Source organism: Vipera berus, assembly GCF_964194415.1.
Source record: "Vipera berus genome assembly, chromosome: 10".
NCBI lineage: Eukaryota > Metazoa > Chordata > Lepidosauria > Squamata > Viperidae > Vipera > Vipera berus.
In genome coordinates, this window is record NC_138213.1 from 19,698,561 (window position 1) to 19,972,970 (window position 274,410).

At 45.4% G+C, this 274,410-nt stretch overlaps 3 protein-coding genes across 3 annotated transcripts; 1 reads left to right on the forward strand and 2 right to left on the reverse strand.

Moving 5' to 3' along the window:
- Positions 1 to 23,573: 23,573 nt before the first annotated feature.
- On the reverse strand, positions 23,574 to 25,592 carry CEBPA (CCAAT enhancer binding protein alpha). The gene is given in 2 exon segments (XM_081336231.1): positions 23,574 to 24,996; positions 24,999 to 25,592. Coding segments are annotated over 2 exon segments (930 nt in total). The 5' UTR covers positions 25,509 to 25,592; the 3' UTR covers positions 23,574 to 24,576.
- A 23,720-nt stretch (positions 25,593 to 49,312) lies between these two features.
- On the forward strand, positions 49,313 to 61,805 carry CEBPG (CCAAT enhancer binding protein gamma). Its single transcript, XM_081335813.1, has 2 exons — positions 49,313 to 49,412; positions 60,975 to 61,805. Exon 2 carries the CDS (start codon positions 61,077 to 61,079, stop codon positions 61,527 to 61,529), a length of 453 nt encoding a protein of 150 aa, XP_081191939.1. The 5' UTR covers positions 49,313 to 49,412; positions 60,975 to 61,076; the 3' UTR covers positions 61,530 to 61,805.
- A 236-nt stretch (positions 61,806 to 62,041) lies between these two features.
- Positions 62,042 to 240,952, reverse strand: PEPD (peptidase D). Its single transcript, XM_081335811.1, has 15 exons — positions 240,849 to 240,952; positions 231,748 to 231,931; positions 220,139 to 220,266; positions 199,454 to 199,517; positions 194,464 to 194,511; positions 192,567 to 192,628; positions 186,195 to 186,239; positions 174,385 to 174,460; positions 172,568 to 172,614; positions 113,478 to 113,546; positions 97,994 to 98,071; positions 82,594 to 82,742; positions 70,286 to 70,470; positions 69,635 to 69,826; positions 62,042 to 65,853 (listed from the first exon to the last, which is right to left on the reverse strand). The coding sequence occupies exons 1-15, from the start codon at positions 240,863 to 240,865 to the stop codon at positions 65,713 to 65,715; spliced, it is 1,485 nt and encodes a 494-aa protein (XP_081191937.1). The 5' UTR covers positions 240,866 to 240,952; the 3' UTR covers positions 62,042 to 65,712.
- Between the last annotated feature and the right edge of the window lie 33,458 nt (positions 240,953 to 274,410).

Consider the following 274,410-nt stretch of genomic DNA (forward strand, 5'->3'; position numbering starts at 1 on the left):
TTGGAAAAAAGCCCCTTCGGGATGAGTCCCTGCACTTTCCTTGGCAACCTTTCCAGGAGAAACATTCCCTGCCACCTTCCTAGGCTTGAGAGAGAAGGACTGGCTCGAAGTCATCCAGCTGACTTCCCTGCCTGAAGAAGGACTGTCTGGAACTCACAGCTTCTCAGTTTCTATCAGGGCCTTTAACCGCCACACCACAACCGGCTTTCTCATCTGCGTCAGCCTTAATTCCTGGTAACAACATGGACCAGTTTCTGCCCTTTTCCTGGCGACCTTGGCAGAACTGATTTGCCCTTGCCTTCTTCCCAGGGTTGAGAAAAGGCCTGGCTCAAGGTCACCCCACTGGCTTTGTGCCCAAGGCAGGATTCAAAGTCACAGCCTGACTCACAGGTTCCCAGCCTGCTCTGCAAAAGAGATGGCAGAAGTTTGCTTTTATTTTTGTTGCCGTCAAGGCAGTGTGGACAAGTCCCTGCAGTTTTCTTGGCAAGGTTTTTCAGCCCAAGGTCATCCAGATGGCCCGAGGTGGGACTAAAACACACAGTCTCCCAGTTCATATACCAGGACACAAACTGCAACACCAAACTAGCTCTCTCTCTAAGAGGCAGTACTAAGCTGGGGATTTGGGGATCCTGTCTCAATGACCGTTCCCTGAATCTTGGTGTCAGGACTGACATCCTGCCGCCCCAGCCATGCTTCGCCAGATGCCAGTCTGCCAGATGCAACAGGGGGAGGGGGTTGCGGGGAAAGAAGGGGTTGGGATAAGGGGGAATCGAAACTACATGTCATGCCGCCCCATGAGAGCCCCCCCCCCGCCGCTGCTCCAAGGTCACACCATGGAATGCAACACCCTCCAGCCCTCCAAGCCAGAGACTCTTACCAAAAAAATTTGTTTGGATGTAATTGGGCAAGGGGACATAACCGGGGGGGGGAGGTGGGGAGAAGGGAAGAGTTAACCAGGTGCTTTGGGAGCAAAAAATCAGATTCGGCTTTGCTACACTGTAACTCAAGGGTGTCAAACTGCTTGCCCATGGGCCGGATGGATCATGCCGAAACCGTGCCCATCCCAGCTCCGGCAATGGGGGCCCTCGTGAGTTTAACACCCCTGCGTAGCTGTTTGGCTTTAGTAAAGTGTACTTTTGCTACTGATGGATCCGAGAGTCTTTCTTTCCTAACTGACCAAGTTGGGATGGCTAACACTTGGTATATATTCGGTCCACTGTCCTGTTGCCAAAATTAGCACTTTCCAAGAAGAGCATTCTAGCCCCAAACACCCTGCATTTGAGAAGGTAAACAACAATCCAGGAACCAGCCACTTGGACACGCATTTTGAGAACAGGACAGGCTTCAGCACAGAAACCACAGGCGGGCAAAGATAGTCCTTTTCTCCTGCCGCATATCGGGATGAGAAAATGATTGCTTTAAATATAACAAGGAACCCACTCTGGACTGGTATGTAGAACTGAACAAGGTGCTTCCACCGTCTCACTCAGATAGACAGGTGTGTGGTCAAAGAAGTCAAAATTTCAGGGAACACCTGCTGCCAGCATCAAGTTCCCTTCGTCCAGTGCGCTCGCAGAGGGAGGGTCTTCTCAGGGTGTCGCCGGTAAAAGATTGCCGGCGGATAACACCCAGGGAGAGGGCCTTTTCTGTGGGTGCGCCTGCCCTCTGGAACCAGCTGCCCGTGGAGCTCAGGACTGCCCCTGACCTACTCTCATTCCGCCGGGACCTGAAGACTTGGCTCTTTGAGCTCTCTGACCCAGGCTGAGAATTTTAACTGGGGTTTTATTTTCAGGGATAATTTAATCTTTTAATTCTCTTTTAACTTTGTATTTTATATTGATGTGATTTTAAAATGCCCTGTAAACCGCCCTGAGTCCTTCGGGAAAGGGCGGTATATAAATCTAATAAAATCTAAATCTAAAATCTAAAATGGCAGCTGTGACAGTGACCGAAGCTCTGCACTGTTGTGAAAGTGACCGTACACTGCAGAAACCCCTACAAGCAGAATAAAGTTTATTGAAATAAAACATCCCTTTGGCTTCTCTGTTCTTGGTTTTAACCTTTATTTATTGTTTATTGTTTATTTATTAATTTATTAAATTTATAGGGCTCCCGTCTTACCTCAAGGTAACTCTGGGCAGCTTGTTGTTAATCTCTGCTAATTGTTGTTAAACATAATTTTAATGCTCTTGTATCTCTGCTTTATGCTACTACAAGCTACCCAGAGTCACCCAAGACAGCGAAGCAGGCAGCATATAAATTTAATTAATAAATAATGACATATAAGTAAAGGTAAAGGTTCCCCCGCACACGCATGCTAGTCGTTTCCAACTCTAGTTGGTGCTCATCTCCGTTTCAAAGCCGAAGAGCCTGCGCTTGTCCGAGGACATCTCCATGGTCATGTGGCCGGCATGACTAGACGCCAAAGGCGCACGGAACGCTGTTACCTTCCCACCGTAGTGGTCCCTATTTTTCTACTTGCATTTTTACGTGCTTTCGAACTGCTAGGTTAGCAGAAGCTGGGACAAGTAACAGGCGCTCACTCTGCTATGCAGCACTCAGGATTCGACCTGCCAAACTGGCAATCTTCTGATCAACAAGCTCTGCGTCTTAACCCACTGAGCCACCGCGTCCCTAATGACATATAAATTTTACCAATTTCTCCAAGTGTATGTTCTTCCAGATGAAATGAAACTCGATAGCCTAGTCAACTTATAAAGAATAAATATTAAACTACAATGGGGATGAACGTTGGGTTGTTTATAAAGCGCTCTTAAAGGCACAGGTAGCAGGCTTGTCAAAAGTGATCGTTGTAGTAGGAGCTACTCTGCAGCTCTTTTGAACCTTGTCCTATAAACTCTTAAGTCTCCTTTGCTTTCCCTTTAAGAAGCAGAAGCCAAGGCCCTGTTTTTCTTTATTCTTACTGTCTGCAGTGACAAAACACACACCAAAAGCATGACTGTGTGGAGAGTTTCTCCACCTCGGAAGGCAGGAGAGAGTGACAGAAGAGGAACAGCACAAAGTATTACGCAACACAACACAGGGAAGAGCAAGTGTACATTTGGTCATGAAATCATCGAGCTTTGAGCTTTTGCAGGGCTAGACCAGCCAGTTGCATGTCCTCTGGGAGCAGAATAGTATGTATGCGTGCACATGTGTGTCATGGGACAGAGCACTGTGGCAGTTCCATACACGCACAGCTTGAATGCTCCATGCAGTCTTTTCAGGCTGGCTCTGCAAAGGAAACCCGGGAGAAGGGAAGTCATCCCGAGCTGCTGGCTCAACTCTTTGCTCTCTCCCTGTTCGTAACCACTTCTCCCTCTTCCCCCACCCAGGGGCCCTGGGAGAGATAAGATAACTTCTTCTTTTTCTCCTTCAGGGGGTAATTTATCCGTCCTGTCTCCATTAGAGTTGGACCTGCTGGTGGAATGAAAAACACGCCGGAGAGCAAAAGCTTGGAAGGAAGGAGAGCGGGACCCCCCTCCAGCTCCCAGCAGAAGACCAGTTGCCAGAGGAAGCTCAAGCTGAAACTTTGATGAACCCCTGCTGGATTGGTGGCTAACGAAGACCTCCCAGTTGTGATGGGGACGGTGGCTGTTGTTGCTGCAGACAGTTTTTAGGCTACCCGGGGCAGATGAAGATCTCCATCTTGTCAACTTGACATAATCTTGGCAGGAGACCAAAGTGTAATCCTTGCAAGGTTCTCCAAGATATCATGATTCATGCTGGTGAAGCTGTTCCAAGTTTCCTCTCCCTGCCAGGTCGGAGTTTCCCAAAGGCAAATGATTGATTTTTGGGAAATGAGGTAAAACGAGATAAAAAAAAACACAAACATGAGTTCTTCTTTGTACGTTTGGGGCAGAGGGAACTTCTCCTTCACGCCCGTCTTGGTGTTTCCCTCCTTGTTCTCTCCTCCCTTCCGCGGGCTGGGGATGGCCTGTCACCCTCCCTCCCCCCCCCGCGGAGAGGACAGCCTGTGGCAGGGCAGCGCCAACCGTTAGGGCAGGGGCAGAAAGAGAAAGTCCTTAACCCACCCCAGTGGCTCAGAGAAACAAACACAGAGTTCAATTAAAAAGCTGCAGACGTAAATGTAATAACGGGAAAAAACAACCCCACAATTACAGGTAATCCTTGACTTACAATGGTTCCTTTAGTGACTGTCTGAAGTCACAACAGCACTGGAAAGAGTGTCTGATGACCCTTTTTCACACTTATGACTGTTGCAGCCTCCCCAGGATCATGTGATTCACATTCGGATGCTTGACAACAGGTGTTGTGATTCAGGGTCAGCCTGTGGGTTCGGCAGTTGGGTCGGACGACTCAGAGGAGGAGGGGGGTGTTGAAGACCTTGCTGAGGGGGTTGAAGATCTTGCTGATGAGAGCCCTCAGCCAGGCCCCTCCCACTTGGTCACCACGGAGAACCAGCTGTGTGAGCCTGACAGCGTGGATGAAGATGACCCACAGCTGGCCCTGTTCAAGGACGCCCGACGCAGGAGGCAGTCAATTAGGAGTAAACAGAGGAAGGCAATGGGGCTCCTCGGAAGGAGGCAGAGAGAAGCCACGCCCTGAACTCTATATAAGGGGAATGTGTGGGAGGGCTGGTTTGCTGAAGGCAACCGCTTGGATTGCTCCTGTTTCTTTAAGCTCCTGTTTCTTGGTTTGTCTTGTTCCGTTTGTTTTTGTAGTAATAAATTTGGCAGGCGTAATTCCAGCCTCTTGCCTTATTGTAAAAGGGGTTGTCCCTGCCTTTTCTGCAGGGCCGGTAGCAGGCTGGTACAGAACAACAGGTTCATATGCCGGTATATATCAGCATTACGCAGTACTAATGTGTAAAAGCAAAAAGCCGAGACTGGGGTGTTTTTATCTTGTACTGTGCTAAAAAGAGTCGGACGTCAAGGCCTTTTCTTTCTTTTTTCTCCCTTGTACCTCACATTTTCTTTGCCCCCTCCCTTTTTCCTTCCCCTCATCTCTTATTTCTGTTTTCTTTGTATTTTACATGTTAAAGAAATATAGTAAAAAGAGGCCAACTGGTTCATATTTGCGACGGTTGCAGGGCCCTGCGGTCATCTGACCTTATATTGTGATCTGACAAGCAAAGTCAGTGGGGAAGCCAAATTCACTTAACAACCGGGTTACTAATTTAACACCTGCGGTGATTCACTTCACCACTGTGACAAGGAAAGTTGTAAAGTGGGGCAAAACTTCCTTAACAAATTTCTCACTTAGCGACAAAAATTCTGTGGTCATAAGTCGAGGATTCTTGTACACCATTTGCTTCTGATTAGCTCATCACTCTTGGCGATTCTACGGGGCAGGTCTCTCCGCATCTTCTGATCCTGCACTACAGGAAGTCCTCGACTTACAACAGTTCATTTACTGACTGCTCATTTAAGTCATTGAAAAAAGCGAGTTATGACCATTTTCACACATATGACCATTGCAGCATCCCCACGGTCAGGGGATCAAAATTCAGATGCTTGGCAATGGGCTCATAGTTATGACGGCTGCATTCCTGGAGTCATGTGATCATCACCTTTTCTGGACCAGGCAAAGTCAGTGGGGAAGCCAGATTCAATTTACAACCGTGTCACTAATTTAACAACTGCAGTGATTCATTTAACAACCCTGGTAGGAAAAGTTGTAAAATAGAGCAAAAGTCACTTGACAAAGGTCTCACTTAGCAACACAAATTTAGGCTCAGTTGTGCTCATAGGTTGAGGACTACTTGGACTTCTTTGAGGTTTTCTGTGCTCTGGCTGGTACAAATATCACCATCATCACCATCATCAATCTCCTGCACTCAGGCTGATGAGACATTATATCCGTGGTGGCGAACCTATGGCACGGGTACCACAGGTGGCATGTAGAGCCCTCTCTGTGGGCATGCATGCCATCGCCCCAGTCCTAAGCCTTCAGCTGGGTTTTATAAAACCTTTTTGTTTTAGGCCTCCGCTGCCATGTGCAAAAAAATTTAATCAATCAATTTCAACTTCTCGCAGGAAAAAAAATATCTCGCAAAGTTGGGATTGATTGATTGAACTTTTTAGTCCCACCCAGTCTGCCATTACCACTGCAGCTACGCCCACTCATTGGGCCACACCCACCCAATGGGCCACGCCCACCCAATGGGCCACGCCCACCCGGCACCCGACAATACGTAAGCAGGTTTTGGGTTGCAGTTTGGGCACTTGGTCTCTAAAAGGTTTGTCATCACTGCATCTTATGCTACCCAATTAAGAATGGTTTAGCCCCAGGTTGATAATACAGGTCAGAGTCTCAGAGAAGAAAATGCTTAATTGCCTATCCTGCAGATGCCTTTGTCAAATAAGGCTGGGTGAACCTCCATGCTCAAAGCACCACGATGGCTATTTGTCCCAAAACTCAGTTGTCACCCAGGAAGTCTCCACAAGACTATATGCACCGTGCTTTTAATGTGAGAATTGGACATTACAGGAAAGCTGGAAGTGCTTAGAAGGGCCCTGTTCATTTTTGCTGGCCCAGAGTTCTGCAATAGGCATGCGCAAGGAAGCTCAGATTGGACCTGGTCAAGGCTAAGAGGTGACCCAAGACTTCCCAGGCTTCGCTCACCGACTCCTCCTCACCTCTGATCTCCCCCGTGGCTTGCAAAAGGTGGAAGTACCTTGCCCATTTGTGGTTTATTTTTTAAATTCATTAGCCATCCATCTTACCATGATGCTACTCTGGGCAGCTTACAACAATATTTATTTTTTATTTTAATTTATTTTAATTCCATTTATATCCCGCCCTTCTCCGAAGACTCAGGGCGGCTTACAAGCTTAGCAGTAGCCTTCATTCTATGTATATGCCTGCTTATTAGGGCTTTCACACACCCCCAAGCGGCATTATTACAAAGTCAGCTTAATTGCCCCCAACAATCTGGGTCCTCATTTTACCTACCTCGGAAGGATGGAAGGCTGAGTCAACCTTGAGCCTGGTGGGATGCGAACCTGCACTAATTGCAGGCAGCTGGTGTTACTTAAGGAGGCATTAGTCCACTGCTCCACCAAGGCAATAGAATGGAAAAAAGAGATAATAAACATGTAAACATAACAATAGAAAAAGAATAAAACAATAAAAATAAACAATGGAAGTACAATAATATGAAATTAAAAAGATGGGCCAAGGGGGAGCAGAAAACGCAGGGGGGAGGTGGGGTCAGGAGCCACCTCCAGTGATGTACTCCCCTATAAGGTCCTGTCTGCCTGCCTGCCTGCCTGCCTGCCTGCCTGCCTGCCTGCCTGCCTGCCTGCCTGCCTATCTATCTATCTATCTATCTATCTATCTATCTATCTATCTATCTATCTATCTATCTATCTATCTATCTATCTATCTATCTATCTATCTATCTATCTAATCTATCATAGATGATAGATCTATCATCTATATCTATATTTATTCTATTCTATTCTATTCTATTCTATTCTATTCTATTCTATTCTATTCTATTCTATTCTATTCTATTCTATTCTATTCTATTCTATTCTATTCTATTCTAGTCCAGTCCAGTCCAGTCCAGTCCAGTCCAGTCTAGTCTATTCCTATCATCAACATTTATATGCTGCCCATCTTACTGATAAGGATTCCTGTTCTTTTGCAAATGCTAAAGCAGGGGTTCCCAACTGGGGGTGCTCACAGCCCCTAGGGGTGGGTGCAAAAAGTTGGCTTTTCAAAATTGTAGTGTATATTCACAATTCATTGCCGTTATTTCAAACTTTTGTAAAGGGTGCAAGAATACATCAGAAGCGTTCTAGGGGTGCGGGGTATAGAAAAGTTTGGGAGCCGCTGTGCTAGAGGATGCTGCAGGTAAGCTGCACCTGCGAGTCTCTTCAGACATTGTAGTTGGCCAGGTCAGTAACATACCCAACAGTCGCACTTCCCTGCATGCTAAGCCTGGTTAGTCTTCACCTTTATGGTTCAAAGATTGTTTGTATCCAAAAGAGTTCTTTCTGCAATTTGGCTGTGCATGTTTGTACAGACACAGCCAATCTGTATTGCAATGGGATTCTCAGAAACCTGCTGTGCAGTATTACTGTAGGAAGAACATTTAATCTTAGAAATGCTCCTAGTTTGTGTTTTCTTTAGGGGAAATCAGTTGAAATGGTGGTGCTGTACCCTGGCCAAATTCCAGGAATTCATGAGATTCTGGAGGACTTTTTATTGGAATCCAAGCCTGTTGTGGAGGCTGATAAATAAAAGTAAAGATACAAACACAGCATTATCAGCTGGGCTCAAGCAATTTCCACAAAGTGTGCAGGTTTTAAATAAACCAACCATGGCTATACTATCCAAGGATTGTTAAGAACTGTGCAGGCGTCAACCTGGGAGTCTACATTCAAAAATACAGTGCAGATAGCTTTGTATGATGTAATCTACAGCTATGGAAAGGAAAATGATCTAAAATGAAAAGCTGGAAAATCCTTCCTAACAAAGTTCTCCCATTTTTCTTCTTTTTCCTTGTTTCTTGTTTTTAAAACAGTAACTGTGATGGGGACCTTGGAGTCCTAGCGGATGATTACTCAAACATGAGCTAGCAGTGTGTGGTGGCAGCCAAAAAAAAGCTAATACAATCCTTGGTTATATAAAACAGAGACACAAAATCAAAATCACTCGAAGTATTAGTACCACTTTATAAAGCCTTAGTAAGGCCACACCTGGAATACCGCATCCAGTTTTGGTCACCACATTACAAAAAAAGATGTTGAGACTTTGGAAAAAGTGCAGAGAAGAGCAACTAAGATGATTAAAGGTCTGGAGACGAAAACATATGAAAAACAGTTGCAGGGACTGGGTTTGGCTAGTCTCGAGAAAAAAAGGACTAGGGGTGACAGGATAGCAGTCTTCCAATATTTTAGGGTTGCCACAAAGAAGAGGGGGCTCAACCTATTCTCCAAAGCGCCTGAAGGCAGGACAAGAAGCAAAGGATGGAAAGTAATCAAGGAGAGAACCAGCCTAAACCGAAGGAGAAATTTCCTGACAATGAGAATAATTAATGAATGGAACAGGTTTCCTTCAGAAGTTGTGGGTGCTCCATCACTGGAGGTTTTTAAGAAGAGATTGGACAGGCACTTCCCTTCCAGCTCTATTCTATTCCAAATTCCTTGAATATCATTTGGGTGTGCTCTCAAACGATCCTTTGCATTCACAATGACAATGGAATTGTTTGATGAAAGCTACCATATGCTTTCCATGCATGCTTCTATCCAGCCTGGGCTGATTAGAAAAGCTAAGCAGGCTGAGTGTTCAGGCTAGACCACAGACACTAATTCTGTACCTTTGCTGAGTAAAGGCTGGGCCCACAAAATCATCAGAAGTTGTTGTGATTCAGTGTCAGCCTGTGGTTCCAGCAGCTGAGTCGGACAATTCTGAAGAGGAGGAGGAGGAGGAGGAGGAGGAGGAGGAGGGGTTTGGAGAGACTTTGGTGTCAGAGGAAGGGTGTGATGCACTGCAGGACTCTCAGCCTGGCCCCTCCCATCTTGTTCCTCCTCAGACTCAGCTGTGTGAGCATGAGGGATTGGAAGAAGACGATCCACAGCTGGCTCTGTTCAGGGACGCTAGGAGCAGGAGGCAATCTAGCAGAACAGAACAGAGGAAAGCAATGAGGCAACTCGGGAGAAGGCAATGAGAAGCCACGCCTTGGGACTGCTGTTAAAAGGGGAAGGTGTGGGAGGTGCTGGTTGCTGAAGGCAACCGTTTGAAGATCTTCTGCTAGAGTCCTGGTCTGTTATTCTTGTTTAACTCTTGTTTAACCTTTTAGTTTAAGTCTTGTTTGAACTTTTCGTTTAACATTTGTTTGAACTCTTTGTAAATAAATTTGGTTGGGTTTTTTCCAGCCTTGGTGGAGCAGTGGGCTAATGCCTCCTTAAGTAACACCAGCTGCCTGCAATTAGTGCAGGTTCGCATCCCACCAGGCTCAAGGTTGACTCAGCCTTCCATCCTTCCGAGGTAGGTTAAATGAGGACCCAGATTGTTGGGGGCAATTAAGCTGACTTTGTAATAATGCTGCTTGGGGTGTGTGTGAAAGCCCTAATAAGCAGGCATATACATAGAATGAAGGCTACTGCTAAGCTTGTAAGCCGCCCTGAGTCTTCGGAGAAGGGCGGGATATAAATGGAATTAAAATAAATAAATAAAAAGGGGTTGTCCCTGACATTCAAACAGGGCCGGTCATAGGCTGGAACAGAATAGAAGATGAGTTGGACTCTGAGACAGATTTACTTACTCTGTAGGAATTGACAGCAACTAAGTCTAATTAGCCCAGGTGTGGAGGTTAGTGGGTTGTGTGAACCCACCCCAAGGAGGGCTGTCGCTACCACTGAGCAGCTCCTGCCCAACAGGGAGTCCAGAGGCCAATGCTTGTACAACTTGCTCAACCAAGTCCTTGATTTGATCCATTGTCTAGGTTTGTGCATTATATTGAAAGTAACTAGACGGGCTTATTTAAACCCCTAACCCACTCCCCCCTATTTTGACCAAGGGAATAACACATGTGTGTGTGCAAGAACAGGGGCGGGGGCATTGAGGGGCTGGCAGGCTGCCTCTCATGTACCAGCCTTCCATAAGACACCACAAAAAAGTGAGGCCTTCTTTTTTTCCAGTCCTGCATTAACATTCATTGTGTGTGGGGAGGGGATTAAAGATGGAGATGGAGTGGGAGACCCCCTTGAAGGACCTGCTCCCATTTCCACCCATGGAACCAGGCCATGGAGCAGAATCACCTGTAAAGTTGTGATCTTGAAGAGCAGTCTTTCTCAACTCCAGCAATTTGGAAATGGGTGGAGTTCAACTGCTGACTGGGGAATTCTGGGAGTTGCAGTTCACTCTTCTTAAAAGTTGCTGAGATTGAAACACACTGTTGTAGACCCCAGCTGGGCTGTAGACCCTGACTTGCACATCCTCCATCTGCACTTTGAACTGGCCTGCTTAGGCTCGCTGTGTGAACGTGGTCAAGGCACGAGAGCATCTCCTGATCCTTCACAGATGGTCTTGCCAAGGTGTTTACATTAGGAGCTCAGCTCTAAATCCCCTGAGCAGCTTCACTTGGATCAACATGGTTTCTCCTCTCCTCATCTGCCTTCAAAACAAGGAGTGTTGAATTTCAAGCATGCATTAATGAAATTCCACATCGCCCTGGTGCTTCTAAACAAAGCAATAATTTTACTACCTTATCAAACTCCAGGAGGCAGGTTGATTCTCCTCTTGGGGTGAGGGAAATATACCTGGAATGTGTTTGTGCACCTGCATGGCTCTCTGGCTCCACTCCTTTGTGGTCCCAGGTGTTTATTAGCCATCTTACCTGATACCCCTCCGAAGAAGCGATAGGTGGCACTTTCAGGCTTTCACCCAACATCTCTCGGCAACTCTTTCAATGGGTGTATCTTCAATTTGCTCTTTAGATCAGAACTGTCGGGTTGCAACCCACTTATCCCAAATTAAACTGCCTCTGAGTTGCTGCTGCTGCTTCCTCACTCTCATCACATGCTCTTCAGGACTTGGTCTTCATCGATGGCCCCAAATCCATCACCGGAGCCAGTGTCTTGTCATGCTGTGTCAGGGTCAATCTGTCTGTCAGGCAGATGTTAGAATTATTAGATCTGGGATACAAAACTCCAAGTGACCACTAGATGGAGCAAAGAGACGTGTGGAGCTAAAGTCTCTTTGGTGCCACCTCGTGGTTGCCTAGGCTTCTGCAGCTCAGGTTTGGTGGCCCTAGAAGGCTTGGTTTCCAGGCCTGCAAACCTATTGTAGGGAGTCATTAAAAAAGGCAGTCTAGAATATTTCCCCTGAAGGAGAAATGGAGTGGGGGAGGAATAGGCAGAAACAGCCCCAGTTTCCCTTTCCCCAAGCAGAAAACAGCTTTAGAAATGCAGATTTGGTAATTCATTCAGGAAGACTGGGACCATGAAGGCTGGAGCTGATGGGATCAAAAAAACAAAGACTCCTAAAATTTACATTCCCCCACCCGAATTCTAAGGACAGGACATGACCTTTAGGACATAACAGAATTAACCCACCACCATTAGAATACCAAAAGGGCACACTCAAGCTCAGGTCAAAGTGCATTGCACAGGGACACACACCTCAAATACAAAGCCTAAAGAAGGCATAAAAACCCACCCACTCTCAACTCCATTTGGCCAGCTGTCCCAGAACTGCATCCTGTTGCAGGTTCTGCTCATCAATAAACTGGGAACCTTCTTTCCTAAGTAGCCTCCATTTTTATTTCCAGTGGATTAGACTCCATTTTATTTACGCCCAGCTTTGAACTGGACCTGATTTTTCTTTCAACACTATGTATGCCAGCCTGGGGTGGGAAGGTGAGAGTTGGCTGGAAGTTGTGCTTGTGTTAATTTCCAAGATACTTCTCGTGACCTCTTCCTGTTGCCCTTTCCACCACCTTTGAGGTGATGTCTTGGTTCCATGCTAATCTAACACTGGCAGCAATAATTTCCACCTTTGTGCTAGTTCAAAACTGACTCTGGATTGTCTGGGCCAGGGGTAGGCCACCTTGGCTCTTTTATGACTCGTGGACTTCAACTCCCAGAATTCCTGAGCCAGCATGGCTCAGCTTGGAAACCTCTCCCTTTCCCCTCAGCATGGCTGGCTCAGGAATTCTGGGAGTTGAAGTCCACGAGTCATAAAAGAGCCAAGGTTGCCTACCCCTGGGCACTGATTTAACCTTTTTCTGGCTTAGCACTGGTTTATTTTAAAGGGAAAACAAAGCTGGGTTTGGGGGCTTTATTTAGTTTCTGTTTTGTTTTGTTGCAACTTGGTGGAGCAGTGGGCTAATGCCTCCTTAAGTAACACCAGCTGCCTGCAATTAGTGCAGGTTCGAGTCCCACCAGGCTCAAGGTTGACTCAGCCTTCCATCCTTCCGAGGTCGGTAAAATGAGGACCCAGATTGTTGGGGGCAATTAAGCTGACTTTGTAATAATGCCGCTTGGGGGGGGCCAAAAGCCCTAATAAGCAGGCATATACATAGAATGAAGGCTATTGCTAAGCACATTGGTTTGTGCTTAAATTGTAAGCCGCCCTGAGTCTTCGGAGAAGGGCGGGATATAAATGGGATTAAAAAAAAACTCTCCAGAGCTTGTGAATGATCTATTTCCCACTCACTAGGAATGTTTTCATCTCTCCTGGGCATCCACTTCCCAAGCTCATGTGGCCCCTTCCTTTCAAGAATCAAATTAATAGATCAGTTAAAATTCTAGTTGGTTGATATTTCACATTCCACTGTTGACAGATCTTTATACTGTGTTTGATTTCTGGAGCAGTGTTTCTCAACTGTGACAACTTTAAGATATGTGGATTTAAACCCTCAGAATCCTCTAACCAGCATGTTGCCCAAGGAATTCTGGGAGTTGAAGTCCATATATCTTAATATTACTAAGGTTGAAAAACACTGCTGTGTGGTGAGATAGATGACATAAATAAATTGATGGATGTAATTTCAGGAACATGTGCAGTGATCTACAAAAGGTAGAAACAGTCTGAATTTAACCCTGAATTTAAAATGGAATTCTTGGAGCTTTTTTGTTTGGTGGAATATTTATTCATTTTTCCATTTCTTCTATTTATATAGCAACCCATTTTGCAAAAGATGTCTCTTGGTGGCATACAATAAAAACACACCCTATAGCAATTAGAATAGAATAGAGCTGGAAGGGACCTTGGAGGTCTTCTAGTCCAACCCACCGCTCGAGCAGGAGATCCTATACCATTTCAGACAAATGGCTGTCCAGTCTCTTTAAAAAGGGCTGCTTCCAGGCTCCTGGGCCTTCCAAGCACCTGAGTCGGAATCAACACCTTTCTTAAGCAGAGGTGCTCAGTATGGCAGCTGTAATGGGCCATAACCTTTGAGGCTGGGGTCTGACCGACACAGAATACCGTGCAATCACTACTTCCTGAAACTTGGAAAATAAATGACTATCAATGACTCTTGATCATGAACCCGAAAAACCACACTAGCCTTTTTTGCAGCTATGGCATGGGGCTGGCTCATATTCCTAGGGTCATATCCTGGATTGTAGATGGAGGACACAGTCCTGTCACCAATATTGAGAGAAGGGCCCTACGCAGACTTGGAATTAAAAGGCAGGTCACCATCTGCTCAGGTGGAAAAATGTTTGGAGCCAACTGCTGTTAGAGATCTTGGCAGCAGGCATGCATTCCTCTTAAATTGCCTTCACTGGGAAGACAAATTGGGCCAGAATCTAGTTACCTCCACATTGCCCCCACCTCCCGTCAGAAGGCAAAAGAGCCTTTGCCAATTATGTGGACCTTGTTACTAGTTTCTTCCCTTGGATATCTGGCAAGGGGCTCGCTTAGAAGCCCATGGCATGATCTTCAACCTAATTTGAAGAGAACAAAGATTTCATGGGCGGGCAGACAGACAGGCAAGCTTCTCTCTCTTCTGTTTTTTGCTTTTTCTTTTGCTTTTTCTACCCTTGGCAGCATAGTCCCTGAGGCAGGCCAGCCGACAGCCAGACCAGCCTAGGCAAATGGGAGTGATGCTGGTTGAAAACAGGAAGCAAGTATAAGCCAGTTTCCTAGGTGCCAATCCTGGTAAGGCAAAATAATTCAAATCCCTCCCTCCCTCCCTTCCTTTTCCTCCCTACTTCCCTCCTCCCTCCCTCCCTCCCTCCCTCCCTCCCTCCCTCCCTCCCTCCCTTCCTTCCTTCCTTCCTTCCTTCCTTCCTTCTCTCCCTGAGACCCTTGCTCAGAGGTGAGTTGGGGGGAGTCCCCACCCTGTGACCTCTCATTCTCCCGCTGCTCCAATCCCAGATGGGGTCCCCCTTTGGGAAGCTGGCACCATGCAACCGCTGAGGGAGCAAAGTCGAGAGCACCTGGCATCTTTAGTCATAAATCCAACTAAAGAGAAACTAGAAAGACTTGAATCGCCAGAATGAACAACTGGCAGGAAGTGATGGGGGGGGGCGGTGAGAGAAGAGGACTCAACGCCAAGAAGGAGCAAAGAGGAGCTGGGAGCGCCAGCCGGAAGTTGGGAAAGGCATCTTTTCATCGGGGACCCTCTCACTGCATCTCCAAATGCGCAGCATGGAAGCCCCCTCTCTCCCTCTGCCCTTCCCCATTCCTGCATCTGGGGAAGGAGAAGCCACCTCCACTGCCAAGACCGTCCCTCATTGATCCATTTGACTGATGCTTGCCTTTCACTCAGGAGCAATGGGAGCCTCCCCAGCGTTGGGTCCCCTGGCTTGGCCCACAACAGCCTCACAAAGGACGTCAGGCTAAGCAATGTTTCTCAACCGTGGCAACTTGCAACTCCCAGAAGTTGTGGAGTTTGAAGTCCATGCATCTTCAGGTTGCCAAGGTTGGGAAACTCCGGGCCAAAAGGGAGGGATGGCCCAGGGCCTCCCAGGGACCCTCTTCGGGGGATTCAAACCTTCCCTCTGTTGCTTCCTCTGCCCTTGGGCAGAATGTGGAAAACGAAGGGACCCAGGAGCCCAAGAGGGATGCTTGGCCACCAGTGGGCTGTAGCCAACCAACAGCATCTCACCTTTTGGCCAAGCCTGGCCCAGAGCTGGATGTCCTTTTCAGGAGCCCTCCCCCCCACTTTGAGGGAGACTTGCTCTCTACCCACCCACCCCCCACCGGCTTTCCCTTTGCAGCACTTCCTGGTCTTCTTCCTGGCTTGTGGTGGTGGTGGTAGAACTTCCTTCTCTCTTCCTTCTCTCCTCAGGCTTCTGGCTCTTTAACGCAATGACGGAAATTTCTAACACACACACACACAGGCAGCGAGAGAGAGAAAGAGATGAGCAAAGATCAGCAGACTAACCGCTGCTGTTGCTCCCATTCCTGTCACTCAACCCTCATTTCCAGGCCACACGATACCTGCGCTCTGCAATCCGGCTTGCCACGCTAGACTGGCTGAATGTCACTTGCCAGACTTTCCATAAACCTTCCGTAAACCTCCCTTTCTTGGGAAAAGCTCAGTGACAGAGCTGGACGGAACAGAGAAACCAGCTTTCCCTTTTAGCAGTCTGTTTGGGATTGCAGTAATCCCAATGGCCCTTAGATGGCAGGGGAGAGTCTATTTTCTATTTTGTTTGACTGCCCCCCCCCCAGTGGCTGACTAGGTTTTTGCAGTTTGGATCTGCTATGCAGGCCTCTCTTAGACTTAGGGGGTCAACTTCTACAGAGCCTGGCTGGTGTTCTCAGTTCTGTACAGTCCCTGGCAGAAAATGTGCATGTTGGACTTGGTGAAGAATTCCAGGAAGGAAAGTGGCTGCAGGGACTTGGTGAAGAACTTCTAGAGTTCCAGTGTATAATGCAGCCATTTTCCTTTTGCCTTGTCTTTCTCTCATAGTTCCTATTCACTTCACCTCTTCCTGGCAGGCCTGTGTCTTAAACCATTTGCTAGGATTGTGTCAATCCAGTTGGGTTGCTTTGCACTATTCTCAGGTCTACCAACTAGCCACTCTGACTGGATTCACACAACATAACTAACCAAATTAGTTGATTTAGCTTAACTGTAAGCTCAGGGCTTAGTTTGATGGCTTAGTTTTCTATGTGGACTCATAGTTTGCTGAACTCAGTTTGCTGAGTTCGTGCATGTGTTTACCTGTTGGTTGAATCCAGACAATCAGTGAAAGTAGGGTGAAAAACGAACTGCTCCATTTCCGCTTGGGATGCTGTCGGTGGTGCCCACAGTCATTTGGGTAGGGTCAAAGAAGACAAAATGGCAGGCGCAGGAGTGCAATCAAAGTGATGCAAATAAAAACCAGGTGGAGGCCAGCCTCTCTTTTCCTACCAACTACAGCAGGGCTTTTCAACCAGTGGTACGGGTACCCCCTGTGGTACAATGGCACCTGGCAGGTGGTACGTGACCATCCAAGAAAAGTGGTAGCGGGGGAGGGGAATGAGCTGAACCGGTGGCAGCACCGCACAAGCCAGAGCGAGAGACGGGTGGAGCTGCAGGGCTGTCAGGGCTCAGCGGAAGCACCAGGATCAGCGCCAGGCCCCATCTGGAGCTCGGCACTGATCCTGGTGCATTTCCTGAGCCCAGAACAAGCACCGATCAGCTGGAATGTTGCAGCATCTCCAGGGTCTTGTGATTTATATTCAGATGCTTGGCAACTGATTCATATTTATGACGGTCACAGTCTCCCAGGGTCATGTGAAGTGACTAAAACCTGCTGCAACCACCCAGCAGATAGATGGGGGGGAATAAAAATCAAACACCCCCTCACCCCATCCCCACTGCCAATCCTCAACAGAAATGCTCACAACAATGAAAACCTCGGACAGGAGGAAGAGCACCGCCGGGCAGGCAAGCAGGCGTCTTGCTCGGCTGTGGCTTGGGGGTCACTTTTTTCAGTGCCATTGCAACTTCGAACAGTCACTAAGCGAACTGTTGTAAGTCGAGGACTACCTGTACTTCATCACTTTTTTCTTTTTTTTTTTTTGGTCATCAAGTTTTTGACCCCTTGCTAGGCGACTGGTGGTACTCGGATATTGCCATATCCTAAAAGTGGTACAATGGGTGAAAAGGTTGGAAAGCCCTGAACTACAGAGCTCCTGAGTCCACACACACAGCCCCCCCTTTTTTCCCTCACCACTGCTGACTTCTGACAAGTTGCGACGATGTGCTCGGTCTGATGCCCTTTTCAGAAATCGGAGGTGGCGTTTCACTCCTTTTCAAAAAGGTGACCGCCCCATTGAATGACCACAGTGCCAGCTGTCTTCTATGGCCCATTTTGATCCTTGGACAATGATCAGGGAACTCCCGGTACACTTTTTTCTGGCATAATATAGAATAATGCACATGCTGAAAGGAGCTTCCATGTCTAGGAGCAGTCTATGGGTATAAGGCGAAGAACTAGGAAGAGCCATTGGCTTCGGGCTCAGCCTGTCAGGTTCACAGAGGCCTTAGGAGAAGCTGCCGTGCTGATCATACAAGGATCTCATTCAGAAGAACCATCGGCTTCATTCAAAGGAGGGAAAAGGAAATGTTGCTGTTTTTGTCTCCTCTGAATTCCTGGAAGACGAAATAGTGGAACTTGTGCCTTTTTTTCTCATCCTGGGTGTTGTGGGCTGGCCGTGGTTGTCTGGCAAGGGGCAGACGCTTGGCACATGCTAAGAGGCACGTCTTCTCTCTTAGTCATCTCTTGCCAAAAAGGGCTCCCGAGACTTGTATTTATACACTTGGTCCTCACCTCAGCTACTGTAACAGCAAGGGAACAAACCCAAACGCATAAATATTCATAGTTAAGCCCTATATTTGCATCTCAGGTTCAATTATCGGTGCTTTATAACATGGATGACAATGAGGATGAGGATGAAAATGGAGGAAGAGAAATGAGAAACGGAATCGGAAACAAGGAAAATGCAAAGGGACAAAATTTCAGAAGAGAATGCAACTCGCCACGCTTCTCCTTTTTTTGCAACTAGCTCCAGCGTACGTTTAGTTTAGTATTTTAACAGGGTTTTTTTCTATGAGATTTCAGGTCTTTGTGGTTTGTTTCATTTAGCGTATATACCATTAGCTGCCTTGAACAAAACGATGCTACGCAGTTCTGAAAGTCAGTCTTTATGTTCAAAATTCAGACAGGCCAAGTTTAGAATATTTGTTATCATCTCTGCCACACAGATATTACTGATAATATTAGAAAAATGTAACAAATGTTGATATGCAATTGTATGTTTACCAACAACAATAAGAATTGTATTTGTTTTATGCGGAAAAATGGTTATTACCAGAAGAAGAAGAGAAGATGTACTGGTGGGTGTAATATTGGACTTAGTTGGAAGAAGCTTATATTGAGTCCCTTAGGGAGAAGGGCGGTATAGAAATCTCAATAATAAATAAATAAATAAATATGTACCACAGAATCACTATTGGACACAGTCATCACGTTGTCTATTGAGCACTTGTTTGTGAAAATAGAAAATTAATAAAACATTTATATATTTTTTTTAAAAAGAATGCTATGCAGATGGTCCTCGGCTTACAACCACAGTTGGGACCAGAATTTTGTTGCTAACCAAGGTGGTTGTTGAGCATCCAATTTTGCCATCGTTTTTGCCATGGTTGTTAAGTAAATCTCTGCAGCCGTTGAATGAATCACGCAGTCATTAAGCGAAGCTGACTTCCCCCGTTGCTTGTCAAAAGCCGTCTGGGAAGGTTGCAGATGGTGATCACATGACCCCAGGGTGCTGCCACCATTGCAAATATATGCTGGGTGCCCAGCACCCAAATTTTGATCACGTGACTACAGGAATGTTGCAACGGTCACAAGTGTTGCAAGCACCAGGTGTAAGCCACTTCTTTTGATGCTGTTGTAACTTTGGTCACTAAATGAATGGAGGATGTGTCATTTCTGCACCTGGGCAGCGCATGGGAGACACATCCATCAACTGAGGTGGGATGCCACCTGCTTCCATGAGTTGAAACATCTGCTTGAGAAGAACTGGACCAGCCCCCACATCTGTAACAACTGCCCGTCTCTGCTGCTTTGGGTCTTGTATCTGAGGAAGATACAAGATTTTATGTTGCACACTGTCATCCAGTGCAAGCTATGATATCATGTGTGCTATGACAACAGCACACAAGGGGTACCACACATACCATGTGCGTGATGCCAATTACTTAATCTGAGTCACAATGCATATGACATCACTTGTCCCTTGCCTCCCACGGAAATGCCCATTGCATGTTGTGTAGGTTGCATCGATGTGTATTCGAATCCTGCGTTTTCCAAAGTGCAAGCAATGGTAGCCGAGGATTTTCTTCTGCAGCTCCCAATTTCTTTCAGAAAAGCCTCTTTTTCAAATTCTCCAGTTGGGACCTGCTCCCTGCCCCAGAACATCCAGAGGGCTGAGCATCGGCCCAAGCCCTGATCTTTCTCGGCTTCTCAGAAGAGTCTAGTGCAGGGGCAGGCCACCTTGGCTCTTTTATGACTCGTGGACTTCAACTCCCAGAATTCCTGAGCCAGCATGGCTCAGCTTGGAAACCTCTCCCTTTCCCCTCAGCATGGCTGGCTCAGTAATTCTGGGAGTTGAGGTCCACGAGTCATAAAAGAGCCAAGGTTGCCTACCCCTGCACTTCGGTGGAAAATGAGTACCTTTGCTTGCAGCAGTTTCAGATATCTCACTGAAGGCTGCTTGCCTGAAACGGGAGTTTCCCGTCACTTAAAGGATGGCCGGGGGGGGGGGGCATGATAGCCGCCTTCCAGTAGTTGAGGGACTGTCACAGAGAAGAGGGGATCAACTTTTTCTCCAAAGCACCCGAGGGCAGGATAAGAAATAACGGATGGAAGCTCGTTAAAGAAAGCTCCAACCTAGGAGAAATCTTCTGACAGTGAGAACAATCAATCAATGGAAGAACTTGCTTCCTGCAGTTGTGGGAGCTCCATCACTGGAGGTGATCAGAAATAGGCTGGACCACCATTTGACCAAGATGCAATAAGGGCCCCTGCCTTGAGCAGAGGGTTGGACTAGAAGACCTCCAAGGTCTCTTCCAGCCCCATGATTCTACGTTCTAAAGGAGCAGCTCTTGTGGAGTGTATTGTGTGAATGGGCAACCTTTGGGGGGGGGGTGCAGAGGGTCAAGGCACTTGTGATGATGCACGCTGGGCAGGGCTGCATGGAGGTCTTGAAAACCTGGAAGCGTCTCAACCCGGTATGTCTCTCTTGGACACACAAAAACTCAGGAGGCACTTCCTCAGCTTAAGGATGAAGGGACAACATACCACACCTGTGCTAAGCTTGGCTAAAAAGGTCTTTTGTGGCTACTATGTTATGCAGCTACTGCACAGTCCACTGGCTTTGTGGTTCAGTGCGTTGTATGAACCCAGCCAATGGGTCAGTGCTTGAATCAGGTCAGCTCTCTGGTGCCTGCGCTTAGGTTCGTTACGTTGCGTGAGCCAGACAAGGGGGTCGATTCCCATTCTGGTTCATCCCTGTTTGAATGGAGTTGTTGAATTGATTAGTGTGGTACAGCAACGTTTCTCAGTCTCAGAAACTTGAAGGCCTGTGGGCTTCAGCTCCCAGAATTCCAAGGAAGCTTGCTGGCTGGGGGATTCTGAGAACTGAAGTCCGCGCCTCTTAAGAGTTGCTGAGGTTGAGAACCACCCCTGCAGAGCGTGTCAAAACTGGTCCCCGAGAATAATCTGGACCTCCGCCTTCTCTGCCTTCCACCTCCCTTCCCTTCTCCTTTTTGGCAGGACAGCCAGGACGGACGGGGGCCACGTTCTGGGGAGCGGTCCCAGCTCTACAAACTCCCCAGACCGATGGCCGTAGGGAGGGCACAGAGACCCGGCGTTCTCCCCTGGAACGCAGCTGCAGCTCTAAGAGAAAGTGGACTGACTCTTTATTTGGGACCACCCGGCCTGGTCCGTAGGAAATGCTCAAGGCTGCTAAGCTGATGGTTCCATCCTATTTAGGCTGGACACGAGCCCTGCTTACCCACGAGAGACACACGAAGGAACGACAGAGGGAGGCAGGCAGAAGAGCCGCAGCCTAGACAAGGGGTCCGATCAAGGCAATTTGAATGCCAAGGAAGAGGGGTGGTGCAAATGCCACACTGGGACTCTCCTTGTTTCCAGGAAAGTAAAAGTGAGGGGCAGGAGAGATACGTTCAGATTTGCAAGATTCTGTTAACGTAACCTCACAGTCAAGGGAGAGCTGCTGCTCCTGGTTGGGCTTCTCCAATGGACTAAACCTCTTCTCAGAGCCAGCAAAGCAAGCAGAAAGGGAGCCCCCCCCCTTTCCCACAGCAGGGAGGGGTTTGGGACAAGCAAGCAGCAGGAAGCCGAAGAGCGGCACCCTCTGTGCCGCTGGGAAAGGCAGAACGATGCTTCTCCCCAGAGATCAGATCGGTTTCCACAGCCATTACAGGTGGTCCTCAACTTACGACTACAATGGAGCCCAAAATTTCTGTTGCTAAGTGAGACATTCGTTAAGTGGGTTTTGCCCCTTTACCACCTTTCTCGCCACGCTCGTTCAGTGAATCCCTGCAGTTGTGAAATTACTAACGTGATTGTTAAGTGAATCTGGCTTCCCCCCATTGACTTTGCTTGTCGGAAGGTCGCAAAAGGGAATCCCTTGAGCACGGGACACGGTGACCGTCGTAAGTCTGAACCAGTCGCCAAGCACCTGAATTTTGATCAGGTGACCATGTGGATGCCGTAATGGTTGTTAAGTAAGAAAAGCAGTCCTAAGGCACTTTTTTCCAGTGCCGTTGTAACTTTGAACAGTCACTAAGTGAACTGTTGTAAGTCGAGGACTATCTGTAAAGGCTGCAAGCACTTGGGCAACTAGCATTTGCTCACACCCCCGGCACCCACACTTGTGGTCGCCTGCCTTCTCTGCTCCTCCTTCTTTCTTGCCCTTCTACTGTAGACCTTGCATGATCTCAAAAAGCTAAGCAGGCTCAGGAGAGGTCCATCCCTGGATGGGCATCCGTCAAGATGCAACCCAGGGCTGGAAGATAGGAAGTGGAAGGTCCTCCATTCTAAAGGGCTGATGAGCCTCTTCCACCTCACTGGCGAGAAAGGTGAAGTCACCAGCCTGGAAAAAGAAGCTTCATCTTGGGCCCAGCCTGGCTCCCACTTTCATGGGGTGGAGGAGATGATCAGGAAATCTTAGCTTTGACAGAGGAGAGGAAAGAAAGTAGAACCAAGTCAGCAAAGACACAAAGCTTTAGCTGAAAAGCTGGAATGGGATTCTGGGAGAACACCAAGAGGGGAATGACCCGGGATAAGCACAGCGGCATAAAGAAGAGCAGAGCGGAGACAGGCCCAGGTCCAATGTCTCATTCTAAAGAAAGCAAAACGCACGGACTTCAGCAGGGAATGTGCCAAAAAGCGTAACCTTAAATATAACGTGCAGTTTTTAAAAGGTTTAAAATTTTGAAAAGGCACAGAAGTTCCAAGGGCAATGTTGTTTTCCAAAAATCCACCTGGAAAGGTCTTTCTCCCTCTCTGTTCTGTGCCTCAAGCACAGCAATTTGTTGACTTCATCAGAAGCAAATTAAAATGTTTATTCAAATCAAAATTGGGTCCTAAGCAGCAATTCAGCTGTTCTCTTCTTCCACACAGTCACTTGCAAACTCAAATTACTTATTTATACATGCTTTGGTATTATATGTACACCTAAGCCAGCTTTCAAGGCAGAAAGCTAACTTAAGCTTATGAACCTTAAACAGCCACACTTGGCAAAACAGAGAAAACAACTAGAGAAGGATAAGCAAAGCAAAGAGCAGTTAATATAATTTAAAGCAAATTACAGAAGCCTACAAAAAAACTGCCTTTTGAACGGTAAAACTTAGCAAGAGGTTCCTTCTATGGCTTCTTGGGAGGGCCACACTGGCACCCTCTGAAAGAGTTAACAATGGGACACCTATGAAGCCTCAATCCCAGGACACGGAGGAAGAGACCCACGCCTGGAATATCTTCCAAAATACAATGCAGGACAAGGCAGTTTGTTTAAGCGAACTAGCTATCCTATAAAACCCCTTTCTCAGCAACCAGTCCACAAATGCACATAAAACTTTATCCAGAGCAAGTAAGGATAAACACGAATACCCCGAATAATATAAACTGACTTCACGGACCGGCTAAGTCCCATTCAATACCATGGGGTTTACTTTAGGTTTAGACTGCAACAGAAGGCATTTGGGATGGCACATAAGCTCCTGCAAAACCTTTGGCTCACAGGGGAATCTGCAAACGACGGACAGGAAAATAAAGGTTTGTGATGGAATGTTTGCATTTTATTTTGGGATTTTAAACCAGAATTTCTAAAATGGTCTTGCATCTTTGTTTAATCCCCCAAAATTCACCTTACAAAGAGAGTTTTCCCGGGTATTAATTCTTACAAAGAGGGAGGCAATGTTGGCACCTTGTAGAGTGAATATTTAAAAAAATTGGCACTTAGGTGAAGATGTCCATCCGTTGCACGAGCAACTTGAAAGTGCTGACTGGGAGGTGGAGTCCAAAAGGAGCTCAGCATTCTCCCCAAAATGACCAGTGTGTGTGTGTGTGTGTGTGTGTGTGTGTGTGTTTGTGAGCACACCTGCAAATGCACACGCGTGAAGCCCTTCAAGGGCCCATCCTACGTAGGTTAAAGTTCCGCACCCGATTCCAAGCCAAGTCTCCAAAGTCAAGGAAACGGGCTGTACAAAAAGAGGAAAAGGTTGCCAAGTTTTTCCTATGGCTAAAGAGGGTCCTGGGGCAGCGTTAGCCCCCCCCCCCCGGCTGCAGAGATGGCAAGGCTCCGAGCAATAAAATAAAAATAAAAATCACCACCACGACGGCAACTACACCAGACGCCTTTCACAGTACAGGCCGGCGGGCGGGCGGGCGGCGGAAGAGAAGGAGCCAGCCGAAATCCCGAGCGGAGAATTCAGTCCGGGCCGGCCCGTCCCCGGCTCTCCTCCCCGGCAGGCTTCAAGGTCGCAGCCGCGCCGGGCGCCGCGCTTCCCGCGGCTCCAACCTTCTGTCCGCGGCCACCCGGAGGAGTCGGAGTTGGGCAGGGCAAGCAGGCGGGGAGCCCGGTCCTCCGGCCCGCGACGCCCGAGGGAGCGGTCCGGGCCGCTCAGGGGCAGCTGCCCATGGCCTTGACCAGCGAGCTCTCGGGCAGCTGGCGGAAGATGCCGCGGAGGGTCTCCAGCTCGCGGCTCAGCTGCTCGACGCGCTTGCGGAGCCGCTCGTTGTCGCTGCTCAGCTCCAGCACCTTCTGCTGCGTCTCGGCGTTGCGCTGCTTGGCCTTGTCGCGGCTCTTGCGCACCGCGATGTTGTTGCGCTCGCGCCGCACCCGGTACTCGCTGCTGCTCTTGTCCAGCGCCTTCTTGCCCTTGCCCGACGGGGCGGCGTGGAGGCGCTGGGCCGGGTGGGGGCCGTGCGGGCTGGGCGCGGGCGTGGGCGGCGGGGTGGGCTGCCCGCCGGGCTGCAGGTGCACCGTGGTCTGGGCGCAGTGCGCCGCCTGGTACTGGAGGTGGCTGCAGGGCGGGCCGGCGGCGGCGGCGGCGGCGGCGGCGGGTAGAGCGCGGCCAGCGCGGCCGCCTCCTCGTCCTCGTGCGGCTCCTGCTTGATGAGCAGCGGGCGCAGGCCGGGCAGCGGCGGGGGACCCGGGCCCAGCCGCTCTTCGGCGTAGCAGTAGAGCGCGCCCGGCGGGAACCCGGCGCCCGGCATGCCGGCCCCGGCGCCCTCCAGCCCGGCCTTGGCGGCGGCGCGCTCCTGCTGCTGCTGCTGCTTGCTGTGCTGGAAGAGGTCGGCCAGGAACTCGTCGTTGAAGGCGCCCGGGTCGATGTAGGCGCTCAGGTCGATGGACGTCTCGTGCTCGCAGATCTCCGGCAGCTCCGGCCCGGCCAGGTAGCCGAAGGGGCCGGCCGGCGCGGGGAAGCCGAGCGCGGCGGAGGGCAGGTGCGCGGCGGCGGCCAGCGGCGGGCGCTGCTGCGGCGGGTGCGCCTGGAGGGCGCTGGGCATCGGGGGGCGCGCGTCCGCCTCGTAGAAGTTGCCCGGCTCCATCGAATCGCTAAAGCGGGCCGCCGCGCATGGTCGGAGGCCGGCGGGGTCCGGTGGCGGCGGCGGCGCTCGACGTCGGGCGGGGCGGCTCAGCTGGCTCTGGGCTGCCGGAGTCGGGCCGGGCTGGCTATTTATACCTGCCGGCCGAACAGCGCCCCCTGGCGCCCGTCTCCTCCCGGCCCCGACGGTTCCTCCCCGCCCCACCTCCGGCGCCGCCTCCGGGCCGGCTGCCTGGACGGGCCCGTTGGCAGCGCCGCGCGGGAGGGGGCCGTCCCTGCCCGCTTTGCAGAGGCGCCGAGAAACGCTTCCGTGGCTCGCCTCTCCGCCCAGATCTCCCGCCGCCGCCGCCGCCGCCGGAGCCCCCTGGCCCGCTCTCCGAAAGCCCGCCGCCGCCGCCGCCGCGCCAAGACGGGGAAAGAGCGGCCCCCGCCACTCCCGGACGGGACGCCGCCCCCGGCCCTCGCGGGGGTCCTTCTCGAGCGGGCCTCGTCGAAGCTTCCTCTCCCGACCGCCAGCGGGGCCCTCCGCAGCCGGCGCCGCCCTCCCCCCCAGCGCTTCTGGTGCCAAGAGCCGGGCGGGGGGGGGGCGGGGGGGTGTATTGGCACGACCTGCCTTGCCCAGCGCCTTGGAGGTGGGCCAAAAGCACCTTTTCCCCTTCTGAATGACCCGGCAGATTAGGGCCGTCCAAAAGGCTCAGGCACCTGGCAGCAAAGATAAGGAGCCTGGCAAAGGGTTGCCCGGAGGCCCAGGCGCCTTTCAGCAGAGCCCCAGGGAGGCGCATTGACGGCAGCCTTTAAAATATTCCCTCCCCATTTCGTTGCAAACTACAGGTAGTCCTCGACTTAACCAGAACAACTGAGCCCAACATTTCCGTTGCTAAGCGAGATGGTCGTTCAGGGAGCTTTGCCCCATTTTACGACCTTTCTTGCCGCAGTTGTTAGGCGAATCACTGCAATTTGCTAAGTTAGTAGCACGGTTGTTAAGTGAATCTGGCTTCCCCATTGGCTTTGCTTGTCAAAGGGTCGCAAAAGAGGATCACGTGACCCCGGGGGATGCTGCGACCGTCGTATATATGAGTCAGTTGCCAAGCATCTGAATTTTGATCACGTGACCATGGAGATGCTGGGCTGGTCATAAGTGTGAAAAATGGTCGTAAGCACTTTTTTCAATGATGTTGTAACTTCAAATGGTCACTAAACAAACAGTTGTAAGTCGGGGACTACCTGTATCTTCATGGCCAACATCATCATCAACAAAGTACAAGTATAGTTAAAAACAACACAAAGAGTAACAGCTGATTGGCTATTGAATAAATATATAAATCCCCAAGTATAATATAATCACCATTATATAATTCCCAGATGATAACTTCCAACTTTTAGTTATGACTAGTCCAATCCTACGAAGAGGTTTCTCACAAGGAGACCGCATGGCGTTCCATCACCCTTTCATCAAGGAGATGCACAGCCCAGCTGGATTTTCTCTGGCCACCTGTAGGTTGTGGGATTCTGGACCAGCCGCCCTCAGTGGTCCAGAGCTACCTGCGGAAGTGTCTCTTACTGGCTTCGCCCTTCCCTCCCATCCGACCGGCAAGTTGGAAACTCGGAGAGCCAAGACGCCAGTGCCACTTCTGTGTTGCATTAGTACCCCAAATGTTTTTTGGAAACAGAAAGAGTGCCCTCTATCTGTTGACGAGAGAACTCTCACATGAGAGTAAATATAATCTCTGGAGGCGTTCAGTTCATCAGCAGATGGAACAGAAATGAAGTGAAAAAAGTTTGAAGTGGACATTTTTGATCGCTGGACCTTTGTGGGATGGACCTTGTCAAGTGCATTGAAAAACTTCCACGCTGAATTTCAGACAATCTTAGGGGGCTTCAAAATCACGAGAAGTGACAGTGGTACTATCACCACTCCATACTGCACTGGTGAGGCTACACTTGGAATATTGCATACGGTCCTAGTCACCATGATACAAAAAAGATGTTGGGACCCCAGAAAGTGCAGAGAAGAGCAACAAAAATCAATCAGAAGGGACCTTGGAGATCATCTAATCCACCCCCCTGCTCAAGCAGGAGTCCCTATATCATTTCAGACAAGTGGCTGTCCAGTCTCTTCTTAAAAACCTTGAGTGATGAAGCACCCACAACGTCTGAAGGCCAAGATGTTTGATTAATAAATGATTAGGAGACTGGAGGATAAATTGTTTGATGAACAGTCAAGGGAACTGGGTATGTCTAGCCTGTTGAAGAGAAGGACTGGGGTGATATGATAGCAGTCTCCAAATACTTGAGGGCTGTCACAGAGAAGATGGGGTCAGCCTATTCTCCAAAGCACCTGAGAGCAGGACAAGAAGCAATGGGTGGAAGCTAGAGAGGGGGGGGAGGGAGAGAGAAAGAGGGGGGGAGAATAGCTTTTCACCTGGAATTTGCCCATGATGGTATAAGGTCTCATACCTTAATCAGAAGGTTGAACTAGAAGACCTCCAAAGTCCCTTCCATCCATATAGGTCTAAGTCTAAGGCAGCTTTTCCCCACGAGCTTTTCCAGCCTTTAGTCTGTTCCATGCATTCTAACTCTGAAGAGTGGTTGGGATTTCACCTGGGCCAGGTTGGACACACTAATCTCCACATATTGTTGATTATGTGCAACCAAGTTGACTCTTAGTGACCCATAGATTGATTTTCTCCATGATGATGCCATGATAATTTTCTTCATAATGCTGATAAAGTGAACTCCTAGCCCCACAGGTTGACATCTAGCTTGAAGTATCTTACAAATCTTGATTATGTGACATCAAATCATTTTGGACTCATAGTGACCACATAGATTTTTCTCCAGGACCAACCTGTTGCTTCAAGTCTACCAATAGAGTATCATCCTCTTCTCTTTCCTTGTACCTTTCCCAGAGCTGAAACTTTCTCCAGAGAGTTGGATCTCTGCATAGTGTGTTAAAAGTAGGATAGTTTGAGCCTGGTCATTTGTACCTCAAGGGAGAACTCAGGGTTTGATAGACTTGGTGAGTCATTGGTTTATTTTCTCAACTGTTTGTGATATTCTCAGGAATCTTCTCCAACACCAAAGTTTAAAAGTGTCAGTACTCTTCATCTCCTGCTTCTCCAGTGTCCACCTTTTGCTTCCATGGAGCGTCCCAGAGAAGACTATGCCTTTCACAGGGCTGATCTTCCTGCACTCCTGTAGCACCTAACAAAACATCCATCTACATCACTGCATATGCCCCCGTGGGGCATCTCAGTGGGATCCATGAGCCATATGTTCCTCTGTTGCTCTCTTTATAAGATTCCCTTGTACACCTATCCTGTTTACAAGATAATGTTAGAATAGAATATATCTGGAAGGGACCTTGGAGGTCTTCTAGTCCAGCCCCCTGCTCAAGCAGGAGGACCTATCCCATCTCAGACAGGTGATTGTCCAGTCTCTTTTTAAAAACTTCCAGCGATGGAGCGGCCGTGATTTCTGAGGTAAGCTATTCCACTGGTTGATTGTCCGCACTATCAGGAAGTTTCTCCTTAACTCCTTAATTAATTATTTAGGGCGATGGTTGTGTTGATATTAGTACAGGTAATCCTCGACTTATGACAATTGAGCCCAACATTTCTGTTTTTAAGTGAGACATTTGCTAAGTGAATTTTGCCCCATTTTACGACCCTTCTTGCCTCAGCTATTAAAATGAATTACTGCAGCTGATGTAACCTGGTTGTTAAGTGAATCTGGCTTCCAATTGACTTTACTTCTGAGAAGGTCACAGCAACTGTCTGTTGCTTCTGACTTTTGGAGACAGCAACCGTCATAAATATGAGTCAGGTGTCAAGCATCCAAACTTTGATCACACAATCATAGGGATGCTGGAAAGGTCGTAACTGTGAAAACCAGTCATAAATCCCCTTTTTTCAGTGTAACTAGTCGCTAAACTGTTGTAAATCGAGGATTACCTGCACTGTGCTTGCTGGGCTGAATAATGGAAAGATGTTGGTGAATCAGGAACAGCTACAACGTGTGATCCAAGAACAAACTGGACAGCCTTTAACAGCAACTGCTGAGTTTTACACAAGGAAGATCAATGAACTGATTCAGGACAATTGGCAGATCACTCGGGGAAATTGCTGCCAATTTTGGGACTTTACAGGCATGTATGTGTCACATTATTGATGTTCTTTAATATAAGGTTCCTGCAAGATGGGTTTCTTGCATACTGACGGCAGAAATAGAAACCTCTGAGTTTATACAGATTTCTCACATTTTGACAATGAAGGTGGGAAATTTCTAGCACTGTGACAACAGATAAAATATGGGCTCATTGTTATGACTCAGAAATGCAATGTTGAGCACAGTTTCACTGCAAAAACATGTCAAAATTCAAGCATTTGCAGGAAAAGCCATGGTTATAGTTTTGGGGGATGTAGCTGGCATTATTCTAAGGGATCTCCTTGAACTATCAGCCCAGACCACTATACTGTGACATTCAGAATTGTGAAACAATGATTAAACAGAGTTTCGACACAAGAAGTAAAGGTGCTGCAACTTGACAACGCGAGGCTGCGCACTTTAGCCAATCAAGAGGCTTGTGATATTGGATCCAACCATTTGACCCCACCTGGGGTCCAATTCAGCACCATGCAGCTTCCATCATTTCCCAAAACTGAAGGAATACTTCATGGGCATCTGCTGATTCAGATGAAGAAGTGGAAAGGACTACGGCTGAGATACAATTTAGTATTATTTCATGATGGTTTTAAAGAAGCTTATCCACCATTGGCAGAACAGAGTACAAAATGATGCGATTACATGGAGAAGTAGATGCAGGTAACAGAAGAGTTCATTTCAAATATTTGTCAAGCTACGAAGATTTATTATCATTAGGACTGCCATAGTGCTTCTAGCTCGCCTACAGTTGCAAGTGGGGGAGAGAAGAGCTTGGGATCCACAGGTGTTCCCTATCTTTGTGAAAGTTGAAGCCGCGGAGATGTTTTGGTGAATGGAAGCTTTCTTCTCATAATAATTGCTGGAAGATTAATTGGACAATCTGACCTGAACTGTCAGAGAGGGAGGGAAAGTTTTACTCTTTTAATTATCTCCAACCATATTGCCAGAGCTAGCTTTCCTTCTATCGTACCAGTATGCTATGCATAATAAAGTTTGCATTAGAGATGGCCATGTCTCCGGTGTTTTACTTCGTTGAACTGTTCAGCCGGAACTTGACAATGTTTTTGTTTCATTTATCAAAATACCCCTATTTAAACTAAAGTTATGGAAATGGGAGCATTATTTTTCATTCATCCTTCACAGACCTCTCCAGAGAGAGCTAGGTCTTTGCATAATGTATCTAAATCACGATAATCTGAGCCTGGTCATTTGCTCCTTGAACGAGAATTCTGGGTTGATTTGTTTGATGATGCATGAGTTTGCTCTCTTGGCCACCCACACTATTCTTTAACATCAAAGTTCAGTGGTGTCAATTATCTTCCTGTCCTGCTTCTTTAAAGTCCAACGTTCAGTTCCACAGAAGAGTCACAGGGAATACTATGGCTTGAACAATTCTGATCTTTTTTTTCAAGATATGGACACATCACAGCAGCTGAATATATTTTCCAAGGGCTTCGTGGCTGCTCTACCAAGTGTTGGTTTGTAATATATTTCTTGACTGCTTGTTCCTTTATTGTTGATGGTTGATCCTAAAAGGCAGAATGTCTCCACCAATTCAATATCTTCAATGTGACTCCGGAGGAAGTGGACAGGATCATGGGGAGGCTGAGCACCACCACATGTTTATTGGACCCGTGCCCTTCCTGGCTGGTCTATGCAGCCCGGGAGAGGACACGCAGCTGGTTCCAGGCAGTTATATCGGCTTCTCTGAGTGAGGGTATCTTCCCCGCCGTCTTGAAGGAGGCGGTGGTGAGGCCTCTCCTCAAGAAGCCTGCCTTGGACCCAGCTGTATTGAACAACTTTCGTCCTGTCTCCAACCTTCGCTTTCTTGCGAAGGTTGTTGAGAGTGTGGTGGCGCATCAGCTCCCTCTGGTCCTGGATGAAGCGGATTATCTAGACCCGTACCAATCGGGTTTCAGGCCCGGGCACAGCACGGAGACGGCATTGGTCGCGCTGGTGAATGATCTCTGGAGGGCTCGGGACAGGGGGCATTCCTCTGTTCTAGTCCTATTAGACCTCTCGGCGGCTTTCGATACCATCGACCATGGTATCTTGCTGCGGCGTCTCAGGGGACTGGGAGTGGGAGGCACAGTTTTACAGTGGTTCTCCTCCTATCTCCAGGGACGTTCGCAGTCGGTGTTGGCAGGGGGGCAGAGGTCGACCGCGAGGTCTCTCATTTGTGGAGTTCCTCAGGGGTCGGTCCTCTCGCCTCTCCTGTTCAACATCTACATGAAACCGCTGGGTGAGATCATTCGTGGCTTTGGAGTTGGGTATCATCAGTACGCTGATGATACCCAACTTTTCTTTTCGACCCCAAACCACCCCAGTGATGCCCTCAACGTGATGTCCCGTTGCCTGGAGGCGGTTCGGGTCTGGATGGGGAGGAACAGACTTCAACTCAACCCCGACAAGACTGAGTGGCTTTGCATACCTTCATCCCGGGTCTATTCGGACATTCCACCTCTGGCTATGGGGGGTGAACTATTACCCCCCGTAGATAGGGCTCGCAACTTGGGAGTCCTCCTAGATTCACGGCTCACCTTGGAAGACCACATAGGAGCTGTGACTAGGGGGGCCTTCGCCCAGGTTCGCCTGGTGCGCCAGTTGCGGCCCTATCTTAGCCGGGATGATTTGTGCACGGTCACTCATGCGCTCGTGTCCTCTCGTCTGGACTACTGCAACGCTCTCTACATGGGGCTGCCCTTGAGGACCACCCGGAAGCTCCAACTGGTACAGAATGCAGCCGCGAGAGTTGTGTTGGGAGTCTCCCGATACTCCCACGTTACACCTCTGCTCCGTGAGCTGCATTGGTTGCCAGTTGTCTTCCGGGTGAGATTCAAGGTACTGGTAACGGTGTTTAAAGCCCTCCATGGCATGGGGCCGGAGTACCTTAGGGAACATCTGCTGCCGGCATCAAGCTCCCTGCGCCCTGTGCGTTCCCACAGAGAGGGCCTCCTCAGGGTGCCACCGATCAGAGAATGTCGATTGGTGGCCCCCAGGGGGAGATCCTTCTCTGTGGGCGCTCCGGAGCTGTGGAATCAGCTACCGGTAGAGCTCCGGATGGCGCCCGATCTTCGCTCCTTTCGTCGCGATCTCAAGACGTTTTTGTTTGTACAAGCTGGCCTAGCCTGATGGGGATCGGTGGGGTTGTTTTATCTTTAGTCTCTTAATTTTATCTTGGGGTTTTTAGAATTGTACTCCTATTGTTTTAACTAGGGCAACTGTTTAATCTCTTTTTAATGTTTGTATTTGGTATTTTATTCTGCCCTGTGAACCGCCCTGAGTCCTCAGGGAGAAGGGCGGTATATAAATGTTATTAAATTAAATTAAAATTAAATGTTGAAGGTGGTATTTCGATTCCAGTAGTTCTTACAGAAACAGAATGACAGGAGGTGTAACTACCTGTCCCGCGCAAACTGGGGTGGCAAGGAGCATCCTAAAGGAGGAGGCTGTAGTGGTGGTGGACAAACTTATGAAAACAAATTGGTCAGGAAGCTTAAGGCTTCCTCTTAAGCTCTTAAGCTCTGAAATGTGACCTACTCCTGTGCCTGTGTAGTTTCTTAAAAAAAAAGGAAAAGTTTGGAATGATAAAAGCATTATGAAAAGACGCTGCAGAATCCCAACCCTGGCATTTGGACTGTTTTCAAAGATCAGCCGTGAGCTTTTATCAGAAGCATCGGCTGCTCTTCTTGCCGTTCCCATGGGATCTTTACTGATAACACCACTCAGCATGATTTTATTCTGTCAAAAGTATAGATAACTATATAGGTCCAAAGTCACAACTGAAGAGTATCTTTACGGTGGCCAAGCAAATGTCATAAAAACCGGCTATTAAGCTTTTCAAAGACTTTGTCAGACTAGAAGCTGGTGGGAGAAGAAATTGAACTAGTACTTACAAAATGGTTACATGTTATGGCTCTAAGGTTGCACCCTGGACCTCAAGTGGAGGCTACAGGTTTAATGAGGATGCTACATCATTCAAACAATGAAAAATTGTGGAGTAGTAGGTGTAGATGATAGCAACAGTGTTCCTGCCAGGGAAGCACCTCCTATGAAAGCCACAGGCTTGGTCAGATGTGGGATGTGTACTTGGAGACTCGGGGAGATATAAAAAAGATGTTGAGAAGAAAGTGTGCAGAGAGGAGCAACAATAATGATAAGGGATCCGGAGGTAAACCATATGAAGAAAAATTGAGGGAACTGGGCATATCTAGTCCTAATAAAGAGAAGGCTGTGGACATAGTATACTTGAATTTCAGTAAGCCATTTGACAAAGTAGACCACAACCTACTTCTTGGTAAGATAGAAAAATGAGAGATAGACAGCATCACCACCAGATGGATTTGTAACTGGCTGACAAATCGCACTCAACGTGTAATCCTCAATGGAACTACATCTACATAGTTTATAGTTATAGTTTATAGTTTATTTGATTTATATACCGCCCTTCTCCTTGGTGGGACTCAGGGCGGTTCACAGGGCATACATAAGAAACACTATACAAAAATTAAAAAGAATTAAATCCATGCCCAATTAAAACAGAAGTACAGATTAAAAACAATTAAAAGCCCATAATCCCCCATCAGGCCAGACCAGCTAATTCGAACAGATGGGTCTTCAGGCCCCGACGGAAAGTTCGAAGGTCTGGTGCCATCCGGAGCTCCACCGGCAATTGATTCCATAAAGCCGGAGCCCCCACAGAGAAGGCCCTCCCCCTGGGGGCCACCAGTCGACATTCCCTGACTGGCGGCACCCTGAGGAGGCCCTCTCTGTGGGAACGCACAGGGCGGAGGGGAGTCGATGCCGGCAGCAGGTGGTCCCTGAGGTAACCCGGACCCATGCCATGTAGGGCCTTAAAGATCGTGACCAACACCTTGAACCTCACCCGAAAGACAACTGGTAACCAATGCAGCTCGCGGAGCAAAGGTGTAACATGGGAGTACCGGGAAACTCCCAAGACAACTCTCGCGGCCGCATTCTGTACCAGTTGGAGCCTCCGAGTGGTCTTCAAGGGAAGCCCCATGTAGAGAGCATTACAGTAGTCAAGGCGAGAGGTCACGAGCGCATGAGTGACTGTACACAGGGCATCCCGGTTCAGATAGGGCCGCAACTGGCGCACCAGGCGAACCTGGGCGAAAGCCCCCCTAGTCACGGCCACTATATGCTCTTCCAAAGTAAGCCGTGAATCTAGAAGGACTCCCAAGTTGCGAGCCCTATCCACGGGGGGTACATGGAAGGAAGGAAGCAGTGGGTACCACAAAGTTCCATCTTAAGCCCAGTACTCTTCAACATCTTCATAAACAATTTAGATGAGGGAATAGAAGGGGAATTCATCAAATTTGCAGACTATACTAAACTGGCAGGAATAGCCAACACTAGAAGATAGGCTCAAGATCCAGATGGATCTTGACAGACTTGAACATTGGGCCTTATCCAACAAAATGAAATTCAGTGGTGAGAAAAGCAAGGTTTTACACTTAGGCAAAAAGAATAAAATGTACAGGTACAGATTAGGTTCAATAGCAGTAACTCTTAAGAGGGACAGTCACTTAAATATGAGCCAGCAGTTTGTGGCAACAGCCAAAAAAGCCAACACAATCCTAGGTTTCATTAAGAGAGGGATAAAATCAATATTTGGTATTAGTACCATTTTATAAAGCTTTAGTAAGACCACAGGGAGAATACTGAATCCAATTTTGATAGCTATATTATAAAAAAAGACGTAATCTGGAAAGATTGCAGAAGAGAGCAATAAAAATGGTTTAAGGGGCTGGAGGATAAAATATGTGAAGAACAGTTGCTGGAGTATCTAGTCTAGTGAAAAGAAGAACTACCGTAGGAATGACATAATAGCAGTATTCCAATATTTGAGGGGCTGTCGCAAAGAAGAAGGGGTCAACCTATTTTTCAAAGCACCAGAAGCAAGACAACAAACAATGGATGGAAACTAATCAAGGAGAGAAGCAACTAAGGAGAAATTTCCTAACAGTGAGGGCAATTAATCAGTGGAACAGCTTGCCTTCAGAAGTTATGGGTGCTCTTTTAAGTCTTTTAAGAAGAGACTGGACGGTCAATGGTCTGAAATGGTATAGGGTCTCCTGCTTGAGCAGGGGGTTGAACTAGAAGACCTCCAAGGTCCCTTCCGACTCTGTTATTCTATTATTCTGATAAATGCTGTATCTAATAATCTCTTATCTCCTGCTCAGACTTGGCATTATGGTTAATGAATGCTGATCCAGCAAAAACTGTTTGGAGAGGGCCAAAACTCTCTCTCTGCTCCAATATTAGAATAGAATAGAATAGAATAGAATAGAATAGAATAGAATATAGAACAGAACAGAATATAGAATAGAATAGAATTGTTGTTGTTGTTAGCTGCGAAGCCGTGTCCGACCCATCGCGACCCTATGGACAATGTTCCTCCAGGCCTTCCTGTCCTCTACCATCTTCTGGAGTCCATCTAGGCTCACGCCTACTGCTTCAGTGACTCCATCCAGCCACCTCATTCTCTGTCGTCCCCTTCTTCTCTTGCCCTCAATCTTTCCCAGCATTAGGCTCTTCTCCAGTGAGTCCTTCCTTCTCATTAGGTGGCCAAAGTATTTGAGTTTTAGCTTCAGGATCTGGCCTTCTAAAGAGCAGTCAGGGTTGATCTCCTCTAGGACTGACCGGTTTGATCACCTTGCAGTCCAAGGGACTCGTAGGAGTCTTCTCCAGCACCATAGTTCAAAGGCCTCAATTCTTTGGCGCTCAGCCTTTCTTATGGTCCAGCTTTCACAGCCATACATTGCAACTGGGAAGACCATAGCCTTGACTATACACACTTTTGTTGACAGGGTGATGTCTCTGCTTTTTAGTGTGCTGTCTAGATTTGCCATGGCTTTCCTCCCCAGGAGCAAGCGTCTTTTAATTTCTTGGCTACAGTCCCCATCTGCAGTGATCTTGGAGCCCAGGAAAATAAAATCTGTCACTACCTCCATTTCTTCCCCATCTATTTGCCAGGAATTGAGAGGGCCGGATGCCATGATCTTGGTTTTTTTAATGTTAAGTTTCAACCCAAGTTTTTCACTCTCCTTCTTCACCCGCAACAAGAGGCTCTTTAGTTCTTCTTCACTTTCTGCCATTATAGTGGTATCATCTGCATATCTTAGGTTGTTGATATTTCTTCCAGCAATCTTAATTCCAACTTTTGATTCATCTAGCCCTGCCTTTCTCATGATGTGCTCTGCATATAAGTTAAATAGGCAGGGCAACAGTATACAGCCTTGCCGGACTCCTTTCCCAATTTTAAACCAATCAGTGGTTCCGTGTCCAGTTCTCACTGTTGCTTCTTGGCCCACATATAGGTTTCTCAAGAGACAAATAAGATGGTCTGGTACACCCATCTCTTTAAGAACTTGCCACAGTTTGTTATGATCCACACAATCAAAGGCTTTAGCATAGTCAATGAAGCAGAAGTAGATGTTTTTCTGGAACTCTCTAGCTTTCTCCATGAGCCAGCGTATGTTGGCAATTTGATCTCTAGTTCCTCTGCCTCTTCGAAATCCTGCCTGTACTTCTGGTAGTTCTCGATCCACATACTGCTGGAGTCTAGCTTGTAGAATTTTAAGCATAACTTTACTAGCATGAGAAATGAGTGCAATGGTGCGATAGTTTGAACATTCTTTTGCACTGCCTCTCTTTGGAAACTGATCTTTTCCAATCCTGTGGCCACTGTTGAGTTTTTCAAATTTGCTGGCAAATTGAGTGTAGCACTTTTACTGCATTGTCTTTTAAGATTTTGAATAGTTCAGGTGGAATATTGCCACCTCCACTAGCTTTGTTGTTGCTCAGCTTTTCTAAGGCCCACTTCACTTCACATTCTAGGATGTCTGGCTCGAGGTCAGTGACCACCTCATTGAGATTATCAGGGACGTTAAGCTCATTCTTGTATAGTTCCTCTGTGTAATTTTGCCACCTCTTCTTAATCTCTTCTGCCTCTGTTAGGTCCCTGCCATTTTGGTCCTTTATCATGCCCATTTTTGCATGAAACGTTCCCTTCATCTCTCCAATTTTATTGAAAAGATCTCTGGTCCTCCCTATTCTATTGTTTTCTTCTATTTCTTTGCACTGTTCATTTAAGAAGGAATTCTTATCTCTTCTAGCTATTGTCTGGAATTCTGCATTCAATTGGGCGTAACTTTCTTTTTCTCCCTTGCCTTTCGCTTCCCTCCTTTCCTCAGCTATTTGCAAAGCTTCCTCAGACAGCCATTTTGCTTTCTTGCATTTCTTTTTCTTTGGGATGGTTTTAGTTGCTACCTCTTGTACAATGTTGCGAACCTCTGTCCATAGTTCTTCAGGCACTCTGTCTATCAGATCTAATTCCTTAAATCTATTTGTCACCTCTACTGTATATTCAACAAGGATATGATTTAATTCATACCTGAGTGGCTTAGTACTTTTTCCTACTTTCTTCAGTTTAAGCCTAAACTTTGCAACGAGAAGCTCATGGTCTGAGCCACAGTCAGCTCCTGGTCTTGTTTTTACTGACTGTATAGAGCTTCTCCATCTTTGGCTGCAGAGCACATAGTCAATCTGATTTCTGTATTGACCGTCTGGTGATGTCCATGTGTAGAGCCGTCTCTTGGGTTGTTGGAAAAGAGTGTTTGCTATGACCATCGTATTCTCTTGACAAAATTCTATCAGCCTGTGCCCTGCTTCATTTTGTACTCCAAGGCCAAACTTGCCTGTTATTCCGGTTATCTTTTGGCTTCCTACTTTAGCATTCCAATCCCCCATGATGATAAGGACATCATTTTTTGGTGTTAGTTCTATAAGGTGCTGTATGGCTTCATAGAACCGGTCAATTTCATCCTCTTCAGCACTGGTGGTTGGGGCATAGACTTGGACTACTGTGATATTGAATGGTTTGCCTTGGATTCGAACTGAGATCATTCTGTCATTTTGGGGATTGTATCCCAGTATTGCTTTTCCTACTCTTATTGACTGTGAAGGCTACTCCATTTCTTCTGAGGGATTCTTGCCCGCAGTAGTATACCTGATGGTCATCTGAATTAAATTCACCCATTCCTGTCCATTTTAGTTCGCTGACTCCTAAGATGTCGATGTTCAGTCTTGTCATCTCTTGTTTGACCACGTCCAGCTTTCCTTGATTCATGGATCTTACATTCCAGGTTCCTATGGAGAAAAAATCTTTACAGCATCGGACTTTCCTTTCACCACTAGACACATCCACAGCTGAGTGTCCTTTTGGCTTTGGCCCAGTCGCTTCATTCTTTCTGGGGCTACTAGTAGTAGCCCTCTGCTCTTCCCCAGTAGCATATTGGACGCCTTCCGACCTGAGGGGCTCATCTTCCAGCGTCATATCGTATTGCCTTTTGGTACTGTCCATAGGGTTTTCATGGCAAAGATACTGGAGTGGGTTGCCATTTCCTTCTCTAGTGGATCATGTTTTGTCAGAACTCTCTGCTATGACCTTTCCGTCTTGGGTGGCCCTGCACGGCATAGCTCATAGCTTCATTGAATTATGCAAGCCCGTTCACCACGACAAGGCAGTAATCCATGAAGGGGTAGAATAGAATAGAATAGAATAGAATAGAATAGAATAGAATAGAATAGAATAGAATAGAATAGAATAGAATAGAATAGAATAGAATGATGGAGCGCCCACAATTTCTGGGGATAAGTTGTTCCACTGGTTGATTGTCCTCACTGTCAGTAAGTTTCTCCTTAATTCCAGGTTGATTCTCTCCTTGATCAGTTTCCAACCATTGTTTCTCCTCCTTCCCTCTGGTGCTCTGGTGAACAACCTGACACCCCCCCCCACCTTGTGGCAGCCCCTCAGATACTAGAATACTGCTATCATGTCTCCCCTATTTCTTCTTTTCTTTAGACTAGCCAAATCCAAGTTCCGCAGCCATTCTTTGTATGTTTTGGTCTCCAGGCCTTGGATCATCTTAGTTGCCCTTCTCTGATTTTTTTCAAAACTCTCAACATCTTTTTTGTGATATGGTGACCAAAACTGGCTGCAGAATTCGAGGTGAGGGCTTTATAAAGCGGTACTAATACTTCACATGATCTTGATTTTTTGCCTCTGTTTATACAATCCAGGATTGTATTAGCTTTTTTGGTTGCTGATGCACACTGCTGGGTCATAGTTAAGTGATCGTCCACTAGGACTCCAAGGTACCTCTCACAGTTGCTGTTTTTAAGCCAGATCTCGCCCAATCTGTACTTGTACCTTTGATTTTTCCTGCCTACGTGTAAGACTTTGCTTTTCTCCACATTGAAACTCATTTTGTTGGATAGGGCCCATTGTTCAAATTTGTCAAGATCTTTTTGAATACTGAGTTTGTCTTCTGGGGTGTTGGCAACTCGTGACACTTTGGTGTCATCTGCAAATTTGATGAGTTCTCCTTCAATTCCCTGGTCTAAGTCATTTATGAAGATATTGAAGAGTACTGGGCCTAAGATGGAACATTGTGGTACCCCACTGCTTACTTCTCTCCATGTGGATGTGGTACCATTGAGGACTACTTGTTGAGTACAGTTTGTCAGCCAGCTACAGTTGTATCTGGTGGTGATGTTGTCTATTCCAGGGCTTTTCAACCTTTTGACTGATTGTACCACTTTTAGGATATGGCAATATTCGAGTAACACCTAGCAAGGTGTCAAAAACCTGACCCTCCCCCCCAAAAAAAACCCTGTTGAAAGTTGCAATTGCACTGAAATGACTTATGACCATTTTTCACACTTATGACCATTGCAGCATGCCCAGGGTCATGTGATTTATATTTGGATGCTTGGCAACTGATTCATATTTATGATGGTCACAGTGTCCCAGGGTCATGTGATCTCCTTTTGCAACCTTTTGACAAGCAAAGTCAATGGCAGGGCTGCTGGTGGCCAAGTGCTAAGGTGGGACTTCCCTCCCTCCCTCCCTCCCTCTTTCTCATGCCCAGCTCCTTCTGAAGGAAGAAATTGGGACACCCCCCCATATTTTCTCTCTTCCATATATTCATCAAACGAGGAAAAGCGTCCAGAGGCCGAAAAGACAAACTGCTGAGTGAACTAGCTTAAAAAGGCACATTCCCCTTTAAGAATTAACTACTGGCTAGAAAGGAAAGTTAAGGAGCACAGTCCCACTTAAGGAAGAAAAAAAATGTAGTAAGTACTGGCTGCTGGCTAAGGCAGCCACCCCAAATGGCTTCATTCATAAGTAAAGGAATACTACAGGCAAAATCCATTCAGGAGAAAAATACTTCAAAATCCCTTGCAGCAAAACTTACAGCTAACAATAGCAGAGCAATAGAAGCTAACATGAGACATCAGACATCAGTTAAACAGAAATTACCAAACACTCCTTAAGAACACAAAGCCCCCATTACACAAATCCCAGAAAGTCACAAAAGTACATAAGAATCCTTCCACTCTCCATCTCCCTCCCTCCGTATCTCACCTCCAGTTGATGCTACCTTTCTTCATTCCTGTGGAGGGCAATCCCTCCTCTGCTGCATTTCTTGCCTGTTTGTTGCTTCCAGCACAGGTGGCTGCCACAGCAGTTGTAGATTGGATCATGGCCAGCCTGCTTGATCTCCTCTCCCCCTCCCACCCTCCTCCTTCGTGCAGCCAGAGCTGACTCCACCTTCTCCCAAGGCTGCTTCTTTTTTCTCTCTCTCACTTTCCTGCCCAAACTGCCTCCTTTTATAGCCTCTCCTGTATCCGCCCCCCTCCTCCTCCTTTCTCATGTGGGAGGGTGAACCAGAATTGAGCCTGGGGCCTTTGCCTCACCCCAGCCACTCTGCAGCTCCAGAGGACTCTCTCACAGTAAGTCCTTGCCTGCACTTGACTAGGCAGGGCTGCATACCACCTGCCACTCGTTAATGTACCACAAGTGGTACTGTACCACCAGTTGAAAAGCCCTGGTCTATTCCACCTTTTTCTAGCTTACCAAGGAGTAGGTTTTGGTCTACTTTGTCAAATGCCTTACTGAAATCTAGGTATACTACGTGCACTGAGTTTTGCTGGTCTATTAGTTTAGTAACTTTATCGAAGAATGAGATAAGATTGGTTTGGGATGATCTGTTTTTAACAAACCCATGCTGGCTGCTAGTTATGACTTTGTTTGCTTCTGAAGTAGATACAGCTAGATCTCTGAGATTAAACATTCTGTTAAATTACTCTTAAAAGTTAATTGTTAAGGTCAATTTAAGGTACAGCAGGCTATAATTGTCCTCCAGCCATGGGCTACAGTGTAGCTTTTGAAACCCAGAACTGGAAAAAAAAATGGAAGTAGGGGGAGAAAACCTGCCAAGATGTTGTGCAGGGTTAAAGGGTAGAGATCGAAGGGACAATTATGGTCAGATGTAAGCTCTGGTGCAAAATTGCAAGAATCTATAAAGCTTCAATTCATTGTTCAGCATGTTCCTTAGGCCTTTTCAAAGTCCAAGAGAGGCCCAGGTGCAGCAGAATAAAGAACCATTGTACACAGACAAAGATTTGGTATTTTAGAAAAATCATGATCATAGTTGTGGACAGTGCTTTTTTTGTAAAAGAAAAAGGTGCCGGAACTCACACGTCATACAACCCACCTTGCCTACCCTACAATGTTCCATCCAAAAAAGGTGCCGGAACTCCGTTCTGAGCATTCTATGAGAAAAAAAGCCCTGGTTGTAGATCTCTGGACATACTTTCCTTTGCCATGGCATCCCCTTGCCCATGGTGTTCCTCAACTGGCCATGAATCTCTCCAATGGCTCAAGGGTCTCCTTGTCCTTTGGCCTTCTTGTTAAGAGGAAATTGGGAGTTTAAAGGTTGCTAATAGGTCAGCACCCATCTCTGAAACGTGGCTGCCCACCTGCCTTCCTTCCAAAGGGAAAACTAAATCAGAGATGTTGAGGAGATGGTAAGGGCTTCTTTTGGGATTTACTTTCTGGCCAAACTAGGCTGAGAGTCAGGACCCACCCCAATCCACATCTTAGGAAAGAAAGAACTCTTGAACCAGAAATTGTCCAAAAGGAGCTTTTACTAAACCATGTTTGGAGATGGAAATACTAGACAGGATCTAGAACTGTGTTACAGTTTGGTACTTTTTAAAGAGTCCCCGGTCGAACCCCCTCCCTTCAAGCCATCTGGTTTGTCCCAGATCAATTAAAATTCAGGTGTCAAATCCTTCCATGGGAAAGAGGGAACTCTCATGTCTTTACGACAATTACTCCCTTCCTTTAGAGATTTAAATCGGAGATACAAACCAGATCTCTTCCCCCCCCCCTTTGTTGTTTTAGTTCAAAGGTTCTCCCCCTGGTCTTTGAAGATAGCCTCCTGGCAGTCTGAATAAACATCCTTGCACCTATTAACATCTTCTCTTCTCCTCCTTGGAAAAATGTCAGAATCCAGTGGGGTTGTAAGATTTTTAGAACATACATATAGGATTTTATGAATGGGATATAAATGGATTCTGACACTGAGTTCAGATAAGATACTACAGTAGGCTAAAACAGGATTGTCACTCTATGTCTTGGTCCACCCAGGCAATTCAAGGTTTTTCTGTTTTTAATTTTATTGCTGTTAGTTTTATATTGGTTTATATTGTTTTACAGGTTGTTTTTAAGATGAGTGGCTATATAGTGGCTTTTTTTTTTTTGCCGGCATCCAAAGATGGCGGACGTGCTGGGGAGAGCTCCGTGAGCCCCAGTGGCAAGGCGTCCCCCAGGAGCCCCCCAGGGATGTCGTTAGACCCCTGGGATGGGGTCAGAAGTTTGGGCAACTAACTTGGGCAATACGCTGCCCGCTGCCTCCCCGGGCCAGCCATAGGGGCGCCGGGACATCTCCTGCCTGCCCCCTAGGCCGTTGGGCGGCCGATTTGAATGGAACCAACGTCTCCGCCCTGCCTCGATCTACTCCTGGGCGACGGCGGCGCCTCCGAGGGATCAAGGAAGCGCCGCAGATCAGCTGTGCGGCGGAAGTGGCGGCAACAAGGATGACGACGGCGGTGGCAGCTCCTCCGGGCCCCATCCGATCGCTTCCCCAGGGCCTTTGTCAGCGCCGGTAGCGGTGGCGGCGTGGCATCTTCGGCCCACCCCCTGAGCCGCTGCAGCCGCTACAGCCGTCTTGAGTGGAGCCGGCGTCTCCGCTCTGCCTCGGTCACCAGATCTGCCCCTGAGCAGCGGCGGCGTCTCCGAGGGATCAAGGAGGCGCCGCAGATCAGCTGTGTGTTGGAAGCGGTGGCAGCGAAGACGAGGGCGGCGGTGACAGCTTCCCCGGGCCCCAGCCGATCGTTTTCCCAGGGGTCTTTAACAGCGACGATAGCGGTGGCAGCATGGCGTCTCCGACCCGCCCCCTGAGCCGCTGCAGCTGTTGCAGCCGTCTTGAATGGGGCCAGCGTCTCTGCTCCGCCTCGACCACCTGGTCTGCCCCTAGGCGGTGGCGGCGTCTCCAAGGGATCAAAGGAGGCGCCGCGGACCAACTGTACGGCGGAAATGGCGGCAACGAAGACGAGGACGGCGGTGACAGCCTCTCCGGGCCCCGGTCGACCGTTTTTGCCCAGGGGCCTTTCGACAGCGGCGGTAGCAGCAGCGGCGTGGTATCTCCGGCCCACACCCTGAGCCACCTTCCTCGAGGCACCTTGAACGGAGACGGCAACGGCAGCGACATGACACCAGGGACTCCCGCACCTCTGGGAGGCCATGCTCCGGACGGTCCCCAACCAATAGGGGCCTATGGAGCTGCGGCCGGGAACAACGCCCAGAGTATCAGGGAGGAAACTGCAAGGGCGGCTGAACCACCAAAGCCGACGCCAGTTAATGAATCCCTCCACCTGCCTTCTGCCCACTCTCAACCATCCTTGCCCACTCTCTCCCCACAGGACATGACGGGCCTGGGTGCAAGCCACGGTGGCAGAGTGGCTTGGCATTACACCTGCAACCCCATAGAGGTGGGAGCTCTATGGGGTATGCTTCACCCAGAGTACGTTCTGGACCACCCCCGGATACAGAGTCACACCCATCGTGAGAGGATGAGGAGTGGCCTGCTTCTGGGGTTCACCCGGCCAAGTGGCAGCGGCTGGGTGACGGTCCAGAAACCCACCTACCCGACTCGACCCTCCTGCAAATTCACCATCCAGGGGACTGCCTTCCCGGAACCCCTTGTGACTCCATGCTCCTTCAATACTCCAGCACAGTACTGCACGCCCTCAGGGGTTCCCCCCTCTCCTGGGTGCGACCCGCCTACACTACATCCAATCTCGATGATGGGCCCGACCACTGGGCCTCTGAGAGATGGCCGGGCAGGGTCAGGGGCCTCCAGCATAAGTCCAACAAGAGGCCCCTGATTAAGTTCTTAGTTAAGTTTTTTGTGGGGTTAGGGAGGGGGGTGGGAGAAGACTATGGTTGCTCGGCGAAGGGGGGCCTTCCAACAACCATAGCACAGGCCAGGCCTATGATCGTTCGCGAAAGGGAGGAGCGGGGTTCAGTCCACGATGAAGCCCAGTGGCGAGCTAACGGACAACCAATTCCCAGGACGGTGGGGAACGGCAGAAGGTGCACAAGCAGAGGGCCGTATCAACACCGGGTCATCCCCGCTTTCTACAAGCGGTGGGACGCTCCAACCCTCTGTACTTTCCCCGAGGACCCGGGAGCGAAGATGTGCAGCCTTCTGAGCTCAGGCTGGTCTACCTAAATGCCAGGTCCGTTGCTAATAAGGCTCCCCTTGTTCGAGACCTAGTGGAGAGTGAGCACGAGGACCTGGCTTGCATCAAGGAAACCTGGCTGGGCCCAGAGGGTGGTGTCCCTCTGGTTGACCTCTGCCCGCCTGGTTTCCGGGTGCTGCACCAGCCTCGGGCCCATGGTAGGGGCGGAGGAGTGGCAGTAATCATCAGGGAGACCCTTAGCCCGCGGGAGACCACCGTCCCTCAGATACTCGGGTGTGAATCTCTCTTTCTGAGATACGGTCCTGGGGCGCAGTTGGGCCTGCTGCTGGCGTACCTTCCACCTAACCGCACAGCGGCAGCCCTGCCTAAGCTACTCGATGTCCTCTCGGGGCTGGTGGTTGAATTCCCCAAACTCATGGTTTTGGGCGACTTCAACCTACCGTCCCTAGGAGGATCATCCGAACTAGCTCGGGAGTTCATGGCTTCCATGACGGCCATGGACCTGTCGCAAGTAATTTCAGGACCGACTCATGAGGGAGGCCACACCCCCGACTTGGTGTTCTTATCTGGACGGTGGCGTGATGATATTGGTGGGGGCTCCCCAACCGTTATGCCCCTGTCATGGACCGATCATCACCTCCTACGGCTAGACTTCCGCTTTGCCACCCGTCGTGGGTGCGCGGAGCCAACCAGATGGTACCGCCCCAGGCGCCTAATGGACCCTGATAGGTTCTAGGCAGCGCTTGGGAACCCACCTGCACTCCCTGCTCACAGCTCGGCGGATGCCTTAGTGGAAGCCTGGGAAACGGCAGCCACAGAGGCACTTGACCGAGTTGTACCCCTGCGGCCCCTGACCCGGCGCAGATCCCAGCGAGCCCCATGGTTCACCGCGGAGCTCCGGGAGATGAAGCGTCGGAGACGGGGCCTAGAGAGCCATTGGAGATCCAGTCGATCCGAATCCGACCGGTTGCGACTAAGAATCCACACCAGGTCTTATCTCGCAGCGATAAGGGTGGCGAGATCCAATTACTTCTCCACCCTCATCGCGTCCGATGAAATTCAAGGTGCTAATGATGACATACAAAGCCCTACATGGCATGGGTCCGGATTACCTACGGGAGCACCTTCTACCAACGTCAACACCCCTCCGTCCTGTACGCTCCCACAGAGAGGGCCTCCTCAGGGTGCCACCGGTCAAAGAATGCCGGCTGGTGGCCCCCTGGGGGAGGGCATTCTCAGTGGGTGCGCCAACCCTCTGGAACTGCTTGCCTACCGAAATCCGGATGGCCCCCGACCTTCGCACCTTCCGGCGCGACTTAAAAACTTGTTCCAGCAGTCCGGCCTGGCCTGATAGCTCTTGGGGTTTCATTTGTTTTTACTATTGTTTAATTGTATACCTACCTTGCTCTGTACACCGCCCCGAGTCCCTCGGGAGAAGGGCGGTATATAAAAACAAATAAATAAATAAAATAAATAAATAAATAAATAAATGTTTTAAATGAATAAGCAAAATAAAAAGATCTTGGTAGATTTGAACACTGGGTCCTATTCAATAAAGTTCTGTTAAAGTGGCAGAAAATGTAAGTCAGCTCAAAGTCACTAGGAGTTAGTACTATATAAATATACGGTAATAAGCTATTATTCTTATGAAAATTCTTGCAAATAATCCAATACGTTGTTCTTACTTCTTTGTCATAGTATTATTTGTGCTAAGTTTGTACATTCTTCTTGCAATAGCTAACTAGGTGGTCCACTGTTTCTTCAGCTTCTTTGCAGAGATGCCATTTGCTATCTGTTGTAGTCTTCTGAATTCTGCTTTTGTATGCATTTGTTCTTAAGGCTTGGTCTTGTGTAGCCATAATTAGTCCCTCTTTCTCTTTCTCCAATTTTCCTGCTCTTAGCCGCTGGCTGGTCTTGTTATCTGCTTTGCTTGCTATTTTTTTAACATACTAACCCTACTATGTCTCTTTTCTATTCTTCCTTTGGTCTTTCTTGTAGCCCAGTTTGGTCTCTCCAGGATTCAGTAAACCTTCCTGGTATTCGGTGCATATTATTTACTGTCCTTCAGTATTCTTCCAATGTCCCCTTTTCTTCTTCCACTGTCTGATGTAGTTGCAACATTCACTGCCCACTTGGTTTCCTTGGTAGGTAGACTCTGTCAACATTGCTGTGTGGCTGAAGGACATGATTTCTTGTAATTATTTTTCTGGTCTTCCTATCCAAGGTTTTTAGTTCTTCTTGAGTCTAGTTCACTATTCCAGTGGGGTTAATTGCCTTGATGCTATTTCTACCACTGAATTTGGACTTTAAGATTTTCTTCATTTCTGATGTACTGTATTCTACTACCCTTCTTGATTTAATATTGTCAGCTTGAAGGATATCCAAGTATTTAAAGTGAATGTTTTCATCTAGACTTTTGATTCCTTTCCTTTTCACTATTTTCCCCTACTGATGTTGGGGGTGGCACATTTGTCCAGTCCAAAGTCCATTACAATATTTTGCTGTGTATATGGGCAGTATTTGAGCAGTGATTCTATTTCAAATGGTGTTTCTCCATAACGATTCAGAATCCTATGTAAAGCAGAATAGCTTGACAGATGTTCTTGATGTTTCATAGGCATGGTCTGACTTGTTCAGTATTGATGACAGAGGACTCAAATGCAATAATGGTAGTAATGATAGCGAGTCTCCTTGAAAGATTCCTATTTTAATATTAAACTCTCCCAGTATATCACCATTGACCAGCAACCATGTCTCCCATTGTGCACAAAGCTTTTTGCACAAGTTTCTGATAGTTCTACTGACTCATATTATTTCCATGTGTTTGATTATCCAATCATGTGGCACGAATCGAATGCCTCCTTGTAATCAATCCAAGCTACATTCAAGTTGATTTCTCTTCTGTAGTTTTCCAAAATCATCTTATCAATTAGAGGCTGATCTTTTGTTCTTCTGTTTGGACAGTTTCCTTTCTGTCAAGTGGAAAGAGCTTGTTTTCAATTAGATGCTGTTGGATTCCCATCAATTGCCCTACCAGTTAATAATTTGAAAGTTGCTGGTAATCAATTAATTGACCTATAGTTGCCTGATGCTGCCCCTTTTGTTGGATCTTTCATTATCAGGTAGGTTTTGCCAGATGTTAACCAGTCTTCAGTTTCACTTCCTTGCAGTATGTTGTTAAACTGCTTGGCAACGAGTGGGTGCAGACCAGGTAGATGTTCCAAGCAAAAACCATGTAGTCCATATTAAATACTTTTTCTTCCAGTAAGTCCTGCAGATGTTGGCCCTGATTGCTCAGCCAATAGTCCTGAGTCCTATAGCCCATTTGTCACCAGATGTCCAGGAACTCCAACATCTAGCCTGGTCCTTGTTGACCCAGGCAACAATCAATCCAGTACAAGTTTGTGTAGTTTATGTCTCATCATATAGTAAACCAGCCGTCTCCAAACTTTCCAGTTCTGTAGACTGGCAGCAATGGCAAGGAGGGAGATGGTTTCATGCACTCTTCCTCCAGTTCCTCTGATGAGACTTTTGCACTGTGGCTGAATCTCTGGCACAGCTCCCATCTTCCTCAGAGCATGCAAGACCCACAACTGTAATTATTGGAAAGAGGTTTAGGGAAACTCAGAGTTCAGCATTCTTGACCAGTCTAAAATGGAGGCCTGTTGGAACCCAGTCTTTGTATGTTGCGTAAATTGGGCCATCATGTGACGACTGTATTGTCATAGGTATTACACGCGTGAACACAGATTTGGGGTTTGCTGACTCGCGTTACGCGGGTTGTGTAAACGCAACTCAGACAGGCCCTCCCGCTCGCCTCAGGAAGCACAAAGGAGGCCCCCGTCCCCCCTCTCGCTCAGTCATCCCGCCTAATTCTGCGATTGGCGGTAAGGAAGGCGCATTCTTGGACAGCTGATCTGTCATTGGGCCAACCACCTGCCAGTTGCAAACGGGCAGGGAGATTGCATCAGCCCTGAGGTAATCCGGCTCGCGATTGGCTGGCGGACATTTCGCAACCTCTGGCTCCCGCCTCTCCGGAGAAAGGACGGCGGCGGCGAGCCGAGTCGGGACTGGTGGGGCTCGCGCCTTCCTCCCGGGCCAGGTAGGTGGCTCGCCGCATCCTCCCCGCCGCCGGCAAAGGCTTCGGCGGGCGTCTGGCGGCACCCGGGCCGAGGGGCCTTCGGGGGACGAGACCCTGGGCTGGGCCTACCCGGCCGTTCCCCGCGCGTGGGAACCGGCGCCGGCCTAGGGCTCTGAGGCCAACTCCCCCTCCGGACCAATTGCCGCTGGACTCCGCCTCCCTTCGCCCCCCCCCCCGCCCCGCGGCCTCCTCGCGCGCTCCCCCTGGGTGGGCGGCGGGGCTGTTGCCACGGCCGCGCCCCCCCTCCCCTCCCCCTTGGCCGGAGGGGTCCCGGCAGGTAGGGAAGCGGGAGTGCGCATGCGCGCGCGCCCGGCGGGATGATGCAAGCTGGGAGCAACCGCGGCCGGTCCCTGCTGGGATGAAGTCATGCTTGGCGGGCGGGGAGGGGCCCTGCTCCGGAAAGGGCGGGGGGGGGGCTTTCTCCCGGCGTCAGGCAGGCCTGGGGTGGGATCCCCGCTTGGGTCCCTCCGGGCTGAGCCCCTGCTGGCCGTTGAAGGTGGTTTGGAGTGCGGCGTTCGTTAGGGATGGGGCTTGGAAGGGAAACAGTCCGGGAAATGGTCATTAAGCCTGGCTGCTTCCAGTGGGGAAAAGGGAATATACAGCTAAAGGAAAATAAATAAAGGTTATTCTTTTATAAATGGTACCAAATGTAACACCAATGAATTGTATAAAATGTAACACTAAGATGTGGGGCTATCTACAGTATTTCCTGCTTAGAGAATTCACACATGGTAATCAACAAAGTTCTTTTGAAATGTTAAAAAGGATACTCACCTCAAGAAGGTGAGTAAAACAAGATAGTGTAGTGACGGATGTAAGGAAGTTGTTACAATAAGTCTTTTGGATGTAAAAGTTCAAAGAGGATCTTTTAGAAATGTAAATGACTTCAAAGACTAACTTAAATTTCTTAGGGGGGGGCGTGTATCGAGAAAAGAAAGTATAAATGCCTAGTTTGAAACTTGCTCAGTGCGCTCTTTGAACCCAATCCAACTTGGGAAGGGTCTAAGAGGCCGCGTTTGCAAACGCTTTCTTTCTTCTTTATTTTCTTTATTATTTTCAATTTTCTTTTCAATAAATCTTTGTTTTTGTTAACCAGACTTGTTTTTGAGTTGTGAGTATCAAATTTTGGGTTTTTAAATCTCACACAGCTGTGCTGCTAAGTTTACATACCGCTGGCCGAGTTTGTAAGGAGTGGATCATTTCGTAAGTAAACACGAGTGATCAGCAGGTTTTTCCCCTCTTTTCTTTTTTGCCTGCAATATGCTCGTTGGAGGTTTTCAAGAATAGATTGGATAAACATTTCTCCAGGATGCAGTAAAGACTTGGGCAAGGAGTTGGATTAAAAGACCTCCAAGATCCCTTCCTGCTCTACGATTCCACGATTCGGATCAAATTTTGGGAGTCGTAGAATAACACAAATCGTTAAACCATAGTAATAAAGGAAGTAATAAAATGGGCCCGTTCAAAAGTTTGTATATCATAGAAGGTTGGACTGATAATTTAGGTGTACACAATTTGAGATGTCAGTGAAGGATGGGTATCATACCTCTGCCTTGTTTGTAATTGGTGTCTGTGTATAAATAGCCAGAGTTTCTTAGCTCTTTCATAAGCTCTTCTGCAGTTCATTCAGGGCTGCACTGAATTTGCTGATTAGTGAAGCATAGCAAAAGTGAAAGAACTGTCAAAGGAACTGCGAGGAAAAGTAGTTCAACTTTGTAAATCAGGAGAAAGGATATAAAAATATATCCAAATATTTGAAAATGCCAATAAGTACTGTTCAGATGCTGATCAGGAAGTGGAAAAGTAGGGTTCTATTAATACCAAGTCCTGGTCAGGTCAGGTAGACCAAGAAGGATGTCGGACACAATTGCCAGGAAAATGGTTTGGGATGCTAAGAAAAATCAAGCAAGTTTTCCTGAAATACTTTGCTGAAGCAAAGTAGCACGGCTGTTTCAGCAGGCACAATAATATGTTTGAACAAAACTGGGCTGCATGATGGAGTTGGCCAGAACAAAGCCTGCTTGCAATAACCAGAACAGTTCCTAAGGAAGCCTCAAAACTGAACAAAATCATTTGGAGTGATAAGATCACAATAGTATTTTATGGTCACAAGTATAAACACCATATTTGTAGAGGAGTCAACAAAGGCTACAAAGAGAAGCACATCATCCTTGAAGCGTCTGCTGTTTTGAGGTATGTGTGTGAGCTGTAGCATCACAGGGAATTAAATAAACATTAATGGCAACATACATTCAGCATATTAGCATAAAGTTCAGGAGGAAAATTTACATTCATCGGCCTTGGTCCTGGGGGGCACTTGGACTTTCCAACATGATCAGAAACAAAAGGCCAAGTTGATCCTTGGGTGGCTGCAATAGAATAAAGTGAAGATTCTGGAGTGGCCATCACAATCTTCTGACTTCCGGCATCCTTGAGCCACTTTGGGAGATCTTACAACTGCAGGCCATGCCAGACAGCCAAAGAATATATAGGACATGGAGGCTTTTTGCCAAGAAGTAGGGAAGCTTTTTACCATGTGAGGGGACCATTTTATTTCCTTTATCTGATTGCTCGTGTTTATGTATAAACTCTTACAAATTCTGCAAGGGATATGCATGTTTAGGAGTATAACTATATCAATGACTACTGGTTCTAAAGAACTTCAGTGCTGTGGCTTGTGTTGGAAATATCAGCAGTCAAAGTATTCAGAGTAAAGACACATTGACAGTGGAATTTAAGCTGTTCATGTGTATTGCAGTTCCTCAGTTTAAGCTTTGTCGGCTGAACGGATTGTCTCAAAAAGCAGTTTCATGTGTTCCAAGAGACAGCTTCTATCTGGGATATTGTAATTTGGATTTCTGCACTAAAAAGGTTAGGCTTAATGCCCCTTCCAACTGAAGCATTCTGTCTTACAGTAACTCAGGATGGTTACAGTGTTATGATTTGTAAAATATTGCAAGCTCAGAAGCTAAGCAAGGTCATGCCTGCCCAGCGTTTGAATGGGGGGCCATGGGGAATCCCAAGGTAGTAGACTAGACTGAGAAGGCAGTGATAGCAAACCACTTTTGTGCTGTTGCCAAGGAAATGTGCTCATGAAGTCCCAGGAGTTGTGTTCAATTTGGAAACTTATTTTAAAAGTTTTAATAGATTTTGGGAAAAAAAACCAATTGTCCTTTTAGATCTTAAGATCTAACCAATACCTTCAGAAACCGTTGTGGAAGACTGTGATGCAGTATTTTAAATCTATTCCCTATGATTAGGTATTACCTGTTTTTCATTGTGTAATTTTAAAATTAGTAATTAAAAAAAACCTAGGGGAAGGGTATTGGAGTCACTGATTATAATGAAGGCTGTTGCCTTGTATATTCTCAGGGGTCAGACTATTCTCCAGGTAGTGGTCCTCAGCTGGAAATATGTGCAGACACAATAGTTACCTTTTTATCATAATAAGGTCTTTGCCACGTAAGGCAAAGATGGCAATGTAACCCCAATGTTTTCTTAACAATTTCCTCAGATTGTGCTGATGAAATTTAATAGCAAATCATAGAGATAAGATTTCCCAACTTTTTTCAGTGAAGGACAGAAAGGTGAAGTCTGTAAGCTGTTTGATAAGCTTCAAACGAGGTAAAAAACAAACTTTTTGAAATTAACTCCACAAATTGATGACAACATTGCATCATCTTAAACATTTTAATATGTTTTTAGCAGCTGAAAGGGAAGTGATCTCATGTAGGATAAGGCTTTTGGGATATATGTTTGGATATTCATGTGTTTTTGTGTTGTACGTTGTTTCTTACAACAGGAAACAATGCAGATAGCTTTTATCACTCCTTGCTTTGTGCTTGATAGGAAGATAGCCTTGCATGTGGATTTCCATGTGGACTTAGGGCATCTCCAAATTTGCATACCTTGTCCATTAAAAACCTTTAGAGGAGTGTTTTATTTTCTATTATTAGTAATACAAAAAAGCAACCTACTAAGCTGACTGCTAAAATGCATACATTTAGAAAAAAAATCTGAATAAAACATTCAGGTAAAGGGATGCATGTCCAGATATGCAAACCTATAAACATATGAAGTATTTATAGAAATGGATTTTTTAAGCATGTTGCATTGAAGATTTTAGAGAAAATTAAGAATAAAGAGGTTACTGAACGGTAATATGAATACCACAGAAAGTATAGTTGGACTTTCTTAAGATTTAGGATGGAAATTTGTATAACTTACTTTGTTAAAAATACATTACAAGAAGTTGTTTAGGAAATGTCATGATGAAGGCAACAGGTATATTAAGATAACTTAATTGCTTACTATTTGACAAAAAGATAAAACAAATTAGTTGGTGGAGTGAAAAGAAGCTATGTCTGCATTCTGTCAAAGGTTTATGATGGAGGGTAGGGTGACAGCACTTTATTTCACCATGAGAACCATTCTGTATGTAATTCGCACAAAATTAAATTTAGTTCTGAAAAGGGATCGTAAAAATTGAGGTTGATTTTCTGTTTTCTGAACTTTACACTTGTGGAATAGGCTCCTTCCAGGTTTTAGGTACTCTATCCAGTTAGGTTTCACTTGCTTTTTAATTCAGTGTCTTATCAGCTTTGCCAACTTAGCAAAACTAATGCGATGTTTCCCAAACAGATTTGGGACAAGCACTATATGTAAGATACCCCAAACTGCTTCTGGCTTGGAGGATTTACTTATTAAAACTGCCTAGAATGACATATTTTAGTGAGGGAATGGAATGTTCTGAAATTGGGGAGTTATGCATAGTTCTACACACTAGGAAGCTAGTTAGGTCTAGGCTAGATGGCCTGATTATTTAGTGCAGGGGTGTCAAACTGCCGGCCCGCGGGCTGGATGCGTCATGCAGAAGCCGCGTCCACCCCATTGCCGGCAGTGGCAAAACCGTCCCCATAGGTTGCGTGACGTCACATGATGTCGCGAGATTGACATGTCTGATTTAGTGGATACAATGGTCCAGCATGTTTTGATAATGATTCAGAATAAATACTCCAGCTTGTAGAAACACAGCACCGGTGTGCTTTTCAATAAAGGAACCGTGGCTTTTTTTCCCCAAAATACTTTGTGAATATGGAAAAGGGGACTCTTTAGTGGTTCTGTGTTTTCTACAGGCAATGTACTTTTTTGACCAAGACTGTTATAGTAGTATCCTACAACTTTTCCTCAAGTTAAATTTTCCGTCCAAACATACTCTGTTAATTATTTACAGACCTTAAAGCCGTGTCCGGCCTTCCCCACCTGGTTCTACTTAATGTGTTCTGACTGGAACTTGGGGAATTACTTTACGGCATACCTGAAAGCAGAGGTATGTGGGAGAGGAGAGAAGGTTTTTTTTCCCCCCGTCTGCCTCTTTCTTTAAAATGCTGTAGTCTCTTTGATTTTAAATCTGCATTTTGGTCTTGTGGGACAGTAATACTAGCACAGGTTTTTTTTTATAACGTGGCCTGAAAAAATGCTTTATCTTTCATGTTCTTCCTATTGGTTCTGTTGGTTATTTTCTGCCTTCTTCAGGAATGAATTCATAAGTATGTGTTAAGCATGAACAACTAGACCAGGGGTCAGCAACCTGAAACAGTGAAAGAGCCACTCGGAACCGGTTCCCTCACAAAAGGAAAAACTGGGATCCGCAAAAAATATGTGCGCATGTGCATACATGTGCGCATGCGCAGAACAGGGTTTGACTGAAGAGTGGAGCCAAGGCGAGATATGCACCTGCCCTGCATATTTGAATTGATTGGTTGAACTTTTTTTATTTATTTTATTTAATTTTTATTTTAATTCCATTTATATCCCGCCCTTCTCCGAAGACTCAGGGCGGCTTACAAGCTTAGCAGTAGCCTTCATTCTATGTATATGTCTGCTTATTAGGGCTTTCACACACACCCCAAGCGGCATTATTACAAAGTCAGCTTAATTGCCCCCAACAATCTGGGTCCTCATTTTACCTACCTCGGAAGGATGGAAGGCTGAGTCAACCTTGAGCCTGGTGGGACTCGAACCTGCACTAATTGCAGGCAGCTGGTGTTACTTAAGGAGGCATTAGCCCACTGCTCCACCAAGGTTTTTTAGTCCCACTTTTTTTTTGGACTGCACATGGCAGAGGACTGGGAGCCGCAGGAGACGGCTGAAAGAGCCGCATGCGGCTCCGGAGCCGCGGGTTGCAGACCTGTGAACTAGACCCACGAATGTAGAGTTCAAACTAGCTATTTTGCTGTCCTATGCCTATTTCACATAAATCTATGCTTTTTTCACAATTAAAGTTGCAGTGGAAACATTCTGACCATATTTGGACAATACTTGAGGATTAGCCAAACGAACATAAGCTTCTATGTCTCTTGTCATTTAAATCAGTGGTCCCCAATTTTTCCAGCTCCCCGGACTGGCAGGGGGGCGGGGGGCAGACAGTTTTGTGGTATGCCTGCTGCTTGCACAAGTGAAGCTTTGCGCGCTCACTCGCTAGCTGGGCGGCTCAGTTCCCCATGGGCTGTGGACTGGGACTGGTCCATAGACCAGGGGTTGGGGACCCCTGTCTAGAGGTCGGCTTTAAGGTCTTCATTTTGATTTCTAGTCTCTAGATCACTTCCCTAATTAGCAATTATTAGTAGGTGGATTAAATAGAAATTGGAGTCCTTTCCGTTAGGCTTCAGGCTTGAAACTATAACAGCATGGGTTTCCCTTTTGTATGACCTCTGGCAGAAGCAGGATGGGGTTAGTGGATCCCAGCAGCCTTTGATGCCATTGGCAGCCTTTGATATATATATGATCCACCAGAGTCGACTTCCCAATAGGCTCTGTGCCTTGGGAGTAAGTGGGACGGTATCGTGCTGGTTTTCTTCCTATAGAACTGATTCCAGTCAGGAGTGAAAGCTACCACACTGGGCCCCTACTTTGTGGGGTTCTGCAAGGGTTGGTACTCTCTCAGTCCTGCTTGAAGGATGATCTTACAAGAAGTGGTTGGGTGAGATCATCTATCCCCGTGGGGTGAGGTATAATCAGTATGTTGATGATACCCAGTTGTGCATCTTTGTCCCAAATAAACTAAGCAGTGCTGTTGATGTCTGGAGGCCGTGGGTGCCGGCTGGGAGAACAACGTGCTTCAGCAGAATCGTGGCAATATTGAGTGGTTTTGGGTTTTGTAGTCTTCCAGATTTCGGAGTTTATCATCTTTAGTGCTGGATGGGGCTTGCATTGCCCTAAACAGATTGTGCTGGGGTTCCTTCTAGATTCACGACCCCAGAACTGCCTATTTATACCTTTGCTCCATCAGCTGCATTAGCTGTCAGTTGGCTTCCAGATTCAATTCAAGGCACAGTTTTTGACCTTTATAGTCCTACCTACGTGGCATGGGACCGAATTACTTGAAGGACCACCTCCTCTCCCCCAGTTACATGATCTGCCTATCCCATCTGCTCAGGTGTTAAGAGGCCTTGTTAGCATCGTCCCCCCACCTTCCAGGTGAGATTGGCCCTGACTATTGTTTGTCTGGAAATCTCTTAAAACTTAGTCCTGTCAGCAAACTTGGGGATCCCATGAAATAGGGAGTCGGCAAAATTGTTCCATTATGTGCAAAACCTTTCAGACACTTTCCTGTGGTTTTGTTTATATTTGTTTCTTTAATAGTTTTTAAGGCTTTGTTTAAATTGTGAATGCTACTTGGTGTCAGCAATGGGTAGTTATATAAACTTACTAAATAAATAAATACAGCACTGTTTCCCTCAGCACTGGAATAATATTCCATGCTAAAAAGGCCAGTGTGTCTGAGCATATGGAGATGAGTGTGTGTGTTTCTCTCCTCCCCAAGTCCTTAAACATTGCATCACATTCTGCGTTTTAGAGGAAGTAATTCTTATGCAGCTTGAAGTTTAGATGGTTCTCACTTTAACAGCATCTCTTACTTGTTAGTGACATAGTACTGGAGCCATATTAGATACATGTTGACCTGAGGCCATTTGGAAAGGGGTGTGTGTGCAAAATTCTTCACACTTAAATTTTAGAAGGCCAAATAGCCTTGTTCTTGCCTCCCCCCTCCACACTGGTTTCAACAATACATTCCAGTTGGAAAGAATTTGGTAAAGATCTTTAAAATAGAGCAGAAGTTAAACAGTAAGCACAGTTGCCAAGAGAAGGTTGTGAAACTGGAAACAGTTCAGGCCCTGGCTAGACGTTTATCCACTAGGGATATCCCTTTGTGATAGCGGAAAGCATCCCGGCATGTTGCTGAGAGCGAAGCAGTAATGCGATCAAGCAGCTAACATGACTGCTTGTAACTAGAGCATTTACATTTGAGAGTTAATTTCCTGGATATAAAGTTGCAGTTTTCAATAGGAAAATCATATTCACTGTATGGCTGTCAAAATATAATGGCACTGAAAAAATTTAAGCAACCTAAGATAGAATGCAGAAAAAATGCTTTGCATATAATTTTTGAATCTGCTTGCCTCTGGAGGCCAAAATGTGGGCACTCAGAGATGAATATCACACTCGGTACTGATTTGTTCACTTCAGAAACCTTGTTGTGAGTAAAGATGGCCCTTTTAAGCTCTGTTGCTAACAGCTTATGCAATTCAAGCCAGATCTTAACTTTTCTGAAGTTTGTCCATTTGGAGGGGATACAGTCTTTCTTTGAGCAATAGCGCAATAACGGTATTGGGACTTTTGACTCTGCATAATATTTTAAAGGGACACGGTGGCTCAGTGGGTTAGGACGCTGAGCTTGTAGATCAGAAGGTCGGCAGTTTGGCGGTTCAAATCCTGAGTGCCGCGTAACAGAGTGAGCGCCTGTTACTCATCCCAGCTTCTGCCAACCTAGCAGTTCGAAAGCACATAAAAATGCAAGTTCCGTGCGCCTTTGGCGTCTAGTCATGCCAGCTACATGACCACGGAGTCGTCCTCGGACAAGCGTTGGCTCTTCGGCTTTGAAACGGAGATGAGCACCGGCCCCTAGAGTCGGAAACGACTAGCACGCATGTGCGGGGGAACCTTTACCTTTTAATATTTTAAAAATAAATTCCAAATGGCATCTGGGAGATAGATGAGATCTAAGAGCAGCAACCTAGGGCCCCTGCAGTATCTTCTGTTTTAGTGTGGCACTCATTCCACTTGCATCCCATTTTGTAAGAAGGAAGAACCTGACAGAATTGGATTAAAAGCTTGTGTAATATTTTTTTTATGGTGTGGCAAATAGACATTGAATGTAACCTAGATCTGGAGGATCTGAGATGCTCCATCTCACAGAGGATCTAAAAACCTATTTCTAACTCCCATTATCATTCTTGTGTCCAGCAATTTAATTATATCCATTTTTGTATAAGAATTAGAAACTGAGTAAGTAGTTTCTATCAAGAACAGAGAAAATTGGAATAACGCTTAAACAAAAGAAAACACTCGGGCTGGAAGCTTGTTTGAATTGCCACAATTTTGCTAACCATTAGAAGCAACAGAGCGTGAAGAATTTCTCCTGACATTTCATTTGCTGTGCTGCCATCTAATCCTGCTGCAGTCAGTTTTAACATAAAGCCACTGTAGCCCTAGCCTTGATTTATCTTGTGCCCACCCACAAACCTATGCCTTTAAATCTAAAGGTGGTAGCCTAGCATGAGTGGTAATAATTTTGTACTGGAATGGATGTTGGTATTCATCTTACGTTGGTATTCAACCCATGATTGAGTCACAGTTTAAGCTATTGTTGGTTTCACTAATAGCACATGTATACATAATGAACGTTAGGCCCTTATTTGGGCAAAATGTTCATCTTATATTTGACAGCATTTAATTTAATTTAATTTAATTTAATTTAATTTAATTTAATAATTTAATTTGTATACCGCCCTTCTCCCGAAGGACTCAGGGCGGTGAACAGGGCAATACACAATAAAAATAGAATACAAAAATTAAAAAGCCATAAACATTATGCCCATAAAATTAATACATATTAAAATTAAAACTATTTATAAAAACCCAACCCCATTCCGTCAGACCAGGCCAGCTTGTTCAAAAAAGAAAGTTTTGAGATCGCGCCGGAAGGAGCGAAGGTCGGGGGCCATCCGGAGCTCAACTGGTAAGCGGTTCCAAAGGTCTGGCGCGCCCACAGAGAACGCTCTCCCCCTGGGGGTCACCAATCGGCATTCTTTGATTGGCGGCACCCTGAGGAGGCCCTCTCTGTGGGAGCGCACTGGACGGAGGGAAGTTGATGCCGGCCGCAGGTGTTGCCGTAGGTAATCCGGACCCATGCCATGAAGGGCTTTGTAAGTCATCACTAACACCTTGAACCTCACCCGGAGAGCAACCGGTAGCCAATGCAGCTCGCGGAGCAAAGGTGTAACATGGGAGTATCGGGAAACTCCCAAGACAACTCGCGCGGCTGCATTCTGCACCAGCTGGCGTCTCCGGGTGGACCTCAAGGGCAGCCCCATGTAGAGAGCATTACAGTAGTCTAGACGAGAGGTCACGAGCGCATGAGTGACTGTGCGCAAGGCATCCCGGTCTAGATAGGGCCGCAACTGGCGCACCAGGCGAACCTGGGCAAAGGCCCCCCTAGTCACAGCTCCAATATGCTCTTCCAAAGAGAGCTGTGAATCTAGAAGGACCCCCAAGTTGCGGGCCCTATCTACGGGGGGTAATAGCTCACCCCCCATGGCCAATGATGGAATAATCGGAATTTCCCGGGATGCCGGCACGAACAGCCACTCAGTCTTGTCAGGGTTGAGTCGAAGCCTGTTCCTCCCCATCCAGACCCGGACCGCCTCCAGGCAACGGGACATCACGTTGAGGGCATCACTGGGGTGGTTTGGGGTCGAAATAAAAAGCTGGGTATCATCAGCATATTGGTGATACCCAACTCCAAAAGCACGAATGATCTCACCCAGCGGCTTCATATAGATGTTGAACAGGAGAGGCGAGAGAACCGATCCCTGAGGGACTCCACAAATGAGAGGTCTCAAGGTCGATCTCTGCCCCCCTGCCAACACCGACTGCGAACGTCCCAGAAGGTAAGAGGAGAACCACTGGAGAACTGTGCCTCCCACTCCTAACCCTCTGAGACGCCGCAGCAGGATACCATGGTCGATGGTATCAAAAGCCGCTGAGAGGTCTAAAAGGACTATGACAGAGGAGCAACCTCTGTCCCGAGCCCGCCAGAGATCATTCACCAGCGCGACCAATGCCGTCTCCGTGCTGTGCCCGGGCCTGAAACCCGATTGGTACGGGTCTAGGTAGTCAGCTTCCTCCAAGAACAAAGGGAGCTGCTGCGCCACCACGCTCTCAACAACCTTCACCAAAAAGCGAAGGTTGGAGACCGGACGATATGGTTGGCACAACTGTGAATGAATTACAATCCAAATATGGTAACTGGGAAATGCAAACAATATACCTGCAGCAAGCAACACCTATGACATTTGCCTGGACAGGCACCCACTGTAGACGATGGAAAACCATATTGAGGGGATGTCACATTATACATTTTGAAAAACAAAACAAAACTGTATTTTCCTTTCTTTCTAGATTTAGCGTGACAGTCTGTGGAAAGCCGCTCCAGGAATATCTTGAAATCCCAGAACTTCTTTTCTCATAAATCACACGGGGTCTACAGAAGAGCTTGTCCAAATGAGCAAGACATCACAACAGAACCCAGCAGCAGAAACCAATGGAGTAAGCGTCATCTATACCCAAGCGCACACAAGTGGGTTGCAACAAGTTCCTCAGCTGGTACCTGTTAGTCCTGGAGGTGGGGGCAAAGCTACACCTCCTAGTAAGCAGGGCAAAAAGAATTCCATTGTTGATAGAAACAGTGATGAATACCGCCAGCGCAGGGAACGTAATAACATGGCGGTGAAAAAGAGCCGCTTGAAAAGCAAGCAGAAAGCCCAGGACACTCTCCAGAGGGTAAACCAGCTAAAAGAAGAAAATGAACGCTTGGAGGCCAAAATCAAGCTCCTTACGAAGGAGCTGAGTGTACTGAAAGATTTGTTTCTTGAGCACGCTCACAACTTCACAGACAGTGTGCAACCTCTGGGCACGGAAAACTCTGCGACACATTCAGATGGATCTGGACAGTAGATAAACTCTGAACTTTCCTTTACCAGTTGGATAATAGAATGGAAACGAATCCGCTTTAAATTTTGTATCATCTATCATTTTTGACATCGTTTTTCAGTAGACTTATCACTCTCTTTGATGCCAGGAAATTTAACATTTATGTTAAGTATTTAACTTGTTAATGTATTTTCTTGTTGGTTTTTTAATAAATGAAAGAAATAGGGAAACATCCTCAAATTACTGTCACTAAAATTAGGACTGCATCATTTATTAAATTATTTAAATCTTTTCTGGGCATGATGATTGGGCAATATTTTTTTTCAAAATATAAAGTGTTTTAAGGTAAGAATTTACAGACATTCTTCTCAGTCTCCAGTTTATCTTGCCCAGGAAGAGATTCTGCAAGGCAAGTGTGGTTCAAAGAAAGTGTGAAGAATCCTCAGATATTCATGTGCAAATTTAACATACTTCAAATTATCTTTATAAAATGATTGAAAGCCTTAAATTAGTTGTTCGGTTGACAGCTTTTTTCCCCAGCAGGGTAACAAATAAATATCCACATACTGATAATCAGTTGAAGAGTTGATTAAGCTTTAAAATTTTCCTTTTCCACTTATTTTTGGTAATGCATGAATTATTTTGTAATATAGGTTGGGATTTTCAAATATGTAGCCCAAGTATTTTCTGTGTACGACTCCTGTAGTTGAGGTTTGCTCAGTAGCGGTGCCTAACAAATTGTTTAGTTAAGGGAAAGGCAGGCTAACACAGGAGGGTTGTGGTCTTCTCCAAGCCCTGCCTTATCTGTGGTCTGAAAATGGGTCTGTTCTCGGTGGGAGCAGCTCCCACTTTCATCCCTGTGGCCAAAAGGAATTGGGCAACAGTAGTGACTGTCTACAAATGTCTGCACTGTGTCTGACCAGGAAGTTTGTTTCTTTTGGGGATGGGTGGGCAGGATTTTCCCAGCTGCTGCTGCTTTTCTAGCAGTCTCTAGGTGAATTGCCTAGAGCAGGGGTAGGCAACCTGAGTCAGCATAGCTGACTCAGGAATTCTGGGAGTTGAAGTCCATGAGTCATAAAAGAGCCGAGGTTGCCTACCCCTGGCCTAGAGTGTGGATGTAAATGGGTGCCTGCATGCAGGTTCAAGACTCACTGCATCACTGGATGGATTTCATGCAGTGTCAGGGTTCCCACAGAGGCATAAATGACCTATGGCTCTGTGTTTGGGTGTGTTTGTGGCTTGCTCAGAGATCAATTCTGCTTCAGGGTCACGTGTTCAAAGCTTGCAGTGGTTTGGGGACAGATACCATTCAAAAATAATTGAGAGCTAGTTTGGCTTAATGGTGAAGCAGCAGGATCGGAAAGGTGTGAATTCCAGTCCTGCCTTGGGTGACTTTGGGCCAGTCACTCTCATTCCGTCTTGGCATGAAAGTCCAGCTCAGTTAACAGGGTGGTTGTGAGGAAAAGAGTATTAGGTATGCTCGCTGCTTTTTTTATAAAAATAATAAAGGCAGGATGGGGGGAAAAAGGTAGTTAAGAGTCACCTAGAGTTGCTCTCGATTGTGAGATGGGTGGCATATAAATTTAATGAAATGAATGAATGAATAAAAGCCACAACAGAAGAACCACATCGTGCCCTTCTCTCATCTTCAGCAAGGTCTTAATTTTGTAACAGTCCATGGCAGAACTGCTTTGCTTTTGAGATTTCTGACCAGAAGGAATTCCTTGTTTGAGAAGGAAAAAAAGATATATTAAAACCTTGCTATTTATTACCCAGGTTCAAATTTAATTCCACAGTGAGCCAAAAATACATAATCATATTTCTAACAGAGTCCATATTATTTGAGTAGAACAAAACATATTTAATAGCAGGGAAGTTCATGAAGCGTTAATTTATTTTCTTTCACAATCTCTCCATTCATAGGATGTTTGCATATGACTGGACTAGTGAAAATGACTTTTATACCTCCTCTTTTTTGAAGTTATTGTGTTTGTACATGTATTTAGAAAAACTCGATTGTGGTAGAAAATATTAATAAAAAGCCTTACGACAATATGCTGACCTACATTTCTGTAAAGCTAATATTTTGTATTTGAAGCCTAATAGTTTCAGGCTTACAAGCTGCAGTTCCAATAATACTGACTTTGGAGAGACTAGGAAGGGGAATGGAGATTTTGGTTAGAAGATCACCCTTGAGAGGTATAAAAATGTACCTGAGTACATTATGCAAGAACCATTGCACGCAGAATGGTTTAAAAAACCTACAGAATCCCTCTTTCATCCAATAAACTTCATGTTTTATGTATAAAAAATTTCTTACTATAGAAGTCATTTATGTATTTGTAGACCAAATGTGACATTTAAAAATGTAAAATACAAGTAAGAAATTATTTTGCAATCCATATCCATTTGTGTGACCTGCTTCCATAATTTCCTTAAAAGTCAGTCATACCAAGTTTTCAAATACTTTTTCAAATTAATTTTTTTTAAAAAAAATGCTTGAGACATACTTGTTTCATTTTATATGAAGCTTCTGTTGGGGTGGGATATCTACTTTCTTCTTTCATGCCAGGAGAAAAGTTCATCTAATTTGGGGATCCCAACTTAGCTTGTCTGCTCCCCTTCTGCAATTCTGGCTTTCATTTAACTCTAAATGTATTTGTGTGCTCAGTTTTTCGTATTAACCATTCTTATTGCATTTTTAGCATCACTTTTTAAGATTTATCCCTGATAAACATTTATCTATTACATCATAGAAGCAAAAAAGCTATTTATATCTTTCCGCCCTTTACAAATCTATTGCAACACAGTTGCTAAGCACGCTCACATTCTATTTGGTTCTTTTAATTAGTATTTTAATTCCTTGGCATTTTATTTTCCTACTCGTGTTCTGTAAATATTTTTGAAAATCTGATACATATTTAAGTTGCTTGTGATTTATTCTCCTTGTATAATTTCCTAGTCCTACAGGTTCCATACTTTCTTATCTCTCTGCTTTTTAAAGAGCCATTTTTCAGATTTTTGTTGGCAGGCTTTTCATTTAAAAGGTGTAACAAAAGGGGAAGTATATAAGGAATTGAAACTCTGTTTTGAAGTAAAACATTACAGGAAGTCCTTGACTTATGAAGTCCCCTAACCATAGGTCAAAATTATGATGGGCCCAAAATGGGCACCTTAGGGCCCATTAAGCACTTCTGGCCTGCCAGCCCTGCGGTCATGTGACCACATTTTGGGTACTTGGTAATCAGTTCACCTTTGCAACCAGTTGCAGCACCCCTGTGGCCACAATTGGCAATATTTTTTGCTAGTTTCCAGCCCCCCCCCAAATTCACACCGATGTGGATATTCACTTAACAACCTCATAAAAAAATGGTCCAGTCACAAAGGTGCCATGACTTAGGACTATAATGATTTATGACTGGAAATCTGGTCACAGGTCAAAGATTACCATAGTGTTCAAGCATATATGCAAATTGCAAACTATAAGGCAAAATGAATATGAATTCCAAGTGAAGTTTTGCCTCTCCATTGCCAAGGATAGTTGGGCATAATGTGAAGCTGATGTTTCCATCCTAATTGGGCGTGCTTTCTGGAGGAAATAAATGTTGGGAGTTGCACGCTTGAGAAGAACCCAGCAGTCACGAAGCTACTCCTGTGAGCAGGCTGAGGGCAATCCTTGTCTGGAAGTTGAGTGGCAAGACGTTGCTTGCTTCTCTTTCTCCTGGGCTAAAGGGAAGGAGGAGACCGGGAGTTGTGGGAAGCGGGGCCAAAGCAGACTAGGGGGGGGGCTCTTTCCCACCTCTCCCTTTAAGGCGACTGAGACATAGTCAAACCTTTCAAAACCTGAGCACTGAAAAGAGGATCTCAGAAAAAGATACGGAAGGCCAAAGTGATCTTCCAAGCAACACTTTTTATTCATTCATTTCATTGGCAGAACTTGTGCTCTTTACTGGCTATTAAGAAAAAGGAGAAGATTCTATTGCACTGATTCCTGTATTTGCTTAACGGCAGTTGCACCCATCATTCAGGGCAAAACTTGCAAAGAGGCAAGATGGAGAATCAAGTCAAGCATAATCAGATTTGGTCATTTGTGCCATCACCTTTTCCCATGGAAAAAAATTAGTTTGATTTTGAAGGCTTCTTCCCTTTACAAGCAGGCTTTTCTTAAGGTGCCGGGCAGGCTGCAACCGCAAATGAGTTGGCACACCTAGCCAGAGGCTGAAGCAAAAGATTTGGTGCTGCCCTGAGCCTCGGACAGGAAAGCTTCAATTTCCTCAACCGTACGAGGGACACAAGTCAGCAATTCCATTCCCCTGGCTGTCACCACAATGTCGTCCTCAATCCGTACCTGGGAAAAGACAGACACACCTGATCAGAGGTAGTGACAGAGCAAAATGACGTGGCTCCATTTCAACCTGGCTTAGTTTAAGCCTTGGCAATTGTTTACTGAGAACAAAATAATTCTGTTGCTTATGCTTCCTCCCTGCCTCCTAGTGGGATGATATACTTCCACAAAGAAGCAGCAGGAGATTTTCTCTAGGTCAGGGGTCCCCAAACAAGCAAAGCCCCATCCACGGGATGCAGGCAGCACACAAAACCACGCACCCTCCGGTCCACGGAAAAACCTCTCTCCACGGAACCGGTCCCTGGTGCCCAAAAGGTTGGGGACCTCTGCTCTAGGTTAAAAGAGAAAACCTGGGTTCTCAATACCTTTCGCTTTAGGGGGGGTGGGGGTGGATGGAGACAGTTCTTTGCCACCAGTACAAGTACTCCTCAACTTACAACACATAGTGACCATTCAAAGTTACAGCGCCACTGAAAAAAGCAACTTATGACCAATTTTCACTCTTAAAACCTTTCCAGCATTTCCATCATCCCTTGATCAAAATTCACATACTTGGCAACTGACGCACATTTATGACACTTGCTGTGTCCCAGGGTCATGTGATCACCTGCAACCTTCTGACAAGCAAAGTCAATGGGAAAACCAGATTCAGTTAACAATGTTGTTACTAAGTTAACAACTGCAGTCATTCACTTAGCGAATGTGGCAAGAGAGGTTTGTAAAATGGAGCCAAACTCACTTAGAAATGTCTCGCTTAACAACAGAAATTTTGGGCTTGGCTGTGGTCGTAATGATTAGCAGGGGTGAAAATAGCCGACCTGCAGACTGGTCTTCACGCACCTGTCACTTTGGGGTCCTGCTCAGATAAGAGGAGCCACGCGTGGCACATTTGCATGAACAGAATTCCTACCCAGCTCAAAGCAAGTAGTGCTACGTTGTTCTTTTATGAAGCCCTGTTCCATTCTTAGATTGTATCATGTGCTTGTGGATCACTATTTTGTTAAACCCCCCCCAAAATTAATCTGATTACACAGGGTTAGAGATATAAGGTAAAAATATAACCAACAAAAATTATGTGCTCAGCACTGAAAATATGCTGCCTGCATAAAATGTTATCAGCTCCAGTTGGATCAACCGCCTCAAATAAAGATCCAGCATAAGTACAACTTTGGGGCCACAACATAAATATGTTCCTCTTTCCCATTATCTGCTTGTTAAGCTCTATTCGCCCCTTTGCATTTTAAAAAGGAGGCATTGCATGGGATGCTTTGTAGCTGATACTGTTACTAAGATCCTTGAGACCTTTTCTATTCTCATTGGGTGTGAATGAAAAGGCCACACCGTTCTGCACCCAATCTCTGGGCTCGGCCCTAATCTCTCCTGGTTAAATATGCAGACTCAGTCATTATCCCTTATCTTATCAGAAATGTGCTAATAAGTCTCTAAGCTGCAATAAAAGCAATTTCATCCAAGTGTCAAAGCCAAAGGAACACAAACCCTGGCAATTCCCACTATACAGTGCCTCTAATTGTTTCTGACCTCCTAGCATTTTGATCTAAAAATAATGCTAGTTTAACATTTGTCCTGCTTGCAAAATAACCCATTTATTCAAACAAAGCCAGCCATTGAGTCTTATTAAAGTGCTCAGTGAGCTGACTGTCAAATTATCTTCATTATTTAAGATTAATTTAAGTGTTATTATGGACCAGAATTAAATAAACTTGGCAGAATGTGTTCAGCAGGCTACTGACAGCTGTTCAGGCTAAATCTACAAGTTCTCTCTCTTTACTACCCAGGAAACACAGCCGCTCTGCTTTAATTGACAAAAAGAGACCTTCTACCTGGACAAAACGTTGATCTCCACTTTCTCCCCTTTCTAGAAATCAAAATGAGCCAATAGTAGTACTTGCATTTCTAAGTTTCTCCCAACAATAAACCTGTAATTGTCAGGATTTGGGATCAGCTCCTTGAAAGTCTTCACAGAATGCTACACAGCATCATCTCAACCATCTACTGTGGAGACTTTGCACAGCTTCTTGGGCAGCAGATGCGCAAAACCAAACCATTTTGAACTTAATGTCGCTTTTCCTTTCTATGGGACCATGTATCACAGCGTTCCTGGCCAGCAAGGCCTTTGGCAGACCTGCGGAACTTGGCATTTGGTGAAGCCAACTGCACAACCGCACATTCAGATCGGTATCAAACCGCCCTCTCGATCCCCCACTTGGTTCCTGAAGAAGATCCCGTTCCAAATTACGTTTTTTGGAATGGCTTGAGAAAAGCCCTTTAAATGAATGTTAACCATACTGAGGGTGGATGACCATTTGGGATGGTCTGAGGACCCCTACTTTGGTCAGTGGGTTGGACCAGTGTCCTCTAAGGTCCATTTTAACCTATAATTCTGTGACGTTTCTGACTAGAAATCTGTCAGCATTCATTTTTCTTTGTAGAGAACCAGCTCTAGACAAATCTGGTGGCCATTGCTTCTTTGCCTTCTCAAAGAGATCCATTCTCCAGCCATTGCTTGAAGAAGGTGTTTGGAAGAGATCTGCCCCAGATACATGGGGGCTTCAGAAGGACCACCTGCGGAGGCTGTCCCAGGACAGCGGTCTACTTGGGCGACCTTCAGAGAGTTCCTCGCTACGAGGAGAGGAAATGAGCTCCAGGCAAGGGCCACTGTGCTCTGGGCTGGTTGAGGCAGCAAAATTTGCTGGAGCACTTCAGTAGCCCTGCAGACGGAGAGCGCTCGGTGACACACGCTTTTCAGCCCCAGAATCCTGGTTGGCTCAAAGGCACTGATAAAGAAACAGCCCCGAGCGGAGATAACCTTTCCAACCTAGGGAGAGAATTCAGCAGCAGAAGGTAAAGTCCCACCTGGCTTGATAAGACTGTATACTCTGCACACACGGCTTTTGAGCCGTGGAGGCGAAGCCAAGACGGGATGACTCAGAGAACTCCCAGCCAAAGAGCCACACTTTGACACAGTGCTACTCTGGTGGAGATTTCTGACAAGAGGAACGTTCGGTGAGCATTGCAGCAGATCACTGGGCGGCGTCTGCAAAACATTTCCTCCCCTGACGGTCTGCTCCCAGACAGCCCTGAGACGGCATGCCTTCTGCCCCTTCTGGACAGCGTCTGGGATCCAGTTGTAGGGTGATTCCACAAACTTGCCAAGGTCTGCAAGGCTTGCCAGAGACGGCTGCCAGAGCTCCCGGAGGAGAGGGGAAACCCTGGCTTGGTATTCTGCCCTCGGCTGACCCTTTATGGCCTCCTCCACCTGATGTTTTCCAGCTCAATAGCGAGGCTGCTGCTCTGATGCCTTCCTCGTTTTACTTTGCTCCTCCCCCCACAACAGCTGACTGAAGCCCCTGGAGTTACACAAACGATTCAAAGACGCTGCTGTTACTTTTGGAACAAGAACTGGAGTTCTAAGCCCAGTTTCCCAAAATGGATCCACCTTGCCCAGCTGCTACAAACGACTTCCATATTGCACTGGTGTTGCTTAGGAGACTGGCTGATGAAAAGAAAATGTTCCTTAAAGGCAGAGCATTTAAAATCACTTCCTAGAACTGCAAAGAGGCCAAGTTCAGATTTAAACTCCAGTCAGGCACCAACCCTCTGGGTATTTTTAGGCCATTCCTTGTCTCATTCCACCTAAACCTGTCTACTCCACAAGGCTGTTGTGCGCTTTCATGGCATTCTGCATGCACTTGTGTTTTGAAACACTTTCGCATCGATGCCACGCTTTCCCAGCCCACCTTTGCGCCCTAACGAAGTTACTCACCCCACCAAAATTTCGGAAACGTGCCAGGACTTCATTGTTGATGAAACAGGCCTGAGCTGGATTAGCCAAGGCCTGGTCCAAGACGTGGTCAATGAAATAGATGCCAGGCTCCACGGTCAGCACCATGCCTTCGAGAAGGGAACGGGCGGTTCGCAAACTCCGGAGACCCGGCAAGTCAATGCGATCAACTCCCTGGGAAAAGGAACGGGTGCATAAATTCAGTGAGAAGCTTGTGGTATCTTTCAGCCCTCCATCCACATGGAAGTGCACAAGAAAGGCCACGGTAGCTGAAAAGACTAATGGATTGGGCCAGGATGTTCCTTACTGCTCCGAGTTCATGACAGTAGTTATAAGATTAAGCCTTCCTGATAAGCTACGTGCTCAAAGGTTCCTGGGAGGAATACTGATCTACGTGGGTCCCCCGAAATATGCTAGAGGTTATGATGCCTGAATGGTTCCGATCCAGTCTGGTCTATGAAAGTCCTTTCGTGGTTTCAGGGTTTGCCTGCAGCTCCCCCACACGGCCATTTGTTAGCAGACATAACCTAGGAGTACACGGGGGTTGCTCAACACACCTAATGAGTGGGCAAAATGCTTCAGGAACAGATCTGAATTGGGTTGGCTGCACAATGTGGAGAGTTCAGAACTGACCTCTGGGTAGCCGCCTACATCGTGGACGTCAATTCCAAGAAAGTGTCCCAGCCCGTGAGGCATAAATACGGCACCCAGATGGACCTTCACCATGTCATCAACGTTGCCGTGGAGAATGCCAATTTTCTTAAGTTCTTCCAGATGGACTCGGTCTGCCAGACGGTGCATTTCAGGCCAGGCCACCCCTTAGGAGAAAAAAGAAAAGTCCTATTACTTAAATATTCTTATAAATAGACATTTTCTTACTGTGCATGTCCATTTTCTGAGTCCCACCAGAGAGAATTCTCCACCCCACAATGGAGGGTCCGTTTGGAGATAGTAGGCAGGGCCCCATCTTGAATGCCTTGTCCTGGGAATGGAGCCGTTTGCTTGCCTTTCAAACTGAAGTTACTGAAAAGACACGGGAGGTTCGCAAATTCGCTCTCCTAGTTAAAGCCCTAGTTAACTCCTGGGCTGGTGAAAGCCCTAAGACACTTGTGTCTGGCCCATGGGCCACATGTGGCCCTAGACAGCTGGTAATTCAGGCCCACGAGATCATAAACATTTAACATTATGTGATTTATGCACATTAATTATATATTTTATATACGGCCCAAGACAATTGCTCTTCACTCAGTGCAGCCCAGGGTAAGCCAAAAGGCTGGATACCCATGCCCTAGCATACGCATTCATACAACACGCCAAAGTTTCTTGTGGCTTAGCGTGTTGTATGAACTAGCTTCTTTATGGTTTATGGCTCAGGATGTTTGGTAAATACATAAGATGTGTCAGTTTTAGATTTAGCTTTGTTGGGCAAGCCTAGTCTGAAAGAAACATGCAACCTTTGCCCAGCTGGAAAGAAGAAATAGGGGGGAAATTTCAGCTCCCCCTTTATATATTATATATTATATTATATTAATTTAATTTCTATACCACCCTTCTCCCAAAGGACTCAGGGCGGTGAACAGGGCAATACATAAAAACAAGATACAAAAATTAAAAATTATTAAAAAGAAAGTAAACAGTGCCCATAATAAATTAATACAGATTAACAGTTAAAATCCATTTATAAAATCCAACCCCATCCCATCAGGCCAGGCCAGCTTGTTCAAAGAGATGGGTTTTAAGATCGCGCTGGAAGGAGCGGAGATCGGGCGCCATCCGGAGCTCGACCGGAAGATGGTTCCAACGATCCGGTGCACCCACAGAGAACGCCCTCCCCCTGGGGGCCACCAGTCAGCATTCTTTGACCGGTGGCACCCTGAGGAGGCCCTCTCTGTGGGAGCGTATGTATGTATGGCACAGGCAGAAGCCATAGGTGGGTCAGAGGGGAAAATGTCGTAAGAAAAAAAATATCACATTCTCCCGAGTTTCTTTGAAGGCTTCATCTTAGAATCTGACCTGGTGAGTTCAAGTAGGGTCAGGGCAGCAATACTGGCAGACTACGTTGCCACTACTTCCCAGAAGATGCCCTTGCCGAACCTGGCACATCTTTATCCACCTTGTGATGTTTTGTGGATGTGCGCTCTGAGGTTTGCGTGGCGGCCTTACAAAGCTCTTGCCCTGGAGAATTGCCTTGAATCTTCAGAGCAGCTTTCCTGAGTCTGCCTCAGCCGAGTTTGGGCAAAAGAAGCTTTGCCCATCTTTGTCTGTCTCCTTTTACGGTGTATTGAGGAGGAGCTCAATCTTCAAATTCCTACACACCAAGGACCTGTCTAGTTAAAAACTGCCTGGACAAGGCTCCTCCTGGTGAGGATGATTTAAAACAAAATGATTGCAAAGTGCTTTGTGTGATTTGTGAAAACGAGAAATAATATTTGGAATAAAAGAGTTGGATTAAAGCTCCACCTGATCCTTGCTTGCAACAGATGTCCTGGGTTCACTCTTCAGATGCTCGTTTTGTTGATGGTTCTGGCTGTGAGGAGAACATCTGAAGGGTAAGGCCAGGCAACTAACTACAGGTTCACTGGGGGGGGGGGCGCTGATGAGTACAACGAAGGCTCTGTCTGGTTCCAGATTTGTGATCTAGAAATGGCAGGTGGGTAAAACAGCCACCATCCCTTTAATTGATTTCATAATTTAACTCAGCCCCCATCCCAGCCTTGAGAGAAGGCACAGCAGACTGAAAAGCTATTGCTTTTGCTCACAGACTGGCAGCATCTGGGATTTCACTGTATTTAAAATAATTTAGTATTTAAATTATTGGTGGCACAGTGGTGAGAATGCAGCATTACAGGTTGACTCTGCCCACTGCCAGGAGTTCGATCCGAACCGGCTCAAGATTGACCCAGCCTTCCATCCTTCCAAGGTCGGTAAAATGAGGACCCAGACTGTTGGGGGGTATGGGCTGACTCTATAAATCGCTTTAGAGAGGGCCATAAAGCACTATAAAGTGGCATATAAGTCTTAAGTGCTATTGCTATTTAGCCCCCATGTAAACCCCCTTAAGAAAAAAGATCCAAAACTCATGACTTGGTCTTCAGTTTAGGACAGTACTTCAGTTTGAAATTTTATCAGGAGAAGCTTTCTTAGAGTAAAGCAAACTCTGAAGGACTTTGAATGCTGTATCAGCTTCCCATAATACTGTATCTTAGCTTCGGGGAAGGATTCCAGTTGAGGAGGAATGTGTGGGACCAACAGGAAAACGCTGCTACTCCTTGGAATCCCCCAATATTAATGATCTCAAGACCTTCACCAGGGTCAGGAAACCAGCTTCCGTGAGGTCCAGGGAATGCTATTAAAATCACTGCCTTTCATTTTCTGGCTCACTTTAGGTGCTAAAGAAGAAGAGAAGCATCAGAAAAGGATAAAGAATTTGCTTCTGGCCACTTGGACCCCCAAAGCATTTACAGAATACAGAATCAGAGTTGGAAGGAAGGTCTTCTAGTCCAACCCTCTGCTTGCGCATTTCTCCCTTTGCTTTGCATAGTGAACCTTGCAGAAAGACTATTCAAAAGCAAATCTACACTCAGACAACCAGCCAATGGTGGAAAACTGATGGTGAGATGGACAAATTCCTGTGAGCCAATCAGCTACCAGGTTGGGGATTTATGCCAGAAGGCCCACCTTTATTGCTTTCTTCTACCCACCATGGTAATTTTCCAGGCTACGGGAGCTGCAGTAGTGTCTAAATGGGAAGTAAGACACTTCCTCTCTCAGTAGACACCTTCCAAGGAGAGTCCCTGCTCACTAGTTGTAGGAAGAAGCCTCCAGGAGACTCAAGGGATTGTATCTCAGTCCCCCACCACCACATGAAATTAATATCAATGGGAGAAGTAGGGCCAGTACTTAGGCTGAATTTGCAAAGCAAAATCATGATTTCCGCTTCCAGCCAGCAACTCCTATCCATTATTAGACAGAATCCCGAGAATTGAGACATCCCCAGGAGTGCCAATAAACTATTATTTCAGACATCTGGGTGACCTGCAGCACACTGCTCTTTCCTCTTGGACACACTGAGGTTTCACTTGCACACCCAGGGGCTTTGACACATTTCTCCTTTTTGCAGTGGATGAATCCTCCCCAGAGTCTGGTTGCTGAACGAAGTCAAGGAGCCAAGAAGTGAGCTGTGCCTGGTTCTGGTTGGTGCAGAATCACCAACAGTCGGCAATTTCTCAGCCATGGAGAAGGTGCAATTTCTCTGCACCTTTTCCACTTGCTTTGTGCCCCCTCAGTGAAGGAGGCAGCTTCTGGAGGTGGGCGAAGCTACACACACACACACACACACACACACACACCCCACTAAAAAAAAGAATATACCGAAAGCTGAGGAGGCAGTGAAGCATTCTCCCATCGCTGAGCATCAACAGAAATTGAGCCCTGCCATGTCTCTGGGAGGAAGGCCAGGAAGAAGAGAGGCAGGCCTTGCTCATCTATTCCACAGGAGCATCTCGCCCAGCTAAGAACAACGCAAAGTGGTTTGCAAATCAGAGGAGCCCAGGTGGTGCTAACAGCTCAGCTGCCAAGGCCTGCTTGAGCATAGCGAGTGGGAGCAACATGCTGAAGAGACGCCATGCATGCACTGTGCTCTGGGGGGGTCACGGCCAGAGCCAGAACCAGCCTCATGTGCAGCTGCCACGTGACAAGTCCTGGCGTGGCTCTCTTTGAGCAGATGGCCTTGGTGGGGCTCCGGGCACCCTTGTGGAAAGGTTTGTTGGGAGTTTATAGGCTGAAACTGGAGGAGTGAAGGGCTAATGTTTTTATTTAGGCGCTACATCAATGTGCTAAGGAGATGGCAGACTACAAACTGCTGGTCTGCAGGAGCACAAGAAAACAACCCGCGCCAAGAACCGTGGTGGTTGTGGTTGATCAAGTCACTTCTGGCTCCTGGTGACTGCAGGGACAAGACTCTTATGAATTTTGGGGCAACATTTTCAGAAGTGGCTGTCTAGTTGTAGACCTGGCCCCAAACCACCCAGCTGGCTTTATGCCCCAGGCTGAACTGGACGTCCTGACCTCTTAGCGTCTCATTCAGCACCGTAACTACTAGTAGAGAGATTCCGGTTGGGGGCGGGGGAGGGAGGTATTTCTTGTATTGTTTATGATTCATTTTCCACCATTCACATCACCAAATTATATCAATACACTTGACCTGTTTTCTAATCAACTTTCTCTACTAATAGCCCGTGCAAGGTCTTACATATTCGCTAAAAGATTTGTAAGCTCATCTTTTTTTGATTAACTGTAGGTGTCGAAGATCGAAATCACAAAGCCTAATAAAACACATGAACATCTGCAATAATAATAAAAACAATAAGGAAGTCTCATTAAAACATGCCGTATGCATAATGGCACCCATAAACGTTTTATCGCTCTGAGAGACCAAGGTGAACAGATAAAACTTTTAGGGCAAGAGCAGGTAAGTCTTGGGGTCACGTGTGATCCTCCAAACCACAATTGCTGAAAACTGCCAGCAAAGTTCTCACCAATTTGAGGTAGACAGAAAAAACAACAACAGGGTGCTATAAAGCTGTAAAAAGAATCGCCTCGAGGCGATTCCTGAACCCAGAAAAAATCCTGGCCCTGCCTAGGCATGGACATCATCCAGACCACCCTGCGTGGCTGACCCAATCCTAGCTGCTCTGCTCTTTCAAAGCATGGGAATTGTAGTCCAAGCCATGGGGAGCTGCCACCTTTGCACGGTGGGCTTTAGCAACTGGAGCAAAGCTGCTGCTTCCGCAGGTGGGAAATCCTAAGGGCTCCTCAGGGTTAGTTCTAAGGAGAGCTTTGTTTTCTGGATGGAGGTAGGAAATCATATTTCAATGAATAAAACCTTAGCGATAAATATCCTTTCTTAACAGTCTTGTAAGAAAATTGCACTTTTCACCCTTTTCACCCGCACAGCTTTCTAAGGGCTGGTGTGGACAGGACAGCGTGGGATTAATTAGCAGAGTACACACAGGCTCTGCAAATACCAAGTCAACGATAATTTCACGTAGAGCTTGCAGATTTAGCAGAAATTTGCAGGGGTGCCAGACTTTTATCTTTCTAAAGGTTCTTTTCAGCATTTCTGGAGAGCAGCAGGATCCTAGCTTTGACTTCTTGCTGTAATTATACCATTGACGATGTACAAGTAGACCCAAAGGAGATTTTAAGAGCTGTTTCTGGATGTTAATCGAGAAGTAACCTTGGTTACTTCAAGTAACCAAAATACAATACTTAGGGAATCCTAGTTCTAAGCCCAGCCTGGAATTAATAACAAGAGAACTACTCCTCTGTGCCAGTCTCTCTCCAAGCAAACGATTTTCCTGCATTAGCAGCTCCTCTCCAGAACGAACATCCCAGACCAGCCACAGACCAGGCCAGGCCAGGATTCAGCACAGGTGGACTGTCAGCCGTGTGAAACTGAGGAGGAAGAAACGTCTGCTGTAGAAATCAGGCTGCCAGAGTTTGAAAAGCTAACTGAACCATCGGGTCTCCTGAACTGTACGTGGAAACGTGTGTATCTCTCACTGAGACTGCATTGGAGATGCCGAGAACTACCAGCTGAATAAGACTTTCAAGCTGGAAAGCCCTCCCTTACATCATTCATCTCATCACAGCACAGCAGAAAATCCCAGTTAGGTATAAAGGTAAAGGTTCCCCCGCACATGCGTGCTAGTCGTCTCCAATTCTAGGGGCCGGTGCTCATCTCCGTTTCAAAGTCGAAGAGCCAGCGCTTGTCCGAGGACGTCTCCATGGTCGTGTGGCCGGCATGACTAGACGCCAAAGGTGCACGGAACGCTGTTACCTTCCCACCGGAGTGGTCCCTATTTTTCTACTTGCATTTTTACGTGCTTTCGAACTGCTAGGTTGCCAGAAGCTGGGACGAGTAACAGGCGCTCACTCTGTCACACGGCACTCGGGATTCGACCCGCCAAACTGCCGACCTTCTGATCGACAAGCTTAGCATCCTAACCCACTGAGCCACCGCGTCCCTGTCAGTTAGGTATAATAAACGCTAATAAATACTTCCTTGCGAACTCCAGTAGAGATCAAAGACACTGGAAGTTTTTGTTTCTCCAAAGGAAGAAAGGAAAGGCTACAGGGGAAAAAAATAAAGATGGAGAAAGACAGCTTGTCGATCAGAAGGTCGGCAGTTTGGCGGGTCGAATCCCAAGTGCCGCGTAGCAGAGTGAGCTCCTGTTACTCGTCCCAGCTTCTGCTAACCTAGCAGTTCGAAAGCACGTAAAAAATGCAAGTAGAAAAATAGGGACCACTACGGTGGGAAGGTAACAGTGTTCCATGCGCCTTTGGCGTCTAGTCATGCCGGCCACATGACCACGGAGACGTCCTCGGACAAGCGCTGGCTCTTCGGCTTTGAAACGGAGATGAGCACCGGCCCCTAGAGTCGGAAACAACCAGCACGCATGTGCGGGGGAACCTTTACCCTTACTTTTCCTAGAGATTCAGCACAAGCATTTCAAGCATTTCATTAAAGGGAATGCCAGAATATCAAGAAAAGCCAAAAATCAACTTAGAAGGCCGACAGCTCCGGATGAACCATCGACGCCTCCCAAAACTCTCATTGTTTCTGTTAGTACAATGTACAATTTCTTTTAAAGGGAGAGGTTTTCAGTATACTACAACCAATCAATTAATCAATCAGAATGGAGCTAGAAAGGACCTTGGAGGTCTTCTAGTCCAACCCCTTGCTCCAGCAGAAGACCCTATTTCATTTCAGACAAGTGGCTGTCCAGTCTTTTCTTAAAAACCTCCAGTGATGAAGGACCCACGATTTCTGGAGGCAGGTTGTTCCACTGGTTAATTGTCCTCACTGTCAGGAAGTTTCCCCTTAATTCCCGGTTGCTTCTCTCTTTGATCGGTTTCCAACCATCGTTTCTTGTCCTGCCCTCAGATGCTTTGGAGAATAACGTGACCCCCCCTCCTCTGTGGCACCCCCTTAAATACTGGAACCCCGCTATAATGTCCCCCCTAATCCTTCTTTTCTCTAGACTGGCCATGCCCAGTTCCTGCAACCGTTCTTCCTATGTTTTTACAATTACAATACTGCCTCTTCTCTGCAGCCGCCAACGTGTCGGACAACAGAAGCCATCACAAACTATTTGGGCTGGGGAGGATGGCACCGGTGGTCCAAGAACTGCAGAAAGTGCCATGGTGAGGGAATTCGCCATATAGAGATCCCACAAAAGGGAACGTGCGTTCATTTATGGCAGATGTTTTTATCAGAAAAGGGAGGAAGCACAATATTTATTCTCCTTAGTTGCTCTATATATTCCAGTCCTCTGGGTGACCGCTGAACTTTCTTAAGTATATAGCTTCCCATTTTTGTCTCGACATTTCTTCACCCCAATCCCGACCCTCCCTCCCCCCCGCCATCAGTCATGGTGGCTGGCCATCTGAAAGCTGTCCTTAAGGCCAAGGCCCTTCAGGATCTCCACTGGATCTGGCAGGAGAGGGCCTTTTCTGCCCAGTGCTCGCCTCCTGGGACCTCAGCCACAGTCTCACCCTGACCCCGCTGGCCTTTAGCAAGGCCTTGGAGACCGGCTTTGCGCTGCGTCTGTTCCTTGGTGTGATGACTATTGACGCAAAAGCGGGCTAGTTAATGTCTGCGTGAAAAGAGAACTGGGGATGAACAGGCAGCTCAGGAGACTCTCTGCTCCTGCTTTTTTTAAATTAGTTTAGAATACAAAATGCAAAACAAAATGGTGGAAAAATAAGGAAAGGAGAAGGGAAGAGAAAAGTATAGGGCTAAAGGGAAAAAGAAAGAAAGGACTCCCTCTGGTGCGGTGGAATAAGACAACAGCATCAAACCTCAACTTTTTACTTTTACATAATGGTATAAACTAACCGTTTCTATAACAACAAACCTCCCTAATCAGCAAAACCCAAAATCAAAGTTTCATTTCCCCCCCCACCTCAAGCATAAAAGTCCAGAAGCGGTTTCCAAGCAGAAACAAAAGTATTTTTTTTCCTTTAATCAAAGCAGTCGATTTTAGCCATCTCTGTTAATTCAGTCAACTTTGGCCACCATTCATCCACTATGGGAATCAAAGCGTCCTTCCATTTTTGTGCAGGAGGCCCCCTGCTTCAAGTCCAAGGAAGGGGGAGTCTCTCAGCTGCCCCCCCAGAAGATGTAAGAGCTGAGAGAGAGCAAGGGAAGAGCAACAAGAGAAGGGGACAGGACTTCTGCTTTGGGCTTGGCTCCTACAAACCGGGTCCCTGCTCATACCTGATCTACAGCTCCCAACATAAATGCAATCTTCGTTTGGAAAATAGTCCCCTAGCCCAGCATTAACCACGGGGCGCTATACCCAAAAAGCAAAAGGGCAGAGAACTCACGCAGAAACTAACATGCAAAAGTGGAGATGACGCACCTCCTCCTCTGCACTAATCCTTCACTTCTCCCTCCCTCTCTCTCTCTCTCTCCTCCAATTGCACCAAGAGTGCCATATCCAAATGCCAACCTGCACCTGGAATGATCATACACACCCTTGATTTATTTATAGATCCATCTCCTCCTCTCCCTGCCCCATCAAATCCCGGGCAATTAACCTTGGCCCCCTCGACTCTGGTTCGAAGCTGGCCAACAGTCAGCCAGGTTTGCACAGCCTAACTGGACTACCTTTGGACTTTGTTGCTCGAGACATCTGCACTCCGCAAAAATCTGCTGATGGGGCGTCTGCTTCTCAATTCCCTGCCAAGAGAGACGCAGTGCAGTGCAGGCCAGAGAACCAACGGGCGGCCTCCTTGCCAGAGCCAGAAACAGACTCCGTCTTGCTTTATTGGTGAGCTTCGGTGGCTCAGCATCTACAGAAGCAGTGGTCCAGACCTGGCATATTGCCAATGGTCTCTCTCTTTCTCAGTCCCTTCACATATGTGGAGTCTTGGAGAAACTGAAAGAAACTCTGCCCCGCTGCATTAATGTTAGCTGTATTAAGAAAACAAATACAAGCGTGTGAACAAATCAGCGGAGAAATCCCAACGTTAGAGGCTCAGTCGGAAACACAGCAGCTTCCCACAAATGTCAAGGACAGCGCTGGCATCACTCCGACCTTCTTCCATCCAACACTTTTCAAAATCGAAAGGATCCAACCGTCCTTTTCGCTTTTTTCAATCCAAACTTTCAAGATTCCTAGCTTTTCAATTAACTCTTATTTACTTCCTGTGCTCTTTATTTTTGGATATGCATTGCTTTAGGAAAGAGAACGGAAGCACACGCCACTGCGAATAAGCGGCTCTATTTGTCCCTGGGAAAGTTACGCCAGTTATTTTGTCCGAAGGCATCGGGAAAAGCTTCCCATTTTCACCACTGAAGGAAGCTGCTCGCAGAAACCGGCAGTCAAAAAGCATCTCATTTGCCCGGTCAGGGGGAGGGAGGAGGGTGGAAGGGAGGCAGGAGGTGCTTCCTTCCTGGCCAGACAAAAAGTCTAAAGTGAGGAAGGAGGAGGAGAAGGAGAACAGCATGAAAAGCCAGAGAGCCCATCAGGCCTGGAGGTGAAAGCACCAAACTTAGGAAGCAGGAGAGGCTGAGTTCAAGTCCTGCCTTAGCCAGGAAAAACAGCAGGGTGGCTTTCTCAGCCCAACAGGGGGAAGAAAGCATGCTGGATATCTTCACTGCCTTAAAGTGATTTGCGGAAATAATAAGGGGGCCCAAAGCATGAGGAATTATCATTACAGTGTTACTTCCAACAGTTCGGGACTGAGGAGTAAATGGACTGCCCCGGGGCTGCCTGTATTTTGGGCTCCCTTGAAGGCTGGTCTCGCCATCTGAAGCTTCAACAGGGACCATCTTTCTTTCAAAGGAAACAAAGGGATGGAGAAGGCCCAGATCTAAACTTGGCCACGAGATGGAAGGTAGACCTCACATCTGAGCGTGTGTGTGTGTGTGTTGGGGTAAGTGTGACAAAGGCAAAATCCTCATTGATCAGATCCAACAGACGCCTCTGCCATTTTTTTCATTGATTGAAACCTAGGCTTTTAACTGCTTAACTGCTTCATGTATGTTAAACTTCTGCTTGGCTGTCTCGAGTTCTAGCCAAAGTGCAAAGTGGAATAAATCAGGTACATTTGTTCCTTAAAACAGCAGCTTGGCGGCGGTGTTTGCAGAAGGTGCTTTGAGGCTGCAGATGACTTGAGTGTTGTTGAACAGTCAGCTGCCTTTTGGCGTCTGCTCTGCCTCAGCGTCCATCCAGCACCTGCCCCCTTGTTCCCATACAAAAGAAGAAATAAAAAGGAAGCAGAGACACTCCTTGAGGCTCCCCTGAACTTCCCTTCCTTGACCTGAAGGTGCTTTTTTCAAAAGGCTTTCTCTGTTTTTCCTTAAAGACATTTTGCTTCTTGTCCAAGAAGCTGCTTTAGATCTCAGCAGAACTGAAGAAGCTTCTTGGATGAGAAATGAAACATCTTCAAGGAAAAACAAAGTCCAGTTGCCTTTAGAAAAAAGCACCTTTGGGCCAGGCATGACCTACATCAGGGGTAGGCCACCTTGGCTCTTTTATGACTCGTGGACTTCAACTCCCAGAATTCCTGAGCCAGCATGGCTCAGCTTGGAAACCTCTCTCTTTCCCCTCAGCATGGCTCGCTTAGGAATTCTGGGAGTTGAAGTCCACAAGTCATGAAGGGGCCATAGTTCCCCCATGCTGGCTCAGGAATTCTGGGAGTTGAAGTCCACGAGTCATGAAGGGGCCTAGGCCTAGGCCAGGGGTAGGCAACCTTGGCTCTTTTATGACTTGTGGACTTCAACTCCCAGAATCCCTGAGCCAGCATGGCTCAGCTTGGAAGCCTCTCCCTTTCCCCTCAGCATGGCTGGCTCAGGAATTCTGGGAGTTGAAGTCCACAAGTCATAAAGCGGCCTAGGCCTAGGCCAGGGGTAGGCCACCTTGGCTCTTTTATGACTCGTGGACTTCAACTCCCAGAATCCCTGAGCCAGCACGGCTCAGCTTGGAAGCCTCTCCCTTTCCCCTCAGCGTGGCTGGCTCAGGAATTCTGGGAGTTGAAGTCCATGAGTCATAAAAGAGCCTACCCGACCTAGATGACTGAGAATCTCCATAGACAGTCCTTTCCTTGAGTTGTTCCAGAACAACTTCAAGAACTGATCTGTAATTTTTTGTATTTTCTTCTCCCTTTTTCTCTTCCCCCCTTACATTGTGAGTCTGAGGAGAGAGGCTCATTCCGGTGGCCAAAGTAAGATTGGCCAACTGGGGTTTTGCACCACAGTGCTTGGTGGAAGGGGGGGGGGCTGCAACTTTAAGCTCGGCTGTGGTGGTCACTTGCACACCATCCCACCCCTGGCAGTTGCCACCCCAGCCCAGGACCCCAACAGAACACTCTTTTCTTTAAAGTAGTACAACAACGAAAGAGACGTGGTGGCGCAGTGGTTAGAATGCAATATTGAAGGCTCACCCTGCCGACTGCCAAGAGTTCGATCCTGACCGGCTCAAGGTTGACTCAGCCCTTCCATCTTTTTTTTAGGTCGGTAAAATGAGGACCCAGATTGTTGGGGGCAAGAGGCTGATTAGAGAGAGCTGGAAAGCACCGGAACCTTTTCTGGTATCAAGAAAGCAGAGCTATTGTCTACTAGTGATCATCGGCTGTCGCAGAAAGAACTGGACAACAGGCAAAAGGCCATCAAAGAGGTGCCAGAAAGAGGGCATTTGAGGCAGGATGACCACAGGTCAAAAAGCCAAGAAGGCAACCACAGTGGGGCAGCTGAAGGTCTTCCATCTTGATTTTTTTTAATTACCCCCTTGGACCCCCTGACCAGAGAGACGGGTCAAGAACAGGCAGTGCTAGCCCCAGTCGGAGGGCACTGTGAAGGGGGGCTGGCATACTCCTCCTCTCCCCACGTTTATGTTGGCAGAGACTGATTGTTGTTGTTGTTGTTTTACCTGGCTTGACGCTGCTGAACACTGCCCGCGATGATTTGTACACGGCCTCGTAGATAGCCTTCTGGTCAGGAGTGAATTTTCCGTTGGCTGGAAAGGTGCAGGTGATGTCTGAACCGTAGCAATAATACTCTCCTCCCATGTCAAAGAGGCTGCAGAAAAGGAAAAAAGAAAAAAAACCCGTTTGGGTCTGAATTTGAACTGCAGCATTATTACAAAGTTGTCTATGCAGTGAGGCCAATTATAGATGTCATCAGAACAGACTCCATTGCAAAGATAAAGCCGGAAGAGTTGCCATTTTTCCTCCTTGAACAATTGAATGTCAGGATGGTCCTTTCCCAAGGCCATCTCGACATTCCTTCATAGCTGGAAAAGCAATTAAATATGTGTGACAGGGGGCTGTTTCCCCTTTCAGTCATTCCCCCAGCTGTTTTAAATAACTATCGTCCGGTCTCCAACCTCCGCTTTCTGACGAAGGTTGTTGAGAATGTGGTGGCCCATCAGCTTCCTCTGTTCCTGGATGAAGCGGATTATCTGGACCCGTACCAATCGGGTTTCAGGCCTGGGCACAGCACGGAGACGGCATTGGTCGCGCTGGTGAATGATCTCTGGAGGGCTCGGGACAGGGGCTGCTCCTCTGTCCTAGTCCTATTAGATCTCTCAGCGGCTTTCGATACCATCGACCATGGTATCCTACTGCAGCGTCTCAGGGGGTTGGGAGTGGGAGGCACAGTTTTGCGGTGGTTCTCCTCCTATCTCCTGGGCCGCTCGCAGTCGGTGTTGATGGGAGGGCAGAGGTCCGCCCCGAGGCCTCTTGTTTGTGGAGTTCCTCAGGGGTCGGTTCTCTCGCCCCTCCTGTTCAACATCTATATGAAGCCGCTGGGCGAGATCATTCGTGGTTTTGGGGTGGGGTATCATCAGTACGCTGATGATACCCAACTTTTTTTCTCCACCCCATACCACCCCAGTGATGCCCTCGCCGTGATGTCCCGTTGCCTGGAAGCGGTCCGGGTCTGGATGGGGAGAAACAGGCTTCGTCTCAATCCTGCCAATCCTGGCTGTGCATACCGGCATCTCGGGTCAACCAGACTATTCCATCTCTAACGATGGGGGGTGAGGTGCTACCCCCCGTTGATAGGGCTCGCAACTTCGGCGTCCTCCTGGATTCGCAGCTCACTTTTGAAGACCATATAGGAGCCGTGACCAGGGGGGCTTTTGCCCAGGTTCGCCTGGTGCGCCAGTTGCGACCCTACCTGGACCAAGATGCCCTACGCACAGTCACTCATGCGCTCGTGACCTGTTTAGACTACTGCAACGCTCTCTACATGGGGCTGCCCTTGAGGACCACCCGGAGGCTTCAGCTGGTGCAGAATGCAGCCGCGTGAGTTGTGATGGGGGTCTCCCGATACTCCCATGTAACACCTCTACTCCGCGAGCTGCATTGGCTTCCGGTTGCCCTTTGGGTGAGATTCAAGGTGCTGGTGATGACTTATAAAGCCCTAAATGGCGAGGGTCCGGGATATTTGAGGGAACACCTGCTGCCAGCATCAAGCTCCCTTCGTCCAGTGCGCTCCCACAGGAAGGGTCCCCTCAGGGTGCCGCCGGTGAAAGATTGCCGGCGGGTAACACCCAGGGGTAGGGCCTTCTCAGTGGGTGCGCCTGCCCTGTGGAACCAGCTGCCTGCGGAGCTTAGGACTGCCCCCAACCTCCGTTCATTCCGCCGGGACCTGAAGACCTGGCTCTTCGAGCTCTCTGGCCCAGGCTGAGAATTTTTTAATTTTAATTTTAACTGGGTTTTTAATTTTCTCAGGGTTTTATTTAATCTTTTTAAATTTGTTTTAACGTTTGTATTGACTTTCTTTTAAATGCCCTGTAAACCGCCCTGAGTCCTTCGGGAAAGGGCGGTATATAAATCTAAATAAAATAAATAAATAAATAAATAAATTCAAAGATGGAAAACTTCCAACAGTCTGTATGTAGAGGTTTCACTGGCTGTGTTTTCACAACACAATTAGCCTGGTTACTGAATTAATCCATTTTTCTGGATATGGACTACACCCAGAGTTATAAAATATCCAATCAGGTTGGTTTACATAATATGCTAATCTACAAAAAATAACAATGTATACTGTTTTGTGAATGCTATGCCTTCAATCTAGTTAAGAATGTTGCCAGCTGTCCATTCCTCATCTCCATACTTTTAATACCACAATTAGGAAATAAAACGTTACTTAGCAATAGAATTGCTGCAAAAAATTAACTTAGTCTTCTAAATCCAAGTTTTATCTCCAGCCTGATTAAGGAAATGAAAAACTGGTTCTCTGATTTGGTCACCTTGAGGCCATTTCACTTTGTCACCTGAATTTGGCCTGGAAGCTAAACACTGATATACATACATACATACATACATACATACATACACACATACATACATACATACATACTGTGTGTGTGTATGTATATGTATATATGTATGTGTGTATTATGTATGTATGATGTATGGATACAGACACGTGTGTGTGTGTGTGTGTGTGTGTGTGTATGTATTCATATTCTTTTTTCTTGGCTGCAATCTTTCTGACAGAACATCTTACCCAGCCTTAGCTACAAAATACCTATGATTTGACTCTTTTGACATAAACTGTTTCTTTGGCAAAGCAGTTCAACATCCAAAGTTGTTACTAGTCCCTTAAGAATATCTCTCTCATCTCCCTCCCCCCCATGAATCCCTGCCATCCAAAGAATCAATGAGCAGCTGCTGATCTGACCCACTCTGTAGCAATGCAGGCACTGAGAGTGCCCCCCCAGCCTCTCTGCCCAGCTCCAGCGATCATGGCCAAGGGTCACAGGGGACCAGCACTGCAACTACACAGACCCCCATCCCCTAGGAGCTTCCTTGTCACAATACACAGGCATCAGGAGGACCCAAGAGAGACATTTATCCAGTGACTCAATAATTGGGGGCATTCCTGTGGCGGCAAGGGACACCCCAAAGCATCCATGGGAGCCTAAGAATTACTCCAAAAGTGGGACGAGAGCTTAAGAATTGAAATGGTGCCCCATATGCTTCTTCTAGTGCCCTGAAACTCCCACAGCCCCCCCCCCAAAGCCTGCATCTTTGGCCTCTCTTTCTCTGGGCAAACCCTGCCCCCCCCAACATAGCCCAAATAACCATCAAAAGCTCACTGCATTGTGTGAACCCAACATAAAGTATCTGTGGGTTCTATTCAACTCGGCCTGAAATCCTGCTCTACTGATTCAGTTAGAAAATCAGTGGCACCACACAGGTGGCTGTTTCCATTGGCATTCAGCTGGGAGGCTCGATCTGTTGTTTTCAATGCCACACGGCTGCCACCGCTTACAAATTCCAACTGGAATGGCAACCTGCCTATGAATCTTGGCCATTTCAAGGCCAGAAGGGGCCCAACAGGAAAGGGCTGGTGGACACCTTGGGCTCTTGCTGAATATTTCAGCAGCCAAGAGTGATCTGCATGCACCTGACCTCCATAGTTTGCTTACTTCCCACTTGCATTTATGCCCTGGGCACATGTGTGCACCGGCTTATGAAACTCCCGCAGCCCTTCATCAGTCAGCCTTAGGTGACGGATGAGATGCCACGAGGGTCTGCTGGTTACGCAAGCAACGTGGGCATCCTGTGAGAATTCTCTGGGCAGCCCATGGAGAGTTATGTAAAAAATGAAATCTCTGCTGAAATACTGCGTGATCAGAAAAGGCCACAGGGAGCTGTATCGACGGCTTTCATTCGTTCCAGGGACTTTCAGGAGCTGGCCTGGGAGTGGCAGCCAGTTTGGCCAATCTTTCCCCTGGACATCTGTGCTGGAGTCCCGGCACCCGGCTAGAACATTTTGCTCCCAGTGCACTGATCAAACAGTTGGAGATTAAACTCCCAGGGCAAAAGTCATTCTTTTGATGATTGCCTTTTACTGTAAATAGCACCATGCCTACCCCATGTATGCAAAAGGTCATCGCTTCCATTTCTGCCATGAATGGGAGACACAGCACACAAAGTGTTGAATTCCATTCCTAGAACACCGAATGAGTTGTCTTTGGCACGGGACCAAGCTGTGATGTGCTGTGACTTAAGCAGGCCAGCTTCCAAAGGCCAAGGTGCTTGCAGGGCTCCTGAAATCAAGGAGCCTCATTCCTCGGCCTTTGAGGGCAGGAACCAGACATCTGGTCCCCTGAGAAGGTTGGTTGCAGAAGCCAACTTTGGGCCAACGGAGAAAACAAGTCTGGTTTTCAGAGACGATCTCAGACTAAATCCAAGTTCTCCCTCTCCTTAGCTCCAATGGCATTTGCTCCTCAACGGGAAGCTCCTTGCAAAATCCTTTCGACTCAGCCCTTTAAAGTTATCCAGTGTGGGATGTAAGTCCAAGTCCTGGAACGGACAAAAGGGGAGGCGGCTGGCGCTGGAGGTTTTTTAATGAGTCATTGCTTTGGCTATTTCGCTATTCACTTAGACAAGAGGTAGGGAAGGATGGCCCATTTATGTCTTGTGGATTTCAACGCCCAGAATTCCTCAGCCAGCATGGTTGGCTCCGGAATTCTGGGAGTCGAAGTCTGTAAGTCATAAAAGGCCATCGTTCCCCCACCCCTGAGTTAGATCATGCTGAGTTGCATCTATGTTGGCTGGAAGCAGTGCATTTATGTTCTCATTGTATCAGTGGGCTGCCATGGAAACACGGGGGGGGGGGTAGGTAGTTTTTAAGAGGAAAAAAACCCTCTTGTAATGGAACATTTGAGGGGTCTAACAGTAAAACGCAGAGGGTAGAAGCATTCTGTAATTGTTCTGCAAGGGATAAAATTGCAAAGGGAGATGGAGAAAACTTGAACTCCACAGTGCACATCCAAACCTGGGGCTGCAGTTTCACTGGGCACCCTGAACAGGGAGAAAAGATTTGTCATTTGACAAAGGGTGGCATGAAAGTGGGGTGTTGATGCGGGGGGGGGGGAGAAAGAAGCCCAGTGAGGATTCCTGAGAAAAGGGTTCCCTCAGCTGAGGAAATCATTCTGGAGAGCAATGGATTTCATGCGTTTGAAGTACAGGTGGAGAAAGAGAATCTGGGGCAGTTTCTGTTTTCTGGGCTGTACAATAATTTATTCAATTCTAGGCATCCGCGTCTTTTCACATATCTTTAAATACTTGTTTCAGCATGCTCTCATTTCATTTCGATCCCAAAACATTTCCTTGCTTTGATTTCCAATTCCATTCGCACTTCCAGAGGGCCCTTTTTAGCCCTCTTCCAAAATAATACTTTTATTTCCATCCTGACTCTTCTGCAGCCTGGTGGATTGCAGCTGAAGGGCTGCTGCCCAACGGGGCTTGTTAATGGCTCTGGTTTCCCTGGAGCATAGTCCTTGATGCCGTGCTATTTAACATCCTTATAAGTACAGGATGGACTGGAACGGGTCCTTATCCAATTTGCACACATTTAGTTGGGATTAGCTAATACCTTACAGAGGGACACGGTGGCTCAGTGGGTTAGGATGCTGAGCTTGTCGATCAGAATGTCAGCAGTTTGGCGGGTCGAATCCCGAGTGCCGCGTAACAGAGTGAGCGCCTGTTACTCGTCCCAGCTTCTGCCAACCTAGCAGTTCGAAAGCACGTAAAAATGCAAGTTCCGTGCCCCTTTGGCGTCTAGTCATGCCAGCCACATGACCACGGAGACGTCCTCGGACAAGCGCTGGCTCTTCGGCTTTGAAACGGAGATGAGCACCAGCCCCTAGAGTTGGAAACGACTAGGACGCATGTGTGGGGGAACCTTTACCTTTACCTTAATACCTTACAGAACAGCCGGAGACTGACCCTCACTGGGCAGGGCAGGGCAGGGCAGAGGTGGTGGTGGTGGGGTAGATGGCCTGGAAGGGAAGGGTTCCTGCAGAGATTTCTGTTGGACAAGACAACCTACACCCTCTGATTGTCACAAGTTGCTTGGATGGAGCAATGTATCTGCTAGTGCAAAGTGCCCTCAGATCCCTTGGTTCAGTCTGCTCAACAAGAGGGGAATTCAGCATTGGGCTCTTCTCCTGGTCAACCTACCCCCTGGAGTCTGCCCCTTCTTGCCTCTGCTGAAAGGGGGTGGGGTGAGGGTGGCGTTCCAGTTTGATTGGCAGGGAGGGATCTTCAGTTATTTGGGTGGGTTGAGATGCCCAGCCCTTTTTTACGCTTAACCTCTCAACAAGCCAAGGATCCTTCTTGACTCTTACACCACATTTCAATGCAGAGGTAGGGAAGTTTTGGTCACCACGATGTAAAAAAGATGTAAAAAACCACTTATATATCGTCAGGTGCCGGGTGGGTGTGGCCAATTGGGTGGGCATGGCCCATTGGGTGGGCGTGGCTGTGGTGGTAACGGTAGACTGGGTGGGACTGAAAAGTTCAATCAATCAATTCCAATTTTGCGAGATCTTTTTTTCCCCCCGCAAGAAATCTTTTTTTTTTGCATGCAGTGGTGGAGGCCTAAAGTGAAAAGGTTTTATAAAACACAACTGAAGGCCTAGGCCTATTTTTGACTGTGCATTTTTTGTTCTTACACCACCTCAAAAGTAAACTACTTTTTGCTTTTACAACTCAGTGTACTCTTGTGGTTACTGTGTGACTCTTACTGCTCTCAGTACCCTTCCTTGTCTGTGAAACTCTTTGGTAGCACAAGGAGACCTCTGCACAACAAATTCCTTAACAGGGATGATGGTGCGCAAGCCCACAGAGAGGGCTCTGTGGGCCACCTATGGCACGCAGGCCATAGGTTCGCCACCACGGTTTTAGAGAGAATATTTAACAGTGAGGACAATTAACCAGTGGAACGGCTTGCCTTCAGAAGTCGTGGGTGCTCCATCACTGGAGGCTTCTATGAAGAGACAGGACAGCCATTTGCCTGAAATGTTTGAGCAGCAGGTAGGACTAGAAGACCTCCAAGTTATCTTCCAACTCTTATGATGAGGATGATGAAGGCACCTCTGAGCATGGATGCTTCTGGCTGCCTTGCTCAGCTCTCTGCCTTCTGGGGTTCAGAGGGATTAAGAAAGAGCCTTGATTCAATGGAATCACCTTCCCCACCAGAGGCTTTCCAGATCCCTAGACCCCCTCGATTCTACAAGATGTTCTACAGAAGAGTAAAAGAAGTCTATGACTCCAGATTTTGTGTATTAAAGAGCGTCAGCACTACATCCATGTAATCTTAGTTAGGCATTGCCTCCTTTTTTGCTTGGCCTGAGTAAGACAGACTGTCCCTTCATAGATTTCTTTCTGTGTCTTTCAAAGGAGGTTCCGAGGCACCAGATTGCACAAGGAGAATTACACAGTTTATTCTAGCTATATGCATATACAGGCGGTTCACACAAAAGGCAGTCTTGGCACGTTTAGGGTTACACACATTATTGTTATGAGACAGGCCTATAACCCATTACGGGGCTAATCTGGGCACATCGTGTGAATGCAGCAATTGGGTTTGATTAGTTTTAAGCATGCAGTATTATTCTAGGAATCATTTGATTTCTGAGATGTGGGGTGCTGGAGGATTTTAAAAAACGTGCATATGTTTAGGGGCAATAGACAGAAGAACAAGAACACATAAAAGCAGCAGATGATATATGTCAGTAAATCAGCTCTTCTTTGAAATGAATTACTCTACAACACTCATAATCTCCAATCTTTATGAGGGGTAAATATTAGATTTGTTCCTCAGATGTTTTTTCCTTGAATTTAAACTTCCCAGATGAGAGGAAGTTGCAGTGTTTTCTCCAAACCCCACCCCCCATTTTATTTTATTTTTTCCAAAAGAAGAAAGAGATGAATGTACTTAGAATCTATTATTAAGTAGTTGAAAAACAGAGTAAGAGTTTGGGTCTTGACGTTATTGTAGGGGGGGGGGGAAGTTGCTTTGAAAGGAAACCAGGGCACCTTTTAAAAGGAAAGGGAGTTATTTAAAGCTCTCCACAAGATGGCAGAATGCACTAGGAAAGTATCTCAAACTTTTCTTAGCTACATCTAGAAATTATCCATTTTGCCCAGAGATGGAGACGGCATGCTGTTGGGTACAAAATGCCAGGGAGCCTCAGTCGAAGCACTGCCTCTCTCTATTTATCACAGGGCTCTTCAAACTTAGGCCTTTGATGACGTGGGGACTTCAACTCCCAGAATTCCTCAGCCAGTGTGCCTGGCTGAGGAATTCTGGGACTTGAAGTCCACACACCATCAAAGGGCCAAGTTTGAAGAGCCCTGATTTATCATAAAGACAAGGCGGCCAAAAACTCAGCATGTAATTTTTTCTTAATAAAAACCCAGGAGGAGCCTGGCTGCACCTCTTCCAAGAAGAGGAGACTGGACAGTCACTTGTCTGAGACGGTATGGGTTCTCCTGCTTGAGCAGGGGGCTGGACTAGAAGACCTCCAAGGTCTCTTCCAGATTCTATTGTACAAAAACCAAGGGGAGGGGGGGAAATCCTCTCGGAACAGAATCATAGAGTTGGAAGGTACTAGAGCATCTCTCACAGATGACCCCATCCAGTCACCAGCCAGGGCAGGGGTAGGCCACCTTGGCTCTTTTATGACTCGTGGACTTCAATTCCCAGAATTCCTGAGCCAGCCACCCTGAGGGGAAAGGGAGAGGTTTCCAAGCTGAGCCAGGCTGGCTCAGGAATTCTGGGAGTTGTAGTCCACGAGTCATAAAAGAGCCCAGGTGGCCTACCCCTGGCCTAGGCCTAGGCCGCTTTATGACTTGTGGACTTCAACTCCCAGAATTCCTGAGCCAGCCATGCTGAGGGGAAAGGGAGGGGTTTCCAAGCTGAGCCAGGCTGGCTCAGGAATTCTGGGAGTTGAAGTCCATGAGTCATAAAAGAGCCAAGTTGGCCTACCCCTAGCCTAGGCCACTTTATGACTCGTGGACTTCAACTCCCAGAATTCCTGATCCAGCCATGCTGAGGGGAAAGGGAGAGGTTTCCAAGCTGAGCCATGCTGGCTCAGGAATTCTGGGAGTTGAAGTCCACGAGTCATAAAAGAGCCAAGTTGGCCTACCCCTGAGCCAGGACAACAAGGCCCAGCATGATCAAGCAAGACAGCGGAATTTACGTTTCTTATCCATACCTGAATCTGATGAGTCGGCGTATGAACAAAAAGGAAATGTTTTCATTTTCCAAGGCAACAGTGCCCTCATCCGGAGAAATAAATCATAGCACGGGAATAAAGAAAGGATGTGTCTCTCCATGCGTGTGTGTGTGTGTGTGTGTGTGTGTGTGTGTGTGTGTGTTGTTTCCAGAGATTTTTGGAGCTTCTTTGACAAAGGGAAAAAAGCTGCATTGTTCTAACGAAAACATTCTGGAGTTTATAACTGGCCAATACATTTCAACTGCAGAGATATCCTGTTCAGCCTTTAGCAGCATCCAGCCGCTGAAGCACCCTCGGCCACAAATCCCCGATGCTTGTGGCACGCTACCTTTGCAAGGGAGAACGCGGAGAAGTAGAGCAGGATTCCCATCTGCCTTCTGAGGCTGCCTGGAGCCATCCTGATCTCTGCCAGCCCTGCGGGAGGGAGGCAGCGGGCTCTGATTCCTCTCTGTTTGGGCAGAGCAGTTGTGGAACTGGGGAGGCTCAACCCAGAACGAGGGAAGGAAGCCCTCTTCTTGGATTAATGCAGCAACTGTGTCGAGAGGTGTGCAGGTAACACCCAGTGTGTCCTCGCTTCAGGTACGCTGCACTCCTGGCGACTGGCAGGTCAGAAAGCCCTTAATGATGTCGGTCCACTTAGATCTGCGGCCTGGCTTCCCTGCTGCCATCAATACTTGAGTTTACAGTTAATAAATAGATCAAAACAGGTAGCAGCCGGGGAGTTAAAATACTCCTTTCTGGAGACATTGCCTTCCTCCTCTTCAAACCCCCAAGCAAATGTGCGGGTGAGTGTGCAGTAGTCTACAGTACCGTGGATTAAATGCCACTTCAAAACTCTTTAAGATGTGCGGGACCCGCTGAGAACCCCACACATTTCATCCCATAATACTGTTAATGAGTAATAATGCTAATAAAAAGCTGCTGAGCACCAAGACCTGAGGAGGCAATGAACAATTCTTTAAAAGCCAAGCCTAAATAAAATGTGAACATGTTTTCCAAGCAACTCTGTACCCAGCAATATTAATATTCTGCGACAAAAGAAAATGCTTTTGAACAACAGCGGCAAAAGACTATCGGCTTCGGGCCAGGAAACCTACCAAACCTAGCTAACACAATGTTGAATTTTCTCCTGAATGCATCGATCAAAAGCAAACAAAGGACAGGACTGCACAAAACGGCAGGCTGCGCATCTAAAAAGAGCCCCTCGTGTGCCCTTTCGAAATGGGCTGCATTTCGTCTCCCTCCGTATTTCCAACAGCTCCGTGCAGAAGCGATCTTTTTATCCTGGGCTCGGAGGAATCATTTGCTCCCTCTGGAGCACAAGAGGAGCTCTGCCGATCCATTTGGAAAGATTCAAACAAAGAACCGTCATCGACCCCAACCAACTGGCGTGAAATGCCCCAGTGTCAGGCCTGCCATCCCGATGTATCGGCCCTGCTTACCTAGATGCCAGGCTGTCGGGAGAAATGGGGAGAGGGAGCTGCGGGCTGACATGAAGGGGGGACGGAGGAAAGGAAAGCAAAAATCTTTGTGCCGTCCAAAGTCACAAAACGGAGTGCAACACCCTCAAGCTCTGGGGACTGTCGGCGAAATAAGTAGTCTGAATATGATTGGACACTTACTGATAACCATGGGGAGTGGGATGGGCCCCAAAAAGGAACGTTGACCGTATGCTTTGGGCACAAAATGCCAGATTCAGCTTTCGTAAAAATATGCTTTTGGTAGCCCTGAGTCTGAGAGTCTTGCTGTGCTAATTGACCAAGTGGGGATGGCTGACACCCAGACACAATCATTGTTGGAGGAGAGCCATCATGCAACCCCTCGGGCAAATCCCAAACCAGTCCGTCTTGGGTCTGAGCTGAGGGTGCATCCCCCAATCCCTGCAACTCTCTTGGAACCCCGACAGACCCAAACGAGGGTGAACCTGCAATTTGAGGGCTGGTTTAGCTGCAGGACCAAAAGGGGGGTCTCTTAGTAGAGGAACATTCATCAAGTCTACCTCACTCCCAACCTATGGCCTCCTTCCCTTCAGCTACAGGGGGTCTGAGCCCCATAGAAAAAGATCTGGCTGATGAAAAACATTTGAAGGACGAAACCAGAAACATGCTGACCCTGGGGGTCAAGGGAATACCTTTCAGATGCATTACAGCTCAGCTGCCATAATGCCCATTGGTTGAAGTCCAACCTGTCTGAGGGTACTCGGGCTGGGCCTCTCTGATGAGATACTTTTTTAAAAAAAAATCCCATTTATATTTATATCCCGCCCTTCTCCGAAGACTCAGGGCGGCTTACAATCTAAGCACAAATCAATGTGCTTAGCAATAGCCTTCATTCTAATGTATATGCCTGCTTATTAGGGCTTTCGCCCCCCCCCCAAGCGGCATTATTACAAAGTCAGCTTATTTGCCCCCAACAATCTGGGTCCCCATTTTACCTACCTCGGAAGGATGGAAGGCTGAGTCAACCTTGAGCCTGGTGGGACTCGAACCTGCACTAATTGCAGGCAGCTGGTGTTACTTAAGGAGGCATTAGCCCACTGCTCCACCAAGGCTCTTTTCTACTTGAGCCCACAATCCAAAAGGCATGGCAGGAAAGGAAAGGAGACGAGGGAGGGAAGAGAGAAAATATTAGGCACACCTGATATTTCACCAGAGTCACGTGGATAGATTCTAATTACCGAGAAGTGCAAGGAGGAGGAGAAATTGTTCCTTCCCTTTTCCCACCATGACAAGATATACATTCTGGGCAAATTTTTAGCCACAGGCAGCCAACAGTTTCTGCAGCAGGTGAACTGAAGGCAGCGAAGGGCCACCAGCCAACGATCGCATGGACCATTCAGCTTCCGACTCCAAACACGCAGAAGGCGCGCATGGCCTGTGATACCCCGAAGCAGCCTTGGGGTCTGGACAGTCAGGCCAAGAGATTCCAGGGCAAGCGCTTGGAAAAAGTGGCAGGCATTCAATATTGCACAACAGATTGGCTCCTGGAGACTCGGGAGGAAGACGGAGCTTGGAGTTCACTGCCAATCTGAAGCAGATCAGCTCCGAGTTAAACTTTATTTCCCTAATGAGATGCACTTGTAAACAGGGGATTGCTGATCTCCTCCTGTGGGAGAAAAAAATCTGCTTCCTCCCTGCCATGGCTGGTAGCTTGAAAGGAAGTTGAAGAATGAGTTCCAGAGGACCAGACAGAATCCTCTTCCTATGCCTTCTCCCCACGTAACTCCCCGTGGAGGTCTTTCTGCAAATAGCAGAGCCTCAGTTCCCTCTGGTATTGCAGAAAGTCTCCCTGAAAGAATCCAGCATTGGTGAGCCCTGGAAACGTGTCCTGGGAATTAAGTGGGAAGCCATTTTGGTTCCCATTTATATGTTTTATTTCGACTAACAATATTTTTTGGTCAATTGTGGGTTCACCATATGCAATGTAAGACTGAATGGAATGGAGTAGAATTGAATGGAATAGAATAATGAAGAAATAGAACAGAACAGAACAGAATAGAATAATGAAGAAACAGAACAGAATAGAATAGAATAATGAAGAAATAGAACAAATAGAATAGAATAGAATAATGAAGAAATAATAGAATAAGAATAAGAATAAGAATAAGAATAAGAATTAGAATAGAATAGAATAGAATAGAATAGAATAGAATAGAATAGAATAGAATAGAATAGAATAGATCTGGAAGGCACCATGGAGGTCTTCTAGTCCAGCCCCCTACTCAACCAGGAGACCCTATAGCATTTCAGACAAGTGACTGTCCAGTCTCTTCTCAAAAACCTCCAGTGATGGACCACCCACAACTTCTGACAGCAAGCTGTTCCACCGGTTAATTGTTAATTTAATTTCATTGCTACCCATCCCCCACCTGCCCCCCTCCGTCTTTGTGGACAATCACAGCCTGAATGCCGAGAGTGAGAGAGAATTCAATTTCAGAGCCTCCTCCAGCCAAATCACTGCACAAGAGACATCAACTCTTCTCTTTTGTTAAAGAGGGGCGGGGGGAGCAGTGGAACATGCAAGCCACGGGCTCTACAGTTCATATTTCGAAAGTGACAAGCTCTTGCTTTTGCAGCTGAAAAAAACACTTCCCTGCCAGCGACCTAAGAAGTTTGCTATTCAGAGGATCATAAGCAGAAGAAGGAGAGCTGCAACAAAAGCACAACGTGACACTCGTTTGCGTTCCCCCGTTTGCTTTGGGAACCCCCTTCCCTAAACAGGCAACCCCGTTACTGGTGGGAGAACTTTGTAACCCCAGCCGGTAGGCCAGACGAGCAAAGGCAGCTGCAGAAATTGATGTGCAAGAGCAGAAAATATAGAATTAACCTTTCCTTTTTTTGGCAGCAGGCCCTGCATGCCCCCAATCTCTGTTCGGGAGCCAGTGATTTGGCAAGTAGGAGAAGAGGGGGAAAGAGCCGCCTGTAGCAACTCTTCACAGAGGCAAGTTACAGCTACACTTGCACACGGGAATGTTCACTAGGCAGGCTGGAAAATGAGCACATTTTTATTTCACGGGAGAAAAGTCCGAGGTTAGCTGAGAATGACCACAGCAGGCAAAAAAGCAGAGGGATCAGAAGCAACTTCCAACTTCCTCTCAGCTTCCCCAGTGACTTGACTCCGCTTGTGGGAAGCTTGGCAGGGAGGGGGGGTGTCAAGGACAACTCGCCACGGCCAAGTCGCCACGGCCATCTCACCGCAGCCATCTTACTGCGGTCAACTTGCCGCTGGACAAGAGTTACGCTAATATCGAAGAAATAGTCGAATAGTTAAAGAAAAGATGCCAAAGGAGGGACAAAATAAAATGTGAATGACAAAAATTAAAATTATTTTCAAAATTATTTTAAATAATTGAATTGTTGAGTTGTCCCGCAGCGAGTTGTCCCATTCCGGGCAGGGAGTGTTGGAAATCATGCTCTCACGTGACCATGGCTGGCTGTGGTGGCTCCGCAGTCTGAAGATCCTTCAAATTTCAATCCCGTAAGAGATCCTGAATTTTGGACGCCTTTGAGGTCTCTGGATCCAAACATGGCTGCTCCACGAGGCACCAAACCCTTTGGCATCCTGGTTGCTCTTTCCTGCCCTCTGTTCAGTTCTTCAGCGTCCCTTTTTTTGTCTTGTGGTGACCTGGACTAGACATGCTGTTCCCTTGGCCAGCAGAGCAGTACTCTTTCCTTGGATTCCCTGGAATGAATCCTCTCTCTATAGGTAGTCCCCAACTTATATCCCTTCGTTTAGTGACCGTTCAAATGGCCCTGAAGAAAGTAACTTTTGAGTGCTTGCAACCGTTCCAGCATTCCCGTGATCCAAATCTGGACACTTTGCAACTGGAATGTATTTACGACGGTCGCAGAGTCCCGGAAGTTGTGATCCCCTTTTGACAAGCAAAGTCAACAGGGAAGCCGGATTCACTTAACCACCATGTAACTCTCTTGCTTAGCAATGGAAATTTGAGGCTCCATTGTGGTCGTAAGACGAGGACCACCTGTATTGATCACTGATGGCTCTCCAACCTTTTAGATAGAGCTCTTTTCTAACCTGACCTGGAGATCGTGAGGGCTCAATACCCATGAACTCCTCCGCAAATCTACCCCCCCCCTTTGTATCTATAAAGAGGTGCTGGCTTGTCTGGCAAACAGATGAGAAAGTTGGTCCCGGTTTGCTTAACTGCCACAAAAAAAAGTCATAAAATTGGGTGTGGTCATATGATAACCCACTTAGCAACCCTAATTCTAGGCTCAATTATGGCTGTAAGTTGAGGACTCTCTGCACACGGGAATTTTTGAGCCTTCTCAATGCCATTCACACCATTTTAAAAAATCTTTATCACGTTTCCCTTCGTCACGAAAAGAAAGATGAGATATAAATAAAAAACATTAGAACTGCTTTTGCCTATGTTACCAGAGTTCAGAAGAGGAGAATGTGCATCTAATCCCAGTTCCACAAGAACACAAGACCTAGATTCCTTTTTGGTTCAACAACAACAACAGAGCCACAAGCTCAAAAAACAAGATTTTTCTTAGGACTGTAAAAATATACTTGACCATGTACAGGCCTAATACCTGCAAAAAACATTAAGAGGTGAACAGGATTTTCTGCAGGAAGACCGGGGAAGGAAGACAGTTGATAAATTAGAGAATATAAACTAAAAATTATGAAGAGTTAAAATCTATGCAGCTCATGGAATAGCTTTGATGTTGTTGCTGCTGCCACACTTGCATTCCTTCTAAGATTTTCTTCTAAATATGGATTGGAAGGTTAGGACAAAAAGGCTTTCACTCACCAGAGATCTCCATCTTCAATGGTTTTATCATTTGGTGCTCCAGCATGGCCGTAGTGCAAAACCGAGCTGTTATCTCCACTGAAAGAACAACACACATTATAAATGTTACGTGCATTACCAATGCAGAATGAAAGAGCTATTACATGCTAAAAATCTGTACGAAATATTACATCTTGCAAAAAACAAACATTACAGTTTTTGCCCTTTTCTACTGCTTGGTGAAATTATTAGCCCCGAATAGTATAATTTGATCTCTTAAACCGGGGGTTCCCAACTGGGGCTGCGAGACGCTATTCCAAGAGGTGCGAAAACTTGGGTTTTCAAAATTATAGTGTATATGCATAATGCTTGGCCGTTATTTCGAACTTTTGTAAGGGATGCGAGAATATATCAGAAGTGTTCTAGGGGTGCGGGGTATAGACAAGGTTGGAAGCCGCTGTCTTAAACGGACAATCTTGACATTGAAACAAAGGAAAAGCGGGCAGGAGGGAAATAAATACCAGTAAACCTTCATAGATTTAAGGAATTAGATCTGATAGACAGAGTGCCTGAAGAACTATGGACAGAGGTTCGCAACATTGTACAACAGGTAGCAACCAAAACCATCCCAAAGAAAAAGAAATGCAAGAAAGCAAAATGGCTGTCTGAGGAAGCTTTGCAAATAGCTGAGGAAAGGAGGGAAGCGAAAGGCAAGGGAGAAAAAGAAAGATATGCCCAATTAAATGCAGAATTTCAAAGAATAGCTAGAAGAGATAAGAATGTCTTCTTAAATGAACAGTGCAAAGAAATATAAGAAAACAATAGAATAGGGAGGACCAGAGATCTTTTCAAGAAAATTGGAGAGATGAAAGGAACGTTTCATGCAAAAATGGGCATGATAAAGGACCAAAATGGCAGGGACCTAACAGAGGCAGAAGAGATTAAGAAGAAGTGGCAAAATTACACAGAAGAACTATACAAGAATGAGCTTAACGTCCCTGATAATCACAATGAGGTGGTCACTGACCTCGAGCCAGACATCCTAGAATGTGAAGTGAAGTGGGCCTTAGAAAAGCTGAGCAACAACAAAGCTAGTGGAGGTGACAGTATTCCAGCTGAGCTATTCAAAATCTTAAAAGATTTTGTAAAAGTGCTACACTCAATTTGCCAGCAAATTTGGAAAACTCAACAGTGGCCACAGGATTGGAAAAGATCCGTTTACATTCCAATTCCAAAGAAAGGCAGTGCCAAAGAATGTTCAAACTATCGCACCATTGCACTCATTTCTCATGCTAGTAAAGTTATGCTTAAAATCCTACAAGCTAGACTCCAGCAGTATGTGGATCGAGAACTACCAGAAGTACAGGCAGGATTTCGAAGAGGCAGAGGAACTAGAGATCAAATTGCTAACATACGCTGGATCATGGAGAAAGCTAGAGAGTTCCAGAAAAACATCTACTTCTGCTTCATTGACTATGCTAAAGCCTTTGATTGTGTGGATCATAACAAACTGTGGCAAGTCCTTAAAGAGATGGGCATACCAGACCATCTTATTTGTCTCTTGAGAAATCTATATGCGGGCCAAGAAGCAACAGTGAGAACTGGACACGGAACCACTGATTGGTTCAAAATTGGGAAAGGAGTCCGGCAAGGCTGTATACTGTCGCCTTGCCTATTTAACTTATATGCAGAGCACATCATGAGAAAGGCAGGGCTAGATGAATCAAAAGTTGGAATTAAGATTGCCAGAAGAAACATCAACAACCTAAGATATGCAGATGATACCACTCTAATGGCAGAAAGTGAAGAAGAACTAAAGAGCCTCTTGTTGCGGGTGAAGAAGGAGAGTGCAAAACTTGGGTTGAAACTAAACATTAAGAAAACCAAGATCATGGCATCTGGCCCTCTCAATTCCTGGCAAATAGATGGGGAAGAAATGGAGGTAGTGACAGATTTTATTTTCCTGGGCTCCAAGATCACTGCAGATGGGGACTGTAGCCAAGAAATTAAAAGACGCTTGCTCCTTGGGAGGAAAGCCATGGCAAATCTAGACAGCACACTAAAAAGCAGAGACATCACCCTGTCAACAAAAGTGCGTATAGTCAAGGCTATGGTCTTCCCAGTTGCAATGTATGGCAGTGAAAGCTGGACCATAAGAAAGGCTGAGCGCCAAAGAATTGAAGCCTTTGAACTATGGTGCTGGAGAAGACTCCTGCGAGTTCCTTGGACTGCAAGGCGATCAAACCGGTCAGTCCTAGAGGAGATCAACCCTGACTGCTCTTTAGAAGGCTAGATCCTGAAGCTAAAACTCAAATACTTTGGCCACCTAATGAGAAGGAAGGACTCACTGGAGAAGAGCCTAATTGAGGGCAATAGAAGAAGGGGACGACAGAGAAGGAGGTGGCTGGATGGAGTCACTGAAGCAGTAGGCGTGAGCCTAGATGGACTCCAGAAGGTGGTAGAGGACAGGAAGGCCTGGAGGAACATTGTCCATAGGGTCGCGATGGGTCGGACACGACTTCGCAACTAACAGCAACAGCAAACCTTCAAAGCAAACTATGACTAAGGGAAATAAAAGGGGGGGGAGGAAAGAAATCCCTGGGGATTTTGCTCCACTAGTCACTGCCGACTATATGGGGCAGCTCTCATCTCTGTTTCAAGGCCACTGAACCACTGCTGTCCGAAGCCATTTCTGTGGCCATGTGGCCAGCATGATGTCGCAGAGTGCTGTTTCCTCCCCATCAAAGTGGTATCTATTTATCTACTCGCATTTGCATGCTTTTGAACTGTGAGGTGGGCAGGAGCTGGGCCAGAGGTGGGGAACGATGGCCCCTTTATGACTTGTGGACTTCAACTCCCAGAATTCTGGCAACTGAAGTCCACAAGCCACAAAGGGGCCACCGTTCCCCACCCGAACTAGGCGAAGACGGACGCTCAACCCATGGTGTGGTGCTCAGGTCTTGAACCCAGACCGTCGGATATTCAGCTAACAAGCCCAGCATCTTAACCACTAAGCCTTCATGCCGCCACATTCTCCCAAAACTTAGGATAAGTTACTACAGGTAGTCCTCAACGTATGACCACAATTTAGCCCAAAATTTATGTTGCTAAGTGAGAAATTTGTTAAATGAATTTTGACCCATTATATGACTTTTCTTGCCACAGTTCTTAAGTGAATCACCACAGTTGATATGTTAGTAACCTGGTTGTTAAGGGAATGTGGTTTCCCCATTGACTTTGCTTGTCAGAAGATTGCAAAAAGTGGTCACATGACTCCAGGATACTGCCACCGTCATAAATGTGAATCGGTTGTCAATCTTCTGAATGGGGATGTTGCAACGGTCATAAGTGTGAAAAATAATCGTAAGTCACTTTTTTCCGTGCCGTCATATAAAGTTATTTAATTCTTCTCTTTCTTTTTTGATGGTTTGTTTGGAATTTCCACTCCATCAACTGAAGAGGTGGGCAAACTCATTGCACAGAAAGCTGGGCCAAAAGGAGAGCGATTGGACCCTGCCAAATGCTCTTGCTTGAATAAACATTATTAGAGGACCTAATTATGTACTATTATACTAGGGCTGATATCTTGCCAGGGAACACGCAGGTTGGAAGCGAATGGTCACGTATGTAAGGGACTGTTGCAGCAGAACTCTGAGTCACAAAGACAAAATGCTCGCACGGCCTGAGACTTATGACTTCCTCCAAGGCCAGTTGTGTGCCAGCAGGAGATGGATGGCTGCTTGTCGGAAGGGTGGGGCACTCACAAGGATGTATGTTGCTTTTGTTGATCTGATCAACAAGTTCTACCTGTCAACTTTGAAAATGCGTGTGGCTGCAGCCATTTTCCCTACTCACTTAGCACGGAGGGAGGGGGTTTTACCAGGTGATTCGCTAGACTAAAAAGATTTTCTCCCGTGGGAACCAAGGTCATCAGCTGCTCCCGGGACTGCAGGCTGGGCGTTTCGTGAAAAGCCCACCAAGGAGATGTATTGGGGGATGTAGTAGCTCGCATAGCTTTAGTGGTGGGATTTCTTAACTTTGTATTGGGGATTGTTACGTGTCTATTCAGAATCAGTTTCCCTTTTGATGTGCTGATACTTTGTATCAATTAACAGGTTCTTTGAGGAACTTGCAAGCCTTGGAGTTCTGCTTTATTTGTCTCTGTCTGTCGCAACCACGACTCTACCATTCTCCTTCCAGTTTGGAAGCCTGCCCACAGCTGGACTAGATCAGGAATGGACAACCTGTTACCCCTCAGCAGCAGCCTGATAGGAAACATGCCAAATTAGGTATTGGCACCAAAATAGGCTTAAGTGAGTTTGGAAGAACAGGGTGTTAGATTTTGAAGCTGTAAAATGAACATTTTGGGGTGAAACTTATTTTAAGTTGTTCTTTTACTTCTTTAAAAAATCTCTGGAAGTCAAATAGCTGGCATACCAGGAGAAATGTTTGTGCTCTGAATCTCCCCGTATGTATTAGTCTTCTGTCTGCAAGAAGACAGTTTTCGTTGCTCCAGAATGCCTTCTCCCAACTCCACCAGCACTGCTGTCTTAGCCCACGGTTCCCCATCTAAGGCAAAACCAGGCCGCCTCTAGACAGCCTAGGGTGGAGAAGAAAAAAAGCTCAGTGGCACATTCCGACCTGGGAACGTGCTGGAATGGGATAACTTGCCACGGTCAATTTGCCGCGGCCAACTCACCGTGGCTGACTTGCTGCAGGACAGCTCGCCACAGGACAATTTAACAAATCCATTTAATTATTCCAAATAACTAATTTTAATTTTTGTCATTCACGTTCCATTCCGTCCCTCCTTTTGCATCTTTTCTTTAAGGATACCATTCCGCCATTTCTTTGATGTTAGTCCAACAGCAAATGTCCCGAGGCAAGTTGGCTGTGGTGAATTGTCACGGGCCTGGAATCTATGCTGGTGACGGGGACCTTAAGTGGCAAAGACGCTTTCAGTCTGGCACACTGAGGAAAGCCAGCCTCAATCTGAAGCATTTGCTCAACTTGAATCTGGACACGCTACCGTTTTAGCCTAATGTCTTTTCTGTAAAAGTCTTAAGAATCTTTCCCAAGTTTCACTGCAAGCCAATTCAGTCCAGAGAAAACTAGGAGATGCTCTTTTCCAGTGCTTAAAGAGCTCATCAGAAAGAAGGAAATTGGAACCACTGGTTTCATAAGCCGTTACTGAGGAAGCATCTCTTGGCCCGTCATAGTACAACAAAAACCTCGGCATCTCAATTAAGGGCAACGTTTTCCAGATTGCTTTGATTCTGGACAGAGAGGCTCTAAAACAAAGGGCTTACAGAAAAGTGGTTAAGGAGGTTGTACAAATTACTAGTTTACAGTCTGTCACTGCACGTTTTTTTTGTTCGTCAGAAAAGTTCATTTCTAACTGTACATTTTCCCCTGCTCTCTGCACCTGTTGTGATAACTTATCTGGTAACCATAGTGAATCCCATATGACTAGCTATGTTATGGTTTCAGTCTGTTTAGTGCGCATGTCTATCCTATGAAAGAAAAATCAGAGACCTTTCAGATCTTTAAAGACTTTGCTAGTCTTGTCTATACCCAATTCGAGGTCAACATTGCCAGAATCCAGAGTGATCGCGGTGCTGAATTCATGTCTCAGCGTTTCCAGGACTGGATGCGTGAGAATGGGATAGTACATCAGACATCTGCTCCTTATACTCCAGCTGAAAATGGGGTGGCAGAACGCAGAAATGGGGTTTTGCAAACCATGATGCGTTGCCTCCTTGAAGATGCTAACCTCAGTCTTCCATACTGGGGTGAAGCTATCAAATATGCTAACCATATCATCAACCGCACTTGGAGTAGTGCGATAAATCAGACCCCTTATTTCATGTTGTATGGACACAAGCCTGATCTCTCACATCTCCATATTTTTGGTTCCTATGCTATGGTCAATATTCCTTTAGCCCAAAGAAAGAAAGGGGGTCCTGCAGCAAAAAGGATGAGATTTATGGGCATTGATGATAATTCAAAATGGAGCAAATACATTGACTCTCATCATGTTATTGTGGTTTCACAATCTGCTACTTTTGAGGAAGATGCTGACTGGTCCAGGATTCATTCTAACGATCCTGGAGTTTATTTTCCTAGAGATGATGTTGCTGATGCCACGCAACCTGATCAAGATTCACAGGAGAATGTTCCTTCCACGAGTTCTTCTCAACCTACTGTTCCGTCTTCGCAAGCCGCTGATGTTGCTGCTGGCGACGATGATGAAGACGAGGACGACGCGGAAGAAGAATGGACGGTTGGCCCGAGGCGTTCCAAGAGGTCCACAAAGGGAATCCCTCCAAAACGGTATTCGTGGCAAGTAACAAAAACACCTGTACCTTTGATTTGTAATGTTACACTTCCTCCTGAGAAGTTCACACAGATCAAACATCTTCCTGAATCAGAACAAGATAAATGGTTTGAGGCAATGCAGGCTGAAATGGACAGTTTAAAGAAACTTCAAGTGTTTACGCCTGCAAGCCCTCCAGCAAACAAGAAAGTTATTGGTACTCGATGGGTCTACAGAATCAAAAAGAAGCCGAATGGTGAGTCGTTGTACAAGGCCAGACTGGTAGCCCAGGGTTTCGCTCAACGTTATCCTGAGGACTATACAAATACATACTCACCCACGGTGCGGACTGAAAGTGTGAAAATTGCTTTAGCCACTGCAACTATACTTGGCCTGGAAGTTTTCCAGTTTGACGTTGAAACGGCTTATCTTCACGCTGATCTTGATGAAGACATCTACGTCAAAGGTCCTCCAGGTTTCCGACAGCAAGAAAGGGATACCTGGTTTCTACACAAAAGTCTTTATGGTCTGAAACAGTCTGGTTTAATGTGGTACTTATGTCTTTCTGACAAACTAAATTCAATGGGCTTTATTAAGTCCGAGACAGATGAATGCGTGTTTACTAAAAGATCCGGTAATAGGTATGAGATAATTCTTGTTTATGTCGATGATATTGTTTATATTGGTCCAAATAAGCAGATGAGTGAGGTTTTTGCTAAAGCTTTACAAAAGTTTTTCACGTTGAAGTCTTTAGGGTGTATTAACACTTATTTAGGTGTTCAAATTGCCAAAACTCAGAAGGGGTTCAGTCTTACACAAGAAGAGAAGATTGAACAACTGTTACATCACTGTAACATGGAGGACGCTAAGCCTGTGAGTATACCCATGCAAACTGATTTTCACATTTTGGCACATGAACCAAGTCCTGAGTTCGAAGATCAAACACTATATCGCTCAGTCATTGGGTCGCTGCTGTATATTAGTAGTTGGACTAGACCCGACATTGCACTTAGTGTTAATCTTTTATCACGACACGTAGGCAAGGCAAAACAGTTTCATTGGACATGTGTTAAAAAGTTATTGAGGTATCTAAAACACACCAAAGACATGAAGTTGTTGTTGGAACCCACACATACTGACTATGCAGAGTTATGTTGTTATGCAGATTCAGATTGGGCGAGTGATAAGAAGTCACGGAAAAGTACATCAGGTTACATGATGTTTTTAAATGGATGTCCTGTTTACTGGCATGTGCGTAAACAGAATTTTGTTTCTTGTTCCTCTACAGAAGCTGAGTATGCTTGTGTGTCTGATGCATGCAATTCTTTAACCTGGTTTGATGCTTTAGTCACAGATATCTGGACACATCCGATTCGACCAATCACAGTGATGGAAGATAATGAATCTGTGGTTTATATTTCTGAAACACGTTTTACAGGTTCAAGGTCCAGACACATTGACATCCGATATCAAAACATAAGGCAACTGGTGAAACAAGGTTTTGTGACATTACAGTATGTGCCTACACGTGATCAAATCGCTGACATGCTGAACAAACCACTTCCTACAGCCCAGCATGAGTATCTGCGTGAGAAGATGTGCCTTACTTGAGTCTTCACTTTGCTGACGAAAGAAGGGGAATGTCACTGCACGTTTTTTTTGTTCGTCAGAAAAGTTCATTTCTAACTGTACATTTTCCCCTGCTCTCTGCACCTGTTGTGATAACTTATCTGGTAACCATAGTGAATCCCATATGACTAGCTATGTTATGGTTTCAGTCTGTTTAGTGCGCATGTCTAGAGAAAGTTCTGGGTTGTTATCTGTATTGTTTTATTCTCTTTGCTGTTACTGTCTGTTACGTTAGGATGTAGTGAGCTAGCTCTGTATAATATATATTTAGTTTTTTATATTTTTGTAAGTAAAAGGTATTTAGTAAGATTATGCGTCGTGTTTTTCTTGCCTTCCTGCAAGTGTATCATGCATTCTCTGAAGCACGGTCCGTCGCCCTCTACAAAGGTGATTTTTACCTTGACACAGTCTACAAATTAACTTTCCAAGAAAAGTGGGAGAACTTCCATAAGAGAAGCGCCAAAGGTTTAATTGCTCCCCAAGATCCACATTTCCTGGACAAACAAGCAAAACATCTCTGCCATTATTTTCCTCATGCATTTTTCATCCAGGATCCACTGAGAAATATTATTTTGCTGCTTTGACTAGTTGGCTTAAAAAAATCATTTAGATTGTCTCCCTAAAGCAAACATATGTGAGTCTGTCTGCAAGCACACTATAAATGCCAACACAATTTAGCCCAGCGGCCCCCAACCTTTCGGGCACCAGGGACCGGCTCCACGGAGAGAGGTTTTCCTGTGGACCAGAGGGGGTGTCATTCTACGTGGTGCCTGCATCCTGTGAATGTGGCCTCACTTGTTTGCGTGGTCCAGTTTTTGGCAGGCTGGGGGTTGGGGACCCCTGATTTAGCAGACAAGGAGTATTGCAGGGATATGCTAATGAAGAAAAAAAGGCCCATACATTTTAGAGAGGTAATAAACTTTGGAGAATCTGAGCTACGCAACCTGGCATAAGGTAAATTCCCATTACCGAGCTAGAATGATCAAAATGTTTAGAAAATAATTCGTTACATTCATATGCCAATAAAGTACGAGAGTCTGTGAGGTGGAGAGTTTGGAAGCCAGCTGCATGATCAATCAGAATAGAACTGGAAAGGACCTGGGAGGTCATCTAGTCCAGCCCCTTGCTCAAGCAGGAGACCATAAACCATTTCAGATAGGTGGCCGTCCAGTCTTTTCTTAAAAGCCTCCAGTGATGGGGCGCCCATGATTTCTGGTGTCAAGCTGTTCCACTGGTTAATTGTCCTCACTGTTAGAAAAATTCTCCTTAATTCCAGGTTGCTTCTCTCTTTGATCGGTTTCCAACCATTGTTTCTTGTCCTGCCTTCTGGTGCTTTGGTGAATAACGTGACCCCCCTTTTTTGTTGCAGCCCCTCAAATACTGGAATACTGCTGTCATGACCCCCAGTCCTTCTTTTTCTCTAGACTAGCCAAACCCAAGTCCTGCAGCCGTTCTTCATACGTTTTAGTCTCCAGGCCTTCAATCGTCTTAGTTGCTCTTCTCTGTACTCTTTCCAGAGTCTCAACGTCATTTTTATAATGTGGTGACCAAAACTGGATGCAGTACTCCAGGTGTAACCTTACTAAGGCTTTATAAAGCGATAGTAATGATTTTGATTCTATGCCTGTTTATACAACCAAGATTTGTATTGGCTCACAAGAGGATTTTTCTTTCCTAAGGAGCATCTACTATCCACAAATATAACACAATTCTTTCATTAATATGCCCGATTTGATCTTCTGAATATTTGGCCTTTTGATTCACAACACCCTTCTATTTATCCACATTTTTAATTTGCAATGAGCCAACACACTCAAAATGCTGAGCGAGTCGGAGTTATTAAAGAATGAAAGATCATGCTCCCTGCTTGGTAGCAAGATCTCTTGCAAATTAAAGAATGGCGGGAGGAGAAAATTGAGAAGGAAAAATCCTCCTTCGTGAAACAGTGAGAAATGGAAGCTTTTACCTTGGAGACGCATGACATTTTTTAAAAAGGGGACTCTACGTTCTGAACAAAACCATATTTAGCCTGACTCATAAGGTAGCACAAGCAAGGTTAAAGTGAAAAGAAAATGTATTTCACCAAGCGTCTTTGAAATAGGAAGGGAAAGCAGTGTACTTTTTTTTAAAAAAAAATCCACCTATGTCCAGATTTAATTCATGAATAAGAGACGATCCCGAGTGCCTGAAATAATCTTGTCATTAAACTTTCTAACCTCCTCCAACAGTCTCTTGACCTTCAAATGTGTTGGAGCCTGTGTCAAATTCCAGGTTGGGAAAGGGTGAATAAGTGAGGGAAGATTTCAACTGGATTCCAAAGTCCATCCAAAGCCTCCTCTGCCTCTCTCCAGACTTATCCACGAGGCAGCCATACCTGAACATCAATCCGATCTCTTGTAAAGCCTTTGTCCGAGGGGCTGCTATAGCCAACATGGGATCTTGCATCAGGAGTCTGGCATCTGAGGGGCTGAAGTGTACAATATTGTACTCACAGGATTCTGGCTAATGTCAAAACCAGGGGTAGGCCACCTTGGCTCTTTTATGACTCGTGAACTTCAACTCCCAGAATTCCTGAGCCAGCCACCCTGAGGGGAAAGGGAGAGGTTTCCAAGCTGAGCCAAGCTGGCTCAGGAATTCTGGGAGTTGAAGTCCACGAGACATAAAAGAGCCAAGGTGGCCTACCCCTGGTCAAGACCATCCTTGATTAGGAATTAGGAAATTCTTGGAAACCGCTTTTGGACTTTGTGCTTGAGGTGGAAAGAACAATTAATTTTGGATTTTGCTGATTAGGAAGGTTTCTTGTTATGGAAATAGCTAGCATATATAGGTAGTCAACTTAAAACAATTGGCTTAGTGACTGTTCAAAGTTACAATGGCACTGGAAAAAGTGACTTATGACCATTTTTTCACGCTTTATGACCATTGCAGCATCCCCACGGTCACATGATCTACATTCTTGGCAACTGACTCACATTTATGACAGTGGCAGTGAGCAGCTTTTATGACCTTCTGGCTGGCAAAGTCAATGGGGGGAACCCAGATCCACTTAACAACTGGGTTACTAATTTAACAACTGCAGTGATTCACTTAACAAATACGGCAAGAAAAGTCATAAAATGGGGCAAAACTACTTAACAAATTTTTCACTTAGCAACATAAATTTTGGGCTCAGTTGTGGTCCTAAGTTGAGAACTGCCTGCATTATTATATAAAAGTTTAAAAAAACGGAAGTCTTATGTTATTACCTTATTCTACTGTGCCAAAAGGAGTCAGAAATCGAATACTTCTCTTTTCCCCTTCCCCCTACACTTTTTCCTTTACCATTTTCTTCCCCCATTTCCCCGTTACCTTTATTGTTCTTTGTTATTTCTGTTTTATATTTTGATAAACTAATAAAATATTTACCTCAGCAATTGTGAATTAGAAAATTAAAACTATCAGTCTGCATTGTGAACAGATTTCCAGTCGCATGATGGTGAAGAGGCACGTAGAGGATTAAAACAGTTTTCCCCCGGTCGTCTAGCTGAAGACCTAACTGGTCTGAAATAAACTATCCCAGCGGTCTGCAACTGTCTTTGGAGGACTGCAACCTCTGTGCAGACTCCCCTGGGCCAACAGGCTAGCTTTTCAACCATATTAGGGGAAGCTAAAAGTACATGCAGTAGTTTCGTAAAGACCTGTACACAGAGGCACATTTTCAAAGAAGGCAGGAATCATTTACTGCGCCATAAATTGAGAAGGGGAAAAAGCTTCTCTTTTCTGCTTTTCTTTATTTCTGCAGGAACTGGCATCTTTATTTAAAGCCCTTGCCAGCCAATCCTGACTCTGTTTTGCCATGTCGCTTCGTACTGTTGAAATCATGCTCTTTCTCAGAGTTCTGCACTCTTGTTATCTTGCCAGAGACCAAATCTGCCCAGCAGCTGGAGTTTGCAACAGCACCTACCCACCTCCTCATCTGAGGGACATTACTATCCAACCCAACCAGAGAACATGACCAGCCTTTAGGCAGGGATCAGCAGCATCCAAAAAAGCAATAGCAGTTGCCCTTAGACTTATGTACCGCTTCGCAGTGCTTTACAGCCCTCTCTGAGCGGTTTACAGAGTCAGCATATTGTCCCAAACAATCTGGGTCCTCATTTTTACTGACCTTGGAAAGATAGGAGGCCGAGTCAACCTTGAGCTGGTGAGAATCGAACTGCTGACAGTGGGAAAAGTCAGCCTGCAATATTGCCCTCTAACCACCATGCCACCATGGCTCTTTCCAAATCCCACGATGGCTTCAATATCATTTTTTAAATGGTAGGATAAATCAAAGGCTCTTCTTAATTCCATCTGTGTTGGTGGACTTTTGCAACAACCAATTGAGGCAGCAATTTCTATTCCCTCAAACTGCACACCAGTGCTGAAACAATGGAGGATAAATGTTTGGGGCACCTCCGCCTTCCAGCCTCTCTCTCCCATTTCACTGAGCTGGTCCTTCAGGTGGCAGGGCCAATCCTCAGCAAACAAGGGCTTTTTGCTGCCCCCTCTTTACACTGTTGCAGCAACCCAGCCAGGAGAGCTGGGGGTACAATTCTCCAATCCTTTAACATGCTGGGGGAGAGGTAGGCGAGGGAAAGCTGAATGCAGAGGAGCCATAGGGAAGCTTGTTGCTGCCCCATACATAAGCTCGGGTGATGGAGGGCGGGTGGGCGCACTATTCCTTCTCTCTGCTTCTCCCCGGAAAGAAGAGCAAGAGGAACAGATTCCCCCTCCCTCCCTTGGTAGCTGTTTCCAGATGGAGCTTGGAAGCTCCTCATGTAGGGCTGGCTCTAAAAGAAGCCAAGCTGTTTCCCATCATTTAGGGAAAGTGCAGCTTCTGGCGTGGCCAATCCAGTGCAGGCCAAGCAAACCCGCCCACTTCCCATTTGCACTCACAGGATGTTTTATACAGAATTCGGCTAATCAATTAACCCCAGATTAAATATGCATGAAAGGATTTCAGCACTTGATGGCTGCTCAGCCATCTCTGCACTTCCCCTAATTTTGCCAGCATGACTTCTTTTATTTTTAATGAAGACTCTTTAAGTCCCATTTCCTCCTTGCTGGAAATATTGATCAGCGAGATGTTATTTTTATTGTGCCAACTTAGCAGCTTTACGATGGCACAAGTTAGTTCAGCTCAGCTCTCTGCCAGGAACCACGGCAACAATTAAAAAGGTGCCCCACAGAAGCTGCTCAGTGGATTTGATAGCCTTCTGTTGTGCCGTATGACAGGTTATGGCTGAATCCCCCCCCTATTTTAGAAAAACAATCCCCCCTCCCCAAAGAAGAGCTAATTGTGCTTTCCAGACTGAACACACCGGAGGAAAAGCTCCAGGCCAATTCACTGAATACTGAGTGTTTTGTAACCTCCAGCCCTCTCTATAGCCCCCAAGCACCAAATCCAAAAGTGACAGTATGTTCCACTGTGAGCTGGGAAACACACCTACACCCTGTAAGCCACAAAAGATGTTTCTAAGAATTGACCTTGCAAAGAGTGTCACCCAAATCCCAACCCCCCACCCCCACCCCCACCCCCGCCAAAGCCCAAGAAAAAAGTATCAGCAAGACCCAGCTCAGTTGATCCCCATCACTGCCTTGCCTCTTGGGGCCCTCAGCCAGCCAAAGGTTGCCCACCCTTTGCAATGGAAAGTCACCAGCCACTGTCAGGTAGACATTGTAGGAAGAGAGCTATGATAGTGAAAAAGAATCTAGAAGTATCTGGTAGCACCTTTTCTAATGAGCAAATGTTGCGTTAGGCACACGTTTTTGTGAGTTGCAGAGAACAAACAACCTGAAGGGCTTTATAGGGGCCACCCTCACCCTGAATTGCACCTACGGGGAGCCGATGTAGCTCATGGAGTACTGGAGCCACACGGGCGTACCGAGGTGCACCCAATCTGCCTGTGATGACACATTCTAGACCAACTGCTGCTTTCTAGTAGTCTTCAGGGGCGGCCTCACACAAAGCACATTGCAGTCATCCGTTTGGGAATTGACCAAGGTGTGAATGATTGTGATTGGCACTTCTTGATCCAGGAACAGGCACAGCTGGCCACAAGACAAATCAAGCAGAGGACTTCCTGGCCACTGATGAAGAATCCCTGCTTCCACGGGATCCTGAAACCCAAAGTCAGGCTTGCTTGGGATGAGGTGAAGCCACTTCCTCCCACTTGGACAGTCTCCCCGCCCCCTTCACCCTCCTCTCTATTTAGGCTGCTTGGCACTGCTGGGAATTGAGTGGCATAGAAATGTGAGTAATAAATAAATCATTGGCAGTTTTACGCATCAGAATAAATCACACTCTTCAGATTGCAAAAACACTGTGGAATGGAATGGAATAGAATGGAATAGAAAATATGGAACGGAATAGAATAGAATAGAATAGAATAGAATAGAATAGAATAGAATAGAATAGAATAGAATAGAATAGAATAGAATAGAATAGAATAGAATAGAATAGAATAGAATAGAATAGAATAGAATAGAATAGAATAGAATAGAATAGAAAATATAGAATGGAATGGAATGGAATGGAATAGAGCTGGAAGGGACCTTGGAGGTCTTCTAGTCCAGCCCTCCCCCACTCAAGCAGGAGAACCTATACCATCTCAGACAAATGGTTGTCCAGTCTCTTCTTAAAAACTTCCAGGGTTGGAGCACTGGAAGTTTTTAAGAAGAGACTGGACATGGGGGAGCAGACAAAAACCAACCCTGGTTTCTGAGCAATGAAGTGATCTCCAGCGCAATCTCAAAACCTACCTTTTTGAACAAGCTGGCCTGGCCTGATGGGATGGGGTTGGGTTTTATAAATCTGTTTTAACTTTTTTATGTGTACTAACTTATTCATGGGCATTGTTGTTTAATCACTTTTAATTTTTGTATCTCGTTTTTTAATATGTATTGCCCTGTTCACTGCCCTGAGTCCTTCGGGAGAAGGGCGGTATACAAAATAAATAAATAAATAAATAAATAAATAAATAAATAAATAAATAAATAAATAAATAAATAAATAAATAAATAAATAAATAAATAAATAAATAAATAAATAAACTGGTAGGTGAGTGTTACCATTTGGACATACGTACAGTAAATTCTATTTTGTAACAGCCACAGACCACAGAAGAGGGTTAGAGCTGCGTGTGCACGCTTGGCTGCTCTGGAACCATCCCCTCTTCTCCCCCCCCCCCACATCCTTGCCAGTCTGCAAAGCTGGAAGTTTGGGGAAATCTGCCTTAGAATCAAGAGTGTCAGCAGCTCTGGAATATGCAAGCCATCATCCCAGCTCTCTGGAATATGCAAGCCATCATCCCAGCTCTCTGCATGGCTGTGCCAGATTCAGCCACTCCAAGGCCTTCCATTATTATGGGCCTCATTCGATAAATGTTCCCTTTTCCCCCCCACTGAAGTATTCGATCTAGGCATGCTAAATAACCTGCACTTAATTTAAAAGCTTCCCTGTTGCTATGTACAAGCTCCGTATTAATCCCATTCTTTGGAAAATCAATGTTCCTCTCCCCCCCCCCCCCGGTGCTTTACCTGCCGCAGATGCAGGTGTAGGAAGTGTGCCGCATGCCTCCTTGCTTGTAGCAGTAGTGCTGGAACAGGCTGAAAACCAAGAAAGCAGAGAATTAATCGTTTGTCCAGAAGCTGCAAACCAATATCTCAAGAAAAGCAGCCCCAATCTGCCTCGTGCTACTCAGTTTTTAGCACAGACTCCCCATCTCTTCCATTCAGATTTTAACTCACAAAAAGTTTGTTAAGAAATAAATAGCGCGCGCGCGCACACACACACACACAAAGCAACACTAGGAAGAAGAAAGCCTCGTACCCTTGGGCAGGTGAATTGATCCCTTCCTTCTTAAGGTTTATGTAGCTCTGAACTACAGGTAGTCCTCTACTTACAACAGTTCATTTAGTGACTGTTCAAAATTACAAAATTCAAAGCACTGAAAAAAGTGACTTATGACCGTTTTTCACACCCCAGGGTCACGTGATCAAAATTCAGTCCCTTGGCAACTGACTCCTATTTATGACGGTCCCAGGGTCCCGGGGTCATGTAATCCCCTTTTTGCAATCTTCAGACAAGCAGAGTCCACGGGAAGCTGGATTCCCTTAACAACCATGCTACTAATTTAACAACTGCAATGATTCACTTAACAACCGTAGCAAGCAAGGTTGTAAAATGGGGCAAAATTAACAACTGTTTCCCTTAGCAACAGAAATTTTGGGTTGAATTGTGTTCGTACATCGAGGACTACCTGTAATATAAATTAAGCCATTTGAATTCCTGACCCTTATAATAGCAGAAGCAAGATATCATCAGCTAAGCATTAAGAGCAAAATCCCCCCAAACCAGAAGGCCAAATCCAGGACGGGCTGCTTCGCCACACCCCAGGCCAGGCCAGAAGAAGTAGGAGCAGTTGCTCACTGCTGCCTCGGCACCTTCTGGGAAGCAGCTATTGTGATAGTAGGCTGTGGAAGCCACAGGAATTATTTTAGGGCTTCTGTTCAGATACCGCGTGTGATGTGAACAAGGCTACTGTGTTTTGTCAACTCAGGATCAGCGTTTTGTGACTTTCTTGAACCCAGGCAGAAAAAGAGTATTTCATCTTTGCAAATCTGAGAAGCCATGCACTAAAGCAAGAAACCTCCTTTCTCAGTGTGAAAATGTGTGCACGGAATTACTTGCTACCACATGCTGTGGAGGGAAAATTGCATACATTGGTTAAAAACACAGATACGCATACCATCAATAGCTTTCACACCATCGGACATTACCCATAAATATATCGGATTTATATTGGGTTTTTCCTGTCCAAAGATGAAAGCTCACATTCTCACTTAACCATGGAACTTCCTGTGTGACCCAACCTACCTCCCAAGATGGACAAATTAGGAGAGACTGGTGTGAATCTCAGATTGGAAAGACTGCTGAGATCATGGGAGGGCAGCTATAGGGTTATAAGTTAAAGCACCTTGAATGGATGGCCATCTACCTCCACTTAAAGATGTCCAATGAAGGCAATTCCACCATCCTTCTGGGAAATGTTATTCACTCTCAAATGAAGGAACCTAGTTATGTAAAACAGAACAGAACAAAAGCTGCCTTCCTAGGGTTGCATTGTCATTTCCTACTGGACTGCTCTGGAATGGTAGGGGGAGCAAATCTTGGATCATCTTCAGTGCAATATATTTGAAAAGTGCAATCTACTCCCCCAAGTCCTCTCTTCTCGAGTGGTTGCGCAGTGGTTAGAATGCAGTGTTGCGGGCTGACTCTGCCAACTGCCAGCAGGAAAGATGCTACCAGATACTTATTCGATTCTCACTGGCTCGAGGTTGACTCTGCCTTCCACCCTTCTGAGGTCATTAAAATGAGGAGCCAGATGCTTGGGGATGCAAATATGCTGACTCTGTAAACTGCTTAGTAAATGTTCTGTTCCAGCTTATGACCGGCCCTGTTTGAATGTCAGGGACAACCCCTTTTTATAATCAACAGGCTGGAAAAAAACCAACCAAATTTATTTACAAAGAATTCAAACAAAAGTTAAACGAAAAGTTCAAACAAGACTTAATCCAAAAGGTTAAACAAGAGTTAAACAAGAATAACAGACCAGGACTCTAGCAGAAGATCTTCAAACGGTTGCCTTCAGCAACCAGCACCTCCCACACATTCCCCTTTTATCAGCAGTCCCAAGGCGTGGCTTCTCATTGCCTTCTCCTGAGTTGCCTCATTGCTTTCCTCTGTTCTGTTCTGCTAGATTGCCTCCTGCTCCTAGCGTCCCTGAACAGAGCCAGCTGTGGATCGTCTTCTTCCAATCCCTCATGCTCACACAGCTGAGTCTGAGGAGGAACAAGACAAGGCTGAGAGTCCTGCAGTGCATCAGAACCTTCCTCTGACACCAAAGGCTCTCCAAACCCCTCCTCTTCCTCCTCTTCAGAATCATCCAACTCAGCTGCCGGAACCACAGGCTGACACTGAATCACAACAGTAAAGCACTGTGAAGGGGTATACAAGTCTGAGTGCTATTGCTACCGTCAACTCACTGTCTTCCTTTCATCCCTTTTCACCAAGCGTTTGTCCCTGATCGCCCTTGTTGCCCTTTCTGAACCTGTCTCTGCTGAGAAATTCTTAAAGTCTGAACCCGGACCAAACAGGTAGGGTCTGATCAAAGCAAAATAAAGAGGAATGAAATGACAGCTCTTAAAGAGAAAAAAGTGGGATATAAACATACTAAATGTATACACAGCGTAAGTCTATGCCAGAGCACAATTTCATAGAGAGCTAGGAAGGAGGTTTTCCATCTGAGCCTGAGAAGGCCATGGGAAAACAACCTATAGATCTTCAGGCACTGTGGAATGGCAACTCCTAGCATTCCTTGTTTGCCATACATGGTGAGAGTTGAGTTTCAGCACATCTGGAGGACCATGAGGTCCTAGTAGCAGAATAAGTCCTAATCTGCTCGGCTCAGATTTAACAGGGCTCCTACATCATGTTCCTTCAAACCTGGCCTTGAGATATTTAGCTGAGTCACCAGCCATTGTCAGGTAGATGTTGTAGGAAGAGAGCTATGATAGTGAAAAAGAATCCAGAAGTATCTGGTAGCACCTTTTCTAATGAGCAAATGTTACATTAGGCACACGTTTTTGTGAGCTGCAGAGAACAAACAACCTGAAGGGCTTTATAGGGGCCACCCTCACCCTGAATTGCACCTACTGGGAGCCGATGTAGCTCATGGAGTACTGGAGCCACACGGGCGTACCGAGGTGCACCCAATCTGCCTGTGATGACACATTCTAGACCAACTGCTGCTTTCTAGTAGTCTTCAGGGGCGGCCTCATGCAAAGCACATTGCAGTCATCCGTTTGGGAATTGACCAAGGCGTGAATGATTGTGATTGGCACTTCTTGATCCAGGAACAGGCACAGCTGGCCACAAGACAAATCAAGCAGAGGACTTCCTGGCCACTGATGAAGAATCCCTGCTTCCACGGGATCCTGAAACCCAAAGTCAGGCTTGCTTGGGATGAGGTGAAGCCACTTCCTCCCCACTTGGACAGTTTCCCCGCCCCCCTCACCCTCCTCTCTATTTAGGCTGCTTGGCACTGCTGGGAATTGAGTGGCATAGAAATGTGAGTAATAAATAAATCATTGGCAGTTTTATGCATCAGAATAAATCACACTCTTCAGATTGCAAAAACACTGTGCCTTGTCCTGCATCCCAATCAACCATAATCAGATTAGTACCCCCATCCAATTGCAAAGACCAAATTCAGAAGCACGAGGGGTATTCGCACCTTTTTGCCAAAACCAAATACGCTGTATGGACTCCATTCTCAACAAGTGAAAATGGAAATAACTCTGCAAGTACTGAACTCTTGCCTCCTGGGCAGAAAGTGAAGCAACACATTCCACGATAAGTAGTAACTCTGTCAGTTCAACTAAGCTAGTTTTTATAATTCAGCTATTACAAAACTTCCAGGGGGAAAACATGATGGGGGAAATTCAAAAATCTAAAACTGAGCCACTAAAAGCAACAGAAGATTTTAAATTAATTCCACCTCTGTAATCAACCACAAACTGATTACTTGGCTGACATCATTACGAATGTAAGAGCTTTATTGGATCCCAAAGCCATTATTATAAAGCAAACAAATGTATGCTTCCCCTCCTGGAAATCACACCAATTAATGCTTTCCTTTAATGCATCAATAGGTATTTTTCCTCTAGAGAATGGGAGGAGAGTGAGATATATGTCATGTTTCAGTACTTGTCAGACCTGGCCTAAGCCTGGTCTCTTAGGAAGGAAACACTCTGGACTCCTTTTGTAGGGAAAATGTTACTTTCACTAAAAGCCAAGTGGCAGATCTAAGAGTTTGCACACGAAGATTCCTAGTTAACTTTCCCTTCCATCCCCCTTATCTCCCCATCGTCACATTTGAAGATGTTTTGGTGACTGTCCCAGCATTCGGCGGACTAGATGGGTGAGCAGTGGCATCCCACTCCCAAGTCCGCGGCCTCGGGATGTCTCGGGACTGCGCCAAGATCACTTTCGTTTCCCCCCTCATCTTCCCCCAGCTCCCTCCCCCCAAGGCTGATTGCAGACTGGCCTCTAGCAAAGCATTTGTGAGCGAAGGAGGGCAGCTCTGACAATAATCCCCGCTCAGCAGCTACCAATACTCCTGGAATACAGTGTTTAGAGTGTCCTTCCAGCAAGGTCTACAGCTGTGGTGGTTAGGGAATGATGGGAACTATAGTCCAAAATACACCTGTTGGGCATGGTGTTCCATTTCCTAGGTTCTAACAACATTTTTGGGACGCAGTGGCTCAGTGGGTTAGGACGCTGAGCTTGTCGATCAGAAGGTCGGCAGTTTGGCGGGTCAAATCCCGAGTGCCGCGTAGCAGAGTGAGCGCCTGTTACTCGTCCCAGCTTCTGCCAACCTAGCAGTTCGAAAGCACGTAAAAATACAAGTAGAAAAATAGGGACCACTACGGTGGGAAGGTAACAGCGTTCCGTGCGCTTTTGGCATCTAGTCATGCCGGCCACATGACCACGGAGACGTCCTCGGACAAGCTCGGCTTTGAAATGGAGATGAGCACCGGCCCCTAGAGTCAGAAACGACTAGCACGCATGTGCGGGGGAACCTTTACCTTTACCTAACAACATTTTGACTTATGCTCTGACACCCTCTTAGTGCAAGTTCTAACGATCCTTCCTCTTGCCGAGTGGTTCCAATGGAAGAGCATTCAAGAGACAGTCAAGTCCATGTGCCCATTCCCTGATCCGTCTTCCCGACATAAATGCTTCTCTTCCTAAATCTTCAGGACTTTCTTTACCGGAGCTAGACAGAAGAGATAGTGTGGCCAGACATGCCACAAAGGGTTCAAATGCTCAAAACAGAGCTTTTGTCTTCCCTTAAGGTTTTAAAACAATTCAAGCCACGGAAAGCATCCTTATGCTTTGAAAAGCCAGCCAGAAAGATAATTGTGGGGTTGGGGGTGAAGAAGTGAAGAGGCCTTGAAGAGGGACTTCACGGGAGGTTTGGGTAGGCTTCCAAAACCTGGATGAACTCATTGTCCAGAAGAGAAAGTACAAGTAGTCTTTGACTTACGACAGTTCATTTAGTGACCCTTCAAAGTTACAACGGCACTGAAAAAGTGACTTATGACCCCTTTTCACACTTACGACTGTTGTGGCATCCCTGTGGTCACGTTATCAAAATTCAGACGCTTGGCAACTGGCTCCTATTTACGACGGTTGCAGTGTTCCGGGGTGGGTTGGTCACGTGATCCCCTTTTGCAACCTTCCAATAAGCAAAGTCAATGGAGAAGCCAGATTCACTCAACAACCGTGTTACTAACTTAACACCTGCAGTGATTCGTTTTAACAACTGTGGCAAGAAAAGTCGTAAAATGGAGCAAGGGCCACTTAACGAACGTCTCGCTTAGCAACAGAAATATGGGGCTCAACTGCGGTCGTAGGGTGAGGACTGCCTGCCTAGGGGAAACATACTAGCCTTCCTTCCACGATCTTTCCTTCGATCCAACATTAATCTCAGCTGGCGTCAGAGACGTCCTGCAGGGGGAGCTCTTCCGCCTTCAGAGACGCTCCAGCGTTCCTCGAGCGATGAAGGCTTCACATCCGACAAGGACAGATGGATCCCAACTACAATTAATATAGGATTAACTGCTTTAAGAGTCAAGCACATATTAGAGTTCCTTTCCATCTTTGTGAAATATGCTCTAATAACAATCCAATTCCCTTTAATATGGAGAGGATTGTGGAGGGACCTCATTTATTGTAATATTAAAATGGTTTCATTAACACAGGAGTGGCAACGCAACCCGTTCAGCTTTTTCGGAGACATTTGCTACTGTCCTTCGGCAGCAGCTATTGGGAGTTTACGATACCAAGCCTGCTGCGCATAAAACCAGATATAGCCAAACCTTTCCAGTCGTGAGACAGAAAAACATGGTTGTGGGGGTTACAGAATTGAACCAGAGCTGGAGAAATCCAGGTTCAAAGGCACCAATCAACCATGGAAATTCACTAGGACGATGGCTGGGGAATTCTGGGAGTTGAAATCCACATATCTTCAAGTAGCCAAGCTTGAGAAACACTGCTAGGAGATTCTGGGACCAGAACTATTTTTCTATTCAAACCTCTGAGTTCTAGAGAAAAGGATATATATATTGCAACAAATACCTAAGACTTGTTGATTAGGGAGCACCAGGCTTTCATCTGGGGTCTGTATCTGACTTTTAATCATTTTTTCTTGGAAATGATTGTGGCAGGAAGACAAAGTATATATTTCATGCGTGCTTCCGAGATGCAATCCAACCTGAAAAGCATTTTATAATAAATGACCTAAACTGGATAATAGGCCGGAAATGGGAAGAGTATCACAGTCAGGGATACACCAGGGATCAATTTGGAGTAAGCATGTCAACAGGTTAAGCTCTTAGTAAGGAAGGGAGCCGACAACACAGAGCTTCAAAACCAGGCAGTCACGTGGAGCATCCCCTTTTTCTGAAAGACTTTTCTTGCCACAGTTGTGAAGAGAATCACTGCAGTTGTTAAGTGAGTAACCTGATTGTTGAGTGTATCTGGCTTCCTCGTGGACTTTGCTTGCCGGAAGTTTGCAAAAGAGGATCACGTGACCCCGGGACACTGCACCCGTCATAAAGGTGAGTCAGTTGTCAAGCTCCAAATGTAAATCAGGTGACCCACGGCTGTAAGTGTGAAACATGTTCATAAGTCACTTTTTTCAGTGCTGCTGTTACTTCAAACGGTCAGTAAGTGAACTGTCGTAAGTCAAGGACTACGGGTACAGTATGTTCACAAACAAGTTTCCTCTTTGGCATCTTAGCAAGGAGACTAAGGCTAAGATTGTGTTACAATGAAACCTTGACAACAAATCAGATTTTTCTGACAAATTACTCTCGCGTAAATGATGTACAATAAATGAGCTGATTTGCACCCAAATGAGGCAAATCCTTTGGTTTAAGAACTGATAGTATTATGCAAATGTTATCATTATCATCACCGTCATTTTAGCCATTGTCTATCCACTGCGGGATGAAGGCCTTTTCCACACGTTTCCAGCCCTGCGGCCCTGAGCTTTCTTTTGCCAATTGGACCTGCAATACTTACTGATGTTGTCGCTCCATCGCAAATGTTGTGAATTGGTGCAAACGACCTAAATCACCACAATGCATCCTTTTGCATTTAGTGGACATTTGTCAATAACGGAGTCACAGTTAATCTGTTACAATGAACCTTCATTTCCAATTTGTGCTTGCAAACTGGATAGTTTGTCAATCCTACCTTCACCCAAGAACAGTTAGCTCTGTTCTGAAAAGAGAAAAGACGATGCCAGGCTGCGTTCCCTGCCTTAAAACACATTTAGCAGATCAGTGATATTATCTCTCTGCAGGCCAAATGTTGGGGAATTATCCCTGAACATATATACATCCAGCCTATTGCAAATTAAACCATTTCCTTTCCTTTCTAAGACTCGCACAGCTGCAGTGATAGATGCTAACAAAGCTTAATTAGGAAATCGGCAGATGCCCTCCAAAAAAAAACACCTATAAAAAGCAGCTCATGGTTCATAAATTAAAAGGAAAATAAAACACATCCAACAACATTCATCACTGGTGATTTACAGGGGAAAAAAACAACAGATCGTTTCAGGTTAAAGAGCAGAGAGAGCTGGCTAAACCATAATTGGCATTTTAATTGTATACCAGAGAATTACAAATCTTTTGGCTGATCTGAGGTGCAAATAAAATCCCATCAAATAACATATAGTTGATCTGGTGAAGAAGCCTGCTTCTGGCACCCTCCAGATACGTATATTGCATTGCAGGTTCCATCATCATGAGCCAATATGGGGAGAGGGCGGTTTCTGTGCATCACCACATTTCCTCTCCAAATGGATAGGTTAGCAAAGCAAGTGGGTTAATTGCTTTTTTAAAAAAGTGTTTACATTTTTTTCTGCAGAAACAGAAAAAATATAAAATAATTATAATCTTATATTATTATATTATAATTTTCTGGCCATATTTAATGAGCAATTAAAACAAAATAAAGAATGGGCTAAAAAACAGAACAAAATTTTAGAACTCCTAACACATCATAAAACAAGCCAAAATATTAACAGTTTTGATTGCTATTCTAATTTTTCAGGGAGGAAGGAACCTATCTTCCCTCCTCTGGAGAGTATCCAACAATTAGATGTGGGATGGAGAAGAAAAGATCCTAGCATTTAAGAATCAATCGGTGTTTCACAATTTTATCTACTTTAAGATGTGAGGGCTTCCATTCCCCATGCTGGCTGGGGATTTCTGAGATTTGAAGTCTACACATCTTCAAGTTGCCAAGTTTGAAAAACACAGGAGTAAATTAATGTTGGAATGAATGAATGAACCTTTATTATCAAAGTACAACATGTATACACTGAGATTGGCTGAGCCTCCCTTCCCACCCCAACTCACAGTGACAACAAACCCACCATCTTGTTACACCATGGGAGCTAATTACACACAACACACCGGCCTCGCAAGTCAATCATACATAGTTATTTCCCGTTCAAGAGCCTGACAGCCCATGGATGGAAGCTGTTCTTCAGCCTGTTGGTACGGCTGGCTATACTCCTGTATCTCCTACCCGATGTACCGACCAGGGTGTGAGTCGTCCCTGAGAATTTTCCTCACTCTTCCAAGGCAGCGGGCCCTGGCGAGGTCATCCAGTGGTGTCAGGGGACAGCCCACGATGTTTTGTGCTGTGCTCACCATCCTCTGTAATGCTTTCCTATCCGCGGCTGTCAGACCAGCATACCAAACCACGATACCGTGCGAGGACGCTCTCTATAGCAGACCGGTAAAAGAGGGTCATTAGCCGTTGTTCTACCCTGTTCTTCCGCAAGACCCTGAGGAAGTGGAGTCTCTGTTGGGCCTTTCTGGCCACCTGGGTTGTATTGACTTTCCAGGTAAGATCTTCGCAGAGGTAGACTCCCAGGAATTTAAAGGAGGAGACTCTCTCCACACAGCCCCCCCTCCCCGATGCAAAGTGGGGCAGGTTCCTCTCTTTTCCTCCGGAACTCTAGCACCATCTCCTTTGTCTTGCCAATGTCCAGGTGCAGGTTGTTCTCTAAACACCATAGGGATAGTTTTTGTACCTCCCCCTGTAGGATGTTTCATTTCCATCTGTAATGAGACCCACTACAGTGGTATCATCTGTGAACTTCATGATTGCAGTGGATGGGCTGGACGATACACAATCGTATGTGCACAGTGAATACAAGTAGGGGCTAAGCACTTGCAAGAAAAAATGGTGGTGGTGGTGGTGGTGGGGAATCCCTCCAATCTAAATGAACAATGGTGCGTCAAGAGGCAAAATGAACAACTGAGAGCAAGTTTACCAGAGGTGAAGCCACGGTTTTTCTGTAGTCGGGAGGCCATTCTTTCTACAGATAAGGGGACGTAAACTGGACGGTACTAACTAGGGGAAGGTTGGCTTCAAGCAGCCTATTTGGGACCAAAGGTCACACCTGGCCTTCGCTGCCAGGTTGCCCTCCCCCAAAGGACAGGACTGATTTAAAGTCACATTAAATCACATTTTGATAGCAACATTTGGGAAGTGCCAGAGGCCAAAGCCAAGTCTTTCTGGGGATCCACATATGACCTTGTAAGACTCCTGGAGGGTGTTGGAATTAATCAAGAAGGATGCAACTGGTTAAGGGAACTTCAGCAGCCTTCTTGGATGTTCAAGCAAGTATCCTCTCCCCTTCGCCTCTAAAGGTTCTCTCGTGTGTTTCCTCTTGTAGGTATTGGCAATGACAAAAAACTCAAGGATTAGCATGGCATCACAATTTCACGCTCAATTTAATACTGAATGAAAGAGCCAGCACCTAGTCTGAAGACCCATTATTCTCCTGATTACATTAAAATTCCGGATCTCAAACAGCACTTTTTTGTTTATGACTATTTATTAACATCTAATTAATGAGGGCTAAATCCTTCAGTGACACAATGATTAAGTGGTATTTTAAGTAATTCTTCTTTTTAATTATAATTCTGTCAGAAAGGAGCCCAGTTTTCAATGCATAAGTAGGAGACATTTATAAGCACCCAGTCTTTAAATATGCATTCACGTAAAACCAATAATTAAAAAAAGTCAAAAATGTAATTATACTTTAATAGCTAACACACATTAAAAAGCTTTAATGTGTGTACACCAGGGGTAAGCAACCTTGACTCTTTTATGACTCGTGGACTTCAACTCCCAGAATTCCTGAGCCAGCCATGCTGAGGGGAAAGGGAGAGGTTTCCAAGCTGAGCCAGGCTGGCTCAGGAATTCTGGGAGTTGAAGTCCACGAGTCATAAAAGAGCCAAGCTTGCCTACCCCTGGTGTATACCAATACATACTTTTTATAAATTATTACTGATTTGTGGGACAAAAGTTAAATTAAGGCACTGCTACACACCCACTCAAAAGTCAGGTCACCCTTGAGAGGAGCTGAGGACTGCAGGGTGGTGGCTGGTGTGCAAGGAAGAGGCTTGCCAGGGCCTTATGCTGGCATGCTTCCCAAACTCCCCTATACCTCTGGTCTTCTTGCGAGTATTCCCATAAAAATGTTATTTTACCTAGCTACCCGGTTTGGGCCTGGGTTACTTAGGGATTGATACCAACACACAGAAAGACAGATACTCCTTCTTCCTTTGGGCGGTGGGGGGGGCATTTTCAGGTCTTCCTGCCTGCAGAGAAAATTCACTAGATAATATCTGACATCAAGGAATAAAATGGAGCCAAAGCAGGCCATGTCATGCCATAAGCATAGGGTCTTCCTGGAAAGTTCCACGCGTGGACCTTCAACAATGCCCCATTCGCCAGCTTCTTAGACTTGCCTGAAATGTTTTCCGTGTATTTTTTTTTCCTTTTATAGAACCAAAAGCAGGAAATGGCATGTTCATAGGCTCATAGGGCTGGATGGGACTTTGGAGGTCTTCTAGTCTAACCCTCTGCCCAAGGCAGGAGTCCTTCATTGTCCAAATCATTGCCCAATCTTTTCTTGAAAAGCTCCAGCGGTGAAGCATCCACAACTCCGGGAGGCAAGCTATTCCACAGATTAATCACTCTGTCAGGAGATTCAGTTATCACAATAAGCACACTATACCACCCAATTTATGAAATGATAAGCAATGACTCTCCAGTCGTTCATCAACATCCCTTCTATCTGAAGATGTCAAAAATTCCTTTTCTCTTACCAGTCAGTCTATGGTCCACCATTTTCTAAGCGTACTGATAATTTCCTGGCTTAGAGTAACCCACAGAATATTGAAATAGACAAAGACTGCGTGTCTAACCAGTTTTATCATGCTGTAAGCTTTTCTGAGCAGCAGCTTCCTTCATTTCCAGCAACATCTTTTCCCCCATCTCCAAAGAACATCATTTCTTTGGCACCTTCTTCCATTTCTGTTCCCCAGTCATTTTTTCCCCCTCTACCTCTACATTAAATGGTCAGAAACATCATGGGAGGTCTGCTTGAGTTTATTAAAATGCAGTAATTTAAAATTTAAATGGTTCCTTGGGCTATATATTCTCCAATTTAGAAATAGCTATTCTCCACTGTGTGCAGGCTAGGCTATTAGAAAACAACTTTAAAATCTTTTTAGTATCCATCTGTAAATATACAGGGAGTGCAGAATTATTAGGCAAATGAGTATTTTGACCACATCATCCTCTTTATGCATGTTGTCTTACTCCAAGCTGTATAGGCTCGAAAGCCTACTACCAATTAAGCATATTAGGTGATGTGCATCTCTGTAATGAGAAGGGGTGTGGTCTAATGACATCAACACCCTGTATCAGGTGTGCATAATTATTAGGCAACTTCCTTTCCTTTGGCAAAATGGGTCAAAAGAAGGACTCGACAGGCTCAGAAAAGTCAAAAATAGTGAGATATCTTGCAGAGGGATGCAGCACTCTTAAAACTGCAAAGCTTCTGAAGCGTGATCATCGAACAATCAAGCGTTTCATTCAAAATAGTCAACAGGGTCGCAAGAAGCGTGTGGAGAAACCAAGGCGCAAAATAACTGCCCATGAACTGAGAAAAGTCAAGCGTGCAGCTGCCAAGATGCCACTTGCCACCAGTTTGGCCATATTTCAGAGCTGCAACATCACTGGAGTGCCCAAAAGCACAAGGTGTGCAATACTCAGAGACATGGCCAAGGTAAGAAAGGCTGAAAGACGACCACCACTGAACAAGACACACAAGCTGAAACGTCAAGACTGGGCCAAGAAATATCTCAAGACTGATTTTTCTAAGGTTTTATGGACTGATGAAATGAGAGTGAGTCTTGATGGGCCAGATGGATGGGCCCGTGGCTGGATTGGTAAAGGGCAGAGAGCTCCAGTCCGACTCAGACGCCAGCAAGGTGGAGGTGGAGTACTGGTTTGGGCTGGTATCATCAAAGATGAGCTTGTGGGAGGGCCATGATTTGTTGTTTGGCTGGCATGCATATTTGTTGTATGACAAGAAGGTAGATTCTGTGTTTAGGATGCATATTTTAAGACAGGCACTGCTGAGAGTTTGGAAGAAGTACAGATACAAGTTAAGCAGCAAGATACCATTGTGGGCAATTCCAAAACACGCAATAGAAAATATACATGCTGGTTTCAAACACGATGAGACTACCTACAAGGAAATTTTAAGTTTGGAAAGGAATGTTTGGTGCCTGAAATCATATAATTTCTTGCGAGAAGAGAAGGTTGTTCAAACTTGGTTTCAATATATTCAGTTACGGGCCAGGTGGAAAGAAGACCAGAAAAATGGATTTGTAATGACTGATGAAAATTTGATAAAGCAAATTAGAAATCAGGGACCAGCACATATTAAACGGATATATCTTGCATTGATAGAGATCGATTCAGAAACAGAGCTGGTTAAGGATTGCATGATAAAATGGGCCCAAAACATTCAGGAAGTTATTACAATGGACACGTGGGAAAAGATTTGGGTGAGGAATGTAAAATTTACTCAAGCTCAAAATCTAAGAGAGAACTTTTATAAAATGTTTTATAGATGGCATTTAGATCCTAAAAAGCTTGCAAGTATGTATCCGAATTACCAGCCTAAATGTTGGAGGTGCGGTGATGAAGATGCAACATATTTTCACATATGGTGGACATGTAAAAAGGTTAAGGCTTTTTGGATAAAAGTCTGGTGGAATATGCAGAAGGTTTTTAAACGGAGGATAAAATTTTGCCCACAATTTTTTTTGTTGGGAATAATTGTTGACGCTACAGTTGTGGACTCCAAGTTGATGTTGAACTTAGTTACGGCAGCAAGACTTTTGATAGGTCAATATTGGAAGAAAGAGGAACTGCCGACTATACAAGAGTGGATTTTAAAGGTTTCCGACCTGGCAGAGATGGCGAAGATTTCGGCCTATTTGAAAGATCATTCGCAAGAACATTATATTATGGAATGGAGAAAATGGATTGAGTTTATCCAGAACAAGTATAGGGTTAAGAAGTTTTGCGTAGCATTCGAATAAGTCTTCCTTCGCTTTGTTTTTTCTTTTTTCTATTTTAGTTTCTTATATATATTTAATATTGCTAAGGATTGTTTTATCCTATACAAGCTAGAGAGTAATGGATTTTAGAACTTGTAATTGTTAGTATATGGTTGTTTATGATTGCTTTTTTATATATATATACCTTGTATTTAGCTCTGGGAAGTCGGGGGGGGGAGGGGGGAGGGGGGGAGGTAGGGGGGTGAGGAGGGAGGGGGGGAGGGGGGGAGGTAGGGGGGAGGTAGGGGGGGGAGGAGGGTGGGGGAAGGGGGGGTTCTTTAAAGGAAAACTGTATTGTAAAACTTTTCAATAAAAAAAAAAAAAGATGAGCTTGTGGGGCCTTTTCGGGTTGAGGATGGAGTCAAGCTCAACTCCCAGTCCTACTGCCAGTTTCTGGAAGACACCTTCTTCAAGCAGTGGTACAGGAAGAAGTCTGCATCCTTCAAGAAAAACATGATTTTCATGCAGGACAATGCTCCATCACACGCGTCCAAGTACTCCACAGCGTGGCTGGCAAGAAAGGGTATAAAAGAAGGAAATCTAATGACATGGCCTCCTTGTTCACCTGATCTGAACCCCATTGAGAACCTGTGGTCCATCATCAAATGTGAGATTTACAAGGAGGGAAAACAGTACACCTCTCTGAACAGTGTCTGGGAGGCTGTGGTTGCTGCTGCACGCAATGTTGATGGTGAACAGATCAAAACACTGACAGAATCCATGGATGGCAGGCTTTTGAGTGTCCTTGCAAAGAAAGGTGGCTATATTGGTCACTGATTTGTTTTTGTTATGTTTTTGAATGTCAGAAATGTATATTTGTGAATGTTGAGATGTTATATTGGTTTCACTGGTAAAAATAAATAATTGAAATGGGTATATATTTGTTTTTTGTTAAGTTGCCTAATAATTATGCACAGTAATAGTCACCTGCACACACAGATATCCCCCTAAAATAGCTATAACTAAAAACAAACTAAAAACTACTTCCAAAAATATTCAGCTTTGATATTACTGTAATGAGTTTTTTGGGTTCATTGAGAACATGGTTGTTGTTCAATAATAAAATTAATCCTCAAAAATACAACTTGCCTAATAATTCTGCACTCCCTGTATGTATATTCCAGAAAGTGTATGTGTGTTCATCTGGATGAGTGGCCCTCATTCTTAAAATTATAGGATAGACTGCAAAGTTTAAAAATAGGAAAAGGAAACAGCAATGCGCTTCCATATTGTTGCCAGGAAACGTGTTCACGTGTAATAATAAGCAAGAAGTCTTTATCATGAGAGAAAACGTAAAAGAAAACCCAGACAGTTGAGGTGGATCACCTCCTGAAGATTATGGGAAAGGATCAGCCCACAACAAATATAAGTATGTAATTCAAAATTAGTTTGCAGAATCCTGAGGATATATATAACACTAATTCACTAGCAGGATATCCTGGAGAAATACCAGCTATGTGGTCACTAAGAGTCACCATCATCTCAACGGCACATAATCAGATCAGAAGCATCTGCCTGAAAGAAGATCCTTGAGCTTATGAAATGATGAACGTATGATACAGTTATGCAGGAACAGAAACGGGTCTCTTGGCCTGAGAGGATCATGCAATCAAGAGTGGTCCAAGAGGCATTCCTTTTTAAGGTCCCCTCAGCCAATAGGAATCCTGAAGGTTCTTGAAAAAAGGCTACAGGACAGGGGTATAAGCAAACGTTTACGAAAACCACCTGATAAGATGTCAGGACAAGGCAGTAAGTTAAAAACATTACTGTTAATTGTTCTTAAACCCACCAATTCCCAACCAGCAAGACCTTCATGTCAGGACAGCAAATCCCAGGATTCTCCCCTCCCCCTCCCCTCCCCTCCCCTCCTCCCTTCAGCCAAACTGTCTGGATATCCGGAAAATTACAAGGTCATCACATCTGGAGGACGTCATGATGGGAAAAAGCTATTTGCCATAGTCTGAGAGAAATGCAGGAGAATCAATGTCTCAATCAATCAGAATAGAGCTGGAAGGGGCCTTGGAGGTCTTCTAGTCCAACCTCCTGCTCAGACAGGAGACCCTATACAATTTTAGACATGGCTGTCCAGTCTTTTCTTAAAAACCTCCAGTGATGGAGCAGCCACAACTTCTGAAGGAAAGTTGTTCCACTGGTTAATTATTCTCACTGTTAGAAAGTTTCTCCTTAATTCCAGGTTGCTTCTCTCCTTGATTAGTTTCCATCCATTGTTTCTTGTCCTGCCTTCTGGAAAATAAGTTGACCCTCAAATTCTGGAACACCCCGTGTCCTTCTTTTCTCTAGACTGGTCATACCCAAATCCTGCAACCATTCTTCATATGTTTTAGTCTCCAGGCCTTTAATCATCTTGGTTGATCTCTTTTGAGTCTCAACATCTTTTTTGTAAATGTGGTGGCCAAAACTGGATGCAGTATTCTAGGTGTGGCCTTACTAAGGCTTTATAAAGTGGTGATTTTGATTCTATGCCTCTATTTATATAACCAAGGATTGTATTAGCTTTTTTGGCTGCTACCGCACACGGCTGGCTCATGTGTAAGGAATCGTCCACTAGGACGCCAAGCTCCCTCTCACAGTTGCTGTTTTTGAGCCAGGTCTCACCTAATTGTAATAAAATGTTCCTCAACCGTGGCAACCTAAGATCAGTGGACTTCAATTCCCAGAATTCCCACAATTCATGCTGACTGGGGAATTCTGGGAGCTGAAATCCACAGATCTTAAAGTTGCCAAAGTTGAGAAATATTGCTTTAGACTGTTCATCACTCCTGAATATTATTAATGTTAGAATGAGTGACAGACGTATTTAGTTTTCAAAACAGAAGTTTTCCTAATCAGAACAATAACCAGAATGGATGACTTTGAGACTCTTTCTTTCCGTCCCCCGAGTATAATAACGTTCATTTTAACCTTGATGAGAAAAGTAACTAATTTATGAAGTAATTTAGGTAATAACTATACATTAATTTTATATCTCCTTTTCTGCCGGATAGACCTCTTGAAATTATGTAACGTTACACAATAGGCTGCTAGGGATTTCCAGTGAATAATGCGCTGTATTTAAAATCTTTCAGTCAAATTAATAATACGCAGAGCCATGCAGTGTGTAATTGCTTCTAATATATTCAGATTTAGAAGTCAGCATTAATAGACTGTATAGATGATATTTTTCCTTTAGGAAATTATGCTGGTTTAATTTCACATTCCAACTATAAATTTCCAGCCAGAATGGCCTCTCAGCTATCTGTGGGTCACAATCAGAAATCAACGTTTCATGAGCAAAGTCTTCATAATAATTTTATAATGTCATTCTTCACAGAAGGAAGACACCTGGGCTTTGAAATTATGAGGGCAGAAAGAATTAAGCAGGAACAGAAAAGAGTCTCTGGGACTGATGGAGTCACACAATCAAGGTGAATCCGAGACATCTTGTGGCATGGGCTGAAGGACAAGGGGCCATCTGCCTGGAGGACGACAGAAAGCAACTTCTAGAAGTGGAACAATACTCTCTTGGTCTATAACTTGCTCAGGAGTAACAGAGCACTCTCCACATAGGTGTCTATTCCCCCCCCCCCATTTGCAAGAAGACCTGGACTTGCTTCACTTTGCTTAATTTAAAAGCTGAATACAGAATAGTGCTGATGTGAAGAGACAAAGGTTCAGATCCAATCCTACAATTTGCAATTACCACAAATTTCCTGGGACTGCCACGTTTTCCCAAGTGCAGTTGATAGTGTTGTGACTCAGGGCCAGCCTGTGGGTCCGACAGCCGGCTCCGATGTATCGGAGGACTCAGATGTGGGGGAGGAGGGAAACGAACCGGCTGATGATGATTTGGAGGCTTTGCAGAGTCCTCAGCCGGGGACCTCTTCTCAGCTGTGTGAGCCCGAGAGTGCGGAGGATGATGACCCACAGCTGGCCCTGTTCAAGGACGCCCGACGCAGGAGGCAGACGAGCAGGGACAAACAAAGAAAGACTATGGGACTCCTCGGGAGGAGGCACAGGGAGACCACGCCCTGAGCTCTCTATAAAAGAAGTGTTTGGGGAGGGGCTGGTTGCTGAAAGCAACTTTTCCGCTTGAGAAGACAAGCTCTTGTGTTTTTGTTAACTGCGTAATTAAATCTTGGCAGAAGCCTTTTAGCCTTGGACGCTTTCCAGACTCTTCTTTTAATTAGGGGTTGTGAGAAGAGGGCTGGTTCAGAACAGTTTGCTTTCAGCCACCCACCCCTTAATACTACGATGGAGCAGCTTCTTGCCGAGAATGCCCAGCTCAACCAGCAACTCACCTTGCTGGCCACTCAGGTGGCACAACTGCAGGCTCAGGTACATGCTGCCCCCCCACCCAGGAGGAAATGTCAGATAGCTATGCCGGATAAATTTGCTGGTAAACCAGAACTGTTTCCTGCCTTCCTGGGACAATGCCAGCTTTATATCAGCGTGAGAGCAGCTGATTTCCCCACTGACCGAGATAAGGTGGGATTCGTGTTGAGCCTTCTGTCGGGAGATGCAGCTCGTTGGGGCACGCCTCTGTTGGCACAGCCTAGCCCTTTGTTGGATAACTTTGGGGGGTTTTGTGACCATATGCGCCTCATGTACGAGGACCCGATTAAGGCGCAGACCGCCACCCGACGTCTGAAAGCTTTGAGGCAGGGTCTGCGCCCCCTACAGGCCTATATCAGCGATTTCCGGCTGCTTAGCCAGGATTCCGCCTGGAATGAGGCTGCGCTCGTGGATGCCTTTCAGGATGGCTTGTCAGAGGAGATGTTGGATGAGCTGGCCCGCGTGGACATTCCCTCAGACCTGAATGGGCTGATCCATCTTTGTCTGCGGATCGATGCCCGGCTGCAGCAGCGTAAGAGTCGCCGTGCCACCCCACAGACCCCTGCCGCCCCTGTTGTGCGTGAGCCCCCAGTCCAGAGGGAGGAGCCAATGGAGCTGGGTGCCGCCAGGTCCCGTCTATCGGTGACGGAAATGGACAGACGACGATCGGAGGGGTTGTGTTTTTACTGTGGGGACCCTGGACATTTGGCTGCTTCTTGCCCGAAGAAGCGTCAGCGGGCGTCAGTGACCAAGCCTGCCCCGAGAAAGTCCCCTGCTTTGCTATCGGGAAACGGCCCGAGCCCGATCTAGACGGTGTGAAAGATCGGGCGACCCACAACGACCACGCCGAGCGACGCCGTTCCGACGGTGCCTGTGAACCTCCACGGCATTTGATTTTGGAGGCACGACTGATCCTTCCTGGCAAGCCAGAGGGGATTCCGGTCCATGCCTTAATTGACTCTGGGGCTACCACTAACTTTATGGATTCGGCCTTTGTGGCCAAATGGGCTGTTCCCCAGTGTCCGGTGGATCCGCCCATGCTTGTGGAGACCATCGATGGTCGAGTGCTCCTGTCCGGGCCTATCACGGCCGCCACGCAACCCGTGTGTATGGCCATCAGTACCCATGTGGAGGCCATTCAGTTTTACGTCACTTCGGATCTGCACTTCCCCGTGGTCTTGGGACTGGCGTGGCTCCGGGCGCATGATCCACAGATCTATTGGTCTCAGAACTTGGTCACCTTCCCAAGTTTGCAGTGCGTGGACCACACCCGCCATATCTGTGCCGGCCAGGTGGAGGGTTCCTCAGGGGTTTCCTTGCCTCCCGTACTGTCCGACTTTGCTGACGTGTTCAGCGAGTCAGAGGCGGACCAATTACCCCCGCACAGGCCCTACGACTGCTCCATTGACCTAGTCCCTGATGCGCCTCTCCCAGTGGGGCGTTTGTACTCCATGTCGGAGCCCGAGTTGGCTGCATTGCGGGACTTCCTGACAAAGAACTTGGCTCGTGGATTCATCCGGCCCTCGTCCTCGCCAGTGTCTGCGCCCGTGCTCTTCGTCAAAAAGAAGTCGGGCGAGTTACGGCTTTGCTGTGACTACCGGAAACTCAATGCCATCACGGTGCGTAACCGCTACCCGCTGCCCCTCATCCCCGAGCTCTTGGACCGACTCCGGGAGGCTAAGATCTTCACGAAACTGGACCTGCGTGGAGCTTACAACCTCGTCAGGGTTCGGCCGGGTGATGAGTGGAAGACGGCGTTTGGTACTCGCTATGGACATTTCGAGTACACGGTGATGCCGTTTGGCCTGACCAACGCCCCCGCTGTGTTTCAGCATTTTATGAACGACATCTTTCGGGATCTGTTGGACCAGTTTGTTGTGATTTACCTGGACGACATCCTGATTTACTCCCCGTCGCGTGAAGTGCATCATCAGCATCTCCGTCAGGTCCTGCAGCGCCTCCGGAAACATCGGCTGTTTGCCAAGTTGGAGAAGTGCCAGTTCTACCAGGTGACCATTGATTTCTTGGGCCACCGCATTTCTCCTGAGGGCATCGCCATGGATCCAAGTAAAGTTGAGTCGTTGCAGAGTTGGCAACCCCCGCGTCGCGTGAAGGATGTTCAGCGACTTCTTGGATTTGCCAACTACTATCGGACATTCATCCCTGGCTTTGCTGCCTTGACAGCCCCCCTCACCCGGCTCCTGCAGAAGAAGACTCGGTTCCAGTGGAACGCCCCCGAACAACAGGCGTTCCAAGCTTTGAAGGACGCCTTCATGAAGGAGCCCATCTTGAAGCATCCTGACCCGCAACGGCCGTTTGTCGTGGAGGCGGACGCCTCCGACATTGCCATTGGGGCCGTGTTACTCCAGGCAGCGACGCCCAACGGTACCCTTTTCCCTTGCGCGTATCACTCTCGGAAATTGAACCCCTCGGAGCGCAACTATACCATCTGGGAGAAGGAGCTGCTGGCCATCAAGGCAGCGTTCGAGGCTTGGAGGCATCATCTGGAGGGGGCGCGGCATCAGATCGAGGTCTGGACGGACCACAAGAATCTGGAAAGCCTGCAGACCGCTCGGAATTTGAACCAACGGCAGATCCGGTGGTCCCTCTTCTTTGCGAGGTTTGACTTCCGGGTGCGGTACATACCAAGCGGGCACAACCAGAGAGCGGATGCTCTGTCCAGGAAGCCCGAGTACACCCGAGTGGAAGACAAGCTTCCGCCCAGGACAGTGATCCCCGTCGAGTCTTTTGCTGCGGTGCGGGAGCCGGTGGATATACGGGCTCGGATCCGGGAGGCGCAGCAGCAGGAGGCGTGGGTGGCTCAGCGGAAGGAAGAGGTAGGGCCAGATTCGCCTTGGTCGGTCACGGATGGACTCCTGTATTATCGTGACCGGCTCTATGTTCCAGGAGGGCCACTCAGGGGACTCGTCCTCAGCCAATGTCATGATAACCCGGCTGCGGGGCATTTTGGCCTGTTCAAGACTCTGAACCTGGTCTCCCGTACCTTCTGGTGGCCCCGAGTCCGACACGATGTCCAGTCTTATGTCACCTCCTGCGTCCCATGCAGGCAGGCCAAGTCAGCGACAGGGGCCCCGCCTGGTTTACTGCAGCCTTTGCCAACGCCCAAGAGACCCTGGGGGGCTGTGTCCATGGACTTTCTGACGGATCTACCCCCATCCTCCGGCTTCACGACAGTGTTTGTGGTGGTGGACATGTTGACCAAGATGGCGCACTTCATCCCCTGTCACGGCTTACCGTCAGCTCGCGCCACTAGTCGCATGTTCATCCAACAGGTGTTCCGGCTGCACGGCCTTCCCGATAGAGTCGTCTCCGATAGGGGGGCCCAGTTTACAGCCCGCTTCTGGCAGGAGTTGATGCGGGCGTTGGACATTAAGGTTTGCCTCTCGTCCGCGCATCATCCTCAGACCGACGGGGGTACCGAGAAGGTCATCGGCATTTTAGAGCAGTATCTGCGCTGCTACGTTAACCTGCAGCAGGACAATTGGGTGGACTACTTGGCCATAGCCGAGTTTGCCTTTAACAACTCGCAGCACACCTCCACGCAGATGACACCGTTCTTGGCCAACGTGGGTTATCACCCCCGGTTTTTCCCCCCTTTCTCCCGTGGACTCACCGGAGCCGGCAGCGAACGAATTCATGGCGGAGTTACAGGCAATCCATCGGTTGGTGCGACGGCAGCTGGAGAAGGCCAAGGCCGACTACAAGAGGTTCGCCGATCGGTCGAGAAGGGATACGCCTCCACTATCGGTGGGGGATCGGGTCTGGCTGTCCACCAGGAACCTGCCATCCACTCAGCCGGCGAGGAAGCTGGACCACCGTTACCTTGGACCGTTCCCAGTCGAGGCCGTCATCAACCCGGTCGCCTATCGTTTAACTCTGCCACGTTCCCTGCGCGTGCACCCCGTCTTCCATCGGTCCTTGCTGGTCCCCGAACGACCGGCCTGTCCACTTCGCCAGGCGGAACCTCCACCATCAGGAACTCGTGATGGAGACAGCACCCCCGAGTACGAGGTCGGCAGCATCAGGGATTCCCGCTGGCTGAAAGGTCGCTTCCAGTACCTGATCGAGTGGAAAGGGTACGGGCCGGAGGACTTCACATGGGAAGACGCGACCGCCGTTCATGCCCCTGCGTTGGTGACTGCTTTTCACGAACAGTTCCCATCCCGACCGCATCCGGATCGGCAGACCCGGGGGAAGGGCCCTGCGGTGCGGGATAGTGTTGTGACTCAGGGCCAGCCTGTGGGTCCGACAGCCGGCTCCGATGTATCGGAGGACTCAGATGTGGGGGAGGAGGGAAACGAACCGGCTGATGATGATTTGGAGGCTTTGCAGAGTCCTCAGCCGGGGACCTCTTCTCAGCTGTGTGAGCCCGAGAGTGCGGAGGATGATGACCCACAGCTGGCCCTGTTCAAGGACGCCCGACGCAGGAGGCAGACGAGCAGGGACAAACAAAGAAAGACTATGGGACTCCTCGGGAGGAGGCACAGGGAGACCACGCCCTGAGCTCTCTATAAAAGAAGTGTTTGGGGAGGGGCTGGTTGCTGAAAGCAACTTTTCCGCTTGAGAAGACAAGCTCTTGTGTTTTTGTTAACTGCGTAATTAAATCTTGGCAGAAGCCTTTTAGCCTTGGACGCTTTCCAGACTCTTCTTTTAATTAGGGGTTGTGAGAAGAGGGCTGGTTCAGAACAGATAGGCCAGGAAGCACCGTCCACAACTCATGTCTTCACTTATTTGAGAATTACCTTTTATTTTTTTACTCTTACCATTTTCCGTGATTATTTCAAACCACACTTGCCTGAAACTATGAGTACCGGTAATCCTCAAGTTAGGACCATAACGGAGCCTGTTCTTCACAGTCGTTAACTCGTGATGGTCATAAATCAGGTCACCCAGTAACTCAAGCCAGCTTTATGACCTTTTTTGCAGCAGTTGTTTAACAAACAGTGAAAGCTACAGTTGTTTTAGGCCCAATTTTGCCAAAAAGTGGAAGTAAATGCCAGTTTTCGGTAAAACCATTATAAAACCCAGCCATGTGACTAAGGGGTACTGCAAACAGAAGTAAATGCAGCTGGGTTTCCAAGAATGGTATAGGTCAGGGGTCCCCAACCCATGGTCCACAGCCTGGTACCAGGTCCTGGGAATAGCTGGTGAGCCCCACCCCACTTGCAGTAGTACTGCCACGCGGGCACTAGCAGCCCCATTTGCGCATGCACAGGGATGCCAGCACTGCTGCCAGCATCATACGGGTGCTGGTGGCCCGTTTGTGCATGTGTGTGCAGCCCTCTTGAGCATGTGCGCATGCACCAGTGCATGTGCCATGGAAGTGCATGGCCCACTTGCTTATGTGCACAGATGCTAGCGCCATTGTTGTGTGCACACCCATTTGTGCATAAGCACGCGCACATATTTCCCTGCTGCTCCCTTTCTTTCCGGGCCGCCAAGCCAGAAAGATTGGGGAACTACAGTATAGGGCAGGGGTAGGCAACCTTGGCTCTTTTATGACTCGTGGACTTCAACTCCCAGAATTCCTGACTCAGGAATTCTGGGAGTTGAAGTCCACGAGTCATAAAAGAGCCGAGGTTGTCTACCCCTGTCCTAGTCCTTCCCACCTTTCTGTCTTCTCTGTAGGAACAAAACCTTGAAGACACGATGAGACTCAATGGAGGCGTCTCGGATTTAACCACTTGCTTTTACATTCTTCACCTGGGGCTCTGCTGCACATCATTTATTGGAAGGAGGAAAAACATAAAAGACAAACTGCCAATTGTCTCAGATTTCACAGACGTTCAATTGTTCCCCTTTTACATCAAAAGTCAGGGAGCTCCAGTGTATTCAGGCACCATCAAACATATGGCAAACTACAACTTACATCTGGTGAACAGATGGAAAGGGGGCACTCCAATCAGAATGCATTCCAGAGGCGCATCCACAGGCCGCTTACGAAGCCATTCATCTGGGAGGACAATCACTAGACAACCTTGATACAGCTAGCCCAACTCATCCTGCAGTAAATTCCTATTAAAACAAAGAACTCCAGTGCTCCATGGTGGCACAGTGGTGAGAATGCAGCATTGCAGGTTAATTCTGCCCACTGCCAGAAGTTCGATTCTGACCAGCTCAAGGTTGACTCGGCCTTCCATCCTTCCGAGGTCAGTAAAATGCGGACCCAGATTGTTGGGGGGCAGGAGATAGGCTTAGAGAGGGCTGTAAAAGCACTGTGAAGCAGTATATAAGTCTAAGTCAGGGGTCTTCAAACTTTATTTATTTATTTATTATTTAATTTTTATGGGCTTCAACTCCTAGAATTCCTCAGCCAGGCACGCACAAGTCATAAAAGGGCCAAGTATGAAGACCCCTGGTCTAAGTGCTATTGCTGTTACTCCCCTCTTTACCATCATCAAGATTATTGCAAAGATGAGATGGGAAGAACTCTAGTCTCTTCCATTTTTTCCATTAGGTTACATGTATTGTTTACTGGGAGTTTTCATACATAATCAAATATTATGGGATATCTTGAGTAAAAAAAACTCCACAAGAAAATTCAAGGAAATGTGATGAGTAACCAAGTGGGATCCAAATATTAGTCCGGAAGGGATGGATACAGTCAGTTGAGATCAGGATTTACAAGCCAGCTTTGCTCCAGAAGTTGCTGAGCTGTAAAAAAAATCCCCAGAAATTCTGCATCCACAACAGCTATATTGGCACAGCACCAGCGTGGATAATAATGATTTTTTTAAAAAATAAAAATAAAAAAGTTTGTTTTTTTAATTTAAATCGGATTTTTTTATTTTTATCAAATTTATTCTAATAAAATGCTTTTGGAGTAAAAATCTATCTAAATATAGTTTTCTATTTAAGATACATTAATAATTTAGTTTATTCGGCATGAAATGGAGCTTAGTTATGTAGCATGAGGCTGTATATTCTGCAATATTTACATTTTTGGTAAACTCATTCAATGAATCCAAGCTCTGCAAGCTGAGATAACATGCAGTGTGTTGATGCATTCACACAATTTCACAGTAACCATGAGATAAATCATAAAACAAAGTTCAGGAATATTCCTCTATCCCATTGTTTTGCAAATCTATGTACACTACAAACTGTATGATTGTTTGAGGAGAAATGGATCTGTACCAGGCTCTGAGTGTTTTAATGAAATAAAAGAATTTGATTAGTTCTCCAACTACGTGTGATTAACCTATTAACCTAAAATCAGTTCTGATATCAGTGTTTTGCTAACCTGACAGCTTATTATTCTAACTAGGAAACCTTCATTTTGTTTGGAAATAATAATATTAAAGATTCTAACTACCAGCAAGAATGAGTCCTTACGTTTAAAGAGCACCTGTCATTTCAGATCCATCTTGGCAGTGCCTGTTAGCGGGCCTCCACTCGACCTTGTTGTGTCGCTGTCGCTGCCGCATCACCAGCCGGCCCGTTAAAGTGAATGGGACTGTCGGTGAGACAACAGCAAGTCAGAGGAGGGGCTGCTATGGGACAGAGATGACAGGTGCTCTTTAAAAATTATGATCTAAATCGAGTTGGATTTAAATCAAGCCTGTTTACTAGTGATTTAAATCATGATTTAAATTGTGATTTAAATTGATTTAAATCAAATCCACACTACACAGCACACACTAACTTCTAGTTACTTTCCTGCGCCATCCACTCGACAAGCTTACAATATTTAACTCAGTGTGACACGGTGGCCATAATTACACTGAGCTTGCAAATTCTGGGCTGTTTTATCTACTCCGATGCACGGAACCAGGAAACCAGCCCTGCACAGACCTGTTCTTCTACAATTCATCTTTTTTAAATCAAACACTACTATTATGGGCATTTTAGCTTCCTGAGACAGTTTGATAAACTTGATAAATTGTGGTTATTAAATGTGTTGCCAAATGCTGCCTGCTACAGCACGATTAGTTCTCTGCACTGCATTTCCAATGTTGAGACATTCCACGATTGCAGACTTGGCAAGATGGAGCCGGAATCGGCATGGCTGTGGCACAATACCGTTATGAGCCATCTTTGGGAATGCATTGGACAAAACGTCAGAAGATGACGTTCATGATCCTTCATTTGCTTCATGCAATATGGGGAAAGAAGTAAGCAAGTCTGTTCTTCTGGTGTATAAACAGAGGCACAGAATCAAGTATTAGTACCGCTTTATAAAGCCCTAGACCAGACCTGGAACACTGCAGCCAATTTTGGCCACCATAACACAAAAAAGATGTTGAGAGTTTGGAAAAAATTCACAGAAGAGCAACTAAGATGATCAAAGACCTGGAGACCTGGAGACTAAAACAAAGAATGGTTGCGTGACTTGGGTTTGGCTAGTCTAAAGAAAAGAAGAAATTGTTGTTGTTAAGTTGGAAGGGACCTTGGAGGTCATCTAGTCCAACCCCCTGCTCAGGCGGGAAATACTATACCATTTCAGACAAATGGCTGTCCAGTCTCTTCTTAAAAACTTCCAGTGTTGGAGCATTCACCGCTTCTGGAAGCAGGTTGTTCCACTGGTTAATTGTTCTCACTGTCAGGAAGTTTCTCCTTAGTTCTAGGTTGCTTCTCTGCTTGACTAGTTTCCATCTGTTGCTTCTTGTCCAGCCTTCGGGCGCTTTGGAGAGTAGCTTGACTCCCTCTTCTTTGTGGAAGCCCCTGAGATACTGGAACACTGCTATCATGTCACCCCTTGTCCTTCTCTTCGTTAAACTAGACATATCCAATTCCAGCAACCGTCAGTATTCCAGTGTTTGAGGGGCTGCCACAAAGAAGAGGGCGTCAAACTATTCTCCAAAGCGCCAGAGGGCAGGATAAGAAACAGTGGTTAGAAACTGACCAAAGAGAGAAGCAACCTGGAAGAAATTTCAGGAGAAACCTCCTGACAGTGAGGATAATCAACCAGTGGAACAGCTTGCCCCCAGAAATCGTGGGCGCTCCATCACTGGAGATTTTTAAGAAGAGATTGGACGATCACCTGTCTGAGATGGCATAGGTTCTCCTGCTTGAGCAGGGAGCTGGACTAGAAGACCTCCAAGGTCCCTTCCAGCTCTACTCTATTCTATTCTAACTAAAGAACAACAACCCATACCTTTCACTATTCCCTCTCTATGAGTTGATCTTCTTGAGTCCCGCCATTTACTAAATCCATGACTGTGGAGTCTTCTTTCAAGAGAAAAGTTGGAATCCTTGGGAGAAGCTCCTATAGAAAAAATCATGACCATCTAAGAAGAAAATTGTCACTTGCGCTCTTTTAGAAGATTACCTATCCAGGATAAGAAAAAAAGAGCTAACCTCTCATTTCAAATTCACCCCCACAATATAAATATCTGGAATATATATTTTTTTAAAAAAATCCATAAACAGTTGTGCCTTCTACAAGTGTCATGTGTTAGGGAGATAAATGTTTGCCAAGCGTAAAAAAGGATATTTTTCAAGTATAAAATGGCCAGGGAGCTTCTGTTCCTTTCTCTCCATTGTTGAGTTTTGAGAATCCTGGACCTAAGAACTGAGTGAACAGCTACCAAAAGGATTAAATCACTTCCCACTTATCTCTCTCTATGGGGATAATTTTACAGTCTCTAAAATCTCAGAGACCTGGTGTTTCAATGGAGCAGACTTATTCTTTGCAGAGTCAGAAAGAAGCTGAACCAGGGAACCCACAGCCATTAAGCAGCTCACAGGCCGTGGAGGTTTTTTCCACAGTCCTTGAAAAAGAGGCCTATGAAATGAAAAAAAGCACGAAATGGCATCTTCTAGAGGATTCTAACAATGGTGACTGGAAGAAAACACCTAGAGGAAAAGCAACCAAATTCAAAATTATGATAAGAAGTATAGGTACACCTCAGAAAACTAGCAAACTTCTGGATTGTGTAACAATTCCCATTCTACATTTTTTTTCCAAACTGGAAACATTTCTGATAGCATTTTATTTACAACTGAAAAGGCACAGTTGGAAAGCCAATTTCTACTTCTGAGATGTAATTGATAAGAAGGATATATCTTTAAGCACCTTGGCTTTTAAAAAGTTTGAAATCTCTAACAACGTCTCTAACAAAAGGAACACTGAATCACTAAACATTTGTAGATCTATCACAATTCTGAAAATGCAAAGGAAGGGCTTAAGAAGATTTCTGACTTATTTCCATATGATGCGCTGTAGTCCTAATTGCTAAATATGCATTTCCACAGTTTCCCTTAATGCTCAAGTGAGTGTAACACAATTAACCTTTCCATAAAGACAACTCTGGTCCAGAGTTGGCTCCAGAGGAATTTAATAAATCACAGTCCCATTGACATAACCAAACTATTAAAGGCTTACAATTTAATTAATCTTTTATTTATTTTCACAACTGCTAAAGTAACAGAGAATTGTAGAGATTTAGGATAACCAGTAGAAATTGAGAAAAATGTTTTTTTAAGGAGATATCCTTGGCTCCTTCTCCATGGACCTCATATGCTATCTTTTGCACATTAGATGAAACTCGTTTGAATTCTAAACAATTAAAGGCAACAACGCAATTTAATCAATGAAGAAATAATTTGACATGATTGTCAGGTATTATATTTGTTTATTGTTTGCATTTAATCTCTTTTGATTTCTCTTTTTGTATGCCACCCAATCACAACTATGAGACTTCATACATCTTTTAAATAAATAATGATGAACACTCGTATTAACACTCATATGCAATATACCCATATTTACCTCTGTCAACTTAGAATATCCACCTATTTATATTATATATTATGATTTCATCAGACAAGTACACTTGGTGTTCAGGGGGAAAAAGTCTCATAATTACAATTTTAAAATAAGCATCACATCAGCTCTGTTTTAAGTAAACAGTAATTATTGTATTTGCCAATTAAGGTTTCTGTACTGAAGCGCAAGCAGCAATTTGTTTAAAATAAATTACAGAAACGGATTTAAGAAATCAGACATTTAGAAGAGGGGTAAACAGTAAGAATAAGTTAGCTTACTTCCTGATTGTCTATGCAGATTCTCTGTCATCCAGGTCATGGCTGTCCCAAAGGTGCTTTTTCACGAGGCAACTGGACTTCCCCCCCCCCTCTTTATAAGATGCTTTGTTTCTGTGAGAGACGAAGGATCTTCTTGGATGAGAAGCAAAACGTCTTCGAAGAGAAAAAAGAAAGTCCAGTTGCTTCGTGAAAAGCACCTTTGGGGACTTACTTCCTAATCCATAACAAGGGTTCTTAATTTTTTGCATTTTGAACTGTGCCAGTTAGGGCCACAGCCTGGGGGTTGGGGACCCCTGCCTTAAGTGATCCTAACTAAACCAAGACTTATTTACCAAAGGTAATGATGAGAGTTTGTAAACTTTTATCAATGACCAACACAGAGATGAGGGCTTATAAGAGGACTGGCTCTGTCTTGATGCCATTGAGGATATATCCGTTTAGAGCCAGACAATGGTTCCTGCATTGGCTACCTAGAAGATGCAGCAATGGAAAAGGGATTCCTTGGTTAGGTCTAGCTTAAGACTTGCCAGAAAGCCTTCTCCGGGCACACGTCGTGGCAAAATCCAGTCCAAAGCAGATTTCCTTTTGCTTTCAGTCAGTTGGACAATGTCATAAGACCGCTGTGACCTTTTTGGCTAGATACATTATACAGGCAGAGATAGATGTGTCCAGTGACTAAAGCCAAAAGACCAAGACTGCTGCTGACAAAACAGTCAATAGAGTCCCTGAAAAGGAGTGAGCAGAATAATCAGAAAATCTCTGGTAACCATAGGAGCTACAGAGACAGATGTGCCAATTCAGTTGGAGGGGACTGTTTGGGGAGAAAAATGAGTCAAAGAAGGGAGATAAACTCTGTAAACCCTAACCTTGAGAAGCCTGCAGGATAAAATCTTAATAAAATGGAATAAAGCAAGAGAATAAAAAGAAATGCATAGACATTCTATTACCCAAGTTGCAAGATATTATCTGACCTCCATAGGACTCACAGTTAATCTTAAAATGCTTTCTTGATTAAAAAGAGAATATGAAGTGGAGCATGTCTCATCTGAGTAAGACTTCACTCTTGTTTCTACAAATCCAAAATCTTCACTCTCAGCTACCCAACTAGTTTAGCATTCCTTCCATGATTGCTTCTCAGTGACTTTCACAAAGACAGCAAGGAAAGGGGCCGTCTGATCTCTAGTCTCTTGTCGATATTTACTTCGGCAAATCTGATTAACAGCCTTGTGACTTGGACACCGCTGGGTCCCAATATGAATTATCTTCTTTCCCTCTGCAGGACAACTCATCAAACACCTTGACGTGTGGTTCTGATGCGCTTCCATCTTGTTCCTATCTCATAGCTACAGGAGGACACACATGAATTAATGCTATTGTAAAGCAAAGTGGGGCTTTTTGAGAACTGGAGCTCTGGCGAGCTGGAAGAAAGGTTCAACTGAGATCGTAAAGTAGTTTAGACACCAAAAATGCTGCCTTGGTGGAGGATTCTTGCCATGGTGTCTTGGAGCTTTCCAGAGGACTTGATATTCTGCAACAGGAGGATTGGGGAATTCTATGAGAACTTCTGTAACTTGTGCATCAGGGCCCTTCGGTGGCCCATATTATCCTCAGTTGACATGAGAGTCAGGTCATTCTGAGAGTCAGTTTGAAGTACGGGTTAAAGCAATAGGCTAGAAACTAAGAGACCATGATTTCTAGTCCTACCATAGGCACAAAGACATCGGAGTGACCATGGGCCAATCGCTCCTCTTAGTCCTAGATAAAAGAAGGCAGGGGCAAAATACATCTCCCAAGGTTGCAAGAGGGGGACTTACCCAGATATTCACCAAGTCAAGAAAGTCAGTTTGGTGTAATGGTGAAAGCACCAGGCTGAGACTGAGTTCTAATCCTACCTGAGGCACAAGGACAGCTAGGTGACCTTGTGCCAGTCATTCTCTCTCAGCCCTAGGAAGGGGGCAATGGTAAACCTTGCCAAAAAGCTTTACCGACTTTCTCAGGCAATTGCAGGAATCTAAACTGATTCGAAGCCATACCCGCACCAAGCAGGTTGTTCAGAAATGCAGTCCATGCCAGTATGTTGATGGTATACAGAGCTTTCTCTTTCCTTACATTTTATTTATTGACTGTATTTATATCCTGCCACAATCAAAAATGACTCTCGACTACATGCTATGTGGAAGGGGTACATGGAAGAGATACACCCATCAGTGCCTCTTTGTCAAAAGAGACAGGTTTGGAGCCAAGAATCCGAAGGCGTTTGTTATGGGTTAATCCAAAAACGGGATCTGGGTAAACTAAGATTCTTTAAAAAGATGGTTCCATATAAATATGCCATACATATACTTTTCAAACATTTTTAAAAAACAAAGTGGAACTACTACAAGTGAAAATTAGTAACACGGATTTAAGTTACTTGGAAACCTATTCACCACAGATTATTACTAATATATTTCAACCTGAAAAATTGTGCAAAGGACACTCAACAGTGGACCAGGCAGGAATAACAAGTTTGGTTGATCCTCACTTTCTGGGTAGAAAACACACCAATGCACAGACACACACACACACACACACACACACACACACGCAGGGAAACTTGCAATCACTTGTTTCTCCCATGTAAATATCCTTCAAACTGAAGATTTTATTTTATTGATTTATTAAACGAATTTATATGCCACCCAACTTATACATTGGTGAGTCCGGGAAAGTTGCAATATTTAAAAATCTACCACATAAACCCCTGCCCTTTACGCTTTAGAGTTGTGTTTAGTTTTGCACAAAATCAATATCAACACTGGACGCTTCCAGACTTCACCTTTTGTGACTCAACTACTTTATTGCAAGAGTGAAATAACATGCAGTGTTGGGAAATTACATTTTGTTTGGACGTTGCTGACATGCAGAAAAACAAAAAGCAAGTCGGAGCAGGAAATGGGAAAACCTCAGCCACAAACAACCACAGGCAGCAGAAACTCCCGCAGGAGTGGACGTTTGCTGAAATAAAGATGCAGGATGCCGATCCTCTCTTCAGCATTCTTGGAATTCAGTGAAAGTAGAAATAACCCAACCGGCTCCCTTTGTGGCTAAGAGCAAAATCAATCTTATTCAAAGCAAATTCATTATTATAATGCACAGCTGCTAAAAACATACTGAAAAAAATGCTCAGGGCATTAGAAGCATTTCACCCAGGCTAAAAAAATAAGACTGCAACACATGTGCACCTGTGTCTACCAAGATGCTCAGTTCTCCAGGTTCTGGTTGTCCCAAAGATGCTTTTTCAAGAGGAGGCAACTGGACTCTCTGGTTTTTCTTTGAAGACGTTTCACTTCTCATCCAAGAAGCTTCTGCAGCTCTGACTGGATGGCGGGGAATGGAAGGATTTATATTCCTTTGCAGACAACTGGTCCTTTGCCTTCTTTTAGAGAGCCGTTGAGGCCACCTGGAGGTCTATCTGTGTCCTCAGAGTCACCTGAGTGGTGCAAATGGGTGAACCTTGTCCGGATGGGTTTGTTCTCCTATGTTATGTCATGTGTTTATGAAGTGGTTGTTTTGTTTCCCCAATGTACAGATGACTCTCTAAAAGAAGGCAAATGGCCAGCGGTCTGCAAGGAGTACAAATCCTTCCATTTCCCCACCATCCAGGCAGAGCTGAAGAAGCTTCTTGGATGAGAAGCGAAACGTCTTCAAAGAAAAACCAGAAAGTCCAGTTGCCTCTTGAAAAAGCACCTTTGGGATGTCCACCTGTGCAAGCTCATACATTCATTTTATTAAGTCTTCTCCTATTCCTTTATCCTGCTGAAGGACGGACTGTTCTGTTCCAGCCTACGACTGGCCCTGTTTGAATGTCAGGGACAAACCCTTTTTATAGTCAACAGGCTCGAAAAACCCAACCAAATTTATTTACAAAGAAATCAAAAGTTCAGACAAGAGTTAAACCAAAAGTTCAAACAAGAGTGAAACAGGAATAACAGACCAGGACTCTAGCAGAAGATCTTCAAACAGTTGCCTTCAGCAACCAGCACCTCCCACACCTTCCCCTTTTATCAGCAGTCCCAAGGCTTCTCATTGCCTTCTCCTCCTCTCACTGAGTTGTCTCATTGCCTTTCTCTGCTGGATTGCCTCCTGCTCCTAGCGTCCCTGAATAGATCCAGCTGTGAATCATCTACGTACAATACCTCGTGCTCACAGGGCTGAGTCTGATGAGGAACATGACGGGAGGGACCAGGCTGAGAGTCCTGCAGTGCATCAGAGCCTCCCTCTGACACCAAAGGCTCTCCAAACCCCTCTTCCTCCTCCTCTTCAGAATCATCCAACTCAGCTGCCAGTATCGTAGCCTGATGCTGAATCACAATGCAGACAGAATCTCATAACCTTTTCTATAATTTTAGAGTTCAATTAAAAAAAACCCTACTACTTACAAAGCCATATGCTAGTTTCCAATATCAATTCCCAAGAGTGCTGCTGGGTACCTCTGGGGGTCTACAGGGTCTAGGGCAGGCAACCTTGGCTCTTTTGTGACTCGTGGACTTCAACTCCCAGAATTCCTGAGCCAGCTATGGTCCACGAGTCATAAAAGAGCCAAGGTTGCCTACCCCTGGTCTAGAGAAACAAGCAGACCAATTTGCCTTCTGTCCATGTACCATGGTAAGTAATTTTGGGACAAGTGGCCTGGCTTTCCATGATGTCCAAAAATGATAAAACACAATTAGGAATATCAAGCTTAGATTTACAGGTAAATTTATAAAGCACATTTTGGTAAGTTTGTATAGCTTCTGAAGATTTGGGAATGGTAGTCACACACATCTGCAGAACACTAGGCTGAGGATAGCCAATTTGGCATATATCACTTATTTATGCAGGTGTGCTGCACTGTGAAGATTTAAGTAAATTCATAAACCGGAGTTCTGAGGCCATCTAAAAGCAAAAGGCATATGCAGCTCCATTCATCATTTTGCTGTGTGCTTTTCTAAAACATAAAAAAACATGGACTAGGTTCTCAATGAAAACTGTGATTTGTGCAACATCAAGATCAGAATTAGGGGAAATTCACAAACCTCTTGGGCCAATCCTGACCACAGCCCCTAATGCAGAAGGAGGTGGCAACTACACGAGGCCCAGTCCCTTAAAACAGACTGATTAGATCCTGCATCTAAAAACAACATTTATGTGTCTTCACCTAAGAAGAGTAGAAATGGTACTAAATTCCTATGCATTGCACTCTCTTAACTTATTGAAGAGGAGGGAGTAATGGCCAGGAAACCCTACTATAACCTACATACACGCAGAACTGCAGAATATCAGTTCCCAAAGCTCCACCAATGTCCTTTACTGGATTGCAATGGGATATGAACATAGGAAAAATGTCGTTATCTAGGCAACCTCAAAGCAAAAAGCAGCAAGGACGATCCAATACATCGGACACTTGAGGGCCAGAGCAGGAACTCTTTCAGAATGGCAGAAGCCATCCAGGACATCAAAGGTTTTTTTTGCCACCACTTCAAATGGCAAAAAAGACCTCTTTTTTGGGGGGGGGGGTGTGCCTTGGCTGAAAAGATATGATTCTCTTTAAATTGGAAACTTGAGGATGTAAGAGCTGTGGGGAGATACTGATTTTCCAAAAAAAACAACAGTATTTTCATGAGCAACTCTTAACAGTACATTGTGTTTGGATGTACGAAAGCCTCTTGCTTTTCCGCATCCTGCACTGGGCCGCCTCCGTGCATCTGCAGGAGTCGGACAATATCAGAATCGAAAAGAGGGTGGCACTATCAAAGCCCCGCCCCCGCATGCACAAACTAGAGGGGCGTGGCTTCAACTGCAACTCTAACAGCCCCCTCTGGTGGATTTTGATCTCCGTTGTGGAGACTCATTCCTTGAAGTCATGACTGAGGGCCAGACTGGGTTTTATGGGAAACGGGGATCTTGCAGATATTCCATAAAGGTGTGGGTTTCTTTAGGAAATCTCTTTGAGGTGCTGACGCTGCTCGTATCTGGAGAGAGAGGGAGAGGGAGAAAAAGAAGGGGGCGAGGGAGAGACCCACAGTGGAGGAATGGATTGTGAAGATGATGGCATTTATGGAAATGGTAAAAGTGACCTGTTCGATCAGAGATAAGACAACCAATACTTTTCTTAAAGACTGGACTCTTATGGATTTATTTATTTTTTTGCTGAAAATGAGCAAATGAAGAATTGGTGATTTTAGATTTGTTGATTTAAAAGGAAGGAATATGAGAAGGGAATATGATGTAATTTTATTGAGGGAGGAGAACCATCAGACCTTTAAAGTAGTCATGTTTGAAACACATATAGGAATAAAAAAGAATTCCAATCTTTATCAGAATGGGCCGAATCACAGCAAGAAGGGCTGCAACTGAATGCAGTCATGTGTCAGTCTTGTGTTATAAACATTCTGTATGTCAAAATACTGAATGTTACCATCGCTAGAATTATGACAGTTTTGCCAAAAGATGATGCTTTTGTGTGATTAATCTGCTTTGGCTGCCAGTGACAAAATGGGGGAGTTTTCAGAGCGCTCAGGGATTCCCAACTGCTACATCTACCTTGTCTTCTCTTTCACTTTAGAAATGTAGCCAGACAGGCACTGACCAGACAAAAGTCCAGATGCTTTTAGGACATAAAGGAGAGAATCTCAAAGTATCTGAAAGCAAACCTAGCTAGCACTAAATGCTGGATTTGAGAGAATATTGTGTGGAGCTGCCAAATAACCAGGCTGCATGTGTAGCATAAGTTGAATTCATCAGGAAACAAAGAATAAAGCACACATAGAGCACGGATATAAACAGATTGAGATAGCCTTTATTGTCATTTCTTACTGTGAGCACACAGTAAAAATGAAATTCTGTTGCCTGCTCTCAAAAGAAAGCATATATACACCCATACACATATATACACATGCTATATATATTGTGTACACAGAGAGAGAGAGAGAGAGATATTAATCAGTCCATTTTGAATATATATTGGAAAGAAGAAACTTGGGAGTTCACACAAGGCTGATGCTCTATGGAAGAAAACTGTGACTGAATCTGGATGTTTGTTCTGCTCCGGGTACCACGAAGCCCCCTCCTCCCAGAAGGTAACAAAGAAAACAGGTTGTGAAGAGGAGGTGTAGTGTTGCAGACAATCCTGCTCAAGCATCACTTATATGCTACATCCTGGATAGAAGGAAGTGAACTACCAATCATCTTTTCTGCCATCCTCACCATGCTCTGCTTCCTGTCCGAAGCAGTGATGCTTCCAAACCAAAGATCTGGTGTGTTTCACACGTGTCACCTCTAAATGGTTTTGGATAAGTGTTGCATGCAAAGTATATCAGGCACAGTGAAAATGGAGACCTGGGCAAATTCATTGAGCCATAAGCAAAACATTCAACAATCACAAAACCTGCCTGTATTCCTCTGATGCAAATTCTCCACCACTGTTCCCCTCTCCCCCAGTTCTCATTATTGCTAAATTCAGGCAGTTGCATGAGTGCACGTCAGAAGGATGTACATCTTCTTTCAAAGCCCAGGCATCAAATCCAGAAGTGAGACCACCTGAGACTGCGACAAATTGGGTTGCCCCACCCATCCCCCTCCTTCCTGTTCAAAACTTTCAAAATAACTGCACTGCTTTCAAAGCAAACCGAAGTCACTCCCTGTTATCGACTTAAAAATGTCTTTGTTTCTCAACAGGGATGCTATTTCATTCTCGCGTTGATCCCCAAAGCCATCAGCAAGGATTCGAGATACAGGATAGCAACACAACATCCTAGGCTCATTGCACCTGACTCGCTTTTGTATCCTGATGGATTTCCATGTTCAACTTTTCTGAAACAGCAATAAAGAAGAGGAGAGCTGTCAAAACAATCACTTCTAAGATTGGACGGGGGTGGGGTGGGTGGGTAGAAGAGATACATAAAACCAGCTTGCCATAACCAGCATTATAAGAAGCAATTGAGAAGCTGCACCTAAATCCCTATTTGAAATATATTGTAATCCCTCCCTGTTTAGCGATGGGGCAGTCCAATCCATTTGAGGAGGAAGACTTTACAATACCAGCACCGACCCCTTTTAAGGAGTGAGGCTGGATTTATCAGAAGACTTGAACTTGCAGCCCAAAAAAGCTGCTGCCACAGTTAAGGATGCGGGGCAAAAAGATTCGAATCCACAGGCTTTAAGCCAAGCAGCTGTTCCTCATTCTGCTGCTAATTAAGATGCTTCGCATCCTCCACATTCAGCAGCAAAAGGCTTGAGAAGAGACAAGCATCCAGTTTGTGTGACACAACCATTGTCCAATGAGTGCAGAGAGCAAGGCCACACCTGCTCTTTTGCTGGGGAGGCACCTGTGGGCTCTCCAGAGCAGGAATCGGATGCATACCACCATCTCCCCAGCTATATACGGGTAGTCCTCAGCTTATAACAGTTCATTTAGTGACTGTTCAAAGTTACAGCAGCACGGAAAAATGTGATTTATGGCCGTTTTTCACAGTTACGACCTTTGCAGCATCCCCATAACCACGTGATCAAAATTCAGGCGCTTGACAACGGACTCGCATTTACGACAGTTGCAGTGATCCCCTTTTGCGACCTTTGGCAAGCAAAGTCAAAGTCACCAAATCTCCAGCCTCTCATGCCCGTCTCCCTCTCGCCTTTCTCTAAACACCCCTCCACTTCCACGTATCAGTCTCCACACTCAATAAACTTTCCAGAACCATCTCTGCCAGACTCTTCAGAGCACCATCAACAAACACATACAGAGGCTGTCACCATCTTAAAAAAAGATATACGGAGATCTCATTTCAGTGCTTGTCCTGAAGCTGGACAGGAAGAGCCAGGGTTCGATTCACCTTTTCTGTGAAAGCTAAATGGATGATTGGGGCAGTCATTCTCTCTCATCCCAATCCACTTATGCCTGGAGATTGCAGGCAAGCTGCCTTGGGGAAACCTCGGGGTGGGGGTGGGGAAACCATCTAACTCACTTATTAAATATGTAAATGGCCCAGGAAAATCTACCTGTCTTGCAGGAGCAGTCCAGATTTTGAAGCAAGCACATTTTCCAGCCTCAGTAAATATGATGAGGAAAAGCTGTTCCTTCTATTTCTTTGTTCTGCTCCTGAGCCAGTCTTTGAACCCCCAGAGGGAAGATGGTTCTGGTAAGGATTGGGAAGGCATTTCAGTTGGCTGACTTTCTGCAAAGGGAAAGCAGGACTGGGCTTATAAATAACCAAAGGGGAATGGCAAAGCCAAAGTGATTTTGCTGCAGCTCATTTTTAAGCCTCTGACAAGCCACACTGTGATGGAGGGCCCACGATTTCTGGAGGCAGGCTGTTCCACTACCAGGAAGTTTCTCCTTAATTCTAGGTTGCTCCTCTCTTTGATCAGTTTCCAACCATTGTTTCTTGTTCTTCCCTCTGGTGCTTTGGAGAATAAAATAAACCCCTCGTCTTTGTGGCAGCCCCTCAAAGCCTGGAATATTGCTATCATGTCACCCCAGTTTCTTCTTTCCTTTAAATTGGTCCCTTTTTCATCTTCAGCTACTGGTCAACAATTTTTTTAGTGCAAAGAAGGGCCTGAGTAAGAGGAAGAAGACATTGTTCCCTAAATGAACATTCACCAAACTTCTCAAGAACAAACTGAGCTCTGCAAATGGACAAATCAGTTTGATGGGAGCAAACGTCAATTTTCTTTATTGCTTTATTCATATTATTTGTTTCTCATGCTTATCACCAAATCCTAGGCAGCCTGAGACACTCAACAGTGCGTGTCAAATTGACGCCCTTCAGAAGTGCCAGACTAGAGTTACACTGTCCATTGACAAACATCAGGCATGGCTTGGCCCTTTTGCTCTTTCCTTTCACAATGTAGAGTTTAAAAAAATAACTAAGAGGGGACTTAAGGATCAGGTTCCTTCATAATCTGAGTTCAGAGAATTAAGTCTACAAGCAACTCAGCAATGAAGGACCCCAAAGCTCTGAAGAGCTGCAGGAAGCTGGGGAGAAGAAGTACACTGCTAATTTAATTGTAGGGGAATTTCATTGCTGAAGAATTTGATGTAAATGTCAATCACTGTAAAATAAGATGAGGAATATTTGAAGAGAGTTGAGTCCACTTGCCAAGCTGGCTGGGAGATGCCCTGATTGCTTGATTGGTAATATAGATTGAGATAAGAAAAATTTATCTTGAGACCACAAGGAGACAATGAATACAAAATTAGCTTGGACTTCCAGTTCAGGATGTGCTTTCAAGGTTGCTCTGGAGACTGAACAGTGTATGATCTGCTTAAAGACTGCAATTAAAAACTGTAAGATGACGTTGGTGGAATGTATTTAGTTCACGGGACCGCTTTCTCAAAGAGGAAAGGAAAAGTAATCTCTCTCTTGCTCTCTTCTTCAAAACTCCTCTCCCTAAATGAAACTTCCTAGGAAAGAAACGGGCCCAATTCCAGCTCCAGCACTTCTGGTTGAGAAGGCCTGAAGTGGTTTTTTCCCCCAAAAATTAAAAACACCAACCATGGAAAAGAGTTCATTCAACAGCCTTCATTGATTTAGACAAAACCAACCACGAGAAAACAGTGTCCTCCCAGGAACCTGTCAAATGCAAAAGAGATTTCTTGATGTTCCCGCAGGCAAAAAGGTCAATGCAAAGCAATCACTTTCTCCATTCTTTGCTGACAGGGAGGAGAAGAAAGAGTCAGAAAAACATCACAGAAGTTTCAAAATACAGAAGCTGGAAGAATGGTTAGATGCATTTTCCCTTGGGGTTGCGAAAGAACCCTCAAAGATTTAACCAATCTTTATTTACTTTGTGGGGTAAAAAGGAGATGCATTACCATCACTGTCATCCCAAGGAAAATGCAGCCCCTAGCGGAAAAGGACCCCCTGTGATGTTTCAATCTGAAGTCACACTGGGCACAAAACAACTCACCTCTCACCCTTTCATCACTAGCCGCTGATATGTGTGTTTCGTAGCTTTAATGAATATAATTTTGCATTTAATTCACCTTCACCCTATGCCTCCACAGTTGTCTGCTTCCCTCCAATCCTTTCCCTTCAGTTTTTCTTAAAAGCTGCGTGCACTATTTTGCTGATCCTAATCCAAAAGTGGTACTTGCAATTTTATGAACAGCTTTTCTTTATTTCAAAATTTCCATTATATTTATGTTTTACTCTTTTGTAAAGACTGGTAGATCATATACATAAATACTAAGTTTCCCTGAAAATAAGACCAGGTCTTATATTAATTTTTGCTCCAAAAGATGCATTAGTGCTTATTTTCTACTTAGGGCTTATAATCGGGAAAATACGGTCCTAAATGCATTTGTCGGGCTGATGATCTTAACTGGGGCTTAATTTGGGGGTGGGGCTTATATTACGAGCATCTTGAAAATTCATGCTAGGGCTTATTTTCCGGTTGGGTCTTATTTTCAGGGAAACACAGTAGTAGTCAACCATGCTTACTCTTGACAGACTTGAACATTGGGCTCTATCTAACAAAATGAAATTCAATGGTGAAAAAGTAAGATTCTACATTTAGGCAACAAAAGCTAAATGCACAAGTATAGGATAGATGGTTTCTGGCTCAACAGTAGTAACTGTGAGAGGGATCTTGGAGTCCTAGTGGACAATCACTTAAATATGAGCCAGCTGTGTGCTGCAGCTGCCAAAACAGCCAACATAGTTCTAGGCTGCCATTAACAGGGATAGAATCAAGATCACATGAAGTGTTAATACCACTCTATAATGCCTTGATAAGACCACACTTGGAATGTTGCATCCAGTTTTGGTCACCACAATATAAAAAAGATGTTGAGAGTTTGGAAAAAGTGCAGAAAAGAGCAACAAAGATGATCAGGGGATGGGAGGCAAAACATATACAGAACGGTTGCTGGAATTGGGTATGTTTAATTTAATGAAAAGGACTAGGGGGTGACGTGATAGCAGTGTTCCAGCATCTCAGGGGTTGCCACAAAGAAGAGGAAGTCAACCTATCCTCCAAAGCGTCCAAAGGCAGGACAAGAACTAGAAGCAACGGATGGAAACTAGTCAAGGAGAGAAGCAACCTAGAACTAAGGAGAAATTTCCTGACAGGGAGAACAATTAATCAGTGGAACAGCTTGCTTCCCAAAGTTGTGAGTTGTGAGTGCGCCATCACTGGAAGTTTTTAAGAGACTGGACAGCCACTTGTCTGAAATAGTATAGGGCAGGGGTAGGCAACCTCGGCTCTTTTATGACTCATGGACTTCAACTCCCAGAATTCCTCAGTCCATGGGAGTTTAAGTCCATGAGTCATAAAAGAACCGAGGTTGCCTACCCCTGGTATAGGGTCTCCTGCTTGAGTAGGGGGTTGGACTAGATAGAAGATCCCTTCCAACTCTGTTATTTTGTTACTCAAATTGTGAAGGAAAAAGATTTGATAGAAGAAAATATTTGTAATCGAAAGTATGTGAGACTAAAACACTGGAAACTTGCAGAAGGCAACACAGTCAACAGTGCTTTATTATTTACCATCTTGTTGAGTTACTAGAATGAAGGAAGGAATTGGAGTGGAGCCCCCTCATTGTTGCACACAAAAAATATCTTCAAAGGTGTACCCTTATGAGCTTTGATCGCACTAATGTGGCTGCCATCTTGACTTTTTCACCATACACTGTGGACGATGCTGGTTGCAGTAAAGTTTAAAAAAGCTTTCAGGCTTGTCAGCCAAAATAAACTGACTGTGACTCTCCAAAGGCACAAGTCTCCAAGCCACAAGTCAACAGGAGGGTTGTCCAGCAAAGTTCTGCAAGGACACAACTTTTCCTATTCGAGCCCACAAGGCAAGTTGGGCAGCAAGGCAATTGTTCTTGCTACCTAAAATGGATTTTCTCATGGAGGACCTCTGGCTGGTCAAAGCAGGGACCACTCTACTTCTGTATGACTCAGAAAAAAAAACAAAAACCATTAATTGTGCCTGCAACCATGGAAATGCTCTTTTAAAGAGACTAGGGTTGAAACTTGCTCCTGACATTTATACTTCCTGGGGCTAAAAACATGTTAGAATAATTCTGAAAGGAATAATTGGTCCCAGAGGGACCAATCCACAGGTCATGGGGCTAAGGGAATGGGAGGGGGAGATCTGAGGGCGTGGCACTTGACCCCAAGGGAGTCTTGAAGTAATTTTGAAGGGGGGAAAAATAGAACTTAAGGTTGCAGTATAATCAAGGTTTGCCCTAGTTCACAAAGTTGAAGGGGAAAAATATAAAACAAACCTTATATCAGGAGCTTGGAACAGATGGGAGATGTTTTACTATTCAGAAAATATCATAATAAATAGAGGTGAAAATAAATGGCTTTTTAATTTAACCATTTTTAATAAGACAGATTAGTTTTCATGTTTCTCATGTTTCATTAGGAGATACCGAAGGGGAGAGTTTTGCCCCTAAGAAATAATTAATTACTGGAAATTTCATTAGTCATGCTTATTAGTACATGCAGAATTTTAAGCTCATAATGCACACATACATTTAAACTACGCTATCAACAAAAACAGGGCAACCAGGCAAAGTTCTTCAAGCTAAACTATACAACTTAAACCAGGCGCTCCTCTAGACCAGGGCTTTTCAACCTGTGGTACGGGTACCACCTGTGGTACATTGGCACCTGGCAGGTGGTACACGACCATCCTAGAAAAGTGGTAGCGGGGGAGGGGAATGAGCTGAACCGGTGACAGCACCGCAAAAGCCTGAGCACTGATCCTGGTGCATTTGCTGAGCCCAGAAGAAGCGCCGATCAGCTAGAATGTTGCAGCATCTCCAGGGTCTTGTGAATTACATTCAGATGCTTGGCAACTGATTCATATTTATGACGGTCACAGTCTCCCAGGGTCATTGGCTTCCAGTTGCCCTCCGGGTAAGATTCAAGGTGCTGGTGATGACCTATAAAGCCCTAAATGGCATGGGTCCGGATTACTTACGGGAGCACCTGCTGCCAGCGTCAACTTCCCTTCGTCCAGTGCGCTCCCACAGAGAGGGCCTCCTCAGGGTGCCGTCGGTCAGAGAGTGTCGGCTGGTGACCCCCAGGGGGAGGGCGTTCTCTGTGGGCGCACCAGACCTTTGGAATGATTTACCGGTTGAGCTCCGGATGGCTCCTGACCTTCGCTCTTTCCGCCGTGACCTGAAAACTCACCTATTTCAACAAGCCGGCCTAGTCTGATGGGTTTGAGGTATTTTAATTGTAATTTTAATTAACTTTTTACTGCAATTGGGCTATTCTATTTAATTCTCATTTTAACTTTTGTATATTGTATTTTTATTGCATTTTATTGCCCTGTACACTGCCCTGAGTCCTTTGGGAGAAGGGCGGTATAGAAATTAAATTAATAAAATAAATAATAATAAATAATCTGAAGTGACCAAAACCTGGTGCAACCACCCACCAGATGGAGGGGGAATAAAACCCAAACACCCCCCACCCCACCCCCGCTGCCAATCCTTAACAGAAATGCTTACAACAATGAAAACCTCGGACAGGAGGAAGAGCACCGGGGGGGGGGGCAGGCAGGTGTCTTGCTCGGCTGTGGCTTGGGGGGCACTTTGTTCACTGCCATTGTCACTTCAAACAGTCACTAAGCGAACTATAGTAAGTCGAGGACTACCTGTACTTCATCCCTTTTTTCCTTTTTTTTTTGGTCAAGTTTTTGACACCTTGCTAGGCGACTGGTGGTACTCGGATGTTGCCATATTCTAAAAGTGGTACAATGGGTGAAAAGGTTGAAAAGCCATGCTCTAGACCAGGGGTGTCAAACTCAATTTCATTGAGGGCCACATCAGCATTGCAGTTGCCTCAAGGGGCCGGGTGGGTATGGCCAGGGCGGGCGTGGCCTACTGGGTAGGCGTGGCTAGAGTGCGTATGGCCTACTGGGTGGGCGTGGCCAGCTCTACATCGTTCGCATCAAGGGTGCCTATGGGGGCCTGGGCAGGAGTGGGACAGATCTGAGGGTCTCTGGCAGAAGGAGGGTCTCTGGGCCAGGGCCAAGGCAGTGGGGGCCGTTCCCTCACTGTTTCCAGGATGGCTTCGTGGGCCACATGAAACCACTTCGCGGGCCGGATCCGGCCCCCGGGCCTTGTGTTTGACATGTCTGCTCTAGACATTTTTCACAAACTGCCCTTGCAAATCCAACTGAAATTAGCAGGAAAGTGGTTCAGGAATGATCTTTTTCCTTTCTTTGTTACAGATTTCAAGAGACAGGATGATGGAGATAAGGGAAAGTTTGGCTTGGGGGCAGAGGATGCAGGCCTGCAAAAGTGAAGCTGTTATGGTAACAACTGTATCCTTGTCTCTCTCTTTTTTGTAATATTTTATTAATTTTCTAATTTTACATTTAAGTATTTAAAAAGCAATGTGGTGGCTGGGTTAATCGATAATTCAATAACATACAAAAATCTTTAGTACAAATCTCAAGCTACCACATCAAATATTTCCTCTCTTTTTCCCTTAATATCTACCATCTCATATTTGAGCTAATCAATTATTATATCAATTAAATAAAATAGCATTGTTACATTCATCAATATTTTTTAGCTTATACATATCCTAGTTAGTTTAACATTCAATCTTTATAGACAAAATGTCCTGTTGTTAGTTTTTCTCAATCTTTAGTTTCCCATCAATATTTAAATTTAACATTTGATATTTATAATTTCCAAGTTTTAGGTAACCAAAGTTTCCTTTATAACAAAATCATAACAAAGTCTAATATCCAAGATACGCATCTTATCTATTTGAGTATATTCTATTTCCCACCATCTTACATCATCTAGTTAATAATACAGTATAACATCCTTATTTTCAACTAATTTCCAAATGTCTTAAGTTTAATGACTAAAATTTCCCCTATTTCAACATCAAATATTTGTCAAGGTTGAAAAAGTCTTATCTGTAGTCTGGACTTCAAGCCAAGTCTCCTTTAGACAATAACAAGTTGTAATATCAAACCTGGCCACAGGATGTCACCAATGCTGTTTAAGGTTTTTTAAATCCAAAATTTTTATAATCCTTTTTCCAATTTTATTTCTTTTTTGTAAATAAAAACCAAAGTCTTCAGTAAAGATAAGAAATCTTTTGGTCTCCAAATTTTAGAAGCACATAAATCCAGTTAGATTCTTTCAGTGTTTTAACTCCCCTGGATAATCAATGGTCCTATTCTTAGAGGGTGGGATAGAAGTTCCCTTCCCTCTCTCCTCACAGGGGGGAAGATACTTTGGGCAGCTTTTACAGGAAAAGAAAATACTTAGGATTGAAGAGAGGTTCAGGTCTTACCCAGTCTTATCCGCGATGCTTTAGAAGTGCCTGGTGGTAAGTTTGATTTCAGCTGTCTGCAGCCTAGTGAGGAGCCATATTTCTATGGCTGGTCTTTTGTCCACCGGTTTGGAGGGCTGCCCGGATCAAGTGGAAGGGCTACAGCCCTCCTGCGATCAAGCGGAGGTCCCCTCCTTGCTTGTCGCCCCTACAGGGTGACTCTCAACCCTATCCAGGGTCCCCCAGCAGAGCGAAACCGAACGCGGAAGACAGAGCTTGCCTTCCAGTGGCCACGGTGGCCACGATGGCAAACCGGAAGTCTGTATCCCTGTCTCTTGAGTTAGGGCTTCAATCACAGCACCATGTCCACCATCTTGTAGACTCTCTCTGTCTCTCCCCCCTTGTGTATAGAGGAGCATGGACATAGCTGAAAAAAAGTATGTAGTAGCTGTTACAGAAACATCAGCTTATCACAGGAAGAATGGGTCAGGGAGGGACTACTGCTAAGCTTGTAAGCCACCCTGAGTCTTCGGAGAAGGGCAGGATATAAATGGAATTAAAATAAAAATAAATAAACTTCCGGTTCCACCTTGTAGCGATCCAGCCAAGGGATCACAGAGCTCTGCATCCCACATCTGATTTTGCCCTGCCAGGGGACCCTAAATGGGTCAAAGGTTGCCCTGGAGGGGCAACAAAGAAGGAGGACACCCCGATGATCACAAAATGATGGCAGTTGATCTGCTTGATCCGGGGGAAGCCCTCCAACCCAACAGAAGAAAGACTAGCTGCACATCACTGTCTAGCCCAAGCTACAAGTAGACAAAGTCCAAAAGCACAAACCAGAACAACAGTGAACAGCGTGCTTGAAAATGGGTGAGAATATTGATCTTCTCTCTTCTATTTTGTAACTGATTCCCTGAAAAAAGTTCCCAAAGCAAGAAATCCTCCAAAAGTGAGGAAGGGGACTAAATCCCCATCCTTCCATTGACGGAAGCAGCGAACTAACTTTTAAGGGGGAAAGAAATATACTGAAATGAAATTAATAACACTATAGTCTGGATAAATCTGAAAATTAAGAAAACCATTAAGATTTTACACCCTAAAGAGTTTCGATGAATTTATAAAAAAAAATAAAACAATGTTTTTGATTGAAGAAGTTGGAAAATATATAACTACTGATATCTAATAGAGAATCAGAGCATAGAAAAACAGCGACTCTGACTCAGAAATTGGCAAAATGCCCAGAAACAAAGAATAATCTGTTCTCTTGAACTTTAATAACCTTCAGTCAAATAGAAAACAAAGAAAACAAAGAAAGAAAAATATACTGGGCAATTTATAAGCATAAAAAAGTGTCTACAGAAAAAGAAAACTTCAGCTGTTGTCTAAGCTCAAGAAACTGTTTGCAGAAAAAGAAAAAAAAATGGCTCTTGGCTAATCTTCTAGGGGGAACTTACTAGAAGGCTTCAAGGTGGCTAAACACGCTGGATTGCAACTTTGACGGGTTGATAACTGACCCCTGAATAGAAGAATTGTTATAAAATACTGCTTTCACTGATACCTTGACAACTGGAAGCACACTGGATAACAAAAACTATATATAAAGATAAGAACTAGATAAGATTTGGTAGTTTGGATTTTGAGATTGGCTGGCTCGATAAAGCTAACTAAAGAGACTATGGTATTGGTGAAAGATTATTTGGAGGGAGGAGACGAAATGGACATTGCATATTTATCTAAAAGGGACAGGAAACCACACCAAATATTCTCTTCTGAAAGATCTAGCCTGGAACATTAGAGATCTGCAGGAGTAATACTCCAAGATGAGACAAGTACTTTTCAGGAAGAAATGTACGCAATGCTATGAAAGATTCAAATGACAATAGTTTCAAACAATGATGAGATCAAAAACAATCTTGATGACATAAATAAGCACATATTCAATCTAAACTTACAATTTAAAAACTCTGAGATAACGACGATAAAGAATGAACAAATCAGATAACAGAACACAAACTAGAAGAAAGTAACTTAAATAGGGAAGCTACAAATGAAAAGAACTATAACTTAACACAAACAGAAAAAAATCTATAAGATTTTACTAAAACGATGAAAATGGAAAAGATATTTTATCTGACAGGACTTCAAAACAAATTTGAGGATAAGAAAGAAGATTTAACAAAATGGATTATAGAGCTGCCAGGAAAATCATCAGAGTCTGGGAGACAAAAAGTGTACATCCTACTCAATCTATCCTTTACACTCCCAATAACACCTAGCAAAATAAAGAAATTTCCTGGCAAGCGGATTATATTTTATTGCATTTATATTTTTTATTTTTTATACTAACTTGGAAAGCTATTTGGCAAAAGAAGAAAGCTAGAGTTAGACTTAAGAGATCTGACTCGACATACCAGATGGAGTACTACATGATTAACATGTTAATTAGAAAAGATGTTATATATGGATGTCATTGTTACCTGTACAAACACAAAAACTATTTATATCCAACCTTGTATATATTGAAAATATTATTATATTTATCTAATGTTGACAAAGGAGAATCCTATTGGAAGAAGGGAAGATCAAGGAAACATACTATTAATTAATATATTGATCATGGAATTATAGAAATTAATTATTATTGATAAGTTTTTTTCAAATATATGAACCCAGACAACATGCTGTTTACTAAGCACTAAAGACTGCTATTGCAAAAAACCGATCAAATATATTAAAAAAAAGAAGAATGGGTGAGGGAGAAACTCAAGACTTGCCCACCTTGACCCTCTTTGGTTTAAGAGAGAAGGATGGAGCTTCTGGCCTCTACCAACCAAGTCCCCTTTTTCCATTTCCAGAAAGGGGACACATCTTCCAACCAAGTCTCAGGCTGCAATCTACCCCACTCCTCATTTTACCGGGATGCCTTCTGTGCGGAATGGGACAATTTGCCACAGACAATTTGCAGCAGGACAACTCGCCATGGCCAAGCCGCCGGTGGACAACTCACTGTGGGACTAGAGTTACACTAATATCAAAGAAATATTAGAACAGAATCATTAAAGAAAGGATAATTAAAATTGAAACAGAATATGAATGAAAAAAATTCGAATATTTTTTAGTTATTTTAAATCATTAAATTGAATTGTTGAACTGTCCCACAGTGAGTTGTCCTGTGCCGAGATGTCCTGTGTCAAGTTGTCCTGTGCCAAATTGACTTTGGCAAGTTGTCGTAGACCCCTTCTGGATCCAGAGGTGGTGGTATTAATACTGATACTAATAATACTAATAATACTAATAATAATAATAATAATAATGGGATCATAAAATAGAGAAAGTCATAGAAAATGATAAAGTTAAACTGCTCTAGGACTTCAGAATTCAAACAGACAAGCACCTACAACATAACACCCCGGACTTAACAATTGTTGATAAGAAAGACAAAAAAGTCTGGATAGTGGACGTGGCAGTGCCTGGAGACAGCAGAATAGATGAGAAAGAACTGGAGAAGATAACAAAATACAAAGACCTACAAATAGAAATAGAAAGACTGTGGGCAAAGGCAAGCAAAGGTAGTACCAATAGTAATAGGTGCCTTGGGTGCAATCCCAAAACAACTGGAGCACCACTTGAACACCATCATCGGCACTGACAAATTCGCCATTAGTCAATTGCAAAAGGCAGCCTTACTAGGAACTGCTTCCATCCTGCGACGATATCTGTAATACCATCAAACATCCACATCTGCCTATCCCAGGTCCTTGGTAAGGACTTGATAGGTAGACAAAAATGCCAAATCCAGTCTGAACATCTGGCGGACTGTGCGATGATAATAATAATAATAATAATAATAATAATAATAATAATAATAATAATAATAATAATAATAATAATAATAATAATAATAATAATAGTTGGAAGGGACTTTGGAGATCTTCTAGTTCTTGTCCTGCCTTTGGATGCTTTGGAGAATAGCTTGACTCTCTCTTCTTTGTGGCAACCCCTGAGATATTGGAAGACTGCTATCATGTGACCCCTCGTCCTTCTCTTCGTTAAACTAGACATACCCAATTCCAGCAACCGTTTCTTATATGTTTTAGCCTCCAGTCCCCTAATCATCTCAACATATAAGCCTGCCACATCATGGGGCGGTCTTCAACTAATGAAAAATTAAAGAAAAATTTATTCACTGATGGTACTGAATTTCAGAGATGTTGTTATAGCCATAGACCTCCTTCTGAGTTCATTCTTTGTTGCTCTTCTCTGCACTCTTTCTAGAGTCTCAACATCTTTTTTACATCATGGTGACCAAATATTTGTCACAATGATTATGCTGGAAGAGGCTGCTTTTACTTTGCAGCATGCCAGTGTTCCCATTTTATTATCATCTAATTAAAACTATATTTAAAACTGAACAGGCAAGCCTGATGTGCTACAGGGGTGACCTCTGCATCTGCTGTCGCAGCTTCGCCTTCCTTGATTCCAAACTGTGGGATGCTTGAAGAACAGCCATGTGACTCTTCAGCACACTGCCCTGTCTGCAGAAGCAGGTTTGACAAAAAAATATCAGCATCCTCAAGTAAATCCCACACAAGCTTTTCCTCTGTGGTGAGGTGAAGGCTGGAGGAAAAGCACAAGATCTCCCTCACCCATACATCTCTGGGGTTGACTTTAGTGGCACTGTTGGGACAATATGGAGCCCAACCACATGTGATCCTCTTTGCTAGCATAATAATGTGTCATGGCTGCAACTCTGCCTTCCAAGCTTTTGCAGGCTAACAGCCTGACATTAACAGTGGGGGGAGGGAAGATAGGATTGGAATATAGGGAGGAAACAGGGGAGTAGTGGAAGCTAAGCTATGCCAGCCCAAGATGTGAAAAGCTCCAGCCCATGAAAGCCGGGGAAAAAGGGAAAATTAATTGCACTGCTTGAGCACAGCTTTGCTACTTCTGTAACCATTTAAGCTTCAGGAAAATATACCCTTGGCAAAAACAAGGGACCTGGCGTCTTTCTTTGCTAGATGGCTGAGTGGGATGGTTGACATAATAATTCCTTGTCTATTTTTGAAAAAACTAAGTCTAATTTTGGAAGATTTCCTTTCTTTTTCTATATAATTTTTATTAAAATTTACAAAGAACAAAGGAACTAACACAAACTAATTAAAAGAAAAAAGGTGGGGGGGAGAGAAAAGAAGAGAGATAGGAAAGAGCAGCTTCCAATTTCCTTTACAGCAAATACAAGTATAATTATAAAGTTATCGCTTCCTCTCTGGTTACAAAAAAAAGCTCAATCTTTTCTACAATCCACTTTTTTTAATCATCAAAACCACAAATCTTAGGTGCATTTTTTTTACCATTTTATGCAAAAAGTCTATTAAGGGGTTTCCAGCCAGCCATAAATGTAGATATTGTTTCCTCTCTAAGCAAAGAAGTTAATTTAGCCACCTCTGCAAGTTCCATCATCCTCACCATCCCTTCCTCTGTTTGTGGATATTAGCAAGATTTGCTTTCTCATAAAAACGGCAGGCCAGAAACTCAGCTTGCACCCTTTTCTAAGCGGCAAGGGGGCTTGTGATGTCCCCCAGTGACTTCCTAGAAGTGAAATCCCATTTTGCTGCCTCTTAGGAAAACCCTGAGGGACCAGGAAAGTTACACCACCCACAGAAGTGGAGAGGGGGGAAGCGCTACACGAGCGAAATGCTTCAGTAAAGTGGTGCAGATACATTCTGCTAAGAACTGTTTAGTGGCTGTGAGTGGCGTTTCAAAGCTTGCAATATCCGCTTCATTCAGCTTGAATCTGAAGGCTTCGCCATCTGAGAGTGACATTTCCGAGGGTAAATGTTCGATATTCCATTAAAACCGAGGAAATGACACTAACAAGAACTATAGCATTGGAAACCAGCACACGCCAGGCACTCAATGACGGAACTAAACCAGTTCTCAGCCATTGTGATCAAATCCAATACTTATAAAAACCCATCATCTGGTTCATTGTTACAGCTCATTGACATGATTCTGTGATGAGAGTATTTCCCACAGAGGTTTTGGGTAGATGGAACTCATGAGGATGTTTAGACTTGCATTTGCCGCACAGGCCCATAAGGGATGGGCCAACAGCCACGCTGGGAAGAGATTTTGGGGAGAGGAGGTGTAATCTGGCCAAAGATGGAAGGCACATCTGCTGGCAGCGGATCTCATAACTAGCAACTCAGTCCAGATGGGGGGGGGAAATCTGAGAAGAAGCATTTCCAAGAAACAGGTCCTTACTGAAGTCTTAAGGGAACGCTGGCCGTTAAATTCTTAAGAGTTGAATTACTAACATTAATGGCACCTTATTGAATTCTGTGTAGTTTCCCCTAGCTTTTGTGGGAAAGGGGGGGAGGGGTTTTGAATGGCAGGTTCCATGAAGACAGAAATTCATTTTCATTTAAGCTTACCTTAGTTGGAGGTTTAATTATTTGCCATTGTTTTTACTCTATTTTAATTCTGTTTGCTGCCCAGATCACTCACTGAGATGAGGGATGGATGGATGAAGTTGGTATTATTTAGTACTATTTGCGTTTAATACTGTCCCTGCTCAAGGTGCCAAACTGATTTGAGGGATCTCAGTGTAGCTCCGTTTCCTTAAATGTCATAGCAACTTTGATTTAAACTGTCAGTCATCCTTGAAATGTTTGTCCACAAAATTATATAAGACACAAGAGAGGTGGTAGCAGGTATGGAATAATCTCAGATTCACAAAAGCAAAGGGGAGAAATCCAAAGGAAGGGATTACGTCAAAACTTTTGAGAACTTCAGGGGACAATTTGAAAAAAAACAAGGAGTATTAGAATGGTATTGGAAATCAAGAAAATTGAGCCTGTAGATCCTCCTTTGTAGAGGATCCAGATTTTAGTCTGGAGTTTAAAGGATCAAATCTTTTCCATATTCACAGATTCTGCCATTCTAACCCCTGTCCCTGAATAAATAAATCTTGCAAATCCATAAAAGCAGCAGGGTCAATGGATGGAAAACCAGATGCAGGACCTACTGACAACCAGACCAGATTCTCTGGAATAAGAACTTCCTCAACCAACCCTGACTGCTCTTTAGAAGGCCAGATCCTGAAGTGGAAACTCAAATACTTTGGTCACCTAATGAGAAGAAGGAAGGACTCATTGGAGAAGAGCCTCATGCTGGGAAAGGTTGAGGGCAAGAGAAGAAGGGGACGACAGAGAACGAGGTGGCTGGATGGAGTCACTGAAGCAGTAGGCGTGAGCTTAAATGGACTCCAGAAGATGGTAGAGGACAGGAAGGCCTGGAGGAACGTTGTCCATGAGGTTGTCCATGAGGTCGCGATGGGTCGGACACGACTTCGCAACTAACAACAACAACAAAACCTTCAGAATTCTTCAGAAGTGGCAACAACCATTGGACTACAAAATCATCATCAGTCAGAAGTTGGAATCAACATCTGTGACATCCTAATCTTATTTAACAGTGAAACGCTTATCCAGTTTGGCTTCTCTGGGTTCCTTAGCACTTGCTCTGAAGCTGGCTGAACCCCAGCTGGCTAGCTCAGTTCCTCTCCCCCTCCCCCTTCCCCTCCCCCTCTAAGTCTGCAAGATGGGGAAGATCCTTTACAATTTCCTAGCATGTGGCTTCATTTCGTGATACTCCTAAAAAGGAGAAACATATTCCCCACCTCCTCCACTCCACTCCTGCACATGAACAGATTATTCCTAATTTCAACTTGGATTTATAACACTTCAAATGAATAGGCTATCTCAAACATGAGAATGTTTCCCCTCAAGCTGAATGAAACCACGAACTTAAATATCTGAATAAGCCAAAAAGCGGTGTCTCTGAAATGATGAGAAATCACCACCTCAGATAAAAGCCAGACAAGGAAAACAATGCACTCTTTGGATGGCTGCAATCTTCATTTTCTCTTTGCGCCCTTGAAATAAATGGAATAAATGAAAAATGTGAGTCACAATCCACAAGAGAGCTGCAGAGATACAAGGCAACGTAACGCCAGCCGATCTTTGATGGCCTGATCGCCCGAGGCCCATTTTGGGAATCAGGATGGCCATGAGCAGAATAGGCTGACCTCTCAAACTGTCAAGACGCTGTGTGGGCGGCAGCAGAAGGGAAGGTACACAATCAATATCCAGAGCGAAAGGAGAACAATAGACAAGCGAGGCTGTGCGTTAACATCACTGCTGTTCTACACAAGTCACCAAGGAGCCCTCACCGTTTCTGCCTTCCTGCCTCTATTGATTTTCAGGAGGCGAGGATGCATTTTTGACCTGGAACCTGAAAAGGGAGATGGCAGGACAAGAAAGGGAAGAAAACATTCAGGCTGATGACATCTATCTTGCCTTATCTGGAAAGGGGGAGAGGAGTCTTGCCCCCGGAAGATGGGAGAGAAGCCATGTTAGGTGGTGATGCTGCACCCAGTGCCAGGATTTCAACGCTGCCTCTTTGAAGAGCTACCTGGACAGAGAGATGCTTGTTCGACACCTCATTTGCCAAGGTGCCTCTTGTTAATTTCCAAGGTGTGATTCAAAGCACAAGATAAAAGCTGACATGGCTAAGCTGTTCATCTTCATCCATCATTCTGATTCCTAGCTACCTTTGGGTATGTTCTGTTCCAGCCTACGACCGGCCCTGTTTGAATGTCAGGGACAATCCCTTTTTATAATCAACAGGCTGGAAAAAAACCAACCAAATTTATTTACAAAGAGTTCAAACAAAAGTTAAACGAAAAGTTCAAACAAGACTTAATCCAAAAGGTTAAACAAGAAGTTAAACAAGAATAACAGACCAGGACTCTAGCAGAAGATCTTCAAACGGTTGCCTTCAGCAACCAGCACCTCCCACACATTCCCCTTTTATCAGCAGTCCCAAGGCGTGGCTTCTCATTGCCTTCTCCCGAGTTACCTCATTGCTTTCCTCTGTTTTGTTCTGCTAGATTGCCTCCTGCTCCTAGCGTCCCTGAACAGAGCCAGCTGTGGATCATCTTCTTCCAATCCCTCATGCTCACACAGCTGAGTCTGAGGAGGGAGGGGCCAGGCTGAGAGTCCTGCAGTGCATCAGAGCCTCCCTCTGACACCAAAGGCTCTCCAAACCCCTCCTCCTCCTCCTCTTCAGAATCATCCGACTCAGCTGCCGGAACCACAGGCTGACGCTGAATCACAACAGGGTAGTCACTCCAAGGACAATTCAAAAATAGGAGAGGCAGAAGAATGCAAACTGCTAAACTGGTGGTTCCCCACCTGAGGCTACCCAATTACATTTGGACTGCAACTCTCAGAATTCCTAAGTAACTGGCTTAGAATTCAGGGAGTTGCAGTCCTGGTGGACGCAGGCTGCCTTAAACAGCTCGGAAGTAGCCCCAGATGCTTCTGCAGCGTTTGTTCTTGGGTGAATCCATCTGGTCTGCAATGAGCTGGGGAGGATTCACTCCCTTCTGCCTTCAACTCAGAGTAATATCCACAGTAAAAGGGGTGGGGGTGGGGCGGCTTTCAGTGGCTGCTCCCTTTCTGTGCAATTTCTTACTACCCAAGTCCTCCAGCTCCAATTTTCTCTCATTTCAAATGCAAAGTGACTGCTTAGTATCCCTTCTCCCTAGTCTTATCTACCCGATTTCCGAACTCCTGTCTCCTTCCCGGGTGGGTGATTTAAAACTGTAGGGTAAAAAAAAAGTAAGGCTCCACAACCAGTTACTTTAATAAAAAAAAGGGCTAGTTTGTGATTTAGGGCGCAATCTTAGCACGTTATAGTAACCAGGCCACCACATTAAGCCAAACTATGACTGATGACACGAATGGTGCCACCGCCTGACATCAGCAGGGTTTGACCTGAATTCTCATCTTGGTTTTAAATAAATACTAGACAATAAATAAATACTAGACAATCCATGTCCATTGGGACATCGTTTCAGAGATATTTCCTTACCTAAACAAAGAAACAGAAGGACCGCAGGTGGGCTAAAAAGCAGTGGGAGCAGGAGCAACTTCCGACTTCCTGCTGGCTTCCTCATTGAGTTTCATTGTGGGAATCTGGCAGGTAGCATCAAAAACCTTCCTTCCTTTCTTCAATTCCCTTCCTCACTCCTTCCTTTCTTCCTTCCTTCCTCTCTTCCTTCTTTTCTCTCTCTCTCTTTCTCCCTTTCCTTCTTTTCTTCCTTCTCTCCCTTCCTGTTCCTTCTTCCTCTCCTTTCCCTTTCCTTCTTTCCTTCCTTCCTTCTTTCTTTTCCCTCTTTCTTTCTTTCTCTTCCTTCTTCTCTCCCTTCCTGTTCCTTCTTCCCCTCCTTCCCCTCCTTCTCTCCTTCCTTCCTTCCTTCCTTCCTTCCTTCCTTCCTTCCTTCCTTCCTTCCTTCCTTCCTTCCTTCCTTCCTTCCTTGCCACAGTTAAAAACAATTGCTAAAGTAACACATATAAGTACGCTTATTTGACCATTATTGCATACTTATTAAATTTATCCTGGCTAATAATGAGATTTTTGAAGGTTAGCAGGTGCAAACCAAACCTGAATGATTCACTGTGCAAAAACAGAAAGTGCCTACCCGCAGTAGCTACTTTTTGTAATGTGTATGCACTGTGCAAAGGCAGCCAATTCATCACTTTTTAACAGCCAAGCAAACCTTTCCCTAATACCAACTTTTTAAAAAAAACATAATAAATGAGGATTATTTGCACACCCAGTTCAGCTTTGTGACATCCGTGATTTGGCGTTATTTATGGCAATTTAAGAACACAGCGTATTGCCAACGAGGCTTCTGAGTCTATAACAGAAAGAGCAATCATCTCAAAGGGGTCTTGGAGGATTTGGCTATGCCACAGTGTCACAAATAGTTACGGTGAATTCCATCGGCTGGGTTTGGACTCATCCAGATGGCAGACACTTACCAAAGGAAACAAATGAGGGGAAGAGAAACGGAGCAGACTTTCTCCCAAGCCAGTCTGAAGGACTCGGCAAATGCCTGCCAACATTTGCAGTCAGCTCTCTCCCATCCTCCCCATTCCTTAATCTGTGCCAAGCTTACCCTGCAGGCAATAATGAGCCATTACAGATGACAAGAAATCCAGGAATTTCAAATAAGCAGAATTTATTGAAGTAAGGAAGAAGCCTTTATAAACGATTTTCATCTGTGATTCAAAAGCATGCACAGAAAGTGTGTTCAAACTTTGTGTTTCCTTCCTGCCCTAGAGAACCAACTATTTGGCCCCTTCTTTGGAGAGGCTTGGTTTGAACCACCACCCCCATCTGTCCTTCATTTTCATATTGGTCAAATTTATTCTCATCTTGCTTTTTCACCAACACTAAATGGCACTCAAGAGCCCCTAACACCATGATCATTCTGGTATCAGTTTGAGAATATTTTTACTTAGGACCCATGAAAGTGGTTTAGAACTTGTCAGGAAAGACGACGTTAAGTAGTGGCCATCAGGGAGCAAATTCCCCAAATCTAAGCAAAACTTTCAAATGAATTTGGGAACAGAATGCATTCGTCAGCAGTAACCTCTCAAAAGGGTTGTTCCGTACAACCACTCCTCTCTGATTATTAGAACCAGTATGATCCAGCTCTGCAAGCACCCTTATTCCAAGGCAGGAGGATTCATAATTAGAGGTTGATAGGCTAACACAGAGCCTGTTTGGTGCAGTGGTGAAGACCCCAGGCTGGAAACCAGGAGACTTGTGAGTTCTAGTTGCATCTGAAGGCACAAAGCCAGTCAGATGACCTTGGGCCGGTCACTGTCCCAACCCTAAGGAGGAGGAAATGGCAAACCACTTCTGAAAAACCTTACCAAGTCCATGCCGTTGAAAAGGATCAACACTGATCCTTTCAATGCGGGGTGTGTGTGGGTGTGTGGGTGTGTATAGAAAAGGCCTTAAGGAAAGAGCTACAGGTGCAGCTTTGCAGTATGGCTCCTTCAAAAGGTACACATCAAGCAGGAATATCATTCCTGCAAAACTAAAGGGGGTGTGTTTGTGCACAATGACTCTTTTGTGTAAGCCTCTGGCAAGGACAGGCATTTCATCTTCTGTGTAATCACACTCATATTTGGTACCCCAGCACACTTTTTTCTTTTGCTGGCTCAAGCTGGGAAGAACTGTTCAAAATCATGCAGCAGTTCTGTCTCTCCAAAGAGCTATTAGGATGTCTCCTTCCTTCCTTCCTTCCTTCCTTCCTTCCTTCCTTCCTTCCTTCCTTCCTTCCTTCCTTCCTTCCTTCCTTCCCTTCCCTTCCCTTCCCACATATTTTCCACTTCCTAAGACAAATGCTTTATTCATATGCAGATACATACAAATGTCATGGACAAATTAATGGATGGCTTAATGCATTATGCTAAGGCAATAACATGGCTTGCTTGTGGTTTAAAATAATGTTGGCTAAGGATTAGCACAATGCATGAAAGAGGCCAATAAAAACACATGGTATTAATAACCTGTTAATAAGTGGCATTTAACTGCTTAAAACAGACATGTCAAACACAAGGCCCGGGGGCCGGAAGTGGTTTTATGCGGCCCGTGAAGCCATCCTGGAAACAGTGAGGGAACGGCCCCCACTGCCTTGGCCCTGGCCCAAAGACCCTCCTTCTGCCAGAGACCCTCAGATCTGTCCCACTCCTGCCCAGGCCCCCATAGGCACCCTTGATGCGAACGATGTAGAGCTGGCCATGCCTACCCAGTAGGCCGTACGCACTCTAGCCACGCCCACCCAGTAGGCCACGCCCACCCTGGCCACACCCACCCGGCCCCTTGAGGGCAACCGCAATGCTGATGCGGCCCTCAATGAAATTGAGTTTGACACCCCTGGCTTAAAATGTACTATTCCATTGCCATATGGGAAAGTCAACCATGCACTGGGTATCAAAGCTGCATCAGCATGACTACACACATACTTGTCCTATTAAGTAAAGCAGAGTGGTTCAAGCCAAGGTAAGTGATCCTCAATTTCATTATGAAAACTAACACTGTGGATTGGAATAAAAATACATCAGCAGAACCAGCAACTTTTCCTCCAGTTTTAAAAGAGATTGAAACAAAAAGCTCCAGATTATTTTATGGTGGCTATAAATACTTGTGTAATGTAACAGGAATAACCATGGTATTTTCACCTATAAAAGATGGTTTACTGAACACCATCAAACACTAATAACAGCTATTAGGAATTGTTTCTGTAAATTACGTAACACTCAGCAAAGAGAATTATACAGCTTTTAAGAGGTAGCTAAAAGCAACTGTCATCTAATAAAATGAAAGGAATTGATGGAATTCCTTTTCTGTATAACAGAGTAATACGCCAAGCACAACCTCAAAATAGTTCCTATAATTGTCATTAAATCAATGTCATTTGCCCTTATCTGCAGTATTTCTTGTTAACCTAGAAATGTTTTCCCATTGTTTTGCCATAAATGTCAAAAATGCACTTACCTCTCCAACTCATATTCTTTCATTCCAGGTTTTACGGCCTTCATTACCTATAATCACAAAAGTAGATATACTGTAAGAAATTTGGCCATTCTTTAGAAGTAGGACAGCTCTGCAGTAGCTACAGCCCTTCCACCCTAGAATAATGTTTGCTGGAGTAAACAGGACTATATATGAGTACCGGTGAAGATATTCATCAGCTACAGTAAAAAAAAATACAGCCATATCAGCAGCCGAAAAAGAACAAGAATTCTGATTTGCATCTCAAGAACTAAGTGATTAAGTTCCAGAGATGCCAACAGAAACCTGAATAAGAAGAAGCTTTCAAGACAGCTCATTTCTTGACATTCCGAATCAACTGTTTGTACATCTTCAATGTCTAATCCAAAAAATCTGAATTATAGGTCAAACAAAAGATCAAATAGATCTAAATCTACCAGGGGCCATTCTGCATCATCAAGACTGTATTAAAGAAGCTGCTGCAAGAACAGGCAAACTTGGAAAGAAGCCCCCATGGGCCACATTATAGGCAATGCTAGTCTTCTCACTGCTCTTGCCATTCTGTGAAGAGGTCATTTGCTGGCCCAGGAGATAACAAAACAAAAGTTATTTGCGCAGTACTTCATTAAAGGTAAAGGTAAAGGTTCCCCCACACATGTGTGCTAGTCGTTTCCGACTCTAGGGGCCAGTACTCATCTCCGTTTCAAAGCCGAAGAGCTAGCGCTTGTCCGAGGACGTCTCTGTGGTCATGTGGCCGGCATGACTAGACGCCAAAGGCGCACGGAATGCTGTTACCTTCCCACCGGAGTGGTCCCTATTTTTCTACTTGCATTTTTACGTGCTTTCGAACTGCTAGGTTGGCAGAAGCTGGGATGAGTAACAGGCGCTCACTCTGCTACGCGGCACTCGGGATTCGACCCGCCAAACTGCCGACCTTCTGATCGACAAGCTCAGCGTCCTAACCCACCGAGCCACCGCGTCCCTTACTTCATTACATCATGCCAATCATGTCCCACTCCACCTCACAACATTTGCAACATTTGTCATCTTCCCATCACATACAAATTGCATTCACTTCATGCTTCCCCGCTGAAGTGAACCCAATTTGCAAATGATGGGAAGATGGCCAGGATTGGGATGAGAACTGGGGAGAAAAAAAAATAAAGTTTCCCAACTATCCTATTCACAACCTGGCGCTGGTTCCTGTGAAGCCCCCTGAAATTATTTTGGAATAAGAAAACAAACTGCAGACATCACTGTGATTCCGTGAAAACTTTAAAAGCAGAATTTTCCCCTCTGCAGCTGACCAGAGTTACAAACATGGAGATGATTTAATGGACTGGGTTGCATCCAGGGAAACCCAGAAGGAGTTAAAACCGGGAGATTCTTCTGGCTTCTCCCACTTACGAGGTAAGTGCAATTCTCCTTCCGGCACTCTCTCTTGAACATCAAGAAAACTGCAGCTCTAAATGTTTATGTATCATCTCTGTGACTCAGGTGATCGAAGCACCCGGTTAAAAACGATCAGAGAGAACTGCAGCAGAAGAAACAGGCTGTGGAGCGGTGTTCATTGGCATCCCGGAATCTTCTTTTGCTTTCTCCAAACAGTCTAAGTGGAGCCATTTTGTTCTCCACACATCAACAGTGAGTTCAAGGGCAATGCAAGATGTATTGTGTGGCTCTGTTAGGATGAACATTATCTCCCAGGTTTGATCCTAGCTCTTCATTACTCCATTACTAAGCAATCCAAATAGCTGAGAACATTTTCGGGGGGGGGGGGAAGGGGAGGGCTGTTACACAAAGAAGCAAAAAATTATTACCTCTTTATGAGCTTCACTGGAAATTTTATTGGTGTATCGGAGGACTTCCAACTCCATGTCCGTCTTAATCACACGGCTTCAAAAGGAAAGGGGAAGAGGAAAATCAGGTTAACAATTTCCCCTACAGCTCACAAGTGATTAACTTGAAAGTATAAAGAACAGCCAGCAAACTGAACTTGCAAACGAATAAAACTATTATATGAGACTTCAGCAAATAAAAGATAATAGGAAACAGAATGTTGACTGGGCATTAATTTACCCAGAAAATGTACTGAGAAGTGTTTGCAGATATGTTATAACAGACCATACTAATTCTAGTACAGAACTGGATTTTGGTATTTTTAAGAGACTGGACAGCCACTTGTCTGAAATGGTATAATGAGGTCTCCTGCTTGAGGAAGGGGTTGGACTAGAAGACCTCCAAGGTCCCTTCCAACTCTGATATTCTATTTTCCATGTTTAATTTTTCTGAAACAGGTTCCAAAGCAAGAATGCATCCTTGGGCTTTCAGGTATTTTTCTAGGCATGTTGGCTTAATCTTCTCACAATTTTACTCTCAGCATGGCAACTGTAGCCCAACAAGTCTGAGAGATGCCATCTTGGAAATATTGATGCCCAGACTTGCAAGCACCGTGCTTAAATCCAGACTAGGCACGTCATGAGTCCAAAGAATTACCTGGGCATCGCCTCAACACAGTTTTAGAGAAGGAAAGAGAAAAAAGCATTATACATGGAAGCCCTCAAGACTTCAAGCAAGCAAGAGGGAAGGATGCACTTTATATGCTATGTACTCATTTATTTCAAGAATGGGAGAAAAGACATACAAGAATATGTTCAACTTCCAGCGCAAATGAATGGGATAATTTTAAAACAGTTGACAGGAGTAGACAAACCCCTCCTTCCTTCCCTTGCATGAACTATGATCCCAATTAGAATAAGCAAGGATTTCTGATCTGCCTGCTACCTTTCATCATGAAACTGGTACAAAAGGCCCCAAACAGTTACTGCAACATCCTGGATGTCTCTAATTTTCTATGGGAAATCATCATTTCTCTGCCAAGGAAGACTCTAAGTCCCCGCCTTAAATGATGCAGGAGACATTTATAAAGCAATAGCTCACATTGGCTGCAGAAACAAGGTAGCTAAAAACAATAATGTTAGTTTATCACAATCAAGGAAGGACCCAACATTGGCAGGAAGGAAAACCCTGCAGGGCTGCTCTGATGCATTTCAAACCTGGCAAAACAGAGCTCTCAGATTTAAGAAATCTTTCCTGACATATTATCCACTAACAAAATAGATCCCAGGTAACCTACTCACTCAGATTGAAACTACATTTTTTGCAGAAATTTCTCTATGTCCTAATTAGACACCTACAATAAAAATTGTTTATCAAACTGTTTCCTTGAAGAAGAGTGTTTTAAAAGTACAATTCTTTTTTTTTTTTTTTTTGTTACTTGCAAAAAGCAGATCTCACTGATGCGAGAAACGGATACCTCTGCGTAAAAGCCCAGAGGAAAAGTTTGGCTTAAAAAATGTGCAGAACTTGGCAATTGCTCACGAACTATGGTAATCTTATCTCGATCTCAGGAATAGTAGTGCTAACCTTCCTCACAGACTTGTTGCAGGAACAAAAAGGTAACTACTTACAGGTAGTCCTCGACTTACGACTATAATGGAGCCTGCCCATGACGATCGTAAGTCATGACAGTCATAAAGCGGGTCACTCATATGACCGATCCAATTTTACAATCTCTTTTTTGCATCAGTCATTAAGCGAACACTACAGTCATTAAGTTCACTGAGTATTTTTGCCAAAAACCAAAAGTAAAATGCCAGTTTTCAGCAAAATGTCATAAATTGCAGTCACCATGACTACAGAACCCTGCAAACGGCCAAAAGGGCAGGCCAGCTGCCCAGGGCCGAGGATGCCGCCCCATGACTGACGGTGGCAGACGCCAGAACTGACTGCAAGGAGCTTTTTTGGGGGGGCCCATTGTGACTGGTTGCTAACTTGAGGGTTAACGGCAGTAGCTTTGGCTTGAAAATTAATTGATAATGAACATTTATCTCACGAATAACCATAAAAGACCGTGTTGCCAAACAGTTAACCATTAAAACTGAGTCCACATTGTTCTTTGTAGCAAAGCTATACAATCACAAGTAGTCCAGTACAACAAAAGGATAGTTGAGCCATGCAGAAACAAAATGGGTCAAGACAATCAAGCGCTTCCTAGCAACTTTCATATTTTCAGAAGCATAACTCTTGAATGAATGAATGAACCTTTACTGTTAAAGTACAACCATGTATAGAGATTGGCTGAGCCTCCCTTTGTGCCCCCCACCACCACAACTCACAGTGACAACAAACCCACCATCTTGTTACACCATGGGAGCTGATTGCACAACACACCGGCCTCACAAGTCAATCATACATAAAGTTTATAAAATTATTTCCCGTTCAGGAGCCTGACAGCCCATGGATAAAAGCTGTTCTTCAGCCTGTTGGCACGGCTGGCTATACTCCTGTATCTCCTACCCGATGGGAGGAGAGTAAAGAGATACCGTCCAGGGTGTGAGTCGTCCCTGAGAATTTTCCTCACTCTTCCAAGGCAGCGGGCCCTTGAGCCCTGAGTTGTATTTGGCAGAAGGATTTTCTCTTTAAACCCCAGAATGATCTGCCTGAATTCCCTTCAGATGTGTGCCCCAACTCCCAGTACGGGCCACGCTTACTGGGGAATGCTGAAAACATCAGGAGCGTGCCAGATTGGGGAAGTTTCAGAGAAAAAGCCACAGATCATGTAGGCTTCTGGAGGAGTTTACCTTTCTATCTCTGACTTCTCTGGCCATGACCGCAAAGCTGTCAAAAGCTACCCAAAGGCTCGTGGACCCCTCCCACAGTCACTGCTGCTGTTGAGTCAGGACGGCCCATTCTACTCCCGGGCGTGTGGTTTTTCCTCCCTAGGCGCAAGGCCTGGCTTCTCTCGCCACTGAAAGCAAGGCTCCCAGTTGGTTTCAAATTCTGGCTCAAGCTATTGGGGCATGTCAGGTGCTTCAGGTCTGGATGACAGGCTTAGTACTCTAATTAAAGGGTGGGTGTCATTTGGCATGACATTTCTCCTTTTATCCAAGCATATAATCTGATTGTGCTCAGGACCAGGTCCAAGCAATAATGCGGCTCACCAATCCATCCTAGCTACACACCAAGCAGATTCTGCAGTTTCCAGACAAGCTGAACAAGAGATGAAGAGGAGGAGTTTGTCCTTCAGAGGCAATCTGTCACAACCACTTCAGCCCTGCTTCGCTTTGATGGCAGCCTGCCATAAAGAGGGGGGAGAGGGGGAATGGGGGAATACAGGGCGGGGGGAATGACGGGAAGCAGAAGTGCCAAGCAGAGACAATGGATGAACGATCCAAGGGAATACAAGCACCCACCAAAGAGGCATCAAACCTTAGAACGGTTAGCAAAACACCCAGTGTGAATATCATTAGACACTATCAAGATGACCAAGCGGGGAAGGGAAAAATCACTGGGTTTACGGGGGATATTCAGATCTGGCTTTGGCTTTAGTGAAAGTATACTTTTCGCTACATATGGAGTCGAGGGTCTTTCTTTCTTAAGTGCCTAAGCCGGGGCAACCTGACACAATCTCAGTAATCAAGCACTTTCCTTAAGCAGCACAAAAACAGTTGTGCTGTTTACAACTGTTTCCCATAAACGGCTGGGTCTTCCATTTGCTTTGTGTCTCCTGACTGAGGCGCTTGTTCCAATTCTGGACTTCAGCCATAAATCCTTCAAAGCCTTGGTCCCCTCTGCATAGGGACATTTTAAATTTAGAGAAGATTTCTGCCCAATACGTGGGCTCCAGACGTACATCAAGGGTCACAAATCTTAACGGGCACCTTCAGAATTTCGAAAGCGGCTCTCACAAAATGGGTATCGGGTAGAGTGTGGACACAAAGTTGGTGAGATTATCCACATAATCCCTTCCAGATCTCCCAGGTGTTGCCTTTCATTTCAGCTCAGCTTTTTCTTTTTTTCTTTTTCCAGGCCACGGACTTTCATGCGAAGCATCAGCTGTACCCACCAACTAGTTTCTATTTGAACGAAGGCGTATCGGGAGAGGGGAATCTCAAATAATCTGTTTGCTGTTGAAGGCTAGATGTCAGGCCTGTCCCAGCTTGGGCATCTAGGAAAGGAAGACCCTCAACTCCACTTGTGGCACAAAGTATACTTTTACTAAAGCCAAATGGTTGCAGCTAAGCAAAGCCAGATCTGAGGATTCCCACGTAAACTCCGTGATTTTCTCTTCTCCCAGGCCGTTCCCCCCTTGGTCTTCTTGTTCGTGTCCAATAAGGTTCAAACCAGTTGCTTTGGTAACAGTTCTAAAGTTTGGCGCCTCTTTGGTGGCTGTTTGCATTCTGTTCCCATCCCAGTGTTCTTGGATCTGTCGAGCGAGCGTTATCTCCAGTTGACACTTCTGGTTCGTATCAACCCCCCCCCGCCTATTTCCTCCCCTCCCCCCTCCCCCTACTTTATGGCAGGATGCCCTCAAAGAGAAGCAGGGGTGCAGTGGTTTGCTGGCAGATCTGACACTGGCATTTTTTTCCTCTCATTTTACCATCATTTTTCTTATTAAAAGAATCAAAAGAGTAAGACCAGGTGGGCATTGGATCTGAAGAGCCCTGCACAAGGCACTACCTGGTCCACTGGGTCTGTGGTTGTTATACAAAGAACTCAAGCCATAAATGCTGTTTAAGTCTAAAGATCCAGAATGCAAATCGGCAGGAAAAATAGATAGAGTTGACCTGGCTACTTTTTTTAATAGAGCCCCCCCCTTCCCCCCCCAGTAATCTTAAAACTATATATTAGTCTGAGAAGTCAAAACAGCATACAAAGAAAACAAGAATGCACCACTTTTTTTGTATAGTCAAGAAAACTACAAGGGTAAGTCCAGTTCAACTCAAAGGACATTCCACTTTAATAGCTCTAAAGTGCAGGACAACAACCCTTGTCCATCTAAGAGCCACATTTAGCATCTTAGGAAGGGTGAGGGATTTAAACTCGGTGAGAGGATAGCAGACCTACTGTATCAGCAGCACTATTGTTCAGTCAAGGCTGAAAGATAATCCCAGCAAGGATGTTTAATGTAAATTCGATGTAACGTTTTGTTCTGATACTCACAGCTTTTGTCTGGCCCTTAGCTTGGGAAAAGTTATGCATAACTCCCAAGGATAAAAAAAACAAAATGCCCAACTCCCATTAACCAAATGCTTCCCTACCGATGCGAAAACACAACTGCCCTTAGGAGAACCTGAACATTATTCATCTAAACAAGAAGCACTAGAGCAGCCCAGAACTCTAAAAAGGAAAAACAAACAACCTGTTCAACATCTTCCAAAATAATGGATACCCATGTACAAGTAGTCCTCGACTTACGATTAGGCGAGGCATTGCTAAGCAAGGCAGTTACATCAGTTGTGCTCTGTTTTTGCCATGGTTGCTAAGCAAATCACCGCAGTTGTTAAGCGAATCATGTGGTTGTTAAGCAAAGTTGGCTTCTCCCATTGACTCTGCTTGTAAGAAGCCAGCTGGGAAGGTCACAAACGGCGACCACGTGACCCCAGGATGCTGCAACCACCACGAATACATGCTGGATGCCAAGCACTCAAATTTTGGTCATGTGGCTGTGGAGAAGCTGCAACAGTTGTAAGTCTGAGATCCGGTCATGTCACTTTCTTCAGCACTGTTGTAACTTTGAACAGTCACTAAACGGATGTTTATAAGTCAGGGACCACCTGTATGCACAATTCTTCACAACATTCAGCTTGGGAACAAAATGTCTCCAGGGAAACAACCAAGTCAGAGAACACCAAGGACTCATGGAGAATGGCATCAAAATCAGACTGAAAAAATGAAGGAAAGAAGTCAAGATCACCACAAAGGACAGGATCGGACAACTCACCACGGCCAACTCACTGCAGGACAATTCAACAATTCAATTTAATTATTTAAACTAATTAAAAATATTTTTTGTCATTCATATTTCATTTTGTCCATCCTTTGGCATCCTTTCGTTAATTATTATATTCCACTACTTCTTCAATATTAGTGTAACTCTTGTCCCGTGGCAAGTTGGCCGTGACGAGTTGGCCGTGACGAGTTGGCCGTGACGACTTGTCATAGACCCCACAAAGGAAGAAAGGCAAAGCCACAAAAAACCCATAACTGAGTAGTCTTGTTCAGTTCACCAGATTCCTTGACCAAATAAGCAGCCAATTTAATCAAGTCACTGATCTAGTCTGGAAAGTCTGGAAAGTGAGTGAATTAGTCCAACAATCTCAATCAGAAATTGCTGGCGGAATACAAGAAAGCCAGACCACAGAGATGCAACAGTGGACAGCCATGGCATGTTTCTCTTTTGCTGGCTGTGAACTCTATGCTGTATTTTGCTTCTCCTTCATCTGTTCTACATTGTCAACCTGTGTACTGCAAGGGAGGGACCGGAGAACAGAGGTTCAAAAATGTCCACAATGATTATCCTGCACCAACTGATGTGACAACAGAGTTAGATCTTCTTTTGTTTGTCACTTCAAGTATCCTCCTTTGAGCCACACAAAACTGACCAGTTTGAGCAAAAGGGCCTTTATTTTCCAACAGCAGAAGGCAGTTTAATAAGGTAAGTCTTTTAACAAAGAATTAAAAATTAAGCAATATCACCGCTGTGCCCCTCTTTAGGACTCTTGATTCTTCTAGGTGGCATCTGCTAATGTCAGACACCACTGACATTCAAGTGTAATTAAAGAGAACATCTATAAATTTGCCAGCAGAATGCATCAGAATTAATGCCTTTAAAATGAATCCCCGAAGAAAGCAATAATAGGCTGACATTTATATAACATTGCCCATTCTGCCAGACATTCAATTAATACTTCCTTGGGTAGTCAGTGAAGGAACATTAATTATAATGAATCTATTTGTATTTGTACCTACACAACAGCTAACACTAATGAATTTTACAGCAAATTAACAAGAATCGTTAAGTAGTATTTCATTTTTCTTCCTGTGCTACTATATAATGACTGCTGTCATGAACTGGGCAACAGAAATACTTCCTTGTAGGCAACAGAAGCACTCAGAAGATGGTCAGAGCACTCGCGGAACACAAGAGCCTCTTCTCAAAGAGCTAATTCAATAGAAGCTGCTTTCCAAAATTCCTTGGCCTTTGATAATCCAGCCGTTCTATTTTCTCCTCTTTTTTTTATTTAATGGCAACTGTAATTGGATGCTGCCTTTCAGAACAGTATTTAGAAAAATCAATTTTAAAACTGAAAGCAGCAATTCAATGTACAATACAATGTGTAAGCAATTTTGCTTATTTATTTATGGTCCCAGACTCAAACTATTAGACACAGACTCTCTGGAAAGCTCCACTGTTACATACAAATTTGAAATATTAACGTACTAATGAATTGAGGCCTCGGATGGCAATACATCTTTGCCCGGCGTCTCACATGGACGGGTCCTCAAAGGCAACCAGCCCTGCTCTGCACGGTGGACATGAAGGGGGGGCGAGGAGCAGCAGGGGAAGAGCATCTGACATTTCGGGGGCTAAATAAGTTGCTTTCCTGCCTGATGAAATCCATGGCAGAAATCACACCTATAACATATCTCTATCAAAAGGTCCCCCTTCATGGATTACTGCCTTGTCGTGGCGAAGGGGCTTGCGTAATTCAATGAAGCTATGAGCTATGCCGTGCAGGGCCACCCAAGACGGACAGGTCATAGCAGAGAGTTCTGACAAAACGTGATCCACTGGAGAAGGAAATGGCAAACCACTCCAGTATCTTTGCCATGAAAACCCTATGGACAGTACCAAAAGGCAAAACGATATGACGCCGGAAGATGAGCCCCTCAGGTCGGAAGGCATCCAATATGCTACTGGGGAAGAGCAGAGGGCTAGTACTAGTAGCGCCAGAAAGAATGAAGCGACTGGGCCAAAGCCGAAAGGACGCTCAGCTGTGGATATGTCTGGTGGTGAAAGGAAAGTCCGATGCTGTAAAGATTTTTTCTCCATAGGAACCTGGAATGTAAGATCCATGAATCAAGGAAAGCTGGACGTGGTCAAACAAGAGATGACAAGACTAAACATTGACATCTTAGGTATCAACGAACTAAAATGGACAGGAATGGGTGAATTTAATTCAGATGACCATCAGGTATACTACTGCGGGCAAGAATCCCTCAGAAGAAATGGAGTAGCCTTCATAGTCAATAAAAAAATAGGAAAAGCAATACTGGGATACAATCCTCAAAATGACAGAATGATCTCAGTTCGAATCCAAGGCAAACCATTCAATATCACAGTAGTCCAAGTCTATGCCCCAACCACCGGTGCTGAAGAGGATGAAATTGACCGGTTCTATGAAGCCCTACAGCACCTTATAGAACTAACACCCAGAAATGATGTCCTTATCATCATGGGGGATTGGAATGCTAAAGTAGGAAGCCAAAAGATAACTGGAATAACAGGCAAGTTTGGCCTTGGAGTACAAAATGAAGCAGGGCACAGGCTGATAGAATTTTGTCAAGAGAATACGATGGTCATAGCAAACACTCTTTTCCAACAACCCAAGAGACGGCTTTACACATGGACATCACCAGACGGTCAACACAGAAATCAGATTGACTATATGCTCTGCAGCCAAAGATGGAGAAGCTCTATACAGTCAGTAAAAACAAGACCAGGAGCTGACTGTGGCTCAGACCATGAGCTTCTTGTTGCAAAGTTTAGGCTTAAATTAAAGAAAGTAGGGAAAAGCGCTAGGCCAGTCAGGTATGAATTAAATCATATCCCTGTTGAATATACAGTAGAGGTGACAAATAGATTTAAGGAATTAGATCTGATAGACAGAGTGCCTGAAGAACTATGGACAGAGGTTCGCAACATTGTACAACAGGTAGCAACCAAAACCATCCCAAAGAAAAAGAAATGCAAGAAAGCAAAATGGCTGTCTGAGGAAGCTTTGCAAATAGCTGAGGAAAGGAGAGAAGCGAAAGGCAAGGGAGAAAAAGAAAGATATGCCCAATTAAATGCAGAATTCCAAAGAATAGCTAGAAGAGATAAGAATGCCTTCTTAAATGAACAATGCAAAGAAATAGAAGAAAACAATAGACTAGGGAGGACCAGAGATCTTTTCAAGAAAATTGGAGAGATGAAAGGAACGTTTAATGCAAAAATGGGCATGATAAAGGACCAAAATGGCAGGGACCTAACAGAGGCAGAAGAGATTAAGAAGAGGTGGCAAAATTACACAGAAGAACTATACAAGAATGAGCTTAACGTCCCTGATAATCACAATGAGGTGGTCACTGACCTCGAGCCAGACATCCTAGAATGTGAAGTGAAGTGGGCCTTAGAAAAGCTGAGCAACAACAAAGCTAGTGGAGGTGACAGTATTCCAGCTGAGCTATTCAAAATCTTAAAAGACGATGCAGTAAAAGTGCTACACTCAATTTGCCAGCAAATTTGGAAAACTCAACAGTGGCCACAGGATTGGAAAAGATCAGTTTACATTCCAATTCCAAAGAAAGGCAGTGCCAAAGAATGTTCAAACTATCGCACCATTGCACTCATTTCTCATGCTAGTAAAGTTATGCTTAAAATTCTACAAGCTAGACTCCAGCAGCATGTGGATCGAGAACTACCAGAAGTACAGGCAGGATTTCGAAGAGGCAGAGGAACTAGAGATCAAATTGCTAACATACGCTGGATCATGGAGAAAGCTAGAGAGTTCCAGAAAAACATCTACTTCTGCTTCATCGACTATGCTAAAGCCTTTGATTGTGTGGATCATAACAAACTCTGGCAAGTCCTTAAAGAGATGGGCATACCAGACCATCTTATTTGTCTCTTGAGAAATCTATATGCTGGCCAAGAAGCAACAGTGAGAACTGGACACGGAACCACTGATTGGTTCAAAATTGGGAAAGGAGTCCGGCAAGGCTGTATACTGTCGCCTTGCCTATTTAACTTATATGCAGAGCACATCATGAGAAAGGCAGGGCTAGATGAATCAAAAGTTGGAATTAAGATTGCCGGAAGAAACATCAACAACCTAAGATATGCAGATGATACCACTCTAATGGCAGAAAGTGAAGAAGAACTAAAGAGCCTCTTGTTGCGGGTGAAGAAGGAGAGTGCAAAACTTGGGTTGAAACTAAACATTAAGAAAACCAAGATCATGGCATCCGGCCCTCTCAATTCCTGGCAAATAGATGGGGAAGAAATGGAGGTAGTGACAGATTTTATTTTCCTGGGCTCCAAGATCACTGCAGATGGGGACTGTAGCCAAGAAATTAAAAGACGCTTGCTCCTGGGGAGGAAAGCCATGGCAAATCTAGACAGCACACTAAAAAGCAGAGACATCACCCTGTTAACAAAAGTGCGTATAGTCAAGGCTATGGTCTTCCCAGCTGCAATGTATGGCAGTGAAAGCTGGACCATAAGAAAGGCTGAGCGCCAAAGAATTGAAGCCTTTGAACTATGGTGCTGGAGAAGACTCCTGCGAGTTCCTTGGACTGCAAGGCGATCAAACCGGTCAGTCCTAGAGGAGATCAACCCTGACTGCTCTTTAGAAGGCCAGATCCTGAAGCTAAAACTCAAATACTTTGGCCACCTAATGAGAAGGAAGGACTCACTGGAGAAGAGCCTAATGCTGGGAAAGATTGAGGGCAAGAGAAGAAGGGGACGACAGAGAATGAGGTGGCTGGATGGAGTCACTGAAGCAGTAGGCGTGAGCTTAGATGGACTCCAGAAGATGGTAGAGGACAGGAAGGCCTGGAGGAACATTGTCCATAGGGTCGCGATGGGTCGGACACGACTTCGCAACTAACAACAACAACATCAAAAGGTCAAGAACATTTTAAAACTGGACATTTCTGAGATATTTCAAACATAGAGCAAAGAACTGGAATTTCTGATAAAAACCACAGCAATGGCTTCAGGTCCTTGAAAATGTGAAAATGGCATCTACAGATTGGCGATGACGGATGATTTATCAAAAAGTTATATTTAGGGTGTGTTGGACTGCCCAGAAAATGTGAGCATCAGATGCTGAGGGTTAAGAAATCTGAGGGATCCCTGATCCACAGGATATGGTCAAGTGATCATTTAATGTCTTTTGGGGATTGAAGTAGATTAGTATACTTATGGGAAATCTTTAAATCTTAAAAGTCGTTAATGTAATGATGAATTATATCCCAAAAATGTTAGAATTTGACTATTTTATCAGGAATTATGTTTGCATCAAGCAGTCAAAAGGAAACTGGGAAAATTATATTATTTCAGATATTAAGGAAGGGTTGTCAGAAATGTGTCGTCTGTTGGGAAAAAATTGTTTTTAACTAATCAATGGATGTAGTAATATGTGTTATTATGGCAAGGATTCTGTCATATTTTACAATAATGTCTTGCATTGTTCATACTATAGTAATGAATTCATTGCTTAAAACAGTAACTATTGATGAATATAAAATATTAGCTGTTTTTTCTTTTCCTTCTTAGTCCGTCTTTTTAGTTTGTACTTTTTATTTTTTTAGAGTTATTTCCTTTTTAAGATTAAACATTGCTTGTTACAAAAATAAACAGAGAGTGGGGAGGCTGATTCTCCACTCCTGTCCCACGTGCATCTCGACATCCCACGCCCTTAGGCCCCGTCTCCTATGAAAACAAAGGCACAGTAGTTCTCCGCTCAAACACAGAAATGTCAAGGCAACAACTGGAACACAGATGTGAGGAATGACTTACCATTCTGCAATCTCAGGATGGAGAATTGTATTGTTTACCGTAAACCTACAGGAGAAAAAAAGAAAGGGTCAGGGAGAAACAAAAATTAACTCTATCAGTGGTTCATCTGGAATTTATTTCTAATCAGGAATTCATACAAGACTTGTACTAATATGCAGAGTAACTGCCATGGATAGGATAGAATATTTATTTAATGAAAACAAGGACAGGGGCGACATGATAGCAGTGTTCCAACAGATGAGGGGCTGACAGAAAGAAGGGGGGGGGAATGTCAACCTATTCTCCAAAGCACCCAAAGGCAGGACATGAAACAAAGGATGGAAACTAACCAAGGAGAGAAGCAACCCCGAACTAAGGAGAAATGTCCTGACAGTGAGGACGATTAATCAATGAAACAACTTGCCCCCAACACTTCCAACACTGGAAGTTTTAAAGAACAGATTGGACAACCATTTGCTTGAAATGTTATAGGGTCTCCTGCCTGAGCACGAGGGGGGAGGGTGGACTAGAAGACCTCCAAGGTCCCTTCCAACTCTGTTATTCTGTTAGACCTCCAAATAAATCCCCCCTGCCAGAATAATTTATAATGTTAGCGACAGAACTGTTATAAGTCAAGGTCTATCTGTACTGGGAAAAGCAGAAGGAAGGAGAAGAAGAAAACAACCAACAGCAAGGTGGTGATGAATGCACGATGGGGAGACTTGAAAGAACAGATTAAGAGAATAGATTGTCATTCATCTATCTATGTGATCACCTGGAGTCAAAAATGTCTTGGTGCACATAATAGAAAAAAATCAATCCAAATGAAAGCTGGTGCAGATACAAGGGCTCGTGTCTAGATGTGAGGAAGCAAGAGAATGAACACCTGATCTCTGATCTATTATCCAGAAAAGTGTTACATTTCTTCTAGACCATAGCAGGATGATGGAACTTGAGAGATGCAAGAAGAGAGGAAGTATGATGGGATGCAATCTGGATTCCAGGAGGGAGGGGTGCATTCCAAGGAGCAAGAGACAATCACTTTCATCTCAATCTGTATGAGAGAAAGAGGGGGAAGACAGCTCCTCCTTAACAGTTCCCAGAGTATATGCTTTATGGGGGTGTCAACATTTTTTTAAATTCTGGTAAGATTCTGTCTATGGATATACAGTATATAGCAGTATTCCAGTATTTGAGGGGCTGCCACAAAGAAGAGGGGGGCAACTTATTTTCCAAAACAACAGAGGGCAGGACAAGAAACAATGGATGGAAACTAATCAAGGAGAGAAGCAACCTGGAACTAAGGAGAAACCTCCTAACAATGAGGACAATTAACCAGTGGAACGGCTTGCCTTCAGATCTTGTGGGCGCTCCATCACTGGAGGCTTTTAAGAAGAGACTGGACGGCCAATTGTCTGAATGGCATAATAGGGTCTCCTGCTTGAGCAGGGGGTTGGACTAGAAGACCTCCAAGGTCCCTTCCAGCTCTATTCTGATTGACTGGATGAGGAACAATGAAGACATCTGCTTGGAAGAATTATGTGTCTTTCTTAAGTTTTTGGAGCCTGACGGGAAGGTTGAACAATAATAAAGAGTAATCCATAGGTGATTTCTCTTTCTCAACAGAAATGAAAGGAAATTCCTGTAAAGTCAGAAAAGCTCAGGTGTGAATCAATATCTTCAAGAATGCCAGCTAAGAAATTAACTACTTCTGGTAGCATTCAACATTTGAGACTTTTTTCTGCCAACCAGACTGCAGAAATATATTTGATTACTATGATCTCTGCTCCATGCCTCGGCTACAGTCCTACACGTTTTCAAGACATGCTACCAAAGCTTAAGAGGCGACATTCAATTTCAAGAAGAGAGCCAGATCTGCCCAGCCCTGCTCTCAACACGCCTCTGGAAGTTGAGTAAAATTGAGTAATTTTAGCCAATAATCACTTGAGCACCTCAAGGCCATGCAATTCTGGCACTCCGCAGAAAAGAGTCACCATGGGGGTGAGAAAAAGAAGCAGAAGTAATGAGATTTGCCCTCTCTGAACATCAAGGAATCCTTTTTTGCAAGGGCTTAAGGCCATTATATCCCTGGCAAATAAAAAGCTACAGTTTAGCACAAAGGCCGAAAATGAAAATGCAAAAACGAATTAAACATAAAGGAAGGCAGCCACGCAGCTCACTGATGAGAGAACTGGTACATTGAACAATAATGAGCAAAAAGGTGGATCTTTGTCTTTACTCCAAGCCTCTCACTACGTTCCTCACAAGCGGAGAGGAAGGTGTGCAATGAAGGCCAGCAGGCTGCATCAGGAAGATCAGAAAATAATTGTAGAATTGAGATCAAGAGGGAGTACAGATCATTTAAAGAGTATGTTGGGAGAACAGCCTGTCTGGGAGCAAGAACGATGGAAAACCACCCTGGCCCCTCTGCCAGCAGGCTGTCTTGTTGAGGAAAAAGCTGGGAAGACCGTTCAGGTTGGAGAAAGGCACAACACACAAAGCAAACTCCGGACGTCCACCTTCAAAGCTTCAATCCTGAGGTTGTAGTAACATTTCCATCATTCCTGTGAGCCTGAGAAGAGATCCTTTTCTGCAAAGTGCTGATGAAAGGTAGCCCACAGAGCCCCTTCCTTGAGGGAAAAGACGATTTTTTTCACCAGTGGGGTGTCATTTGTGACATAACTCTGATGTGCATTGGCTAATCCTTCCTGTATTGGCTATGGAATGGGATAACTTGCCACAATCAATGCGCCGTGGCCAACTCACTATGGCCAACATGCCGCAGGACAACTCACCATGGCCAATTACTATGGGACAGTTCACTGCGAAACAATTCAACAATTCAATAAAACTGTTTAAAATAATTAAAAAATTATTTTAGTTTTTTGTCATTCACATTTAATTCTGTCCCTCCTTTGGCATCCTTTCTTTAATGATTCTGTTCCACTATTTCTACGATATTAGTGTAACTCTTGTTCCACGGCGAGTTGGCTGTGGCAAGTTGTCGTAGACCCTATTGGCTATCTCTTTTTATATATTCATTTCACTGAAACATATTCACTATGTTCACTAACACAGAGAGAAGTAAGCAGTGGGGTACCACAAGGCTCCATCTTAGGCCCAGGACTCTTCAATATCTTCATCAATGACTTAGATGAGGGAATTAAAGGGGAACTCATCAGATTTGCAGATGACACTAAACTGGCAGGAATAGCCAACCCCCAGAAGACAAACTCAGGATCCAAAAAGATCTTAACAAACTTGAACAATGGGCCCTATCCAACAAAATAAGTTTTAACATGGAGAAAAGCAAAATTTTACATTTAGGCAGGAAAAATCAAAGATATAAGTACAGATTGGGCGAGATTTGGCTCAAAAACAGCAATCGTGAGAGGGACCTTGAAGTCCTAATGGACGATCACTTGACTATGAGCCAGCAGTGTGCAGCAGCAGCCAAAAAAACCCAAAACAATCCTGGGTTGTATAAACAGAGGCATAGAATGAAGATCACACAAAGTCTTAATACCGCTTTATAAAACCCTAGTGAGGCCCCACCTGGAATACTGCAACCAATTTGGTCACCGTATCACAAAAAAGATGTTGAGACCTTGGAAAAAGTTCAGAGAAGAGCAACTAAGATGATCAAAGGCCTGGAAACTAAAACATATGAAGAATGGCTGCAGGACTTGGGTTTGGCTAAAGAAAAGAAGAAATAGGGGTGACACGATGGCAGTATTCCAGTATTTGTGGGGCTGTCACAAAGAAGAGGAGGGTCACATTATTCTCCAACGCACCAGAGGGCAGGACAAGAAACAATGGTTGGAAACTGACCAAAGAGAGAAGCAACCTGGAATTAAGGAGAAACTTCCTAACAGTGAGGACAATGAACCAGTGGAACAGCTTGCCTCCAGAAATCGTGGGCGCTCCATCACTGGAGGTTTTTAAGAAGAGGCTAGAGCCGCTAGACAGTCAGTTGTCTGAGATGGTATAGGTTCTCCTGCTTGAGCGGGGGGCTGGACTAGAAGACCTCCAAGGTCCCTTCCACCTCTATTCTATTCCATTCCATTCCATTCCATTCCACTCCACTCCACTCCATTCTGACATATATTCTTGGGGCATTTTTCTCTATTAGATTTTTATAAAAATCATAGACGTCCCCAAACTATAACATTTAGAAATCTATAAATATTGAAGCTCGTGTATCTTAAGTTTGCATAGCAGTTTGGGAAATGCAAACTAAGTCATAAAAAATGTAAAAGAACCCTCCCACCACATTACCCATCTTCAGTGATCAGAATAGTGATAACACCGCCATCGAATTCCTCCAAAGAAGACAAGGAGTTGTGGGTTTTTTTTTCCAAAAATGCGCAGCAGCCTCTGTTATCTTTTCTTAAGTACAGATCGGTTTGCACGTAGATCAGTCCTAAGATTCTTACAGATGCAGAAACTGAGGAAAAGACTGGGAAGGTTTTTCCCTTATAGCCCAATTAGGTGCCAGCACTCCGTATCAAAGCCCCCCCCCTCCCCCGCTTCCCCAGCGTGGACAAAGAATCGGGAGACTGGCCATCAGCCAAGAACACCGGGCCAAGAGGCTGGAAGAAGCCTAGCGAAAGATTGAGCACGTGAGTCTTGACAAGTGAGAAGCTGCAAGCTGTTCTGTACCACGTCGAGGGGGCTCTTGTACTGACAGAAGGCCCAGATGATCCACAGCTGTCAAAAGGCAACAGGAAGATCAGTCAATGCCCCATGGTTATAATGCAAGGAAACCTCTGCTAATCCAGACAGAGAAAACTGCCAGAAAAAATGGAAATCTCTTTGCAAAAAATGAGCCAGGCACAATATATAACATGGAAATGGAGGCTATACACTACAGTATGCCTAATGTGTGCGCAGGGGACTTTTAACATAGCATCTGGCCCAAGTCAGAGGTGGAACTGGGATCCATTTCTGCATTCGAGGACATTCTGCACAAAACCGTGAGAGAGTTTCATGTTCAGGTAGTCCTCGACTTACAACAGTTCATTCAGTGACTGTTCAAAGTTACAACGGCACTGAAAAAAAGTGACTTATGACCATTTTTCACACAACATCCCCACGGTCACGTGGTCAAAATTCAGATGCTTGGCAACTGACTCACATTTACGACGGTCGTGGTGTCCCGGGGTCAGGCAATCCCCTTCTGCAGCCTTCTGGCAAGCAAAGTCAATGGGGACGCCAGATTCCCTTAACAACCAGCTTGCTAACTTAAGAACTGCAGTGATTCACTACAACTGTGGCCGGAAAAGTCATAAAATGGGGCACAACTCACTCAACAAATGTCTCGCTTAACAATGAAAATTTGGGGCTCAACTGTGGTCGTAAGTCAAGCACTACCTGTATTAGGGAAATAATTCTCTAGGTTTATGATATCTGAGGGACGGCCTCTCCTCAACTGCATCGTGGTGGAGAAGGCAGGTCACAAGGACCCTCTGCCAGGGACCTAAATTTGGTTGGTCCCAGAATCTGCACCTTCTCTACCACGGTGCCCACCTTATGGGATATCCCCACCCCCCCAAGTCAGGTTAGTTCTAATCCTGTCATCATTCTGGAGGTTCCTCAAGACCTGGTTATGTCTTGGGATGGTGGGTTCCCAAGACCCCACAGGTTACGGGATCCCAGGGTCCTAGAGGCATTCTTAGGTGGCTTCATTGTGGTTGGTCTTTTACTCTCTTCATGTGGTTTGCATATTTTAATTTATTTTAATATGATTTTTTTATATTTTTACAATAATTGTTTCTATACATTTGTTGTTCTACTTATTGTTGTGCAGTGCCAGAATGACTGTTTATGAGATGGGTGGCACATAAATGTGACTGAGAGATGAATAAAGCCACAGCGTTCCAAGCAAGTTGGGCAGGGCAAGGGGGAAAGCAGTTGTCACACAAAAATGGGGGCAACAAAGCAAACGCGCGCACACACACACATCATAGCTAGAGTAGCATCATACACAGAAATAGAAAAGCCAGAGACCACTGTCACCCTGGACTCATGGCTAATTAATACGTTTTCCACTGGCATGTTGTTCTTTGCACTGCAATATAACTCATTCATCTTACAAAGGATTCTCCTCTGGAACGCTTAGATGTGCTACAAATATACTGTAATCCATCATAAAATGCTAAAATGCTCCATTCTTTTGGAATAAAGTGATTTGATTCACAAATTTTCACCATGGGTCTATACACAGAATCAGGCTTCTTTTTCTTCTGTTTTCTGCTACCATGAGAAAAATACAATCGAAGTGAGATCATCTGAACTGGGAATGGCAGGCTTCTATTTTTGTTTATTAGATATTTCAAATAATTAGTCAATTGGGGATTCATCTGAACATTTCAAACCCAGAAGATAACTTACTGGCTGATTTTGTCAAAAGAGGCTTCCCTGGTCACGCTTCCACTGTCGGTGTTAACTCCTCGCTGGAAAAAGAGAACAAAATGTAAGTTCTAGAGCATTTGCTCAGTCTAGAAACAGCAGATAAGCCTCTCCCCCAACCGGTTCCCCCTCCCCCCCAGCTGAATTTCCACTCTGATCATTCCCCCACCTTCTTCTTAGTGCTAGGTTGGAAAGATGGACATACGTGCAATACCTACTGAGCTAAAAGGAAGACAGCCGTGCATTTTAGACAACCCACTGCCTCTCTAGGAAACTTAAGCAGAAAAATGTCTAATCAAGAGCATCCTCCATCTATCATGTTTTTCATGAACCTACAATGACTCTGCTATTTTAAAGTGAATTATTTGGGAGGAAAAGCCACCCTCCTTTTCAGACAAAGACGTATCCTATGGCTTTCTCTGCAGGCTCCAGATGGAGCAGCCACCTCTCCTCAAGGGCTGATAACAGGACCAAGGAGTTCCCAGATATGTCACTTCCATCTGGACGGAAGAAGCTATGATGAAGCATGCACCAAGCAAGCTAAAGGCACCTCTAAACAAAATACAGGCTGCACATACGTTACTCTTCTGTCTTCTGCAGTTCAAAAAAATTAATCACGCTCTTTGGGTTCAATGTTGTTTTGCAGGGCAGCTGATAATGCCCAGGAATAGTTCTTAGCCCAGAAGGAAGGGGGAAAATTATTTTTCCCCACAGCTGGTTCTCTGGCACAAGGATTACACCGAATGGGGAGGCATTAGCAGGCAGAGCTCTTTCACCCTAAACAAAGGAGGAAGGAAAGATCTCTTCTGTTCTGCAACCCACACTCATGAAGATGGCTTGCCTTCAGAAGTTGCGGGCGCTCCATCACTGAAGGTTTTTAAGAAGAGACTGGACAGCCATCTGTCTGGAATGGCATAGGGCCGTGGGGGTGAACCTATGGCACGGGTGCCCCAGGTGGCACGCAGAGCTCTCTCTGTGGGCACGCGTGCCGTCGCCCCAGTTTTAGGCCTTCAGCTGGGTTTTATAAAACCTTTTCGCTTTAGGCCTCCGCCACCATGTACCAAAAAAAAAGGTTCAATTAATCAATTTCAACTTCTCTTGGGGAAAAAAAAGTTCTCGCAAGTTGGAATTGACTGATTGAACTTTTTAGTCCCACCCAGTCTGCAGATACCCCTGCAGCCACGCCCACCCAAAGGGCCACGCCCACCCGGCACCCGATGATACATAAGTGGGTTTTGGGTTGCAGTTTGGGCCATCGGTCTCTAAAAGGTTCGCCATCACTGGCCTAGGGACTCCAGCTTCAGCGGGGGCTTGGACTAGATGACCTACAAGGTCCCTTCCAACTCTGTTATTCTGTATTCTGAAGCTTGTGGTGGGTGGGACCAGGGCCAACAGCAACCGTGTGCACACTCACCGACCTTCAGAAAGTCATTTCTTTCTCTCTTCCCACAGCAAGTTGCCAGGAAAGGAGCAGCTGGCTTTTCTCAGAAGTTAGACTAGACATTGTGACGCAGTGGTCAGAATGCAGTATTGCAGGCTAACTCTGCTGACTGCCAGGGGTTCGATCCTCACCGGCTCAAGGTTGACTCATCTTTCCCTCCTTCTGAGCTTGGTAAAATGAGGACCCAGATCATTGGGGGCAAGAAGCTGACTCTCTACACTACTTAGAGAGGGCTGTAAAGCACTGAGGAGTGGTATATGTCTAAGTGCTAATTGCTATTACTTGCAACGGAACTAGAAAGTGAGTGGAAGACTTCACTTACTAATTTATTGTAAAAAGAAAAGAAAAGAAAAAAGACTATAGCATTTAGTAAAATGCGCTGGAGAAGCATACCTCTAAGTCATATATCAGCACCAGCGAATGCATCTTAACACTTACCAGAGTAAGAAGAACTGAAGGGTTTTTCGAAGCCAAAACACTGGCAATCTGACAAAATAAATGAAAAGAAAATAATCTTCACTCTGTTCCATCAATTTGCAAATAGCCCTGGGATCCAGGTTCCACTGACTCTGAACTGTTTCCCCACTCATTCTCAAACACTCTCTACTTAAATATTCCATTTGACATTAATAAGGACAACCCTGTTTCCATTTCCTTTCCCCTCAGAGGCCAACTCTTTGGGCCCAATTTGTAATCTTTTTTTCCCCTAGGGGGGTTTAGTATTATATTACTGTACTACAGTATATGAACGTATAGTAGTAAAGCAGCACGTTTGGCTACAATTCGTGTTTTTCTCTTCTGCTTGAGCGTCCCACCATCCACCAAAAATTGTAACTAGTTCATAACATCCACTTTATGCTTTATTTTTATGAAGGTTTGCTAAATACCTGCCAGCGGTCTCGGTTCGTATCTTACCAAACTATCAAACACAACTAAAAAGAACAGGGGAGGGGTGCACTCAAACACTTGTCATTAGGATTTAGATATGTTAGGATTACAGTCTACAGCCAGAGTGAACACAGCTTGGCCCACAAGTTGCAAGCACCTGGGGAGACCACACTAAGGAAGCTGGCTTCTTGCAATGCAGGAATCCAGTCTATGTGTGCTTACATTTGAATATATATATATATTTTTGGCTACATATTATTTCTCCATAATGAATTCACTACCAGTATGATGGAAATGGTGAAGATTTCTACACACAGGAAGATATTGAAAAATTGCTTTAAACGTTTATGCTGTACCTTAATTTCACTCCAATCAGAATCAAGCTTTGGGTTGAAAAAAATGGTGCCCCAATTAAAAAAAATATTGTCTACCTGACTTAACCAAGTATTATTAATAAAACTATTTGGTGCCATAAATGGACTCCCAAATGGAGCTATGGAGCTACAGAATCTGAAAAGTATCTATTGATCTGCCACCATTTATATACAACTGCAAGGTTAAAAAAAATCAATCAGTTGAAACTCAGACAAAGTATTGACTAAAATTTTGCTAATCTGGCTGCAATCCTATTTATAACTTGTCTATCAATGTAAAATTTTCAAGCCAGGGGCAGGGGATGGTGGAGGAAGAGGCAATTTAATATAGCAGTCAATTCAGCAAAAGGAATAGTAAGCAAAAAAAAAAGCAGCCCCAAATTAAACAAGAAGAAATCAATTAGGTGCATTACATGCAAAACGTCTGTCTGAAGAGACAGCTGTTTAGAGCTGCTTTTAAGAAGAGGTGAAATATAGACAACCCAAGAGAGATGGGTCTGAAATTCTGTCCTATTTCTGTGCAGTGGATTGGTGCTTCTATTTAACAATATTTGAACTCAGGACACGCACATGGATTTGCCCGTGAGGGATTCCAAGGGCTGTGAAAAGCAATGACAGAAGTGATAAAATGGACGACGTCTCACCTATGAACTGTTTCTCCGTGCCTGTCCACAATCCATGAAAATCTGGTGGCAGCGTATGGCTATGAAGTCCCAATCCTCTAAAAGGATATCAGGTTGGGGAAAGAAAGGTGGTTTCCGTATTTCCACATGTTAAAAGGAAAACTACCTGCCTTACATTTTCCAAAGGGGAAGCACTATACTTGTAGACAGCACTCCTGACAATTTGCCAATGCTTGTGATCTCGGTACTCCCATGTTACACCACTCCTGCGCGAGCTGCATTGGCTTCCGGTTGCCCTCCGGGTGCAATTCAAGGTGCTGGTAATAACCTTTAAAGCCCTACATGGCTTAGGCCTGGGGTACTTGCGAGACCACCTGCTGCCATTGTCAACTTCCCATCGCCCGGTTCGCTCCCACAGAGTCGGCCTCCTCAGGGTTCCGTCGGCCAGGCAATGCCAGCTGGAGACCCCCAGGGGGAGAGCCTTCTCTGTGGGCGCGCCGACCCTCTGGAACGAACTGCCCCTGGAGCTGCGGATGGCCCCTGACCTTCGGTCCTTCCGCCGTGACCTGAAGACCTGGTTGTTCCAACAAGCGGGCCTGGACTGACTACGGTTTTTAATTAGGCTTTTTACTGGGTTAAATTGTCTCGTAATTTTGCATTTATTGTTTAATTCTCTTTTAAATTTTTTACTCTATGTTTTTTAATTTTTATTGTTGTGAGCCGCCCTGAGTCCTCAGGGAGAAGGGCGGCATATAAATTTAATTAAATCAAATCAAATCAAATCAAATATGAAGCACAAATTGTCTCCACTCTTGCAGATAAGCAATCCTTTAACTAGCATTTTGGTGTCTGACACCTGAAATCAGATAAGGAGAACCACTCTGGTTTCCAGTCCAGATAGGCTGCCAGCCACCTTCGCAGGCAGCACAGGGGAGAAAGAGACTATTTCACAGGCATATATTTGTTTCAAGGATCAAACTGCATTTGGTATGTCAGCTGGAGGGTGGAAATTGACCAAACCTGGGAAATTCAGACCTGTTAAGGAAAAATTATATGCTACAAAAAGGGATAGGAGTGGGAGGGGGGAAAAAAAGCTTCTTTAGTTGAAAAAGTGAAAAAGAAAAAAGAAAAAGAAAGAGGGCTTAACTATTAAAAGCCTGGCGGAAAACACACATCCGTATCCTTTCCTGGGAAGGAGGAAACTTATCCCATCGAAATTAGGACTGAGCATTTGAACTGAGCAGATGAATCAATACTTTGCTCTTAAGGCAAGAAAATACGATTTTAAATTATTTCAATAACTGGGGTTTTTCTACACCCCAGTGTTTATTTGGCCATTAAGTTCAAGCAACATAGAAAAAACAATATTGCCATTGGAGGGATAGTATAAAAAACAAAAAAGAACTAAACAAACCCTTTAAGAAAAAAAAAGAGCTGCCAAGATCAGTGGGGTATGCTTGGCACACATTAGATTATTTAAAGAGAGGTAACCCTACTGATACAGAATTGTAATTCCTTACATCCCAAAGCCATACTAAACAGGGTAGAATTATCCAGAATTTTTTTAAAAAAATCCCTGTTAAATCCCAAACTCTATAGCAGCGTTTTCCAACCTTGGTAACTTTAAGAGGCACGGACTTCCGTAATTCCCCAGCCAGCGAAGTTCACTTCCTGTCTGGGGAATTCTGGGAGTTGAGGTTCATATATCTTAAAAGTTACCAAGATTGGAAAAGACCGCTGCACGGGAACTGGGTTCCTCTGCTAATTCTAGGCAAAAGTCTGTATTTCAGAGCAAGCCCTGAGGATGGCAAATTCCCAGTCGGCCAACTTTGGAAGAATTAACCTCTCCTTTCCGCTGGAGCCAGGGCAATGGACTACCTTGGTTCAAGTTGCCAGAAAATGAAAATGTTGATGTTTTCTGGGGTATGAAGTTCTGATGGCAATTAGCAGCTATGGCTCTGCTGGGAGTAATCCAGCCTAGGAAACTGGGTTGGAATGCTTCCCGTTTAGGGAGATCTACTTCCATAAAACTTCAGACCATCCCCAAAATGGTCAGACTGCCATGACTTAGATCAGGGCTTTTCAACCAGTGGTACGGGTACCACCTCTGGTACATTGGCACCTGGCAGGTGGTACGCAACCATCCTAGAAAAGTGGTAGCAGGGGAGGGGAATGAGCTGAACCGGTGGCAGCACCGCACAAGCCTGAGCGAGAGACGGCTGGAGCTGCAGGGCTGCCAGGGCTCAGCGGAAGCGCCAGGATCAGCGCCAGGATCCAGCTGGAGCTCAATGTTGATCCTGGTGTGTCTGCTGAGCCCAGAAGAAGCGCCGATCAGCTGGAATGTTGCAGCATCTCCAGGGTCTTGTGATTTACATTCAGATGCTTGGCAACTGATTCATATTTATGACGGTCACAGTGTCCCAGGGTCATGTGAAGTGAGCAAAACCTGCTGCAACCACCCACCAGACGGGGGGGGGGGAATAAAAACCAAACACCCCCCCACCCCACCCCCGCTGCCAATCCTCAACAGAAATGCTTACACAATGAAAACCTCGGACAGGAGGAAGAGCGCCGCCGGGCAGGCAGGCGTCTTACTCGGCTGTGGCTTGGGGGGGGGCACTATTTTCAGTGCCATTGTAACTTCGAACAGTCACTAAGTGAACTGTTGTAAGTTGAGGACTACCTGTACTTCATCACTTTTTTCCTTTCTTTTTTTTTTGGTCATCAAGTTTTTGACACCTTGCTAGGCGACTGGTGGTATTCGGATGTTGCCATATCCTAAAAGTGGTACAATGGGTGAAAAGGTTGAAAAGCCCTGAGCTAGAACACGGGTGTCAAACTCGCGACATCACGTGACGTATCGTGACTTTTTTCCCATTGCCGGCAACGGGGTGGGCGCGGTTTTGGAGTGACGCATCTGGCCTGAGGGGCGGCAGTTTGACACCCATAGCCTAGAATGTTGTGTCATTCAATGGAACATTCCATTGTTCTCCAGAATATTTTGAGTATCCCATAGCAGAGTTATATTGCACATCTCTAAGTTCTGGCTTCAATTCTCCTTTTCCAACAGGTAAACTCCAGTGATGCCATTTAATTCTGGCTTTGACAGCATCCTAGCTTGTGATGGGGGGGGGGGAGAAGGGAGAGGGCAATCACATAAACATCTGAGGCCAAAGCCTCTCAGAGCCTGGTTGAATTGTCTTAGACAACGAGGCATCAGCTGATCGAACCACCCTGGAAAGGGAGTTGATGGAGACAGCACACATTTGAAGCAACCATCCTGATGGCTGTGCAACCCCATTCTGCACATGGAGAGGAGGAGAAGGTGGATCAAAGCCCTTTAAGAACTGGTCTGAGCTGGCTCATTCCTCTCTTCTCTCCTCACTGTGTGTGCTTCTGTGTCATGCCATTCCACGGTGTGTCATTCACGGACCACTATTTTCATTCTCTTTAACCTGCAAAGTCAGTTATCAACCTGAAAGTTACTTATCATCCACCCATCTCCAATTATTGTTTCAACTTGACAAAAGGTAGGAAACTCACCTCATCTGTATAGTGTACTTCATTAACACCGTATTTCTCCTTGTAGTACTCAGGAGGGTGGATCCTTTAAAAACAAAGCAAGCGAACATGCATTGGTTATTTTGCAATCAAGAGCAGTTTTATGCACTGTTCTCTCTCCTTTTTTAATTCCCTTTTTATGCAGGAATAAACTTGCTTGTTTCGTACCAGATGGCCCTACAGTTGACCTGTCTGTCATCTAAGGAGCTAAGCATATTTCTAACCTATAGAAGGTGGGCTCTGACTTGGCCCACTATTTCAGAAGGCATCTCTAGGTCTCCCTACCCCAATTTCACACAATACCTTTTAAATTTCAACTTATATAGCCCCTTAAAACCAAAGGAGGAAGCATGATGTACAGACTGTAAAGAACAGCAAAGCCATAAAAGTCAACTCAGAGCTACTGTTGGCCTCTGAAGCCCCACAAATCATCCATTTCACATCACTGCTTACATGTTGCAGCAAAAGTTCCATACTCAGCAGGAAGGAATTGCCCACTATTTCACTGCAAGCTTGCCTCCCCTACCCCTATTTCTCATAAACCCGAGGTAAATTTATCTCACAGTCTGAATTCATCCTCATTTCCCTGTGCACACACAGCCGAAGAGTTTTCTCTTTAACACAGGCAGGGAGTGGGTTTTCTACGCCTTTGCTTGGCCCCTCTCTTATCCTTCTGCTTGAGGTTGGATTGTCTCTGGTGAGAAGACGACATGGTCTGGGCAGCAAGTCAGATTGGCAACTTCTTCCGAGAGCCTCCATTGAAATTTGTGCCTTGAGAGCAATTCAATTACCCCCCCCACCCCACCCCACCCCACCCCACCCCAACACACACACACAGAGAGAGAGAGAGAGAGAGAGAGAGAGAGAGAGAGAGAGAGAGAGGAGAGAGAGAGGGAGAGGGAGAGAGAGGGAGGAGAGAGAGAGACTCCAGCCAAGGCAATGACCAGAATGACAACCTAGAACAGGGGTAGGCAACCTTGGCTCTTTTATGACTCGTGAACTTCAACTCCCAGAATTCCTGAGCCAGCATGGGGGAACTATGGCTCCCTTGATGACTTCTGGACTTCAACTCCCAGAATTCCTAAGCCAGCCTGGCTCAGCTTGGAAACCTCTCCCTTTCCCCTCAGCGTGGCTGGCTCAGGAATTCTGGGAGTTGAAGTCCACGAGTCATAAAAGAGCCAAGGTTGCCTACCCCTGACCTAGAAGGATTCAAGGCAGGCAGAGAAATAAGGAACTCTTCTGGAGCTCCAAGATCAACTATTTTATTACTGCTGCCAAGAGGCCTATCTGGAAGTCAATCTTAGGAACCAGGGTCAGTTCAAGAGCACCTCTTTCTCCCTTTATTTGTAATGGTATTCTGGGACAAGGCTTCTTCCTAGGGATTAACCGTAACTGAGTGGATAGCACATTCTTGGTACCTAGAAGATCTACCTCCCCTCCAGCCCCATTATTATTTATTTATTTTATTTATTTAATAATATTTCTATACCGCCCTTCTCCCGAAGGACTCAGGGCGGTGAACAGGGCAAGAATAAAAATACAGAATTACAAAAATTAAAAAAGGATTAAATACATGCCCACTAAAAACAATCAATACAATTTTAAAACCCCAATAAAACAACAGTAAAAAAAAAACCACCAATCCCCCATCAGGCCAGGCCGGCTTGTTCGAATAAGAATGTTTTTAGATCGTGGCGAAAGGAGCGAAGATCGGGCGCCATCCGGAGCTCAACCGGTAACTGATTCCATAGCTCCGGGGCGCCCACAGAGAAGGATCTCCCCCTGGGGGCCACCAATCGACATTCTCTGACCGGTGGCACCCTGAGGAGGCCCTCTCTGTGGGAACGCACAGGGCGAAGGGAGGTTGATGCTGGCAGCAGGTGTTCCCTAAGGTACTCCGGACCCCTGCCATGTAGGGCTTTAAACACCATTACTAGTACCTTGAATCTCATGTTCTATTACATGTTCCAACGATGCTTCTTTTAGCACAAGGCTCCAGCCAGAGCACTGTGACAGACCCATTTTCATCCTGGGTGCCAACCTTTAAAAAAAATTGCCTACAACCATGAGCAGAATTTGTACCTATTTACCAATTCAGGAAGCACCATCATAGCCACCTGTCAAAGAAGTCTTTCTCTCCCAACAACTAGCCTTTGTTGGTCTTTGGTCCAGGAGGGGAACATTCCCTAACTCATCAGCAAGGAAATTATTGCCCAAGATTTTAAAAATCTCCTTTAAAGCTTTTCCAAATCCCACAGCAACTAATTTCACATTGTGTGGAGTAGCAAGTTGAAAAGCAGCTAGCTTCTTCTCAGTACTAATTGTAAAAATGTCATTTAAATGTCACCTCATCAGCCAAACAAGAGACGGGTACAATCTATCAAAAAGGGAGCAATATAATACAAGCAGAACAGGGGAAATGTTGAAAAGAAAGAAAACCTAAATCAAATTACTAGTCTTTCTTGTTTCATTCTGCTACAAATATTCTGAATTATATCTAACCTTCACGGAGGAAAATGAGCCTCTGATTAATGTAGCTTTGCCTTAACCTGGTGCTCAGCCATGCTTACTGGAGATGATACGAGTTGCAGCCCAAGACTTCTAGAAGGTGGAGAATTTCTTTTTAATGGAAAAGCTATCACCCACTTTGTAAAATCCTAAGAGGAAAGTCCTAAAAACAACACCATTCCTTCCTAATAGGAATAGGACAAAATACTGTAGAGGCAATTTAAGGTTTTGTGTGCCAGCAATGCACATTCTCATCTAAGTGGCTAGGGCCGTGGTGGCGAACCTAGGGCACGGGTGCCACAGGTGGCATGCAGAGCCCTCTCTGCGGGCACGCGCGCCATCGCCCCAGTCCTAGGCCTTCAGCTGGGTTTTATAAAACCTTTTCGCTTTAGGCCTCCCCCACCATGGGCAAAAAACAAAAAAAGGTTCAATCAATCAATTTCAAATTCTCGCAGGAAAAAAAAGATCTTGCATAGTTGGAATTGATTGACTGAACTTTTAGTCACATCCAGTCTGCTGTTACCACTGCAGCCACGCCCAGCCAATGGGCCACGCCCAGCCAATGGGCCACGCCCACCCGGCACCCGATGATAAATAAGTGGGTTTTGGGTTGCAGTTTGGGCACTCGGTCTCTAAAAGGTTCGCCATCACTGGTCTAGGGTCTAGATCTAAACCTAGACCTTTAGCAATCAATATGTATCCTTGGCACACATCGTGGGCACTCTTGCAAAACGACTGCCCCATTGAATTACCAGAAACAAATTCCTGAGAATGTTCCTTACTTCCCTACCGCTCACTTTCCCGTGGTATTTTTCCCCAGGGCAAGGGACAACTCTTTCAAATAAAAACAGGGCTTTTTGTTTGTAATATCAAGATACCAATTTCCCAATTATTTTTATTCATTAAAACAATTCTTGGGGCAAAAGAAAAAAGGTAAAAGTTATATGGGAAAGAAACAGCCAATCCCAAGGAAAGTTTTTGTGACAAGTGGGAACTTCAAAAACAGTACTGCACTTTTTTTAAAAACTAGAGTTGGATTTCTAATACTACTGTGTAATTAATAAGTTCTTCTAATTTAACTAATCTCCAGAGAGGGACAGAAGCTATGAAGAAATTAAGAATTCCTGTTTCCACCCACCTCACAAGCTTTTGGAATGCTATTTGCAGTTTTCTCCAATATTTTTCAAAGACAGGCTCAGAGGCTTTGTGGTCAAGAACCTTACTAGTTGACAACATTTTGGGATAAACAAATTAATGCACATTATGGTGCAGTGCAAATTTAAAACCAGCCTAATGTACTGTTTTGTGAGAGAAACTAGAACATCAGCAAATGTGTTTTAGGTAAGGGGGTAATTTAAATAGGCTCACGCAGAAGGAAAAAAGCACGAGGACTCACCTAAGGAGAGCTTTAGAATAAGAAGCGACTAAATTAATGTCCTGGTGGACAAGTTTGAATGGGAAAGTTTCCAGTTTGTCTGTTTCTCAGCATGCACTTATTATTCTCTTACAGTGACAAAGGATTCTGCAGGGCTAAACGTGCCCCTGCCATGTTTGGGGCACCTTTAAAAACAAAGGTGAATGAATGAAGGCTACTGCTAAGCTTGTAAGCCGCCCTGAGTCTTCGGAGAAGGGCGGGATATAAATGGAATTAAAATAAAAAAATAAATTAAAAAAAGCTTGAAAAGTCACTTTGGGTGACTTTTGGATGATAGTTGAATGTCAGCGTGAATTCTTGGATGATAGTTGAATGTCAGTGTGAAAGTATTCCAGACGGTTCAAAGTGGAATTATTTTGAACTACTATTTAACAAGAACGGGGCAATGCTGGGTGTCCTCAGGATGTGGTCAGAAAAGTCTAGATGGCAGCCATGATAGTCCACTCAACCCTTTGCCCATTTCTAATGTGTATCCCATATACAACACATTTAAAGAGATTTAGTAAGTGGATGTAACACTAGAGAGAGCTAGGAATGTATTTGTATTTATAATTGCTGTGAAGAATATCAGAAACCACTTAGTTTATATTAGTTTTATCTTTTATAATTGTTTTAATACAATTATATACAAAAAATTAAAAGGATTGAGTTAAATAGTGGCATTTTAATCAACGTTTGGTCTAAATAGAGTTTATGGAGTTTACTTGTTAACTCTCAAGACTTTTTTTCCGCTATGTATTCTAAATGGTCTGTGGTTTATACAGTATATAATAAATTATAAGTCATTATTATGTGTGTGTGTCTGTGTATAAAATATGTGTGCATGTTTGTGTACACAGCATATGTATGTGCATGTGTACACACACACGTACACACACACACACACACACACCCCAGAGCAGGCATCCAAATTTCATTTTTTAATGTTATCTTATCTTAAGAGTTTGTGGAGCCTAAGATGCATCACGGAGAGTGCAAGAAAAGACACTGCCAATTCTGTGCTGTGCAAGCCCAGTTGTGGGTCTCCTCAGAGTCTTGCAAGCAATTGCACTACGTATCCTTTTGGAAATGCATCCACAGAATTAGGGTGAGGCTCACACACAGCACGTGGCTTTATTGGTTAAACAAGCACCCCACCCCCGTCCACCCCCCAGCCCATTTAGTCATTCTTCTATGCCTGTCCACTGGGAGACATTTTGAATTAGGGGTATCAAGTGAGCAGCAATTTAGAGGCCTATTTGTGCTCCGAATAACAATGGATAAATTGTTCTGCTTACTTGTCTGTCACACAACAGTCAGATTCAAACCAGCCATATCTCAAATTGCAATAGCCAACCAATGATTTAAGGGGGGGGGGGAACACGCACAGATAAACGGGGCCACTGTGACTCCAATGAAGGATCTAAGGTAGCGGGAAAATCTTCCTTTTCAGTTATCCATTTCTACAAAACAGTGAGCCGTGTCATGTCTTTATTATGAGGACTAACCATTTTTCAGCATTTTTTACTGGGAAAAGTAGATAAAGCTTTATATTTAGTAATTCCCTGGACTTCTTTGAACTGCAGAGACTTCAACCGCATCTGCGTTAATCCCACATTCCGGCTTGGGAGAACTTTGGGCCGTTCCTTATTACAGAGCCGCATCGATTCGCTGATTTTTTTTTAGCAGGGTCTTGCATGAAGGAGGTTTAAACTGAGTGTGTAAACTACTCATGATTATCTTTGAATTCACATCTAGCAAATAATGCTTAGGATCAACCAATGAAGCTACACGGACAAAGTGATGCCTGATGTTCAAAAGAACCAAGGAGCACAAGGCATTCTCAACTGATGCCTGCTGGGTAATTGAAAAAGACAAGAACACCAAAAAGAAGTCACTGCAAACTTGTCCTCACTCGACAACTGTTTCATCAGCAACTGTTTGAAGTTACAGCGGCTCTGGGTAAATGATACTTACACCCCACACCCACCCCAAAGTTATGACTGTTGCAATGCCCCTACAGTCCTGTGGTCAAAATCTGGGTGCTTGGCTTGTCTCAACCCCCTCTCCATCTCTACACCCTTTCAGCTGCTCTGCACCATGGCAGTCCTTGCCAGACACTAACATCCACTTGACAGTAACCTCTTTAGCTGGAACATCTCATTCAAGCATCTTTACTTTACTTTACTTTTATTAAATTTGTATACCGCCCTTCTCCCGAAGGACTCAGGGCGGTGAACAGGGCATATATAAATAACAATACAAAAATTAAAAAGGAATTAAACAAGCGCCCGGTTAAAAAATACAATAACAATAAAAGACCCATTAAAAACCCTAACGTTCCCCATCAGGCCAGACCAGCTAGTTCAAATAAGTGGGTCTTCAGACCGCGCCGGAAGGAGCGAAGGTCCGATGCCATCCGGAGCTCAACCGGCAGTTGGTTCCATAGCGCCGGAGCACCCACAGAGAAGGCCCTCCCCCTGAGGGCCACCAGTCGACATTCCCTGACCGGAGGCACCCTGAAGAGGCCCTCTCTGTGGGAACGCACAGGGCGGAGGGGAGTTGACGCCAGCAGCAGGTGGTCCTCGAGGTACCCCGGACCCATGCCATGTAAGGACTTGAAGATCATAACCAAAACCTTGAATCTCACCCGGAAGACAACTGGTAACCAATGTAGCTCTAATTATCCCAGGGCCTCACTTTTTTTCCAACACAGAGAGCAAATGTTGGCTCAATGTGCTTAATTAACACACGTCATGTTGCACGCTTGGATGTGTTGTTTGTTTAACCAGAATCTACTTACATACTCGTACTATTTAGATTAAGCTCTGATCTCATTGTAGACTGCAATATGTACAATTATGAATATCTCCTTGGGGGGGTGTTAATGATCTGCAGCCCAACCTGAACGATGACACAGTCTTGACTTGTTGAAAACTAACTTAAGGCAGCCACTAAACAAAAGCAACGCTACATCATCAAGTATGCTGCAACCAAACCTTGTGGCAAGTGCCAATTCCCCTCTGTATCTACTCCAGCAATGCTCTCCTGGTGACCCCGTAGCATCAGAGGAACATCAACTGACTCCATCCTCCAATGTCCCTTTGTATGCAAGCAGCGCTCCATATGAATCTGCATCTCTGTATGAAACAAGAGACCAAGCTAACACCAAGGAAGGGGCTACTGTATCTAAAAATTGGAGTGGACTTTCCCTTCTTCAGGACATCTTTGAGAAAAAGAACAATTAATAAGGGGTTCCAAGGGTGAGAATGGAGCTAGTGTTTGTAATAGACATTTCTCAGGAATTGAACAAAGATCAAGGTTTCTTAAAAGTAAGTAGCTAGTCAATGGGGGGGGGGGAAATCACACATCACGTCTAATCTCTGCTTTGTTCAAGAACATCAGTGCAAATAATTCTCCTTACATCCTGCCTCCCTCACCCTTCAACCCTCCCTCCCCAAAATAATACAGATAATTCTGTATCACAAACAAGTCCTCCATGCATTTGATAGTGAACGGTGAGCTTATACAATAAGACCTTTGTTAATCCTTAAAAGTGCCCACAAGTTTCTTTCTTGAATCTATCTTGGTCATGCTCCCTCAAGGGTCTGCTCAAATCTTTGCAGCCCCTTCTCAACATTATTCTTTTTAGTTTGCAAGGGACATGTATACAAATGTATATTTTTATCTATGTATCCTCTGAAAGTACAGATTTTTAGCATCTGAATCAAGAAGGGTACTGAAACTTTGGAAAGAGCAAAAGTTGATACGTAACAAAACACTGACATTGATCTGTGTCTCACAGATGGGATAGTGGGTTCGTGGGGGAATTCAAAGACTGAATTCATTAAATATCTATATGAAGAGCCACTTCGATGAACAACAGAGAGGCGATTATGCACCCTTAATTAAACACAATCTTTGCTTGCATTCACTTGTAACAGAGACCTGACACTGCTCATAACTACCTGCAAAATAATAACATAATCATAACAATTTTGATACATTTCATTACCAGTAGCTCCTTCTCAGCTTCATATAGTCATAGATACATGTATCTCACACAGGATCTATATACCAATTGTTTTAGAGAAATCTGCTTTTTTGCAGGGGGGGAAGGAGTTTGTCCATTTCATTTTTCAATCCAGCCGCACCAATAAAAGCTCATCAAGGATCAATCATCTCCACACAAAGTACAGGGGTGGTGTCTATATTTAAAATAACTATACATCACCCTGATATCTCCTCAGGGATGAGAGATGTAGTAGCATATTCTGGAGTCTCCACACAACATTGCTGTCAGGTGAGGTGGGCTGGTGTGTCACCCAAGGTGTTTCCAGCGCTAAAAGTCGCCCTGTTCGACACATCCCCAATTCACTAAACTGGCTTTCTTCTGGACAGATGGCAAAAGACCTGCTTTACAGAGCTTCCCCATCATCCATCTACAAAGATTTAGAAAGTGTCAACTCACTGCAGATCAGATTTTACCAGTCTGTAGGCAAAACAGTCACCTGATACAATTTGCAGAATCCCAGTATATCGAAGGTGGCCGGACCCTGTTTTGCAGTTGCAGACAGCTGCCTGCAAGGTCGACTCCTGCAAAGCCAGCATGAGTGACAACGCAATGTGTGATTCCCATCATCCTCCCGAGATGCCCCTCAGCTTCCCTACACCCTGCATTACAGGTATGTTGGCTGCACCCCACAGCTGAGGGCAGCAACCTTTGGGAGAAGAGAAAATCAACATGAGGAAAAAAAAGAAAGATCAGATAGAAAACCTTTATTGTCGTTTATTTCCTGTGGGCACAATGGCACACATTAAAAATGAGAAGCTATTAACTGTCATCCAATTATCCTAGGGACATATTAGTTGGGTGACAGTGCTAGTTAACAGTTAATGTGAATTTTAAAATGCTGAAATATGTGCACGTACACATTTTATTATTTCAGCTTTCTCAAAACTCCCTCCAAAAAGAAATGTATTCCTAAGACTTTTTTTAAAAAAAGATTAAATATATTTAGAGAATACCCAAGAATCTGCATTACCCAACAAAAACACAGGAAGAAATCCTTAAGATGGTCCACCCCACTTGTATTTTTTTAAAATACATATACAGTCCTTAAAATGCATTTATTAAGAAATATATTCCACTCAGCCTTTGTTTCTTATTTTTCTTTTCTTTGGCTAAAATATTCATAGGCTGATCTAGTGTAACTCAGCCTTCCTCCCTATGGTACCCTTCCAACGTTTGGAGAAAGAAACACCAAGGATTGATTCCCAGTCAATTTGGCTGGGTGTTGCAGTTAATAGGAATTGTAGTCCAACGCATCTGGACTAGATCTGTCTGTCAATGACATCAAGGTAGGATAGCAAATATCCTTCTATGGCTGAAAAGACAGTGTTCTCAGACTACAAATATAACACACATATTTGGGGGTGAGGGGGAACAGCTCCAGCAAGACAAACAAAACCGGAAGCACCAGCAGAGGTTTCCAGGCCCCTTAATTTTTCTGTGTGAAAAGCTACAAAAAAGAAGTTTTGATGAAAGGGCAAGAAAACAAGATGGGAAGCCACGAACAAAGCATGAAAAATTCGAGCGAGGCAGAGAGGGACATCTAGGGGCCATCGCAGGCCTGCCAATCCACCCACGCCTCCTTACACGAACATCAAATGCACAGATGGCAGAGTGTTAACTAAACAAGAGGGTGTCAAGACCAGCTAGGAGAACAACACCGGAGATTTTAGGAGCCACTAACAGATGTTTCTGACAGAGCCAACGTTGTGGGTATTTTTTAAAAATAAACTCTTCCATGTGCAGCCAAGGCAGCTTTTCAAATTTGCCAAGAACAAGAGAGCGAAGAATACGGCAGAACAAAAAAGGAGTCCAAGGCCAATTTCCACCTAGAAATACTCAATACCCGCCATAAATAAACAAACACATATACACACAAAGGAATACTCAATACACACCAGAAAATAAACAAATGCACAAAAGAGTAGATAAGCAGTAGCCTGCTGCATGCTTAATCTGCCAGAAGCCAAAGGACAAAAGTGAATGTGATTTCACCTCATTCATAGTTTACAATGACGGACACAGAAATACTCAGGATCTCTGGGGGAGGGTGTTTCACAATAGCAAAATGTGCTATTTCAAATTTTTCATCTTAAAAAAAAAGAAGCAGCGAAACCATGCCCAGATGGTGCGTGTGGACCCAGGAATTCTCCAAAGAGGAATGCAAGTCTCAGTGACACAGCTGAAATATGATTATGAAATTCATTTTACCAGATCATGTAACATCAGGAAAGCAGTAGCCAAGCATTGCTAAAGATGGCATTCTTGGCATCCCAAATTCCCTTACATCAAATTCTGTAGCTGGTGTTTCTCTGCTCTCCAGTTGTGCTTAAATCAATTGGATGCTTTTTAAAAGCCAGTGTGGTTCAGAAAGAAAACAAATGCCGAGAAACAATATTGAAGTTTTTACTTCTGTCTGAACTTAGCTTGTGCCCGTAGAATCTAAATTCTTTCACCCACAGCATCTGTCTGTCTACGGAGGGCAGGTGTCTCTTGCAGGGCTTTGCAAGGTCAGATATGCAACACTCTTGACTTAGGCAGCACCTCTTCAGTTCAAAATGGGTCAGTGGCTGAGAAATGGCCTGGAGGTTCTGCCGTCTGCAGCGTAAGAGCCGAGCTGACTCTGGCCTAACACTTGCGATATTTCGTTTCCTTCTCAGGGTCTGAGAGCAGTAGAGGAGCAAAATCTAAATGATGATGAAATGCTGTGCTTACACAAGTGACAGCTATTCACTCCCCTTGTTGGCCCACCTGAAGTCACCAAACACACCTACATTCTGCCAATTGAATTTCAATAGCATCCACAGCGGACACCACCTCCTGCTTTTCAAGGTCTCAGGATAGGAATCGTTTAATAATGAGACATTGCAGAATTTTACTGGGATACATTACAAGAATATAACACAATCCGATTACTCTGGGCAACTTTTCTGATGAAACCCCAAGCTTCTCTCCACTCTGATGCCGAATCGACTATTCTGGGGAAAGCGGACAGCCCGTGCACACGAAGGAGGGGAGGCCGTGGGTTATAATACAGAGATACAGGAAGCCTGTCTTGCTGTGTTCAGGCTAGAAAATTCAGCGCTTGCCACATTTTCCATTTCTTACTTCAAAGTTCCTTAAAAGGATAAATTGACTGCACTCTAGAAGCATCTTTTGAAAAGCATCTTCTGGAACAAACTAGAGGGGACAATGGCCAGACAGCCTGTACTTTAAAAATATGCAAATTTGGACAGATATTCACCAGCTCCAGGACATTGCAGGCCAAAGATAATTCCCTGCAAGCAATTACATTGTTTTGCCATATGTGGTACACAGACCAGCTGTTGTACATTATGTTTTGGTTCAGAAAATAACTTTAATCAATACACTGACTCGTTCTGTCAGTTATAATTAAATTGAGGTAAACGGCAGGTGCAGCATTCATTAGCAAAATAGAAGTCTGCAATATAATATGCAGGTATGTGGTCTTAAGTCCTAAATTGTGCAATTACATTTACTGTCCCCCTAATCCCAAAAGATTGGCAGCGGGCAGAGAAGGCAAGTGAATAGATTCCAAGGCTGGTAATCTGCTCCAAGGGTAGACACAGCTTCTCATGGATTTCCAACAGGGGAACTTTGCTATTTGGGCCCAACATTCAATTGTATTTCACTGTTTCTTAATAAACTTTGGGTACCTACCCAGCCCACCAGGCATGATAGCAAACAGAGATTAAAAGTTTAGAAAATACGATGAGGATGTTTATATTTAATTCTGTATGTATTAATAGCAGCAAGATTTGTATTTGCATAGGGTTGGGAAAATGAAAACAATTTTGGAAGAAAGGAGGATCAGGGAAAAAATACTGGATTGTGCAGTATTGAACAGATTTATATTGAAGAAATTAATGTTAAATATGTGAATCCAGACAACATGCTGTTAACTAAACACTAAAGAGTGTAACTGTTAAAAATCAATAAAAAAGTTTTTTTTAAAAAAAAGTTTATGTTTCCTTTTTTAACAGACTACAGTTCACTTCCCCCCCCCCAAAACCTGAGCAAATTAGCCCTAGCTCAGAGGTAGGCAACCTCAGCTCTTTTATGACTCATGGACTTCAACTCCCAGAATTCCTGAGTCAGCTGAGTCAGTCATAAAAGAGCCGAGGTTGCCTACCCCTCCCTTAGCTGTATGTAGATCCTGGGTGGGCAACTTCAAGTATCAGATTTTACATTCTCTCTTTCCAAGCTCCCACGGAGCAATAAGGGAGGCGAGGTAACCCATATTTTCTTGGGTAGGTTGGGGGAAAAGAGAAGAATTGCACCCACGTTGTTTGTACTTCAGGAAGAGAATTTAAAAGAGACCACTAAAAGAAAACCCCAAAGGAGATAAGTCATGAGTTGCCATGGTTTGGAAAACATGTTAAGTTCAAAGGCAGGGGTATAATCTTGGCTTCTTCCCATGAACCATAGTTAACTACTAGTTTGGAATTTGGGCATGACAGACCAGCCTTTGTTTACCAGGCCAAGCTGGAAGTGAGAGACAGAAAAAGAGAGGAATTCAACTCTAGCTGAAGAACTCTACATAAGAGACCACAGTTAACTGAAAACAGAAGCCTGAGAGCACAAATATCCAGATATTTAAACATTAAGCTGAATTTAGGTTCTGGGTCTGAATCAGTTTAACATACATGTTTTTTTTCCCATCACATGTGCAAACTAACTTGCTCCAAAGACAATAGCATAAACCCTCATTTGACGCCAGGTTATGGATTGTGGTACCGGAAGGCATTTATTAAAATACTCGCTAAGAACAGATGATATACAGAGGGGTATCCACACTGCACATAAAACACAGGTGCAGCTTTAACTGCACAATAGTTGGTGTCGTCTTATATTTTGATCCCGCCTTGAAGATACTCCTGGATATACAAGAGCATTTTCCAAGGGATTCTGAATGGAAAAAGGTAAAGGTGTTGATGTGAAGAGGCTTACCACGATTGTGTGCTCATTTTCACCTTGAAAATATTTTTCTTTCCTAGCTTTCATTACATATTAATATCTGATTTAGAATTCATGTGACATGCTGTGCTCTGGTCTCACCAATGGGCCATTCCACCTCTTTTGATGACAAAAAAATTCTTTAGGAGGTTTTAGATAATTTTCTTCACTGGATATTTTCTCCCAAACAAAATGCTTCCCCAAAACTTGAAGAAATTGCAGATTGGATGTGACAAGCTCTGAAAATTGAATCATTCAAGAAAAGTTCTTGTTTTCTAACCAAGACAAAGCAATCCTGACAAACTTCCCCCAGTTGTTCTGCCAATGTACTTTTTCATTCAGGAGCTGTTAAAAAAGCACACTTTTGTCTAGGTTGACCTTTGAAAAACCACTTGGATTATCTGTATATGCGGAAAGCGCTGAACTTTCCACTAAAACTTATATCCCATTTTCAATTGTCAGCCCTTATAATACGCTTCCCTTTTACAGGTACTATTAACATTATTATTTTGATTGTTATTTTTTATAGCATTCATCTCGCGAAGACTAACTCATCTGGAGATAAAATGATGCCCAAAATGAAATGCAATACAGCTGGTAAGAGAAAGATAATTGCAATCCCCATAATAAAATCTGTAATCTAACTCTGATGCATCCATCAGTAGCCAAGTTCTATTTTAATATAGTTAACTGCCTTTCAGAAGCGGCAGGGCACAGTGGGGGGAACCAAAATTCGACACCCGTTGCTGGCTATGAAGCAACAATAGAATAAACAGCTTCCTTTGCATAAAATTCCACATGTGAGCTTTTATTGCTTCTGTTCTGATAGATTAAAGAACAGCACATATGTTCAATTGTGAAGAAAATGTTAAACAACTGGAAAGAACACTTTAAATTGACTAGGAATGAACTAGATCTATACAACTAAATGTCAACATTAAGGCCTGATGGGAGCAACTTAAAGCATTTTTTTTTGCCAAGATGTTAATTGGTGAGCTGTGCTCAAAACCAACTTTTTCTTTTATATGCAGAATCATAGGGTTTGCAGGGACCTTGAAGGTCTTCTAGTCCAACCCCCTGCCCAAGGCAGGAGACATCATACTATCTTGGATAAATGGTCATCCGTTCTTTTCTTAAAAACCTCCAGTGACGGAGCACCCACAATTCTGGGAGGCCACCGTCAAGAAATTCCTCCTTGTTTCCCGGTGGGAGTCTTCTTCTGATGAGCTTCCATACATTTTATTTTTATTTTTTATTTTAATCCCATTTATATCCCGCCCTTCTCCGAAGACTCAGGGCGGCTTACAATCTAAAGCACAAATCAATGTCCTTAGCAATAGCCTTCATTCTATGTATATGCCTGCTTAGTAGGGCTTTCGCCCCCCCCCCCTCCAAGCGGCATTATTACAAAGTCAGCTTATTGCCCCCAACAATCTGGGTCCTCATTTTACCTACCTTGGAAGGATGGAAGGCTGAGTCAACCTTGCTTCTTGTCCCAATAGTGGTGCTGTCTATCCTGAATTATTCTGCCTCACCAAGAAGTATGGTGTAGTTTATCCAATGCCTTACTGAAATCTAAGCATATTATATCCACAGCATTTCCATGGTCACTTTATCAAAGAAGGTAATAAGATTAGTTTGGCACGAACTGCTCACAGGAATTATTCACATGGCATCTGCAAGTGTTGCATCTACAGACTCAAAAGTAAATGTTCTACACAAGCATGAAGCCTTCAGATCTGACTTTTATTACAGTGCAAGCAAAAATGTGATGTAAATTCCAGCAAATGATCTACAGTCTTTTCTCTTTAGGAGCACAATACAGCTATGCAAGATAGGACAAAATTTTCTGATTCTTCTCCTCAAGGCCCAACAGCTTAATAGGGAGGCTGCAGGTCTTTTCTCAGAAATGGTGTGGGTGTCTGCATGTCTGCAACTGTGAGTTGTTTAGGACAGGGCTTTTCAACCAGCAGTACATTGGCACCTGGCAAGTGGTACGCGACCATCCTAGAGATGTTTGGAGCATGCCCAAGATGGCGGACGTGCTGGGCTGAGCTCTGCAAGCTCCAGCAGTTAGGCATCCCCAGGAGCCCCTCAGGGGTGCATTTGTGCCTCTGTGTTGGGGGGTAGCAGTTGGCAACGAATCAGGCAACGAGGCTGTTGGCTGCTGATTTACCATCCTGCTTGTTGCCTGGTTCGCCGTTCTCGCTGTTCTCGCCGTTCTTGTCGTCCTCGGCGGCGCCTCCGAGCCGCTCCCGGGCCGTTCTTCGGCGGCGGCGTCCTCGTCATCTTGAGCCGCTCCCGGACCGTTGGTGTCAGCGGCGGCGGCGTTTTTCGGGCCATTTCGGGCCCGTTCTTGATGGATGGCTGTCTTGGTCCATTTTCCGAGGGTGGCGGCGGCGCTTTCGGCCAGTTTTCGGCGGTGGCGTTCTTGGCGGTGGCGGCGATGGCGTCGTTTCCGGGCCGCTTTCGGCCGTTAGTGGCGGCATCGACGGCGTCTTCGGGCCGTTTTTGGGCCGCTTGCGCCGCCGGCGGTGGTATATTGGGCCTTTTGGCCTGTTTCCCCGGCGGCGATGTCTTCGGGCCGTTTTCGGTGGCGGTGGCGTTTTCGGCGATGGCGGCGGCGGTGCTTGCGGCGTTTTCCCGGCGGCAGCAGTGGTTCCGACGGCGGCTTGGCCCTCGATTCGCTCCGGTCCCTCGGCTGCCCCGTTTGTTCCGGATGGCCTGGCGTCCTTAGCGACCTCGGCAGCTTTCGAAGGGGCTCGGGTTAGCCGGTTAAGTCCGATGAAGCCCGGTGGAACCCAGCCGAGTTTGGTCGGACTGGAGGAGCCCGGAAGACCTGAGTTACATCTTAGACAGCCGCGCTCTGGAAGGCCCCAACTAGTGGATAGTTGGGGGCCCATGGAGTTGCGGCTAGGACTAACGTCTGGAATGGTGGAGCGGCGGAGGAACTGTGGTGGCGTCTTGAGCGGCTGGCCATTAATAGACGGGACTACTATGCCCTATTACACATCTGCCTCGCACGAACATTTGCCTAATTCTCCTGCATATCATCCCCAAAGGACTCAGAGGGACCTGGGTATAAGCCATGGTGAGAAGGTGGCTTAAAATTACACCGGCTGCCCCTAGAGGTGAGAGCTCTATGGGGTATGCCCTACCCAGCATGTGTGTTCCAGACCACCCCCGGGAACAGAGTCGCGACCTTCGTGAAAGGATGGTGGTTGACCTGTTCTCGGGGTTCACCCAGCTGGAGTGGCAGCGAAGCTGGGTTGATGGTCTGGACACCCACTTACCTCTGTTTAGACCCTCCTAATCAACTAATTAATATGGGACTGCCTTCTCCTGGATTTGCTCCTTATGCCTCATCTTTGCTATACTAGCACGGACTTGTTCACCCTCAGGGGTGCCCCCCCTCCTGGGTGCGACCCGCCTTTCTAGCCAACTATAATCTCGATGAAGCGCCCGATTGTTGGGACCCTGAGAGACGGCCGGACAGGGGTAGGGGCCTCCGATATAAATTCAATAAGAGCCCCCTGGTTAGCTTCTTACTTAATTTTTTTGTGGGGTTAGGGAGGGGGGTGGGAATTTTTTATGGTTGTTCGGCAATGGGGGGTAGTCCAGCAACCGTTGTTCAGGCCAGGTCCGAGATTGATCGCGTGGGGGGGAGCGGGGTTCGGTTGCCCCTGGAGCTCCAGAGCGGGTCGTGGGATTACCTATTCCCACGACGTTAGGGAATGGCAGCAGGTGTATGAACAGAGGGCCGTATCGCTATCCGGGAGGGCCTCTCCGCTGTTTACAAGCGGTGAGGCGCTCCGACCCTCTGCTTCTACCCCAAGGTCCTGGGAGCGAGGATGTGCAGCCACCTGAGCTCCGGTTAGTGTACTTGAATGCCAGGTCCGTTGTTAATAAGGCTCCTCTTGTCCGGGATCTGGTCGAGGGTGAGCATGCGGACCTGGCCTGCATCACGGAGACCTGGTTGGGCCCAGAGGGCGGCATTCCTCTGGTTGACCTTTGCCCACCAGGTTTCCGGGTGCTACACCGGCCTCAGGCTCAGGGTAGGGGCGGGGGAGTGGCGGTTGTTATGAGGGAGACCTTGTGTCCGCGGGAGGCCACCGTTCCTCAGATTGTCGGTTGTGAGTCTCTCTTCCTGAGATTTGGTCCTGGGGCACAGTTGGGCTTGCTGCTGGTGTACCTTTCGCCTAGTCACGTAGCAGCAGCCCTGCCTGAGCTTCTCGACATCCTCTCGGGGTTGGTGATTGAGTTCCCCAAACTTATAGTTCTGGGTAACTTCAATCTACCATCCCTGGGAGGATCATCTGAGTTAGCTCGGGAGTTCATGGCTTCCATGACGGCCATGGACCTGACGCAAGTAATTTATGGACCAACTCATGTGGGAGGCCACACCCTTGACTTGGCTTTTTTATCTGGTCCGTGGTTAGATGATCTTGGTGGGGGCTCCCCAATTGTTATGCCCCTGTCATGGACCGATCATCATCTCCTGCGGCTGGTCTTCCATTTTGCCACTCCCCGCCGTGGGTGTGTGGAGCCTATTAGATGGTACCGCCCCAGGCGCTTAATGGACCCTGATAGGTTCCAGGCAGCGCTGGGGCCCCCACCTGCCTCCGTTGCTCACAACTCGGTGGATGCCTTAGTGGAAGCCTGGGAAAGGGCAGCCACAGAGGCTCTTGACCGAGTTGTACCCAGCGAGCTCCATGGTTTTCCGCGGAGCTTCGGGAGATGAAGCGTCGGAGACGGGGCCTAGAGAGCTGTTGGAGGTCCAGCCGATCCGAATCCGACCGATTGCGACTAAGAACCTATATTAGGTCTTATCTCGCAGCGATAAGGGCAGCAAGGTCTAATCACTTTGCTACCCTTATCGCGTCCGCAGATAACCACCCGGCCGCCTTGTTTAGGGTGACCCGCTCCCTCCTTAACCAGGAGGTGAGGGAGGACCCTTTGCAGGGTCGTGCCGAGGAGTTTAGTCAACATCTGTCGGACAAAATCGCTCAGATTCGGACCGGTCTGGACTCCGACTGGGCAGAGTCTGACGATCAGGACACGGGCGGTCTTGTCGATATTACCTGGGAGGAGTTTGATTCTGTGACTCCAGAGGAAGTGGACAGGATTATGGGGAGGCTGAGCTCCACCACATGTTTATTGGACCCGTGCCCCTCCTGGCTGGTTTATGCGGCTCGGGAAGGGACACGAGGCTGGTTCCAGGCGGTCATATCTGCTTCTTTGAGTGAGGGCAGTTTCCCCGCCGTCTTGAAGGAGGCGGTGGTGAGACCTCTCCTCAAGAAGCCTGCCTTGGACCCACCTGTGTTAAATAACTTTCGTCCGGTCTCCAACCTTCGCTTCCTTGCGAAGGTTGTTGAGAGTGTGGTGGCCCATCAGCTCCCTCAGATCCTGGATGAAGCGGATTATCTAGACCCATACCAATCGGGTTTCAGGCCCAGGTACAGCACGGAGACGGCATTGGTCGCTCTGGTGAATGATCTCTGGAGGGCCCGGGACAGGGGATATTCCTCTGTCCTAGTCCTATTAGACCTCTCAGCGGCGTTCAATACCATCGACCATGGTATCCTGCTGCGGCGTCTCAGGGAATTGGGAGTGGGAGGCACAGTTTTTCAGTGGTTCTCCTCCTATCTCCTGGGACGTTCGCAGTCGGTGTTGGCAGGGGGGCAGAGGTCGGCCCCGAGGCCTCTCGTTTGTGGAGTTCCTCAGGGGTCGGTCCTCTCGCCCCTCCTGTTCAACATCTATATGAAACCGCTGGGTGAGATCATTCGTGGTTTTGGAGTTGGGTATCATCAGTACGCTGATACCCAGCTTTTTATTTCGACCCCAAACCACCCCAGTGATGCCCTCGACGTGATGTCTCGTTGCCTGGAAGCGGTTCGGGTCTGGATGGGGAGGAACAGACTTCAACTCAACCCTGACAAGATACCGGGATATTCAGAATATTCCATCTCTTTCTATGGGGGGTGACTCATTACCCCCCCGTAGATAGGGCTCGCAACTTGGGAGTCCTCCTAGATTCGCGGCTTACTTTGGAAGAACACATGGTGGCCGTGACTAGGGGAGCCTTCGCCCAGGTTCGCCTGGTGCGCCAGTTGCGGCCCTATCTAGACCGGGATGCCCTGTGTACGGTCACTCATGCGCTCGTGACCTCTCGTTTGGACTACTGCAACGCTCTCTACATGGGGCTGCCCTTGAGGACCACTCGGAGGCTCCAGCTGGTACAGAATGCAGCCGCGAGAGTCGTGTTGGGAGTTTCCCGATACTCCCATGTTACACCTCTACTCCGTGAGCTGCATTGGCTACCAGTTGTCTTCCGAGTGAGATTTAAGGTACTGGTAATGGTGTTCAAGGCCCTACATGGCATGGGTCCGGAGTACCTTAGGGAGCACCTGCTGCCGGCATCAACTTCCCTCCGCCCTGTGCGTTCCCACAGAGAGGGCCTCCTCAGGGTGCCACCGATCAGACAATGTCGATTGGTGGCCCCCAGGGGGAGGTCCTTCTCTGTGGGCGCCCCGGTGCTATGGAATCGGTTGCCGGTTGAGCTCCAGATGGCGCCCGACCTCCGCTCCTTCCGACGCGATCTGAAAACGCATTTGTTTGAACAAGCCGGCTTGGCCTGATAGGGTGTGGGTTGGGTTTTTTATTGCTCTTAACATTTGTATTTATCGTTTTTACTTGGGCATTATGTTTAATTCCTTTTAACTTTTGTATTTTTTGTATTTTATACATCTGCCCTGTTCACCGCCCTGAGTCCTTCGGGAGAAGGGCGGTATATAAATAAAAAATTTTAAAAAAAGAAAGGGGTAGCGGGGGAGGGGAATGAGCTGAACCAGTGACAGCACCGCACAAGCCTGAGCTTGTTCATTTAAGCTTGGGTTCTAATCCAGCAAATGTGGCCTTAATTTCATTCCTCCACTGAAGACATTAGCCAGGCCTTCCTGTCTCGCATCATTCCCATGTTTGACAACAATTCCCTTCTCTCTCTCTCACAAGAAGAAAAAAAGAGAAGATGCCTCAGGCCTGATGTCCACCAGTGAGCAACCTGCCCCCACATTCCTGGGCATCCTGCTTAGCTGTGTCACCAATTTCCAGCCCCTCTAAAGACCTGGTTGCTTTTCCTCCATAATCCTTTCTCTCCTTTCCCCTCCATTACCTTTTTTTCTTACTGATCTAAAACATTACAGGGATACTTAACTGCACATTTCCATTTATTCTATTTCTAATTCTAATTTGTTAAAAAAAATACGCAAACTTCCCTAAGATTGTCTTGTGGTCGCTCCAATTCCAGCAGACTGGTTTTGTCAAATTACTTCATTCCATTCCAGCTGAACTCCTGAAATACTCAGATTTTATAGAGAAAAGGTCAATACCAGTCTTTTCAGGAAATTTCCTCCAAGAGGCCAGACAGCATTAAACCTATGCCCAACGGATGCCCAATCCACCATCCCTCGTGTATGAAGCCAGCAGAAGCAAAACAGAAGTATAGCTGAGATTCCTGCTAACAAACATGGATTTAAAAAAAAACAACAACCCCAACATAAACAATATTGTTCCAAAAAGGAAATACTGGTGATTTCCCAAGATTATAGAACACCTGTTCTCCAAACGATTCAGATTACAGTATTTACAGAAACATTTTCTAAAAGCTTCAATTTTGGAGAAAAAGACAACATCTTACTTTCCCATCCAAACGGCATAGCTCTCTGGAAGCCTCGGGATGAAGAGGATGGTATTTCCATTGTCAACCTCAATGGCTCCATAGCAGTCGGCCTCTGTCACCCCAAAAGTCCAATGAAAGTAGGATTCCTAGAGAAACAGAAGGAAAGAACCACATCACTGGTCCAAATCACCATTTTCTGACATGCGGGCACAACGATTGATTAATTCTAAAGAAACTAATAGAAATGAAATGCCTATAACATTATCATAGCATGGCTTTCAACACACAATTTAAATATAAATGTGTGCCGGATAGTAAAAAAAATATCTTGATATGATTGTAATGTCCAAAACCCGAACCTGAAAGTTAATCAATTAAAAGTTAATGAACGAGCTGTGGTGGTGCAGTGGTTAGAATGCAGTATTGCAGGCTAACTCTGCCCACTGCCAGCAGTTTGATCCTGCCTGGCTTAAAGTTGACTCAGCCTTTCATCCTTCTGAGGTCAGTAAAATGAGGACCCAGATTGTTGGGGGCAAGAGGCTGACTCTGTAAACTGCTTAGAGAGGGCTGCAAAGCACTGCGAAGCGGTATATAAGTCTAAGTTCTATTGTGCTAATCATGGTGCCCAATATGGACACCACACTGAACCAATTATGGACCCCACACTGAAAAAAAAACTATTCTCTTCACCCAGCCTGTTCTCTCTTTTACCAATACAACCGGTGGTGGGATTCAGCCAGTTTGCATAACTTCGGCAGAACCGGTAGCTAATTTATTGTTGCCCAGGCCCCGAATGGACTTCCAGAAGTGGCATCCACACAGAGAACCGGTTGTTCACGTATTTGAATCCCACCTCTGAATACAACTAAAAATAACAGTTTTTACATTTAATTTAGTACTGATACCAGAGACAATAGACAATAGGAAACACTGGGATGTTTGGACGTGCATGTGAGGATCTGCCCATCAAATTGCAAGGCATTGCTTATCTTACACCATCATGCACTAATCTGATGCCACTGCTCAGCTAGCCCGGCAGGATTTGGCCTTGTTGTGTGACACCGTTGGAACACAACAGGTTGGGAAAGATTGATCTAACGTACAGGACTTTAAGTCAGTGAAAGCGGCCTGAAAGGAATCTGGGAATGTAAATGTCTGGAACTGTTGTCAAGCTATTCCTGGGCTAATTTTTGATAGCACATTTTCGATTATCAGTGAGGTCAAACATCTCTGGAACCCTGAAAATCTGACGTGTGGATTTTTGGTATGTTTGAATATATATTCCTACACCAAACTGGCTCTCTCATATAGAGAGCCAGTTTGGCATCGTAATTAAAGCACCAGACTAGAAATGGGCTGGCCATCTGTTTTAGTCCTGCCATGGGCACAAAAGCAGTGGGGTGTCCTTAGGGCTCTGAATCCTCTCTCAGTCCTAGGAAGCAGACAAGGGGAAACCACTTCTGAGAACCTTGCCAAGAAAACTACAGGAACCTGTATGAGTCAACACTGACCCAATGAATCCGCTTTCCCCCAAGAATATATAAATATGTCTTCATGTCTATACATCTAAGAACTCATTCTTTCTCCCAACACAATACTCCTGTGAATTATCAAGATAATGTCATCCTTTAGTGATTCATACAATCCTAAATTGGTTAAACGATTCTCTTTGGAGAATCATTTCTCTACAATAAGCTGTTCAGTCCGTCTTCTCTCCCTACCTCAAGATCCATTTTTGGATAGTTAAACATTATGTATAGCAAACTTAAGAGCTCACTCAAGAACGTTTTACAAAGCAGAAAGCCTAACGGAAGATACAGACGGTATCAGCAGGAATTTCGCTGAATAAGTCAGAGTAACTGGACGGCAAAAATTATAGTCAACTTCAAGAATTATTGCTACATTATTGCTAAATCTCCATACTGAGGCTTCCTACCCAAGTGATATAATGGCTACACATAATGGCAAGCCCTGATTGTTGCATAAGACTGTTCTGTACCAGCCTGCTACCGGCCCTGCAGAAAAGGCAGGGACAACCCCTTTTACAAGAAGGCAAGAGGCTGGAATTACGCCTGCCAAATTTATTGCTACAAAAACAAAATAGAACAAGACACGAACCAGAAACAGGAGCTTTTCAAGCGGTTGCCTTCAGCAAACCAGCCCTCCCACGCATTCCCCCTTAAATACAGTTCAGGGCGTGGCTTCTCTCTGCCTCCTTCCGAGGAGCCCCATTGCCTTCCTCTGTTTACTCCTGATTGACTGCCTCCTGCGTCAGGCGTCCTTGAACAGGGCCAGCTGTGGGTCATCTTCATCCACGCTGTCAGGCTCACACAGCTGGGTCTGCGTCATGACCAGATGAGAGGGGCCTGGCTGAGGGCTCTCATCAAGCTGTCCAATCCCCTCAGCAAGCTCTTCAACACCCCCCTCCTCCTCCTCCTCTGAGTCGTCCGACCCAACTGCCGAACCCACAGGCTGACCCTGAATCACAACACTGACCATGACAAATGGTTTATATTTGCATTGTTATTCATTTATCTTAGTTTATTCCCTCCCCATCTTAACTGTTTAGGCAACCTACAAATACCATTCAATAAACAAACTACCACTTCAACCAAACCGAAGATACAGGGAAATTCTTTCCCAATACCTCAGTGGTGTTACTGCTAATCCAAATGGGGAAACAGACTTGGGCTTCAGCTGGGAAGACGGAGGGGCTGTGAATTTGGTAGGGGACCGATTCTGGAGAGAGTCCACCTTTAGCCCTTTCATCCAGGGGTTATGCTTCCCTGGACAGAACTGACCCTCAATCTGAGATTCACAGAATTGAGGTGGAGAGTATTTTTGCCAACTGCAACCATTCCTGGAATAGGAGGCTTTCTTGATAGCCACACGTGCTCTAATCACCTCGTGTGTAGACTGCTGCGACGTGTTCTGCAAGGGGCTGTCCCTGAAGACCATTCAGAAGATGCAGATAGTTCAGTGTACGGCAGCCCTGGGGGTTACGGGCATGCTAAGGCTTGACCATGTGACACCTCAGCAGCAGGAACTGGCTGCCAGTTAGCTTCCAGGTATGTTTCAAGATGGCAGATGTCACTTACAACAGAGGCCCCCTAACCTTTGCGGCTTGGCAGCCTAGTTTGGGGGGGGAAGGAGAACCGGGCCGCGCGAGCGGTGGACCGGTGCACATGTGCGCTCGCATCCCAACTTGTACTCGCAGATGTGCATGCACATGCAGCTGGACTTGTACAAGTTGAGTAGTGTGCAGGTTTGCACACGCACCAGCTTGCCACTTGCGCAAGTCTAGTTGTGTGTCCGCCGGCCCACTGCTCGCAAATAGGCCACAGCCCGGCAGCGGGTCGTGGCCCAACAGTTGGGGACCCCTGACTTAGAAAGCATAAAGGGGCTCACGTTCTAGACGTTTTAAAGACTTTCCGGTCAAAGTGGAAATTGATGAGATCACTTATGTTAAAGGTACTGCCACAAAAAGGAACGCCATCTTCAGGGACCTTGAGGTCAAGACTTCTCGCTGATGAAACAGCTCCAAGGTATAAGAACTGCCCCTTTCAATTAAGTATCCAGAGTTCTGAAGACCTGCTTCTTTTGGATGTCTTTGGAGATGGGGTGGAAGGTTGAATCACCCACCAAGGGGATAGATACATGGACTGCTTTGGTTTTGGGTTTTGGCGTCGCTTTTATGCTTTGATTAAAGATGTAAACTGCTCAGAATCATCTGACTGAAGCAGTACAGGAGTCCAAATAAAATAGTCTTTAAAAAATAGCGCTACAGAAATTTCCTACTCCATCTGCTATACTTCAATTTCCCCCCAAATTTCCCCTTAAAAATGAATCAAGAGTTTCTCCATCTGGTTGCAAAATGACACCTCTACACTCGCGGACCCAACCCCTAACCTCTGTTGAAGCCTAGTTCACGTAACGAAGTCCTGACTTAGATCCCTAAAATAAGCCAAGTTCATTGTACCGCTTCACTCATCTCTTGATGAGACGCCTCTATGCACTGGGCCATGTCCACATGCTCTCAAAGAGGAAAGCGTAGCGAAATGGCGGGAAGAACATGCAAAACCTCTCTTTCCCAGAAAAGTCTTTGGGTTTGGCCCAGGTAGACTGTTTTTAAGGGGGGGGGAAGAGGGGAAGGAGATAGCCGCACATCCGTCCCCTGGAAGAGCAGCAGAAATCCAGGCTGTTGGTTTTTCCAAGGGAAAGGAAGGAGGAAGAGCAGCGATCCCTTCCCGTGTCTAAGAACAAGATGGGAAGACTCAGAGGTCCTGCATCACTGAACTTTGAATGCTATTAATTGATACCGTGCAAGGACAAGTAAGTGACATTGTAGGAGAGCAGGAGACCTTGGACTGATAAAGCCTCAGCGTATCAGCTGAAAAGAACAAAGAGCAAAGACAGAAAGAAGATGAAAGTCCATGAGCACATCTCAGCCATGACTCTTTCTTAATCCTGTCAGGAGATGCCAGGAGCTGAATCTGCATACAAACCCATTGCCCAACTATTACGCCAGGCCGGAGTTACTGCTACAGTCATGGGAGAAATCCATATAAATCAATTTACGGTCTGATCTATAAAACATGTCAGGGCAAAATAGCAATAGCACTTAGACTTATATACCACTTCATGGTGCTCTCTAAGAGCCCTCTCTAAGAGGTTTAACTTTAGAGAGTCAGCCTTTTGCCCCCAACAATCTGGGTCCTCATTTTACCGACCTCGGAAGATGGTAGGCTGAGTCAACCTTGAGCCGGTCAGGATCGAACTCCTGAAGTGAGCAGTGAGATAGCCTGCAGTACTGCATTCTCACCACTGTGCCACCACGGCTCTTATTTCTCTCTAAAGCTGCACCAAAGAGCCTCTGGTCCTTAGTACTCGTCTGACATTCCCCACACAATTATTGCTCTACCGTCTACTGTACCTGTACATTCTGTCCATTTATTGTGGCAGGATAAGAGGCAAAATGGCAGCTTTTTTCCTGGAAGCTACGTTGGACCTCACCTCCTGCAAAGGGAACTAGAATATGCCCATGTGGATGGTTTTAGCAGTAGATCCAGTATATCCCCATCACACCATAGCTATATGCACATTGAGAACAATGGTCTCCAAGCAAGAAAACGTGTAGGCTCAATGGCCAATTATTACAGAAGTCTTGTGATTAGCAGATCTGCATTTCTGGCTGGTCTCAAGTCAAGCTGCTATAGTTCAGCCAGTGGGTTCATAAAACATGCTTATCCTGGTCTCTACATTAGCTAATTTTTAGGCTTTGCACAATATCTTCCACCATAAAACTAGCTCCCCTGGCTTGTTTCACATAAGGCACTAAGCTACAAAAACTAACCAAGGTTAAAGATAAAACAAGCTTTCTCTGGTATGAAAATTTACCTGCTTCATCTTTAATGGATCTTTTTTCAAGTGTTACAACTGCTACAGACCTGTTCACTATGAGCCTGTAAGAAGTCTGACAAAGTGCTGCAGAAACAGAATGTTTGGGAATAGGGAGGTCAGAGCCTGACAAAATCAAAATCACTCAAGCTTGGCCTTTGAACATTCTCAGTTACATTTGAACACAAGCCCTACAAACCTGGGGAAATGTCACTTTTTCAATGTTCGGTAGAGCCATATTTGTGCTATATGTTTTAAGTTTTTATATTATTTAGAGTGGCAAGATGGCAGCTATATAAACTGAAATAAATAAATGCTAATAAGCAAATATTTCCTTAAGCATCATGGATAATTATACACCACTACACTCACTTCCAATCCTCTTGAGAAGTTTCCAAACTTCCATGTTAAGGGGAAAAGCTAAACATTTTATTAATTTGCATACAGACAAAACTAACATATTCAAATAGACTTTGGTGAGGGCAGAAAGATTCTTATCAGGGGCAGATCTTTACCAAATGCAACGAAGAATGGAAGTTTCATGCTGTATAAATGAAGATTAAGTACATCATTAATAATGAATTTCTATGACTTTAGCAAAAATAGGGTTAGTTATTGTGTGATCATCTGTATGCTGTTACACTGAGGTTTTAAACTTCAAAAATCCTTGTTTGATATTGCCAGAATCTACTAAAGAATCCAGCAAAATCCAATTCTTTTGGCTTGAAAAGTCAAAGTACTATTAAATTTGTATGCTTCAGAATCATTCCAAAATAATTATCAAAGCAATGTGAGAATCTACTAAAATTATACTCTTTAAAATGATATACAAGGACTGATTCACTTTTTAAAATAAGGCTTAGAAATTAAAGAAACAACTACATACACCTGCAAAGGATCAGGAAATGTTATTTAATTTTAGCTATGTCCAGCTACTTCTACTTTGTCAACATAACAGAAGGCTTTTTTAAAATCAATCTCATAATAAATGCAAGGTATTGGGTACACCCTCAACAGTAAAAGAACCAACAGTCAAGAAATGCATTAACCGAGGGATAGAATCAAGATCACGTGAACGCCACTTTACAATGCCTTGGTGAGGCCACACTTGGAATACGGCATCCAGTTTTGGTCACCACAATGTAAAAAAGATGTCGAGACTCTAGAAAGAGTACAGAGAAGAGCAACAAAGATGATTGGGGGACTGGAGGCTAAAATGTATAAGGAACAGAGGCTGGAATTGGGTATGTCTAGTTCAGGGGTGTCAAACTCAATTTCATTGAGGGCCACATCAGCATTATGGTTGCCCTTGGGGGGCCGGGTGGGTGTGGCCGGGTGGGCGGGGCCGGGTGGGCGGGTGGGCATGGCCAGCTCAATGCTGCTCACTCAGCGCAGCTGACTCTTGGCTTCCATGTTTGCTAACTTAATGTTTTGTAGCATCATACCAGCAAAGTTTTGATTTTAATTTAATTTTCATGAATAAAATACTGTCCGGATTCATACACTCTGGGAAGTGATGGATTATTTAAAACATGAAGTACCAAATGAGCAATTAGCTGCATGTAGACCATCAGGCTACTTCATAAATCATGGTTCAAAAATCCGAATGATTAAAGACTAAGAAATATCATTATGTCTAAACTCATTACACAGATCCTTCCTCTAGCGTCACACAATAAACCTTAAAAGTGGGCCTTTAATTCTAAGTTAAGGTGGTGACTTTGTCAATTGCAGATAGTCCTCGACATACACCATTTCATTTTGTAACTGTTCAAAGTTGCAATGGCACTGAAAAACTTATGAATGTTTTTTACACTTATGACCATCACAGTATCCCCATACCCATATGATCAAAATTCGGATAGGTGGCAACCAGCTGATATTTAGGAGAGTTGCAGCATCCCAGGGTCACATAATCACCTTTTGCAACCTTCTGACAGGCAAACTCAATGGGGAAGCCAGATTCACTTAACAACTGTGTTACTAATTAAACCACTTTAACAATTGTGGGGAAAAAGGTCGTAAAATGGGGCAAAACTCACTTAACAATGGTCTCACTTAGCAACAGAAATTTTGGGCTCAATTGTAGTCATAAGTCAAAGAGTACCTATATTGGCAAAATAACTTCAGTTTTACACAGGAAAAAACCCAGATGCATAAAAGTAGGTCATGTTTGGACTATCTCATGGGTTGTTCAACCATCACAGAAGTCTCTATACTGGGATCTACTCTTCAAATCTATGCAAGTTACCTCTTGCAGGATCCGGGCTGGGCCAGCCGGGCGCCTCTGCTCACCCACTTTCTCACCCTCGGCAGCACCTGGCCCAGGAGCCCGCATGCCAGAGCAGCCCGGCAGAGGAGCCGGAGCGGGTCCACTGCTGGGGGCGCACCTCGGCTGGGGCGTCACAGGATCTGAGCCGGGCCAGCCAGGCACCTCCGCTTGCCCACTTTCTTGCCCTCAGCAGCGCCCGGCCCAGGAGCCCGCGCACCAGAGGAGCCGGCAGAGGAGCCAGAGTGGCTCCACTGCTGGGGGCACACCTTGGCCAGGGTGTCGCAGGATCCGGGCCGGGCCGGCCAGACGCCTCCGCTCACCTATGACATGCCTACCAGGGGCTCCTGCCGGTCCACACTCCAGCAGGCAGAGCTTAGCGTCACGCCGCGTCCCGTCTACTGTATGCCCAGCGCTGCCGCGGGTCACACTCAGGATAGGGAATGGTACAATGGAGTGGCCGCCGGGTCAACTCCAGCCTGACCCGCCACCGCAGGCCAAGCTGCCGGGCCGACTGCTGGTCTTCTTCCAGTACCTGCATGTGCAGCTGGCCGGCGGCGCGCCCTGGGGCTTCACCCCACGGGGCAGGCTGAAGCACATCAAGCCCCTTATCATCTCCAAGGTGAGTCTGCGGTGCAGTCTCCCCAGGGAGCGCAGGCTGCACGGATCCGTGCGCCGGGAGGTCTGTAGCCAACCGCGGCTGTTTCTCTGGCCGCCTTGAGTCCGCTTTCCCGCCCGGGCGCCTCTCCCCCTCGCCGGCTGGGGGTTGCTCACCCTCCCCCCAGTGTCCCACCTCGCTCCCTCCTGCCTCCTGCTCGGGCACAACTTCCCTGCATTTCTGGGCTAGGTGACGCTCCGCAGCTCTGAGGAGACCCCAGCGCTCCGCGGCGAGTGAGAAGGGGCAGTGGAGCAGGGCAAGGGGAGACCTGCCGGGCAGGGAAGAGGCAGGCCCGGGGAACCCAGAGACTGTCCGCCCCCACCCGCACAGCAAGTAGAAAAAGGTCCCACTCACCTTTCCAGTCTCTTCCTCCGCTGACTCCACGTGCAGTCCAAAGAAGCAAAGAAGTTTGTGGGCAGTCCCACAAACCAAAGAAGTTCAATCAATCAATTCAAACTTCAAGAGGTTTTTTTTGTGTGTGAGCAGTTTGAATTAATTGATTGACTGAATTTTTTTAGTCCCACTTTTTTTAGGGAACTGGGAGGAGGCTGCCTGGGAGCCGCAGGAGATGGCTCTAGCCAATGAGCTGTCGAGGGGCTAAAGAGCTGCCAATGTTGCTGGGCTCCACCAGCCCACGTGCACTTGCCACCTACTGAGCAAGTGCTCAGCCGGGCCGGCGCCAAGGTGGTGGGGACCGGACCTTTGTAATTTCCAGGAGAGTTGTGCGGGCCGGATTCAATCATTTGGCCGTTTGTGGCCTGCAGGCCTTGTGTTTGACATGTCTGGTCTAGTTTAATGAAGAGAAGGACAAGGGGGGACATGATAAGAGTGCTCCAATATCTCAGAGGTTTCCACAAAGAAGAGGGAGTCAAGCTACTCTCCAGGGCACCTGAAGGAAGACAAGAAGCAACAGATGGAAACTAATCAAGGAGAGGAGCAACCTAGAACTAAGGAGAAACTTCCTGACAGAACAATCAAACAGTGGAACAACCTGCCTCCAGAAGTTGTGAATGCTCCAACACTGGAAATTTTTAAGAAGAGACTGGACAACCATTTGTCTGAAATGGTATAGGGCAGGGGTGTCAAACTGCCAGACTGCGGGCCGGATGCGTCATCCAGAAGCCGCGCCCACCCCATTGCTGGCAATGGCAAAACCATCCCGATACGATCCACGACATCACGTGACGGCGCAAGTTTGACATGTATGGTATAGGGTTTCCTGTTGGGGGTTGGACTAGATGACCTCCAAGGTACCTTCCAACATCATCATCATCATCATTGCTACTACTACTACTACTACTACTACTACTATTAAATAACCTCAGAGTAGCACTTGGTAACAAGCCTTGTATTCTCTGTGACTCTCCATGAAGTGAAAGTTGAAGAAGCAGGATAGGAAGATGAACCTTGAACCTTGGTGTGGAGAAGACTCCTGAAATTACCATGGGCAGCCAAGAAGACAAAGACATGGAGCATCGTACAAATCACCCTGCAATTCTCACTCAAGGTGCAAATGACCAGGCTCAAATTACCACACTTTATGTGAAGACTTGGTTCTTTAGAAAAGGCTCTGATGCTGGGACAGGTGGAAGGAAAGACAAAGTGGACGGACTCTTTTAGAGGGACATTGCTAAAGCGCTTGACGAGCCAGTTTAGGGACAGATCACCTTGGGTAAGAATCAACATCAAGTTGATGGTACGTAATCAATCACTATGTGTGCCCAAAGGCCTTTTTAAACCCAAAATTATCATTCACAGAAACAGTATGTAGAAAAAAGATAAGATTTGTGGCATTAGGATTTTATAAAGCTAAATATGTATACCAGCTCTTCATAATACACCCCAGGTTGACTTAAATACAAACATATAGAAAAAGAAATGCTATTACTAAAGGCACCTTAAAAAGAGTTCACACAGAAAGTGGCTCTAAAAATAAAGGTAGAATCAAAACCCTTTTCCTCAGGACTCAAATCACAAGCAAGTAAAGGTCCAGCTTTGAAGGTCTGCAGTCCCATGGCTATGTAGCCCCCTCCAAAAGAAATTTCCCGTATCTCCAATCGGGAACCTAAGGATGAAAGATTCATATCGGGGCCTTCCACTTCGACTGCACCGCAGGTCCCATAATTCCTAACCAGGACGTGGCAAGTTGTCAATTTAGTTTTTAATCTATTAAGCATAACGATTGTCACACTGCAACTTTAGTTGTCTACCATAAAAAGCTTTCTCTACAAATGTCACATCTGATGTTGCTGGCTAACCCATCTTTGCCAATTGCAAAATGGTTATGTGATCATCTGGTCTCTGCTGCTTCCAGATTCCTGCAAACTGCCGCCTTGCAGCAAGATGGGTGGCAAATAAATTTAATTAATTAAAAAATGAAAATAAACTGTGTCTATCCACGGTCCGCAGCAGGAAAAGTTATATTCAGACATTTTTTTTCAATCATTTGCAAACCAGAGACAGACACTGCCAAGCAAAATTGCTTGATCCTACTGAGAATACTCCAGAAATGGTAGTGCACTGTGTAACCATTTTATACTTAAGCCAACACATAAGCTCAGATATCACAAGGCTGATGGACCCGTGGAAATAAACCAGAAGGGTTTGTTATCTTACTTGATGCTAGATTTTTACAGTTCATTCTACTTAGGCTGCATGCATTTTTATTTTTTTGTTTTAAATTTAGTCTCTGACACACACACCCTGCAAAAATATTTATGACCACTGCTGTGTCCCAACGTCATGCGATCCCCTTGTGACCTTCTGACCAGCAGAGTAAATCCAGATTCACTTAACAACCATGTTGCTAATTTAACAAATGCAATGATTCACTTAACAACTGTGGCAAGAAAAGTCATAAAATGGGGCAAATTCACTTAACAAATGTTTCCCTCAGCAGCTTAAGTTTTGGGGTCAATTGTGGTCGTTAACTCGAGGACTACATGTATAAGACTTGGTTTAAGCTGCTGTGTACAGAAGGCAAAGCAACTCGCACAAAGCAATGATTCGGCTAGTACACCTGGACTGATTTAATGAGCCAGCAGTGCTACAATACTAAATTATTAATGGCAAGAAAAATTGGTTTGATGCATTTTATGCACATCCTTCAAGACATGCGCTTTTAGGACGCAGGCTCAAAATAACTGCTTTACAGCATAAACAAGCACTGGAAAGTCACTAGCAACCGAGAGAGAGAGAGAGAGAGAGAAAATCTACCCAGAATTTCAACAAATGCTGTTAGGAAATCCAGAGAGAAGAGCTGCAAGAACAGAAACAAAAGAGTAGCTTGCCACAAAAGCTCACCTGGCGAAAAACGATGCCTGTATCGGTACAGTAGCGGTTGGCCTGCTCTCCGCCCTGCAAGACGACAATGGCCTCCTTGGGAACAGCCTCGTTGGCTCTCAGCCGATCACACAGGCGGGTTCTGTTCAAGGCAAAAAGGGCTGCCAAGACTCTCAAGGTGTCATTCCCCAGCCAAAATGTTGCCCTGCAAAAAGGAACCCAAGTTAACGTCTGGGTGCTTGACAACATTCATGGACTGAACAGCGGGAGGGGACAACTCGCCCTGGCCAACTTGCTGCAGCCAACTCGCACCGTGGCCAACTCACCGTGGGGTAGCTTGCCTTGCGACAAGGCAATTATTTAACAATTTAATTATTTAAAATAAAGCAACATTTTAATTTTTGTCATTCACATTTCAGTTTGTCCCTCTTTTTGCATCCTTTCTCTAATGATTCTATTCCACCATTTCTTTGATATTAGTGTAACTGTTGTTCCGCGACGAGTTGGCCGTGGCGAGTGGTCATAGAGCCACTAAACGGGGGCAGAGAAAGGCCACCTTCAATCAGGAACTAACAGGACTCACTAAGGAGGATTCAAGTCTCGCTGCTTAAGCAGCGGGGTAACAACCCTGCAGATCTCCTGGTGTAGAAGTCAAGCAGGACCCCAAAGAAAAATGACTCACCAAAGAGTTTGCAGTTTTCTGAGCACGTTCAACCACAAAAAATCAATTCTCCCAAATCCTGAACATGCCCCAAACAAGGTTAAACCCAGTACTATCAAAGGTCTTTCAGAAATCCAGAAAGATCAAGAAAGATACATTTTCCCAGGCTAACCCTAACCCTGACAAATGTCCAGTTTTAAACTTCCGTTTTAAAAATTGAATCTGAAATCATATCACATGTCCTCAGTGGCTTCAGGACAACTCGCTGCCACCGGCTCATCCCAGCTGCCTCACCACGGTCACCTTACCCCGGCTAAATCAACACGGGACAATTTCAAGCTATGAGGGAAACCCAGAAAATGGGTTAATTCATCAACCAGGTTAGAATGTGGTGTGTATGCAGCCCTATCCTTTCAAGCAGCAGCTTCTGTTCTTTCCTGGCCTTTCAGTCTGGCTGAAAGTTGGGGGAGAAAAAAATTAGGGAGCACTTTTTCTGCCTCTCCGCCTTCTGCCTATATGCCCGTGGTGGCGAACCTATGGCACGGGTGCCACAGGTGGCACATAGAGCCCTCTCTCTGGGCACGCGTGCCATCGTCCCAGTCCTAGGCCTTCAGCTGGGTTTTATAAAACCTTTTCAGTTTAGGCCTCTGCCACCGTGTACAAAAAAAAGGTTCAATCAATCAATCAATCAATTTCAACTTTTCGTGGGATAGTTCTCGCAAAGTTGGAATTGATTGATAGAACTTTTTAGTCCCACCTAGTCTGCCTTTACCACTGCAGCCACGTCCACCCAATGGGCCATGCCCACCCAATGGGCATGGCCCACCCGGCACCCGATGATACATAAGTGGATTTTGGGTTGCAGTTTGGGCACTCGGTCTCTAAAAGGTTTGCCATCACTGCTATATGCCAAGCAACACCACTGCAGCGATGGGCAGTGTAGGGAGGGGGCACAGCATTCAAGGGATATTAGTGTGTGTGTGTGTGTGTGTGTGTGTGTGTGTGTCTGTGTGTGTCGGGGGGAGGGGGGTAAGCCAGATCAAGGAGGGAAAGAGGGAGGGAGGGAGAGAGAGAGGAGTAGGAGGAGGAGGAAGTTCCCCTCACCTCCAGCATTCTCCAGTAGTGAGTTGTTCCGCAACAAGTTGGTTGGGGCGAGGCAACAGTGGTGAGCCATCCATCCTTAATGACTGTTGGTAGTTACAACAGACCCCCTTAAAGGTACTCACAAGCCAGTTCTGAAGTTATGACAGGTGGCCCCCTACACACACACACACACACACCCTAAGGTCATATGATGATATTTTGGACATTTGGCAACCATTCTGCATACAGCTGTTTGCAGTGTCCGATGATCATGTGTCCATGATTTGTGACACCATATAGTGAACAAGGGTTCACTTTATGGCCACGCTGTTCACTTTACAACTGTGATGCTTGCAAACATGGTCTAAAATCAGGTCTGATTTAGAAGAATCATGACTTACAACCATAATGGTCAGGCTCCCTTACAGAGCCATGATAGCGCAGTGGTTTAGAAGGCAGTATTGCGGGCTAATTCTGCCGACTGCCAGGAGTTTGATCCTGACGGTTCAAGGTTGAGTCAGCCTTCCATCCTTCCAAGGTCGGTAAACCGAGGACCCAGACTGTTGGGGGCAAAATGCTGACTCTGTAAACCACTTAGAGGGTCCTAGTGAACAATGACTTAAATATGAGCCAGCAGTGTGCCTTGATAAGACCACACCTGGAACACTGCATCTAGTTTTGGTCACCACAATATAAAGAAGATGTTGAGACTCTGGAAAGAGGCTAAAATATGTGAACAGAGATTGCAAGAATTGAATATGTCTCTTCTAGTTAAAAGAAGGACATGGAGTGACATGATAGCAGTGTTCCAATATTTGAGGGGTTGCCACAAAGAAGAGGGCGGTCAACCTATTCTCCAAAGCAGCAGAAGGCAAGACAAGATGCAACGGATCGATACTTATCAAGGAGAGAAGCAGTCTAGAACTAAGGAGAAATTTCCTGACAGTGAGAACAATTAACCAGTGGACTGGACTGGACAACTATTTGTCTGAAACGGTATATGATCTACTGCTTGAGCAAGGGGTTGGACTAGAAGACCTCCAAGGTACCTTCCAAGTCTGTTATTCTGAATTGTGGCTTTTCATTTAATTCAAAAAGGAGACCAACTGATCTATTTTCATCAAACCGTTCAGACGAAAAGTGACAGGTGATTAATAAAAATTAGCAGAGTCCATCAAAGTAGGCTGGTCAAGAGGGGTCCCCAATTACAAGGATCTGTCTCCTCTTCCATTCAATGTTTTTACTGTCTGTTCACGACCCGCCAAGGCAGATCCCACAAAACAGGCACAGGCATTTCTAAATTTGGTGGAATAGTATTACCAAGAAATAAAAGGGGAACTGGCTAATTAGTATGTGTTTATTTACCAAATGTGTATCCCACCAAATGTTCCTGGCAGCTTACAATCACACACTAAAACACCCTAAAATAACAAAATACTGATGCTCAAGAGATCAAGTGTTTCTTTGTATCACATGCCCCACACTGAAGTCAGAGGGAAGACAGAGAAGGAAAACAGCAGGATTTCCAAACCTTAGCCTGCTTCCCAGATGTCAGTATTAATCAGCTTCAGAGTTAAATACACTACCCCACATCTATGTGTTCATCTACCGCAGGGGTGTCAAACTGCCGGCCCGTGGGTCGCATGCGTCACGCGGAAGTCGCGCCCACCCCAGCTTCAGCAAGGGGGGAAAAGTCGTGATACATCGTGACACAGCGAAGAAGCAGCGAGTTTAACACCGCTGATCTACTGTATAACTGGCTGGTTTCCTGAAGCACATTTTATCAACTAAAACACACTATGTCAAAACTACCTTCTGGAGGAAACAACAGTTGCATTCTTAAGTTTTCTGTTGAGGACGCTTAAAAGAAAATAAGAATCAAACCCCATTAATCTGAGCATGAATACTCCCTGATGTATTAATTATTATACAGTTTTCTCGGAATACAATCCTGCAGATAACCTTTGCTTTACAGCAGCAATAAGGAAACTTCAGCTTCTGAAGTCCAAAATTCACATTTTAAGTTCTGTATCAGACAACACATTAAAAAGAAACTGTTAATCCTGCTGAGTTTGCAAAGCGTGCCAAGGCAAAAAGGCTGGGTTTTAAACAAATCTGGCCAGTGCTACCTACAATGTTGCATGAATTATACAACTAAATTCAATGAACTAGGATGAATCATGGCTTACTGTTTTGTATACCTGAAGATTCACAAAGTGTAATAAATAGGGTCTGTTGGGCTTCAACTTAGCATGCAGTGTTACCTTATTCATAATGGTTTGGTAAACCATCATTTATAGTTTAGCATTCTATGAAAATTCATGCCATGACTTATTTTAACCATAGTTAAAATAAGTCATGACTTCACAGGGCGCCAGACCCCAACCTACATAGGGGAATGAACATCTCAGTTTAGGTCTAGTAAATATCTCTGAAGGATGCCTTGCCTGGGCATGAGGTGGAACACCCCAGAGAAGAGCTAAGAGTTGGACAGCTGACAAGACAGGTCATATCTGGGTTCTCGCACCCAACGTGCTCTCTCTCTCTCTCTCTCTCTCTCTCTCTCTCTCTCTCTCTCTCTCTCTCTGTGTGTGTGTGTGTGTGTGTGTGTGTGTGTGTGTGTTGGGGTGTGTTGGGGTGGGGTGGGGTGGGGGGGTAATTGAATTGCTCTCAAGGCACAACACTTCTCCACAGGATGGTATCTTGGGAAAAGCATACTCATTCTGGTTATAAATCAGTTACAGCTTCAACCATTGGGTCAATCCAGCCAATTATGACTTACGCAGTAAATCATGGGTAATCCAACCACAGATTTGCATAATGTGTGAAGACGGTCTTTGGACAACTAACTCACAGCAAGAATCAAAAATGGAAGAAGCTGGAGCACTTCCTGAGCGGAGACAAGCACATGACTTACTCCCCAACTTCTTCCCCAAACGTGGTGGATCTAGATCCACAAAATACTCATCCAGCTTCTTCAGAATTAGAGCCTCTAAGGAGAAGCAATTCACTTCCCAGAAGCCACTTGTATTCCCAAAGATGGAAAAGGTTTTGTCATGGCTAATGTTTAGGCCTCACCAGAGCTTCTGGGCTGAGAGGAACTAGGACCTAAGTCTCCCCACTCTTAATCCAGCATTTTCTCCACTCGACCACACTGCCTGTTGGGTGACAAGTAATCATGAGAGCTTCCGTGGTGGAGGAGAGTCTAGAACCCAGCCAGCCCAATCCTAATTGGGGGTCCCAACACCATCATCCCTGTCCTTACACTGGCTCTTACAAATTCTGTCTTTTGAAAACCCGGGTTTACAGCCATGTACAAGCCTAAACAATTGCAACTCAACCAAACATGGTTAGGCAAACGTAACATAGGCAAAGAGATGAATCTTTTCTTAGGTCGGACTCTGACCAACAGAGATTGCTTCAATAAAAATACATACGATTATACCAATTTACTCCAAAGCAGTGTCATAGAATATTTTCTGTGCTCCCTCAAACTCAATCCTACACGTGAATATAATATGTATTTCTGCCACTATGTATAACAGACCACCTGGAACACTTTAAGGAGTGTCGAGGTCAGTGCTACTAACCTTTATCAACAATGTTTATAAGGACCCTGGGCTCTTCATGTAAAGCTGAGGAATTCAGTTGAAATAGAGGGAACATCTTTTATATACTGTAGGACAACTTTTATTTTTAAGTGCCCACTTGGCATCCAAAAACCAAGATTTGTTTCCTAAATCTTGAAAAGAAAAGTACAGACGTACAACCATAAATGAGCCCAAACTTTCTGCTGCTAAACAGGACAGTTATTAAATGATTTTTGCCCCATTTTACAACCTTTCTTGCCTCAGTTGTAAATGAATCACTGCAGTTGTTAGGTAGTAACACGGTGGTTAAGTGAGTCCGGCTTCCCCATTGGCTTTGCTTGTCAGAAGAACGCAAAACGTGATCACATGACCCCGGGACCACAGCAACCTTCATATATAAAAGTCAGTTGCCACGCATCTGAAGTTTGATCACGTGACCGCAAGGATGCTGCAATGGTCATAAGTGTGAAAAACGGTTATAAGTCACTTTTCCAGTGCCACTGTAACTTCAAATGGTCACTAAGTGAACGATTGCAAGTCAAGGACTACCTGTACTAAAGAGATAAAGCTATAAAGAAGCAGCTCCTGGTTGAGGAACAATATTTCACAAGCTCTACAACTGGCTTGAACTGGATCCTTCTTTCCTGTAAACTCTACTACTTGAACTTGGTGGGATTAGGCGTAAATTCAGGGCTGCCTGGTCACCTGCCTTCTCCAAATCTCCCTCTTTCCCCAAGACCTTCTGCCTAGAACTGCAGAGGCCTATCCAAAGCAAGTTGCAGAGATGGGGCTCTTCCCCCTGGGAGTGAAACCTGGAAGGCCACCGCCACACCCAAAAACCCCCAGTTTCCTGGAAGAGAGTGTTACAGGACTCATGTTCTCAAGTGGAGAAATAGAGGCCCAAAGAGATCTCTGTTCCTGGACACATCAAGTCCAACAGGTTTCCATGGGCACCAAGACAACCCCCCCTTTCCAGCTCCCATAGCAGGGCTCTTCAAACTTGGCCCTTTTATGACTTGTGGACTTCAACTCCCAGAATTCCTCAGCCAGGCACACTGGCCGAGGAATTCTGGGAGCTGAAGTCCACAAGTCACAAAAGGGCCAAGTTTGAAGACCCCTGTACAGGCTGGGTAGAACAAACTGGGCAAAGATCGGAATTGTGCTGGCTGAGCTGCTGCTTCAGCAGGATCGTGCCAGGGTCCTGATCAGAGGAGAAGTCAAAAGTTCTCAGTACCAGTAAGAGAATCAAAGAGACAAGCCCTTTGCAGGTAGCCAAGTGTAATTGTGCACATGTACATCAGCTGTCAGGTTGCACAAAGAAATAGCACAGAGGTTAACGGGTGTGCTACCCTGAAGGATAAGCCTAAATGACAGAGATTTATCCCTTACTTGCAATCAACAGTGCACAGAGCATGCACATACACAAGTGGTAACACAACAATTTCTCATCCCACAGACCTCTGGCTCAGCTTTCTTTCCTTTTCAAGGGGCCAAGGGTGTCCTGTTACCTATTCATTAATGCAGGGGTTCCCAACTGGGGCTGCAAGATGATATTCCAGGGGGTGCGAAAACTTGGGTTTTCAAAATTATACTGTATATGCATAATGCATTGCCGTTATTTTGAACTTTTGTAAGGGGTGCAAGAATATATCAGAAGCATTTTAGGGGTGCAGGGTATAGAAAAGGTTGGGAACTCCTGCATTAATGGCTACTTTTGCTCTGATTTTCAAAAAAGGGAACCTCAGGGACTGCTCCAGAAAAGCTCAGTTTTAAAGGGCCTTTAAAATTTTCACATGCAGCTGTGGCTTCCCCATTGTAGAATCACCCTTAGCTCAAACCGCATTCAACAATATTGACATGAATTCTGACAGCAAGGAAGCACCCCAGCCTTTGTAGTCATTACATGTCCACCCTTCTCCTTGCATAATTATCTCTCTAGAAAAAAAGGGCTGAACCAACCCTGAAGCACTCCAATACAAAACTTGTTCACCAACATTTTATAAAAGACAAGCCCCAAATTTGCCATGGAAGCAAGGCTAGGATAGTTAGGGGGTCTCTAAAACCTTTAAGTGGATTTAAGGTAAGAAAATTAAAGCCTTAATTATACACAAGAGGCCCTTTCTGAATCCATAAAAGAGTTTTCCTAAAGCGTGTTCAGAGGAGATGGGGAGGGGTCACCCAAGTCCCTCACAGGGGTATGCAAAATCAAAATTATTTGCCAAATATTAATGACATTTGTACAAATTTAAAGCAATGCCACTTATTTTTTTGTTAAAAGTACAGGGTTTTTCAAGAAAAAATATGTTATTTACATTAATACCTAGTGTATTTAATACGGTATTTTTACACAACTCAATAAATATTCTGTGAATGTGTCCATTTTAGTTGGTAAATGTTGATAAATATACTTCAAACAAAGAAAAGTTCTTCAGGGGTTCAGCCCAAAGTTTTAAAAGTGCCAAGAAGTCCTGAGAGCAAAATGTTTAAGAAATACTACCTTAGAAAATAGTTTATATGGTATTTATTAAATTTATATGATGCCCATTTTGCTATCCAAAATTAACTCGACAGTTTACAATGCAATAAAAATATTAATATGAAAATCATGATAGCAATTAAAATTAACAATTAAATAACAATTACAGCGGAGAGTCGCACCACACGCTGAATCCTACACTCATCCCACCAGACAGACTGGGCTTGCCCTGGTAAGGACAGGCAGGTCTTGTTTGAAAGTTGTCACTAAGACACTAAGACACTAAGACACAAAGAAAGAGATTTCACTCTGGTACCAGGTAGTCCTTAGCTTACAACAGTTCATTTTGTTGCTGTTCAAAGTTACACCCGCACTGAAAAAAGTGACTTATGACCATTTTGCACAGTTATGACTGCTGCAGCCTTCCCCCCCCCCCCCCCGTCACATCAATTACATTCGGATGCCTGACAACTGACTCACATTTATGACGGTTGCCGTGTCCGGGGGGGTCATATGATCCCTTTTTATGACCTTCCACCAAGCAAAGTCATGTTTGCTTCACAACCGTGTTACTAATTTTTTTTTTAATCCCATTTATATTGCGCCCTTCTCCGAAGACTCAGGGCGGCTTACAAGCTTAGCAGTAGCCTTCATTCTATGTATATGCCTGCTTATTATTTATTTATTTATTATATTTGTATATAATTATTATTAGGGCTTTCCCCCCCCCCAAGCGGCATTATTACAAAGTCAGCTTAATTGCCCCCAACAATCTGGGTCCTCATTTTACCTACCTCGGAAGGATGGAAGGCTGAGTCAACCTTGAGCCTGGTGGGACTCGAACCTGCACTAATTGCAGGCAGCTGGTGTTACTTAAGGAGGCATTAGCCCACTGCTCCACCAAGGCTCTTTTTAATTTAACAGCTGCAGGGATTCGCTTAACAACTGGGGCAAGAAAGGTTGGGGCAAAACTCATTTATCCAACGTCTCACTTGGCAACGTAAAACTTGGGCTGAATTGTGGTCGTAGGTCGAGGACCACCTCCCCACCCACCGCAGAAAGGAAAAGCCCGCCGAGGGGGGCGGCCAAAGAGAGGCGCCGAGCGCCGAGCCCGGGTCGGGCGTCCCCGGGAGCGGAGCCGGCCCTCGCCCAGGGGGCCTCGGGGCTGCCGGGCACGGCGTGGCCAAACCTCGAGAGGGGCCGCCGCAGCCCAGCCACCCGGCGCCGCTCGGCTTTGCCCATCATCCCCAGCCCGCGACCCGGCGGCTCGGCAGCTCCGCTTCTCCCTGCCGGCAAGTCCGGCTGGCCTTACCGCAGGGACGCAGCCATGGTGCACCGAGGAGGAGGAGGAGGAGGAGGAGGAGGAGGAGGCCCGCGCTCAGCTGAGGCCGCGCCGCCCCGGCGCCGCGTAGAAAAGGGCCGGCCCCGCCCGGAGGCGCGGCCGGCCTGCCTGCGCGCGCAAAGGGGCTCCGCTGTCCCGGGAAGCGGGGCGGGGAAGGCGGGCCGCGGCTCCCTCTCGGCTCCCGGGACTCGCCCGCCAGATTACTGCGAGCAGAATCCGGGAAGTTGAAGTCCGGGCGTCTGAACCGTGGCTGAGGGGGCGAAAGACCCCCACCCATCTTTCAAGCCTTGGGGTCTCCCTGGGACGCTCGCCCAAGTCAGGCTCCGGGCAGGGGCAGCGTCCCTGCCAGCCTCCCCTAGCAAGAATTCATTCATTCATTCATTCATTCATTCATTCATTCATTCATTCATTCATTCAACTTGTTACAGCCGTTCTTCCCCCCCCCCCCCCATTCCAGTGGACTGCTTTCCACTTTAAAGAATTTTACAATATTATAGAATTTATTTTATTTATTTATTTTATTTTATTAAATTTATATACCGCCCTTTCCCGAAGAATTATAATATGAAGTATTTAAAATGGCAGCCCTACACTGAAGGGTTAGTACTGCTTGATACTGGACTGATAAGACCATATTTGGAATATTGCATCCAGATCTCACACCACCATACAAAAAAGAAAAAGATGCTAAATTCCTGGGACAGAATAACAGAATTGGAAGGGTCCTTGCAGATCTTCTAGTCCAGGGGTAGGCAACCTCGGCTCTTTTATGGCTCATGGACTTCAACTCCCAGAATTCCTGAGTCAGCTGACTCAGGAATTCTGGGAGTTGAAGTCCATGAGTCATAAAAGAGCCGAGGTTGCCTACCCCTGTGAAGTAGCCGAAGGACCACTCGGACGACAGGCTACTTAACTAAAAGGTTTATTGTGAGCAAGACAAACATAGAATAACTTGCCCGGCTTTTATAGCCGGCAGCTGTCAGCGAGGGCCAATCAGGAGCGTTCATTTTGGCGCCGCGTCTATCCGGACCAATCCGCGTCGTCTGTTCTTTGACAGCTCAGGCTTCCGCATGGTCCGGTGTTTTGACAGCCGCGAGCTGTCAGTGGTTGCGCCTGCGCTGTGCGGGGAACTTTGACAGCTGTCAAAGTTCCCGCGTGTTCTCCTGTCAGAATGTTTTCTTTAGCTGGAACAACCTGTTAACTGATGTATTTTTAACTGTTTACATATATAATACACCCCCTACCCCTCCCCTGGAGCGTTCCCTCCCCCTTGGTTGCCGGAACCTGCCCACTGGTAGTCCTTTAGGTAGGCGGGGGCCCTTCGGTTCCTGTTGGAACGGCGAGGAAGTGGGGGGTTGTCAGGTTCTGGTAGTTCGTTTCCTTGCTCTTCTTCCTCTTGGTTTGGTATAGGTAGTATTTCTGGGGGGGGTTGCAGATCGAGTTCCTCTGGTTGGTGTTCTGAGTTGTGTGGTGGGTGTCTGGGTCTGAGTTGGTCGATATGGCGGCGTAGGTTGCCGTGAGTTTGGGTGGATATTAGGTAGGAAATGGGTCCCGTTTGTTTTAGTACTGTCCCCTGGACCCACTTGTTTTTATCCGTATACGACCGTGCCCATATCATTTATTTATTTTATTTATTTATTTATTAGTTTTTATAAACCGCCCTTCTCCCGAGGGACTCGGGGCGGTGTACAGAGGAAGGAAGGTATACAGATGAACAATAAAAATAATAAAAACAATAGTGAAAACAAACTGGGACCCCAATTAACGCTATCATGCCAGGCCGGACTGCTGGAACAGGAAAGTTTTTAAGTCGCGTCGGAAGGTACGGAGGTCGGGGGCCATCCGGATTTCGGTTGGTAAGCTGTTCCAGAGGGCTGGCGCACCCACTGAGAATGCCCTCCCCCTGGGGGCCACCAGCCGACATTCCTTGAGCGGTGGCACCCTGAGGAGGCCCTCTCTGTGGGAGCGCACAGGACGGTGGGGTGCTGACATTGGCAGAAGGTGCTCCCGTAGGTAGTCCGGACCCATGCCATGTAGGGCTTTGTATGTCATTGTTAGCACCTTGAACTTCACACGGAAGGCAACCGGAAGCCAGTGCAGCACACGGAGGAGAGGTGTGATATGGGAGTATCGGGAGGCTCCCAAGAGTGTCCGTGCCGCTGCACTTTGCACCAGTTGAAGCTTCCGAGTGGATCTCAAGGGCAGCCCCATGTAGAGAGCGTTACAATAGTCTAGGCGAGAGGTCACAAGGGCATGGGTGACTGTACGTAAGGAATCCAGGTCCAGATAAGGCCGTAGTTGGCGAACTAGTCGAACCCGGGAGAAGGCCCCCTTGGTCACAGCTCCTATGTGGTCTTCTAGGGAGAGCTGCGAGTCTAGGAGGACACCCAGGTTGCGGGCCCTATCAACAGGGGGTAGTAACTTGTCCCCGATGTTAAGCAATGGGACGTTCAGAATATCCTGGCTTGCCGGAACGTACAGCCATTCAGTCTTGTCCGGGTTCAGTTGAAGCCTGTTCCTCCCCATCCATTCCCGGACCGCTTTCAGGCAGCGGGACATCACGTCTAGGGCATCACTGATATTGTTTGGAGTTGAGATAAAAAGCTGGGTGTCATCAGCATACTGATGGTACCCTACTCCAAAACTGCGAATGATCTCACCCAGCGGTTTCATGTAGATGTTGAACAGGAGAGGCGAGAGGACCGACCCCTGAGGGACTCCGCAAGTGAGAGGCCTCGGGGTCGACCTCTGTCCCCCTGTCAGCACCGACTGCGAGCGACCCTGGAGAAAGGAGGAGAACCAACGCAGAACCGTGCCTCCCACTCCCAGTCCCCTGAGGCGTCGCAGCAAGATACCATGGTCGATGGTATCGAAAGCCGCCGAGAGGTCTAATAAGACTAGGACAGAGGAATGGCCCCTGTCCCGGGCTCTCCAGAGATCATTCATCAGAGCGACCAATGCCGTCTCCGTGCTGTAGCCCGGCCTGAAACCCGATTGGTACGGGTCTAGATAAACCGCTTCATCCAGGATCTGAGGAAGTTGGTGCGCCACCACGCTCTCAACAACCTTCGCAAGGAAGCGAAGATTGGAGACTGGACGAAAGTTATTCAAAGAGGATGGGTCCAAGGTGGGCTTCTTGAGGAGAGGTCTCACCACCGCCTCCTTCAAGGCGGTGGGGAAGTGACCCTCACTCAGAGAAGCAGAGATGACCGCTAGGAACCAGCCTCGTGTCTCCTCTCGAGCTGCATAGGCCAGCCAGGAAGGGCACGGGTCCAGTAAGCATGTGGAGGAGCTCAACCTTCTCATAATCCTGTCCACTTCCTTAGGAGTTACAGGATCAAATTCTTCCCAGATGACGTCGACAAGACTGTCCATGTCTTGTTCTTCCATCTCAGCCCAGTTGGAGTCCAGGCCAGTTCGAATCCGAGCAATTTTATCCAGCAGATATTGACCGAATTCCTCGGCTCGACCCTGCAAGGGTTCCTCCCTCACCTCTTGGTTTAATAGGGAGCGAGTCACCCTGAACAAGGCAGCCGGGCGATTATCTGCGGACGCGATGAGGGTGGAAAAATAGTTGGATTTTGCCACCCTTATCGCAGCGAGATAAGACCTGGTGAGGATTCTTAGTCGCAATCGGTCGGATTCGGATCGACTGGATCTCCAACGGCTCTCTAGGCCCCGTCTCCGACGCTTCATCTCCCGGAGCTCCTCGGTGAACCATGGGGCTCGCTGGGATCTGCGCCGGGTCAGAGGCCGCAAGGGTACAACTCGGTCCAGAGCCTCCGTGGCTGCCTTTTCCCAGGCTTCCACTAAGGCATCCGCCGAGCTGTGAGCAGGGAGTGCATGCGTGTCCCTAAGCACTGCCTGGAACTTATCAGGGTCCATTAGGCGCCTAGGGCGGTACCATCTGACTGGCACCGTGCACCCACGGTGGGGGGTGGCAAGGGGGAAGTCTAGCCGCAGGAGGTGGTGATCGGTCCATGACAGGGGCGTAACAGTTGTGGTACCCCCACCGATATCATCACGCCACCGTCCAGACAAGAACACCAAGTCTGGGGTGTGGCCTCTCTCATGAGTCGGTCCAGAAATTATTTGCGACAGGTCCATGGCCGCCATGGAAGCCATGAACTCCCGAGCCAGTTCGGACGATCCTCCCAGGGACGGTAGATTAAAGTCGCCCAAGACCATGAGTCTTGGGAATTCAACCACCAACCCTGAGAGGGCATCGAGTAGCTCGGGCAGGGCCGCCGCTGCACGATTAGGTGGTAGGTACGCCAGCAGCAGGCCCAACTGCGCCCCTGGGCCGTATCTCAGCCCTGGTTTGAGTGTGCGGTTTGGGTAGGGGTGTTCTTTTTCTTCCGGGTATGTGTCAGGATGCAGTCTGTCGAGCCGCGTTATCAGCCTCCTCCCCCATCTCAGTTCCGACGGGGATTTGCCCGTTGTTGTGCATGGAGTTGCGTGTTGTGACATGAGGAACTGGCTGAGACGCCGCTGCCAGTTCCCCTTTGCGAATTTTTTCAAAGCTTCTTTTGTGGACCGCACCATAATCTCAGCCATCCCGTTCGTCGATGGGTGGAACGGCGCAGACGTGACCAGCCTAATACAATTCTTCATAGCGAACATCTGAAATTCACGAGAGGTGAATTGAGGTCCATTGTCTGAAACTATGGTGTCTGGAAGACCATGTGTGGTGAATATTTTCCTTAAGGCTTGTATAGTGGCTCCTGACGTTGTTTTTCTAAGGGGAGTGACTTCTAGCCATTTAGAATAGCTGTCCACTACAATTAGGAAACTTTGCCCCTGGATAGGTCCTGCGAAGTCTAAATGTATTCGTGACCATGGGTTCCTCGTAGTTTCCCATTTGTGAATTGGTGCTTGGGGTGGCTCGTTTCGGGTTGCTTGACAGGTGTAGCACCCTCCCACATATCTTTCTATCTCTTTATCTATGCCAGGCCACCAGACATAACTTCTGGCCATAGCTTTCATCTTGACAATGCCTGGATATCCTTCATGTAAAATGTGTAATGTTTGGTTTATGTTCTTCTCTGGTATTATGACCCGATTTCCCCACAGCAGGCATCCCCTATGAGTAGATATTTCATTTTTCCTGCTAAAATATGGCTGGAATTGGGGGTGTGGGTTTTGTGCTGGCCACCCTGTTGTGGCCCATTTGAGGATTCTGCTAAGTATTTTGTCCTTAGCTGAATTGTTAGCTATAATGTTCGCAGACAGGGGACAGTCTGGAAGTTGAGAGATTGCTAGAATCAGTCCAGCTGGGGCTGGGTCTGAGTCCTTGCTTTGAATGGGCAGTCTGCTGAGGCAGTCTGCGTGTCCTAATTCCTTCCCCGGTTTATGTATTAACTGATAGGAATAGGCCGATAAGAATGTGGACCACCGTAGTATTCTCGGTGAGAGAATCTGTGGTGTAGTTTTGTTCCACGTGAATATGCCCAGAAGGGGTTTGTGATCTGTAAATATAGTAAAGGGTCTCCCATAGAGGTAGTCATGAAATTTTTTAACCCCTGCGACTATTGCTAGGGCTTCTCTGTCTATTTGTGCATAATTCCTTTCTGCTTTAGACAGAGTGCGTGAATAAAAGGCTATGGGTCTTTGTGTACCATCCTTGAATAAATGACTTAACACTGCCCCGATTCCATAGGGAGAGGCATCGCAAGCGATGCATATTGGGGTGTCTTCTCTGAAAAGGGTGATCGTTGAGCTGTGACAAATAATCTTTTTTAATGATTGGAAACTATTTTCATGAATTTTGGTCCAGGACCAAACAGTTCCCTTATCCAGGAGCCTGTGCAGAGGCTCAGCGATAGTGGCTTTATGGGGAAGGAAGGCATGATAAAAGTTTAATAACCCTAAAAACGCTTGGAGCTCTTGTTTATTCCTTGGGCTTGGTGCTGTTTGAATAGCCCTTAGTTTTTCTGTAGTGGGATGGATGCCTTGGCCGTCTATTTTGTACCCTAGGAATTCTGTGGATGTGACTCCAATAGAGCACTTTTCCCGTTTAAGTTTGAGGCCGGCTTCTCTAAGCCGGCTCAGCACAGCTGACAGCCTGTCAGCTAAGTTTGCTTCATTTTCTCCGGCGATGAGAACATCGTCGAAATAGGGGCAGACCCCGGGTATTCCTTTCAGGGTTTTCTCCATGATACCCTGAAAGATACCCGGGGCTGCCGATATGCCGAATTGGAGCCTTTTCACTTTAAAGGCACCGCGGTGGGTGACAATTGTCTGGGCTTCCGCGGTGTCATTAGTGACAGGCAGTTGCAAATACGCCTGCGTGAGATCAAGTTTGGCGAAAATGGCGCCAGAGCGGATGGAAGCAAATACGTCCCTTACCGCTGGCACCGGGTAAGCGTGGGGGCTGAGGGCTAGGTTAAGGGTCGCTTTATAGTCCGCGCATAATCTCACTTCCCCGTTAGGTTTAATAGGGGTGACTATTGGGGTCTCCCAGCTTCCCCCTTCCGTAGGTTCGAGCACCCCGAGACCTATGAGGCGATCAAGTTCATTTTCTATTTTTTCTTTAAGGGCAAAGGGTACTCTCCTAGCTCTTATCTTTATGGGTTGGATTGCTGGGTTTAACTGTAAGGAGATGGGGGGACCGGTGTATTTTCCTAACGTGCCATCAAAGACCTCTGCATACTTGTTGCAAACGGCTTCTAGGCTGGGTGATTGAATTGTATTTACCCCTGTTATGGCGATTCCTAGAGGGCCGAACCAGTTTAACCCTATCAGGTTGGTGCGGTTTCCTGGCGTAACTAGAACTTCTAAGGGACCCTTGAACCCTTTGTACTGCACGACAACCTTAGCCCTCCCCTCCAGAGGAATGGGGGTTTTCTGGAAGTCTGCTAGGTGGACCTGGGTTTGCCTCAGAGGAATTCTTCCCTTGCTTTGTCGGCAGATCTCCTGGTACGTTCCAAATGAAATTAAAGAGACTGCTGACCCTGAATCTACTTCCATGAGGCAGGGCACTCCCTGAATTTTTACCCTGATCCTCACCTTAGAGCTTAGGCTGTGTACCCTGTCAATTGTTTCTACTAGGTTCCCTGGCGTTTTTTCTCTGATGGCCCGGGTAGCTGGCCTACCTGGGGGATTGGTCTCCAGATCATTGATGTTGTCGCGCCCCCGGCTGCGGCACACCGGTTTGATGTGGCCGGTCTTTCCACAATTGTGGCACTTAGCGTTTCTGAACCGGCAGCTTCCTCGGGCATGATTGCCCCCGCAGCTGGCGCAGGCGGCCCGTTGCTCGTAACGCGGTGGTGGCGGCTGGGGGTTCTTGGCTCTGCGATGATCCGAGGGGTCGCTTCTCCTCTGTTGTCTGCGTTCCATTTTCCGCTGGAGGGCTTCCCCGTCAGTGAAGTCCACCGACTCGTCGCTGTCGCTGAGCGTGGCGCTCTCTTGGTATACCGTTGCTGGGCTCTCAGGGGTCGTGGTGGTCGATTTCTTCTTGTGGCTGTACTCATACGCCATGATTTCTCGGGTCAATTCTGCCAGGCTCATGTCGGGTTTGGATGTCAGCTTCTTCTGCAGCCTCTCGTCCCTCAACCCGATCACCACCTGGTCTCTGATGCGGTCCTCCAGGTCGGGGAAACAGCAGTTCCGCGCGGCGTGTCTGACCCCAGCGATGAACTCGTTGGCGGGCTCGTCTGGTCGCTGTTTCTTCTGGGCGAATTGGACCCGCCAGTACAGTTCTGAGCAAGCCGGCATATAGTATTTGTTCAGCTGGTCCACCAGGTCCACGTAGGAGACCTCTGTGATGGGCACCGGACTAAACAGGCCCACGGCAGCGTCGTACACTGGAGGTCCGCTGATGTATAGTAGAGCGGCGGCCTTTGCTCTGTCGTCAGTGATTTTACTGACGAGGAGAAATCCCTCGACCTGGCCCAGGTGTGATTGCCATCTTTCGGGATGGCGGGTATCGAATTCCCTCACACGCCCGAAGTTTGCCATGTCGTCCGGTCCTGGGTCGCTCCTTTGGAAGTTAAAACTTCCAGTGACAGCTCTTGTCGGGAACTCTCTTCCTCGGCCGTGACTTCAGCTCGGGAACTCTCTTCCTCGGCTGTGACTTCAGCTCCGGAGCGATCCCATCCTCGTCGCCAGTGAAGTAGCCGAAGGACCACTCGGACGACAGGCTACTTAACTAAAAGGTTTATTGTGAGCAAGACAAACATAGAATAACTTTTATAGCCGGCAGCTGTCAGCGAGGGCCAATCAGGAGCGTTCATTTTGGCGCCGCGTCTATCCGGACCAATCCGCGTCGTCTGTTCTTTGACAGCTCAGGCTTCCGCATGGTCCGGTGTTTTGACAGCCACGAGCTGTCAGTGGTTGCGCCTGCGCTGTGCGGGGAACTTTGACAGCTGTCAAAGTTCCCGCGTGTTCTCCTGTCAGAATGTTTTCTTTAGCTGGAACAACCTGTTAACTGATGTATTTTTAACTGTTTACATATATAATACACCCTGTTCTAGTCCAACCCCCCACTCAAGCAGGGGACCCTATCCAGACAAGTGGCTGTCCAGGCTCTTCTTTAAAGCCTCCAGTGATTGGAAGCACCCACGACTTCTGGAGGCAGACTGGTTCACTCTTAGGAATTTTCTCCTTATTTCTAGGTTGGGTCTCTCCTTGATTAGTTTCCATCCATTGTTTCTTGTCCTGTCTTCTGGCGTGTGGGAAGTCATTCCCCCCACCCCCCAGCAAATGAAATATTTTGGGAAATATTACAAGAGGCAGGATAGAATATTTCCCTGAAGGAGAAATGGAGATTTGGTAATCCATTCAGAAAGACTGGGGAACGCTATTCCATAAGCAAAAACACCTTCAGCCCCCACAGTTGATGGGATTAAGAATTTACATTCCCTCACCCAGCTCCGAGGTCCTAAAGGACAGGACCTTTAGGACATAATAGGATTAACCCACCACCATTAGACTAGCAAAAGACAAAAGAACACCTCATTGCACAACCCAGAAACATTTCCACTTCAAAGTCTCAGTGCCCCTTAAAGGTCCACCCACTCTCAACTCGATTTGGACAGCTGTTCCAGAAATGCATGCTGTGCTGGTTCTGCTCATCAATAAACAGGAACCTTCTTTCTTAAGCAGCCTCCATTTTTATTCCCAGCATCTTAGCCTACATTTTATTTACTCCTGGCTTGGAACGACCTGATTTTTCTTTCAACAGGTGTTTTGGTGAGTAGGTTGACCCCCTCTTCTTTGTGGCAGCCACTCAAATATTGGAACACTGCTATCATCACCCGTAGTCCTTCTTTTCACTAGACTTGACATGCCCAATTCCTGCAACTGTACGTTTTATCCTCCAGGCCCCATGGTGCTGGAGAAGACTCCTGCGAGTCCCTTGGACTGCAAGGCAATCAAACCGGTCAGTCCTAGAGGAGATCAACCCTGACTGCTCTTTAGAAGGCCAGATCCTGAAGCTGAAACTCAAATACTTTGGCCACCTAATGAGAAGGAAGGACTCACTGGAGAAGAGCCTAATGCTGGGAAAGATTGAGGGCAAGAGAAGAAGGGGACGACAGAGAATGAGGTGGCTGGGTGGAGTCACTGAAGCAGTAGGCGTGAGCTTAAATGGACTCCAGAAGATGGTAGAGGACAGGAAGGCCTGGAGGAACGTTGTCCATGGGGTCGCGATGGGTCGGACACGACTTCGCAGCTAACAACAACAAGAAAAGCTCTGAAAGTATTGTGAAAGAATTCCAGCTAATGCTATGCATCAAACATGAGCTCTATAATTAAATCAAAGTTTAAACTTTTGCACTTCTTTCTTGCACTTGAGTAAAGAAAGTGACTCCCTACCAACCAAGCTTATATTTTTGCTGGGGTGGGTGTGAGCCAAATAAAGGTGCTTCACATAACAAGCTCATACAGGCGGAGTGAGTGTCCACATAGATGAGTAGCGATATCCACAGCAAACAGATTACCGTATATCTGAATATAGCCACATGGGAAGGTAACAGCATTCTGTGAGCCTTTGGCGTCTAGTCATGCTGGCCACATGACCATGGAGACGTCCTCGGACAAGCACGGGCTGTCCGAGGACGGTCAAGGAAGGCCTGGAGGAACGTTGTCCATGGGGTCACGATGGGTCGGACACGACTTCACAACTAACAACAACAACAACTCTTCTCTGCACTCTTTCCAGAGTCTCAACATCTTTTTTATATTGTGGCAACTAAAACTGAATGCAGTATTCCAATTGTGGTCTTACCAAGGCATTATAAAGTGAGACTAACACTTCATGTAATCTTGATTCTATCCCTCCGGGATTGCATTGGCTTTTTGGGCAGCTGCAGCCCACTGCTGGCTCATATGTAAGTGATTATCCACTAGAAGTCCAAGATCCCTCTCACAGTTACTGCTATCAAGTCAAGTTGCACCTAATCTGTACATTTGGTTTTTCTTGTCTAAATGTAGAAGTTTACTTTTTTTTGCCACTGAATTTCATTTTCTTAGGATCCAGTGTTCAAGTCGGTCGAGATCCTCCTGGATCTTGAGCCTATCTTCTGGAGTGTTGACTGTTCCTGCCAGCTTGGTATTATCTGTAAATTTGATGAGTTCCCCTTCTATTCTTTCATCTAAATTGTTTATGAAGAAATTAAGAGTACTGGTCCTAAGACAGAACTTTGGGGTACCGCATGGTTTATTTCCCTCCATGTAGATGTAGTTCCATTGAGGACTAGTTGAGTGCAGTTTTTCTAACTTAGAAGAACATGGGATAGACAGCATTACCACTAGATGGAAGACGTAGGTTGCAGTCTACTTTGTCAAATGCCTTACTGAAATCCAAGTATAGTATGTCCATAGCATTTCGCTGGTCCATTAATTTAATCACTTGGTCAAAGGGTGAAATAAGATTTGTTTGGCATGATCTATTTTTGTCAATCCCATGTTGGTTTCTGATTATAACTTTGCTTATAATTTTTCTTATAGAAAGAGTGCAGAGAAGAGCAACAAAGTCTTTATCCTTAAGCCTGGAAAAAGCAAACGGATCTTCCATCTTCAACAGTCAGTAAAATGCTATCTGTGGTTTTCTTTTGTATCAAGTTTTATTTATTTTATTGGATTTCTCATCATTGACCATCATAAAATTTAACTGATCTGCTGGCTGACATTATCTTTATACATCGTGCGTGTTTAACATGCTATCCTGTTCTATTTTAAGTAACTTCATGCTAAGTGCAGGAAGAGGTACCCGATAATAAGGAAAAAAGTAAAGACATGGTGTAGAATAAATTTTAAAAGTCAGGATGAAAGCTTTGGCAATTATAGTCGCCCTCTTGATTTTAGGCATCATACTTTGGGCCCCCTGAAATGGCAGTATAATGTTTGTCATTAATCTGATTTTTCTTTTTCCATTTTTACTTTCTCCAATGAGCTCCTGTCCATCCCAACTCCTGCTGTGCTGCTTCATTGGAGCAAGGAGAGATTCCTGGGAATGATGAGTGAGTAAGATTTGGAGTGTATGCCAAGAGTTATATATTCCCAGCAAGGTCACCTACTGAAGGTCATTTGCTGAAGATGACTGTGAAGAACATTCCAGCTGCCCAGCTAAAGCAAGCAGGCAACTAAATGTAGAAAGACAGTAGAGACACATGATCACTTTAGTGACAACGACAAAGACATCAGTTAAGACTGAAGATGAAAACATATATGAAAAACAAAGAAAATCTTCCAAAAATATCTTAGCTGAGAAGGAGGTTCCAACCTCAAACTGGTATACCAAAGGACATCAATAGACAGTTCTAAGAAGATCAGAGACAGAAAAAGTATACAACCACCAGGATGCCTCTGATGATATTCCTTCCTTAGAAGAACCTCTAGTATTAGAAGATGAAATTAAATCAGCAATCAGATCTTAACCAAATTGGAAGGCTACAGAAATTGATGGAATACCCCCAGAAATATGGAAAGCAACAGAAGAAGAGTCAGTCAAACTTCCAAACAAACCATGCCAGCGAATCTGGAGTGAGCAACCAATTGGAGGCCAATATTGAAGAAACGAGACTTAACAAGAGTGTGCAAACTATTTTATAATATGTATCTTTACTTTCACTTGTTAAGCAAAGTGATGCTTTAGATCACCTGTCACCAATTAGAGCTCTACATAGAAAGGGAAATGCTAGAAGTTCAAGCTAGTTTTGGAAAATGCCAAGGAACAACAATCATTTATCTTCTTTTGATCCCAGTGTTCTGTTTTGGGGCCCTGACAATTAAAACTATTTTCCTTCTGGCTGATGCCACTGAATCTGAAAATAGATGAGGTTCTGCTAAACCAGCAAGATCTTGAAAGGGGAAACAGCTCTGTAGGCAGGCAGAGATTAAACTACTTCCTTGTACAAGTTGAGTGGCCACAACTATCTGTGGCATCTTGTAGATCAGGGGTCTTCAAACTTGGCCCTTTTGTGACTTGTGGACTTCAACTCTCAGAATTCCTCAGCCATTGTGCCTGGCTGAGGAATTCCAGGAATTGAAGTCCACAAGTCATAAAAGGGCCAAGTTTGAAGAGCCCTGTTGTAGATGTAGAGTATATGACTAAGGAAAAAAAAGGAATCTTCTTTCAAAACTGGACTTAATTTCTCCCACCGTTTCCCGTTTTAAACTGACATATTTTTAAGGTATTCTTTGTTTGTTGCTGCTCCTGAGTAAGGAGGGGGTAAGGACATCTCGAGGGGGTCAAAAGAGTCAAACCCTGACTTTTTTGAACTCCCCTCCGCAACGCTGAACATGTACTTGGATTTGGGTATCTCATAACACCAACTTCTCAAGCGGATGCCTTGCAGAATCCAAGCACATGCCCTGTGCTAAGAGCTGTGGAGGAAGGTCCTATCAATCACTACCTGTTGTTCCTGGAACAGTAAACCTTCTGAGATCCATATGGTGCAAACCTGCTGGTTCTTAGGAAGTCCATCAGAATTTGACTTTCAATAGTCCTGAGGGTTGTGGGGGAGGAAAAACCATGCTAAGATATTTTTTCCTTCTTATAGTATGAAATTTTGTTTTAATGAAGGTTGTTTTTAATTGCTCAGTATAGAATTATGGCTTAGATAGTTGTGTTGTTTAATATTGATAAACAATAAATTCACAATAAATAACACTAAGTTGGTATATGAATAGGTTTTAAACTATAGGTTGTTTAAAGCCACTCAGAATAAGTGACATTTGGGGAGGCATTTAATTTCCATCCATCCTTCCACCCATCCATCTACAGCCGTGCCCTTGCCAAGTTTTTGCCAATTGAATGTAAAAAAAGGTTTTATTTGGTTTCTCAGGTCAGAAGAAATGGATTTTCCAGAGCAAAACCAGCAGATCATTACTGTATCTGATTCTTCCCTTAATATTGCAAGAATTAGAGTTCTAGGCTGGATTCTGTTCCTCTTTTTGATGCCAAGTAGTACATTCTCTGGCTCATTACAACAGTTAGCTCCTCCCTTAATGCTCTTATAACTACCAGGATGACAAAGTCCTCACAGTCAACACCTCATATGTATGAATGAAGATCAGTTATGACTGATTGCTGGAAACACGGTGAATTGTCTTTACAAAGACACAAGCGAGACCATCGGCAAGGTTTCAGAAGTTTATTCGGTTCAGCTCCTGGCAGCTGATTGTCAAACAATCCAGGCTTATATAGAGAACTGTTAAACATCATAACCAATCAGGTAACAGTATTTTTCCCGCCGCTCGGAGAACAGCCAATCGACGAGCGGCATTTTTGACAGCTCGACGGCTGCCGGGGAATTCCTCTCAGCTGAGCGCTTAGCTCAGTTCGAGGACCAGATTGTGGACTGCGGATTTGACAGTTCCGGGAACTGTCAAATCCGGCGCGTGCGTGTTTGGTCCCGGCAGCTCTTTTGACAGCTGTCATCGGGAATGGCGGCCGGCGGGGCGGCGCGCATGCGTAGATGCTTCTGGCAGCCATTTGACAGCTGTCAACTGTCAAAGGTCTGCCGGGCTGTAATTTGGAATCCTTTAGTTTCCCGATATGATTCACCCCCTTTCCCCCCCCCAGAACTGGTACGTTATTTGTAACAACATTTAAACTTTTTAAACAAGTATTATTAACGGGGTCTTTTGCTGTTGGCGGGTTTCCTTTCCACTCAAAGTCCGCGAGGTATGCGGGGGGTCTTCTGGCTCGGCTAGACCGTCGGAGGCAGGGGGTGCTTTCTACGGGTTGCGGAGCCGGTGGAATTGTTTCCAAAGGGAATTCCGCAGGCGGTTGCGGGTCCTGGAGAGGGAAAGGTTCGTTGGGCTCGTGAATGTCGGATGGCGCAGGCTCGCCTAGATTTGATTGCGGAAGGGGGTTGGGGGGTGACCTGGGTCGGAGCTGGTCTGCGTGTCTGCGTTGCGCAAGTCCTGTCCCAGTGTCCACTGTATATGACAACGGTCCTGTTTGGTCCAGGATAACCCCCTGAACCCACTTATCCCTTCCCCCATAATCTCGAGACCAAACATTTTGACCCCTGGAGAATGTTTTTGGCTGAGTTTTGGGTGATAATTCGGCTGCAGGTCTGTCGGGGTGGAGTCTGTCGAGCCTTGTTACCAGGCGGCGACCCCATCGGAGTTCGGCCGGACTTTTGCCGGTGGAGGAGCAGGGCGTTGCGTGGTGGGCTAAAAGGAATTGTGCCAAGCGACGGTGCCAGTTTCCTGTGATGATTCTTTTGAGAGCGTCTTTGGTGGTCCTCACCATAACCTCTGCAAGGCCATTGGACGATGGGTGGAAGGGAGCCGATGTTGAGTGCCTAATACAATTGCTCCTCGTGAAGATCTGAAAGTCATGAGAAGTAAATTGAGGGCCATTGTCAGATATAATAACGTCGGGGAGACCGTGTGTTGCGAAGATTCCCCTGAGGGCTTGGATGGTTGCGGCGGACGTTGTGCTGTGAACCGGGAGAACCTCCAGCCACTTGGAATAACTGTCCACAACTATGAGGAAGACCTGCCCTTGGAAAGGTCCGGCATAATCGATGTGGATGCGAGACCAGGGGTTTTTTGTGAGTTCCCACTTGTGGATTGGAGCTCTGGGTTGGAGTGGGCGGGATTCCTGGCACAAATAACAGCCAGCAATGTGTTTTTCTATGTCCTGGTCTATTCCCGGCCACCAAACGTAGCTGCGGGCCAAGGCTTTTGTTTTTACGATGCCAGGGTGGCCCTCGTGTAATGTGTGCAGTACCTTGGGTCTGTGTTTGGGCGGCACGATTACCCTGCACCCCCAGAGTAAACATCCCAAGTGCGAAGTTAATTCGTTTTGCTTTGAGAAGTATGGTTGAAATTCTGTGCCAGGACAGGAGGATTGCCAGCCAGTGTGTACCCACGCTAACACTCTGCTAAGTGTTTTGTCTTGGGATGTTGCGGCAGCGATATCGTCCGCTGTCAGTGGGCATTCCAGGAGTTCTTGGATAGCTAAGATGTTGCTAGCTGGGGCAGGGTCTGGTTCCGAGTGGGGCAGAGGCAATCTGCTGAGAGCGTCAGCGTGACACATTTGGTTCCCCGGCTTGTATACCAGTTGGTAGGAATATGCTGCGAGGAATGTTGTCCAGCGCAACATCCTAGGTGACAAAATTTGGGGGGTTTGGCGGTCCCAGGTGAACAGTCCTAACAGTGGCTTGTGATCAGTGTAGATCACGAAAGGGCGGCCGTAAAGGTAGTCGTGAAACTTTTTTATTCCCGCCACTATTGCAAGGGCTTCCTTATCAATCTGGGCATAATTTCTTTCCGTTTTGGAAAGAGTTCTTGAATAATAAGCCACCGGGGCTTGAGTGCCATCGCTGTCTAAATGGCTTAAAACTGCTCCGATCCCGTATGGGGAAGCGTCGCAGGCTATGCAGAGAGGTTTGTCTTCTTTGTAGTGGGAAATGGTGGCGTTGCTGGAAAGCATTTGTTTGAGTGATTTGAAACTGTTTTCGTGGGCTGATGTCCACTGCCAGGCTGCCCCTTTGTCGAGTAACCTGTGGAGAGGCTCTGCGATGGTTGCCTTCCCTGGCAGGAAGGCATGATAAAAGTTTAAAAGCCCAAGGAAAGCCTGGAGCTCAGTTTTATTTTTAGGGGTTGGGGCAGCTTTGATAGCGAGGATTTTTGAGTTGGTGGGGTGAATTCCTTGCGAATCAATTTTGTAGCCTAAGAAATCTGCGGATGGGACGCCTATGGAACATTTTTCGCGTTTGAGTTTTAGCCCCGCTTTCCTAAATCTTGATAGTACTTCTTGTAGCCTGTCCGCTAAGTTGTTTTCCGATTCCCCTGCGATGAGTATATCATCGAAATAGGGGCAGACACCTGGTATTCCCTTTAAGGTTTTTTCCATAACCTCCTGGAAGATACCAGGAGCCACTGAGATGCCGAATTGTAGGCGGTTTACCTTAAAAGCGCCGCGGTGTGTAACAATGGTTTGGGCTTCAGCTGTTTCTCGGGTGACAGGTAGCTGAAGGAAGGCATGCGCCAGGTCGAGTTTGGCGAATATTGAGCCGGACCCTATTTCTGATAGCACGTCTCTGACTGCAGGTACTGGGTATGCATGGGGATTCAATGCGCGGTTTAGAGTTGCTTTATAGTCCGCGCATATTCTCACATCACCATTGGGTTTAACTGGTGTCACAATGGGAGTTTCCCAGGTTCCCCCATCTGTTGGTTCTAGGACCCCTAAGCTGACTAGACGGTCTAATTCGGTCTCAATTCTTTCTTTCAGCGCGAAGGGGACCCTTCTTGCCTTAATGCGGATGGGACCAACCTCAGGTTTTAGTTTGAGGTCTATAGGGGTGCCAGTATATTTGCCAAGCGTTCCGTCGAAAACATCCGCGAACGCTTGGCAGACCTGTTCTAGTGTTTGGGATTGTATGCGGTTGGTGCCTTCCAGGTGGATGCCCAGAGCCTCGAACCAGTCTAACCCGATGAGGGTGGTCCTGGGTGCCTCTGTAATTTGGACCGTTAAGTGCCCCAGGAATCTTTTGTATTCTACTTTAACTTGTGCTTGTCCCTTTAACTGAATGGCGGCCCCCTGGAAGTCTGCGAGGAGTATTTTAGAGGGCTGTATAGAAATACGGTGTCTGCTTTTAAACCCGATTTTTTTGAGAGTATCCCAAGACATTATTGAAACAGAGGACCCGGAGTCGACTTCCATTTCGCAGGGCACCCCTTGAATCTTAACCCAAATCTTAATTTTAGGTTGTAAATGGTGGACGGTGCAGTTTTTTTGTTTGGCCCTAATTGACAATACTGAGGACTGGGGAGTTTTAGTGGGAGGGGAAAGGACTTTTTTCCTACCTGCCGGAATTTCCTCAAGTTCGTGGAGGGTTTCCCGGTTCAGGCTGCGGCACGCAGAGCGAATGTGCCCGGTCTTTCCACATCCGTGGCATTTTGCATTTCTGAAACGGCATGTGGCTCTGGCGTGAGCCCCGCCGCAGCTGGCACACTTCGGCTTTGGGCCGGTGGAGGTGGGTCTTTGGCCTGGACCGGCTGGTTTGAATGGCTTGCGGTTTCTCCCGTAGTCGGCGCTCATTTTGTTGAAACGGGACATGATGTCGTCGACGCCGTTATAGGCCTCTGGCTGCTCGATGTCCGGCTCCCAGGTGTGGTGGACTGACCCGGCCGGGCTGCTTCTGAGCACTGGGGAGCCCTCACGGTGGCTATCTTCGTAGGCCATGATTTCTAGTATGAGTTGAGCGAGGTCCATCGTGGCCTTGGCTACCAATTTCCGCTGGAGCCGCTCATTGGAGAGACCGGCGATAACCTGGTCTCTGATGCGGTCTTCCAGGTCTGGAAATTGGCACCTACGGGCGGCGTGACGAACCCCCGCGACGAAGGCTGTGGACGTTTCGCCAGGTTGCTGGCGGCGGCGGGCGAAGTGGAGGCGCCAATACAGCTCAGACCGACGGGGCATGAAATGCTTGCTAAGGCGGTCGGTCAGCACAGCGTAGGGGACGGTCGCGACGGGGTCTGGGCTGCAGAGCCCAACAGCGATGTCGTAAACGGCGGGCCCGCTGAGGCAGAGTAGAGCTGCGGCTTTGTGGCGGTCCTCCGTTATCTTGTTGACAACGAGGTAGCCTTCAATTTGCCCCCAGTGCGACTCCCATCCCTCGGGGTGACGGACGTCGAATTCTCTGACGTGACCTAAATTTGCCATGGTCTGGGTCCACAGTACTGTTCAAGCTGCCGAAGGGTTCCTTTACCCTCGAAAGTGGCTTCAGCAGTGACTTGTCAGCGAGAGGGATCGGAACTCCTTCGCGGTGTGACTTAGCTCAGCGGCAGCTCTCTAGTACCGGGATCCCATCCTCGTCGCCAGGTGAATTGTCTTTACAAAGACACAAGCGAGACCATCGGCAAGGTTTCAGAAGTTTATTCGGTTCAGCTCCTGGCAGCTGATTGTCAAACAATCCAGGCTTATATAGAGAACTGTTAAACATCATAACCAATCAGGTAACAGTATTTTTCCCGCCGCTCGGAGAACAGCCAATCGACGAGCGGCATTTTTGACAGCTCGACGGCTGCCGGGGAATTCCTCTCAGCTGAGCGCTTAGCTCAGTTCGAGGACCAGATTGTGGACTGCGGATTTGACAGTTCCGGGAACTGTCAAATCCGGCGCGTGCGTGTTTGGTCCCGGCAGCTCTTTTGACAGCTGTCATCGGGAATGGCGGCCGGCGGGGCGGCGCGCATGCGTAGATGCTTCTGGCAGCCATTTGACAGCTGTCAACTGTCAAAGGTCTGCCGGGCTGTAATTTGGAATCCTTTAGTTTCCCGATATGATTCACACGGCTAGATTTATTTTTTCCTAAATGAGATCAATGGTTACCATCAGAAATATGGTTCTACGAGTAAATAACTTTATCACAAATAAGTTAAGACTACAGTTTAGGTAGTATGAATCCTTGTGCTGGTTCAGCTCCTTTGTCAGGGGTGATTGGGAAGGAAAGATCCTGCCTTCAATCTCTCCTCCTATGTGGAGTACCTGAGGGGTTGGTGCTCTCTCCTCTCCTATTTAACCTCAAAGTGAGACTGCTGGAGTAAGGTATTATCAATATGCTAATGACACTCAACTGTACTTCTCTGCAAATTAAGCAGTTCTGAGGACATCCTATCCCAGTGCCTGAAGGCTGTGAGAACAGAACCTATGCACCACTTGGCTCTCCTCCTAGATTCACGGCTCCTGTTTGAGAAGCAGATAGTGGTGACAACTAGGGAGGCCATTGTACCACTTCCTACTGTGCACCAGTTGTGCCTCTTCCTGGATCAAGGGGCCCTACAAGGGACAGTCGCTCATATCCTGGCCACCTCCCAGTTAAACTATTGCAATGTGCTCTGCATGGGGCTGCCCTTGAAGACTATTCAGAAACTTCAGCTATTACAAAATACAGCAGTATGCCGCTATCTGTGTTTCTGGTAGAGTGCACGTTACATCTCTGCTGCACGAGATGCATTGTAACCAGTTTGTTTCTGGGTCCAATTCAAGGTGCCATTTAAAGCCCTAAAAGGTTATTTAAGGCAGTGGTCCCCAACGTTTCCAGCTTTGCAGATCGGTGGGGGCAGGAGAGGAAATGGTTGTGTGCAAGTGACAGGTGTGCATGCTTGTGCACGCAGTTCCATTTGCATGAGTGGTGGGCACTTGCACATGCATGCACGAGTGTCCGCCGCTCACGCAAATGGAGCTATGCACGTGTGCTTGCCTGTCGCTTGTGCGGCCCGGTTTTGAGCGATGTGTAGCCAAGTACCAGGCCGTGTGGCCCAGGGGTTGGGGACCCCTGATTTAAGGGATTGTCTCTTCCCAGTTTTATCTGTCCACCTGACTAGATTCAACAGAATGGGCCTGTTGTGGGATCCCGTTGTCTAAGGAGCTACATTTGGTGGACCCTGAGTGTCAGTCTTTTTCTCCTCTTGCACCTGCGTTGTGGAACTTTCTCCCTCCAGAGAGGAGATCAGCCTCATATCAGATCTGAGCTTTCAAAGGTCCCTCAAGACGTGGTTATGCTAGCAGCCCTGGTGGACCCTTGAAGTGGCTCCCTTATTATTAACTCCCCTCTGTCTACTATTTTCTCTTCTTGTTTAGTTCTGGTTTTATGTTTTTAACGTTCTAATAATGATTATATATGGGTTTAAGTAGTGATTGTTTTACATTTATTGTTTTATTGGATTGCTGTACTCTGCCTAGAGTCACTTTCCGTGGGATGGACAGCCATATAAATTTGATTAATAAACAAATAAAATAAATATTTGTCTTCACAGAAATGCTGATGATTTTAGTGATGCTTCACCATTTAGAGTTACTGATTGAAACCATGAAAGCTTTCCTTCCTTCCACAGAAAAAGGCCCTGCATGTCTGGATTTGATAAATAATTATGGTTGGGTTTTTTTGGGGTTGTTTTTTTTTTGTCTCAAGGCCCAGGAGTGAGTTGGCAAGTCTCTTATTTGGCAAGAATCTCCAGTGACTGACATAAAAGAAGTCTTCGGTCAAGACAGATGCTTCCCCTGAATAATCCAGGGGTAACGAGAGGCAGTCCCTTCACAATTAAAGTGCAAAGAGATCCAGCACAGGCTGCATAGAGATTAAACTGTTATTCATGCTGTGTCAGTTTTGAGGCTGTTTGGCAATCAAGTGAGGGAAATTAATTCCAAGAACTCTGTATAAATCAAAGGAAATAGAACATTCAAGCGATAATAATGCAACACGATATATTTGTACACTGCTGTTTTTCCTAAGCTTGCGCAGCATGCCATATATATATTGGAGTAGTAATTCTTACCACGGTCACTCTCCGGCTGGTGCAGAGGACACATGTTTGCCACCTGGGAGCTGCTGGTGTGCTCTGGCAGGTGAGCAAATTCATCAAGAGAAATTCCAGGGTTGTCTACCTTCAAAGGAAAGAACAAGGAGTGGATCCTATCTCCATAAGTTATAGCTCTGCCAAGTTTCTGCTCCTGATGCAATTAATTCAGGAAAGGCATGGCTGTCTCAAGGAGGCAGAGGCTTCTGTGACTGCATGAAGTACTGCACTGTTACAAGCTCACTTTGTTCCATGCATCATCCGAGTCCTGTTTGCATCTCCTAGTTCGGTGTTTCCCAGCCTAGACAGCTTTCAAATGTGCAGAGCTCAGCTCCTCAGATTCCACAGCCAATGCCGCCCTTGCTAAGAACTCTGGGAGTAGAAGGCTAGAAGTCTGTCAGTCCTGCAAAGTAGACCAGACAAGAAGAACACCCAGCAGTAGTAGCCCTATCTTTATTGGAAGGCTACATTGGCAGCATCTTGCAAGCCAGAAAGTGCTTCTCTTCTCCCTCACATTTACAGTCCAAGAAACCAGGCAAGGTCCCCTTCTGAGTTGTTTGTCCTGCCCCCCCCCCGCCCCCATTCTTGCTGCAGAATCAGATGACCCTGTAATGGCATGTGGGAATGATCTTGAGAAAGTGGGTGAAGGGACTCTGCCGAGGGATAGGTCAGCTAAGAGAGAGCAGAGCCCGCAGTTGCATGATTGGCAGAGCAAGAGGCTCAGGGGCAGGAGGGGGGGAAACGGGGACCCTCCTTAAGTTCTTAGGCTGTACAGGAGATGGCGGGAGATTGTACTTTTAGACTTGCAAAATTCTGTTAATGTAGCTTTACAATGAAGCAGAATGAGCTCATCTGCTGTGCTTCCCGCCCAGTTGGTAAGGCTGAACAGACTATCACCCTGTCTCCCGAGGTCATTTGCACATACCATTTGAACATTTTAAGTTGGCCAGGCTGCCCTAAATAGAATCCCAAAAGGTCTAGAAATCTTTATCCAATTGCCATTTCATAATAGGGCCAAAGAGTGGATTCATTCCACAGAAATTACTGCAGAGGAATCACATGACCTATTGCTAAAAGTCAATTTAATGAAATCATGCTTTTTTTTCCCCCTGGCCCTTTTCACAGGTTTTGGGAGTGCAACCTGCGGCATGTGACTTAAAGGCAAGTGAGAACTTTAGTCTGGAAGAAGATATGTGTCTCTGTTGGAAAAAGGAGGGGTGAAAATTCAGCCGCAGGTCCCCTTCAGCGGACCAGCACCGCTGTGGCAACATGGATCCCTGAAGGCGCATTTGTTGAGGCCCCTTTATGCTCAGTCATCAGCTTGAACCACAGCTGAAAATGCATCCCTAGGCAGGGCCTTATTGGGCGAGGACAGCCATGTACAGAGGTGTCTACAGATACGATAGGAAAGTCAAGGCGGCGCTGTAGGGCATTGCAGGCCAAAAGAACTAGACACAAGGACAGCTTTTTTCTCTGTGCCATCATTGTGCTAAACAACTAATTCCCGCAACGCTGTCAAACTAGTAGGGCTGTATCCTTCTCATCTTTTCTATTACCTATTCCTTATCTTCTTATGACTATAACTTTGTTGCTTGTATCTTATGATTTATATTGTTTACTCAGTACTCTAGTATGATTTGTGTTGATTGCTTATTTAGTATCCTCTGACTATGACTGAGTGTTGTATCTTATGATTTATGATGAATCTATTTTATTATAATAATCATGATTTATCACTTGTTGCTTGTATGTACACTGGGAGTTTATGTACCAGAGAAAAAGTCCAATCACACTTGGCTAATGAAGAATTCTATTCTATCTATATTCTATCCCATTCTGTTCTCTATTCTGTTCTGTTCTGTTCTATATCCTATTGCTTATTCTATTCTATTCTATTCTATTCTATTCTATTCTATTCTATTCTATTCTATTCTATTCTATTCTATTCTATTCTATTCTATTCTATTCTATTCTATTCTTTCTGTCCTATCCTATCCTATCCTATCCTATCCTATCCTATCCTATCCTATCCTATCCTATCCTATCCTATCCTATCCTATCCTATCCTCAGTGCTTTTTTTGTAAAAGAAAAAGGTGCCGGAACTCACACATGTCATACAACCCGCCTTGCCTACCCTACAAGGTTCCATCCAAAAAAGGTGCCGGAACTCCGTTCTGAGCGTTCTACGAGAAAAAAAGCCCTGTCCTATCCTATCCTATCCTATCCTATCCTATCCTATCCTATCCTATCCTATCCTATCCTATCCTATCCTATCCTATCCTATCCTATCCTATCCTATCCTATCCTATCCGAGATCAAAACAGATTAGCTAGGGAAACTGCCCCTCTGACTGCAAGTATGTTACAAGGCCAGGACTTTGAAATGGAATCCAAAAGGTTTCTTCATTCAAACTGATTGAATAAAAGCACTTGCCCTTGGCCTTTTAATCTTGCAGCAGGTTTACATAAAATGTATTCTCTTAAATTGATGTTTAGTGGAACACAATCATGCTTCCTTCAATGCCTAGATGATAATAAATGGAGAGAGAAAATAGCATTTGTGTTGTCTTATTCACCAGGTTGAGCTTGACATAGGTTCAGAAATCGAACTGTTTCTCCTCCAGCTAAGGTTTACATGCTTAAAACAGATTCTCCCCCACTGATTGTTTATTCTGAATTTTAAAATTATTTCCCATGAGAAGGTGTTATATCAAGATGCTTCATATTTGATTTTTTCAAACTGGTTTGGAAATCTATAATTAAAAGAATATTCTGGTAGAGGCTATACTGATGTTTATGTAGCATCCCAAACAGCTTTTGGAAAGCAATCTTATTTCAGTTACAATCTATTGTTTTCTTGAAGATGCAAGACACATGCAATGATGTTCATTATTTTCCCCAAGGGCTGATACTTCTTACCTTCTCTGCCCACAAAATGGAGAATTTGTGGTTGAAACAGATGCTTCAAAAGATTGAGGTGGCTCTAATGAAAGGAGGCGTTGCTTTCCAGTTTCTTCTGCTTTTAACAGAGCTTCATCTGAGTGGCCCCCTTCACACATTACTTTAGCCAGCCAACTCTTTTGGACTGGTGGGAATATCAGACATTTCAAAATGTCATGGAGGCTGTTGCAAAATGGCTTCTGAAGGATATTCTAATTCACAAGTTCATGATGTCAGGAGTATAACTAGATAAAAAGATCAGGATGACCTGATGTTGAAACAATCCCAAGTACTACTTGCAATGGTATGTTAGGCTGACCTTGGGAGACAGGTGGAAGAGACACAGACAACAGGCATTAAAAGGTATCTCAGCCTATGGAAGGAGGGAGGGCATGGGAAAGGTTTCAGGGGGGACCTATTTACTTTTCCAGAGCAATAGGGAGGGAAGAGAAATTCTTTCAGTGTTTCAAGACTGAATATATATTATAATATAATATAATAATAATATAATAATAATAATATAATAATATAATAATAATATAATATAATATAATATAATATAATATAATATAATATAATATAATATAATACAATACAATACAATACAATACAATACAATACAATACAATACAATACAATACAATACAATACAATACAATACAATGGAGTTAGTACTCCTGTTTTGCTTTTTGCCTGCCATGCCTTCCGCAGCTTACACTGCATGAACACAGCTGTGTAGTATTCTGTGTAGTATTTTGCATAGTATTCTATGTGATATTCTTGGCAGCATCCAAGAATTATCAAGATTACTGCATCCATTTTTGGTCACCGCACTAAAAAAAAAGATGTTGAGACTTTGGAAAAAGTGCAAAGAAGAGACAAAAACTTATAAAGAACGGTTGCAGGATTTGGGTTTGGCTAGTCCAGTCAAAAGAAGGACTAGAGGTGACATGATAGAAGCAATCCAGTATATGAGGGGCTGCCCCAAAGAAGAGGGGGTCAACTCATTCTCCAAAGCACCAGAAGGAAGGACAGGAAATGTTGGATGGAAACTAATCAAGGACAGAAGCAACCTGGAGTTAAGGAGAAATTTCCTGACAGTGAGGACAATCAACCAGTGGAACGGCTTGCCTCCAGAAGTTGTGGGTGCTCCATTACTGGAGGTTTTTAAGAAGAGGCTAGACATTCACATTCACAAAAACTTTAAGAAATGTTTTTGTCCAGAATTGTCTATGGTCTCCTGCAGGAGAACCTATACCATTCCAGGCAAGTGACTGTCCAGTCTCTTCTTTAAAACCTCCAGTGATGGAGCACCCACCACTTCTGAAGGCAAGCTCTTCCACTGGTTAATTGTCTGCACTGTTAGAAAGTTTCTCCTTAATTCCAGGTTGTTTCTTTCTTTGGTCAGTTTCCATCTTTTGTTTCTTGTTTTACCTTCTGGTGCTTTGGAGAATAGGTTGAAAACCCCTCCCCCTCTTTGTGGCAGCCCGTCAAATACTGGAATACCACTATCATATCACCCCACTGCTTTTTTTCTTTAGACTAGCCCAGGGGTCGGCAACCTCGGCTCTTTTATGACTCGTGGACTTCAACTCCCAGAATTCCTGAGCCAGCTATGCTGGCTCAGGAATTCTGGGAGTTGAAGTCCACGAGTCATAAAAGAGCCGAGGTTGCCGACCCCTGGACTAGCCGAAACCAAATCCTGCAACTGTTCTTCCTATGTTTTAGTCTCCAGGCCTTTAATCACCTTAGTTGCTCTTCACTGCACTTTTTCCAAAGTCTCAACATCTTTTTTGTAATGTGACCAAAACTGGATGTGTTTGCCAGGTGTGATTTTACTAATGATTTATAAAGTGGTACTTCCTGTGATCTTGATTCTATACCTCTGTTTATACAACCCAAGATTATATTAGCTTTTTTGGTTGCTGCTGCCACACTGCTAGCTCATGTTTAAGTGATCCTCCACTAGGACTCCAAGGTCCCTCTCACACCCTTGGATTCACCAGGCAGCATCCCATTTTAAATTCACCCGGACCAATCCTGCTCAGCTTCCAACCCTAGACAACGTTACCTCAGCTGAGATCCGTCTCGAAAAGAAGCAATTAACAACCCGCCCAGGAGCTGAATCCTTGCTCTGCACCAGGGGTTGGGGTATGGAGTGATAGGCGGTTGCCATGGATCCTTGATTGCTAGGACACTTCGGTGCCTCTAATGCATCTGCTCCTCACCCAAAGCCACAAGTGTTCCCAGCTGCGAGGAATACAAGGGCTGGTTTCTCTGCTCCTACTGTCATGTATTAGAACACAACTTCTTATTAATGGGACTTGAACACCTAATCCCTTTTTCATCTGATGGAAAATTTCAGCCCAGCTGCCTCCTGGCTTCAATTTAGAAACAAAGTGGCTAGGAACTGCCTGTAAGATGGTCTAATAATATTTTATCTTTTTCTGACTGAATCACATTCTACTTTGCTCCAAAACAATTATGTTCTCCCATATCTCTCTGCAACCATCCCTTGAGACACAGCATAATGCTGGAAGGCAGGAGGAGGAGGAGGAGGAGGAGGAGGAGGAGGAGGAGGAGGAGGAGGAGGAGGAGGAGGAGAGCACAAAGCATCTTGAGCAAGGTGTGATGATTCTGGATCAGAAAGTCTTTTCCTTTGCAAATTTTCTTGGATAAGGCAACATGCATGTAAGTAAATCTCAGGAAAAAAAGACAGTCAAACATTTCTGAGATACATTTTCACAGCAGGCACACAAATTTACTTAGTTTGTCAAGTTTTTAAAAATGTACTCTTTGCCACTTGACCCCAGGTCACATTACATTTTAGTCATAAACAGGCAAATTCTGTTCACTTTGGAACTCTTCCTGAGATGTTCAGTGCCCAGCCAGCGAGAGACCAAGGAGCTGGAGAGGTGTAGTGGCTGACACATATTGTATTTAAAACACTTGGTTGAGTTTCTACACTCTTGCCTTGAGACTGAATTCTCATTTCCCACCAAGTCATAATGTAATTGGTTTGGTTCTGGCTTAGCCTTTCATGTGAACCCATCAGTGTGATTTGCAAATCACGAGCAATGTTATTTATTCTTTAGATTTATAGCTTGCAGTCCCTCCAAGAGCTTATATTGGCTCCCGTCCTCCCTCAATTTATCTACACAACGACAACTTTGTGTGGCAGACTGGTCTGAGAGAGAGTGATTGTCCAAGCTCACCCAGTGAACTCCCACAGATGAAGTCTGTGAGTGCTTAAGCTTTTTCCAACGCATGGCAATGCCAACCAACTTTGTCACTGCTTTGTCGGAACCAAATAAGCATTCGGGACCTCGCTCTCACCAAAAAAGTAAAGCTAATTGTATCGCTGGTGAAACAGGGGCTGCTGAAGAGGAAGCAAAGTCTTTTAGGGCCTTGTCAGATTGCGCCCAGCCCCACCCATTGGCCCAGCAGCAAGTCTCCAGCCACAAATGGGCCGCTCTTTCCCCGAATGACACAATGTCTGCATCTGCTCTCTTGTTCTGCAATTGGGGTTCAGCTGGGCTTGCCCACCATCTTGTCAGCCCTGCCCCAACCTGGTCTTCTCTAGGAAAGCAAGACTCTCAACTCCATTTGTAGTGAAAAGAATGCTTTTACTGAAAAGCCAAGTGGTTAGAGTAGCACAAAGCCAGAAATGAAGGTTTGCACGTGAAAGCTTCCCAGTTAACTTTCCCTTTCTCATTCCAGTCTCATCCAGCCACATTTGTGGGGAGAAGAACCTGTTGTTTTTGCAGAAGCAGTAGAAGGGCATGCCAGCCCTTGGAAGAATACATTACATAAAGTGCTTTTTTTGAAGAAGAAAAAAAAGGTGCCGGAACTCACGCACGTCTTACAACCCGCCTCGCCTACCCTACAAGGTTCCATCCAAAAAAGGTGCCGGAACTCCGTTCTGGGCATTCTATGACAAAAAAGCCCTGATTATATATATTTCTAATCTTATGAATTTTGCTTAAGCCTGGAAAGTGTACATAGCAGCGAGGATCAGAGGCCCCTGCTATGCTCAAAACTAGTTTTAACCAGAATTAGTTGGCACGTTGGTTGATTCAGAGACAGCCCACAGGAAATAATAGCTATAAAAGCTGATTTGTAAAACAGGGCAGGGGGTAATAGAATTTGAGGAATGGGAGATGTAATCAGGGGCAGGGAATAATGGCGCTTCAGATAGGTTGTGACAACCTGAGGACTCAGCCAATGAGGGAAAGGTGGTAGATAAATTTGCAACAGTAATAGGGAATATAAAGAAATTAAATTGATGGTTTAATGTGGGTCCACTGTACCTGTGTGTACATGATACACCCTCTTTGCAAAGTAGTACAAATAAAATACCATGGTTTTCTTTTGGACGTTTTGGCTGTGATTGTTTATTCCAAACTAGACAACGAATCCCACACATTCAAAGAAGATGTTTTGGTAACTGTCCCTGCAAAGGCGGGCTAGGCCATGAGCCGTTACTTTCCATTCTCCAAGTCCATGGCCTTGGGATGGTGAGCTGATGTCTCAGGATGGCATGAAGCTAAGTTTCAGTTTTTCCCGCTCCCCCAACTCCCTTCTCCCCATAGTTTATGGCAGGCTGGCATCTAGAGAAACGGGTGGAGGAAAGGATGGCAGTTCTTTTTTTTTTAAACAGGTTTTATGAGTTTTCCAGTTTAACATCTATATATTCAGAAAGCATCATGGTGACTGGGTAATCAAAAATTCAGCAACAGAGTTTTTAAAACATAATCCAGGTTACATTATCAAAACATCCTTCTCTATTTCCCTTAACATTTAATACAACATGCTTAAACTAATAAATTTCTAAAGAAAACATGGTCAATTAAAAAATTGTCAGTCCAATTTTAGTTAAACATATCTGTGTCCTGTTTTTAAATTTTACCTAATTTTTGATTTTGGTTATAGTATTCAGGTTTAGCCTTTAACATCCAAAATAATATTCACAACCCAAGTTTCCCTTATTTCACTACACCAAAAACATACACATATCTAACATACACACAACAGCCAAATAACTAAACTCTACCTAATAAACATTTTCTATCTCTTTTTTTTATTGAAAAGTTTTACAGTACATTTTATTTATAACAAAACAAAACAAAACCCCTCCCAACCCCCTCCCCTCTTCCCAACCCCCCCAACACCTCCCTCCCTCCCCCTCCCCCCTCCCCGACTTCCCAGAGCTAAATACAAGGTATAAAAGTAGAAACAATCATAATCTACCATATGCAAACAACAATAAACTATTAAATCTATCGCACTTTAACTCTTATAAAATGACTACAAGCAATATAAATATCACATCAGTACTTATTCAAATGCTAAATGAAACTTTTTAGTCCCATATTTATTCTGAATGTAATCAATCCATTTTTTCCACTCCACAATATATCTCTGTTGCGAATGGTCTTTCAAATACGCTGAGATCTTTGCCATTTCCGCCAGGTTGGAAACTTTTAAAGTCCATTCTTCTATAGTCGGCAGTTCTTCCTTCTTCCAATATTGCCCTACTAAAAGTCTCGCTGCCGTAATTAAATTCAAGATCAACTTAGTGTCCACAACAGTAGTATCCGTAATAATGCCCAGTAAAGAAGCGCCTCGCAGTCCGGAGCAAACCCAGGCTTCGGGGGGGCTCAATCCTTCAGCCGCCAAAACTTTAAGTTCTGGCAGCCCCGGAGAGCTCTACCCCTACCTGGGCGCTCACCCCCTCCTCTTCTCCCGAGGAGGGGGCTTCCGAGCCGCCGAAACAGCTGATCGGCGCTGTTTTCGGCGGCTCTACAGAGCCACGGGGCTGACAGCCTGAAAATGGCTGCCTCCGGCGACGCCTTGCCACCCGGAAGTCTACATTTTCTATTTCTCATCCTAATACATCACACGTTACCAATGGAGCAAGCTATATTTATCAATCTATTTCTACTTCTACGTAACCAAATTCTGTTTTAATTTTTAGCTAATTCTTAATTATTAGTTAAAATATTCAAACATCTTTTAACATCAAATGTTGAATTCATAAGCCAAGTTTCCGTTATTTCAGTACACAAGTTATAATGTATACGATAGGCCTGATAAATACATAAACACATTCTAATTTTATCTCATAAACATTTTCTGTTTCACATCCTAATAGATCACACATTACTAAAAGAATAGCCTTTAGTAGCTCTCTAACAACTCATTTTTTTAAAAAAATCTAACTAGCTTTCTTTTTCTGCCAGCCAAGATTCCAGACCAAAACCTTTAAGTTGCCAGAAAGGTCTCCCTTCGCTCCAGCACATATTATTTGAATCGAAGGAGACCATCTAACCATCAATAATCCAGAAAAGCTAAACCATTTGTGATCATTAGGTTGTTGCCTTATTAATTCATTTGCTCTGGTGTCTTTGTCTTCAATTTGGTCTGGTCTCTTCTTTCCTCTGGGTTCATCTGCTTTGAGTAGAGGTTCTTATCCAGTTTTGTAGTTGCTACTTGGCTACTCAGGCTTTCCGTAGGCTTTGTTGATCTTTAGGGTCCTCTATTTTGACATTACTGTCTTGGGCTTGATATACTTCTGGAGTGGTAGGCTCTTTAGATGAGATCAAGATTTGAGTATTAAGTTTTTCCATACTTTGTTGTTGTTCCTTAAGGCTCTCTGTCTTAGTGATAATTCCTTGTACTTTTAAAATTGTAGGTTCTTTGGATGGAATCAGGATTTGAATATTAGATTTTTCAATATCTTCTTCTTGTTGTTGTTGATCCTTATATTCCTCTGTCTTAATAGTAGTTTGTTCCAATTTTGTTGCATTCTGGATTGAAAGTTCTTTAGTTGGAATCTGGGATTCAGTTTGTAGATTGAAGCTAACAGCTTTATTTGAAGCTAACAGTTCTGACACCTCTTTTCTCTGATCGTAGGGAGCTAGCGAAGGGCCAGCAGATGACTTTGATAGACAACATCTGCAGTTTTTGCTGTTCACATGGAGTTATTGTTGTTGCATCCAGAAGACAGTGGTGATAATCTAGTCTGCTGGGAAAGAGGAAGAAAGGAGAGAGAGAGGAGGAGGAAAAGTGGTGGTGTCACAACCTCCAGCCTGAGTATCCAAATAAAAGTCCAGGATTATTTTCACTTCTGAAAAGCTTATTGCTGATTGAATACATGGCCTGGTAAAGGTGAGAAAAAACTAACTTAAAGTCCCAAGGCATCAAACCATAGCATATACAGTAACAATGACGCCCAGCCAAACATGCCCAGATGTCCACATAACTGATGTAAACAAGTTCTCTTTGTTAGGGGAACTGTCTGCTCTCCTCTTCACACCTGCTAGAATGTCCTTGAAAGGTTTCCATACTGCCGACTCTCAGCAAGCTTCCATAGAACTGGAAAGGTTTCCTTTCTCTAACTAACCCATTCAAAAGCAGCACCTTCCCCCACCCTTCTTACTCTAATGGCAAGATGAAAACAAAAAGGTATGTAGCTGCCAAATTTTCACTCTTGACAGGTAAGCGGCTGCTGTTGGTTGGGTTTAGACTTGCAGTGAGGCCCAGTTGGGGAGCCCCAAGATCAACCCCCATTTGATCCATAGAGCCCTCAGGAAGACTTGGGCCTGTTTTCTCTCAGCCCAACTAATCTGACAGGGTGGGTAGGAATACTTGGAACTTGGAAAGATTGGTTGGGGTTCCTGCCCTTGTACACTCCCAGGGGGAAAAACAAATAGAAGTGTAAATTACAATAAACTTTGAAAAAATGATTTAGCGTATGTGAACTCAGTCCCACAGCGAGGGCTCAAAGGGGTGCATTCAGTTTATTGATATACCTGCAGCCCTTTCATCTGTAGGGACTCTACTGCAAAACTGTTTTTGTCCCTTTTATTCCACTCACCTTCATTTGCTAGATTAGGATAACTGCATAAGAAATATTCTACTGGTAATTTCAGTCAATGGCTCCCCAATGAAATAACTGATGTTCCTTAAAACGTTCATATCAAATATGCAACATCTGTTCAGTTTAAGTCAATTAAATGCAATGTGCGTTTAAATTACCATGAACAGAAGCGAAGCAAAGTCTTGGTGCATATTACAGGACTGGTTTGTTTTAGGCCAGAGACTCCTTAAATGTGCTGCAATTAGGAAAAGATGTGTTATGCTTGTTTTTTGCATTTGTGGGCCATTTGTATCAAAACCTGAATAATATTTGTAGACTGAGGCTATTGGAGCTGGAACCTTTTTCAAGCTCTAAAAGAAAAATGCTTCTGTAAGGTGAGTAGCAGACACACCATATTCCTTTAAACATATTTTTTGATACTTCAGGCACTGCAGGGGACCTCAATTCTTTTAACAAATGGTGTCGGGGGAGAGAGCAAAAGAAGGCAATGGCAGAACAAAGTAGAACATCAGAGTTGAAAGGGACCTTGGAGATCTTCTAGTCCAACTGCCTGCTCTAAGCAGGAAGCCCTATACCACTTCAGGCAAATGGTTGTCCAATATTTTCTTAAAAACTTTCAGTGTTGGAGCATTCACAACTTCTGGAGGCAAGCCGCTCCACTGATTAATTGTTCACACTGTCAGGAAAATGGCAAACCATTGCTATAGTTTTGCCAAGAAAGCCACCCAGAGGCAACTTTAGCTACAGTTCTGTGAAGCAATAGGTGCTTTGCATTTCTGTATTTCCTGCATTTTTGCATATTTTTGCCACTAAATGTTACGGGAGCATTATGGAGGTCTTAGAGATGGGTAGAGTTTGAGGGAAAAAATAATGCATGTTTGGTACTTGTTGCATTTATTTCATAAACAAAGTCATCCAATCTGCAGTATACTAGTGAAAAAGTAATTATCCAACCCCACTCAATCAATTCAGTTACAGTGAATTGGACAATTCCAATTTTAATTGGACAATCCCAGTTGATTGGGGCCAGGATTGTTCTGTATAGGTTTCACAAACAGTGGCTGCCCTGATCGCCATGAGATTCTCGCTCAAAAGATGTTTCTGAAGATATCAATGAAAAGTCATAAATAGGTTTGAAAGAGGCCATACACAAATCTATAGGTTTGAAAAAGAACACAAAATCATTTCTAAAAACTCTGGAGCTCAGTCTGTTCAGCTGAAGACATAGACTTAAAATGGCTACTGTCCTGAGGAGCGGTCATCCAGCTAAAATTATGCCAAGAGGGCAGAATAAAATTGTTCAGAAAGTTGCCAAAAAAACCCCAAGCCACATCCAGAAACTGCACACTTCCCTTGCTTTTATTGAAATCAATGTTCACGATACCATCGTCAGAAAAATTGGATTCCTAGGGTAGTAGGGAATCAACATTAGTCCCTAAAATGAGTTCATCTCAGATTTGCCAAAAAGCTTCTGGAGGAGTCCTAGACTTCTTAACAGAATAACAAAGTTGGAAAAAGACCTTGGAGTTCTTCTAGTCCAGCCTCCCACTCAAGCAAAAGACCCTATACCAGGGGTAGGCAACCTCGGCTCTTTGATGACTCATGGACTTCAACTCCCAGAATTCCTGAGCCAGCTTGGCTGGCTCAGGAATTCTGGGAGTTGAAGTCCATGAGTCATCAAAGAGCCAAGGTTGCCTACCCCTGCCCTATACCATTTCAGACAAATGGCTGCCGAGTCTCTTCTTAAAAGCCTCCAGTGATGCAGCACCCAGAACTTCTGAAGGCGAGCTGTTCCACTGGCTAATTGTTCTCACTACTAGGAAGTTTCTCCTTAGTTCTAGATTGCTTCTCTCTTTGTTTAGTTTCCATCCTTTGTTTTTTGTCCTGTCTTCTGGTGCTTTGGAAAATCAGTTGACCCCCTCCTCTCTGTGGCAGCCCCTCAAA

Excerpts from the sequence above, each read along its gene's own strand:
- CEBPG (XM_081335813.1), top strand. The coding sequence starts at position 61,077 with ATGAGCAAGACATCACAACAGAACCCAGCAGCAGAAACCAATGGAGTA.
- PEPD (XM_081335811.1), bottom strand. Across the intron at positions 199,518-220,138 it reads TATGCCGTTTGGATGGGAAA|GATCCACCCTCCTGAGTACT; the intron begins GTAAGATGTTGT and ends TTGTTTTTAAAG. Across the intron at positions 174,461-186,194 it reads CATCCTGAGATTGCAGAATG|CCGTGTGATTAAGACGGACA; the intron begins GTAAGTCATTCC and ends TTCCTTTTGAAG.